Here is a 288,358-nt window from a genome sequence, read left to right as displayed (position 1 = left end):
CACGGCAGTGAGCGGGCAAAATTAGGTTTAGGGTGGAGGGTATATATGGGGGAAAAGGGGTAAAAACAAGGTCATTTACATCCATCTCCATAGCGATTCAGAGCTTTGATAGTGACTTTTGTGAAAGAGCGAGTAGCAGTCAGCATGCCAGTACCGATAGCAGATCATTGGCTAGAGCGAGTCTGTCGATTCCAGCGGCCAGATGACTACGGACCAGTGGTACGCAAATTTGAATTTTTATTTTTTATGCATTTTTTATATGTTTTTGCAAGCGTCCAAGTCCAACTATGACAATAGCGCTAAAACTGGGGGAAAAGGGGTAAAAACAGGGTCATTTGCATCCATCTCCACAGCGATTCAGAGCTCTGATAGTGAATTTTATGAAAGAGCGAGTAGCAATCAGCATGTCGATACCGATAGTAGATCATCGGCTAGAGCGGGTCCGTCGATTCCAGCGGCCAGATGACTACGGACCAGTGGTACGCAAATTTGAATTTTTATTTTTTATGCATTTTTTATATGTTTTTGCAAGTGAAGTCCAACTATGACAATAGTGCTAAAACTATGTTTTAGCATGGTTGTCAGCTAAAATAGTGCTTTTGTGCCACTATAGCGCTATTGTATAGTAGTTTTAGCGCTATCGGCTTGTGTTCGCGCAGTCGTATAGTAGTATTAGCGCTAATGTTGTTGTAGCGCTATTGAGTCAATGTTGTAGTGCTATCGCCATGTTATGGTGCTTTTGTATAGGTCATTTAGCACGTTTGTTGTTTTAGCGCTAGTGTGTAGTGGTTTTAGCGCGATTGTTAGCAGAATAGCGCTATTGTCTGAAAAAATAAATGCCCTAGTGTTAGGAAAAAGATCTCCTGATGCCCGTGTTGGGTGGATGGATGGATAAGTTGTTTTGAATCATATCAGCCTTGTTGAGACTAGGTCATTATGATAAATGCATGTTATAGTCTAGGTTTTGCCATGATTGCTTACCTGTTGAGACCCGAAGATACTTGATCAAAGTATATGTTGATAGTCTAGGTTTAAACTTAAGAAAGTTTGAAACAAAACAACTGATGATGATGTTGGTGTGTGTGTGTAGGAGGATCTTCCCGTGCTTCAGATGTGGGAGCAGCATTCGGCCACCCAGCAGTTGCGAGATCAACTGACTGAGGCAGAGATCGATTGTGTCATGGCGACTAGACTATATGATATGATGTGCATGCCCGTGATTCGGACGAATCTCGGGCTAGTGACTGCATTAGCGGAGCGGTGGCACAGTGAAACCTACACATTCTATTTATCGATGGGAGAGATGACCATTACACTGGAGGATGTGTGGATGATTTTGCACATTCCTATCTGAGGGGATCTGGTGATGTATGACCGAAGATTGGGTACAGCAGCGGTACAGCGGATATTCGATGAGGATGTCAATATTCAGAATGGCTCGATCACGTGGGAGGAGATAACAGCGTTATATGAGCCATTACTAGTTGTGTTATTAGGCATTTTTGGGGGTTTGTTGTGCCTTGATCAACGATCGCATGGACTGGTCGTGGGTTGGGGTCAGGTGATTGAACGCATGGTGACAGATGGGACCCGCTATGCATGGGGACCATGTGTGTTGTCACACCTATACAGGGAGCTGCATGAGGTGGTATACTGGGAGACAAGCTCTCTGGGGGTTGGCATTACTTTGCTACGCATCTGGGCATGGGAGCATCTGCCAATTACACGGCCGGTATGTTTGAGATTCAGGGCAGTAGATCAGCCCTACGTGTACATGTATGGAGGTATGATGAGTCATCCCCACTTGGGGAAGTTGGAGTGGTGGTGGCGGGCATTGGATGATTTGGATGCAGTGATATGGAGGTCATACATTGAGTGTGAGCCTTGGGAGGATGATGCAGAGGCTTTGCCTTATGTATTTATGATACGGTATTTGATTGGTAGGACATCCTACAATGTCGAGAGACAGGTGCCAGGTAGAGTGTTGAGGCAGTTTGGTCGAAGGCAAGGATTGCCGAGTGGATCAGGGGAGTATGCACGGGCGGTACGGGAGAGATTCCAGTGGGAGCCAATGTTACTGTATGATCAAGCCTTAGCCAAGTTTTGGACTTTACAGGCGAGACCATGGCATATGAGGCCAGGGATTGTGGATGTAGGAGTGATAGAGGAGTACACATAGTATCGTACCGTGCATCCTATTCTGTGCATTTCAGATCCAGCTAAGATAGTACCATCTTTTGAGGATGATAGGAGACAATGACGGAGGAGAGGAGGAAGAGGAGTAGGAGGAGGAGGTAGAAGTGACAAAGGAGGAGGAGGTGGGGTAGGTGCTGGTGGTGGTGGAGTTTTTGGAGGAGGAGGAGGAGGTGGAGGGGATGGTGGTGGTGGATTTGGAGGTGGGGGTGGATTTGGAGGTGGAGGTGGTGGAGGAGGACGGTTAGAGTGGAGAGGAAGAGGCGGGCAGTCGTTGTGACTTCACAGGGTCCTTTGATTTAGGGAGGAGTCAGATTAGGTGGCAGGGACATTGGGGAGAGAGAGAGGCACCTATGGATATGGGAGAGGGAGCTATCGGTGGAGGAGAGGGAGCTACGGGTGGAGGAGAGGATCCTATGGGGATGGGAGGAGGAGATGTGTGGGAGCATATGCTAGTATATATGCAAACTCTACTTACAATCGCCGAGGCACGGGTGGAGGATTGTGAGGCAGAGATTGCAACTAGAGATTTTCAGTTGTTTGCACAGGAGTCAAAGTTGACAGTAGTGAGGCAAGAGTGGGATGATGTTGTGGATAGGGTGATCCAGCTACGAGAGAGAGTTTGGGTCTTGGAGGGAGTACAGGGACATGGTCCATCAACTAATTCATCGGCGAGGGAGCTACGATGGGCAGGTGGAGAGGTTGACTAATGGTGGGGTTTATATGAGCAGGTGGTGTCATCCAGTCAGTGGGCACTGAGTTATTCGTAGATGCGTTGGGCGAGATCAGAGTGGTCTCAGAGGATGCAAAGCATGTTAGGACCCGGAGGCAACTAAGAGGGGGGGGGTGAATCAGTTGTCTATTAATTTCAACCCAATTATAACTTAACCAAACTTAGTGCATAATATCGGTAAACCAAACTTAATGTCGATAGACAGTTTAACAGTTAATAACAGTACCGGTAAAGTTTAATGTGTGAAACAGAAAGACAACTAACATCCACAACACATAACACATATATTTGTACGTGGAAACCCTGTAAGGGAAAAAACCATGGTGGGAAACCTTACCCACAATCAGATGATACTACTGTAGATAGTATGTGTGTACAAATGGGGTCTGCACATGCAGAAAGGCCAACTGCCTAGAGCTCACTGCTCAATCACAAAATGGGAATCACACTAACTACAATTGGATGATTAAATCCAATGATAATGTACTGCTCAAAATAACATCTTCATATGTTGGATTCAATACCGGTTAAGCTCTAATTGTCTTCTTCATACCTTCCTTGAATCTTCAAATGATGTCTGCGTGTATAGCTCTGCTTATATTTGCATATACCTTATTACAATCCTCTACCACACCTTCTTACATAATCTCACAAATGAGATCTTACATATATACCAAAACCTGAGACCAAATGTGTAGGTCGGCTCACGAAGAATATTACAATTAAATCAATTACAAATGAATCAATGTGTGATGCATCATGTTTTCTCAATACATTTACAATAATAACCAATCAATAAAACATCTCTATAACGTGTCATGCTGATCTGGAATAGATAATGCTTATCGGTCCATAACCGAGACCTATTTGTTGGTAACAACAAATATGCAAACTCGATTAGACCAATAACCAAATCACCAAAACCAAGTGTCCAAACAATGTCTTCGACATAACCAAGTAATCTCTAGATGATAACAGATCATCCTCAGTGTTGGTGAACAATATAACCTATTGGTCAACCAAATACTGGTGACTATGCATAAGTCACTAAACATGTCGATGAACATAACCAAAGATCTCCAAAAGGATAAGTGTTGACATCAATGACAAAACCAATGCAACACATCCATAATACCAACAAAGCAGTGGTGGTGTTATGGGTCCTCCACGACGAGATAGTGCGGGTGGTGCAAGGGGTAGTGGTGGAGCAGGCGGTGATGGGGGTGTAGCATTTGGCTAGAGTGCCATTTGAGAGAGCTTTTATGTATTTTATTACATTGTCATTTTGGACTGTGACTTGGATGGCTCTTGGTAGCCAATATTTTTGACATCACTGTACTCTGATACCTATATGTTTTTGCGAGATGATATATGATGTGATAAATGAGGAGATCCCATATTTTGTGATGATATGCATGTTGATGATATGTATGGGTTTATGCAGGATGATGATTTATGATTTATGCTTAGATGGATGTTTGTACTTGCTAGATGTATATGTTGATGAGATAATTTCTAGATGTATGTTTTGGATGTGGTGCTAACATGTGGATGCAGGTTAATACATGTATGATGCTTTGTTGTAATGCTTTATGTATGTAATGCCATGATGACAATGTATGCAAAATGATGAATGAATGATGATGCTTATGGGTTATATAGTACTTGTGTTGATGTTGATGATATGATGATATGTAGCTTTGTGGTTTGTAAGATGAATCGTAATGAATCAAATGGTTTATGGAAATGTTCATGCATGACAAACGGATAAAAAATGTAAATACAAATGTGCATGTGATGATTTCTAAATGAATGAATTTTTAAAATGAATGAACAAATGTTGAGACAAATGTCTATGTTGTGATTCTAACCGACTTAAACCATGACTAAGTGAAATGATAATGCAAATAAATGCAACTGAGGGATAATGAATAACTGCACCTTAATGCAATTAAAAAGATAATGAATGAATCTTTAATGAATCCAAATGAAACTTTTTAAGATGAGAATGAAATGAATGAGTATAAGAATATATTGGATTGATAGATGAATGTACTTGACTAATAGATAAATAAATGCAAATGAATGCAACGAACCTATATAAATGTACTTTAAACAAACTTAAATGATGATGAATGATCTTGAATAATTTTTAAAAGACAACTAACTGTACCTAGATGACTAAATCAATGTATGTTAATGGCTAATAATGGAAGTAAATGAAATGATTGGAAAGTTATCCAAATGAATCTAAATTCCTTTATTGCAATGATGAAATGATGCAATGATGATAATGTAGGTAAATGATAATCAATGCAATTAAATGATATTAGATGCACTTAAATGAATATCTAAAATGGATGTAATGAACCTATATGCAAGTAAATGATAATGAACTAAATGTATTTAAATGCAACTAAATGTAATGGAATAATGATGTCATGCATTTATGATAGATGAATGCAAGTTGATGAGAAATTGCATGATGCAATGATGATGTATCAAAGAACTCTGTCATGATTGTATCCAAGACCAATTCATATTAAATAACTTCTCATATTTTAACTTGTTCACACTTGCATACAAAATCATAAATATGAATAATGAATGTCAAATGGATGGGTGATATGCAACGGAATGTAATATAAACAGATGAGATGAAATGACGATCCATAGTGCTTTATTTTTCATCATTCTTGGACCCTCCATTCTGGGTCATGTGCAGATGGTCGAGGTATACGTTGTAGTCAGTAAGCCATAGTGATCCATGACTAGATTTTCCTCAAATCTACCTTGCATATGATCACATAGCTTAGTGAACTTCCCAGGTAGACACCATTAGTACATGCCCCAGAACTTCATTGGAACAATTTGCAGACAATAAACAAACGATACTTAGGAACCATCACGGCTACTCTAATCACTTGTGGATATCCCGGAATAGCGTAGGAACCTGATATAAATGAATAAATAACTTATCAAACCGACCAAGTACTTGATAGCTTAAACAAAATTTTCTTGTCAAAGAAAATGTTATCAAATCTTTGTTTTGGTAAGGAAGGATGCATCCTTGTTAAGACAGTTGTGTGTCGATATTGATTGTTTGGTTGATTTGAAAAGTGATAGTTGTTTGAGTATCTCAAAATGTTTGTTTGATGTTTGTTTTGATGTGTATGTACAAAGGATATTATGCGTTGCCATGTTTTTGGTTTATTTTTTATGTTTTATGATGTTTTGGGATTTTTTGTGTTTTTGAATGTTTTTGGATGCTTTGTGAGACAATTTTGAATTAATAGCTCAATGAATCACAAATAATGTAGAATATACTTCCATCAATAGGTTAAGGGCATTGCCCCTAGTTTAGACATCACTTATGAAAAGCAGGATGCAGGATGCATGAAGTACTATCCTTGATTGCAGATCAATAACAAGCCATGGGTTGACTGATGGACGAATGGATGCAATGAATGCGATCGTAACAAGTCTGAAAGACAGTGAAGCCATAGCCTTTACGAGTGGTGTCTGTTTGCCAGGTTTGCACCATCGTACTTACCCAAGATGCCACCAGAGTGGTTGTTCACCGTTTGGATGCATGATTTTTCTTTTACTATTTTGATTTTTTTGTATTTTCTTCAAGACATTTATCTAAATGCTTTTGGTGTTCTTTCTGATATGCATTGGAGCCTGATGCTCTATACATCCTATGTATGAAACCGTTTGAGGTGCATGTTGTTGATCGGATTTGCTAGCGGTTCTCCTTCTGAAGTAGCCAACTGATATGCTCCGGACCCAAATACAGCAGTGATAACATATGGACCCAGCCAGTTTGATTCAAACTTGCCTTGATGTTCTTTGTTTGGTTGATTACAAGGATTCTCTCTAAGAACAAGATCACCTACCTCAAATGTAAGAGGTCTAACCCAGTGATTATAGCTTCTGCTCATGCATTGCTGATAGGCTTTGAGGTGGTTGTATGCAGCTTGTCGCCTTTCATCAAGTAGTTCCAAGTCTTGAAGATGGGATGCTCGGTATACTTCATCATCTATCAGATTATGCAAGGAAACTCGTAGAGATGGTATCTCAACCTCAATAAGAAGGATGGCTTATGTGCCATAGACTAGTGAGTAGGGAGTTGCGCCTGTAGGGGTTTGAATGCTAGTTCGATATGCCCATAGTGCTGGATTTAATTAAATGTGTCAATCACGACTGACATCATTGACTGTCTTCTTGAGGATTCTTAATATGTTCTTGTTCGATGCTTCAGCCTAACCATTTCCTTGTGGGTAATAGGGAGTGGAAAAGCGGTGTTGGATGTGAAACTTCTCACAAAGCTCATAGATATCCTGGTTTTTGAAAGGAAGCTCGTTATCTGTGATGATGGACATGGGTACACCATACCGACAGATGATGTAATTAAGGATGAATGAGGTGATCTACTTGTCGATGACTTGGGTAAGTGGAACAACTTCGATCCACTTTGTGAAGTATTTGGTGGCAGTAATAATGAATTTGTGGTCGTTGGATGAAGATGGATGAATTTTACCCACAAAGTCAAGTCCCCATTGACAAAAGGGCCATGGTGTTGTGATTGGTTGCAATTCCTATGTTGGTGCATGTATCAAGTCTTCGTGAACTTGGCACTTCTTGCATTTTTTGACAAAATAGGAGTCTTTTTCCATGGATGGTCAATAGTATCTAGCGTGCATGATATTTTTTGCTAAGGAATGACCACTTGAGTGAGTCCCATAAATTCCTTCATGTACCTCTTCCAAGGCCTTTGTTGTCTCATCCCATTCCAAACATCGAAGGAGAGTACCATCAAGACTGTGTCAGTATAGGGTTTCAACAATGATGGTGTATCGAGTGGTTTGGCGAATGAAGGTTTTGCGTTGGTTATTTGATTGGTTAGGAGGAAGTGTGTGATTGTGTAGGTAGGTGTAGAACTCATCGTACCATAGGGATTCAGAACTAACAAGGCGACATATCATCACAGATTCAGGGATATCATAAGCGGGAATCCAAAGTTGTTCTACCAAGAATTCGTAGCGGGTTGAATTTTGTGGAAGATCTAGGAGAGATGCAATTGTAGCCATGGCGTCAGCAGCTCGATTCTGATCTTTGGGTATCTGCTCAAAGGTGATAGTTGTAAATGATGCTTTTAAATTGTCCACTATTTGTTTGTACGTCATAAGCTTATCATCCTTGGTCTAATATTCATTTGTGACTTGTCGGATGACTAGTTGGGAGTCGCCATATATTTGTAGCTCTTTCAGTTTCCATTGTATGGCTAGTCTGAGTCATGTGATCAAGACCTCATATTCTAATATGTTGTTTGTACATGGAAAAGTTAACCTGTAAGACTTTGGGATGATGTCACCTTGAGGTATGATAAACAAAATGCCTGCCCCCGAGCCATGTCGAGTATATGAGCCATCAAATTAGAGTTTCCATGGTTGTGTTTTTGTGATCATGAAGATCTCTTCCTCTAGAAAATTGGAAACAAGAGGATGATCACCTATGAGGGGTGCATCAGCCAACTGATCAGCAATAACTTATCCCTTGATAGCCTTATGGTCCACATACTCAATATCAAATTCACTCAGAATCATCACCCATTTGGCCAAGTGGCCTGTCAATATTGCTTTGCTGAGTAAGTACTTTAGTGTATTGATCTTTGCAATGAGTTGTACTTTATGTGTTAACAGGTAGTGCCTCAGTTTAGTGGCTGCCAAGATTACTGCTAGGCAAGCTCGCTCAATAGGTGTGTAATTGAGTTCATAGCCAACCAGTGTGCAAGAGATATAGTATACAGCACACTCTTTCCCTTCTACATTATGTTGTGTCAGCAGTACTCCCAATGTCATATTTGTTGCTGAAATATAGAGCAATAGAGGTCTACTTGGATCTGGTGGGATCAACAATGGTGTATTCATGAGATAGTCCCTTAAGCATCCAGAATGCTTATTGGCATCTGGCATCCCATTGAAAGCAGATGTTTTTTTGTAACAAGTGTGTAAAGGGATTGTTGAAATGTGGCGACTGATCAGAAAAGTACTGTACACTCAGCACATATCCTTGTCGGGGTCCGGGGCCAAGCTGGGCCCCAAGTAGGGGTTTGGGGGCAGCAACCTCCGAGAAAAGTGGGGGTTCGGGGGCGGGAGCCCCCGAGAAAAAAAAAATTGGGTTTTTTTTTTTTGATGAAAATCGACATTGTAATAAAACCCTAAAAAGGCCAACTTTGTTTTTGCCCTAAAAACGCATGTTATAAGTGGCTGGGATGCTTAAGGCATTGTAAGGTTGATGTATTGTTTTTGCTGGATAATAAGAAAGATTGGACGACTGTGTATCGTGGACGTAACCCATTCTGGGTGAACCACGTTAAATCTATGTGTTATCTGTGTCCTATTTTATTTCTTTATCTTTTGTATTTAAATCTGCATATAATTGTTAGTTCATATTTGCTTGGGATCTGCTTGAAACCCTAACAATTGGTATCAGAGCGAGGTATTCTGTAAATTGGTAGGACTCTCAGATTTGAGTGGGAGAAATGGAGGATTCCAAATTCAAGGTCGAAAAGTTTAACGGCCAGAACTATCAGTTATGGAAAATGCAGATGGAGGATTACCTGTATCAAAAGGATTTGTGGTGGCCATTGGAAGGAAAGGCAAAGAAACCGACCACAATGTCAGATGAAGAGTGGGACATTTTAGATAGAAAGGCACTGGGATCCATTCGATTGTGCCTTGCACCGTCTGTAGCATTCAATATAACAGAAGCAAAAACGGTTGTAGATTTGATGGCAACATTGGCTAAGTTGTATGAGAAACCCTCGGCTTCGAATAAGGTATTTCTTATGAAACGTTTGTTTAATTTGAAAATGAGTGAGGGAGGATCTGTAGCGGAGCACTTAAATGAATTTAATACAATTACCAGTCAATTGTCTTTGGTAAAAATTACCTTTGCAGAAGAGGTTAGGGCTCTCTTGATTTTATGTTCTTTGCCAGAAAGCTGGAATAGCTTGGTTATGGCTGTAAGTAACTCTGTCTCTAGTAAAAATACTTTGGTATTTGATGATATTGTTGGTGTTATCCTAAGCGAGGAAATGCGAAGGAAAAGCATAGGTGAGACTCCAACATCATTGGGTAATGTTTTGAATGTGGAGAACAGAGGAAGATCAAAGGAAAGAGGAAAAGGCTCTGGGAATGAGAAGTCACGAGGGAAGTCAAAGAAAGGACGCTCTCAATCTAGTGGAAAGAAAGATTGCTGGTACTGCGGAAAGCCTGGTCATCTAAAGAAAGACTGTTGGTCTCCGAAAAACAAAAGAGAGAAAAATGAAAATGACAGTAAGGAAGCTAATATCGCAAGTAATACTTTACAAGATGCTTTAATCTTATGTTTGGATAATGTTAATGATTCCTGGGTAATAGATTCTGGGGCTTCATTTCATGTTACACCCCATAGAAAATATTTTCTAGATTATGTTCAAGGTGATTTTGGACAGGTATATTTGGGTGATGATGAGCCCTGTCAAATTGTTGGAAAAGGAAAGATAAAGATCAAGTTGCAGAATGGTAATGACTGGTTTTTGCAGGAGGTAAGACATGTTCCTAATTTAAGAAGAAATTTAATTTCTGCAGGGGAACTAGGTAGTGAAGGTTGCATAGTTACCTTCTTAGATAGTATATGGAAGGTCACTAAAGGATCATTAGTAGTAGCTAAAGGTGCGAAGGTAGGCACATTATATCTGTGTACTGGTAACACTTACTCTACCTTAGCTGCTATAGATAAAGTTACTGCAGGGACAACAACAATAGATGTTGTAAGAACAGATTCGATAATGTGGCACCATAGGCTTGGGCACATGAGTGATAAAGGGATGAAAATCCTTCACTCCAAAAATCTATTGCCAGGACTAAAGAAGATTGATTTAGAGTTCTGTGAAAACTGTGTTTATGGCAAACAAAAAAGAGTCAGATTTCTCAAGGTTGGGAAAGAGAAGAAGAGTGAGAAGTTAGAGCTTGTGCATTCAGATGTATGGGGACCGGCTTAGGTATCATCTCTTGGTGGCTCTTGTTATTATGTTATTTTTATTTATGACTCAACTAGAAAAACATGGATATATTTCCTAAAACAAAAATCAGATGTTTTTGAAACTTTTAAGAAATGGAAAGCTTTGGTTGAGAATGAGACAGGAAAAAAGTTGAAGTGTCTCAGATCGGATAATGGAGGTGAGTATTGCAGCAAAGTATTTGAAGATTACTGCTCTTTAAAAGGGATTAGAAAGCAGAAGACAGTTCCAGGAACTCCACAGGAAAATGGTGTGTCAAAGAGAATGAATAGGACTATCATGGAACGCACGAGGAGCATGAGATTGCATGCTGGATTGCCCTTACATTTTTAGGCAGATGCTGTACATACTGCTGTCTATTTGATAAATAGAGGACCTTCAACCCCTTTGGATGGTGGTATTCCAGAGGAGGCATGGACTGGTAAAAAGTTAAACTATTCTTTTCTAAAAACTTTTGGTTGCGAAGCTTTTGTCCATGTTGATAAAGAAAATAGAACCAAGCTTGATGCTAAATCTCAGAAATGTACCTTCATTGGATATGGGATAGATGAATATGGCTATCCGTTATGGGATTTTGAAAATAAGAAAATAATTAGAAGTAGAGATGTTATATTCAATGAGAAGGTTATGTATAAAGAACAGATGCAGGAAAAGAAGCATGAACAGGACAAACAAGAATATATGGTGTTGGATGAGATTCCTAAAATGAAATGCCACAGGTACCTGATGCTCAGCAACATCAGATTGTCCCACAAACTCCTGCAAGTGTTAAATGTTCTATGAGGACAAGTAAACCCCTTGAAAGATTTTCTCCTTCTTTGTATTCTATTTTATTTACGGATTCTGGTGAACCAGAAGAATATGAAGAAGCAATGCAGGTAGATGCCAAACAACAATGGGAGCTAGGCATGAAAGAGGAGATGGACTCCTTGATGAAAAATAAGACTTGGGACTTAGTCTCTTTACCTGCAGAAAAAAGAGCCTTGCCTAACAAATGGGTTTATCGGTTGAAGGAGGAAGGAGGTCATAAAATATATAAGCCCAGACTTGTGGTAAAAGGTTTTGCACAGAAAAAGGGTATAGATTATGATGAAATATTTTCTCTAGTTGTAAAAATGACTTCAATTAGAATTGTACTTAGTCTTGTGGTTGCAGATGATTTACATCTTGAACAATTAGATGTCAAAACAGCTTTTCTCCATGGAGATTTGGAGGAGGAAATTTACATGTTGCAACCATAGGGATATGAGGTCAAAGGTAAGGAGAACTTGGTGTCCAAGTTGAAGAAAAGTTTGTATGGCCTAAAGCAAGCACCCCGACAATGGTATTTAAAATTTGATAGTTTCATGGCTGAACATGGTTATCATAGATGTCATTCTGATCATTGTGTATATTTTAAGAGATTTGATAATGGCAGTTATATTATCCTATTGATTTATGTTGATGACATGCTTGTTGTTGGATCTAACATGCAACATATAAATGATCTTAAACAGAAATTAGCCAGGTCATTTGCTATGAAGGATTTGGGTGCAGCTAAGCAAATTCTTGGTATGAGGATTACATGGGACAGGAAAAATAGAACCTTGAATTTGTCCCAAAGTGAGTATATAAAGAAGGTGTTGAAAAGATTTAACAAGCAGGATGCAAAAGCAATCAGTACACCTTTGGCTAGTCATTTCAAATTGACTAAGGAGATGTGCCCAAAGGCACAGGAAGAGGTTAATAAAATGTCTAACATCTCGTATTCATCAGCTGTTGGTAGTATGATGTATGCAATGGTATGCACAAGGCTAGATATTGCACATGCAGTGGGAGTTGTGAGCAGGTTTATGAGTAATCCGGGTATGGAACATTGGAATGCTGTGAAATGGATTCTTCGGTATTTGAAAGGAACTACTACGAAGGCATTATGTTTCAAAGGATCTAATACTGCTTTGAGTGGATTTGTTGACTCTAATCTGGCGGGTGATATTGACTCACAGAGGAGTACTACAGGGTATGTTTTTACTATAGGGGGAACTACAGTCAGTTGGATTTCTAGGCTACAAAATATTGTTGCACTTTCAACCACTGAAGCTGAGTATGTTGCTGCTATAGAAGCCAGCAAGGAGATGATTTGGTTGCAATGTTTTCTGGAGGAATTGGGTCAGACACAAGAGGATAGCCCATTGTATACTGATAGCCAGAGTGCCATTCATCTTGCGAAGAACTTTGCTTTTCATTCAAGGACAAAGCACATTCAGCTCAGGTACCACTTCATCCGGACTGTTTTGGAGGAGGGTCAGTTATGGCTTGAGAAGATTCACACAAGTGAGAATCCTGCCGATATGTTCATGAAGGCAGTTCCACAGGAGAAGCTGATTTCTTCATCAGTTTCTATTGGTCTTTTTGATTGATAATTGTGGAATTTATACCAGTCGAGTCCTAGTGTTTTATCCAGCAGATGCTACATGTACATTGGTGTCATGTAGGATCAGTCTCCAAGTGGGAGATTGTTTGGTGTGGAGCCTGATCAGTCTCCAAGTGGGAGATTGTTGAAATGTGGCGACTGATCAGAAAAGTACTATACACTCAGCACGTATCCTTGCCAGGGTTCGGGGCCAGGCTGGGCCCCGGGCAGGGGTTCGAGGGTGGTAGCCCTTGAGAAAAGCGGGGGTTCAGGGGCGGGAGCCCTCGAGAAAAAAAAATTTGGGTTTTTTTTTTTTATGAAAACCGACATTGTAATAAAACCCTAAAAAGGCCGACTTTGTTTTTGCCTAAAAATGCATGTTATAAGTGGCTGGGATGCTCAAGACATTGTAAGGTTGATGTATTGTTTTTGCTAGATAATAAGAAAGATTGGACGAGTGTGTATGGTGGACGTAACCCATTCTAGGTGAACCACGTTAAAACTCTGTGTTATCTGTGTCCTATTTTATTTATTTATCTTTTGTATTTAAATCTGCATATAATTGTTAGTTCATAGTTGCTTCGGATCTACTTGAAACCCTAACAGGGATGACACTCATCTGCTAGTTGTGCAATGAATCTTCGAATGGATTGTAGCTGCCCTTGTAATGTCCTTAGTTGACTGATGTTCCTTGGAGGTGGCATGTCCATGATTGCTTTGACCTTTGTCAGGTCGACCTTAATGCCTTTGCTTAAGACAATGTATCCTAGAAGCTTCCCTGAGGTTACTCCAAAGACACATTTCTTTGGATTGAATCGAACATGATATTGTTCTAGTCTGTCAAAGATTTTTTCTAATATTTCCAGATGACCTTCCCGTGTTAATGATTTTGCCAATAAGTCATCGACATAATCCTCCATTATGGTATTCATCATATCATGAAAGATGGTGGTCATAGCTCTTTGATAGGTCGCCCCTGCATTCTTTACACCAAAAGGCATTGCATTCCAGCAGTATGTTCCCCATGGGAATATGAAGGTCGTCTTATGTTGATCCTCTAGAGCGATCTTTATCTAGTTGTACCCTGAAAAGCCATCCATAAGAGAAAGCATGGCATGTCCTATTGTTAGGTCCACGATCATGTCAATGTTTGGTAGGGGAAGTCATCTTTAGGACATGCCTTGTTTAGATCTCTGAAGTCAGTACAAATACAGATGCCCCCATTTGGTTTGCCGACAGGTACAATGTTGGAGATCCAATCTGCATAATCTATTGGTCGAATGAAACCAACATCCAGGAGTTTCTTAAGTTCTGCTTTGACTAGTACCACAATCTGGGGGTGCATCTTGCGAAGCTTTTGTTTTACTAGTTTAGCACCTTCTGCCACGGTGAGGTGATGCATGACCAAATCAGGATCGAGACCAGGCATGTCAACATATGACCAAGCAAAGTTGATCTGATGCTTCTGGAAGAATTCTACAAACTTAGGTTGCTCTTCTTGAGTTAAAAGAGATGTCAAATGGATTTGGTGAGGAGTCTCAGGAAACAAATTCTTTTGTTTCCTCGATGAGGATCGTTGATCGTTCTTGATTTGCACTGGAGGGGAGGATGTCAACCCTTTCATCCGTAGGTGCCTCAGAGAGGTTTTCACCGTTGGATACGCTCTTTCTTTTTACTTTTTTGGGATCAAACATTGCCACAAAGTGGTTTTCACTGGAAGATGCATGTTTTATTGTGATTTTTGTAGCTGAAAGGTTTGGCATCCACCCCAAAGTATGTTGCGCTATTAAATTCAATGGTGAATCCAACTTTGTGATCCCCACTTGGTATGTTATCCCATAGTTTCAAAAAGTCAATGATCGCCTCATCGTTTTGGAATTGGTCAAGGCATGGGGGATTTGGTTGGTTCCATTCAATGAGTTCAGGATGGATAATAAGCATTACCTCATCGATCAGGTTAAGTTCATAAGATGTGTCAGTGAGGGTTAAGACATTGTGGTGAAGGTTGTTGATGGTACTCTCCCTATCAGAATCAGGCGTAGGATGTGACGTAGGGTCTGTGGAAGGTGTTTCCAGTTCAGGAACCCAAGAGGTTTTAATCTGTGCTTCTCCGAAAATAGGGATTTCTTTGCAAGATGGAGGTGGTGATGCATCTTCCTCATCTAAAGTATTGAGATGTACAAAATCAAATTCCCACTCCTGTGAGTCAGTCTTTGAGTCACTTTCCAATATCCGATTACTATACCAAACTGGGATATTTTTTGATTTAAACACTGCAGGTGTAATTAGCTGATGTACCTTTGGAGATGGAGTGGTTGGTGCTGCGGAGAGGATTATTGGTATCAATGAATCTGATACTGGGAGTATCGGTGTTCTTGAATCTGTTATTTCTGATGGAATTATAAGTGTTGTCGATACTGCTGGGGGTTTTGATACTGCTAATGGTGTTGTTCATGCGGTTGTTGTTGTTGATGGGGTTGTTGGTTTGATTAGTGGTATGATTGGCACTGTGGATGGTAGTGATGGGATTCTTAGCCTCATTGGGGTATTTGGTGTGGTTCTTGGTGCTACTGATATAATCAAGGGTGGCCTCTCTAGAGTATTAGGCTGATATAGAGGTTTGCTGGGTTTCCCTTTGAATCTGAGCTTAGGAAGAGCCTCCTTCTGAAAATGTAATCCAGTGTTATCCTTACGCTTTAATTCAGGATGCAATGGCTCGTCTTGTCCTTTCTTGCAAGGTCCCAAAGCACTCTGACCATCATAGCCCATTCTTTGCATAATGGTAAGGCCTTTGCCATATTGATCTGTAGGAAGCTTAGCCTGTGGGATTTTCATGGTGATAGGGTCTTTATAGATCCATTCTGCTAAGTCCTCATCTCTGGTCTCCTCTTCCTGACTTTTTCCAAGGATAAAAGGTGCCAAAGTGCATGTTGGCTTAATCAGTGGTGGTTGAAGTAACCTTTGAGGTTTGCCATAACTTTTAGGGGAAGTGGGTAATTGCCCAACACAAAAGAGTTGGCTTAGATTGTATTCCCCAGGACCTTCCTCTGCCATTTTCATTTTTAGCTTCTCTTGCTTTGGTATAGTGGTGTTTGAACTGGAAAGAGAGGTTGGATTAACATATGATGTGGATGGGATAGCTTCTCTATTGTTGGGAACGGTAATCTCTGGCTGATGGTTGATATTGTTACAATATGCAAATGGATTTGCATCACCAAGGATTGTAATTTCTACACTGTTATGAGGAAACTTGATACACTAGTGATAGGTGGATGGAACGGCTTGCATGGCATGTATCCAAGGTCTTCCTAACAACAAATTATATGGCAGAGGAAGGTCCAGAACTTGAAATATGATATGCTTCACCACTGGGCCCACTCAGACTAGTAACACAACTGCTCCTTTGGAGGAATGCTCTACATCATCATAGGCTTTTATGGTTATCTTTTTGCGAGGGTCCACTAATTCAACTACATATCCCAATGTTGTGACCAACTGTAATGTACATATATTCAGGCCTACTCCATTGTCAATCAAGACTCGCTTGATCCTGTGTTGGTTGATTAATCCTTCAATATGGAGTGAGGTGTTATGAGGTTGTTGGAAGGATGTATTGTCACTTTCAGAGAAAGTGAGACATGGTGATGACCTCAGATTACCAACCATAGCTTGAAATTGATCTGTATTTAGATTGGTCAGGACCGACGCCTCTTGGAGAGCTTGATCCAAGATTGTTTTATGAGACGGGGAGAGGCGCAAAAGCTCTAAGATGGATATAAGTACGAGCATCTTATCTAACTGTTCCACAAGGTTATATTTCTTTGGGATGGATGTTGTGCCTTGTGGAGTTGCTTTAATGGTGATCTTGCTACGACGCATAACAACATTGCAGGTAGGGTTTGGATCTTTGATGGTGATGGTTTCAATTTGTTCATTGGCATCATACAGGTGATTCACAGTGTAATTATAGGCGGCTCACGTATAATCAGTTGTATCTGTGTTTCGCCCTGAGGTAGAAGGACCCCTTTGATCTTGTAATGGAAGTGGATTCTTAAACATGAGATGATCATTATTTGAGGTTTTTGGGTCATGTCCTTCAATTTCAATCTCTCCTCAGTCAATAAGATCTTGAACAAGATATTTCAATCTATGGCAGTTACTTATTTTATGCCCTTTCCCTTGGTGGAATTCACAATGTTCATTATCTCTCCACCATGGAGGTTTGACCTAAGGTTCGTAGTTAGATTTCTTTGGTAAGGTCACCAGATTTGAAGAGACCAATTGACGCAACACTATTTCGATAGGTTCCCCTAAGGGAGTGTATGTACATTTTGGTTTATAATTTTGTTGTCATTGTCTGGATTCCTCTTGCGGTGTATTGCAACCTTAATTTGGTGGAGGAGCAACCCTATTGTTTTTAGGAGGGCGATTTTGCCCCGCAAATCGGACCACAGGTTGTGAACTCTTTATGGTTATCGCATCTACAACCCCATCATTGACAATGTTTTTGTTTTTATTCCAGAAGTTGGGTTTATCATTGTTAAAACATGGGCGAGGGCCATCTTTTGGTTTATTGTATATCTTGATAAGTCCCTTTTTGATAAGGGCTCATTCACATTTTAATCCCTGGGTGATCATGTCATTAAAGGACTCTGTGCCCTTCATGTCTAGGTGGAATCCCATTTCATCGTTCAAGTTGGAAATAAATATTTCCACTAGCTCTTGTTTAGGTAGATGAAGAGAACTTCTACTAGATAGTTGTCTCCATCATTGCAGGAAAGCCGAAAATAGATCCCCTGGTTTTTGCTTGGTATTACACAGATCCGCCATGGTGACATCGTGGTCTATGTTGTGTGAATAATGTGCAATGAACTTTTGGATAAGTTCCTTGAATGTTCTAATGTCACCTGTTAATCGGGAAAACCATTGTGTGGTTGTCCCTCCCAAACTCTGAGGAAAGAGGCACATTAGATATGTGTCCTCATATGTCACTTCTAGGAAAGTTGAGTGAAATTCCCTAACATGATCTCTAGGGTCTCCTTTTCCCTGATACTTTTTGAACTTAGGTGTTTCAAACCCTCGTGGAAAAGGTGGCATATGTAGATTCCTATCAAAGGGATAGGGACAAATATCATTAAGTGAAAATTGGGTAGTTCTCACACCACTGTGGACTTGTTGGGCTAGATTCTCGACTTGTTGCCTCAACATGTCAATGTCATTAGGAGGAGGAGGAGGTGGGGGATTTCCTTGATTAAGGTCATATCTGAAGTTATCTCGACCTCTTCCATCCTCATTACGACTATGGTGTTCCAATGTTTTCCGTAATTGTGCAGTATCAAAATCAGGGGGTAGTTTGGCTCCTTCTTGAGCAAGTCTCAAAAAATGAGCATCGACGTTGTTTTTGAGGATTTCATCAAAAATTCGGTTGAAGAGGGGGTTGTGTTGTGCCCTCTCTATTGCTTCAGGAGTGGGAGTACTAGGATTTTCATCACTTGCATTTCCTCCCAGGGCTTCTTGAAATTCATTGAGATTTTCATCCTCCTCTTCTTCGACCTCTAGTTGTCTAGTCCTTGATCTGGTTTGAGCCATTTTGTTTGAAAGTTGTTTTTGAAGCTTGGTGAAAGTGATAATGAGTTGGTGATGGAATAAAAGATGAATGTTTTGTGAAGTGTTTAGAATATGGATCTCTAACATTGAAGGTTTGATGTTACCAAAGTCCTTTTATGAATTGCTTGTTGTGTTTGTTAACAAGGTTGATATGATAAGGTATAGCAAGGTCTGAGATGTGTTACAAACCAAGCTACCTAGTAATGAGAGGATGCACTCATAGACTAGTTTTAACCTGCGTAGAAATGCCTCTTAGGATGAGTTTATCCTAGATGTAGAGACACTCTAAAGAGTGATGTGTTTGTTTTGATTCAAGTAATATCTAAAACGAACTTAGGACAAGACCTCTTTATGTTTTGAGAGTTTGAAAACGGATTGATGATGTATGAATGTGAGAGTGGATGGGAACTTCAATAAAAAGTTTGTGTTACATATGGGACAAATTCTTCTTCTTCTCTCTCGGGGGTTGGTGGTTCTTCCTGAGCTATGTTATATGTAATGCAAATTTTTGGAAAGAAGGTAGGGTTGATTTTGTCTCCTTTGTTTTTATGATAACTCAAAGCTCTATATTGAGTAAAAGCTCTGTTGTTCAAAGGCTCTTTATCAAACTCGTTGGATTTTCCTTGAAGATATAGACGCATATGATGCAAGAAGGCTCTGTGTGAGACAAAAATTTGTCTATTGAGATAGAAAAATTTCCTTCTTTTGATGAAAGCCTTTGAGCTCAATGGTCTTTCCTTCAAATTGATATGTTGATGAAGATTCTTCTTTCTCAAAATGTGAAGGATGGTCATATAATTTGATATCTGGTTTTCACTTTGTTTTGATTTTTTCCAAATGTTGGTTTTGAAAATTTGTGTTGGATGAATACTTGTTTTTTAATTGGTTTTGATTTTCTTTGACAAGAAAACAGAGCAAGCACACAAACACAATAATGTTGCCTCAAAAGGCACAAATAAGTGTGGGTCTAAATCAACCCAATCTTTGAACTTTTTTTGACCCCTTTTTCAAATGTTTTTGTGTATGTTTTTCCAAAAGCCTGAAGTCGGCTCAATTTATCACTGGTCTAACACAAAACAAAGACACTTCAAACACATTTTATCCCTAAGGTCAAATGGCCAATTGTGATAATTTCAGCCCACATCTTGATATTTCATCAACTTTGGTACTACATACCTTATGAATCCCACCATAGAAGGTAAGGATGTGATATACTAAGTCTTGCGTGAGCATAACAGATAGATGATAACAGATAGATGATCCCTATGATGGGGGAGTCACCACTTTTATCAAGCTACAAGTAGCCTTTCAAAAAGCCTTGTTTCTACTCAAGGAAATATGTATGGTGAGTATCTTGGGAGCAAAACCATCTATGCTCTTGCACTGAACTTATCACAAATATCCTCAATCAATAGAACGGGTGGGCTTCCATATAAAAAGGTGTCTAGTAATGTTCAATGTTTTTGGACATAAGTTCATTCTGCAGTGACTCACTTAAGAGCCTCGTAACTTATGGTGGGGCCCATATGTCCTTTCGGCAAGTTACACTGTAGGAACAGCTATACCCAAGGCTATAGCTTTCGCTCACACCTGATTTCTATAGCAGCTAGAAGGATTTACTGCACGAGGTCGTTCCCAAGAGTGATGTGTCTCTTGGCAGACCTCTCTTCAAAAGATAAAATTTTGAGTGTTACTAACACTAATCTCTTGCACCTAGGACCACGAAAGCCAAGGGAGAGGATTGTATGTGTTAGAAGTAGGACCACTCGACAAACTTTGCACAAGTGTGCCAATCACCAAAAACACTTGTTCTTTTTAACCAAAATATAGCAATGTGATCTGACTATTTGGAGATGTTGCTCCAACAAAAATGGTGTTCTTTTTAACTTCAAGGAAAAATGTTTTGTAATCTAGGAACTTGAAATCCTAGTCAACTGAATTGAGAACATGTTTTTGCTTGAAGTAAATCGATTGAACTTGAAGGGACAAATGGCTTGTTCTTTTTAATCTTGCTCAAAACAAAGTGTTGATTGTGAATTTTAGTTTGATACAAGAAATAAAAATTGTCTTGTTGATTTTAAGCACCAAATTCAAATTGTCCCTAACTTGCACAAAATAAACTTTGTTTTCTTTGGAGTTTGTGGTTCTTTTTAACTTTGACAAGTAAGATTCATTTTACAAGCCCAAATAAAATATGCGATTCATTTTAAGAACCCAAATGGAAGTGAAGTTGATTTTAACCAAGAAAAGAAAGTGAATTCATTTTATCCTAACTTTAAAGACAAAGTTAGCAACATAAATAAATTTACTTCCTAAGCTTAAATTTTGGAAATCCTACAAAAATGGGGTTAGTCCAAACCTGCACAAAAGATAACTAGTTAGTAAAATCTGAATGTTTGGTGGGCTTCTACAAGCCTAATATTTTTGGTTTTTCGGTTACAAGGAATTTTTTTACAACTCTTTGTTACAATAGCACTACTCTATGTGAAAACATAAGTGCTATTTAACACGAAAGCGCTAAATAACCAACGAAAGCACTAAAAGAAGTTCAAACGCGCTCTAAAAGGAGACATTAGTGCTAAAAGAACTCTATTAAACAGAATTAATTTTGTCAAACAGTGAGCTGAAAGCGCTAAAACTAGGAACAATGGTGCTATTTAATGGTCAATAGCGCTAAAAGAAAGACAATAGCGCCAGTTGAGAGACAATAGCGCTATTATTAGGAACAATAGCACTAAAGTGCCAACTTTTGAAGGCACTAGAGCATGAACAAAGGCACTAAAGTATGACCTATGTGTCAATTAAAACATGAAAAAGTTAGTAGTTTTCAAAAAAAAATATCAGAAGGTTGCATGTTCGATTCACATCAGGTTCACCAAATGATGCTCTGCAAAAAGGGGTGGTTAAGATATTGTCAAGACAAACACAAAACAAAAAGCAACAAACAAGTGTTAGTGTTAGAAATCACAAACCAAACACTATCCTAAGCAAGCATATAAAGAGAGAGACAGCACATAAAATAGAAAGCTTGATAAATCTAAGAAATGCAACAAGTCATCTCAAAATGCCCTCCACCATGCTTGTAGCTACTCCTCCCTTGTTCCTCTCCTCTCCAAGTTCCCAAATGAGTGTAGCTCTCAGTAGCTTTTTCCACTATTATGGATGTCTTATGGAGGTTCAAGATTGTAAAATGGATGATTATGAGAATGCAAGTGTGAACAAGATAAAACAAGATATTATCTAATTATCTAATGTTAATTTTAGCTCAAAATGACAAATGTGGATGATTATGCTAAATGCTTTCTAAATTTCACTATAAATTAGATGCATACAAGATTTCAGGATCATAGATGTACTTGAGAATGCTTCAGGATTTGAAAATGAGGAATGTGAGCTCTATTTATAGGTAAAATGGAGCAATGGAGGGTTGAGATTGAGTATTCTTATCAAGGGTCGGGATTGAGGGGTTTGTGATCCATGTGAGGGCTTTCAATCCAATCCCAGGATGACAAATGTCAACAAGAGACGGCTTGAGAGGAGAGGGAATAAGCATTAAATGCTTGACATGACTTGAGGATTAACTTGGGAGGTAAGGTTAATGTTGAGTTGAAAGAATAAAGCCATTATCCAATGGATAAACTCTTGTGCAAGAGTTAGTGAGGATAACCATGGTCAAAGCAATAAATGCTTGAAGAGACCCATGAGTCAAATGGAGGTTGAGTTAGAGGTAAAGTCTCTAACCATGGGGGTGAGTTGAGTTGACCATAAATGGTTATGTAAGAGCCATTAATTGTCATGTAAGAGCCATTAGTGGTTTGGAAGACTTTAGAGGTTAGCTTGTTGAACACATAAAGCATTAAATTCTTTTCAAAGAGTTTGGAGTCTTTGAGAAGTGACCTCAAGTTGCTTAGGAATGTGACAATAATTAGGAGATGGATTAGGCTAATTAGGAATGATTAGAAAGTGGTTAGAAGGGTCTAGAAAGGGATTTAGGATTGCAAGTGGGTTTGGTGGGTGAGGGAAAATAGGATTTAAATTAAAATAAAATCAATTTATTTCAATTATGGTTGCAACTTGCATTTGTAGGAGAATGCAAGTGGAGGGGGAGTTTAATGAATTAAATAAATGTTTTATTTATTTATTTAAAAGAGGAAAGGGGATTAAATAAATATTTTATTTATTTATTTAAAAGAGGAAAGGGGATTTATTCATTTAATCGATTATGAATTTCATTTAATGAATTAATTGAAATAAATTCAATAATTTATTTAATTAATAAGAGAATGGTTGAGGAGTAATTAATTAAATGTTAATTTAATTAACTGTCGGCTAGTGGGTTTATTAATCAAATAAACAGTAAATCTTCATTTAATTAAATGGATAGATTTATGTGACTACACATGTATCTACAACTTATTTACATTACTTACTCTACTCAAATCTAAGATATTAATTATTTCTCTCTCTTCTTAGAATCAAGCTTCTCTTTTTCTTTGCATGTTTAATTGTGTCTTATTTTGCATTCCCCTATTTTTTCTGGAATTCCATTGTTGATCCTTTTGTGAATTGAATCATTATTATTTTGTGCATATCACTGCAATCAAGTGATACATAGCAACCAAAAATCATCACTCCCTCTCACAATGTAATCAAGATTCTACCAAAATCTTCTATCAATGTATTTATCAAATACAAGGATTCTTCATTATTATTATAATCAATTTTGAGGAATCTGTTTGCAGCTGCCACTATGTGCAACCCATTCATGGTGAAAATTTGCAATCATTGCAAAAACAACCTCAAGGAGAGTGCATATGAAATTACTACAAATTAATCATTACTATCCTTATGCAGTGAAAATAATTCAAGTATCCATGCAACAATCTTTCAAAATCCATTGGCTCATATTTACATAGAATCTCCATCCATCAAGTTACGCCATTGTTAGCTCAATTGGGCCCATAGCTTTATGAATCTGCATAATAAATCACTAGTCCATTCTTATTATTATATTCAAATCAGTCCACTATATCAAACAATCTCCACAAGCTACACAAAATCTTTATTTTGGTTGCATTAACTTTGCAATGCTCTCAACCATAATCACTAGTGATTCACTTACAATCAATTGACATAGAAATCATTTCAACTAATATTTGGTACACAAGGAGTGGTTCAGCCACCATATCCCTTTTAACAACATTGTAACAATGCTCAAAAGTTAATCAATGGACTTTGCCTAGTCCATGCGCCCCATGCATGCTTGCACCTTAGTTTCTTATCTATGCCAATAATAAATTGTTATCAAACTCTTTATACTTCAAAAAAACTTGTGATATCTCCAATACAAAGCCTACCACAACCGTTGCACGTTATTTATCCAATCTAATATTTAGGATCTCAATCTCGGTTTAGCTCATCACGACACCATTAGTTTAATCAAAAGGAAAGCTTTCTTGAATTCATATGATGGCATGCCAGAAAGATCATTATTCCACAATGCAAGAACAATGGCAATGATCATCCATGCATGGTATTGCAGCTTTGAACGAAGTCCCCTTCAATTCCCATGTGGATAGATGTGATATCTCTACCCAATTTTGCATTATTATAGGCCTCCATAAAGCTTTAATTGTTTCTCTTACATTGCAACGCTTTAGCACCTTGTGTCACTTATAAGCATTCTTTGAAAATTCTTTACTATGGTTTGACGCATCAAACCATCAAATCGTACTAGTGTGAAACTTTTCAAGTTCACATCTTGAAAAGAGAGGTCACAAGTTCAAATTCCATAAGGGGTAAGGTATGTATGTTTCTTTTGTAGTACAATTAGGTACCTCCCATATTGCTCAAAACCATTTGTAGATTCATATATAAGTCACTCAGCATTGTGGACTATAAAATTTCTTTCTTTCTTTTTTTCCTTGCACCCTTGTGCTATTTGACCAAGAGACAACATCTTAACTACACAAACTTCACCAAATAATATGGACCCGTCATTTCAAAGATTTTTTATTTTTTCCAATTTTTAAAGTAAACCTTTACAAAATTAAAAGGATGGAGGATGGTGGAAAAATATTAAATTAGAGGCTTAGTAAGTATATTATGGCCCATCTAAACTTCAAACTAAAAAAAAAGGCATTATTAAAAGACGTCCATGAATGAGTATAATTAAATAAGGGTAGACATAAGTTGAGGCATGGTGAGCCTAAGACAATTATGAATAGGGTTTGGGTGAGAATTTGAATGATGAAATGATAATGAAATGATAATGACCAAGGGCTTACAACTACCATATGTAAATAAATAATTTAGGAAGAATATCACTTTAGTATGGCCAAAATCCTAAAACGTGCTCTTATATGACATACGTGAAAATTATTTTTTGCAAAGATTATAAGTTGGACCAAGTTTGCTACAAGGGGTAGGGAAATTTTTTTGCAACTACCACTAGTGACTCTTGTTCGGGGACGCATTGCCTCTTGCAAGTATGGTGAGGATCTAGATCTCTATAGAAGCATACCACATGTCGAATTCATTGAACATGCCAAGTCAAAACCAATCTTTTCTAGACTACATGTAATTAAACTGATATCATTCATTTTTCATTTGGTGACCCTCAGCCACCAAAAATGAAAAACCAAAACCTTTCCCAATCAAACACCATATTCTTTGTAATCTACTTCAAATCCAATCTAGAAAAAGTCTCAACAACCTGCATGCTCATTAAAATAATTTATCACCATTTTACAATATCTGAGCTTGTCAATGCCACCACTATAAAACTGTAATTTACAAATGTAGTGTCATAAAATTGCGACCCCTACAATTTTAACCACATTTGGGGTCCTCACCTTGGTGACAACATCTCCTTCCCTAACTGGGACCTATTTCTGCATTTCCAACCCTTCTCTCTTCCTACTTTATGTCTTGTGTCTTCTTTAGACCATGTCCGAGCCCCAAAATAGGGCAGGACAGGGGCATGGCACCCCTTTTCCCCGCCTCCTAAGGTGGCCCTATGTTAGGTTTGCCTGGTCTCCTATGTATTTCTTGTCTTCGGGGTTTGCAATTCCTCTTTGTTGGCCTTCGGTGGTTGAAAATTAATCCTTGAGGCATGTATAAAAGGGAATTCAATATCCTCATTCATGGACGGATGACAGATGATAAGAGATAGAGAGAATGAGGAGATACAAGATTTTGAGGTCATCATCAAGCATTCAAGTCTTCTTCATTCATCCATTGGAGCAATGTTACAACATTCATTTGCAATCATGTGTGTGTTAGGGTTTGGTCATATTACATGCCATTTCATACAACATTTGTGGTTACATTCAAGAAGCAAAGCAATCATCATCAACAAGTTGCTAATCTACAAGGTATACATCTATGTTGTTTACATTCAAGCATTTGCAATTACTTTCTTTCTAAGTTGATTCCTTAGCCAGGGTTTGACTAAGGAAAACCCCTATCCACAACCCCCCTTTCTTCTCTTTTCTATGTATAGGTTGCAGGTGCACAACTGTAATTGCAGGTTTGGGCTTCATTTGTAGAGACAGAAGAACCCTTTTCGTTCCGCAGATTTTGTGGCGAACCATGTACATTCCCGCCATGGTCCTGGTGAACTTTCTCCAAATTTGCAGGGTAGATCCGCGTCAGTTTAATTAGCTCAGATCCGAAGTTACAACGCGATCCCAAACTGGTAGCACCTCATTTCACTCATTTCCTCTCTCCTTTCCACATAATCAACAAGTCAACTTTCTCATTTACAAAAGAGGGTAAATCACACTTCAATCACTTGCAATCCACTCAAAATTTATATCCTTGTTTCCCTTGGATTTGGATCTAGCGGATTCAACCCCTCTTTTGAATGTAAAGTTCTTCCCAAGTAAAAATCATCCTAGTGGCTTCCTTTCTCTCTCCTAGCTGGGGAGTCACTAGGATCCAATTTTCCACTTTACATTTTGGTGAACCTGATGTCTTACACATTAATTTTGATTTCTCATTCTTAGATCTGATTAATTGCAATTTGAATTTCAAATTTTCATTTTCAAGTTTGATCTATTTGCAAATTTTAGAGGTTAATTGCATAGAAACCCTAATTTTTCATTTTGAGAAAATTAAGCTTGTGAAGTGTACAAATTTAATTGTTTGTTTCAGATCTGATTTCTATTTCAAAATTGCAATTCAAATATGTCTCTTTAATCTAAAAATTCAGTGGTTAAATTATAAAACCCTTATTTTTAAGATTCTTTTATTTTTTACCTTTGACTGCAATTTTGACCGATCTAGACATCTCCAAATCTGTTGTTTATTTGGATTCCGCATTAAAATCATAATCTCTATCATCACTGAAAATTTTGAAAAAAGTTGGTCAAACTGTGTGCGTTCCCACCACGATCCTTGATTTTTTCCCGAAATTTCGAGAGACAAAATTGACTGTATTTTTGTGCTCATATCCAGAAAATCAGCATACTTTATCAATTTTAACACTCTCTAAGGTTAAACATAAATTCAAATTTCATCAAATTTACATCTTCAAATTAATTTTCATAAAAAGGTCCTAATTTTAGATCTTCTTTTTCAGCAAATTCAAATTTCACTTAAGAGACTTTTAATGTCAATTAACAAATTGGATTTACTTTCTCTTTCACACGTGATTACATTAATTTTTGCATATATTTATCATGTGTCGGAGAAGAGTTTTTTCCTTTTCCTCTTGCTTCTCTTTCTTCATAGCACTTGGTCATATTGTGTTGTTAGGATTTCCAAATTATTAGATCTCACAAATTTCATGTATCATCTATGTTGCATTATGGTGATGTTGTTAACAACATGCATTCCTTGCGTTAATCCCCTCAAGGCTTTTGTAGATCCTAAATCTAGAGATCCTAATCTTTGTACCTCTCCTAGGGTATCTTGTGTGAAAGAAATGAGACTTAATGCTTTACCCAATTATCTTTCTATAAGAGAGCAAGCATTGGCAAGTAATATGGATCCATATTCTTCTTCTACACATACCCTTGAGCAAGGGGGGAAATATGAAAACATCAACTTTGTTACATCTTTAGATCCTCCTTATTCTCCCAAGACCTATCTTCGACATCAAAGTCTATGTAGGGAGGATGATGTCATGCATTTTATTCATGACCTTTCTCCTCGCATAGAAATCACTAAAAATGAGATTTTAGATGATGAAGATGTTCTTCCCCAATCTTCCAAAAAGGATAAGCTTGATAAAGGAAAAGAGATTCTCATTTCCAATGATACTCCTCCTTTATCTACAAATCCTTTTCTGCCTCCTTATACATCAAATTTCAAAGAAATTCATGATCTTGTTCCTCCATCTAGTCAATTGCAACATTCTTATAGTCGTGGCTTTCATATAATCACAAAACAAGGTTTTAAAGGACAAGGAATTGGGAAATTTGAGCATGGAATTCGTGTCCCTATAAACCCTCCTACACAAACTACTACAAGAGGCCTAGGAAGTGGTACCCCTCTTTCTATGGATGAATTCCTTAGACTTCAAAAATTTCAAGATTACCTTCAACAACAACAAATCAAGTGAGCCCGCAAGAATGCTTCTTCTTCAAAGCCTTCTTTTTGTTAATTTCATCAAACCCATGACCATAATGTTGATGATTGCCCTGATTTTCAAAAATCTATTCAAGATGGCATAGAAAGTGGAAAAATTATAATTGTGAATAATGAAACTCCTTCTAACAAACCTTTGGGAAGATGATATTTACCATCCTGACAGATTAGTTGCAAGAATCTATTGAAGATTGAAATATGACAAGAACATTTCCTTTCCTCCTCAAAATAAAAACTAAAATCTTAAGCAAGTGAAAGGTATTGAATATTGCATTTTTCATTATTTATATTCACATTCTATTGGAAAATGTTATGCATTTAATAAATTTGTTCAACTACAATATGATCTAGCACACATTTGTCTCACAGAGGATCTAGCTGTATTTCTTGGTAAAAACATCGCGCCTTAGCACTTCCTTTCCCTTCATGTTGCTCTTCACCCTATGGCATAATTAGCCCATTTAATGGGGGCTCTTTATCATTAGTGGTGGTAGTATTTTACTTTAACATACTTTGGGGCAGCAACATGAAGTCCTTTTTCTCTTCTTTCTATTCATTTATCTCTATCTTGGTGCATTATTCATTATTAGATCTCTTTTCTTGCATAGGGTTATTCTTATGTCAGCATCTATTTGTTCTTTGGTTTTCCTCTTTGCTTGGAGAGGGACATCTTTAATGAGTACTGCACTTCTTCTTTTTCCTTCATTCTCTTAGAAATCTTACCTCTTCTATGGTTTTGATTATTCACAAGTATGATATGCCCCTTAGCAGGGAATGATCTCTTGGGAGATATGTATCCTTTCCTTGAGAGGATTTGTTCCAAAAGGACGACATATCACTTGAAACTAATCACCATCAGAAAATGTGTAATATTTCTCCTTGTTCTCCTTACTTGGGGGGCAAGGATTTTCGCTCCTTTCCCTTGTATCATTATTTCCTTTAGGGGCTGCATTTTTCATATGTGATTATCATTTCTTACAATGGTATGCTTTTATGATTAATCTCCCTTGGGGAATATATGATGCTTTCTCTTCTTTTTGAAGATTACCACTTCTTGAGATGTGTATTTTATTTTTACTAATGTCTTTTCTTCCATGTGTTCATGTAAGTTCATTGCACATTTTCTTATGTCTAATCTCTCTCTAGTAGATTGTGTAAGCTCTTATCATTGTCCCTTAGCTTGGGGGGCAATGATCCTTCTCTCTCTTTCTCTAGGGATCCAATTTTTCCTATTAAGTGGATGGTGCAAGTTCTATTACTTGATGGCATTCCTTGTGTAGAATTGTTGGTTATTGACTTAAGGATTCTCTTTTATACAAGAAGTGCTAATCCTTGACTATGACCTCTTTTACACTTGGTTATGTACATCTATGATAAATCCAACCATCTCTCTAGGGGCTAAGCGTGAGTCATCCCTCATCAAGAATCCCTTTCACCCAGAAATAGGAGGAAGGATTGCATTCTTGTTCTTTCCTTTTTTAGTTCTAGAAGATTTTATATTTGTCTAAGACAACTCCTCTTACGGATAGATGTCTTTTTGAACAAATATCTCTTCTCCTCAAAGGATCACCTTTACACTTACAGCAAGATATCACTTTTCAACTATCTTATCCTTGATTGAAGAGTATTCCCTCTCTTGCTTGAATTTATGGTATTGTTGCATGGCAGATATCTTCTTTGTGATGAATGTAGGTATCCTTGTTCTACTTTCCTTAAGATATCAACATCAGCCTATGTTCACATCTTAAGGGGGGGGCACCCACACTGCTCCTTTGTACTATACTTCTCTCATGCATTGAACAGTGGGACATTCTTGGAACCAAAGGGAAACCTCTTAGAGAAAGATGTTGTTAATTTTTGTACAATGAGTCATTCTCGAAACCAGAGCACGGTCTCTTAGAGCGAGATGTCTTCACTTCTTCTTATCTTGTACAGTGAGACATTCTTGGAACCAGAGGGAAACCTCTTAGAGCAAGATGTTGTCACTTTTCTCTTGTACAGTGGGTCATTCTCGGAACTAGAGCACGGTCTCTTAGAGCAAGATGACGCCACTTTTCTCTTATGCAAGGTGATTATTCTCAGAACCAGAGCATGGTCTCTTAGAGTGAGATATCACACCTTTCTTGACACTTGTACTATACATTTTATACAAGTTGTAGCGTACTCGGGCATAGACTCCTACGAGGTGCTTCGAACCTCACTTGCACACACGCACATGAGGTTGAGTGGAACTAATAGAGTTCTCACTCTCTCTCTTTACATGGATCACCTAGGCAAGCTCTAGGGGCAAGATTTTCCATGTCCTCTCCATGGATCACCTATTTTTAGGGGCGAGACAACCATGGTTTCTTTCTTCTTCATCTTTCTTCTCATGGATCACCAAAGTCTGTAGTTATGTTCTCTCTCTTCTTCCTCTCATGAACTCATAGTTTTACTATTGATAGTTCATGGATGATGTCAGCTTTGCTCTTTTATGTGGTCACTCATGTTTATGTGATGGCATTGGTCTTTGTGTCCTAATTAGTTGTTGAGACATCTGAGCTCTAGATCTCTTCGGCTAGTTAGTTTTTCATCTTGTGTCTTGTTCTTGTCGTGTGTCTTTTTGCGCTTTGTCTTTGTTCTGTGTGTCTTGTGCCTTTTTGTTTTGTGTGCTCTTGCATATGTTGGCATGAGTTAAAACCCTAAGATTGGGGGCTTTTTTCTCCTCAATATTAGTGGTGTCTTATACTCTTTGTGGTATTTCTCTATGTCTCTCATCTTCATCTCTCTTTCTTCTACTTTACCGGCAATAGTGGCATAAGCCACTAAATGTAGTGTCATAAAATTGTGACCACTGCAATTTTAACTACATCTGGGGTCCTCACCTTGGTGATGACATCTCCTTCCCTAACCGGGACCTATTTTTGCATTTCCAACCCTTCTCTCTTCCTACTTTATGTCTTGTTTCTTCTTTAGACCCTGTCCGGGCCCCAAAATAGGGTAGTACAATGGCGTGGCACCCCTATCCCCACCTCCTAGGGTGGCCCTATGTTAGGTATGCATGGTCCCCTATGCATTTCTTGTCTTTGGGGTTTGCAATTCCTCTTTATTGGCCTTTAGTGGTTGAAAATTAATCCTTGAGGCATGTATAAAAGGTAATTAAATACCCTCATTCATGGACATATGACAGATGATAAGAGATAGAGAGCATAAGGAGGAGATACAAGATTTCAAGGTCATCATCAAGCATTCAAGCATTCAAGTCTTCTTCATTCATCCATTAGAGCAACGTTACAACATTCATTTGCAATCATGTGTGTGTGTTAGGTTTTTGTCATGTTACATGCCATTTCATACAATATTTGTGGTTACATTCAAGAAGCAAAGCAATCATCATCAACAAGTTGCAGATTTACAAGGTATACATCTTTGTTGTTTACATTCAAGCATTCACAATTACTTTCTTTCTAGTTTGATTCCTCAATTGAGGTTTGACTAAGGCAAACCCCTATCTACAACCCCCCTTTCTTCTCTTTTCTGTCTGTAGGTTGCAGGTGCATAGCTATAATTGTAGGTTTGGGTTTCATTTGTAGAGACGGAAGAACCCTTTTTGTTTCGCGGATTTTGTGGCGAACCATGTACATTCCTGCCACGATCTTGATGACTTTTCTCCAAATTTGTAGGGCAGATCCGCATCAGTTTAATTAGCTCAGACTGAAGTTACATTGCGATCCCAAATTGGTAGCACCTCATTTCACTCATTTACAAAAGAAGGTAAATCACACTTCAACCGCTTGCAATCCACTCAGAATTCATATCCTTGTTTCCCTCATATTTGGATCTAGTGGATTCAACCCCTCTTTTGAATGTAAAGTTCTTCCTAAGTGAAAATCATCCTAGTGGCTTCCTTTCTCTCTCCTAGGTGGGGAGTCACTAGGATCCAATTTTCCACTTTACAACAAACAAGGAATAACTAATCATTATCATCATGCCACAAATCACTTCTTTGCAAATATAAAAATCTTGCCCACTGGTTTGAAATATAATCTACATCATAACCCAAACTAGAAGCACAAAATTTAACTTCATTTTCCATCTTCAAATAAAAATTGAAACATTCAAATGATGATCCATACAATTCTTTCTACAAACTATTCCAATTAGATACCGTCTCTAGATCAGAAAAATTGAAAAACTCATAGACAATCAATATGAATCTGTAATTCCCTCCTATAAGCGATAAACATCTATCTTTAACAAAAAAAAATGCTCATATTCAAGCAATGCCTCTATTTGTCCATTTGAGTATCTATTCTTGTCTTCTTGTGAATCTTCTCCAACTACAAAGAAAACTTGCAATGCGTATTAATTTGTAAATCATTTTATGTGAATGATTTTTAATGAAAATGGCATTTGGAGCCCTTACCATGTCCAAATTTTATTTGATTATATGGGAAATCTGTGAATTTTATTGTGAAAACCTAATGTTGGGTGCATATAAACCAAAAGGGTATTTTTACAATTTTTAAATTTGAACTTTGAAAGGCAAAGGTTTTTTGTTTCATTCTACTTTTTGAGTTTTGCAGTCATCTTTTTTTATAATAAAAGTTTATAGTGTAAGATGGATCTCAGAAACGATTTATATCATAATGGACTCTATTATTCTCTTTTCAAATGTTTGTAGGGATTTTTGTTATGTTTCGGCTATAGATGGTGGACTATATATAGCCCTTTTTGGTTTAGGGTAGATCTATTTGGCTGGAAAGATAGAGATTTTGACTTGTAAGGGTGGTAATGGTAGTTTTAGGTGGTTGTTTTTGTGAGCTACTGGACTTTTGGGTTGTTTTAGATGTGTTGAGTTGCGAATCATGCTCTGTTTTTATCCTTATGTATTTCTTTCTTATATAATAAAATCAACAATATTATTACCGACCAAAAAAAAATTGTAACTTTGAAAATTTGGTGTTCTTCAAGCTATTTCCATGGTGGATTTCACTATTCACCTGTTTTTTTATGAAAGTTGGAATTTGTTTTAAAGTGAATTTTTCGTAAAATTTCAATAGGATGTTATGTAGAATGATAGATTTAGTATATAAAAATTTGTTGTGGATCAAATTAGATCCCATCTCATGATGTTATTGAGAATTGTGAAATTTGGCTCAAATTATGAATAGTATTAAAAATAGAAAGTTGATATCATTTGATTTTATTTATGTGTTCATTGGAACGTGATGAGCCTAAGATAGGTAGTAGAGTCAATGATGAGAGTGGCTCTCAATGTGTCCCTGACCCAAAGTGGCACGATGACAATCACAATGTAGGGAGTTACTTAATCAAGTGATAACTAATGAAAACATTTGTACTAAAATTAAATGAGTGGATGCCCCGCTCATTCCTTGAGCACTTGTATAGGCTAAGGATGACTTGAGAAGACCTACCTGCTATTGGAGCACCAGATCAAGTAAGATCAATTCTCCTCATCTGTATCAGAGGACTAATTGGTTCTACATGAGCCATCCCTTTGAGCTACACAATGATACTCCCCTCTATTGCTCTCTAGTAGCTAGCCATGTAGTTCAATAGCACTTGGAAGATGGATATTCCTTCCTTGTTGGTGTTAATTTATGGATTCCTATGTGATTTCCATGTATGGTTTGTCTATGATGTTGTGTTATACCTCATGCTTGGATGTTATGTAATATCATGCTTGATGCTTCATATTTTGCATACTTCGATGAGTGTTGTATCTATCCTCTTTGTGTTGCATGTGTTAGTGATTTTTGATGGAGAGAGTAGACCTTTTTGGTTCCATGTGGTTGGGGGGCATGTATACCACCATTGGGGTTCGAAGGATATCGAACCGAGCATGCCCAATGAATTCTTCTCATGAATTTCCTTCATGTTTCTTGTAATTTCAATTTGTATAAATGTATAATTTAAGGATATTGGTTTTTTATGCAACCTAATGTAATATATTCATTGGACCTCATATTGAGAGGATAAATAATTGAATGTGGTTGATTTGTGTGCATCAATATTGGAGTCAAACATGAATTCTTTGTGTATTGATTATGATGCTTATGTGTATTTAGACAATGTAAGTAGGAATATTATTTTGGACCTAAAATAAACCTAGTTGTACTTTAAGTCATCTTGGAGAGTGTTGTAGTCCTCTCATGTGGTTTTCATATCTCCTTGTGGCGTTTCGAGTCATTCTGGGTCAGTTTGAGGCTTTCCTAGATGACTTGTAAAGTCTTGCAAAAATTAAAAAACATTATGATTCAATGTTTTCTAATTTACTTGCTTAGGGCATGATTTGGATATTGTTGAGATCATTACACACATCCCTATCCTCTCCTTTTTATTGTTAGTGGCATCTAGTGTTCAAGGGATTCAATCTCTCTTCTTCCTCCCTGAGCCTTTTTGGTGTTTTTATGTTCTTGTAGCATCTCGATGTAAGCACCTTTGGTCTACTCCAATGCATCTATGACATCTAGGTGACCAATCCCTCACTTTGGTTCACTCACTAGTCAAGATAGATCCATATCTATAGGACAACAATGCAAGTGCAAGGTTACTAAGGACACTAGTTCTCAATGGACTACAACACATCTATAGGACTCTAGTATATCACATTGTGTCTTCTAAGTTCCCTAGTGTCTTGGGTGGGCATAAAAGTCCACCTTGCGCGCCATAGTCCCAAGTTATTTGTCAACGGGCTTTTTGAGGCCTTAGAGAGGTAGTACCTTTGAGGTGGTCCAAGTGTGTATTTAGTGTTTTTTTGTGGTGTTGATGGCATCAATTTTATTGTTTGTGTTTGAAGGTGTAGTGTCCTAAAATTGCACCCCTTGTAATTTCAACTGCATTTGGGTCTTCACCTTAGTGTTTGCACCCCTTGGCCAAATTAAAGACCTGATTATGCTCTTGCACATTACAAACATCAAAAACCTTTATTAGCACCCCCTTGGGCACCTTGATCCTAACCCAAAATAGGGAAAGCCCAAGGCGTGTTGCCATGGTCCTCCCTAAATTGGGCCCTCTTTAAACCCATTTTCACATTTTAAATTTGAGCAGGATTTCCCTCTCTGTGACAGCTGCTATCAAAAAATTAGTTAATTTTCCAAACGAGCAAATATATAAAGAGGATTTCCCCTCTCATTTGAAGATCCATCAATCATAAAAGAATCAAGAAGCATTTGAACACACACATGAGATCAAGCAATCAAGCATTCAAGAGAAATTGAGCATCTCCAATCTTCCTTCAAGCCTTGGAGCAACAATAAAGTCAAGATTCAAGCATTGAAGTGGAGATCTACATCCTATTTCATGAAACCCTAATTCCATGTGAAGGAAAGCAAAACCTCACAAGGAGGTATAATCATTCAATTTTCAACCATAATTCAACATCTCCCTCAAAAGGAGAAGCTTTCCTTTCAGTCAGTTCAATTACACTTGTCTCAATTTTATGGTTAATTCCAAAACCGAGATTTAACCTAAGGCAAGCCCCTATTCCCAACCTATTTCCCTTTCCTTCTGTGTGCAAATTACAAGTGTGCAATTGTACTGTTGGCAAATGCACACTCTAATGAGAAATTGTAGGTGATTGAAGGTATTGTCATTGATGGCAACCTTACAATCCTATGGCATCAACAGGCACCGGCACCAACAAACTCTACATCGGCATACAATTCACCGGCAATGAAAAGATGTTCACCAGCACCCTGGCCGACAAGATTTTGTATATTGTATTTTGTATTTAATTGTAAAATATTTTTGTAAGTCGACAAGGCATATTGTAATAAGTCTTATATATAAGTATGAGATCTTAGAGAACATTTATAATGAGAGGATATGCGAGATAAATAATATGTGCGAATATTAAGGCAAATTGTGGAATAAGGTTTATGATTGTTGCATAAGCTTAAACTGGTACTGAACCTGGCATAGTAGATACTGATCCAAAGCAGTACATGACATTGGATTTATATAATCCACTTTTGTAAGTCAGTGAGACTTCTCTTTTGTACTTAAGCAGTGAGCTTTAGGCAGTTGGCCTTCCTGCATGTGCAGGCCCCTATTGTAACAGTAATATTCACTTATTGGCCAGTAAGCGAATATTGTGGGTCACAAATCCCACCGAGGTTTTTCCCACACTGGGTTTCCTCGTTAAAAATATTGTGTTATGGTGTGCTTTCTATGTTGTGGTTGTTGTTCTTATTTATTACATTAATTCTTGTTTACCGGTATACTATTTTGAGATGCAATTCATTTAATAAGTTAAGAAAATCCATTAACCGGCAAGATATTGATTCACCCCCCCTCTCAGTATCTTTGGGAATCCTAACATATACTTCTCAGAATAAGATCCAGACACAAAGATGGAAAAACCCTTTTTGGTGTCTGGAAAATTCGGTGGATTGTCTTGTCGCATCATGATCCCTTCTTTTTTGAGGCATTTTTGTAGGGAAGATCCGAATTAGCTTATATTACTTAGATCCAAGTGCACAACAAAATCTCAAACCTATAGCTCATTATTTTCTCAGTTTTGTCTTTAATTTCTACACTTTACCGTAAATTAGCATTTCAACTTACAAAAGAGGGAAAAAAATATCACAATCAATCAATCCACTTAGTATACAGTCCTTATCTAATTTGTGAGTGAATCTAGTGGATTTTTCCCCTCTTTGAAATGTAAAGAAATTCCTCCCCCAAAGCGAAAATTGATTTGGTGATTTCTCCTTCTATGTTGCAAATTGCCAAATCAAATTTCCCCCTTTAACATTTTTGGAGAGCTCAAGTCCTCACACCTTTAATTCTTATTTTTGTTTTCAGATTTGAGTGTGTATGCAATTTATAATTCAAATTTTAATTCACAAGTTTGATTTCCTTGCAAATTTTAAAAATTTAGAGGTTAAATTCACTAAAAAAACCTAAATTTTAAATTCAAATTTGAGCTTGTGATTTGTCTAAATTGGATTAACTATTTCAGATATGAGTGCTCTTTAATTTTACAATTCAATTTTCCATTTAGATGTTCAATTTGCAATCAAATTTCAATAATTAAGTGGTTAATTACAAAAACCCTAATTTTTAATTTTAAAATTGAACTTGTAGGTTGTGGAAATTTTGAATGAATCATTTCAGAGTTCATATTCTTATTTCATTTTCAAAATTCAAATTTTCACTTCCAAGATTCAATTTAAAAATTTAAAAATTAAGTGGTTAATTTCAAAAATCTTAATTTTTAAAATTTTGCAAATTGAGCTTGTGGGTTGTTTAAATTTGGAATTTCCCTCTTCAAACTTGGTTGTTAATTTTTAATTCAAAATTGTGATCTTGGATCAAATTTAGATTTTAAAATTAAGAGGTTTTTTTAGAAAGCCCTAATTTTAAATTTAATTTTCTTTTCAACAATTTCAAATTTTAAAATTAAGAGGTTATTTTAACAAGGCCCTAAGTTTAAAATTCAATCTCTTTTTGGATAATTTTAATTTTAAATTAAGAGGTTATTTTTGCATAATCCTAATTTAAAATTTAAATTTCCTATGAGGTTGCATTATTGCTCTTTATTCTTTCAATCAAATTGTTCATTTAATTAAGGAATCATTTTTTCTAGAATTTTGCATTATTCAATTATTTTGCAACTTAGATTCCAAAATTCAAATTTCAAATTTCAAACTTCCAATTTCCCTCCCTTAGTGCATGAGTTTTACTACTATTATTCCAACCTACAATATCCCCGTGAGAAGAATTTGTAGAATTAACGCTTCCCAATGTTTAATTACCGAGGAGATGGAGCCTAATTTGGATAACTTTTTAAATGAGGATGTTGGTGGTTCTTCCAATCCTACAAATGTCCCCATTTATCCTCATTCTTTAGATAATTCTCATGATGTGGATAAATCACTAACTAGGGTTTTTGTTGACCAATTGGAGAATATTGACAACCAATTTGAAGATCTTCAACAATGGATGAGTCAACAGTACCCGAAAAATGAAGCTTTCCCATTGATTGAAGGATTAAAAAGAATGGTTCAAAGTGATGTACTTGGTGTTGATATCTTGCATGGTATTTCTCATATTGTTGATTCTAATCTTATGCCTATGAAGAGTTAAGATGAAGCCCTAGGTTATACACAACCTCCTAGTCAAGTTAATCATTCCATTCCTTTGACTACTCCTATAGCTAGTGTTCCCACATTTACATCAAATATCATGGCTACCTCTACACAAAATGCCATACCTACGAATGTTAATCAAGGGGGAAACTCCTCTTCTTTCATTCCTCCTACCATGAGTCTTCCATTTGTTACCCAATCTTCTTCTATACCTAAGAATATTAGTCAAGGGGGCAACTCCTCTTCTTCCATTCCTCCTACCATGAGTCTTCCATTTGTTACCCAATCCTCTCCCATACCTACCTATCATAATGTTCCACCTCCTTATTCTCAACCCCTGCATTCCTATAACAATATCCCTCTTCAATCCAACATGTCTAATTTCAACCCCTTATTCTCAACCCCTCCCTTCATTCAACAATGTTACCCCTCCTCAATCCAACATGACTAATTTCAATCCTTCTACCGAAGCTACCATCACTAATCTAGCCCAAACAGTGTCTTCCTTACAACAACAAATAGCTTCTATGAATCAATCTAAGTATAATGTTCCCACATATGATGTAGCAAGACCTTTATCCAATGAAATTGTCTGACCTATCCCTCTTAAACATGTGGAAGTCCCTCAAATGGAGCTTTATAATGGAAAATGTGATCCCTTGACTCATGTTAAAACATTTCAAACTTTGTGTAGTGACTTTTCTCATGACCAAAGATTGTTGGCTAAATTGTTTACTAGAACATTAAGGGATAAAGCTTTGCAATGGTATTTTTATTTTCCTCCTTATTCTATTACTTCTTTTCAAAAATTGGCTAATGCTTTTATTCAACAATTTCACAATAATATTGGTCCTAAAATCACATTGACCGATTTCATGCATTGTAAGCAAGGTGTAAAATAAAAAGTGACTGATTTTATTCATAGATATAAGCATTTGTATTCTCAAATTTCTTTTCCGGTGCCTGATCAAGATATTCAAATAATTTTCATTTCTAATTTGTAGAAAGAAATTAGGGATAAACTTCTATTTTCTGAGTTTACTTCCTTTACGTAGTTGTGCGCAGTACTTCACAACTATCATCTTACTGTGAGTCAATTGGAACAATCATCTTCTTCAATGGATCTGAGTGATAAAGGTGAAAGTTCTCAACAACCTTTTGTGAAGTTCAAACTGAACAAGGGATTCATCAAATTCAATGACAACAACAACACTCAAGTAGCAGCCGCAACAGGTGTGCCTCCTTTGTCCAAATACATTAGAAAAGAATTCACTCCTCCTAATGAATCTTTGCATAGTATTATGTCTCAATTGCTACAAAGGAATGTGTTGAAACTTTCCCCTATCAAACCAATTGATCCATCTAAGACATCCTCACCTTACTTTGATTCCAAATCCTTTTGCTAATGCCATCGTCAACTTGGTCATGACACTGAAAAGTGTTATTCTTTGAGAAGTAGGATACAAGACTTGATTGATAACAATACCATATTTCTGGCTAGTGTGAATGATAAAGGAAATAAATCAGTAGCTCCTCCTAATCAAAACCTTCAAATTTTCACTGGTCCTTTACCTTCCCATTCCACTAATGTGATTGAGACCGATCATCTTGCCTTCTCTCCCAATGATGTTGGCCTTGAGTCTAATAATGTTGTGAACCTTATAGATCAAAAAGAACCTCCTAAGGACTCATGTGTTACATTTGATCCTTGCGAGACTATTGAAGCACCTAATGGCCCATTATATATAACTATGAAAATCAAAGGCATACCTTCTTGAGGAGTGCTTATTGATCTAGCTTGCATGGTTAATGTGATAACTGAATAATTTCTTTATACTTTGCAATTTCATCAAGTGGTATATGATGACACTGATGTGGTAGTTAAAGTTTTTGATGGCTTCTCTTGTCCTGCTATTGGTTCTATCATACTTCCTATCAATGTTGGTGCTAAATGCTTAGATATTAAATTTGATATCATTCCTACATCCAATCAATTTCGTGTGAAGTTGGGATATCCTTGGCTCTCTACCATGAAAGCGATCGCTTCTACTATTCATAAGTGTTTGAAATTTCCTCATAATGATGAAATCATAACTGTTAATCAAAGCATATAACAACCTACGGTGATGCATGGAGATTTTTGTCTTGATTATTTTCGATCGAAACAATTCCAACCTCTTCAACCTAGAAGTGATGCTCTCTTTAAATTATATCAAAAATAGAAAAATGTGATGATTTTGTCATTGAGTAAACATATAAATCCAACACTTATCCTTCCTCTTGATGATCATATACCTCTCCTCAAAGATAAGATTATTCTTCCTCCTAAGGAAAGAAATAATCTTCTTCCCAGAGAGGAATCTATTCCTTCTCCTATGGATGAGTCCATCCTTCCTCCCAAGTGTCAAGCTATTCCTTCTAGGGTAGACCTATTCCTCCTCCTCATTATGGACCCGGTCTCCTTCCTACACCTCCCATTCCTCCTTTATATGGTGCGTTTTTTCCTCCTACATCTTACAAAGGGAAGTGACCGGCCTCTTCTATTGTTCAACCTAAAATACCTCCTCCTATGCATCCTTCTTTAAAAGAAGAAAACAAGCCTATACCTGATGAACCTAAACCTTCATAATCTTCAGCTAAAACTAAACGAAACCATTGTTCAAGAGAATACCAACAGAGATGTCGTGCTAGAGCTCGTGAACTTGCTTCCCAAACCATTTATTCTCTTAAAACACCAAATGTTGACATAATTCCATTTTTTCCTAATGAGGATATTCAACCTAATTCTCCAAGATGCAAAATGCTTAAGACAAATGATGGTTCAACTTCTATTCCTATTAGAGCTCCTATTTTTATTAATCTTGATGAAGAAATAGGTGAGAATGTTGTTAATGATGAAAATGTTGATCCTAATATTTTTTATGATGAATATGAATATGTTGATGTTGACAATGATTTATCTAAACAATTTTCAAAATCATTAATCCTAGCTCCTAGTAACAGACAAAGTGACTTATCATTAGAGCATAACATTCCTTGTTTGAAACTTGTGATAGCTCCATCTACCATGCTCAATGTGGCTCCTTTGGCGTATTGTCCACCTTCCCGAAATAATTATGAGCAATATTGGGAGATGGATGACGTGTTTGATTAGCTTCATTAGTATTGTAGATTCTCTCTCTCTCTCTCCTCTCTTGCTTGTTTGTGATCCTTCTTCTATTTGTATCTCCATTATTCTATTTGTTGTCCCTAGTGTTGTCTACTTGAGGATGATGCAAAGCATTGAGATCTCTTTTGGTCTCTCCCATGTTGACTCAAAAAGGCACATGTGTCCCTTTCTTCCATGGTGGTTTCCTTTCTTTGGGATATGAGGACAATTCTATGCATAATATATATACATGATATACATGAGTTATCATAAAAAGCATAATGACCCCTAAAGTTAAGCTAACCCACCCCATGCTTTGTGTTTTGTGTTCATTATCTTTTGATTTGTCCTCTCTTGGGGGTTGAATTATTGTGATAGCATGCTTGTCTTTTTGGGTGTATCCTACGTTAAAGCATTTGCTCCCGACAAGGCGTACGCAATCGCTTTAACGTGGGGCCATACACTCTACTCAATGTCTTGATACTTAAAGTTACTTGGCGAACTTCATCTTTTTCTTTGTAATTTTTGGTATTTTTATTTTCATGACTCATAGTAAGAGAACCTTACTAGTTGTAGTCATGGTTCTCCCTTTCTCTCTCTCATGATCTTCCCTTTTACCTTGTCATTGAATTTGTGAGATCCTAAAGTCCACTGGGGGCTTGGTGTATCTTACCTCCTTGACGACTTGGTGAAAGTATTTTGATGTGAACCCTCTATACTTTGTTGAGAATGTGATTGACTTCATACTCTTGCTAAATTTGGGGCTAAATGTACCATCCTAAAATTCCACCCCTTGCAATTTTGACCGCACTTGGGTCTTCACCTTAGTGTTTGCACCCCGAGGCCTAATTGAAGACCCGATTATGCTCGTGCACATCACAAGCATCAAAAACCTTGATTGGAACCACCTTGATCTTGACCCAAAATAGTTCAGGACCAGAGCGTGGTGCCATGGTCCTCCCTAAATTGGGCCCTCTTTAAACCCATTTTCACATTTCAAATTTTAGCAGGATTTCCCTCTCTGTGTCAACTCATGTCAGAAAATTAGTTGATTTTCCCATCGGAAAAGTATATAAAGAGGATTTCCCCTCTCATTTGAAGATCCATCAATCATAAAATAATCAAGAAGCATTTGAACACACACATGAGATCAAACAATCAAGCATTCAAGAGCAATTGAGCATCTTTAGCCTTCCTTCAAGCCTTGGAGCAACAATAAAGTCAAGATTCAAGCATTGAATTGGAGATCCGCATCATATTTCATGAAACCCTAATTCCATGTGGAGGCAGGCAAAACTTCACAAGGAGGTACAATCATTCAATTTCCAATCATAATTCAACATCTCCCTCAAAAGGAGAAGTTTTCCTTTCAGTCATTTCAATTACACTTATCTCAATTTCATAGTTAATTCCAAAACTGAGGTTTGACCTAAGTCAAGCCCCTATTCCCAACCTATTTCCCTTTCTTTATGTGTGCAAAAAATAGGTGTGCAACTGTACTTCTTAGAATAAGCTTCAAACATAGAGATGGAACAACCCTTTTTTGGTGTGTAGAAAATTTTAGAGGACCGTGTTGTCGCATCACGATCCCTGCTTTTTCGGGGCCTTTTTTGTAGGGCAGATCTAGATCATCTTATATTACTAAGATCTAGGTGCATGACAAAATCCCAAACCTGTAGCTCATTATTTTTTCAATTTTGTCTTGAATTTCTGCACTTTACCCTAAATTAGCATTTCAACTTACAAAATAGGGAAAAAGACATCATAATCAATCAATCCACTTAGTATTCATTCCTTATCTAATTTGTAAGTGAATCTAGAGGATTCCTCCCCTCTTTGAAATGTAAAGGAATTCCTCCCCCAAATCAAAAATTGATTTGGTGATTTCTCCTTCTATGTTGCAAATTGCCAAATCAAATTTTTGCCTTTTACAGAAGGAAGTCAATCATTGCATTTAGGAGCAAGGAGAAAGCCTAATTTATCGAGTGAGGCCTTGTAATTTTATGTGAAGTCAAGTGTAAGGGTCAAAACCCCTTGTTGGTCATCCTTATAGTGTCCTAAGCCTTCCCTAATAGTTGGTTGGCATTTAGGGACTTTAGTCTTCTACTTGTGCATCGTTAGGTTGCGACAAGAGGTCATGTGTTTGTAGTTGAACTAGTTGACTCATGCATGTGTCGAGAGTGTTTAGGCTTGAGTTGTGTTGGTGTTTCCAACTGGTTGTTTGAGCTCTCCTAGAACTAGGCTATGTTTAATTTATAGGAACTCAAGCCAATGGCCAACTTGACGGGAATTTGACACTAATCGTAAATTCCTCTACACTTTAGGCTCTGCAAAACCTAGGTGGGTAAACCTATGCAATATTTCAAATTCCATCACCAAGTTACATTGATATTACATTAAAATAGATAACTCTCAATTAAAATATACCAAGGAAAGCAATTAAACCATGAAATTGGTGCAAATATTGGTTTATTATACATTGAACACTTGATTGAGAATTTTATTCTAAAACTAAAACAAAACTACACAAAAGCTAAACATAATTTCATTTGGCTCGGTTGCTAAAATAATAAACACTATATTGGTGTCTAAATCCATGGGTAATAGAGTAAATAAGTTGAATTAATTGTATAAGAAAGCCACAAAAATCATACCCATTAGACTTGACTACTCATGTCTTACGTAAACTTTCAACTGTATAACATCCTAAATCATTGTTTCAAATCACTAAATGCTCCCAAATACAACAACAATATTTAACAAAATTAACCATTTCCTTAAAATATCACTATAGGAGATAATTGAGAATGTTATCTTTCATTAATTCTTTAGAGTATGTTTTCAAACATTTTCACAAAGAAAAACCCTTTGAATTTTCTCTATTACTCTAAATCCGCCTATCCAACTTACAAAACTATTTTTCAGAACCCTTGCAAATGATCCCGAATTCCCTTTTATAAAAACATGGGAGCAAAACAAGCCTCGGATCATTTTCCACTTGTCAAAAATTCCATTGTCTGAAACATGAGTATCCTCTAAAGTATCTTTTAATATTACAGTACAAAAAGAGTTTCAGCAACATAACAACTTTAACTGCAAATATTCTCATAAACCTATATCCACTTAAAACAATGATTATGAGAGAAAGAGTATCTAGGAAAGAAAACAAATGGTCGAGCATTACAACTCATCCCATCTAATGACAAAAATGATGATGAAGTCTTTTAACAACATTTGAAACATTCCAATGGAGAGAAATCAACAATTATAATAAAATTTGTTTAAAAGGAACAACATTAAACATGATGATTTGACCGACAAATCTACTTTTCAAATATTTCCAACTCGTTTGTTAGTTTGTAAGACACCCGTGATCAGTGGATCTGACAAGGTGCTTATTGAGATGACTAAAAAATATCTGAACAAGTAGTCATTCCCTCCTTCCATGGCGCTCATATTCACTTCAAACTTCCTAGATGGTGCAATGCTTCTCATGCCAACTTTGCACTGCATAGTTGGTTGGCCATTCAAATTCCTTAATCTGTTGTACCCATCCTGGAGCTTCCTTGCACTTGCTATCAACAATTGACCTCACATCTGCAATGAATTTAGTAAACGCAATATCTATACAAACCATTTTATCAATTGTAGTGTAGTAGATAGGCTCTATGAGGTGATCTCCATCACTCATTTTTTGAATTACAATTTCTACAACACCTTTGTACTCCCTCTTACATTCTTTAAAAGGTTTCGACTCAAAATTTGCATTATGAAGAGGAGGGATGGTCCAATGTTGAAGCTCTTTGAATGATTGCATTCTTCCTTTTATTGCACCTTCTTTAGATTCTAAAAATTTGATTTCATTGACAAGTAGATTATATGTTCTGCACATATTTACCATTAATTAAGGATCCTTAGACATGTTATAAGCAATTATTCCCAAGTTTATGATCTTTATAGCCTATGGCTTCCATGTCTCATGGATTTCTTTTAACTCCTTTAAAAAATTAGCACAATAAATCACTCCTTGGGAAAGAATATAAAAAGAATCATGTACATCCTGCAACTTGTTTAAGATGGCCTTTTGTAAATGGGAAAGAGTTCCCCTCATTACTATTATTACTATGTCCTTAACCATCAACTTAGCTTGCATCACTTCATCCTCCTTCATCTTCAATTGATGTTGCATATCTTGCAACTATCCTTTTAGAGCACTTAATTATTGAGGTAAGGAGGAAAATTCACCTTGTTCAATCATTAATGTAGCAGGTGTAAGAGTCTTGATAGCCAAGGCATTTCTGAGTTGAACATTAGCCATCAACACATGATTATAGGCTGCATGCATTCCTACTCTTTCCTGAGCATACTTATCTAGTCTCATTTGTAAACAATTTAGTGACATCTTTAGCCAACATTGTTAAATGGTTGAATGGACCAGAATACTAAGAGGGGGGATGAATTAGTATTCCCACACAAAAATTTTTTACAAATATATTGACCTCATCAACATGAATCAGCAAATACATAATAAACAAAAAACATAACCACAAAATGAACATCATGTTGGAACCCACAAAATAAATCAGTCTCCCAAAAATCATGATATTCCAAATTATTTTCCCACTATTGTCTACACAACTAAAACATATAATCTAATTTGTAAAAGATGAGTTCCCTGTCTAACATAAATTCAATGTGTTTTCTAGCTTAAAAACTTAAAAACCTTGATAGCAGGTCATAAGTCATATTACACCTTTTTTTTTGAAATCCTATACCAATCGCACGTCTTGCATGATTCCCCTAGGATACCAATATATCTTGGCCATCATCTTGATTAAGCCACTATAAAGCAATATTTTCGGTTATCTCCATTTTGTGAGATCATTTCTCTATTACATTCAACACTCAGTGAAACAACGAAAAAGGAAACTCAGGCTATACAATTATCGCTATTTCGCAGGACCAAAGTGAGCACTTGGCAAAACAACAACAAAGTAACATGGAGCATATTGGGTATCGTTATTTTGCCAAAACTAGATCTCATCAAATTAAGTGTCGCATGAAATAATGAAGAAAGAAATGAGGCTTATGTGGATTTCTCTATTTTGCGGGACTCGTACCTCATCATATTAAATAATCCATGAAACATCAATTAAGGTTGAATAATGTGTTGTGATATCTCCATTTTGTGGGTCCCACAAGCTATCATATTTGGCGAGCTACAAAATATAGACAAGAAAGACAAGCTTATAAAGTGTCATCACCATTTCACTAGAAAAGGACACAAAGGCTTCTAGAGGTGCACGATTTAGCGATAGCTTAATAATATATTGCTATGTCGCATAAAGGACATAAAGGATGAAAAATTATGTTGCAATATGGAAATGATGGTCAAAAGTGGTTTCGCCATGTCGCGGGAGGCCGAAATTAAAAAAAAGGGGTGTAGTGATATAGCGATAAGTGTTGTCGCTATTTCACAGCGATAAATCAGAATTAATAAAACTTGTTTGCGATACAGCAAAAAGGATTGCCGAGGCAAATTGATGCGTGATATCGGTATTATTTTGAAAAGGGTGGCGGAGCTGTTAATGGAATGCACAAAATTAATACAGAAAAGACCCCAAAGGTCACCATTAATAGCCAATTTTTAGCTCATTTTCTTCATTCTGAGCTAGAGCATTGCACGAGCTGGGCTCTGCAACAAAGAGGAGTGAGTAGGAACTACACACGATAATTATAGGTAAGTACTTTGTTGCTTCCTCAAGCTGCCATATTTGCAGAAGTGTTTGAACTTTCAAAAATGAACATAGAGCCAAATTGCCTAAGAGGAAAGAAGAAATTGGGGAAGGGGAGAGTTCTAAAAGGGAAGAGGGTTTAGAAAAGAAACCTAGGGTAACAAACCCATCTAAAAGGCCTCTACAAAAATAATTGTTAGATGCATTGTCTGGCTCAGCAGACACAAGGGCCAAAAACATGTTTAAGGATAAGATGGAGGGTTGCATAGATGCTATAATTCTCATTTCTGGAAGGGACTTGTTTTGGTATTTTTACAAAAATAAGGATGGAAAAATTCTTGTGTTGAATCCCTAGACTTACGACATTGAAAAATTGGTTGTCCCAAACGTTTTTGTGGATATCGAATTAATTCAGCTGTTGGCCGACAACAACCACCCTATTAATAGAATTGTTAGAATGCCAAGTGGGAACCCTCTGCTGGTAGTCACAAAATCTGCTATTATTAATTGTTTCATGCTGAACAAATAATCCCTTACCAAAGTCGACCTTGAATATTTTGTGATGGATTATAATAGGCTTCAAAAGACCTTCAAGAAGGATGAACTTCCATCCTACAAAAGGAAGGGCATTAACAATAAGCCTCTGATAATAACAAGCAGTGAGCCCTTCCTTGTTGATGACTTCCTTGTATATTTCCAAAGAACTTACTTTGTCTTGTATCAAATACAAGGAGAAGATGCCAAAGCCAAGATGCCTATATCACTAATGTATATGGCAATGAGGATACAGATTTCTAAGGTGATCCTCAAATTTGATTTTGCCTCTGAGATTGAGAAGAAGATACATGAGCAGTTGGTGGCTTGGAAGAAAAATAAAAGTGATGACTTCTACCATCACTCTTTGTTGTGCTACCTGATTCTATTTCAAAATAATCAACCCTTCGCTCAAAGGCTAAAATTGGGAGTAGTGGATGAGAATCGTAATAGGCTGCCAGTGCAGTTTTGGTGTGACCTATGGGACAAAAGATGCAGGGATACAGACTACAAGGTCTTTCATGATTCATTTGTTATCACTATCTTTGGTGTTTTCAATCATTTATTTGAGAGATTGTCATCCAACATAAGGAGGGTGTTGAGGCCATTAGCCTATGACCCCAAAAAGGGTCATACTCATACTTTTGCAGATTGGTTTTACATGGGTAAAAATACTATCATTAGGGTATATGGATGCCCCCAAATGCCTCATTTATTGCCCATGTTTGTATCAGACAGACTTGCTTTCTTGGATTTTGTATGGCAGATGTTATGGCTAGAAAAGGAAATAATAGAAAGAAGGAGGAAAGGGACATTCATGCCTCATCATGTCACATTTGTAGGTTTTCCCATTGTCTCCAACATGTTGGAAAAATTACTAAACTATATAAAAACCAATTATTTGTTAAAGTCTAGTAAAGAGAGAATGTGTCATCCTAAGAATCACATTAGTTCTATTGTTTCAGTTTCGCACGAAATATTGATAGAGGAGGATCTGGTTAAAAATTTGACTTCATATGGAGAGATCATACAAAAGAGGAAAAAATGGAATATTATAATGAAGATAGAAGAAGAAAAGAAGAAGAAAGATCCTACCTTTCTTGGATTTTATGTTGAAGAAATAAATGAGTTGAATAGAATTGAATTGTGTTTAAATAACTTTGAGAAAATATATGGTAAATCAATAGGCGGTGGATATCCACCAAAATAGTCCATTGTTCTACCAAAGAAACCCCAAGGGGTTGTCATACATGATGTATCAAATGATGAGTCTACAGAGGAGGTTTCTTATATCTCCTCTCCTACTAAGAAACAAAAGATAAATGATCTGGACCCCCTTGTACCTTATGATGAATCAAAAGGGGAGGGTGATACTGATGAAATTGCTAGTGCATTAAGGGCCCTAAGAGGAGATGAAGCAACAGTGCAATCAAAGGTTGACCCACCAAAGTATGAGGAAGAGAAACATGGATATGATGCCCAAGTAGCAGAGGGAGTTGAGGTTGTCAATACTGTTGATGAGAGGGTAGCCATGTCTATGAGGTTTTTGGATGATAATGAATTCATCCATACCCCAAAATTTAAATATTTTTGGTTGAAAATTAAAATGAAAAAAATTTGAAGAACGAAAGAAGATGAGCCTCATGGGTGCAGATGAATCCAAGCATGAAGAGATCATCACTCAAAACTTTAAAGAGGTAAAATTTGATGATGTGCATATTACCCCCGAGGAGGCAAGAGAAATTGTCTTGAAAAGCAATTTGTTAATTGTGTTGGGGATGACTTTGAAATAAATGTTCTTTTTAGACCACGTGAGGCAACAAGAAGACCCAATGCTAGTTGCAGAATTTGATTATGATGAAGGGGTAAGCGGCACAGGGTACAACCCCAAGACTAAGATGTTAGTTGCATGGGTGAGTTCAAAGAATACCAATAAGCCGAAGCTTGTATATTTGGTGAAAGAAGCCAAAGGAACAACAATCTTGAAGACTATAAAGGATACCTCCCCATTGGAGGCTACCACTTTAACCATGCATTCAACCATGTTCACAAGAGATGTTATAAAACATATGCAGTAAAGGCTAATTAAGCTCAAACAGGGTTAGAAGGAAATGAATGATGAAATTAATAAGTTATATGTTGAAAAGGCTATGTGGAAAGACAAGGCCAAGAAATAATTCGATAACCAGAATAAGGCCATCGTCTTACATAAGAATGCTCCTCCAAATCCAATAGAACGTACTAAAGATAGCCGAGGATGGGAAGAGGAGAAGAAAAAATATGAAAAGGAAATTAAAGATTTGAAAGCAATCAATGAAGAGACTTTGTAGAAGATTCCTGGACAAATGTATTGTGCTTTTGAACAGTGGTTGGCCCATAGGGAAAAGCTTGTGATTGAAAAAATGGAGGATGTTTATAAAAGCTATGAGTCTCTTTTGAAGATGACAAAAGTATTCACGGAGAACAAGCCTAAACTGAAGGCTTTGTCAAAAAGATGGCAACCAACCCACCACACCTTGATCACCTTATGTAAAGTTATGCAAAGGGACCCAACTGCTCCCCCAACAATAAAAGGAATAGAAGAAACAATAGCAAAGATCATAGATGAGCTTAAATATGTTCTAGGAGAAGAACAAAAGGTGGGGGTAAAGATAGATTCTTTCCATACTTTTCAGCATTGGACCATACTGGTCATAGTGGACAAAGATAAACATATTTGAGATTTTAGTGATTGGAAAAATGAATTCTACCAAATGGTTCCTAAGATTATCTCTCACATGAAGGAGGAAAAGGACATGAATGTTCAAGTGTTTAACATGTTCCTAGATAGAATCATCACTCTGGACATCGGATAATCAAAGTTTATCATTGATATCTGAGCCATGATAGATAAGAGGTGGAAGGACCACCTCATCAACGTGCCTGTTGTGGAGAGTTACAAATAGCCAAGTGATTATGAGATTTATCAATGGGAAACCACATACATAAAGGTTGCAGAAGATTAAAAGCATGGAAAGCTAGCCAGTGAATATGAAGGATGCCCAATTGAAAGTAGAACCTTTCCAAACCCATTGGTCACGTGTTGCTACTCGTACAGTCATGACAACGGGCTTACTTACATTCATTGGCTATGTTTAACATTGTGTTTCATTTTTTTCATGTTGTTATACTTTCTTAAGAAAGATTTTAAAATGTTTTTATTTAAAACTTTTCTTAATTATGTAAATTAGTTGTGAAAAGGTGCATTGTAACAGTCTAAAGCTTGTTGCTTCTCCCCATTTTGCATATAAGGGAGAACCAGGACCAGTAAAGATATAAGAAATGGAACATAGAAAACATAAGGAGAATAAGAGAATACCAGAAAGAAATTTTTGTACCTTAGTATAGTGGCTAAATATAATATAAAAATCCCAAAGTTTTTGGTCTCAGTTATTTGTTGATTATTAAAGAAAAGTATTGTGTGGTTGTCTCCAATTCCTTTGCTTTCTTACATTTTTTAATCAAGTTATCAAGGATAATTCAAATTTATCAAAGCAACTATTACTGTTTTGTGTGATTTGATTGATTGGGTTCTGTCGGGAAGAATTAAAATTCCGTTTGGTTGAATTCCAGCAGTTGGAGGAAATGATGCAGGAGCATCCCCGATTCATTGCAATCTTGCATCAACCAAAAACATTTTCCTTTTTGTTTTGTTTACAGTTTTAGTTTTCTTTCTATGTGTCCCAGTTTTGGCACACCAGATCTTATGGAGTTGGATTATACTTGAAGACTTGATCATCTTTCTTTCTTTCAAACCACATCTCTTTTGGATAATTTTCCAGCAAGATATTGCTATCGGTTTCCATGATAGTTTCTTGTTACTGGTCGTTCCTTTGTTACTGGTTGCCTGAGACCTATTTTGGTGATCTATCAGAACCCATTCTAAAGATTGCAGAGCCTTGAGCGTTGATCTCGATGTTTCTTGGCGTATGACTGACCTTCTATGTTTCATCCTTTGGATTTTCCAAAGGAATCTCTTGGCGGAGGCTGACCTTGTTCATTTTGCATGTTAGGTCTTGTTCTTCGGGTTTTGATCCCTTTTGGGTCGACTGGATCCTTTGGATCGATATATATATATAGATATATATGTTTGTAATCATGCTTTAGAATGTAATCAATTAGAATCAATCGGAGTATCAGATAGATAGAGCGTGCCTAGAAGATAGATCCTTCAATTCGAGGTCTCGGTTGTGACCTATTCTACCAGGCCTATGTGCTGGTATGTTGTAATCTGGTTGTTACCGGTTGGATGCAATTAAATTTTATGCAATATATCAATCTGTTCTACATTGCCTCCATCATATATGTGTGTTTCTGTTGTGTTTACTCTTGTTGACTGGTCTGGACTGATGTCCTTGAGATTCCTCCTCACCGGTGACTGCTTCAAGTGGTATTAGAGGGAAGTTTCATTCCAGAGGTTGCATTTCTTGAATTTTGTTGTAGGGTGGTGGATTATGGATGTGACCTACAATTGTAGAGGACTAGCATGAATCAATGGCGCGAAGAGGAACTAGGAATGGTGGAGCATGTGGGAATGCAGACCCTACTATGATGGAGATGTTGCAAGGAATAGCAGTCTAGTTAGAAGTCATGGAGATATCCCAGAGAAGAGATTGACGCATTGAAGATGTGAGTGAAGATGAAGGAGAAGAAACCCCGGCAGAACAAGTAAACCTACCAGTGGTTGATCCAGATGAAGAAAGGTTTTTAAGGGTTTTGAGTAGGGTGAACACTAAACCTCATTTCACCCCACCGAAATATGATGGGAAGTTAGATTCAGATAAATTGATGGATTGGATCTCAGAGATGGAGAATTATTTTGATTTTGAAAACACTGCAGAAGAGAGGAAGGTGAAAAATGCCTATACCCGATTGAAAGGTCATGCATCTCTTTGGTGGGAGAATTTGCAAGTTGATAGACAAAGAAGAGGTAAAGAGAAGATTAAGACATGAGATCAGATGATTGCTAAGTTGAAATCAAAGTTTGTCCTGACAAATTTTCAAGTGGATTTGTTTCGGAAATTGTAGAACCTGAGACAGAAGGAATCTAGTGTGAAGGAGTACATCGAAGCATTTTACAAATTGAACATCAGATCCATACATGTTGATGATGAAGTTGAACAAATTGTAAGATATTTGAATGGATTGTAGATGTCTATACAAGATGAACTCAGTATTATCAAATTGGAGAGTGTTGAAGAGGCTTACCAATATGCACTAAAGGCTGAAGAGAAATTGAACAAAAGACATGAGCAGAGACAGCGAGGTAGAGGTGGAAGGTTTACCAGAGGAAGATTTCAAGGAGGAAGAGGATATACCAGAGGAAGAGGAACCAGTACAAATTAGAACAAGGAAAAGGAAGTGAGCAAAGGTAATTCATACCAGAAGGATGATAGAAATTTCTATTGGAGGAGAGAACCGGATGGTTACCCGAATGAAAACTTTGGAAGACAAGACAAGACGACATTTAGAGGAACCTTTTTTAAGTGTGGAGGAGAAGGACACCGTGCATTCGGATGTAAGAAGACAGAGGCTACTAGAAGAGCAGCAATGGTGGAAGAAAAACCCACCGAATCAGACAATAAACCAGAAGATGGAGAACTACTGATGATGAGGAGAGCTTTGTGTCATACCAGAGGAGATGAGGAACCCTTGCAAAGGAAGAATCTATTCAAGACCAGATGTAAGGTATTTGGTAAGTGTTGTAAAGTTGTTATTGATAGTGGTAGTTCAGATAATCTTGTTTCAGAAGAGATGGTGAATAAGTTGAAATTGGAGAGATTGAAACACCCTAAGCCTTATCAGATAGCATGGATTTAGGATGAACATAAGTTGTTACTAAGTGAACAGTGTTTGGTAAAATTGAAAAATTGGGAATTATCATGATGAAGTTTTGTGTGATATTATGCCTATGGATATTTGTCATCTTTTGTTGGGAAGACCGTGGTAGTTTGATAGACAGGCAATACATGATGGGAGAAACACTACATACACTATTGTGGCCAATGGGATGAAGCAAACCTTGTTACCTTTGGAGGAACCTTTGAAGAATGAAGTCTGTACAAATACCAGAATCTATTTAGTAGATGGAAGGAAATTCATGGATGGACTGAAACATGAGAATGTGTGTTTTGCCTTAATTCCTAAGAGGACTGAGAGACCAAAACCAAAAGGAGAACACCCGACAGAGATAAGAGATATGCTGACAAAATATGAGGACATCATTTCAAATAATGTACCTGATGGATTGCCACCTGTTAGAAGTATTAATAATTGCATGGACTTGGTTCCCGAAGCTAATTTGCTTAACAAAGTTGCACACTGGTTGACACCAACAAAGAATGAAAAACTGAATAGACAAGTGCAGGAGCTATTGAAGAAAGGTTTGATCAGGGAGAGTTTGAGCCCTTGTGTAGTACCAACAGTATTAGCACATAAGAAGAATGGAGAATGGAGGATGTGTACCGATTCAAGAGCAATAAACAAGATCACAGTGAAATACCAGTTCCCTTTGCCTAAGATGGATGACATAATGGATTGTTTGAGTGGAGCAAAATACTTTACAAATATAGATTTGAAGAGTGGATATCATAATATCAGGATCATAGAAGGTGATGAGTGGAAGACAACATTTAAGACAAATGAAGGACTATATGAATGGTTGATGATGCCTTTTGGGTTGACTAATGCACCAAGTACTTTCATGAGGTTGATGAATGAGGTATTGAAGAAATTCTTGGGTAAGTTTGTTATTGTGTATTTGGATGACATTCTAATTTTCAGTAGAACAAAAGAGGAGCATTTGTTGTAGTTAAGACAAGTTTTGCAAAGGTTGAGAGAAGAAAAGTTGTTAATCAATATCAAGAAGTGTACTTTCATGAAGGATGAGTTAGTCTATTTAGGATTTGTGATATCTGAAGATGGTTTGAATATGGACCCTGAGAAAGTGAAAGCCATTGTTGAGTGGCCTACACTGGAAAGCATTGGAGAGGTAAGATCATTTCATGGATTGGCTCGTTTTTACTGGAAGTTTATCAGAAACTTCAGTTTAGTTTGTAACCCTATGATTGAGACCATGAGGGGAGATCAGAAGGGATTCAAGTGGACCATCGGAGCAAACAAAAGTTTTGAATTGTTAAAGCAAAAAGTGACTGAGCAACCTGTGTTAGCTTTACCTAATTTCAATAAGGTATTTCAAGTGGATTGTGATGCAAGTGGAACATCAATAGGAGAAGTTTTGAGTCAAGAAGGGAGAGCAGTAGCCTATTTTAGTGAGAAATTGAATGATGCCCAGAAGAGATATTCAGTGCATGATCGGGAATTTTATGCCTTAGTTCAAGCCTTGAATAAATGGAGACACTACTTGTTGCCTAAGGAGTTTGTGTTGTATACAGATCATCAAGATTTGCAGTATTTGAACAGTCAGAGTAAGTTGAATTAGAGACATGTGAGATGGGTAGAATTCTTGCAAAATTACACCTTTATGTTGAAGCATAGAAGGGAATTTTAACACATTTGTTGATGCATTGAGTAGGAGAAGGAATTTGCCGACAGAGATGAGAGTGACAGTATTAGGTTTTGAAGATTTAAAGACCTTGTATGATGAAGACCCGGATTTTTCAGAACCTTGGAAAGCATTTAGAGAACTGGTTAGGGTTGATAGGAGAAAATGGTTGGATTATTTCATTTAGGATGGGATGTTATTCAGGGGAGTTCAGTTGTGCATACCTAAGACTTCCATGAGAGAGAACCTAATAAAAGAGAAACATAGTGGAGGTTTAGCTGGACATTTTGGCATTGACAAAATAGTTGCATTGGTGAGTGAGCACTACTTTTGGCCCCAGATTCATAAGGATGTTAAGAGATATGTGCAGAGTTGTAGAGCTTGTCAAGTTACAAAAATGTGGGATTGTATAAACCTTTGACAGTACCGGTAAGACCTTGGGAGGATATAAGCATGGATTTTGTACTTGGATTGCCTAAGACACCGAGAGGGAATGATTCTATATTTGTGGTAGTGGATAGATTTTTGGAGATGGCTCATTTCATACCTTGTAAGAAGACATCAGATGCATTACATGTAGCAGACCTATTTTTAACAAGGAAGTGGTGAGATTGCATGGATTACCTAAGAGCATAGTTTTAGCCAGAGACACTAAATTTGTTGGCTATTTTTGGAGAACACTTTGGAAGAAGATGAAGACAGATTTGAAGTTCAGTTCTAATTTTCATCCACAAAGTGATGGACAGACAAAAGTTGTTAACCGAGGTTTGGGAAACTTGTTGAGATGTTTAGTGGGAGATAAAACCGGAAGTTGGGATTTGATCCTTACACAAGTAGAGTTTGCCTACAACAATTTAGTGAATAGAAGTACCTAAAAAGAACCTTTTGAGATTGTTACCAGAGTGCATCCTAGAGGAATAGCAGAATTGAGAGACATTAGTAGTGAAGACCGGAAGAGTTCAGAAGCAGACGATTTTGCAGATCACATGACAACATTGCATATTCAGGTTAAACAACATTTGGAAGATATGAACAACAAATATAGAGAAAAGGCAGATGAGAAGAGGAGACATAAGGAATTTGAAGTTGGCAATGAAGTGATGGTATATTTGAGAAAAGAGAGATTCCTGGTTGGAACTTATAATAAGTTGCAGATGAAGAAGTTTGGACCCTATAAGATTTTGAAAAAGTTCAGTTCTGGAAATTTATATGAAGTGGAGCTACCAGATAGTCTAAGTATATCACCTATATTCAACATTACAGATCTTCATGAGTACCATGAACTATAATTATTGAGGATAGTGTTGCAGACCTTGAGAAATAATTGCCCTGGAAGGAACCGGATCAGATTGAAGAGATTTTGGACAGTAGGATTGGGCGTAGTACCCGGAACACTCAGTACAAAGAATATCTTGTGAAGTGAAAGAGTAGACCAGTTGAAGATTCATCTTGGATTTCTCAAGCAGAGGTAGACCACCTTGGTTTCCCTCTGACCCCAGCAAAGTGAGAAGCTCACTTTTTCATTAACTCCGGATGTCCAATGCAGGAGCATCCCCGATTCACAACAATCTTGCATCAACCAAAAACATTTTCTTTTTGTTTTGTTTGCAGTTTCAGTTTTCTTTCTATGTGTCTCCATTTTGGCTCACCAGATTCTGTGGAGTTGGATTCTACTTGAAGACTTGATCATCTTTCTTGCTTTCAAACTGTATCTCTTTTGGATAATTTTCTGGCAAGATATCGCTATATGTTTCCATGATAGTTTCTTGTTATCGGTTGTTCCTTTGTTACCGGTTGCCTGAGACCTATTCAGGTGATCTACCAGAACCCATTCTGAAGCTCGTGGAGCCTTGAGCATTGATCTCTATGTTTCTTGGTATATGGTCGACCTTCTACGTTTCATCCTTGGTTCATTTTGCACGTTAGGTCTTATTCTTCGGGGTTTGATCCCTTTTGGGCCGACTGGATCCTTTGGATTGATATACATATTTGTAATCATGTTTTAGAATGTAACCAATTAGAATCAATCAAAGTATCAAATAGATAGATTGTGCCTAGAAGATAGATCCTTTGATTCAAGGTCCCGGTTGTGACCTATTCTACCAGGCCCGTGTGCTGGTATGTTGTAATCCCATTGTTACCGGTTGGATGCAATCGAATTTCATGCAATAAATCAATCTACTCTGCATTTCCTCCATCATATATGTGTGTTTTTGTTGTGTTTACTCTTGCTGACCGATTCAAACCGATCTCCTTGAGGTCCCTCCTCACCGGTGATTGCTTCAAGAAAGTAATTGGATTAACAAGTATAATCATTCAATATCATAATCTTGCATGTTTATATTAGGTATAAACACTTTAACACCGAGTAACTTGAATAATAATCGAAAACTGGATTGAATAACTCTATAACCCTATAAGAGGCACTGGTCACTATTATATAAAATAATTCTCATTTGGAATTTACCTTTTTCGTTTATTTAAGAAGATAAAATAGGAGTAGGAAGTAGCAAGGCATCAAGTAGTCACTTTAGGTATATGTGTTGTACTAAGTAAGTAAGAAAAAAACAAAGATTCAAACAAAGTTATAAATCTGCTATATTCAAGGTATAGCCACCAAGGTCCTGCAGAGCCTAAAGAGTAGAAGATATATCCCTCTAGGAGAATCTTTCTCATTGGCCAAGTCAATTGGCGAACCTGATCATAAAACCTAGCACACTCTTAGGGTTTTCCAATCTATTGATTTGGGAACCAACACACTAGATTTTTGTACGTGGAAAACCCAAATGGGAAAAAACGTAGAGAGGGTTAGCTCTTAAGATAATATAACTAGTTATATGGTGTTTACAAAATGGGTGGCTCACTACCAGATTACAAAGCGGTTAAATACTGGAATTCTCACTACAATATAAATAAAATAACTAAATAAAATTGCATCTCCTAATGCATGAGGTCAGTTCCAAGATAAGCTCAGATATCAACTCATAGCGACTCACAACAGATCCAGTAAGGGATCTCTCCAACCTATCCACAACTGCCTATAGTAGATTCGATAAGGGATTACTGCATCACTATGACTGCACTCTATTAAAATAACTAATTACAATAGATCTGGTAAGGGATTACTGCAACATTGTCTGCACTCTGACTCTTCTTCACACGCCTTTTCTCATATATCATATTCCATTGATCACACTGTTTATTGCTCTCATATTGCACTACTACTCAATTGTCCACAACTTTGTCACTCACACACTTCTTACTCTTTTGTACATCACACATACTCTCTTTGTTTAATACCACACACACACATATCTTATATATATACACCAGTAAGCACATACACTGAGATAATATGTTAACCAAGCACAACTGATTTATACAATAATACATTGCTTGGATCAACACGTTATCCAAAACATGCCTCGACCAAAAATAGGGTAACCAAGTCGGCCTTCACTAATCTTCTACACTCTTCCTTCACACACTTCATTTACCAAAACATATGCTTCAATCACCTGGGCAAAACAAGGGTCTACCAGACCCATAAACACAACTTCTAAGCATAACAACTTCCAACTTCAAGATATAGATGACACAAATTCTAGAACATAAACCATAATCCAACACAACCATTCGAATAACAATATCACAGACACAACTGATACTGAAACTCGATACAAACTGTGATAAGCAAAACACAAGATTCCAAAGAAGAGGATCTTCTGGAAATGACTCCAATAGATCATACATACCTTATTGCTCAGTATCTATTCAATATCACTACTCTACTCAATACATACAGTATCTATTCATTATCACTACTCTACTCAATATGCTACATCCAGTCCAACCAAATCACCAGGTTTGACATTAATGACAATATTCATACCAATGTAACAATCTATTGTTATCGATGGCAAAACATCTCAAAAAAGAACAATCTCAAAAACATGTTCACATGAATATTTGCATATAACTCCCCCTTACTCATATCACTCATATCTCTTCATTACACTACCTTTCTCCTTATTTCTTCATTAACCTTTCTCCCCCTTTAACATCAAGGACAAAGGGTTTCTTTGATGAAAAAGGAAAAAGAATGTGTTCATCATCTTATATCAAAAAGAAAGTGTTAAAAAGAGATTCCTCAACTGGTTTTCTTCTGAAAGATCTGCTTGTATTTCTCCTTAAGCTCCAAAAGGAGAACCTTCCATAAATGTACAACCAAATTAATGCTAACAAACAAGCTTTTGTATTTGACCAACTCATCAATAGCATGAGATAAACTGTTTGGAATGGATGGATTTTGGTCATACTCAACTACATCATTAAGCAATACTAAGAAATGTTCCAGTTCAGCCTCAACAGTTTCCTTAACTTTCCAATAAAACACTTATATAATCTTCGTTCTACCTTTGCAAGAATAATAACTTGAACTACAAAGAATTACCTTCTTCCTTTGATCACCATCTTTGTTGCTCAAAAAATCAAATGATTCACCAATAGAGTTCAACTCTTCTTCAACATATTCAACTTTTGCTTTGAACTTCACCATAGAAGCCAACCATTGTAGACAATATCTGTAAATTTTCTTGGCACTATTCATATAGTCTCTCATTTCATTTATGCATTAAGATAGAGTTCTTTATGCATCATTGCATTTCTCCAGCATATCCTACATGTTATCTGCTTCTTCCTCTGAATCATCTTTCTCTTGCTATGCAACCTCCAATTCTTCCTTAGCCACAAGGGACTCTGGATCATCTGGCTCAATAACTTATTCTTGTTTCAATTAATTTGCTTCTTCTTAGGTTTTGGAGAACTAGATAACACAATCTCCTTCTGCTTCCTCTTTCTGGAGGCCAAACCCTCCTTATCTGAATCGGTAGCAAGGGATACCAAACCAATACACCACATATCTAGAAATGACTTGAAGTAAACATCACAAGCTTCTTCTCTGTTTTCCAAACCACTTAGATACCAATAGATCTATCTAGCAACCAGGACTTGAGATTCCCATAACACATTTTCCTTCGCTAGTAAAGATCCTAGAAAATAAATTGTCAAACATACAAGCAATGATCCAAATTGGAAGGGATAACCTTGATCTTTTGTCATTCTGATATTCTTTAACAATTGATTTTTCAACAATTCACACAAATTGAATACTCCATCATCCATAGCAATCATATGCACAACATACACAACAATAGCTAAAGTAGAACCTTCCATATTTCTGAAATAAATATTGTAAGATATACCATACCCAACATACCTCACCATGGGATTAATGATTTTTTCAATCAATAGCGCTCTTTGATCTCCTGTCACATCGGTTAAGGTTTCAACTTCCTTGTTCTTTACCATCTTCTTAACTAGTACATTTCCTTTGTCACCTAGAACAATAACAACTGAAATGATGTCCTTTGAAATTGAATAGGGTTTGTCCAACAAGATATAGTCATTTTGCACTCAACGTAGGATTGATCTGATCACATCCTCATTATCAAACCACATGAATTCACCACACAAATCCAATCCTTTATGACCTAACTCCTTGACCTTCTACAAATCTGCTTCATTTAAATTTCTCTTCATCTTTTTTATCTTTTCAGTGTCAAATTCATCTAGTCGTACCTTTTCCAAATATTGAAATCCTCTACTGCTCGATTCTTCAACATTCATAGTCAATTCCATGATTACTTGCTCTGCTTCTCTACTCTCACTCTTTAACTATTGCTTTTCTCCTTAGACTCTTTTCTTCGCATAAAGTAGAAAAATGATCTCAAAAACTTAAATTTATCTTGCCAATACTTTCTAGTATTTTTCTGCCAAAAAGTGTCTTATTGATGATGTCAACATATTCATTGAATTACCGCATTACATCTCAAACATAGTCATGCTAGACCCATGACATGAACTACTTTGGAAAGGGGGGAAGAAATATTTTCTTTGAAAATCTCCCCCTAAGACAATGCAATAAGCTCAGTTACCAGAGGAAGAGGTGCCTACGTCAGATTATGGTACATCAGGCTTGCTTTCATTGTTCACCTCCTTCTTTCTCCATACCATGACTTCCTTCTTCTTCGATTCACTAGACTTCACGACATTCTTCTTTGTAGACTTCTCCATACCAACTTCATTTCTACATTGATTAGCATAAATGTCTGGATTGCTTGCACTTATAACATTTGATGTTCCTCTGCAGTGAATGTGTTCTAGATCTGCACTAATTAGCTTTGTAACCATAACCATTGCTTAGATGACAATATCTATGAAAGTTCATATTCATCCTATTCATTCCAACCAGATTATGATTTTGACTCACAGCATTATTTTTATAATAATTTTCTTTATGATCAAACTTCTTGCAATTGTAACATTGAATTCTTCTACAATTTGTAGCCTTATGACCAAAGTTATTGCATTGAAAATAATAATCATTAAATGATGAGTACCTTTGTGCATTCGATTGTTAACCAGTAGTCTTCTTGTCGTAGATCTCTAATTCTGGATTTTTCTTGCATCTTCAGGTTTCTTTTTTTCTTCAACCTTAACTTCCTTGCTATTGTCTTTGTCATTCTAATTCAACCATTCATCGATCTAAAATCCTAGACCAGTCTTGTCTAAATGAGCTTTCTGCATGTTAATCAAATCTTCCAGTAGCTTACTACTTTCAAGAACTTTACTTCCTTCCTTTAGCTTCTTCACTTCTTGTTCCAACTTCTCACATTCTTTGGAATTTAATTTAATTGAATCTTTTAGGGTTTCTTCTATCTTGTTCTTCTCCTCAATTTTCAAAATCAAACCTTTAATGGTTTCATTTGCCAACTTCAACTGATTATGAACTTCCTTATGTCTCAACTTAAACTTTCAAATTTGTTCTCTTAACTTCTGCACACATTCATTCACTACCTTCACATTCTCTTTCAACTCTTCATTCTCAGATTCCACACTTTCCAGATCTTCAAGAGCTATCTTCAATTCTTCATCTAGCTGATATTCTTCAGTCATACTTATCGGTGTCATGATTCAACCAACAAGGATCTCCCTCAAGCAATTAAGCTAGAAAACAAGGGACCGAGCTCTGATACCAATTGATGAATGGTTGAATGGACCAAAATATTGAGAGGGGGTTGAATCAATATTCCCACACTTATAAAACTTTTACAGATATATTGACCTCATCAATTAATCTCATCAACATGAATCAACAAATACATAATAAACAAACAACATAACCACAAAATGCACACTGGTTTTTTATACATGGAAAATACAAATGGGAAAAACCACAAAGAGGGTTATCTCTCAAGATAATATGACTTGTTATATGGTGTTTACAAAATGGGTGGCTTACTGCCAAATTACAAAGTGGCTCACTACTAGAATGCTCGCTATAATAGAAATAAATGAACTGAAGAAAATTGCATCTCCTAATGCATGAGGTTAGTTCCAAGATAAGCTCAGATATCAACTCACAAATCACAATAGATCTGGTAAGGGATCTCTCCAACCTATCCACAACTGCTTGCAATAAATCCAATAACCGATTACTGCATCACTATGACTACACTTTGTTAATCCAACTGATTGCAGTAGATCCAGTAAGGGATTACTGCAACATCATTTTCACTTTGATTCTTCTTCACACACCTTGGCTCATATATCATATTCCATTTCGCACACTATATATTGCTCTCACACTGCACTACTACTCTCCTGTCCACAACTCTGTCACTCACACATCTTATATATACCAGTAAGCACATACACTAAGATAATATTTCAACCAAGCACAATTGATTTATACAATAATACATTGCTCGGATCAACACATTATCCAAAACATTACTCGACCAAAAATAGGGTAACCAAGACTTGATTCGGGCACCAACACAAGAGCTCCAACCTATTATATCTCCATGGACTTTTTCTTAATCGGGACTTGACCTCGTAAGAAAGATCCATCCTACTTCTTCCAATGACCATAAATTCATAATCACTGCTACTAGATATTTCACCAAATGGATTGAGGCCATTCCCATGACATACATCACTGACACAACTTTTCAAGTTCATCCTGAATTACATCATATGCCGATATGGAATCCCTTTGGCCATTGCCACCAATAATGGTCATCCATTTAAAAACCAATATGCTAGGGAACTTTGGGACATGTTCCATATTTAGCACCTCTTTTCCACTCTTTACTACCCATAGAGTAATGGTCAAACTGAGGCATCGAATAAAACCATTATAAAAATAATCAAAAAGATTGTCAATGATGTTGGTCGCAACTCGCATATACAACTCAATCCTACTTTATGGGCATATTGTTCTAGCATTCACACCCCTATTGGAGCCACCCCCTGTTCACTAGTCTATGGTGTTGAGCCCATACTTCCCATTGAGGTCGAGATCCCAACATTGAGAGTCTCCTTGTGACACATGATTGATGAAGAAGAATATAGAGTATCTAGATTGTATGAGTTAGAGATGTTAGATGAGTGATTCTAGATCAATCTATTCCATTTGCAAGCATATCATAATCATCTTCAAATAAATTATAACAAGAAAGTCAGGGGTAGGCACTTTGATGTCAGAGACCTGGTCCTCAGAATGAATCTAAAGAATTAACAAGTTAGGGAAAAGCTCAACAAATTTAAGCCCAATTGGCTAGGTCCCTATATAGTCACTGCAGCCTATGGGTCTGGGGCATATCAACTTGCAACACTAGAGGGAGAATCACTGTTTGATCTAGTCAACAGCGTGTACCTCTGCAAGTATTATACTTGAGAAAAATATCAAAATCATTAAAAAATGATCCTGAAAAAAATATTAAAAAAAAGGAAAAAGAATCTTGAAAAAAGAGAAATAAAAGAAATAAACAATAAAGAGAAATCATTCTCCCACTAGTAAAAAACTAGAAAATAGGTTCTTTGGGTGAGTGTCATGGTGAAAACCTAGCAAACAGGAGCCACATGTAGCAAGTCATCACTTAGTCATCTATTGCCACTCTATCTATGTTACATCCGCATTCACAATGCATTTTTAATTCACTTCCCCATCAATTACCTTTTTTTTTCCTTTGTGGCCTGAGACTAGTCATTATTTACAGGCATTCCTTTGCATATCTAGTTTGTACATACTTTAGTTTGCTTTTGCTTGGCCATTGTATATAGTCTGAGCTAGATTGAGGGCAATTATTTTACCATGATCGATAGATGGAGTCCTTCTCACTACAAGACCAGAGGATGCAACATGTACATTCATAAAATGTCTTGAAAAAAAATTCCAAAAACATTTGTAAAACATCCTAAAAAAATCACAAAAAAATTTAAAATCCCCCAAAAACCCTAAAAATTGAAAATAATAAAAAACTCAAAAACACTGATTTTATTTCACCAATAAATTGTCCTTGCAACAAACAGACATTTGAGTAGACAAAAAAGGAAAACCCATACAACACTACGCTTCACAAATCACACAACAACAAACAAACTATCAATCAAGTCAACAATCAGACATATCAACTTGTCCCATCAATTAATCAACATTATCCAAACTATCATCTATCTTATACAAGGTGTGGTATACTTGAAACTAGATTGTGTCCATTTTAAAGAAGATACTTCATTCTTGAAACCCGACATCATGATTTTCCCATCAAACACAAACTATCAACTTTGACAACAAAGATCAGAATGGTTGTTGAGTCACTTGGTCTAGTGATTCTTATCTTTCATTGATTTATCTTTGAATCATGTTCCTATGCTACTCAAGGATATCTACAAGTGATTAGAGTGGCTGAGATGGTTCATGGTCTTTTGTTTTTGTCTTTTGTTTGTGGGATATTTTCATGATGTTATGAGGCAAGTATGTTTTGGGTGTTTGTGTTTCCATGTTCGCTTTGTGGCTATCGCACATACCTCAACCCTTAACATACACAAATGTTTCAAGATGAATTGAAATATTCCTTGTCTGCAATATGTTTATTTTTCCGCAATGGGATCACATTATTGCTCTAGGTTTACATGTCACGATGCAATGTATCCACTTGCCATATTAGATAAAACTCTATACTAATAAAGTGCACTTATGAAAGCAATATTTCACCATTACTAATTATTCTTCATCTAATTTCTACTTTTCACTAACACTTCTTTAGCCAGTCCTTGCGGTCCTCTTGGTTTCATAATCTAGTACCCAAAAACACGCATATCCTACATTCAACATGTTAGAGCACATGCATATCATAATCATCCATCTAGTTTCACAATAGAATATAATGCATATTTCATTGCAAGCATACAAATTAGTACCATAATCTATAGGATTGCATATATAAGCATCATAATACATACATCATAATCATGCATTTACTATAGTCATTGAATATAATACATATATCATCTCATCTTGCATATACATGTTAGCATCATAATCCAATGCATACATCTCAATAATGGCATAAAATCATCGCATCATAATAACCTCCTGACATCATTGTCAACAAATTGACCTCTTGAACTCGGATTTTTTAGTCATTTTTTCAAGGGGGCACCCTTATAACCAGTTATCATTGGGGCAAATTTTAAACAATGCTCAAAAACACATTGTCTTAAAGAGGGGCAAAATGTAGACACTAAACATTGGTCGCCACCTACGACAACCCCTTTTTACTGACATTTCCTCTATGTCATGTGTTTAATTTTTATCATTTGTTGATATTGCATCAATCTATTGTCAATCAACTCTCTTTATTAGTTCAATTAAGTAATTTTGTCAATTTATCCTCTCGAAGTTAGGTCCTTCCTAAAGTCAAATAATTTAATTATTTGAATCCCTTATACTAACACTTATGTGTATATGTATGTGTGTGTGTGTGTATATATACATATACATATATATATATATATACATATATATATACACATACATATACATACATACATACATACATATATGTATATATATATATATGTATATCTATATATATACATATATGTATGTATGTATGTATGTATGTATACACACACACACATATACATACATACATATACATATACATACATATATACATACATACATATACATATGTGTGTGTGTATGTGTATGTATATATATGTACATATATATACATATATGTATATGTATGTATATATGTATATACACATGTATATATATATGTATGTATATATGTATGTATATATGTACATATACATACATATACATATATGTACACATATGTATATGTATGTATGTATGTATGTATATGTACATATATGTGTACATATGTACACATATATGTACACACACACACACATATGTATGTATGTATGTATGTATATATATACATACATATATATACATATGTACACATATGTACACATATATGTGTACATATGTATATATGTATTATGTGTGTGTGTGTGTGTACATATATGTGTGTGTGTGTGTGTGTGTGTGTGTGTGTGTGTGTGTGTGTGTGTGTGTGTATGTATATGTATGTATATATACATATTGAAGAGGGAAAAATAGATTTAAAAGGTAAACTGATCAAAACATAACGAAATAAACATGCAAAATGCTAAAATATCATAAAAAGACCATTTCACCTTGCTATTTTACCTTCTCCTTCGGATTGAGCGTGATGAAGTGAAGGCGCCCCTTGATAATGCTCCACTTGATGTGCTCCTTTGATTGCTGGATGTGGATGGCTCTCCAATATTGTGCACAAATGATAAGGATGAGATGATCAAGTTGCCAAGATGATTTCCCGGGCTCAAAAGGGCAGCATAAGCTTACTGAATTTCAAGATGTTTTGAATGAAGGGATGGAACCCTATTTTATAGGAAGAGGAGAGGAAAACGGATGGCTAGGATGAATTCGAGATGAAGGGCTAAGATTTACTTGTGAGGTCACACAAGGTCCAAGAGAGGGTGTGGAGACCAAGAAATATGCCTTAAAGGCATTTCGTATCTCCACACTCTACAAGATGCATTGGAGGAATTAAAAATTCTCCAAAAATGGATATTATGGGGATTAGAAGAATAAAAAGGAATTAAAAATTCCTTGGGAGAGGGAAATGCCTAGAGGAATGTAAGATTTCGAAAATCTTACATTCATCTAGAAAAAGAGCATTTAAAGCTAGTGGCTAGATGAAAGGACAAAGAGTTGACTTTGTGGCTAATCATGATGATTAGCCATTAACGACTCATTAAGAGGGGAATTAGAGGAAATGTTAGGTGGGATTTATATTTGTAGGAGAATTTGACTAAAAGAATAATGTTAAGTGAGTTTAGGGAGTTTCTAGAAGAATTTATTAGGTTAATAATGAATTAAGAAGATGATTTGTAGGAATCATGTAGGTTAACTAATTAATTGAAATTAATTAGCTAAGAGGAAGATTTGTGAGGATTTGATTTTTTAGAAGAATAAAGAAAGGGATTGATTTATTAAATAAATCAATCATATGCTATAGTGACAATATTAATTATATTTAATTAATATTGAGAAGAATTTTAATTAACATAATTAATTAATTAATTATGTGAAGAATTAAAAAATAATTAAAATAATTATTTTTAAGTGTCTACATTTTGCCCCTCTTTGAAGCGAGGTGTGATGACGCATTGATTCAAAGAATAATCTTGTTTTGATGTTGATATTGGTTTGATAGGATGCCCCAGCTCTTGATTTATAAATTACGGTATGGTGATGCCCCCTCGGGAGATCAATTGAGGTATTTGATCTTTGGAGTTTTGTGAAATTGATATCCCGATAGATTTGATTTTGATTCGATTGATAAGATCTAGATTCAGTCTGGTTTCAAGACAAATTCATCCTGTATAAGACAAAGATGATCAAAGTGTCTGGTTTCAGGAAGGATTCATCCTGTATAAGACATGATTGATCACAACGTCTGGTTTCAGAAAGGATTCATCCTGTATAAGACATGATAAGAGCGTCTGGTTTCAGGAAGGATTCATCCTGTATAAGACATGATTGATCACAACGTCTGGTTTCAGGAAGGATTCATCCTATATAAGACATGATCGATCACAACGAATGTCTGGTTTCAGGAAGGATTCATCCTGTATAAGACATGATCAGAGTGTCTGGTTTCAGGAAGGATTCATCCTGTATAAGACATGATCAGCTCGTCTGGTTTCAGGAAGGATTCATCCTGTATAAGACATGATCAGATCACAACGTCTGGTTTCAGGAAGGATTCATCCTGTATAAGACATGATCAGATCACAACGTTTGGTTTCAGGAAGGATTCATCCTGTATAAGACATGATTAGAATCAGAATTGATTATGTGAGGAAAAAAAATAAATAAAATAGAGGAAGAAAAATTAGGGTGGAAGGGATAAATGAGGAAGATATATGAAGTAGCCGTGAGGTATTTGGAAAGAAGAATAAGAGATGCGAGACCGCAGAGGAAAATGGGGGCAATTGAGAACTCCATGAGATTATTGAGTTTAGGATTTGATGGAATGATGGTGAGATTTTGTGCACAACAAATGTGGAGAGCCAACCTAATTTGATGTTGCCCTGAGTGACTTGCACCATTGCTTATAGAAATCAGGATGCCATGAGAAACCCAGGGCGTGGACTGACTCTGTAGACAAACGAGAATTTCTTGCACACAACAATGCAAGTGTTAAGAAACACTAATACAAAGTTGTGGGTTTGTGCAAGGAAACCCTCAAACACACTGATACCTCTTGTATATGAGAAGGTAAGTGTTGATAAACACTTGTACCAGGTCGCCGGTTTATACAAGAAGGATCCAAAACATGCCATACTATGAAATATGCCCCAGTATGCACCTATCATAACATACCTGGATATGGAAGGACCCAGGCAGTCGTAAATAGTGGCATTTGTAGGGCAAAAGATGCAAGCCTATATGAAAAAAAAATCTAACAAAATCTAACAAGTCTCTTCCTTGCGACCAAATGATACCTCTTGCCAAGAGTAGAACTAGGATGGACTTGGGATTGTTTCTCAAGACTTCTTGAAGCTTATATAGAGGCATGAAAGCTTAGTTTCACTAGGACATTTCTTGTTCATGACTTAGGCAAAGACTCATCATCATACGCATGTTTTATTGGGAGGCTTAAAAGAAGGAATGTTGTGCATGGGTGGGCTGGATGGCAGATGATTTGTAGTATCGACCTGATAGATAGTGGATCCGGTTATTTACCTTGGCACCCACACAGAGGTTTTCACCAAGATACTTGCCCATAGCGCCACGAATTGTTTTTCTTTCTTTTTTTTTCTTTTTTTTTTTTTATTTTTTGTATCATAAGGTGCCTGTTTGCCAGGTTTGCACCAAAGTGACAATTTTTTCAGGATCTTTTTTTTTCTCATTTTTTTTTTTTTTTGACAATTTAAGACTTTCTGAGGACTAAGCATAAAACCTTTTGAGGTGCATGATATTCATCGGATCATCCAAAGGATCGCCTTCAGGAGTAGCCAATTGATAAGCTCCTGATCCATATTTCGCTGTGATTACATATGGTCCAAGCCAGTTAGGCTCAAACTTGCCTTTCTTTTCTCGTTCTTGTAGATTTTTCTGATTCTCCATGAGGACAAGATCACCAACTTGGAATTCTCGGGTTCTGACTTTTTTATGATAACTCATGCGTAGACGGTTTTGATATACCCAGAGATGATTCAAGGCGTTGAGGCGCCTTTCATCTAACAATTCTAGCTCTTGTAAGCGGGCAATTCTGTATTCTTCCTCTGATAGGATGTTTTGTAGCGATACCCTTAGAGAGGGGATCTCGATCTCAAGGGGAAGGATAGCTTCAGAACCAAATACTAGGGAATAAGGAGTGGCGCCTGTGGGGGTACGGATGGAGGTGCGGTAGGCCCAAATGCAGGATGGATCTGGAGGTACCAATCACGGCCCGCTTCATTGACTGTCTTTTTGAGGATTTTTATTAGGGTTTTATTAGAAGCCTCAGCTTGGCCATTGCCTTGGGGATAATATGGAGTGGAGAAGCGGTGTTGGATGTTGAATTTTTGGCAGAGTTCTTTGACATCCTGGTTTTTAAATTGTTTACCATTATCTGTGATGATAACTTTTGGGATGCCATATCGGCAGATTAGGTAATTCAAGATGAATTTGGATATTTGCTTGCCGGTGGTGAAAGTAAGAGGGATAGCCTCTACCCACTTGGTGAAGTATTCGGTGGCGGTGATAATGAATATATGTCCACTGGAAGATGAAGGGTGGATTTTCCCAATGAGATCGAGCCCCCACTGCGAGAAGGGCCATGGTGTAATGAATGGCTGCAATTCTTGTGACGGTGCATGAAACTTGTCACCATGTTGCTGGCAAGGGATGTATTTCTTCACATAGTTGTATGCATCTTCTTCCATTTTAGGCCAATAGTATCCTGTTCTCAAATTTTTTTTAGCCAATGTGAGTCCACTTGAGTGTGCCCCACAGATGCCCTCATGTACTTCGCGTAATGCCCATTCGGCTTCTTGTTTATCTAAACACCTTAGGAGGGAACCATCAAAATGCCTTCTGAACAAGGTGTCTGCAAGGATGGGGTAACGGGCACATCGGCGGATGAAAGTTTGTTGTTGGGTTTTGGTGAGATGTGGGGGAATGGTGTTGTCTTTGAGGAAAGCGAAGGTTTCTTGGTACCAAGGGGACTCTGGACCAACGAGAACACACACCATTTCAGATTCTGGTAGGTCATATGCCGGTATAAACAATTGCTTGACCAAGAACTCGCACTTCTGACTATGTGCTGGCATTTGAAGGAGGGAGCCAATGGTGGCCATTGCATTTGCAGCCCTATTGTTTGTTCGTGGGATTTGATCAAACTTGATTTCTGTGAAATGTTGCTTAAGATCTTCAACCATGGTACGGTAGGGAAGGAGTTTATCATCTTTTGTCTGGTATTCATCATTGACTTGTTTTATGACGAGTTGGGAATCGCCATAGACTTGTAATTCCTTTATTTTCCAATGGATAACCAAGCGTAAACCTGTGATGAGGGCCTCGTATTCTGCTATGTTATTAGTACATGCAAAGGCTATCTTGTATGATTTGGGGATGCCATCTCCTTGAGGTGTGACCAATAATATTCCTGCCCCTGATCCATTTTGAGTGTAGGAGCCATCAAAATACAATTTCCATGTGGAGGATGTGGTAACAGTCATAATGAACTCATCTAGTAATTCTGTGAGAAGAGGATGGTCGCCTGGAAGTGGAGCTTCAGCCAGTTGATCTGCAATGACTTGTCCCTTGATTGCCTTTCTGTCCACATATTCAATGTCAAACTCACTTAAGAGCATGACCCATTTAGCCATTCTACCAATGAAAGCAGCTTTTGACAGGAGATATTTAAGTGGATCAATTTTAGCAATTAATTTTGTCTTGTTGTTTAGCATATAGTGTCGTAGTTTCTGTGTGCTGAATACTAATGCCAAACATGCTCTTTCAATGGGGGTGTAGTTGAGTTCATATCCTACTAGCGTCCGACTGATGTAGTAAATGGCGTGTTCCTTCCCTTGATCATCTGTTTGCGCCAGCAATGCCCCCAATGCTACTGTGGTAGCACATATGTACAAAATGAGGGGTTTTCCAGGGGTAGGTGGCATCAAAACTGGAGGTGATGCTAGATATTCTTTTAATTTTTCAAAGGCCTTTTGACAGAGGCAATCCCATTTGAATTTTGTGTCTTTACGTAACAAATGTGCAAATGGATAGCACTTGTCAGCTAGCTGTGAAATGAAACTCCTGACAGACTGGAGTTTTCCCTGGAGACTGCGTAGTTGTCTGAGAGTTTTTGGCGAAGGCATTTCCATAATAGCTTTTACTTTTGTAGGATCAACCTCAATGCCTCTGCGGGAAACAATGAATCCTAGTAGTTTTCCCGATGTGACGCCAAACACACACTTTTTAGGATTTAGGCGCAGCTTGTATTTTTCCAATCTTTCGAAGATCTGTTTTAGAATAGGGATGTTCTCTTGTCTTGTCTTGGATTTTCCTAGCAGATCATCCACACAGTCCTCCATAATTTTGTGCAAGAGGTCATGAAAAATTGTTGTCATTGCCTGTTGATATGTAGCTCCAGCATTTTGAAGGCCAAAAGGCATGACCCGGTAATAGAAAGTACCCCATGGTGTTGTGAATGCGGTTTTATGTTGATCCTCATCTGCTATCCTGATTTGGTTGTATCCAGAAAACCCATCCATTAGCGATAGCATTTCATGTCCTGGTGTAAGATCCACAATCATATCTATGTTTGGAAGCGGGAAATCGTCTTTAGGACAAGCTATATTTAGATCTCGAAAATCTGTGCAAATGCGGATGCCCCCAGCAGGTTTTCCGACAGGCACAATGTTGGAGACCCATTCAGCGTAGTCTATGGGTTTGATAAATTCTGCGTCTAACAACTTTTGAAGTTTTGCCTTGACCAAGAGAGCAATATGCGAGTGCATTTTGCGGAGTTTTTGTTTTACAGGTTTTGCATCTGGGCGGACAGCGAGATTGTGAACCACCAACGTAGGATCCAACCCTGGCATATCAGAATAGGACCATGCAAAATTGATTTTAACCTCTGTAAGGAAGTTGATGAAGTCTTGTTTCTCGATTTCGATGAGGGATTTGGCAATGAGCACATTTTTTGGAATGACTTCAGTGCCCATGTTGATGCTGTTTGTTTCTTCTATCAACAAATTTGATTTGTCCTGTGGAAGGTAACCAATGGTAGGGAGGTCAAATCCCTCATCATCAAGTGCCTTTTCTAGGTTTTCACTTTCAGATATGCCCTTTGTTTTTATTTCTTGTTCATCCAAAGGTGCCTCAGGGAGGTTTTCACCTAGGAAATCATATCTTTTTCTTTTATTATCTTTTTTGTGGATAAGGGCATTGACTTGACTACCAAAGTATCCCTTTTTGTGTAGTTGAATACCCTCAATTCTATTACCATTTTCCATATTTTGCGTTGTTAGGAGAGCAATGAGAGCATTATCGTCGATGCAGATATCTAAATTGGGTTTGTCTCATTGGCCCCAGTCAATGAGTTCAGGATGGACAAGATGTAGCTCATGTGAAGTGGGAGGGGTTACGGGGGTGATGGTATTGATGTAAGCATCGAAGAAGGTATCTTTCTCGTATTCATAAGGCATTTCATGGAATTCCTCTTCGTCAGCACTTTCGATATCCAAAGAAGGACTAGAAGGGGCACCAGCGATAGTAATCTTAGGAACCGGGGTGTACCCCAAGCCTCTGTTGTATCTATAGGAGATAGGATTTATGGGTGCTTTTCTTCCTTTCTCCTTTGGTCCCAGACTGTGTCCTTTGTAACCCATTTTTTCAACTATGGCAAATGCTTTTGGATACATTTCTTTGGATATTATTGTTGGATCATCGTCCTCTTCTCGGTATAGCCATGAAGAAATATCTGCTTCGAGGTTCTCATTATCAAGTGGGCCCCATTGCTGGAAGGTGGTGCTTTGGCATTGCATGACTAGTTTCGGGTCCTTTTTTAGCTCTTTTGGTTTGCCAAATGACTTAGGAGAGAGAGGGAGGTTTCCTATTAATAAGACGTCCTCCAATTTGTATTCTCCACAGCCATTATCCAATATCTTGATTTGATTATTTGGTTGGGATGATGTGGAGGCAACATTTGATGTGTCAGATGGAAGCGTTGGTGAAGGTCTATTTAGTGGGCAATGATACAGATGCTTCCCCTCTAATAGTTTGCAATATTGAAAAGGTTGGGGATCACCTTTGATAGTGATCACTCTTCCATTATAGGGGAATATGATGCATTGGTGATAGGTGGAGGGTACGGCCTGCAAGGAATGAATCCATGGCCTCCCGAGGAGAATGTTGTAGGGGAGATCAAGATCTAGTACTTGGCAAGGGGTTTCAATTGTAATGGGGCCCACTTGAAGAGGTAAGGTGATCACGCCCTTTGAAATTCTTTCTGCATCATCATATGCCTTTATTGTGATCCTTCCTGATGTGTCTATTAGATCCTCAGAAAGTCCCAATTGTTTTATCAATTTGTATGTACACAGATTAAGCCCAGATCCACCGTCTATCAGGATTCGTTTGACCTTGTGCTTGTGGATGAGAGCTTCGATGTGCAAAGGTTTGTTATGGTCCTCATCTGCAGGAGCATCTTTGGAGTTAAATACAATGTGTTGCTGGGCAACAAGGTTTCCAATGAGGGTTTGAAATTGGGTGGCATTGATGTTATCAGGAACGCGTGATTGGAGAAGGGCTTGTTCCAAAATTTCTTTATGGACTGGAGAAGTCTTGAGAAGTTCCAAAATGGAGATCTGCGTGGGTGTCTTCCCAAGTTGATCAAGGAGGTCATATCGGCAAGTGGAAGACATGAGTGGAGGGTTTGGTGGGGGAGGAACTCCTTGGATGGTGACTCTTCCTCGGCGTGTAGTTGCATTACAGTCATTCTGGAAATGGGAGGTGGAAGGCGTGGCACCTTGAATGACTATTCTAGCCGGGTTTGGTCTGCTTTGGGAAGGAGGAGGATTAACTCCTTGGATGGTTATGACATTGACATGATTGTCTGCAGGTTCAATGCGACTTACTAAAAAATCAAAACAGGTTACGTGATTAACATAGTCATAATCCATTACGTTAGATGATGAGCCTTTTCCTTTATCATGCTTTGGGAAGGGTTCTTGGTACATTTTGAGTTTGTCATTGTTATTACCAGGTTTTGCATTTGCTACCTCAATCTCACCTCTATCAATGAGATCTTGTATGTAGATCTTCAGTTTCATACACTTTCGTGTATCATGTCCCTTGATACGATGGTATTCACAATACTCATTTTCATTATACCATCTTGGTTTAGGTTGATTGGGATCAAACAGGCGAGTGATTGGAAAAACCACTATACCTGCTTGGACAAGTTTTTGAAACACCACTTCAATAGACTCAGCAAGAGGAGTGAAATCTCTTGGAGTCCCGTTATTCGATCGGGATGGTCATCCTTGGATTGAGACATTGTTGTGAGGTTTTTGAGATTGATTTGAATTATTTTGATTGTTGAATTGATGAATATTGGTGGTGGATTTTGGGGGAATGGCCACGGTTTGGACCCGCTTCACATCAGTTACACCATCATTGACCATGTTTTTATTTTTAGCCCAGAATTTTGGCTAGTCATTATGATAAGAGGAAGAACTTTGTGATGACTTCTGGTAATGTTTCAAGGTTCCTTCCTCCAACAAGACACGTTCAAGGGCGAGGCCCTTATCGGTCAATTTTTGGAAGGATTTGATACATTGAGATATTAAAGGTCTTGAAAGTTCAGGCACCAAGTTCTTTTGAAATAGTTCAATTTGATGTTGTTCTGGCATGTCCCACTGAAATTTTTTGTTAAGATGTCGCCATCTTTGTAGGAAATTGGCAAAGGTTTCTCCAGGGCTTTGTTTTGTATTACATAGGTCCATCATAGAAACATCATTACCCATGTTGTATGCATAGTGGGCCACAAATTTTTCTGCCAAGTCTGGAAAAGAGACAATGGAACCTCGTGGTAAAGATGAGAACCATGCCAGGGCGTCTCCTGTGAGACTCTTGGGAAAGAGTCTGCGAAGATAAAGGTCACTATAGGAGACTTCTTGGCATAAGATGTGGAATTCGCGGACATGGTCGCGGGGGTCTCCTTTTCCTTCATACTTGGTGAATTTAGGGATCTCAAATCCCGGGGGATACGGTGCAATTAATATAGATGGGTCATAAGGACAAGGGCAAAACTCTTCGAATGAGTAAGCTTTCCTTTTATTAGTCTTTTCTTTCATGTTTTTGATGATATTCTTCATGTCTTGAATTTCCTTGATGAGGTCTTGTTGTGGACTTTGATATTGATGAATTGTATCTGCCCCAAGCGTTGGATGAACTAAAGAAGGTGCACCACCACCAATATATTGATATGATGAGGAAGTGGGAATGTGGGATGTGATGACCGATGTTGCTGGGGTTCGTGTGATAGTTGGTTGTGATCCGCCAATTGTTGTGACGGGATTGAATGCGGTCTGGATAAAATTTGCGACATTGTTGGGAGAAAAGGAAGTTTGTGGAATAGAAATATGTGGTTGAATAGAAGGAGGTGGTATAGAAGTTTGTTGGAGAATGGATGAGATTGGATTTGATAGTGGTATGGATGGTAAGGAGGAAGAAGGTGGGATGGAGATCGTGGTGGGAGGTGTCGCAAGTGGCATTGATTGGGCTTGGATGATTGATGGGGCTGCAATTGATTGAGTTTGAATAGTAGGTGCAACACTTTGTGTGGGAGCGAGGTCTCCTTGTGGTTGTTGGACAAGAGTGGATCTATTAAATTCAGGTGGAAGTTGAGCTTCATGTTCAAGAAGAGTTTTCAGAAGTGAAGTAGGATTATGTTTAATAAACTTTTCTATCATCTCTTGGTTATAAGAATCCGTTAGGAAAGTTTGCACTTCCAGACAAAGTTCATCTTGGTTAACCATGTCAAGATTTTGGCTTTGATCTTGATCGCTTGGTTGCCCACTTTGTGTATGATCTTGCATGGGATCTTCATATAGGACACCAATATTTGGCATGCCATATTGTTGATCAGCCATCTTTTTCTTTTGGGATCGAGTTGCGACCATACACGATATTTGTGATGAAAAGACTTAGGAAAAATGTGATGAAATGACTTAGAAAATTTTGTGATGGAAGGATTTTAGAAACTTGTGATGAAAGGACTTAAGAAATTTGTGATGAAAGGACTTAAGAAATTTGAGGATGAAAGAAATTAAGAAATTTGTGATGAAAGGACTTAAGAAATTTGAGGATGAAAGAACTTAAGAAATTTGTGGATGAAAAGAATTAAGAAATTTGTGATGAAAAGACTTAAGAAATTTGAGGATGAAAGGACTTAAGAAATTTGTGGATGAAAGAACTTAAGAAATTTGTGATGAAAGGACTTAAGAAATTTGAGGATGATTGATGAAGAAGGTATGGTAGTGATGGTTTAGAAGAAAACTTGATGACTAGGTTGTCTTTGGCATGAACATGAAGGATCTATTTAAATGACAAGTTGTATGAAGGGATATGACCACCCTGATTTGGATGATAGTAGGTGTTTCAAGGGACAAATTTGAATGTTGACGTAGAGGATAAACTCTTAGCTTCTCTCTTAGGCTTATGAAAAATGGGACGAACGGAGTTTTGACGCAATTTTGAACTTGGTGTGGGTAATAACTTGGACAATTTGTTTGTGTCTTGACCAATATTTTTGCAAAGTTTTTTGGGGATAGTGATGTGTTTTTAGTCTACTCTTGGCAAGTATGTATCAAACAAAGCAAACACAATGATTAAATGCATATTATCTCAAAGACACTCATGCTCATATACAACATTCTTAAGGCTAGCAAGGACAATAGTCATTGAATCCCAATTGGTTTCCCATCTACGCTTACCCAGAGCGGACACTTAGATGCTTGACCCCACTGGCTCCCCTCCACGACACTCACTTCTCGGGGCAGCCAAGCATCAATTCCCATGAAAACTCCTCATGGCAAACTTTGTGTCTCTACTAAGGGCCGTAAGAATATGGGCCGCTTCAGAGGTCCGACCTCCTGCACCAATGACTAGAGGGTTTTTGTCCACTATGAACAAGGTGTTTAGTAAGTCTTCCCGTTAGGAGCTACCCTTCGAAGTTGCGCAAGCGCAATTGAGGCCTATAGCCCAACGAAACACCAAGAACTTAGTAGTCACACAAGCATGATTGAGATCTCTAGGATCCTACTAAGCACCCAATGTGAGAGTGAACTCTCATATAGCCCCAACCATTAACCCTTTCGTAGTCAATGGCCTATTTATTATAGTGAGTTGGGAACCCCAGGTCCGGGTGTACTCACTTGGGTCGTTCCCCTCTTACCTTCTCAAAGAGCAAATTGGGAGGGCAGGCCCGCTAGAGATAAACACACAATCAAACAAGAAAAGGTTGGAGGGTCTGGATTTCTGATTGTCTAATAAGACGAGAGCATACTTTCCTACCTTTACGCTTTTCTTAAAGACACATAAGACAATGGTTCATTCCATTTTAATTAATATCTAGGTGCCTAATTTAAATAAATGCACAATATTTGGTTGAATCAGCTAGGCAACCTGCAAAACCACTTGATTAGTAGTTTGAAAAATGGAGTCTTCAAAAAGCGTCCTGCAAAACAACTTGATTAGTAGTTTGGAAAAATAGCCTTCAACAAGCGTCCTGCAAAAAATCAACAAAATAACAAAAATATTAATTTTTTTAATTTTTTGGGAATAAATAGAAAAACATGAATAAAAACTTTTTTACTAATGACAAATGTGGATTTGAAGAAAGCTTTGATGGGTAAATGGGGTTTGACTAGGTTTTTACCACTTTCTGAGGGATATGCAAGTGAAAAAAATGGGGATTTTGGAGGAGAGATGAAGGAATGGGAAAATTTGTCTAAGAGGGACAAAGAAGCAAAAGTTGAAGATGGATAATATGGGAAAAATTTGGAGGTGATTGGATGAAAAGGGAAGAAGTTATGGCAAACCCTAAAAATAGAGAAATGTGAGATTTTGAGCTTCAAAAAGTGGATTTTTGAGATAAGGCCTCTAAGGAAGAAAATGTGAAAAATGGCAATGTAGAGAATATGGTGAAGTTTGAAGGGAAATGGAGTCAAGATAAAGAAGATATGGCGAAAAAACAATTTTTTTTTTTTTTTATTAAACCCTAGATTTAACGGAACAAAAACCCTAAATTTAACAAAACAAAAACCCTAAATTTAACAAAACAGAAACCCTAGATTTAACAGAGCAGACATAAACCCTAGATTTAATAGAGCGAATTGTCTCACTAAACAGAATAAAATAAAAATGTCAAAGGTTCGGATTGCTGATTGTCTAGATAGACGAGCATACTCTCTACTTTCACACTTTCCTGCAGGCGGACAGATTATATTTAAACAGAGCAGATAACAGGAAATAAATAAATTAAATGCAGACTACAGTTAGCGCCTACAATTTTCAGACAGATTAACAAAGCAGACAGTAGCACTACACAGATAGAAAAGTGTCAAAGGTCCGGATTTCTGATTGTCTAGATAGACAAGAGCATACTCTCCTATTTTCACACTTTCCTGCAGTCAGAGCATACAGTCGTGCTAAACAGAATAGAAAAGTGAAAAGTCTGGATTTCTGATTGTCTATATAGACAAGAGCATACTCTCCTACTTTCGCACAGATTATACTAAAATAGAACAGACAACAAATCAAATAACAGAGTTGTCGTGCTGCAACAGAAACAGAAAGAAACAGAACAGAATAAGGAGGAGCTATTGCGCAGAAATGCAGAGCCACGATTCTGGAACCTGCGAAAAAGATATATATATATATATTTTTATTTTCTGCAGTCGTGCTATTCTAGAACCTGCGTCTCACAACTCACAAAAACCTTAAAAAAAAAAAAACATTAGTTCTCAGGGACGTGAGTCCCACCGGGCGTGCCAAAATGAAAAGGAAAAAATAGATTTAAAAGGTAAACTGATCAAAACATAATGAAATAAACATGCAGAATGCTAAAATATCATAAAAAGACCATTTCACCTTGCTATGTTACCTTCTCCTTCAGATTGAGCGTGATGAAGTGAAGGCGCCCCTTGATAATGCTCCACTTGATGTGCTCCTTTGATTGCTGGATGTGGATGGCTCTCCAATATTGTGCACAAATGATAAGGATGAGATGATCAAGTTGCCAAGATGATTTCCCAGGCTCAAAAGGGTAGCATAAGCTTACTGAATTTCAAGATGTTTTGAATGAAGGGATGGAACCCTATTTTATAGGAAGAGGAGAGGAAAACAGATGGCTAGGATGAATTCGAGATGAAGGGCTAAGATTTACTTGTGAGGTCACACAAGGTCCAAGAGAGGGTGTGGAGACCAAGAAATATGCCTTAAAGGCATTTCGTATCTCCACACTCTACAAGATGCATTGGAGGAATTAAAAATTCTCCAAAAATGGATATTATGGGGATTAGAAGAATAAAAAGGAATTAAAAATTCCTTGGGAGAGGGAAATGCCTAGAGGAATGTAAGATTTCGAAAATCTTACATTCATCTAGAAAAAGAGCATTTAAAGCTAGTGGCTAGATGAAAGGACAAAGAGTTGACTTTGTGGCTAATCATGATGATTAGCCATTAACGACTCATTAAGAGGGGAATTAGAGGAAATGTTAGGTGGGATTTATATTTGTAGGAGAATTTGACTAAAAGAATAATGTTAAGTGAGTTTAGGGAGTTTCTAGAAGAATTTATTAGGTTAATGATGAATTAAGAAGATGATTTGTAGGAATCATGTAGGTTAACTAATTAATTGAAATTAATTAGCTAAGAGGAAGATTTGTGAGGATTTGATTTTTTAGAAAAATCAAGAAAGGGATTGATTTATTAAATAAATCAATCATATGCTATAGTGACAATATTAATTATATTTAATTAATATTGAGAAGAATTTTAATTAACATAATTAATTAATTAATTATGTGAAGAATTAAAAAAATAATTAAAATAATTATTTTTAAGTGTCTACACATATGTATATATGTGTGTGTGAGTGTGTGTGTCTATATATGTGTGTGTGTGTGTGTATATGTGTGTGTGTGTATGTATATATGTATATGTATATGTGTGTGTACATATATGTACATCTATATATGTGTGTATATATACATATATATATATGTATATGTATGTATATATACACATATATGTATATATACACATATATGTATATATATACATATATATGTTTATATACACACATATATATGTATATACACACACATATATGTATATGTATATATATATATATATATATATATATATATATATATATATATATATATATATATATATATATATATATATATATATATATGATTTCTGGGTTATGCTCTGCTCAGGTTATTTATTCTACAGTTAAAATTTCATGAGAATCGGAGCTCTGAGTAAAAAGTTATGTAGGTTTTTCTATGGCAGCCGAAAAGAACAATTGTCATTGAACTTGAACCTTGAACTTTTTTTGGTTCAAGCCCGCAAGTTCAAAGTTCAAGGTTCAATTTCAGAGGTTCAAATTCAAAATTTAGAGATTCATCAGATGCAAATTCAAAGTGTGTGAGTTCAAAATTTTAGCAATTTCAATAATCCATTAACATTGGCATGTCTAATGTTTGTAATTTTTAATGTAATCTAAAACCACGGATTTTCTGAGACAGAAAAATCAGTCTCGGTGCAGGGGGCACAACGTTTAATTGAATTGTTGGATCACGTTGAAATTTTAATATGTTTTAGAAAACCTAGTTTTCTAAATTCTCAATGGAGCGATCGGGAAAATATTATCCTAGTTAAAAGTTATTTATCTCTGAGTACGAGTCTATACAAATTTATGAGAAAAAGATTATTATGAGAAGCTCGCGGTGGAGACTTTGTTTTGAAATGGAGATCCAGATAATAAATTTACCCTAGAGATATAAAAAAACATATGTCCACCTATCAACACATAATTAGATGTGTTTAATTTAAATTCTCTTCAAATATTTTTCGGAAAGGAATGGAGGATAAAAGATTTGAACGGGAAGAAGATGGAAGGTAAAAAAAAAAAGATTAATTAATAATATTCTCAAGAATCAGTTATTGATAACTGAAATTCTCAGAGGCTATATATATGTAATGAAAGAAAAGTGGGGGGTTCTGCTTTTCTTTTCTTTCTCTTTTTGTTGTAATAAAGGAAGAGGCAGCATTGTTTTCTGGACTACACAGTTTTATTTTTCAGAAAAATTGAGTCTGTGAGCTCACATTTTTGGCATTGATAGAATAAAGAAGATTTTGTTGATCTGTGGATTTGTCAATATTTTCTTTTGATTACAATGAACTTTGTTTCTCTTGTGATTGTCTTTCATTGCCCTGTTCTGTTACATTAAACTATGTATGAATTTAATTCTGAAACTTTGATTTCAGAAATAATTTGTATTTGGAAAAAAATCTGCTATTAACTCTTTGTCTGGGTATTCTGATCTCCCTTGTCCTTTGAGACATGAGAGAGACTCGATCAGCATCCAGAGCAATTTGATCTATTGGAAAGGGCATATTCGTGGGTGTAGATAATTAAACTATGTTTTACTTACCTTCATTCATTGCATTATAAATCTGTTATTCACATCTACTTTCATGGTTATGGGCAGATGTTAGTCTTCATTTATTGCTTTCTGGTTAAAAGCATATTCAGAAAATATACATTTTTATCCAACGAAGGGAGTTGTACCTTCATATCAAAATTCAGAGAGCACTTGCACTCACCATTGCAAGTGACTCAATTGTTGGTTCTTGTTTTGTCTTTCAATTTGGGCATTTGGGAGTCATTTTTAAAAGGTATTTAAGAAGGACAAATCTGTTTACCAACTATATATATATATATATATATATATATATTATTTCCACCTATTAGCTAAAACTAGCAAGTAGAAGAAGATACATACATACATACATATATATATACATATACACATACATACATCTACACATACATACATACATATATATATCTATATATATATATATATGTGTGTGTGTACATATATATATGTATATGTATGTATATGTACATATGTATATATGTATATAGTATATACATATATGTACATATATATATGTATGTATATATATGTACATATATGTATATGTATATACTATATACATATGTACATATACATACATATACATATATATATGTACACATATGTATATATGTATATAGTATATACATGTACATGTACAAGTATATGTAGATGCATCTACATATACATGTACATGTACATGTATATACATATACATACATACATACATACATATATATATATATATATATATATATATATATATATATATATATACTCTTCTACTTGCTAGTTTTAGCTAATAGGTGGAAATAATTAATACATTTTATTTATTAATTTTACAATTTATCCTTTTCTCATGTAGAGATAATTAATGAGATTTATTTATTAATTTCACCATTTACCCTCTTCTCATGTGGAGATAATTAATGAGTTTTATTTATTTATTTCACCATTTATCCTCTTCTCATATGGAGATAATTAATGAATTTTATTTATTAATTCCCCCATTTATCCTCTTACTGGAGATAATTAATTATTTTTATTTATTTATTTTTTATCGATAATAGATTATGATTTTATTAAGAGTAAAACCAGGGAGAAGCATGGCCCCGACCAAGGGTGGTAAAAATCAGGGATACCACCATCTCAAAGAGAGAATAAAATAGAGGAATCCATTAACAAATCACATACAACAAAAATTGACCCAAAACCTACATGCAGTACAAAAATTAAGTTTTGATATTGGATCCTCCCTTAGAACAGGAACGAAGGAGCATATCAAAGGGGTTTTGCTTCATTTTCCTCTCTTTTTTCCTTTTCACAGTGTGCTAGCAATTTTCAAGCCTGACTGCCTCAACCTGCCAATCTAAAGAATTAACTTTGGAAAAATTCGCCTGATCCATCGTATGAGAATCCTCATGCTAGAGCTTACCATCCGCTATCAATGAGGCTTCCTCCATATCTTGGGACCCCAAAGGCCTACATTTCTCCCTTCCCTCCGAGGTTAAAATTCCCTTACCCAATAATAGCTCCCTATCACACCCAGCCAAACCAATTTCAACACTGTCCTTTATTGCTTGCTTATTTTGAGGAAAAGGATCTATAGACTTTTGAATCTTTTTGCTGGAAACAGCCTGAGAAAAACTTTTTTGCATCCCATCCTTCTTCTCCACCGTATAAAGTTGTTGAGTAACATCTTTCCACCAAGAGGTTTTCTTAAGCATCCTATCTTTGGCACATTGCGTAGCCATATGCCTTGTTTGGAAGCATCTTCTACACCTGAAGGGGGGCCCTTCATAGCCCAAAGGTTGCACCCAACAACCTTTTGAAGTTTTAATCGATATTTATGTAGGAAGCCCCTCAAAAACATCCATTTTAACCAAGATACGAGCAAATCTAGAGTGAAAGAGATTAGAAGATCCTTCATCAACCATCAAGAAACTTCCTAACGAGTTTCCTACTGCCTCAAAACAGGAATCAAACCAAAAAAGTAAGGGGAGATTAGGAAGCCTCACCCATATCAGGATCTTATAAAAAACTTTGGTAGTTGGACAAAAAGATAGATGCCAGGGTTTTAACATCAGGGGGAACTTGTCCTCCCAACTCCACAAATGTTCACACAAACCTTGTTTCTGTCTTGAGTCTTTTCAAAACCTATAGTAAAAAAATCCTTTGTTGCAGGGTAAATCTTTACGCACCCTTCTAGAATAGGCTCCGAGTTATTAGAAATCCAAGAATGCAAGTCATGCAGGCTTGGCCATAGGCCCCTGAAGCATCTAATCAACCCCAACTCATAAAAAACTAAAATATTAGGAGAAACTTCCTCCTTAGCCTACACATCCAAAGATACTGAAATGGCCTTAGATGAAGGTTGTAAAGAAACCCCCAGCACACCATTATGTTGATGAGGGGAGCCTTGTGTTTGATTGGCCGCACATGGGGGGGGATTTGAGCCACAACCCTAAAAAGCTAAAGCTGCCATAGTCCTCCTTTCTCAGCCATCCCCAGGAGCGGCTTCCCTGGATCTACTGCACCCACCATCAACACAACAAGAGGACTCACCTTCCTCAAAACCAAGAAAACCCCTTTGTTGCATCCATGATACCGGACAATCATCACTTGAGAAGGCAAGGCTAGCATCATTTTTGAGACACATTTGAGACCCTAGTTCCATGATGGGCTAGATCGGTCATGGTGATAGGGGAGGCCGACAAATTTGGCCTTGTTACCAAGCAGGAAAAATGAAACCCTGGCCCCAACCCGTGAAGATTTCAAACAACTCTGGTGTGCCATATCCCAATTTTGCAGGAGATAACAATATTGGCACTAAACCATCTTTTAAAATTTCTATATTAATGATTTTTATTTATTAAATCCTCCATTTTATCCTCTTTTCTTGATATGCTTGATCTCTTCGGCTTTTTTTCTTTTCATTTTAGCTCATCTTATCCTCTGCTTCTAAATGGCAACTTTGAGTTGCATTTGATCATGTTCGTTCCACTTCCTAAAAATCAAATCAATCTTGGCCACTCAATGAAATCTAAATTTCTATAAATTAAGGCCTTGTTCTTCATTTGACATGATCACGATTTCTAGTATTCTCATCATTTTGTTTGAATTATCCTTGCTTCCATATTTGTGTGCTTTGCAACTTAAGAGCGACATATCAATATTGGAGAAGAAAAAAGAAGCACTAAGGCTTCATCAAAGGAGCATGGAAGTTATGGTCTGATGTATTTGCATTTACGTTTTATTTTGATGATCTTATTAGGTAGATTAGGTTAATTTTCACGATTTTATAAGCTTTGCGATTTGCTTTGATCATGATTATGTTTGATGCTTATTTCCTAGTCGACAATCCTTAAACATTTTATTCCTACCTTGATTTACCATCTTTTTTTATCTTAAAGGCCAAAATAAATTTTTTTACTATTTCGATCATAGTTTTTGAATCACAACTCAAAATTATGACTTCGTATATGCATTGGAAGTAGAAAAATTCAATCTAAATTGGGTTTTTCTTATCATTTGACATCAATGCTACACATGCATTATTAATATCACATTTGAATATTTGACTCCCGTAATTTAAAATTCAAATTAATTTTTGCTTATTCCTACCCATTCCTTTCTTGCCCAAAGTTAACATAACATACATTTATGTAACTTATTGCTATGTAATTGTATTTAAAAGCATTCATTTGACACATGGGAAAATCATTCAAATATCATGCACTTTCAAAGTGAAAATCATGCTAGGAACACTTCTAGTGGTACACCAAAATAAATCTAGATCAACGTATTCACTTTAATGCATTTGCACAACTAAAATATTGTTATTTTTTATTATTGACATGACTATAAAGTTAATCCTTTCCAAGGTTTGACCTATGAAAACATATGCCATAGTGACCAACAAATATTTAAAGGTATTTTTAAGTACCACTAGTCTTTAGAGAAGAGGAAATAACAACTAATTTAACAAAGCAAGAATTATGAATGCATTCTATACATATCATTTTTTTAGTAAAGGTTAGATCTATGTCCGTGGAAGTGAACCAAACTTGCAAATTTGACATTTCATAGTGTTGATCGACTATAGAGATTGTAGAACAAGCTATGGACTAAGATCTTCCATTTTTTTTAATCACAAAATGTCCAAAATTGAATCCCATATCAATAATTTTTTCGTCCCTTGGACACAACTAAATATTTTAATTTATTACATTTAATTGTTTTAATTTTCTAATGATCAATATCTTCAACTTTAATTAATCATTTAAATTAATTTATATTTATGTGTATATATTTTATTCAACTAGCCTAGATAAAATTTGAGGAAAATAATATTGCTAAACACACACACACACTTTATTTTTTATAAAATTTAATTTAAACACGCTAATACCATTTATGACCTTCTAGTCTACATATACTAGAACTCATAAAACTTAGAAGTTCACATAGCCTACTTGTGAGCCCACCCTTAATGTAGCATGTCTCCACATTGAATTGGAGGGCCACTAAATGTAACTTCCTTTTAAATCTTAGTTCTTCTTTCATAGTTCGACATGGATATAGAAAGTTTATTCCATTAACTATGGAATCACATGAGGCATGTCATTGGAAAAGTTTGGATTGATAAAAATGAAGCTTATTGTTATTTTATTGATTTCAAGAAGGCTTTCAGGACAATTCCCATATATAAGTTATATTGTAGAATGAAGGAGCTTGGTATACTAGTGTAATTTAGGGTAGCTATCCATAGGTTTTATGAAGAGGTTTGGTATAAATTAGAACTCAATTAGGTACTTTAGAACTTTTTAGAAACAACATTAGAGTTAAGCAAGGTACTTGCTGTCTTTTACATTTTTGGCCTAAATATCAACAAACTTTGGTGCAATCACGACAAGAGGGTCCTCAAAGAGAACAGTTTGGACTATGCAACAAAAGTCACACAACAGAAACAACTCAAAGTGATGGAGGCAATGCAGAAACAAATTATATTAGATCATGAAAATCAGTTAAAAATTGTTGACAACATGCGGGCTTACAAGATTCGGCTCACAGGCCCGAGTACAAAACATGCATGTTATGCAACATTCGACTCTAGCAAGAATGTGAGCCAACTCTGGATCTCCTAATCCTTGGATCTATCTTCTATCTTCTAAAAATTGATTCTAAATTCTTAATTACACTGGTTTAAATGATCAAGGGTGATCCACATCGGCCCGAGATGAAACAATAACTGATGAACAAGATGAAACATGTAAAACAACAAGGTCGACCTCTTCCAAAGAGATACCTCCATAGAATGAAGTGTGAACCCAAGGGAAGGTCAGCCACACGCCAAGGGATGTAGGAAAAAATGAACTGAAGCTCTGCAAGCTATGGAAGAGATCCACAAGATTCATCTATAGCAAATAGGTCCAAGCAAAATTGGTGTTATAAGTGAGTATACTGTCTCAGATTCTAGAAGCGATAACTTGTCGGGAAAAGGTCCAAACATCACGTGGACCAAGGATAAGGTAAATGAACATGTCCACGATCAAAATCCATCTCCGCAAGATCCAGTGAGCAAATGTAAAGAATGAAATGTTGAACTGCAAAATAGGAACAAACTCAAAAGAAAATGTTTTTGGTTGATGCAAGATTGCCAAGAACCAGGGATGCTCCCGCATTAGACATCTAGGGTTAATTGAAAAGTGAGTCCCTCACTTTGCTGGGGTCAGATGAAAACCAAGACGGTCTACCTCTGCTTGAGAAATCCATGATGAATCTTCAACTGGTCTGCCTTTCCACTTTATAGGATACTTTATGTACTGGTTGCTTCGGGTGCTACGCCCAATTTTGCTATCCAAAATGTCTTCAATCTGATCTGGTATCCTCTGGGGTATCGACTTCTCTAAGTCTGGAATGTTGTCCTCACTGAATTCTTCCTCATGGTACTGATGTAGATTTGCAATGTTGAATATAGGCGAAATACCCAAACTATCTAGTAACTCCACTTCATATGCATTTCCAGAATTGAATTTCCTCAAGATCTTACAAGGTCCAAACTTCATCATCTGCAACTTATTATAGGTTCCAACTAGAAATATCTCTTTTCTCAAATACACCATCACTTCTTTGCCAACTCCAAATTCCTTATGTCTCATTTTCTCATCTGCTTTCTCCTTATACTTACTGTTCATGTCCTTCAAATGTTGTTTAACCTAAGTATGTATTGTTTTCATATGCTATGCAAATTATTCTACTTATGCACTCCTTTTATCTTCATTACTGATGTCTCTCAACTCTAATATACCTCTAGGGTGTACTCTGGTGACAATCTCAAAATGTGTTCTTCCGGTACTCCCGTTCACTGAATTATTGTAGGTAAATTCTACTTGTGCAAGAATCAAGTCCCAACTTCTGGTCTTCTCTCCAACTAAGCATCTCAACAAATTTCCCAAACTTCTATTCACTACCTCTGTTTGTCCATTAGTTTGTAGGTGAAAAGTAGAACTGAACTTCAAGTCTATTTTCATCTTCTTCCAAAGTGTTCTCCAAAAATATCCAACAAACTTAGTATCTCTATCAGAAACTATGCTTTTAGGTAATCCATGCAATCTCACCACTTCTTCAAAAAATAGGTCAACAACATGTACTGCATCTGTTGTCTTCTTACAAGGTATGAAATGTGCCATCTTCAAGAATCTATCCACCACCACAAATATAGGATCATTTCCTCTCCGTGTCCTAGGAAATCAAAGTATGAAATCCATGCTTATGTCCTCCCAAGGTCTCTCTAGAATTGTCAAAGGCTTATACAATCCCACATTCTGACTACTAACTTTTACAAGTTGACAAATTCTATAGTTCTGCACAAATTTCCTGACATCCTTATGAATCTAAGGCCAAAAGTAATTCTCACTCACTAGTGCTACTGTCTTATCAACACCGAAGTGTCTAGCTAATCCTTCACTATGCTTCTCCTTTATCAGACTCTCCCTCATAAAGCTCCTAGGTATACACAACTAAACTCCTCTAAACAACATCTCATCTTGAATGAAATAATCCAACCACTTACTTCTATCCACCATAACTGATTCCTTACATGCTTTCGAAGGTTCTGCAAAATCCGAGTCATCCCCATACAAGTTCTTCAATTCCTCAAAACCTAATACCTCCACTCTCATCTCTATCAACAAGTTCCTCCTTCTGCTTAGTGCATCAACAAATTTATTTGACTTTCCACTTCTATGCTTCAACACAAAGGTATAACTCTGCAAGAACTCTACCCATCTCATATGTCTCTGATTCAACTTACTCTGATTGTTCAAGTACTACAAAGCTTGATGATCTGTATATAACACAAACTCCTTAGGCAACAAATAACGTTTCCACTTCTTCAATGCTTGAATTATGGCATAAAATTCTTGATCACACACTGAATATCTCCTTCATGCATCATTCAACTTCTCAATGAAATAAGCTACCGGTCTTCCTTCTTGCCTCAACACAACTCCAATTGCATTCCCACTTGCATCACAGTCCACTTGAAGCACTTTGCTAAAATTTGATAAGGCCAACACAGGTTGCTCTGTTACCTTCTTCTTCAACAATTCAAAGTTCTTATTTGCTCTGGTTGTCCGCTTGAAATCCTTTCTATCCCCTCTCATTGCTTTTGTCATAGGGCTACAAATTGAACTCAAATTTATGATAAACTTCCGATAGAAACTAGCCAATCCATGAAATGATATTACCTCTCCAATGCTTTCTGGTGTAGGTCATTCAATAATTGCTCTTACCTTCTCAGGGTTCATCTTCAATCCATCCACAGATATCACAAATCCCAAATAGGCTAACTCTTCCCTCATGAAACTGCACTTCTTAATGTTTATCAACAACTTCTCTTCTCTCAACCTCTGCAAAACTTGTCTTAAACACAACATATGTTATTCCTCTATCTCACTGAATATAAAAATGTCATCCAAATATACAATAACAAACTTACCCAAGAATTTCTTCAATACTTCATTCTTCAACCTCATGAAAGTGCTCGATACATTAGTCAATCCAAAAGGCATTACCAACCATTCATACAGTCCTTCATTTGTCTTGAATGCTGTCTTCCACTCATCTCCTTCCCTAATTTTGATCTAATGGTATCGACTCTTCAAGTCTATCTTTGTATAATATCTAGCTCCACTCAAACAATCCATTATGTCATCCATCATAGGCAAAGGGAATCGATACTTCACTATGAACTTGTTTATTGCTCTAGAGTTGGAACACATCCTCCATTCTCCATTCTTCTTAGGTGATAATACTGCTGACACTGCACAAGGATTCAAACTTTCTCTAATCAAACCTTTCCTCAACAAATCTTGCACTTGTCTATTTAGCTCCTCATTCCCTGTTGGTGTCATCCGATGTGTTGCTTTATTAGGCAAACTAGCTCCAGGAATCAGGTCCATGCAATGACTGATACTTCTCACAGGGGTAAATCCTTTAGGTACATTATCTGAAATGATGTCTGGATACTATGTCAACAAATCCTTTATTTTCTCTAGTTCTTCTTCTTCACGCTTTGAATCTTCAGTCTTCTTAGGAACTAAAGCAAAACATACGTTCTCATGTCTCATCCCATCCACGAATTTCCTTCCATCCACCAAACAAATTCTAGAACTTGTACAAACTTCACTTTTCAAAGGCTCCTCCAAGAGCAACAAGGTCTGCTTCATCCCATTTGCAACAATAGTGTATATGTTCCTCCTTCCATCATGTATTGCATGTCTATCAAACTGCCAAGGTCTTCCCAACAAAATATGACAAATATCCATAGGCATAATATCGCACAAAACTTCATCATGATAAGATCCAATCTTCAATTTCACCAAACATTGTTGACTTACTAGTATCTTATGATCATCCTGAATCTGTGCTATCTGATAAGGCTTAAGGTGCTTTAATCTTTCCAAATTCAGCTTATTCACCATCTCTTCTGAAACAAGATTATTTGAACTACCACTATCAATTATAACTTTACAACACTTATTAGATACCTTACATCTGGTCTTGAACAAATTCCTCCTATGTAAGGGCTCTTCATCATCTCCAATATGACACAACGCTCTCCTCATCACCAACAATTCTCCATCTTCCAGTTTATTAGCTGATCCGGTATGGTCTTCTTCTACCAATGTCGTTCTTCCAATGTTCTTTGTCTTCTTACTGTTTTCTGCTCTGATACCACTTAGTGCACTCACGACAGAGGGTCCTCAAAGAGAATAGTTTGGACTGTGCAACAAGAGTTACACAGTAGAAACAACTCAAAGTGATGGAGGCAATGCAAAAAAAATATATTAGTTCATGAAAATTAGTTACAAACTGTCGGCAATATGCGGGTTCACAAGATTCAACTTACAGGCCTAAGTACAAAACATGTGTGTTATGCAACATTCGACTCCAGCAAGAATGCGAGCCAAATCCGGATCTCCTAATCCTTAGATATATCTTCTATCTTTTAAAACTTGATTCTAAATGCTTAATTACTTTGATTTATATGATCAAAGGTGATCCACGTTAGCCCAAGATGAAACAATAACCGATGAACAAGATGAAATGTGTAAAACAACAAGGTCGTCCTCCGCCAAAGAGATCCCTCTGAAAAATCCATAGAATGAAGTGTGGACCCAAGGGAAGGTTGGCCACATGCCAAGGAACATAGGAAACGACTAATTGAAGCTCTGCAAGCTATGGAAGAGATCTGCAAGATTTGCTAATAGAAAATAGGTCCAAGTGGTTCTGGTGTTCTAGGCTAGAAAACTATCTCAGATTCTAGAAGCGATAACTTGCCAGGAAAAGGTCCAAACATCTCATGAACCAAGGATAAGGCAAATGAACATGTCCACAATCAAAATCCAGCTCTGTAAGATCCGATGAGCAAATGCAAAGAAACATAGAATGAAATGTTGAACTGCAAAACATGAACAAACTGAAAAGAAAATATTTTTGGTTGATGCAAGACTGCCAAGAACTAGGGATGCTCCTGCATCAAACTTGAAGAATGTTTGAATTTGAAAGGTGGGATGGTCTTTGGGGGAATATGTTGTTAGATTTATTTTACACATCAATGATCTTATTTTGATTTCTCAGTCCATTCAAGGTTTACAAAAGCACTTATTTGCCCTAGAGCATTTTTGCAAAGACATGGGTATGCAAGTTAATACTAACAAAACCAAGATCATTGTATTCTTTAATAGAAAGAGAGAATCATTTTTACTTTTATTTTGAAGGAAGTATTATAGAGGAAGTATTAGAGTATAAATACCTTGGGATTGACTTCAACAATAATGCTAGTTGGAAAACTTGTAGAAGGAGGAGAACTTTGGGAGGGAGTACACGTTTTGCTCTTCAAAATAGATGGAGGGAGGTAGAGTCGTGGGATTGGAAAATTACTCAAAATATTTGGGCTATTAGTAATTTCAATGGTGCTTTATGTAGGAGTTGATGATCAACGATAGGAGCCAAGATTCATTTGCAAGTAAAACACCTGTCACACAAAAGAGATCAAACAAATATAATACGATCTATAACAACCAAAGAATTCTATATTATTGCACAAAAGAATTAGAGATACAATATTGGAGGTACAATTATAGTGAACGAATGAATCATTATAAAGAACAAATGAAAACCTAGGTGCAAACCCTAATTCTAAAATTAAGAGAACTAAAACAATGCAAAGTAGGAGCTAAATTAAACTCAACTACATCTAGAACTAATGCTAGAAAAGCAAACTCTAGATAATAAAAAGCATCTAAGTTTAGCTTAAGTGAAAAAATAATTAAAGGAACTAATTAATAAGTAATTAGATAATTGTACTAAAATTACTCCAACACTTTTATGGGTGTGTTATATGAGTTAGCAACTGTAATGGATGAAATGGGGTTTACTAGTCTAAACATGCAGACTAGGAATGAAACCTATTCACAACAACATCACATTAATGTAAATGAAATCAAATAGGCCCAAACTCAAACCTATTGAAAAGAGATGGATGAACTATTAGACTTTATTCATCTTATTTGAGTTGAATCTGTTGCAATTGGATAAGATGAAATGATTAAATGCAAGAACTCTAGGGCTACTAATGCAAAATTGAGAGAGATTAGCATAAACAAACAATTTCAAAACATATATGCATACACTGAGTACATATCTAGAAATGAGAGTCAGAGAGGAACCTGTGTCTAAATTTTATGCTCGAAAATGCTAGAAAATGGAGCTAGGTGACCTTGTCCCAAAGGTATCATATGTACATATTGGAAATGGATTCAAAATCAAAATGCTGCTTAGAATATTCTCCTTAAGTTTTGCTGCAAAAGTGTTAGACAATGGGGCTAAGCACTAGTGTCCAAGGTTTTTTGCTTCTTCAAAATTTGGTTCTATGTGTTTCAGTTTGTACAATCTGGATCTATTTTTGTCTTTTTAGAATTTGTCACCTGCACACATAATAAAAATAAAATGTTGTTGGGTTGATAGGGTTTTTCTTAAGTTGAACCCTAGGTTTGGAACTAACTCTATGATGAATGAAATATAAAAGAGAGTGCACCCTTGTGGAACATATGCTAGATCTAGAATTGAAATGGTTAATTGAAATGTTATACTTTCTTTATGAATCTCCTACTTCTTGAAGTCTTCATAAAAAGGTTGATGTTGTCATGTAGGAATTCACAAATGTCTTCACAAGAACTTGATCATGGATGCCATCTTGAATGCTTAAAATCTAAATACTTGGTCTCTGCTTCATTGTTTCAATGATGTTTGATTGTTTGCTCACTTGAATTTGAATTGTGGAGTGATTTTACTTAAAATGAGAGATGTTTCAAATGAGGGGATAAGACTTGCTTTTATACCTATCCTCATGAAACACATTGAAAATTACGAAGAAGGCTGACATAAAAAATCAACTCTCATTCAATAATTTTAGACCATTAGAGGGTTAAAAAATGAGTCCTTTTCATTTGGACTATGGCGCATAGCTCCCTAGTCTAGTGGACATGGACAGGGGTGCTGGGCACCTTAGTCTAGTTCATCTAGGCTAAAACAAGGTCTAGGAACCAAAGAAGAGAACGAAGATCACAAGTTTGGCATTCGTGTGAGCAAAATCAGGCATAATTAGGGCATAGTAGGCATGAACACTAAAGTGAGGCCCAAGTGAGCATGAAATTGTATAAAGATACAATTTATAATACTACAACAACACTTCAGACACCAAATGAATGTAGATAGAGAGAACAAAAAAATGAATGATCACAAGCAAATTCAAATTAAAATATCATGTCCCTTGTGATATTCTTCTATTTGAAATAGGTACAATTCTCATTGAAGTCATTGTTATGGTGCATCTTCTAAGATATTTAAAAAAATGAGTAGATAGAGGCAAATCACTAGCTCCATTGTTGTCTTTCAAATGTATTGAATAAAAAAAGGAAGGAATAGATGGAGCAAAACTATAAGTGGAAGGGTGAATAACACATTCACTTGAATGCTTGCCCTAATAACGACAAACAAATAAAGACAAATATTATAGATAAGTTTCACAAATCTACATGAGAAAGAACACTCAAAAGAAAAAAACCTCGAAAAATTAAACCCCACTTTTGATATTAAAAAAAGGCTTAGTTAGAGGCCAATATCCTTAGAGAGCAAAGATTCTCATAATCTAGTTGAGGACTAACTTGCATTGTCTTTGATGTGAAACAAGTAGATGGAAAACATCAAAAAATGCATGGAAAGAGAGAGTTTGTGTCTTTTGTACATGCTGTAAACAAACAAAGACTGTTTTGGAATGTAAAGCTTACAATGATATTTAGATATAATTACATAAATAATTCAACGACTTTATTTCAACATCTATTGAGTGAGAAGATGGTTCAAGAATAGAAAAAGTCATTATCAAGTTGAATAATAGAAAATCAACACTTCAGAAAACTAAAATGAAAAGATCTTCTATTCCATAAACTGTTTTTGACTTGATGAAAACTAAAAATCTAATATTTTATTCTATAATTAAAACCCAAAATTGTATTTGATTCAATCACATAAAATTAGAAATAAGGAAGACAACCAGCTAAATCATTGAACTCATGTTTGGTTCAATCACGTAAGACTAGAAATGTGAAGGAAAACTGATATGAAATATTAAAGAACTAGCTAGATCAGACGACTTCTTCAGTGAAAATACAGTTTTCTTGGTATAAAGCTTTGTTGAGCAGCACGGTATTGGGGGTTTCAAATCCAAATCTAAAATGGCGGCAGAACATTAGTAATTCTGTATAGCAGAAGCCATCACAATCGATGGCGCCATTCCCTTGCGTATCATCATCTAATACTCTTTCAAGAAATGTTACCCACTCTTTCCATTCTCTAAATAGAGATGGTCTGCAACACCATTATAAAAATAAAGCCGTTGCTTCTTTAACGAAAGGTAGCAGACACGGATCAAGTCCTTTCAAATACAAGGTTTTTCTCAATCTCGCCGTAGACGAAGCGAATTTGCTTGAAGTCCACGCCACAGACAGTACTAAGAAACCTATGGCAATCTCTGTGGCGGCTGCATTAGCTGCGACTCGAACCGAGAACGATGAAATGGGTTTTGATAGTTACAGAGGTAAGAAGAAAAATATTTGCCTCTTCTACTGTGCAGAAACCCACGATCTCGCTTGCCGAATCGCTGCCGAGTCTGACACAATTGAACTTCGATCCATCACATGGAGGTATTTATTTACTAACATGTTTAACTTATTTTTGTTGTGTTTTAACCATATCCTTATGTAAGCTGCACGCTAAGCTACCAACTAGAACAGGCTTTTTAGTTAGGAGAAATATCCCACAGGGGGTTCAAACTACGACTGCATTATAAATATTTTTTCATTATTAATCTGCTTGTCTTTTGGAGTAACATGTTAAGCTACCAGTTACCGTTGAGTACTAAATTGGGAGCATTGAAAATAAATTGCCCAATTAAGTAGTTACTCTCAGAGGGCAAGATGTAGCTCATCATTCATCCTTGTGGATCTCCTTCTCTTGTAGAGCCAAAGAAGGAATGTAATGACTGATGCCTAGTCGCAAGTTATTTTGTTGACAAAATCGGTGCGAAGAATTGCTATCCACTTCCTAGGACCGAAGCCATTCTAGGTCAGCTTTAAGGTATCAGGTACTTCTCTAAGCTTGAATTGCCTTTTGCATATCACCAAATTAACAATGAGTCCCACAATGTTTTGAAAAATAGTCCTCAAGTCTAAGTGTGGGCTTTATAAATGTTCAGTCATGCCTTTTGACCTTACCATTGCACCTGCCACTCTAATTTATGTTTATGTGTCCCATCTTGGGAAAACTGTTTTTACCTATCTAGATGACATATTTATTCACAACAAGATCGGTTACAACTGCCTTAGATGACATCTGGTCTACAACAACACCTCTTACAAACTCCTAGCCCATCCACAAACAGGTCTGGCTCTTCTTTGCCAACTCTAGCTCCAAGCCATGGTTGTGAAGTCTTTTGGGAAAACAGATGAAGGAAATAAATCACCATGCATTGTCAACCTACATATGTATGATCTTCAACCAAAGAAGTGATATATAAACCCATTTGTATGGATGATCTCTCTCATCTATCCACTGCAAGCATGATTTTTAACCAAAGCAGTGCTATAAGCACTCAATTGCAAGGATGATCTCTATCATCTACCAACTGAAATAGAAATGGAAATGTTAAAGGAAAAACCAATCTCAATTAAAAATTAATGCCTGAAGCAAATTATCACACCAGTTAAAAGGAAATTTTAGGTATCAAGAAATATAGAAACAACAAGATTAGTGATCCTCCCTTGTGCTACATGCTATATCCAGTTTTTGCCATTTGGTGGTATGTTCCTGTGAGAAGAAAATCGCCAACTCTTAAAGATGATGAAATTGGAAGCCTTCCGCCTTTTACTTTATTGATGCCAAATGGAGGAGATGTACAATGTCTGTGTGTGGGTGATTTATTCCTCTCAAGGCTTATCTTTAATTCTATAATATTTGGGATATGCTGTTGATTTTAGGCAATCAGATATTAATCTAGTTACTTAAATTATAAACAGACTGAGAATAAGCAGAAATAATAATAAAAGCACACAACACAAGACACAAGTACCCTGGGAAAACCTCCCTCTTGGAAGGAAAACCCAGCTTCAAAGATTCAGATCAGTTCCTTTATTCATAAGCAGATTACATGAATCAGATTACTTATCTGATTGAGTGCCAATCTAGGGTAGACTGAACCTAGTATATGCAGCTGTAGTATGTCTTCAGGGAGAGCAGAATATTGACACCACTTGAAGAAGGAGATCACTGAAGTATAGAGCACTACCTTGCCCAGCAAGTTGTCCAATGGATTCGCTCAAGGATCAGATAGACTTGCAGCAGCATGAAGATATGGATCGCTCTCTACCTCCAAGTTCGCTGACTGAATTTGCATAAGGCTAATGGCGCTTGATGAAGATGTGGTTGTGTAGAATGAATCTTGGTCCCTTTATTTTACATATTTAATTTGCACTTTTTGGTGCCCAAATTTGGGGCCTACATAACTTGCAAGTTGAGGCACGTTTCCTTTTTGGGCCCAGCCCTATTAGACATGAACCACACGTTACATTTGGGCCCAGCCCTATTAGACATGAACCACACGTTACATTTGGGCCCAGCCCTTTTAGACATAAACCACACGTTACATTTGGGCCCAGCCCTATTAGACATAAAGCACTTTAACCTTATTACAATAAGATAATATTTTAATTGCCACAAGGCATCATTAAAATATGATCCGAACTAGCTAATCATTTCAACATATGCAACTAAAGTTTTAGCACTTTATAGCTGATTTATTGCTAGACTAAATTACAGCAAGACACAGGTATCCTTCTAAGTTCTAAGTGAATCTGACTTTGGGAATCTGCGACTCGGAATTTATAATATAAGTAATAAGACCCACTCAAGACCTAAATATATCAATTCCAACACAAGGCTTAACAACTTTTACGTGCCCTTTTATTATATTAGAATTTTGACACTAACTATATAGTAGGATGATACACTTTTCTCGATACTTTCACTTTGGTTAGGCCCCATGACAACAAAAACAATATTCTTGCATGATATATCTTTATCATAAGTAAAATTCTTTAAAATCTAAGGAAGAGGGGGCACAATATCTTGATTCATACCAACCACCTAAAGTAGGTCATTTATAGCACAAATCTGATATGATCCTGTCAAATCAAAGTTGCAAAGGGAAAGGTTCAATTGTTTTATTGGTTTTATTAGCTTTATTAGGAAATTCATTTGTAATTGCTCACATGTTGCCAAACCTCTTCAGCAGTTCACAGTCATTGATTTGTATCAAATTCACATGCCACCTAAGTATTTAAATATTGGAAAGAGGCTTTATATTTTGCCCTCCCCATCAGCCATTTGAACATTGAGATCAATGCTTCCCAATTTGCCATAAACATTATACTCAATCAAGGAAGAAACCCTATAGCTAGTCATTGAGAAACTGTTTCACAAGGCAAGCTCACTTATAGCAGCTATGACAAGGAATTCTATGCTTGGTTAATTTTTTAATCAGTGTCGCCAATATCTTTTTGGAGAGGTGATTTTGCATATCGATCACCAAGCACTTTTATTCTTGAACTGAACATTGACATTTGAAGTGAACATCTTACATTCAACAATATGATATGGTGATTAAGTGTAAGAAGGGCATCACCAACAATATGGCAGACCCAAAGTGAAGTGTGCGATTAGTGGAAGGATCTTTATTCCATGGATCTTGATGTCCTTGTATGTGACAGAGCTTGATGTTGCAATGTTTGTGTTTTCTTGGGTTGGTCTTAATATGAGCAAACACGGGATGATACATGTTAGAAGCAGTATACCAATGCAAGACCACAACCTTAAAAAGATAATTCTTAATTTCAATACTTATTTATTTGGCCTGCACGAGCAAGATTGCTTGAATTGGGGAACTAGTGATCTGAAAATCGAGTCTTGGTCATGATCGAAAGGTTGTTTTCTTCCACTTTAGTCAGGGAGTTCAATCAAGATGTATTTCCATGAGGGAGAGATATATCTGCTATTTTGACACAATGAGGAGATGGTACAGGGTTGTTGAATGCTTCAGGTGAGCAGGAGCATCCTGGGAAAGAAGACAATTTTGTCTACGATTCTGAAAAACATGTTTTTGGCAAAATTGGCAGGATCATCACTCCCACAGCCATTCACCTGGACGAATGGTGCCCTGATGAACAGTTTAACCGCCCAGGTGAATGACTTTGAAAATGGCAAACAAATTATTGGCAAATTAGCAAATGGGTTCGGTTTGAACCTGGCATAGAATATGAAGGGCTGTGTTGGTTTGTTTCATCTTCCAGGTGTATGTAGAATTGTGCTTGGTAGTCCATATCTCTATGAACAGGATGCAATGTTCTTTCGGAGATTAAACAAGTACCAGTTAATAAAAATGGAGAAAAGATGATGGTTAAAGCATGTGAGAGTAAATCCAAGGTGTCCATGGTAAGTGCTGCCCAAGCAAGATGTTTATTAAATTCTATGGGAAAATTTGCCTTATTGATGTGAGGGGAAAAAGAGGATGAGCAAGTGGCTGAGGTAAAAACAAGGCATGGGCTGCATTCCAGCAAAGAAAAAGAAGGATGTAAACCAGCTGATTTGTCATTTTGGTGAGCTTTTTGAGGAGCCTAATGGGCTGCCTTCATGCAGATCTATTGAGCATGAGATTCAGTTACCGCCCAATTGTCCAATTCTGAATATAAGACTATATCAACAAAGCATATTAGAGGCTAATGAAGTAGAAGAGCAGCTGCGAGGTTTGTTGGAATGAGGAGTTATAATGTGTAGTACTTCATTGTGTGGTTCTCCAGTTGTGGTGATGTTGAAGAAAATGGGACATGGTGCATATACATCGATTACTGAGCTTTGAATAAAATTATGGCAAAGACTCTATACGACTTACTGTTGATGTGTTTTTTAGACACATGCAACCACAGAATAAAATACCCAAAAGTATCTTATCCTCTCTTATCAAAGTCCTTCAAATTCTGAAGATTTGCATAAGGATCACTTGAGACAACTCCAAGGTTCCTAATATGTTAGGTTACGACGTGTGGATAAGCGCTGTTGGTCGTTGTGATTGCTGTTACTCCAAGGGGCCTTACGTACTTCTTAAGGGTTTTCGAATGATATGCAATGAAGTTCATTTACTACTTCTACTAGATGTTTATCAAAAAATTGCAAAAGATGAGGGTTGAGAGAAACTAAGCTATGCCTAAGAATGCAAGAATGAAGGATAGCTTTATTGAAACTCAACTAGTCTTAGTATTGCCATACAAGAACAACTCCGCCAAGGCTAATGCGATCTTCTAGGGGTATTAGATGATTTTCAAATCATTATCAAACATAAATACCATCAATCAAATGCATATCAATGGTTGAGTAACAATTGAACTAAAGCGCTTTCAAGGATTCTAGTTGACCACACAAGGCTAATTTGCAATCAACAAATTGCTAGTGATATGGATTAAGAGTTTCACCATGAATCAACACAACATACCATCATTCAATTTAAATACTTAAGTTAATTCCAAAGATCGATTTGAGAAGATGAATAACCATGCAAGAAGCTTCAAAGATTGAATAGAAACACCATGAATTCAATGTTTTTATTAATCCAATAGCAAAATAGCAACAATTTCTTCAAGTCCTCTTATCTCTCTTATATCTAATTGTCTCCTCTCTTATATCTAATATCTATATGTACAAATGAAATGAGTGGGGGTTTATATAGCACTCCCAAATATAATGAATGGCCGAGATTGAATGAAGATCAAGGGCTAAGATTTCGCCACCTAAACCCTAATTAGGGTTTGGTACAATCAAAAACCTATCTAGATAAACATTGTCAAAATATCAGCCAGTGAGAAAATGACATCAATTGGCACAAATAACGAGGAAGCATCCTCCAATAAGAAAATGAATTGCCACATAGGATCATATCAAGTTGTCATCTAGAATTTTGTTCCCCTTTTCCTTCTCCTTTCTGGCGTATTCATGAATTTGGTCATCATACATTCGATCTCCGTTCTTAGAACTGGTGGCAGGTTCTTCAATTGCTCTTCTAGGTGAATGACCTCGTCAAAGGCTGTGATGATGGTAGTATTCCATCCAGGCTCAAGGTCTTTCGTCTTGCTAACTAGTACCATTAGTGCATGCATGTCATCTAACTGGTTCTCTGTGATCAAGCCATCTGTTCCATGAAATATGACCTTTATTCTTTTTCCCAACTCTTTGTTGTCTATGTGTGTTCCAGGGTCGATCTTCCTCTCAAGAATGATTTGTGCTACGTCTACAATCTTGTCCTGAATGAGGTGAATGGTTTCTTCAACTTGATTGCACTTGTTACTAATATCTTCAAAGATGATCTTCATGCGAAGCAAACTGCTCCAATGTAGAAATCTCGATGTGGGTCCATCCTTCATTATCTTTTCTTTCACTAAAACTTCCCTAGATGTCTTCCTCATTTCTTGCAGGACATGGATAGTGATGTCTCTAGTATAGACAAACACATCAAAGGCTTTCATGAGAGCATGAGTTCCCCCAAGAACCTTTATAATTCTACCAAGAGTCTTCATCATATCTCTTATGAACTCGTTTACTATCTTGAAAGATTTATCTATCCATGCATCCATTAGTTGTGCCAAATTCTTCATCTTCTCCATATGATCTATTGATTCAAAAGGAAGCAGTGGTGGTGGTGTAACTGATGGATCATGTTGTCTCAATGGCTCCTTGAATTGTTGGAAGTAGTTTCTCCATGCGCTCACTTCTTTCTCCAGTTTCCTATTCTTATCTACTTCCATCCTAAGCATGTCATGAATTGTTTTCACTGAATCATTCATATCTCCCAATGCTTACTCCAGATTAATTGGACCCAAATCAATAGTCTCCATTTCATACTCTTCCGCCGTGATTTCATCTTCAAACTTGTCAACTATGGGAGTAGCAATTTGTATCTGTCAAGAACCTGTATCATCCATTATTACCTTGGACATCTTCGTGGCTTTCTTCTTCTCGGTGATTCCTTGACTGTGACTTAGGAGGCTATCCAAGTCACCTACTAGTTCTTCATCAACTGCTATTACTTCTCTAGCAAATCGCTCTTTAAGCCATGCAGGGATAGATGATCTTCCTTCTCCCACTTGTGTCTCTTCGGGCAACTGCTCATCTCTAGGAGGGGAAGTTGTCTCATCACCATCTTCTCTTTCATCCTCATCATTCACTTGAGTGTGAAGAACGAGGTCCTCTTGATCTTGTGATATCTTTTCTTTACCTCGCTCATTTTGAACTGTGGATTCCGTTGACTCGTTCACTCCATGACTTAATTCCTTATCGAGTCCTTGATTCTCTTGACCTTCATTTTGATTCATCTCCTTTTCACGCTTGGAGGAAGTGCTGGAAGGATGACCCGAATTTGACTTATGTCTCTTCCTTGATGATTCTTTCTCTCCATGATCATCTTTTCTCTTCGAACCTCTAGAATGAGTTGATTGAGAAGTGCTTCCACTCGCACTTGCATCTTCTTCATCATCCACTCTTGCTTCTAGGTTAAATGTCATTGTCATATTCTGTTCCTTCAACTTTTGATGTTGGACATCTATCCATTTGCGAGTGTAGTCTAAGACTTGCTTCATCAATTCTTTCAAATCTGTGACTTCCATCTCAACCCAATTGACCTTTATTTCCTTGTCTTCCTTCTCATAAGTCGGTTGGAGACACTTGCCGCTATCTTGTGCTTGATCGGCAACATGAAAGACTTTGCATTTCCGAATGAAATCAAGAGGTAGCCTGGAGTGCATTCTTCTTTTCACTTCACAATCATTTTGGGCATTCATCCAAAAGTCTTCCAATTGCCATATGTACTTGTACTTCTTTCCGACAACTCCCCTTACATTATCATAGGGATCAAAGTTATCTCTAAGAGTGAATGGCATGAGTGAATAGAGAGATAACTCTTCCTCGACGCTCTCAGCTGCTTGAAGAGAAGGACATACTTCAATAGAATCTCCAAGTGAAATGGAGAAAGAGATGCTAGACCCATTCTTATGCCTATATGCCTTGACATATGCTGCTAATTGCCTTACCACTTCAAGTAGCACTATCCTATTTGTTGGATAGCGTGGCAACATGTAAAGAGGAGAAGGGCATCCTTGAATCCTTATGTAGGTGAACTTCGGGAATCGAATGAACTAAGCACCAAATTGCTTGATCAATGCTTGTGCCACCAAAGACAACCGTTGATGAATCCCTCCTTGTAGAATCCTTGTGATATGCATAGTGAAGGCATCATTGACTCTTCTATAATGTTGCTTAGTCGGATGGTGTAGCTGTGTATATGCCTCACAAGCTCTTATCTCTCCGGGTCCTCTTCCGACTACGCTTCTATACATCAATCCAGCATACTCATAATTCCTTGCAAGAAAATATATAACATAGGAGCTCATGTAGAATGTCTTGGTCGTATGAGTCTCCTCAAATGAACATCAATGCTATTACTGATAAGTCTTGCCCAATTAATTGCGTCCTTGCCATGAGTGACTGTCTCTATGAAGAAGAACATCCAATTCTTGAAGTAGGATGCTTGAGGTGTACCTATGACTCGATGAAGTAGAGTAATGAAATCTCTGAACTCATCCTTGAAATCCACTCTATGTAGCTTGTCGGGCATCTTGCTCTTGCTGGTAAAACTCTTCAACAACCAAAACTTGTTGACGATCCCCAAGCATGTCTCCGGATAATCCTCATAAACTGCCTTGGCTCCTTCTATGCTTTTATAAATCATGTCTCTCAGCTCAGGTAGGTGGAAGGCTTCATTGATGGCAGTTTCTGAAAGGTAGGCAAGCACTCTTCCATCCTTCGCCACTTTTGTCCTTGTGTGTAAATCATAGTGCTTAGCACACTCGACTATCAACTCATAGCATTGAACCGCGGGAGGGAAGCCAGCTGCTTTCACTATTCCACTATCCATCATCTTCTTTGCTGTCACAGTAGGTTTGCTTGTGTATAACAAGCCCCAGAACTTCTTGGGATCAAATTTCCCAAGGTTTGTATCTCCTATATTGCCCTAATGGGACGTAATCTTGGTCTCCAATGCATCACTCTACGAATCTTCCTTGGTGAGTGCTTGACGTGTGCTGGCCCCACTAGCCTTTGGTGCTGCCATTCTTCACCTATGAGAATTATCTAAGTTAGGGTTATGGTGATGAGTGTGCAAATTACTGATTTCAAGCCGAGGAATGATGATTAATGCCTCTAATGTTAACTATGATTTAAGTAAATCTGAAAAATGAATGATTGAGCATTATTGATTACTAATTTTTTAGTATGCTTATTCAGACTTTCTAATGAATTAGCAGCAATAAAAGAGGTCTAATTTAATAAAATAATCAAAGTTTGACATAGATTAGACATGTACCTAATTCTTTAGCAATTTGTATGTCATACTTCTTGTGATCTATTTCACACATCACTCCATTGCAAATGGGGACCTCCAGTAGTTTGCTTTTTAGGGTTTTGTCTTAGCTCTGCAATTTCATAAGTCTCTACTTTTGAGAGTTTAGAGTTTGAATTTTTCTTGAGAAATCATCCAAGTCAAATAGAGAATTCATGCTCAGAAGTTAGAACAATGTTTGGACATCATCAAAATGCTTAGAAGGCCCAAAGGATGAAGATCACAATTGCTTAGGGTCAATTTTGACACCTTCCTTTTTTTAAAGAATTCTGCTTTTTTTGCTTTTTTGCTTTTTAGTTTTTTTGATTTTTGGCACTTTAGGACCAATTCGAGAAGAAGCTTTTTTGGCTTGCTTTTTGCTTTTTTGCCTTTTGCTTTTTTCTGCTTTTTTGAAAGTAGACCTAGGGTTGGGTCCCTCAGGTCATGGCATCAGCGTTCATGTCTTTAGAATCAAAAAATTGTGCCTCCAAGTGTAAAAAGTAGGGTAAAAACTCTAGGCTAGGGTTTTTGTTCCAGATGTTCCAGATAAGCAACATGGCAGATCCAACATTAACATGGCAGATTAAACTTGAAGATGGCAATGCAAGCAAGCATGGGAGATGGCACATGAACCTATGGCTAGACAAGCTTAAATTCCTTAAAAAGTAGCCATTAATTCACCCAAGGTTTGGACATGGCAGGACTAAGATGAAATCCGCCTTGGCCAATTAGTATTGAAGTCCGTCCAGCTAGAGAGAAGAATGGCCAACACACTATGAAGTCTGCCTTGATGGATTTGACATGGCACATGAATGTATGAAGTCCGCTGTAGTAATGTCTTATCAAGCTTGAAGTCCGCCCTACCAAGGTAGCAAGATGGTTGTCCAAGGCCAAAGGCCGCCTAGTAAGGATGTCCAAACTCTCTCCAACTCCGCCCAAGCATGTCCAAACATCAGCAAAGTCCGCCCTCTCAAGATTGTCCATCATGATGCAAAGTCAGCCCATGGTGAGAAGGAATGGCAAGTGATTGGTAAAGTCCGCCAAGGGAGATGTCCAACAAGCTATCAACTCCGCCCTATACATGGCCAAACACTCTTGAAGTCCGCCCCCCTTTGAAGGATGTCCAATGAAGCTCCAAGTCCACTCAACAGCTAAGAAAGAATGGCAAAGCAAAGACAAAGTCCGCCCTGCCTAAGAAACAATGGCCAATACACCATGAAGTCTGCCTAAGCATATTGGCACAAAAGGTATGAAGTCCGCCCTATGAAGAGCATGGCACAACAGCAGCAAAGTATGCCCCACCTTGGCATAAGAAGCCCCAAGTCCGCCTAGCTTGAAGGTGTAAAAGACAACACAAAGGTAAATTCCACCTAGGATGGCATGAAGATGTTTAACTCCGCCATAAAGGAGAAGTTATTTGACATGACAAAGATGGTCAAGTTCATCATGAAGAAGAGGAAAATGGCTAGAGAAACAAACAATTTTGACAAGAAGCACATGAAGTCCACCATTGAAGGATCAATCAAGTTTGAAAGTTGGAAAAATAAAGTTCGAAAACTTCGAATATTTTTATATTTTTCCAAACACTTAGAATTATTTTCAAAGGGAAAATAAGTTCAACACTTTAGAAAATTTTTGGAATTCAAGAGAAGAGTCTAGAAGATTCTATGCCAACTTGCTTAAAGGAGAAGATAAAGTTGCCATTTTGGGTGAAATAAAACAAGTCCAAGTTCGATGAATATCAATAAAACATTAAAAACAAAAAAAAACAAAAAAAAACAAATAAACATGGAGTTTCTAAAAATCAAATTCCTTAACTCTATATCTATTCGACTTGTCACTTTCAAATTCATTATCAAGTTTGAAGATTGGAGTTCAGTTGTGAAGAAGTTTTCTCCTTCTCTTGAGGTTATGAAAGATTGGTTTTTAAAGAAGAATTTTTGAAGGAGAAGTAAAATTTTCTAAGTGAAGTACAAAATTTCTAGAGCATAAGGTGCTTTTTCTAAGTTGAAGACAATTTTCAGAATTAAAGGCAAAATTTCAGTCACAAGAGCAATTTTGAAGGTTAATGATTACCAAGGGAGTACCTTCAAGGAAAGCTCAGATGAAGTTCGCCAGTAAGGGGTTGCAGCCAGAGTCAAAGATCAAGTCCAAATGGAAAACCATCACAGACATCAACCTTGGGCACGTAGACTTCAAAGATTTCAAGAGAAGAATGTATGGGCACAATGGATATTTGCCAACACCTATGGCTTGCTGAATGACGAGAAATGGCATTGTCCAAGCAGCTGGATTTCCACCAGCTATGGAGTGTGCTGAGCTGATGGTTGAATGTGATATACACTACAATGCACAAGAAAGACAAATCATTGCGCCAGATGGGAGAATATTGGCTCATCTTGGAGAGTTAGCCATTCAGGAGGCATTTGGGATACCAAGTTACAACAGGACTTCCTATAAAACCAAAGAAGACACCCAAAAACTTTATGAGGACTAGCTTGAGCTCTATGCAACAAATATCAACAAGTCATGGTTCGAAAAGCCAAGGCCTTCCCTCAAGAAAGTGCCAAAGAAGCTGCTGCGCACAGACTTCAAAGAAGAATATGGTGACATCATCTTACTGCTGAATAGAGTAATGGGCAGTCCTCAGGGTGCTCCATTTGAAATCTGGATGTACTATTTTATTGATGAGATCACCTCAGGTGTTAAGATGTTCAATTTGTCACGAATAATCAGTGATAATCTTCATGAACAGCTAAAAAATCTGGAAAGGACAAAGGCATTTTACATGAGCTCCTACATTGTCTACTTGTTGGCCTGAAACTACATATATATTGGACTAATTTGCAAAGGGATAGTAGGCAATGGAGAGAACGAGTTCAAGTCCTATGACTGTTACCCGTAGCTGCAGCTTAGTGAAAAGACCCACTTCAAGTGGGTAAATGATGCATTCCTAATGTACATCACAAGGACACTGCAGGGAGGAACCCATCAGAGGCTTTCTCACGGAGCCAAGAGTTTGATAAGCAAATATGGATCTTGGTTTATCCAGTATCCGAAATTCACATACATAAGAGTTCAAGGTTTTTTAGGATGTCCTTACCGACTTCCGATTTATCCTACTAACAGAATGGTCTTGCTTGAAGTCCTTAGACAATTGGAAACCTATCAGAGCTTCCAAAGAGCAAAGCAGAAGGCGGCTATTTCCTTTCCCTTTTTCATTGGAAATATGCTCTAGTCTTGCCCAATGACACAAGCAGATGAGAGTGCCAGGCTTGAAATGCAGTGGTACCCATTCACGTTTTACCGGTCTAGAGCTGATTACGATCCTCATAACCATATTGGATTAGTGAATGGAGAAAGGTACGAACATAGAGTAGACCTGGAAGATTTTTGGGCAAATGTTGTTGATGAATTTGACATCAAGAAAAGACTATGGTCTAGGCTGCTAGTAAGCTTGATCAAAACAACTGAACTTTTCCATGTGCTTGATCAGTTGGAAGATGATGGAGAATACACTCACCCACGCTTTGATGCGAATGCACCTCTCGCTCTTGTGAAATGGTCAGAACCAGAGCACGTAAATTTAGCCACCTTAATGTGACTAGTTGTTAAGTATTCAAAGTGGTGGGTCGATCAACAGGTTCATGGATTGAGATGAAAGAATCTAACTTTGACTTATAACCTTATGGGTGAAATAGAAGCATATTCTTCAAATATAGAGGCATCTCAAAGTGCCAGACCAATTGAAAGCACTAACTCTAGGAAAAAGAAGGAAGAAGTTGGAAGCTCTTCAGGGACAAAGGGCAAGACAATTGTAAATGAAGGACTTGCTCAAAAGAAGCAGAGGCTAGAACCATCTCCTTCTGCCGCATCTGGGAATGTAAGCAATGTATTAACTATTGATTAGTCATTGGCTGAGATAAAGATTCCTTCTCCGGTCCATGGGGAAAATGTAGAGTCAATCCATTAGGAGGATGAAGAGCCCCCGTCTCCTACAGGCACAAAGATATTGGAGCTAGACAATGAAATGAATGTTTTGGACAGTGAATTTCAAGAGGGAATGATTTCCACTCTTCGAAGAGTTCAAGATATCTCATATGAAGAAGGCAATCAGGAAGAGGAAGGTATTGAACAACCTACTATTCCTGAGTGGTTGAAGGAAAGGTTGAAAATGAAGACACAAATAAAGGTTCAAGAAGAAGATGATATGGCCGATTAGAAAATGTTGTTGCAAAGAAGCCGACCAAGAGGTTTTCCACCATCCAAAGAGATGAAACTGATTGCCGTTCAATGCAGATTGTTGTACCAAAAGTAGACAAGGCAAAGGAGGATATTGCTCCTCATGAGTATGCAATCACTACTGTCAACTTGGGACCAACTACAAAGGGTCAAGAGGTTGGCAAGATTGGACAAGGAGGTAGGAAAGAAAAGAGAATACAAAAGGGAAGTTGAGCGCCTGAAGGAATACATTCAGCACTTGACCAAGCTACTTAACCAAGCCAATCTAGCAGCTCCTCTGCTTTTGAATTCTTCGCAAGAAACAATCAAAGATTTTGGAGAAGAAGTGGTGACAACCAAAGAAACCAAGGAGTGGATGGAAAACATAAGTAAAGAAGCAACCACATTTGTGGAAGGATTGGCATTAGACTATGGACAAACTTCTTCTTTGCTTTCTAAAATCACAAGCATGGTGGAAGCATGGGTTGACCTCCATGATGTTCAAGACAAAATTATCCCATGCCTTAGTGTTGAAAGGAATTCCGAAGCAGGAATTGGTTGATGGAAACGTGATCGTAGCAGGGGCTGCATATGACTTCAACAGTTGGCACTGGACGTTGGTTGCATGAAGCGAAGCCTTGGAAAAAGTGAATGATGATGGTGTCAAAGTCGAGGAGCAGATGAAAGAGATTCAGAATAAGATCTTCCTTGTAGTTGCAGATGTGCTTGAGAAGGAAACAATCCGAGAAAATAATATGCAGCTGGAAAGTCTAAAGCTTAGAACTGAGGAGATTTTCTTCCCCATCATTGGACCAGTCCTGAAGCAGAATTTGACTAAGGCATCGAACCTCTTGTCCATTCGAGATGCCTTACAAAGATAGGAATTGGAATGGGAAATCGCTTTTGCTGTGTGTGTAGATGAATTGGAATTTAGGGTCAACATGCTGCCACATGTCACGATGGAGGAGATCAACCTGATTGTGTCCAGATTCATTGAACATTCTGCTGCTCGAGAAGATAAGGATGCGCCCTCCTAGAAGATAGCTCCTCGTACCACTTGTCCTCCATGCACTTGCTTCTGGTTTTATTTTGGGAAACCCTAATTAGGGTTGTGTTGTCTTAATCTCAACCATTGATCTTAGATTGATCTCGGCCTTTCATTCATTTTTCAGAACTCTATATAAACTCTCATTCTCTCATTTCATTGTTGTTGTGGAGAGATTTATGAAATTGTTGCTTAGAGCTACTTGAATAATAAAAATTTCATTTGCAGATTTTGCTTTGAAGTCTTATTGTTATTAAGTGGTTGCATGGTTACATACTTTCTTCAACAATAGAATAGAATAGATTTGCTTAGAGTAAATTTTTCTTTCAAAGTTGTTAGATGAATGAACGATTTGATAGTTTAGATTGGTGAAACTCTTGCTCATACTTTCTTTGGATGAATGATTTTCGTTCAATGTGTAAAGTTAGCCTGAGCTTATGATGTGGATGCTTTAAATTCTACTTTGAGTAAATATTGTTCGATTGATGGTATTATTCAAAGTATGAAAATCTTGAGCACAACCTTAGAAGATTGCACCTGCTTTGCGTAGTTGTCCTAGTATGGTGAAACAAAGTGTTGTTATTGGTTTCACCTAATCTCTATCGTCTCTTAAGCTCATTAGGAATAGCATAAAACTTCTAAACCATCATCCTTTTTTATCCTTTTGAAGTCCAAAACTGAAAATTACAAAAAGAGAGAGAGAGAGCAGTTATTGTTAAATTCATCTAAGTCCTAACTTGTGAATGATATCAGTTGAGTGCAAGTCCCCCTTGTATTTCAGCATACATAACCAAGGACGCTATCCAACATAAAGTCGCTTGTTTGCACATATAAACCTTGGAGTCACCGTGTGGTCTTTCTTTGCAATCTTGGCATACGTAGTAATTTTGTTCAAGAGAGGGTAGAGTATCCTTGGATATTTTATTCTAATGTTCGGTATATGATAACACCTACAGCAACAATACTTACCTCTGATTTTTGATTTCTGACCTTGAATTGATGCCTCTAATCAAAGGATATGACTGAGAATAATCAGCACGCCTGCTGGTGCTGAAGGTGAGTGAACAAATTCGCCCTTCTTATGATAAGGTCACTGCACCTTAGGACAAATTTGCCAATGCCATTGATTGTAATCACTGATTTGCTCTTGAAATTCACTGTTAGAGAGGAAATTCGCGGATGATATGCTTAAATATGCTTCCTTGCTGAGTAGATTCGCTGTCTTCTTGATGAATTTCGCTGCTCTCTTAATTGAATTTGATGAATTTCGCTGCCAATGCTGATTGAAATCGCTGCTCTGCTGATCAGATTCGCTGGTAAGAGGAGTGAATTGCTTTGAGATGATGATCAAATGAATGCTTGGAGTTTCCTTATATAGGCACCTTAAGGGAAAGGTATGTCCTTTAGGGTGAAGGCCGACTTGGTTTTATGCAGATGAAATTAAATTTATTCCCTTAGGGTGGCTGACTTGGCAAGTTTTAAGCATTTTCCCTTTTTGAATTTGAATTATATTTGGCGCCAAAATGTGTTTTTCAAATTGCTAGCTGTTGTCATTGAGCAAATTCGCTCCTAATAATGGAACTATTTTTCGTTTCTACAAGGGAGCAATGGCAATGAAATTCTCTCCATCCTCAAGGCAGTTCACTCTTAGACTCCAGCAATGGAAATGAATGTTGCTTCTAATCATGAGCAATGGAAGTGGTAAGAAACCCAACTTTCTTAGCTAACTTTCACCAATTTCACATTCTTATGCCTCAAACTCATCATCACTCTTATGTGGAATGCTCCAAATTATCATTAAAATGCTTAAGGAAGGATTTTCGCTCTCAAGGAGGAGCAAAAGAAGGGGAATTCGCTCCACTCGGGGAGCAATGGAAGTTGTTATCGGGAAAAAGTGTATAGTTTAGTAATGTTAATTATTGATAGTTAGTTAGCCGACGGGTAGGTAGTTGGAGTCGCGACGGTTGTGTCGCACCCCTTCGGCTGTCATATATTGTACCACCTCCGGGTGTTGGAGGACATGTAATATTGACGACAGAATATAATATGAACATCTCTTGACATTAATGGCAAGCTTATTCTGGTACTTCTCTTGTATTTGCATTGTGCATTACTGTTCAGTTTCTGTATTCTTCCTGTTTACCCAGTGAGGTAAACATTTGGCGCCGTTGCCGACACGAATTCGGGAACAGGAGACACGGATGGCGCACAGACACAATGGGCCTACCCGTTGGTGAGGTGAACCCGGAGGTCGACGATGCCCAAACGGAACTCTACGTAGGAGAAGACACCGCGACGAGAGAATTTTCAATTCTACTCCAAGTAGCCATTCAGACCTACGTGCGACGAGAGGCGGCGGAGGCGGAAGTCCCACTAAGTGCCGTGTGGACAGCGTTGGAAGTGAGTCCGGAGGTAAATCGGTTGATGAACCATCTCCCCCGATTGCTAGCACAAGCATCGTTGGCACAACAAGCTCGCGTGGAGGAAATTGCCCGGGAGGAGCGACGCCAAGAAATTTTGCAACAGTACGAGGAACGGGAAGCAGAACGAGATGGCGCTAGGTCAGGGGCATTTGAACCGTGAGCCATACGGGACGGAATAAAGAACACTTATTGTAATAATTATGTCATATTGTTGGCATAAACTTGTCTTCCACATTATGAATGAATAAAAGTGTTCTACTTTTTATGTCATTAAGTATATAGAAAGCGGTCTGGGAATTAATGCCCAATACACTGAATAAAGACAAAAATAAGCAACAATATATAGATGAACGTGCAGTAGCCCAACGTGCCTTGATCCTTGAACAGCAAGCGGAAAGGCGACAGAGGTATAAGCGAAGAGAGGAGGAACGCTCCGAAGGGGACGGTGAGGCCAGCGGCCACCCACGGAGTCGGGAGGAGTTACTTGCGGAAACCCGCCGTAGGATAGAGTGTACCAAAACTCAGTTGAGGGATTTGAGGGACTTGCCACACACACCAGAGGCTAGGAAAACTCCAAGGAGTGGGGAGGAGGCAGAAGAGGGAGAAGACACCGGGGCTGCCAGGAGTGTCGGAGGGACACCGGGGCACGGCGGTCAAGCACCCCTTATAGGATCTGACCCATCCGGAGTAGGACAACAGCCACCAGTAGTAAAAAGGCAAGGTATGGCACAAAAACAAAAACTTCCAAAGTTCCATGGGGATGGGAAAGAAGACCCTGTCCGCCACTGTCGCACTTGTGAAACAATTTAGGGAGCGAATGGTGTTACCGATGAGGACGAGTGGGTAACACAGTTTCCCGCAACCCTGAGGGGCGTAGCCATCGACTGGTTTTCGGATACGGATAAGGCTAAAATTAGCACATGGGCAGACTTGAAGAAGGAATTTCAAGCAGAGTTTCGTATCCTAAGAGACGATAATGAGATCGTAGCCGAAATCTACGGCACGAAACAGAGAAAGGACGAGACTGTTCGAACCTACAGCTGGCGGCTCAAAGAGCTGCTAGGAAAGATGGAGAACCAGCCGGCAGACGGACTGAAAAAACAGTGGTTCGTGGAAGGTCTAAAGAAATCCCTTAGACGAAAAATGAAGATAGTACCTCCTTCTTCATATTTTGACGCCTATAACAGGGCAATGGATTTAGAAAGTGAACAGAAGACGTCCAAGAAGAAGAAAAATAAATCCTCGTCGGAGGATGATTCCTCTTCTGACAAAAGTGATAGCAGTGATGACGACTCTAATCGAAAGGTACGGGCTCTCCAGAAAGATATGGAGCGAATGATGAGAGAGATAAAGGCAACCAAAGGAAGCACAAGCAAGGGCGACGAAGGGGAGTTATGGTGCACGGACTGCCGTACCGACGGACACACCAAGGGGTCTTGTCCGAAAAAAGCATTTTGTGATATTTGCCAGATTGCCGGACACCTTACCAAGGAGTGTTCGTACAATATGAGGACCCGTAACCAATAGGTTCTCTTTACAGAACCATCTGCGTCAGCCGGCACGTCCCAGCCTGCGAGCAACAATGCCTCGTCTGGCGGCTATCGAAACAACAGGCGAGGAAGAGGTAATAATAACAATACGAATAATAGAAGCCGAATCCAATACGACGCTAAAGGGCGGCCGATGATACAATGCCGAGCTTGCAATCACTGGGGGCATTTCGCCAGAGACTGTACAGTGGAGGAAGCACCACAAAAACTTTGCAAGTGGTGCGGTCCGGGGGACCATGATGATGGCAATTGTCCCAAATCTGGCGTGAACCTGTTGAATGTGGAAACGGAAGATGCACTCGCCATAACAAGGTCCAAGACGAAAGCAGCCACTTATCCAGATCCCCGCACGGAAAAACGAAAGGCACTGGAGGCACAAGCGGAATTGGAGAAGGAGATGTCAACGAGCAAGGATGCACAGGGGCTTGCGGGTACTTCTCGCTCTAAAGGAGAAACAAACATTATAAACCAACCGTTACAGGTCGAAATACCCGTCAAAATGAAGGACCTCCTGGAAAGTATGCCGCACTTGCGAGCGACATTGTTGCAATCCGCAATAATAACCCCAGTAGGCCAACCAATACATGGCAAGGACAACCTTGGCGAGACAACGGCAGACCCATTAACCCTGACGATCAATAATGGTAGACACCCAGCAGTGGTGGAAATGGGTATATTGGGCACCGTCCTGACCGACACAATTGTCGACGGCGGGTCGGGAGTAAATGTCTTGCCAGAGGAAACATGGAAAAAATTGGGTAAACCTACTCTCTGGCTGTCCACCTTTAATTTATTGGGAGCAGACCAACACGGCATCAAGCCGCTTGGCACACTCATGGCGCAACCAGTGACGATCGGAACACAGCCGTTCGTCTTGAATTTTGTGGTCATCCCATTGAAGAAGGGGTATGATGCCATCCTCGGCAGAGGCTGGTTGGTGGCGGCCAAAGCAAACCACAATTGGAAGAAGAACACCTTGTCCATGGAAAAGGTTGGCAGAAGGTATACCATTGACCTCAAAACTCAACTGGTCAGTGAAGAGTTGGCGTCAGAGTCAGAGTCCGACGGAGACAACGATACCGACGAAGGAAAAGATGGCAGGGAACCAGATGATGAAGGCATCTTAGGAATTCAAGCTTGTTCTGAGGATGAGACGGATTCTTTGAGAGGGCTCTTCCATTGGCAAATGGAAGACTATGAATTATTGTATGGGTGCAATATGTTGGGGATTGAAGGACCTGACATGAACGAGTTTCCGCCAGAATACGGACAATACAAGGAAGGGGATGCCCCAATGGATGATGCACCAGCGCACCAGTTTGACAAAAGTAAGCCCATAAGGTACCAGGAATCCGCACTTCAAGTTACAAACCTTGGAGAAACTTCAGAACAGAAAAACATTCTGGTCGGCGACGACTGGAATCCGGTCTTAAAGACGGCGGCGTTCAAAATCTTCACAGAATACAAAGATGTGTTCGCTTGGACGTATAAGGACCTCAAGGGGGTACCACAAGAACTTTGTGTACATCGGATCCCTCTGGTTCCCGGAGCCATGCCCGTACGGAAGAGGCCATACAGGATGAACAAAAATTATGCGGCCAGGGTAAATAACGAAATTGACCGCATGCTTGAAGCAGGGATTATCTTCAAGGTCCAGACGAGTGAATGGGTATCACCCATTGTGATATCCTTGAAAAAGGAGGCCGATCAGATAAGAATCTGTGTAGACTTCAGGTGTTTGAATGCTGTCACAATTAAAGATCCATTTCCCATACCATTCACAGACACCATCCTCGAGGAAGTCGCGGGTCACGAAATTTATTCATTTATGGATGGATTCTCCGGATATAATCAAATTTCCATTGCAGAGGAGGACAAATTGAAGACCACCTTTATCGTAGAAGATGGCGTCTATGCATACAACCGGATGCCATTCGGGTTGTGCAACGCGCCAGCTACCTTTCAACGGATAATCCTCCATATCTTCGATAAAATGTCCGTGGGAAACTTCAAAGCATTCTTGGATGATTGGTCCATTTACAGCACGAAGGAGGCACATCTGGCCGCACTTGGCGAATGCATGGAGAGATGCCGACGAGCCCGCCTCGCCCTAAATCCCAAGAAATGCAGATTCATGGTGCCTCAGGGCAAGTTACTAGGGCACATCGTCTGCAAGGCTGGACTGAAGACGGACCCTGACAAAATACGGGTCATTGTGGAGATGGAGGCGCCCGACGATGTCACTGGCGTCAAGTCATTTCTTGGACACATCGGGTATTATAGGCGGTTTATTAAGAACTTTGCCCAAGTATCATACCCACTTGATAGGCTGACACAAAGTGGGGAGCCGTACGTCTGGGGGACGGCCCAAGAAGAGGCTTTTCAAGAGTTAAAGTCACGGTTGGTGGGTGCGCCAATCTTGACATACCCGGATTGGGACAAGGAGTTCCATGTACATGTCGACGCATCCAACTTCGCCATAGGGGCCACCCTGGCACAGGTCGGCAGCCACGGGCTGGACCACCCAGTATATTTTGCAAGTCGACTCTTGTCAAACGCGGAGAGGAACTACAGCACGACGGAGAGAGAAGCCCTCGGCATGGTATACTCCGTCCAAAAATTCCGACATTACCTATTGGCGACACCATTCACATTTTATGTGGATCACCAGGCGTTGATGTATTTGGTGAACAAGCCAATCATCTAGGGGCGGATTAGTCGATGGCTGTTGCTATTACAAGAATTTACGTTCAACATCATTGTCAGACCTGGCAGGAGCCATGTCATAGCCGACCAGCTATCACGGATCAAGTCTGGAGAACCGACAGAAGGGGTTAGCGAGGATTTTCCGGACGCCCATCTTTTCCGCATTGCCATCCTTCCTCATTGGTACACGAGTGTGGGTGAATACCTGTCAACGTCAAAATTTCCTAAGGAAATGTTAGTAGGCGAAAGACGGAAACTTGTATTAAGAAGCCGAACATTCCAACTTATAAATGGCCTTCTCTACAAAATGGGACCTGACCAGATCCTACGACGATGTGTCTTGGAAGAGGAAATCCCAGGAGTATTGAGAGAAGCCCATGAAGGGGCCGCTGGAGGACACATGGGACCCGATACGACAGCAAGGAAGGTCCTACTCGCTGGCTTGTGGTGGCCGACACTGCATAATGACGCCAGAGAATGGGTGACAAGTTGTGATACATGTCAGCGTGCTGGGCGACCGTTAAAGAGAGATTTCATGCCACTTAACCCGTCGCATGCTCAAGAGTTGTTCGAAAGATGGGGGTTAGACTTCGTTGGTCCATTGAAACCGAGTCGCGCCCGACGATGTAGATACATTGTCGTGGCGACAGAATATTTGACCAAATGGGTTGAAGCGAGGGCTTTGGCAGACAACTCCGCCGTCAGTACGACGAAATTCATTTATGAACAGATTATCACCCGGTACGGAATACCTATTCAACTGACAAGTGATAGAGGGGGGCACTTTGTAAATCATATTGTTTGACTACTGACAACCGAGTTCAAAATTTTTCATTCTCTATCAAGTCCGTACTATCCCAGGGCAAACGGTCAGGCTGAGGCAACCAACAAAATCATCGTGTCGATAATTTATAAGTCCTGTGGGGTGGAAAAAGAAGACTGGGAAGAGCGTCTGCCTTCGGTACTTTGGGCGTACTGCACAACTTACAAAGTAACCACCGGGCAGACACCTTTCCAATTGATGTACGGCCAGGAGGCTGTGGTACCGGTGGAATTCATGGTGCCAAGTCTCAGAATCGCTATTGACAACAAGCTAGGTGACATGGAAAGCCTTCGAGAGAGACTATACGCCTTAAATAAGTTGGATGAAAGACGGACGATGGCACAATGGGTGACAGACGTGGCCCAGCAATGCAGGAAATACTGGCATGACCAACACATTCGGCGGGCGAGGTTCACGCCGGGCCAATTAGTCCTAAAGTATAACGGACGAAACGAGATTAAACCCGGCAAGTTCAGAGTGAAGTGGCTAGGTCCTTACAGGATCCGAGAGGTCGCAGCGAATGGATCCGTCAAGCTCTCGACCCTCGACGGACAGGAAATTCCAGAGGGCGTCAACTGGTCAAAACTGAAAGTGTATCACCAGAGGCTGGAGGCGCGCAGGAGCAGCCCGCCAGGAGGGCGCGCAGTCGCAGTCAGATAATGAAAGAAAATGAAGAAAAAAAAAACAAAAAAAACAAAAAAAAAATTAGAAAATTAAAAAAAAATATATATATATATGAAAATTTGAAAAAAATATATAAAAGAAAAATTGAAAAAAAATTGAAAAAAAAAAAAAAAAAGAAGAAAAACAAAGGAAAAAAAAGACCACCGTACGGTGGCCACGTAGTGGATACCACCGTGCGGTGGCACCACCAATGGTGGACACCACCGTGCGGTGGCACCACCGTGCGGTGGAACCCACCGTGCGGTGGAACCCATCGTGCGGTGGAAGCCACCGACGGTGGGATCACCGACGGTGGAAGCCACCGTGCGGTGGAAGCCGCGTGAACATAAAGCCGCCTACCGAAGGGAAAGCTGCACATGCCGAAGGAAACAAAACGCACCTAAGGAAAAAACACGCACGCAGCCAAGGGAAAAAGAACCCCGCACCACCACGCCACCACGCGGTAAGGGAACCACCGAAGAAAAAGAAGCAGCCGAAGGGAAGAAAGAGGGAAGCCACCGTGCGGTGGAAACCGAAGGCCGTGGGAGATAAAGGCGTGGGAAACGAAAAGATTTTCTACAACACCGCACGCTAAGGAAGCCGCACGAAGGAAACGAAAAGCTACCGCACGAAAAGCTACCGCACGAAGGAAACAAATGATGGAAATGGAATAGAGCCTGACTTTTATCGAAGGCCAGGTTTAACTGAAGCAAACCAAACTCTTGCTCGCTGCCATGCTTCTACCAAGTTGATGACAGAACAAACTGCTTTGAGCTACCGTGTGGTGTTCAAATCTAGGCGGACAAGAAGTTACCGTGCGGTGTAGTGCGGGAGGTGGACAAGAGGATTTTTTTTGTTCAGCTTTTTACTAGCCGGAGGTAGTTGGGGATTCCGCCGTACGGCCTATCTGCGAGGAGGTAGTTAGGTGCTTTCCGTCCGACAAGGGAAAATCAAGAAGTGGTCAATGGAGTCTGCGGGAAAAAGAAATTGGAAAAAACAATTGCAGGATAGCAGCCATAGGAAGCCGGATGCACGTATTCTTCCTTCAGGTGTTCGAATAGCAGGTGGCACAATGGAAGCCAGGCAGAAGAAAAAGACACCACAGCAGCCCACTGCACGAGGGAAGAACACCTCCACTTCACAGAAAATCACCTTTGAGGGATTGAATGGGGTGGAATGTCGGAAATGGTGGCAAGACACGCCGGATGATAATTTGGTGAAGACAAGTCTTCGCAAAGCAGGGGTAGAATGGGCTATTCGGATGCTTGTGTTCGCCATTCGCGAGTACGTGGGAGCATTGCGATATATGGTTGATACCTTTGATAGCCACTCACAGACGAGCACATTTGAGTATCTTGGGAAGGATATCACCATATCTTTCAAACCTGCAGATTTCACGAGAGTATTTGGCATCCTAGGCATACATGGCAAGAAAGTGGACTTGAAGGCGAAGAAGATGACACGGGAGGAAAAGGAACATTGGATTACGCGAGTGTCCCGAGACTTGACCCCAGCAGAGTTGGCGAGCATCGTAGACGCCACGAAGGGTCGTGGGATGCGTAGGTCCTTTGTCGCAGAGGGTCATTGGCGATGCATTATGGACGTCATCAAAAGCAGGTTGACAGGGTCGGGTAGGGCATCAGACATCGCTCTACCACAGATCGTATTGATGAACGGGTTGATGAACGGAGTCGTGTATGATTGGGCTACCTTGTTATCAGAGCGGATGTGTGCATTCTTGATGATGGAGCAGCGCACGTTTTACATGCCCCACTATGCCATTGGACTGTTCTTGGAGGCTACGCGGGAAGCAGTGCCAGAGGCTGAGTTGGAGGTACGGCCACAGGGACCCTTGGCGGAGGGTGCGCCTCCTATCATGCATTGGCGACACCTGGATATTGGACACTCTTCCGCGAAGCGGAAACGGGTATTAGAGACCACCGTAGCAGAACCGGATAGTGGGCGAGAAACTTCTAGCAGTGCAGAGGATTCCGAGGATTCGGAGGATGAGGATGACAGTAGCAGTCGGGCCACAGACGAGGGGAGGATGGAGCCCGCCGGAGAGCGAGTGTTGTTTGCACCACCCACACTCCCACTTGGCACACTTGTGGGGTCGTCGGCGGGCAATACTTCGATTCCGGCATTTGGACAGAGCCGCCCGCCCGTTACACTCGGGCCCATGCAGCCGGCGGCATCACCTTCAGCCATACCACCGCAGCCGACTTGTGCACCAGCCGCAGGACCGACTCCCGCAGAGGCATGTACTGACAGCACGACAGAGTTGTGTGGTCCACTGCAGGGAGGCGTGGCAGAGGAGATGGTTGAGACGGAGCCTCAGGTGCGACTGGACGTCGTGGGATCCGACGCAGTGGTAACGGTTGCTGCCTCCTTGTTGGAGGAGCCCATTGCAGGACATGTTTCCGAAGGGGAGAGAGGGTCGGAGGTGTTGAGTGCAGCTCCATCGGTGGCGGCTATGGGGAGTTGGCTGACCCGGAGATTCCAGATGACATTGATGCCACCCGTAGGAGCAGCTGTACTCTCACCTCGGCGAGAGCCTCCCACTGAGGTGGTGGATCTGGAGGATTCCTCGGCGGAGACGCAGGCACCAGCAGAGGGACAGGTCCCTGGAGAGGGTGTTCCTACCGGCCCAGAGCAGGCGACTGCTACACTTGAGGGGGCGGGGGAGACACCATTGTGCCAGCAGGATGCAACAGGTGTGGTTGAGGAGACTTTTGAGTTACCACGTGGGCTTCTTGTACCTACATCGGGGCTGGATGGGGAGGATATTGAGGTTTACTTGGCAGATATGGTGACGAGGGGTCGGCGAGTGGTGGCCGCGGCTCAGACACAAGCTCTGCAGCAGGTTGTGGAGGAATTAGAGCAGGTCCTCCAGTTTATGCGAGACGGCTGTCCCGTAGCTTTCACTTCATGTTTTGAGGCACAAGGGTGGCCAGTTACCCAGACGGATGCGATGTTGGAGGCTTGGCGTGTGCCTCAGCCCGTCGTGGAGAGTAGGGTGACGACTCTCGTCCGGGAGATTGAGCAGGTTTACAGGGAGGCCTACTATGCCTTACGCCAGACACAACATGAGTCTGCGGTTCGCGAGGCTGCTCGAGTTGAGTTAGAGCAGGACATGGCCAGACAACAAGCCTCGTGGGCAGCCGAGAGATCAGAGTTGGTAGCACAGCTTGAGACAGCCCGCGCAGAGAAGGTTGCGGTGGCCACCCGTCTTTCGGAGGAGCAGAGTGCGCGGAGTCTCGTCCAGCAGGAGTTAGATGTTGCTCAGGATCAGTTGGTTCGCATAACAGAGTCTGCCGATACCAAGGAGAAGGAGCTACTGGAGGCTGCGCTTATGGTGAAGACGGCCTTAGAGAAGGTGTTGGTGGCAGAGCGGGATGTGGCAGCACGCACCCAGCAGGTCTATGAGCTCCGCGCCCGCCTGGCGGCCCAGACACCCGCATCTCACCCTTCGACTTCAAGGACGCTTCCTCAGCCCCCTCCTTGACTTTATCTTGGTTGTATATCTATATTACATTGTCTCCATTTTGTTGTTAGTCGTCGGAGACGACTTCTTTTTTTGGGGGGGATGATGTCATCGGGAAAAAGTGTATAGTTTAGTAATGTTAATTATTGATAGTTAGTTAGCCGACGGGTAGGTAGTTGGAGTCGCGACGGTTGTGTCGCACCCCTTCGGCTGTCATATATTGTACCACCTCCGGGTGTTGGAGGACATGTAATATTGACGACAGAATATAATATGAACATCTCTTGACATTAATGGCAAGCTTATTCTGGTACTTCTCTTGTATTTGCATTGTGCATTACTGTTTAGTTTCTGTATTCTTCCTGTTTACCCAGTGAGGTAAACAGAAGTAACCCCCAAATTCACCATTTAGCCAAAATTTCATTCACTCTCTCCATTCCATCAACTCAAACCTTAAGTTCTTTAGCCATCTATACGCGAAAATATGTCAAATTAACCTCGAGAAGAGCTTTGAAATCAACTTCGCTCCTATCCAAGAGCAAAGGAAGAGTATTTCGCTTCCAAAGGGAGGCAATGGAAGCACAATTCGCTTCTGGAGGGGAGCAAAGGAAGTTGTTGTAAACTTAACCAAATTTTTATCTACTCGTCTTCCATTCATCAACTTATCTTAAGATTTAGTCCTCATGTGCAAAATTCATTAGATCACCTTCATTGAATGCTTTGAGGATGATTTCGCTCTAGGATTGGGGCAATAGAAGTAAAATTCGCTCCTAGAGAGGAGCAATGGAAGCAAATTTTGCTCCAAATGAGGAGTAATGGAAATGAACTCAACTTCACTGTTCATCAACTTATGTTTGGATACTTTGCCATTTATGCATATGAAGGTGTCAAATCAACCTTAAGGGGTCTCTAAAATCAACTTCGCTCCCAAGCTCAAGCAATGGAAGTCAAATTCGCTCCGAGAGAGGAGCAATGGAAGTGAAAATCGCTCCAAATGAGGAGTAATGGAAATAGTCTCCATGTTGAAACTTAACTCCTTTTTACCCATTTTTTTCATTCCATAAACTCGAATGCATTGAATCATCTTAATGTGAGGCTCTAGAAGCAATTTCACTCTCATGGCAGAGCAAAGGAAGCATATTTCACTCCTGGAAGAGAGCAAAGGAAGTGTTTTTCGCTCTGAACCTTGAGCAATGGAAATGAACTTCAAGTTCATCCTCTAACTTGGTCTTATCAACTCATGCCTTAGGTTTTGCTTTCATGCACAAAAACGATTATCAAAAGCCCTCAATGAATGTTTTAGAGATGACCTCGCTCCTAGGATGGGGCAATAGAAGGTGAGTTCGATCCTAAAGAGGAGCAAAGGAAGTATTTTTCGCTCCTGGAGAGGAGCAATGCAAATAACTCTAATTCGCCTTCTCCCCTCCATTCCTTAGTCAAAATCTTGATGAACTTGATGAATTTGAATGATTAAAGTGATTTTGAAGACACTAGATTAGTTCATCACCCTCCAATATGCTTAGGAAGTTCACATCATTCCAATATGAGGGCAATGGAAGAGTATTTCGCTCCAACTAAGGAGCAAAGGAAGAGACCTCCACACCTAGCTCAATTCAAGGTTATTGATCAAGGATCTAATCTTTTGCTCAAACAAAGACATCTCATGATGGTTAGAGGTAATTTTAGATGATTTGGAAGGCCTAGAGAGGGATTTCGCTTCTAAAGGTGGGCAATGGAAGCAAAATTCGCTCGAAGACTGGAGCAAAGGAAGTGAATTTCGCTCCTAGGGAGGAGCAATGAAATTTTTTGCCTACTTAGTCAAATTTTTCTCCTGTATCTCACCTCTCATTGAAGTACAATTGGGTCACCTGGATGACGAAGGAAACACCTGCATGGTTGACTAGGCTTTGTCTAAGGGACTCCTTCATCCAACTTCCTTCTCTCTTTTCTCAATTTGACTTCTCTTCAACATTTTGCCACCATAAGCTTCTGCGCAATCTGATTGATGACCACTCTCACCCCACTCACTCAAACTACAAGAGAGATAATCATACTAAGAGATCCTAGGCTTGAAGAAAAGAGGGAGTCCCCTTTTTGATGGGATGATGTTGTGAAATGGTCACAACAGGATGATATTGCAATGAAGCTCTTTCGTATTTACCACTTCTATTTCTAATGGTTTGATAAAAAAGTGCAAAAGCTGAGGGTTGAGAGAAATTAAACTATGCCTAAGAATGCAAGAATGAAGGATGACTTTGGTGAAACTCAACTAGTCTTAGTATTGCCATACAAGAACAACTCCACCAAGGCTAATGCGATCTTCTAAGGGTATTGGATGATTTTCAAATCATTACCAAACATAGACACCATCAATCAAATGCATATCAATGATTGAGTGACAATTGAACTAAAGCGCTTTCAAGGATTCTAGTTGACCACACAAGGCTAATTTGCAATCAACAAATTGCTAGTGGTATGGATTAGGAGTTTCACCACGAATCAACACAACATATCATCATTTGATTTAAACACTTAAACTAATTCCAAAGATTGATTTGAGAAGATGAATAAGCATGCGAGAAGCTTCAAGGATTGAATAGAAACACCATAAATTCAATGTCTTTATTAATCCAATAGCAAAATTGCAACAGTTCTTCAAGTCCTCTTATCTTTCTTATTCTCTACCTCTTTAATATTTCTCTTATATCTAATTATCTAATCTCCAGAAATGAAATGAGTGGGGGTTTATATAGCACTCCTAAATACAATGAATGGCCGAGATCGAATGAAGATCAAGGGCTAAGATTTTGCCACCTAAACCCTAATTAGGGTTTGATATAATAAAAAACCTATCTAGATAAACATCATCAAAACATCAGCCAATGAGGAAATGACATCAATTGGCACAAATAACGAGGAAGCATCCTCCAATAAGAAAATGATTTGCCACATAGGATCATATCAAGCTGTCATCTAGAATTTTGTTTCCTTTTTCCTTTTCCTTTCTGGCGTATTCAATGAACCTTGTTGTCATACATTCAATCTCAGTTGTTGGAACTGTTGGCAGGTTCTTCAATTGCTCTTCTAAGTGGATGACTCCTTCAAAGGCTGTGACGATGGCTGTATTCCATCTAGGTTGAAGATCTCTCGTCTTGCTAACTAATACCATCAGTGCATGCATGTCAATAAACTGCTTCTCTGTGATCAAGCCATCTGTTCCATGGAATATGACCTTTATTCTTTCTTCCAACTCTTTGGTGTCTATGTGCATTCCAAGATCTATCTTCCTCTCAAGAATGATTTGTGCAACTTCTACAATCTTATTATGAATGAGGTGAATGGTTTATTCAACTTGATTGCACCCTTTACTGATATCTTCAAAGATGATCTTCTTCATGCGAAGCAAGCTGCTCCAATGTAGAAAGCTCGGTGCTGGTCCATCCTTCATTATCCTTTCTCTCACCAAAACTTCCCTAGATGTCTTCCTCATTTCTTGCAAGATAGGGATAGTGATGTCTCTAGTGTAGGCAAACGTATCAAAGGCTTCCATGAGAGCATGAGTTCTCCCAAGAACCTTTATAACTCTATCAAGTGTCTTCATCATATCTCTTATGAACTTGTTAGCCATCGTGAATGATTTATCTATCCATGCATCCATTAGCTGTGCCGAATTTCTCATCTTCTCCATATGATCAATTGATTTTGAAGGAAGCAATGGTGGTGGTGTAACTGATGGATCATGTTGCCTCAATAGTTCCTTGAATTGTTGGAAGTAGTTTCTCCATGCATTTATTTCTCTCTCCAACTTCTTGTTCTTTTCTACTTCCATTTAAGCATGCCATGAACTGTTTTCACCGAATCATTCATGTCACCCAAGGCTTGCTCGGTAGTAAGTGGACCCAAATCGATAGTTTCCATGTCACATTCCTCCACTGTGATCTCTTCTTCGAATTTGTCAACCATTGGGGCGGCGATTTGTATCTTTTGAGAACCTGTATCGTCCTTTATCACCTTGGACATCTTTGTAGCTTTATTCTTCTCGGTAATTCCTTGAGTCCAGCTTAAGAGACTATCCAAGCCACCTACTAGTTCTTCATCAACTGCTATTACTTGTCTAGCAAGCCTCTCTCTAAGCCATTTAGGGATAGGTGATCTTCCTTCTCCCACTTGTGTCTCCTTGGGCAACTGCTCATCTCTAGGAGGGGAAGTTGTCTCATCATTGTCCTTTCCTTCATCTTCATCATTTACTTGAATGTGAGGAGCAAGGTCTTCTTGATCTTGTGATAGCTTTTCTTTACCTCTATCATTTTGAACTGTTGATTCCATGGATTTGTTCACCTCATGACTCAACTCCTTATCAAGTCTTTGGTTCTCTTAGCCTTCATTTTGATTCATCTTCTCTTCATGCCTGGAGGAAGTGCTGGAAGGATGACCAGAATTTGACTTATGTTTCTTTCTTGATGATTCTTATCCTCCATGATCGTCCTTTCTCTTTGAACCTTTAGAATGAGTTGATTGAGAAGCGCTTCCACTTGCACTTGCATCTTCTTCATCATCCACTCTTGTCTCTAAGTTGAATGTCATTGTCATATTTTGTTCCTTCAACTTCTAATGCTGGACCTTTACCCATTGTTGTGTGTAGGTTAAGACTTGCTTCATCAGTTCTTTCAAATCCGTGACTTCCATCTCAACCCAATTGATCTTTATTTCCCTTTCTTCTTTCTCGTAGGTTGGTCGGAGACACTTGCCGCTATCTTGTGCTTGGTTGGCAACACTAAAGACTTTACACTTCCGAATGAAGTCAAGAGGTAGCTTGGAGTGCATTCTTCTTTTCACTTCAAAATCATTTTGGGCATTCATCCAAAAGTCTTCCAACTGCCATATATGCTTATACTACTTTCCGACAACTCCTCTAACGTTATCATAAGGATCAAAGTTATCTCGAGGAACAAATGGTGTAAGTGAATAGAGAGATAACTCTTCTTCGGCATTCTCAGCTGCTTGAAGGGAGGGGCAAACTTCTATAGAATCTCCTAGTGAAATGGGGAAAGGAATGCTAGATCCGTGTCGTAGTGCCTTGGCATATGCCGTCAACTGTCTTACCACCTCAAGTAACACTACCCTATCCGTCGGATAGCGTGGCAACATGTAAGGAGGAGAAGAGCATCCTTGAATCCTTATGTAAGTGAACTTCGGGAATTGAATGAACCATGCACCAAATTGCCTGATCAATGCTTGTGCTCCTGGAGAAAATCGTTGATGAATCCCACCTTGTAGAATCCTTGTGATATGCATGGTGAAGGCATCATTGACTCTTCTATAATGTTGCCTAGTCGGATGGTGTTGTTGTGTATATGACTCACAAGCTCTTATTTCTCTTGCTCCTCTTCCAACTACGCCTCTATACATCAATCCAGCGTACTCATAATTCCTAGCAAGAGAGTATATGACATAGGAGCTCATATTGAATGTCCTAGTGCAGATGAGTCTCCTCAGTTGAACATCCAGGCTATTGCTGATAAGTCTTGCCCAATTGATTGTATCCTTGCCATGAGTGACTGTCTCTAGGAAGAAGAACATCCAATTCTCAAAGTAGAATGCTTGGGATGCACCTACATCTTGATTGAGTAGAGTGATGAAATCCCTGAACTCATCCTTGAAATCAACTTTATGTGGCCTGCTAGGCATCTTGCTCTTGCCAGGTCTACTCTTCAATAGCCAATACTTGTTGATAATTTCCAAACATGCTTCCAGATCATCCTCATAAACTGCCTTAGCTCCTTCTATGCTTTTATAGATCATGTTTCTCGGCTCAGGTAGGTGGAAGGCTTCATTGATGGCAGCTTCTGAAAGGTAGGCAAGCACTCTTCCATCTTTCGCCACTATTGTCGTTGTGTGGGAATCATAGTGTTTGGCACACTCGACCATCAATTCATAGCATTGAACGGCAGGAGGGAAGCCAGCTGCCTTCATGATTCCACTATCCATCATCTTCTTTGCTGTCGCAGTGGGCTTGCTTGTGTATGACGAGCTTCGGAATTTCTTGAGATCAAACTTTCCAAGTTTGGTATCTCCTATGTTGCTCGAATGAGACGTGATCTTAGTTTCCAACACCTCGCCCTTTTGATCTTCCTTGATGAGTGCTTGACGTGCACCGACCCCACTAGCCTTTGGCGCTGCCATTCTTCACCTAAGAGAGTCATCTAAATTAGGTTATGGCGAAGAGCGTTTAAACTATCGATTTCAAGCCTATAAATAATGATTAGTGCCTCTAAGATCTAAGCAAATCTGAAAATGAAAGATTGAACATCACTAAATACCTATTTTCAGTATGCTCATCTAAACTTTCTAATGAATTTGCAGCATGAAAGAGGTCTAACTCATAAAAAATGATCAAAATTTAACATAAATCAGACCTGCACCTAATACATTTTATACATACCTCTGATTTTTAATGATTTTAACTTTGGATTGATGCCTCTAATCAAGAGATATGTCTGATAATGTTTGAGAAGTCCGCTGGTGCTGAAGGTGAATAAGTGAATTTGCTTCACACCTAATCAGGTTCGCTGTTCTTTTGATGAAATTCGCTGTTGTTTTGATAGAACTCGCTTCTTTTTGATGACTGAATCTGCAATCTTTATGATAGAATTCACTTCTCCTATGAATAAATCTGCTCCCTTTCGCTGTAGTTATGATTGAATTCTCTGCTCTTATGATCAAATTCGCTGTCCTTTTGGTCAAATTCGCTGCTAATGCTAATTAGATTCACTGCTCTGCTCTTGAATTCGCTATTAGAGAAGTGAATTGCTTTGAAATGGTGATCAAATGAACACTTTGAATGCTCTTATATAGGCGCTTAAGGAAGAGCTGTGTCTCTTAGGGGTGAAGGCTGACTTGGTAAGGAATTAAAAAAAATCATTATTGCTTATAAGGCCGGCTTACCTTTTGTATTCAAATTCAAACCTTGGCGCCAAATGTGTTTTTCAATTGCATTGCTAGGCGTGGTAACTGGGCAGTTTGCTCCTAAAGGAGAGCAAAGGAAGTAATTTTCGCTCTTGAGAGGGAGCAATGGAATAGGAATTCGCTCCAAGGTTAGGGCAATGGAAATCGCTCCAACATCAAGGCAATGGGAGTGAAGTTCGCTTCAAATCATGAGCAATGGAAATGACATTAAACTCAGCCCTCTTAGTTAGATTTTATTAATCTGCCCTCTTATGTCTTAAGTTTATCACCTTTCTTACGTGAAATGCTTCAATTGATCATTAAAAATGCCTAGGAGGGAATTTCGCTCTCATGAAAGAGAAAAGGAAGGTGAGTTCGCTCCTAAGGAGCAATGGAAGCAAATTTCGCTCCTAAAGGGGAGCAAAGGAAATCAATTCATTTAGGCACTTAGCTTGGTTTCATCCACTTACTCTCCATTTCATCCACTCATACCTTAAGTTTTTTTTAGTCTCCATGTGTAAAAGTTATCAAATCACCCTCAACGAATGCCTTGGAGATGACTTCGCTCCCATGAAAGAGCAAAGGAAGAGTAATTCGCTCCTGAGAAGGAGCAATGGAAGTGATTTTCGCTCCAAGACTTGAGTAATGGAAGTAACCTCAAATTTGCCCTTTAGCTTGGTCTTATCAACTCATGTCTTGGTATTTTGCCATCCATGCGTGTGAATGTGTCAAATTAACCTCAAGGAAGGCTTTAGAATCAACTTCGCTCTCATGAAGGAGCAAAGGAAGGGAAATTCGTTCCAGATGAGGAGCAATGGAAGTAGATTTTGCTTGTAAAGGGGGAGCAAAGGAAATCACTTCAAATTCGCCATCTTCATCCTCTCCTTTGCCAAAATCATGATGCATTTATCTCTTTCAATGTTCAAAATGATGTTAAAGGCACTAGACTTGTTCGCCACCCTCAAACTTGCAAAGGAAGGCCAAATTGCTCCAAGGAGAGGGCAAAGGAAGTGAAAATCGCTTCTGAGAGGGAGCAAAGGAAGTAGATTTCGCTCCCAAGAGGGAGCAATGGAAATGACCCCTATACTTAGCCAAATTCAAGATTGTTGATTGAGGAGTGCATTCATTGCTCAAGCTAAGACATCATATGATGACCAAATGCAATTTTAGATTTCATAGGAGGTTTGGAGAGGAAATTCGCTCTTGAGAAGGAGCAAAGGAAGCAAAATTCGCTCCAACAATGGAGCAAAGGAAGAGGGTTTCGCTCCTAAGGAGGAGGAAAGGAAATTTTCATATACTTAACCAAATTTTACCCCTGTAACTTACTTCTCACTGAAATACGCTCAGATCACTTGGATTACGAAGGAGACCTTGCATGGTTGACTAGACTCAATCTAAGAGACTCCTCCATCAAACTTCCTTCTATCTTCGTTCACCTTGACCTCTCTTATTCAACATTTTGCCACCAAAGGCTTTGATCGGTCTGGTTGACGACAACTCTTACCCCACTCACTTAAACTTGCAAGAGAGATATCATGCTAAAAAACACTAGGACTTGAAGAAAAGAGGGGCTCCCCATTTTGATGGGGTGGTGTTGTGAAATGGTCACAACACTTGCCATGCATAGATACTTAATAGATCAATTACAGTATGCAAGATATTTTACAAAATTAGATTTGAGATTTGGTTATCACCAAGTTAGAGTGAAAGATGAGGATATTTATAAAACTGCATTCAAGACTAAGCAAAGGTTATTTGAATGGCTAGCATGTCCATTTGGGTTGTGCAATGCACTAGCAAACTTTATGCATTGATGAATGAAGTTTTGCATTGATGAGTGTGTGATTGTTTTCTTGCATGATATCCTTGTTTCGAGCTGGACATATGAAGAGTATGTTGAACATTTGAAAAAAGTATTGCAGGTTATAAAGGAGAACAAGCTTTGGTTAAATGGTAATAAGTGTGAATTTTTAAAATAGAGTTTGGTTTATCTTGGTCAAGTGGAACTGATGGTTTAGTTAAGATTGACTTGACAAGAGTTGGGGCTGTTGTGAATTGACCCAAGCCGACAAGCATAACCGAAACAAGAGCTTTGTTAGGGCAGTTCGACACTTGCAGAAATTTGTCAAATCTTTGTCTTCTGTTGCGCAATGTTGTGCCCACAACACTCAATTAAAACTCAACTAAGGACACAACACTAAACTCCAAATTTCAACCACATTCACCTAACTAACTCACAAAGGTTCATATCCAATGCACATTCTTCATGAAAAAACATAGCAACATTTGGCTATTCAATTTATATACTTTAGTTTGAGAAATAATTGTTTTGACAATGATTGTTGAATTTCAAATGGAGACTTGGAATTACAACATCAAGATAGACTAGTTAATTCCACTAGCACATTTTATAGCCCAAATCATAATCTTGTCACATATTATGTAAATTAAATTTAACACGAGAACTGATAGAATCAATTAATACATTCATCTAACTTGAAATTGGTATCATGCAAGGATTACAAATATTCATCATATCTATTTATATTTAGCACAATTAAGTATCAACCTTTTATTACATCGAGCTCTTCAACAAGTATTATTCTCTCTAATTGCAAGCTATCTCTAAGGGATTTCCACCAACTTAATTCAAATGCTATGGATATCCATCTCTTACCATCGCAACCTTTGCAATACCCCACAATGTTAGTAGCAATTCATTGGGTTCTAATTTCATGTTCCTGTAATATATCTTGAAGAGTAGACTTCACCATTAGTACCTTTATCAACATAAATAATCACAATAATTTCCAAGCAAGTATTAATAAGAGAGGACCTAAGAGGCCAGACCTATGCTTTGGTGGCTCATCCAAGTTGGCTTTGCCTACGTAACAAGATTAGAGGCTTCATAGTTCACCTACTTGGACATGGACCAACACTCGCCTGGTCATCAATTCGCAACTGATTTGTCAACAGTTTGATCAACACACATAATATTCCATAATAGTTAGACTATGAGGAATCCTCTCATCATAGAATGAAATTACAAAATTAGTATGATAAGAAGTATACGTGCCATAAAACTATGCCTATAAAAGACCAACATAATTCCCATCCATATCATCTCTCTCTCTCTCTCTATATATATATATATATATATATATATATTTCTATGTAACATCACCTATATCAACTAAATTAAGACAAGTTATTGAAGGATCGGCTCCATCATAACACCTATATACTTATATGCCGTACCATTATCTATAATCAGTGTTCCACGAAGACGCTTCCCCCCCCAAAAAAAACCCGCCTCTCTTGTAGGAGGACGTTTCCAAGACTTGGGGACTTGGGGGAAACGTACCCCCACAGCACCACCACTTCTTCCACCTCTGTCGGGGACACTGTTGGGTCACTTGCCATATGTCACATGCCGTTACATATTTATTGCAAAGTTTAACTTCGTGAAAACTAGTTTGCCTTTCATGGGGCACTCATAGAGATGTTATATTGCAGATTTTGCCTTGAAGATTTCAATTCACCTCTATTTTTTATATCAGCACCACCCCCCCACCACCACTCCGCTGCCGTCCCCCCACCATCCCCTCGCCATCCCCAAATTTAGGCCCTGGCCCCCCGGTCCCCGAAACCCATCCCTGTGCTCCGTGGAACACTGTCTATAATTGAAATAATTGGAAGGTGCTATAGAATGATTTCTCCCACTGATAAACATAATTGTGATTATGCATTTGTTATATTAGATAGATTTTCAGATATGGCTACCTTGTCAGAAAATAGTCTAGCAGCTTAATAGGGCTAATATTTCCATGAAACTGTAACATAAAATAAAAAAGACTATTAAATATATCATGACAGCATTGTAACATCAACAATAAATATAACTTGACAGTATTATAACAGAAGCAATAATCATATGATGCAGCTCCAATACATTCTATTACACGTCACGAGAAGAATTTTAAATGGGGCAATGGACAAACGTCGTGTATCCATATGAAATTTTCATATTGTGTCAAATTCTCAGCTAAATCCTTTTGTTTTGACAAATGATGAGTTATGGATCAGAATCTCGTCTTGTTAATTATGTCTTCCTTGCAGGGTTATAATTAGAATTTCAAGGGGGATTATTGTGACAAAGAATCAAGGTCATAGCAGTGGAGATTGCAGATCTGCTTGTAGGCATGTTGCTTTTTGAGAAGTAAAACTAAGTAGTGATCAAAATTTATAAATCGTTTGTGACAATTAGAAGAAGATAAAAAAGTTTCCAAAGGATGGGATTTGCATGACAGTGGTTGAAAACATTTCTAGTAGAAAATAGGACTTATGCTGATCTATACTAGACATATTTAGGCATCCTGATTTGATGGGAAAGAGAAATTTGTAATCTCACACAGTGATGTGTGCCTAATTGTGCAGAGGGTTAATTTCAAAGTTGAGAGTCAATGTTTGCACTAATTACATTATGAAACCTGTGCTGGAAGGGGAGAGGAGGGTTTAAAGTGTTGAAAATAGAAAATCACATTCTCAGGTGTGCACTTATGTGAAGGTAGTAAATTTACATCAAAATCAAATTGTGAAAACTTTTATATGAATGCATGTTGGACAAATGAAATTGAAATAAAGAGGTCAAATTTTGAAACCACTCATATAGGCATGCTCTTTTGCTAAAGGAGTTTCAAGATTAGGGCATGTCGCCACATTGTTGAGTGCGCACCTTATTAAGCTAAAATGAGCATATAAAATCAAGGGTCAAATTTGCATGTATGAACATGTGCTTGTTGAAGGTTTATGGTGTTTCAAATTTAAAGACAAAAATCACATTGTGAGGTGCATTCCCAATAAGCCAAAACAAGTAAAATAAAAACCAGCGTGTGATTACATTGTCAAGCTCACGACGAATAGGTGCATGCCTATTTGTGGGAGCTGATTGGGTGTGATGAAAGTATGCAATCCTATATAGTGGCATGCACTGTACAGTAGAACAATAGGTTTTGAATTTAAAATGAGTTGCAAATAGCCTATATAGGTGCACATCCTTCCATGAGGTGTTGTGACTTTTCAAAAATAGAAAATCAGCTATTTATAATTGTGCTCAGACCAAAGGGAAATCAGTTTTAAATAGTGGCTGAAAGCAATGAAAAGCAATGCTAAACAAAGAATATGGAAGGCAGATGCCAGAGACAGTAGATTCATAAATATTCCTTTCTCTTCTTTAGTTTTCCATGGAAGTGCAGTCATTTCATCAGTCACCATCAAGAGAACACAATTAGCAAAGTGTGATTGGAAATCTTCAGTAGGGCATCAAATTCATTATACGACTTCTAATTGGAAACTAATGATGTCATCATCAAAAGTGCTTGATTGTAAATGATTTCTGCAATCCTTCTTCTCTTTCGGTAAGGTTATATCTTCATCAACCAGGATTTAACTCAGAAAATTTAGCTTTCCAAAGAAATCTGATTTACATCAGCTGTTGCTAGGGTTTCAACCATGGGAAATTGCCTATAACTTGGTCATCATTTCTGTGGGTTTGTGAACAGATAAACAGCAGTTATATCAGCAACTTTTATTGCAAGAGAAGGGTTTGGTGATACACAGTAGGAGTATTTAACATTCAGAGGTGGTTATTGGTACTTAACATGAGTGTCTGAGTACAAGTGCTCTTCAATAATGTGATTGTATTGCTATCAGTGGAAAGTGCTATTTTCATGCACTCCAGGCTTTTTTAACATTTAGGTTGTAATTTGGATTAAGGTTTGCTGAAGAATTATTATAGTGAAGGTTTTTTCAGATTCAAGGCATCAGAATATCAGAGTTTTTGAGTGTCTTCATAGGCTCTATGAAGATAGAGTGGAAAAAGCTTCATGTGAATCACTGGAGTGCAAATTTACTATTTTTAGGCTGTGCTAAAAATAGCTTGCACTATTTTTATGTCACCATTTTTGATGCAATTATCATATTTTGAGAACACTATTTTTAGATCATTTATTTTTAAACGACCTTCTAGAAGGTCTATGCATAGTTTTAATAATCTTTATTAGGGGTAGAATTGAAGATTGCTTGAGTTTAAATTTCATATTAGTGGATTAAATGTTGTAGTAAAGCCTTTTTGTTATTTTTCACACTACACATTGTGAACGCTTATAAATAAGTGCTTTGGGCACTTAATTTAGGGGATTCATTATTGTTAAATTATTTAGTTAGTATTTGATTTGATGCCCAGGGTTTTAATTTTAGGGGACAACTCTATCGATGAGGATCTAGATGAAGTTATAGGTGCGTGTGGAAGCTAATGAGATGGAACAGAGAAACATAGATATATATATATATATATAATCAAAATAGTAAATGTATTATTCTTTGATATTCCATTCTATATATGGTATATGCTTGGGAAAGGTATGGTTGCTATCTTCAATTATTAACTCATTTTTTTACTTGAATATTTATGTTTACAACCATTTTATAGATTTATATATGCATTACAAAGATTCATGCCATGCAGGCAAGGACTTGCTAGGAAGTTGAACCGTCTCCTATGGAAGTGGAATTGTTTCCTATATTTGATTCTCATGTCATGATGGATATGGATCTTAATCGAATATTGACATTTACTTGATGGATTGGCAAATGACTTGGCATACTATAAGCCTTTGGGTGCCACCTTGGTTGCTACATCGACCACATTTTTCGAAGTTTTTAGAGTGACATTTAGGATGATGTAGTAAGAAGCTTTGCAAATTGAACTTTGTAGTTTGTCTTGGAGGTGTACTAGACCATGATGAACCGACAAGATTACAAGATGTTTGGTTGAAGTATTTTTATTGTAGAAGTGCATCTTTGTGCAAAGTGCTCTACACTACTATTGAGTATGTGCGATACTTGTTGGAGAGTGTAGGTTGTTCTTTGTGTTGCCATAAGCATCTAGGAGGTGCTTTTGGTCAATTGAAACCTAGAGATGTAGCCTCATAGTTGTTGCAAGCCATGAGAATGCTTTTGGTGTTATCACAAGTACCATTGTTGGTGAATCCTCCTAGATCAATCACTCCTTGTGAAGCAATAGTATTGATTGCGTTGAATCCAGGAAGTAGGTGTGGAGCCTTGACTTCTAGTTGCTATATTGTGAACTATTTTGCTTTTTGTGGGAGTTGATCCTTTTTGACAACTTCGTGTACATGAATAGAAAAATTCCTTGTAAACACAATTTCTAGAATTTGATTCGTCTTTGTCTCAATAGTTTGGTCTTTAGTTGGAGGTGAGGTTTGAATGCTGATTATGCATAGTTGTATGGTGCAAATTTCTTTGAAGCTAGTGTCGCAAGTGTTGAGCATGAGTTCACTTTAGGAATTTGGTACCTCTTATTGCCCTCTAAATGATCCTACAATAATGTGTCCTACTTGTGGGGCATCTTTTTTTTGGCACTATTTTCTTTGAAGCTAGTGTTGCAAGTGTTGAGCATGAATTCACTTTAGGAATTTGGTACCTCTTATTGCCTACTAAGGGATCCTACAATAATGTGTCTTACTTGTGGGATGTCTTGATTTTTGGCACAATTTTATTTGAAGCGAGTGTCACAAGTGTTGAGCATGAATTCAATTTAGGAATTTGGTACCTCTTATTGCCCACTACGTGATCCTATAATAATGTGTCCTAGTTGTGGGGCATCTTGATTTTTACCTGAAAGCACGATTTAGAGGGGTTTGGTTGAAGGGGGTTAGATCAAAGCTCCTTGACTCCTTTGTCCTTAGTGTACCTTAAGAAAATTTTGGTGCCTTTGTCAGCATTATCAAGCCAATTCAGTTTAGATCTTACTTTAAGACCCTGAATCTTGTGCTCTTGCAGCCTTCTCAAGGAGTTCATGACTATGGTGAGTTCTTCACACGACCTTTCATTCAATGGATCTTCCTGTTTGAAGATTTCAGCTTTTAACAACCTTTCTTGGAGATCATTTTCCTCCTTTTCTTCTATCCATGGCTCTCTTTTTGCCAATGGTTTTAAATAACACTTTCCAACCCTTTATGTTCCCATTTCTCAATTTCACTGAAATCTCTCAACATCTACTTATTAATTTCTCCATTGGAATGATATTGATGTCTCTTTAATAAGCAGCGAAAAGATGTGAATGTGAACAGTTGCCCTCCCGACATGAGATCGCATCCCATATGAAAAGCTAACTGACGCTAATCATTAGTTAATTAACGTAAGCGCCTATTATCCTTCCTTGGCGGGAATGCTTTTGCATGAATCGCTTGTTATTGATGATTATATTTACTTATTAATTATAACCAATGTTCATAATTAATCATGTGACCGGTCTTTTGGTTTGATAAGGAATATCGATTGGTTTGTTGCTGCCGACTACAATGTTAATCTATACTTTACCAAGTTGATTATTCTTTTCATCTTATAGATATCGTCTTAGGGAATATATTGGTTTATTAGTCATATCGTTCTCAGTGATGATATTAACCTTCATTTCTCTTAGTCCCTCTTGGCATGTTTACGTGTGCTGCCTGATTAATACTTGACCTTGTCAGGAGGAAATCGTACCTCTTCTTGGTAATCGATGCTCTTATCCATATATTCTGATTCGTGTTTTTTCTGGGATCCTCCCCCTTAGAGAATGGCTTTGATATCCGTTTATATCTCTGATCGGGAATATCTTTGGAGACATGTCCTTTGATAATAGACAGGTTTATTTATTCCAATTGTATCTCTTCATAAGAATTGATTCCTTTCATACTTAATGATTATTGGTTGTGCCTTGACTAATCGCATATGTTTATCATGATTGTTGCTTAGCAATTGCTGTCTACCGATCATTCAATTAGTGAATTGTCTTTTGTAATCAACTCCTCCTTTGATGGTTGACCTCTTGTGTCTTCCTTGTCTATTATTACTATTAAATAATAATATTAATAAATAAACAAATATTTAATAATTTCAATTAATTTTTCATTAATAAATATTCTATTAATAATTATTTCATTTAGGTTATATATATATATATATAATGATCACGGAGGGGACATGACAGGTGGAGGTTGGTGCATTTATTGGTAACATTCTTTGTCAAGCCATCGATGAAGTGGGCCCGCAAAATGTTGTGCAAGTTATAAAGACAATGCCAAAAATTGTAGAGTGGTGGGGTTATTGGTTGAGGAGCATTATTCGCACATTTTTTGGACACCTTGTGTTGTCCACTCCCTCAACCTAATGCTATAAAAAATTGGCACCAAAATTGATTGGATCAAATAGGTGTATGCTGAGGCCAAAGAGATCCAAATGTTCGGCACCAACCACTATATGTCACTGATAAATTTGGTGATCAGATTTATAATTTCAAAATTATCTGATAGTTGTCTAGAATCACCTCTCAAAGAAGAATCAACCTGGTTTAAACCTTAGGTTCAATATGCTTTATTAATGGTGATCTGCTGAATAGATAGATCACGTCAGTGATAGAGAATATGCAGAACAAGGAGTTCGATCTGCTAATAATACCATATGAATTTTATATGCTAGAAGAGGACTATCTTTTCTTATTCTACTGAGCAATCTTCATATGGAGGGGATATTAAATACCTAACGTGATGCCTGTGCTAAACAACACATCTCTTATCCAATCATCATGTCTCTCCTCCTAGAAGCGAGTATGTATTAATGCGACTAACTACAAAAATGTTAATACATTTAAACAAAGAATCGATTCATGCATTAGTCGATTTACATATTAATAATTATTAATACCATTTTTATCATAACTAAATATTAATTAATTGGTTAACTAAGTTGTCTAATTCCGATTAGACAACTTAGTTGACTCAGTCAGATTGGAAGATTGCTTACCGACGCTAATCTTCAACACTCCCTCTTAGCTAGGGAGGAATCTTACTTAAGATCTGAGTCACATAGGTATCACCTCACTGTGATAGCAAATAGCATGGCAAATCCATAGACATCACTTCATGTGATATCCACCATTATGGCTTATCCATGGATATCACCTCACATGATACCCACCATAGAGATCTCTTCAAGTAATATCCACCATTATGGCTTATCCATAGATATCACTTCACATGATACCCACCATTATGGCATATCCATAGATATCACTACATGGCATGTCCACGGATTTCACGTCACATGAAATCCACCATGAATATCTCTTTATGTAATATCCACCATTATGGCTTATCCATGGATATCACGTCTCATGATATCCACCATTATGGCATATCCATAGATATTACTACTAGAGATATAAACCATTATGACATATCCATAGATATCACGTCCCATGATATCCATCATAATGGTATGACCAATCAATATCGTAAGATCGTCACCTTACGATAATGATCAGATGTACAATTGTTCACTATTGAGAGATCGTCACCTCACAATAATGTTCACAGGGGCTCATCAAGCACTGAATCGAAATTTTCATGGAGTCACACACGACATCCACCATGAACCATATCAAAGGGTGTATGTTGGCGGCATTATTGTACATGGGAATAACATTAGTTAATTATGTGTAATTGTTTTGGTTAGTTGGCAACCGAGGGGTGGAAGTTGCTGTGCGACGGTTGGCGCTCGCACCCCCTCGGTACCCTTTTATACTTCGGAATGTAACCTGTAAAATACACTTATTGATGAATAGAAGATCCGATATCATTTGTCTGCTATTTACGACATTATTCTGCGTTATGTTCTCTATGTCTTAAGTTATTCACCCGAGAGGGCAAACATTTGGCGCCGTTGCCTAGACGAACTCGGGAACAGAAGACACGGATGGCGCACAGACACAATGGGCCTACCCGTTGGTGAAGTAAACCCGGAGGCCGACGACGCGCGAACATAACTTTACACAGGAGAAGACACGGCAACGTGAGAATTTTCAATTTTGCTCCAAGTAGCCATTCAGACATACGTTCGACGAGAAGCGGCGGAGGCAGAAATCCCACCAAGTGCCGTGTGGACAGCGCTGGAGGTTAGCCCAGCAGTAAACCGGTTGATGAACCACCTCCCCCGGTTGCTTGCACAGGCATCGCTGGCACAACAGGCCCGCCTGGAGGAGATTGCCCAGGAAGAGCGACGACAACAAATCCTGCAACGCTACGAAGAGAACAGCCGACGGGAAACAGAAAGAGATGGCGCTAGGCCAGGAGGGAATTGAACCGTGAACTTCTTATTTTCAAATAAAAGTGTCATTGACACGATTTGTACTTGAGCAGATGAATTAATAGACATATTTTGATTTAAGAATTAAGAGTTATGGAAATGTGTGACAATTAATGCCAAACCTATTGAATAAAGATAGAAATAAAAAACCGGAAACGAACGAGTGGGAGGCCGCACAGAGGGCTTTGATTCTGGAGCAGCAAGTAGAACGTAGACGGAGGCTGAGGCAACTTGCCGAAGGACGAGCTGCCGAAGGGGGGCCTGAGGGGAACCAAGGAGGTGTCACGAAAGGTGCAGAGGCCGACGAAAATTTCTACGCGTCACCAGATCATCGTAGGATGCGGAGCCACGAAGAATTTCTAGAAGAAACAAGGTTACGGCGAAATCTAGTCGAGGAGACTCGGGATCAGTTTAGGAACTTATCCCTTACGCCATGGAGTGAAGATCACCAACGGGAAGCAGGAGTAGGAGCGTGTCAGAGCGAAGGGGAGGGCAACAGTACGGGTGTAGGTGCCACACGCGATAGGCAAAACACCGTACCTCCAGGACACACCACCAACGCCATCGAAGGTAGCAGCGCAGGGCCACAGACACAGACACAACCGCCCCCAGGAAGACGACCAGGGATGGCGAGTAAACAAAAATTGCCAAAGTTCACAGGGGACGGCAAGGAAGACCCCTTATGGCACTGCCGTACATGTGAAACCATTTGGTCTGCCAACGGAGTAACAGACTAGGATGACTGGGTACAGCAGTTTCCAGCCACGTTACGTGGAGTCGCCATAGATTGGTACTTCGATGTAGATAAGCAAAAAGTGGCCACATGGGCTAACCTACAGAAGGAATTCACGGAGGAGTTTTGGTTGCTCCGTGATGACAACGAAATTGTAATAGAGATATACAGTACCAAGCAAGGTACTAAGGAGACAGTACGGGCATACAGCAGGAGACTAAAGGAATTGTTGGGTAAAATGGAGAGCCAGCCGGCTGAGGGCTTAAAAAAACGATGGTTTGTGGAAGGATTGAAATCCTCCCTACGGAAAAAAATGAAGATTGTACCCCCGACGTCATATGACGACGCCTATAACAGGGCGATGGATCTAGAAAGCGAATACAAAACATCAAGGAAGAAGAAAAGTAATAAATATCTGACGATGATGAAGATTCTGACGAGGAGAGTAGTAGCGGTGGTGAATCGAGTAAAAAGGTACACGTGCTCCAGAAGGACATGGAACGAATGCTGAAAGAATTCAAAGCCATGAAAGGGAGTACAAGTAAGACGGAAGAAAATGAAGTGTGGTGTACAGACTGTAGGAGTGACGGACACACAAAGGGTACTTGCCCGAAGAAGGCATTCTGTGAGATTTGCCAAGTGATGGGACACTCCACCAAGGAGTGCCCATACAACATGAAAACCCGAAGCACGAACCAGGTGCTGTTCACGGAGCAGGCCACAACATCCGCACCAGCGGGTACGGGCCAGCAGACTAACACAACGACATCATCTGGAGGATATCGGGATAATAGACGCGGCGGCGGAAGAAATAATAACAATAACAACAACAGAAACCGGATCCAGTATGATGCCAAGGGCCAGCCAATGATTCAATGTAGGGCCTGCAATCAGTGGGGACACTTCGCCCGCGATTGCACGAAGGAAGCCAACCCTCAGCACCTCTGCCGATGGTGCGGGCCAAGCGACCATGAGGACGCAAATTGCCCGAAGCCTGGTGTAAACCTTCTAAACATAGAACCTACGAAGGCAGAAGTATTGGCAATCACAAGGGCACAGGCTAAAAAGATTGCCTACCCAAATCCCCACACGGAGACCGAGAGAGTGCGAGAGGCCAGAAACGAGATCACAAAGGAAATGGCCGCACAAGGACAGAACAGTCACTAGACAGCAAGTCCACCACGGACGAAGGGAGAAGAGGAAATCTTACGGCAAATATTGCAGGTAGAGGTACCCGTGAGAATTCAAGACCTCCTGGAGACTATGCCGCAGCTAAAAACGGCTATTTTAAACTCTGTACCCCCACAAGTAAAAACGAGGGAGGTCGTGAGCACCACAACCAACCCCGGGTTTAGGGAGGTCGTGAGCCCCGCGGTCGACCCCATGTTGTTGGTAGTCAACAGCGGACGCCACCCGGCGGTGGTAGAAATGGGTATACTAGGGACTACCTTAACAGACACTATTGTGGACTGAGGGTCAGGAGTAAATGTACTCCCAGAAGCGACATGGAAAAAATTGGGAAAGCCTACGTTGTGGCCCCCTACATTCAACCTGCTAGGGGCAGACCAACATGGGATTAAACCCCTTGGTACCCTCATAGGCCAGCAGGTGATGGTCGGCACACAGCCATTCGTGCTGGATTTTGTGGTAATCCCCCTGAAGCAGAAAGGATATGACGCCATCCTGGGGCGGGGGTGGCTCATTGCAGCAAAAGCGAACCATAACTGGAAGCGGAATACCCTTTCTTTGGAAAACGTCGGGAGGAAGTACGTAATCGATCTCCGTACGCAGATGGTGAGTGAGGAGTTAGCCTCTTCCTCTGACTCGGAATCTGAGGGACACCAGTTAGCGGAGGGTGGAAATGGATGCCGCATGGAGCCTAGTGATGAAGGGGTGTTAGAACTGGAGGCATGCTCAGGGGACGATGGGGACTCCTTGAATGACCTCTTCCATTGGCAAATGGGAGATTATGAACTATTTACACCCTCGTGCAACGTATTGAGCATCGAAGAAGAACCAGATATATTTCCCCAGAATATGGCGAGTGTAAGGAAGGGGAGGCAGCAGTGAATGAGACGCCGGCACACCAATTCCTGAAGGGGGAGCCTATTAAGTATCAGGAAGCCAAGTTAAAGGAAATGAATCTCGGGGAGACAAGTGACCCCAAGATCATCCTTGTCGGAGATGACTGGAATCCAGTGTTGAAGGCCGCAACCTTCAAAATTTTCCTTGAATACAAGGATGTCTTTGCATGGACATATAAGGACTTGAAGGGCGTGCCCCCAGAGCTATGTGTGCACTGAATAACATTGGTACCAGGAGCCCAGCCAGTGAGGAAGCGGCCGTACCGAATGAACAAAAATTATGCTGTACGGGTGAACGACGAAATTGAGCGGATGTTGGAAGCGGGCATAATCTTCAGAGTGCAGACAAGCGAATGGGTGTCCCCCATTGTGATTTCCCTCAAGAAAGAGGCCAATCAGATCCAGATCTGTGTAGACTTCCGGTGCCTAAACGTTGTCACTGTTAAAGACCCGTTTCCCATACCCTTCACAGACAACATCTTGGAGGAAGTAGCTGGACATGAAATCTATTCCTTCATGGATGGGTTCTCTGGTTACAACCAGATATCCATCGCGGAGGAAGATAAGCTGAAAACAACCTTCGTGGTGGAGGACGGTGTGTACGCATACAACTGAATGCCCTTCGGTCTATGCAATGCGCCTGCCACCTTTCAACGCATCATCTTGCACATCTTCGACAAGATGTCGGTGGGGAACTTCAAAGCATTCCTGGATGATTGGTCTATTTACAGCGAACAGGACATCCACTTAAAAACTCTCGGAGAGTGCCTGGAGAGGTGTCGGAGGGCACGATTGGCCCTCAACCCGAAGAAATGTAGATTCATGGTGCCACAGGGAAGATTGCTGGGACACATTGTGTGTAAAGAAGGATTGAAAACGGACCCGGACAAGATTCGGGTAATAGTAGAAATGGAACCTTCTACGGACGTCACGGGGGTAAAGTCCTTCCTTGGTCATGTGGGGTACTACAAGAGGTTCATCAAGAACTTCGTTGAGGTGTCCCACTCGTTGGATAAGTTGACAAGGAAAGGGGAACCATACATTTGGGCAAAGCCACAGAGCAAGGCCTTTGAAGAGCTGAAGACAAGGTTGATGGGTGCGCCCATACTGGCATACCCGAATTGGGATAAGGAATTCCACGTTCACGTGGATGCCTCAAACTATGCCATCGGGGCTACATTAGCCCAAGTAGGAGGACATGGGCTGGACCACCCCGTTTATTTTGCCAGCAGGTTGCTCTCGAAGGCGGAAAAAAACTATAGTACCACAGAACGTGAAGCACTCGGTATGGTCTTTGCCATACAGAAATTCCGTCATTACCTCCTGGCCACACCATTCACATTTTACGTAGACCACCAGGCACTCATGTATTTAGTAAACAAGCCCATTATCCAGGGGAGGATAAGTTGTTGGCTATTGCTACTATAGGAGTTCACATTTTTAATTGTGGTAAGACCAGGGCGAAGCCATGTCATAGCCGACCAGCTGTCCCGGATTAAGTTGGGGGAACCCCCAGAGGGAGTAAATGACGATTTTCCGGATGCACACTTGTTCCAAATAGCCGTACTCCCTTTGTGGTACAGGAAGATTGGAGAGTACCTATCGACGTCCCGATTTCCGGAGGGTATGCCTCCAGGGGAACAAAGAAAGCTCGTATTAAGGAGCAGGACTTTTTCGCTCATTAACGGGTTACTCTACAAAATGGGGCTGGACCAGATATTAAGGCGTTGTGTCATGGAGGAAGAAGTCTCGAGTGTACTAAGGGAGGCACACGAAGGGCCCGCAGGTGGACATATGGGTCCAGACACCACAGCCCAAAAGGTGCTTCTCGCAGGACTATGGTGGCCAACGGTACATCACGACGCCAGGGAGTGGGTCGTGAGGTGCGACACTTGCCAACGGGTGAGCAAACCTCTGAAGCGGGACTTCATGCCCCTCAACCCGTCACATGCACAAGAACTCTTTGAGCGATGGGGACTCAACTTTGTGGGTCCTCTTAAGGCCAGCTGCACACGACGGTGCCGGTACATTATAGTTGCGACAGAATACTTGACCAAGTGGGTGGAGGCAAGGGCTCTCCAGGATAATTCGGTAGTAAGCACAACGAAATTTATTTATGAACAAATCATTACGCGATATGGTATACCTATTCAGTTGACCAGTGACCGGGGAGGCCACTTCGTGAACCATGTCATACGGCGGTTGACATCAGACTTCAAGATTTTTCACTCATTATCAAGCCCGTACTACCGACGTGCCAATGGCCAGGCGGAGGCCACAAATAAAATAATAATGTCGGTGATATATAAGTCTTGCGGAGTGGAGAAGGATGACTGGGAGGAGCGCCTACCGTCAGTACTTTGGGCATACCGAACAACTTACAAGGTAACTACTGGACAAACTCCCTTCCAGCTAATGTATGGACAAGAAGCTGTGGTGCCAGTTGAATTCATGGTGCCGAGTCTACGGATTGCCATCGATAATTGCCTTGGCGACATGGAAAGCCTGAGGGAGAGGTTGTACGCTTTGAACAAATTGGACAAACGAAGGATGATGGCTCAGTGGGCGACAGAAACAGCCCAGCAAAGACGGAAGGTGTGGCACGACAAGCATCTCCTGCGAATGAAGTTTACTCCTGGACAGCTGGTGTTAAAATTCAATGGGAAGAATGAAATTAAACCTGGGAAATTCAAAGTCCGATGGTTAGGGCCCTTCCGGATACGTGAGGTCAATACGAACGGGGCGATAAAGTTGTGGACGCTGGACGGGAAGGAGATACCAGACGCAGTCAACGGGTCGAAATTAAAGATCTATCATGAACGGAGGGAACCCTCCAGTCAATCAGTCCGCTAAATTATATAAAAAAAAAAAAAAGAAAAAAAAAAGAAAAGGAAAAATGGCCACCGTACGGTGGGACCACCAAGGTGACACCTTTGTGCGGTGAAACCACCGACGGTGACACCACGTGCGGCGGTCACACCGTGCGGTGGGAGCCACCGAAGGTTGTTGCCGCGACATGAACCCACCACCGCACACCGCACCGAACACCGCACAACCCGACCTTGGCAATAAAACCCCTCGCGGAGGAAGAAGACGCCGCACACTGCACAGCCCGACCACCACGCCACCACGCGACGCGAAGGATAAAGGAAGAGGAAGACGCACCGCACGGCCCGACCACCACGCGACATGAAAGGGAAGAACAGCCTGACCACCGCACAACGCACAACCCGACTTCCGCGTAACGCACAGCAAGGGAGGAGAAACACGCCGTAAAAAGACACCACACAGGCCACACACAGGGGAGAAAAAGCAGCCGCACGGCGGCAGCCAAAAAAAAGAGGGCTGTTACGAAGGTGTAGATTTTTTCTAAACAGGCAATCAGTTACAGGGAGATTGATGGATTCAGCAGGGAAAAGAAGCTGGAAGAAATAGCTGCACGCTTCTTCCAGTAGCAGCTAGAGGGATAGGGATAGCAATATCAGGGTTTTAGCATCGGGAGTACGTGTTGCAGGCGGCACCATGGATGCCAGCGTCCGACAAAAACAAAAACAGAAGGCACCACAGGCTGCCATAAGTGCGAAAAACACAGTGATGCCACAGAATGTTACTTTTGAAGGCCTGAATGGATTGGAATGCTGAAAATGGTGGCAGAACACCCCCGATAATGACCTGGTAAAGCAAAACCTCCGTAAGGCACAAGTAGAGTGGGCTATTCGGATGCTCGTGTTCCTTATCCAGGAGTACGAGGGTGCCCTACGCTTCATGGTGGACACCTTCGACAGGCATACATGCACCAGCACGTTTGAATACCTCCGGAGGGATGTTACTATATCCTTCAAAGCAGGGGATTTCACGAGGGTATTCGGCATTCCGGGCAGCCAGGGCAAGAAAATAGACTTGAAGGCCAAAAAGATGACACAGGAGGAGAAGGAGCGGTGGATTAAATTAGTCTCCCGGAATTTGACGACAGCGGAGTTGGACAGCGTGGCTAGAGCCACGAAGAGTCGCGGAATCCGTAAGACTTTTGCTGCGGAGGTCCACTGGAGATGCATTATGGATGTCATCAAGAGCAGATTGACAGGGTCGGGTAGGGCGTCGGACATTGCCCTCCCTCAGATTATGCTGATGAATGGACTAATGAATGGCATCGTATATGACTGGGCCGCGTTACTGGCAGAGCGTATGTATGAGTTTTTGATGCTCTAGCATCGCACATTCTATATGCCTCATTACGCTATAGGGTTATTCCTAGAGGCCATGCGGGAAGCAGTGCTGGAGGGCGAGTTGGAGGTACGGCCACAGGGACCGTTGACAGCAGGAGAGCCTCCAATAATGTATTGGAGGCACTTAGACATTGGGCACTCTTCCGCGAAGCGGAAACGGGTGGTAGATAGGGCCTCGGCCTCAGGGGAGCCTGACAGCGGGAGGGAGTCCAGCAGCATGGAGGATTCGGAGGCGGAAGATGAGGGGGACGATAGCAGTCAGGCAACGGAGGAGCCTGTACGAGTCCTGTTTGCCCCACCTCTGTTACCAATGGGCACGCTTGTGCCAGCATCTGGAGTAGGCGGCACCTGTATTCCGGCCTTCGGGCAGAGCCATACACCTGTTACACTTGGTCCCCTCCAGCACGAGCACCAGGGAGCACCGTCCAGCCCAACCACAGCAGCACTTACCGAGGACATGGCAGAGTCAGGGACGGAGGAGTCACTGCATCGGGTAGTGGTCGTTGAGGAGCAGGGGCCAACGGAGGTGGAGGATACCGAGCCTCATGTGCGGTTGGACGTCATGGATAGTGACGCTGTGGTGATTGTTTCTGCTTCGTTGTTGGAGGAGCCAACGACAGCGAACCATCCCCCGGTCACGGAGATGCGTGCTGACCTCGAGGCTATGCAGAGCTGGCTCACACAGCGGTTTCATATGACACTGGCACAGTCGGAGGGAGCTGTTGTATTCTCACTGTGTCGAGAGACTAGAGCGGAGGTAGTCGACTTGGATGACTCGTCAGGGGAGGCACATGGACTCACAGTTGGGAACGAGGTGGGGGAGGTCGCCTCTGCTGGGCAGGCACCAGGAGATGGTGCACCTTCGGTGGCAGAGGTGGTACCTTCACAGCAGGATACAGCAGTGACCGTTCCACTAGGGACTTCATAGCCTTCGGCACAGACGGGGGAGGATGTTGAGACCTATCTCACTGACATGGCTGATATGGTGACGAGGGGTAGGCGGGTGGTGGCCTTCGCCCAGACGCAAGCATTGCAGCAGGTGGTGGTGGAGCTAGAGCAGGTCTTATAGTTTATGCGGGTGGGCTGCCCGACAACCTTTGCTACCTGCTTTGAGTCTTAGGGGTGGCCGACTGCGGAGACAGAGGAGATGCTCCAGGCTTGGAGGCCGCGTCAGCCCGTTGTGGAGAGTCGGGTGACAATAGTTGTCCGCGAGATCGAGCAGGTCTACCGGGATGCCTATTATACATTGAGGCGTACACAGCAGGAGTCTGCAGTCAGGGAGGCTGCCCGAGTTGCGTTGGAGAGGGAGGTGGCCAGTCAGCAGGCCTCATGGGCAGCCGAGAGGGCGCAGTTGTGGGCACAGCTAGAGATGGCCCGCACAAAGACGACTGAGACCCGGGCAGCGAAGGCCGAGGTAGAGACTCGTCTGGCAGCCGAGCAGACTCTGTTGGTCTGCGCGACAGAGGCAGTGGATACAAAAGAGAAGGAGTTGCTAGAAGCAGCACACATGGTGAAGATAGCTTTAGAGAAGGTACTAGTGGCGGAACGGGATGTGGCTGCACGCACCCAGCAGGTGTATGAGCTCTGCGCCCGCTTGGCGGACCAGACACCGACATCTCACACTTCTGCTTCAGGGACACTTTCTCAGCCCCCTCCCTAGTCTTTCAGATATGTATATTGTATCAGTTGCATTATCTCCATTTTTGTAAGTCGCCTGGAGACGACTTCTCTTTTTGGGGGGGATGATGTTGGCGGCATTATTGTACACGGGAATAACATTAGTTAATTATGTGTAATTGTTTTGGTTAGTTGGCAACCGAGGGGTGGAAGTTGCTGTGCGACGGTTGGCGCTCGCACCCCCCCGATACCCTTTTATACTTCGGAATGTAACTTGTAAAATACACTTATTGATGAATAGAAGATCCGATATCATTTGTCTGCTATTTACGGCATTATTCTGCGTTATGTTCTTTATGTCTTAAGTTATTCACCCGAGAGGGCAAACAGTGTAGATAAGGGCTTTCTCCTTAAGTCTCTCTCAAAGAGAAATGCAATCGCAAGAGTTTACACTTTAAAACATCTTTTGAAAAGAAGAATACATTAGTGAATAGCATACCTCCTTTCCACCATGTCTCTAACATAGTGATTCTTGATCTCCACATGCTTTGTCCTTTCATGAAATACAAGATTGGAGTTTGCATCACTCTTGGTGTATTCCAAGCTCACCAAGTATTCATCTATCCAGGAATATCATGATCTAGAAGTCAGCATAAAGGCCTTCTAGCCTACATAAATGGGACTCCATCTCATGAATCATAGTCCTTTGATTGATCACTAGAGAAACCATCTTGACATGGTCCACTCCCTCTGAACCAATATAACCAATATCCTCATATATCAATAGAAGCACATCCTCTTAGCTGCTCCCTGTGTCACGGAAGCATCCCCTGCTCACATGGTCCAAATCATGGAAGATATCTTTCTTTAGGAGACTCTCATCATCTGGTATGATCCTCATACTGTTGGAAGTGCTAGATCCAAAACCACCATGGATCTACTGTCATAAGATCAAGCCCTAGGTAGGAATATGATCATCTTGAGATTTAGAACAAAATCCCCTTTCAGTATGCTCCCTCACTGAGAGAGCCCTTTTGTCTCAATCTTGGCTTTGTAACCCTAGATGCTATCATTACCAGCACAAGTGCCTCTATGGCTTTCACAAGTGAACTGTTGCACCTCTGCAGGTAGATATTTGTTTTATAAAAAAATGGAAATGCAAAATCTCAGAATCTCCACTAAAGTCCTTTGCGTATTCCTCCTGAATTTTAATCTCTTCATCACAAATAGAACTTCAAAACTCTATAGCCTGAAAAGCAACAGACTGTGATTCTAAAGATGTCCTAAATGTAAGGGACAAATTTCTCATAGTAAATTGAAGAAATTTAAAACACAAGATATCCAAATGCAGCTGTCGTAAGCGAACATCTACTGACAAAGTTGTTTCACAAATAACACGCATAATGTAATTGCATGAATTAACAAAAAGACTACATATAAATTCATGAACATTATTCAACCATGAAATACTTATCTCTTTATTGATTCTGATGCAGCCACTTTACTTTTCCTGAAAATGCAAAGGAAATCCATTCCAAGGATGCACTAAGGTCTGAATTATCTGCTGCTCCAAAGAGTGATGTTTCATTTAAGAGTCACGTCCCTTTGAGAGAAGCTTTTGTTATTCTTTAATAATTATTAACTATTCTTTGCCTGATCGCACTCTTCTAATGATAAAATATGAATCCACTTGTAATGTCCCCATATGGGATATACAATTATTCTATCATTTCTTTCTCTCATTTGATAATGGGAATGAATGTACACCTTGCATTCCACTAAGGACAAGATGCTACTGCCTATAATTTAATAACAGTTCTGATCTGATTTGATCTGATCTAATTGATGGTTATCTTCCTGGATGCTTTGAATCCTCTTTATTTCACTGATTGGAGTTATATATTCTGGTTGTTCCTTTAAAGTATGCAAATAAAGGTGTTGAACCTGCATCTTATACCCCTTCAATCTGAAAGGTGGCATCCTTTGGATTCGATGAGTCAGCCCGATTCATAACCGATTTTTACATAATTATCGATTTGCTTGACCAAGGAGTTGTAATTGTTGTTACTACTAGTTCTTGTGATCACTCCCCTATAATACGTGTCTTATCATAACATACTTTGTAATGCTCAATTTGCTATGCCTTAACGATTCTTTGCTTTCTCAGTTATCGCTGACTAATCGTGCGATTAGCATCATCTCTTCATTTATTTCCCCCATCTGAATACGTATATCACAGCATTGAATATATGTATCGCATTTCTTGTTGTTGATGGTACGGCTACCTCATAGATGCATCAGTGGCTCATTGTTTGACCATCAACCTTCTCCAAATTGGTTGCTCCTCTGTACGTACAATGCTAAGACCATTTGAAAAGTTTTAAGAGATCGCTGCATTGTGTTTTGGTCATTGCTCGATTATAACAATATCACCTTTATCGTTGTTCCACATTTCCTTTTGTAAATTGATCCCTCCATGTTATTCATCGTTGTTTTGGTCTTCCATGGTTTAACAACACCTACGGGACACGATGCTTGGTGTGTATGATTTCTATCGGAAGTATTCTCTTGATAGCAATTACGTAGAAGAATATTACTTCTGACTTGATCGGTATTGTCACCTTATGGACTTGCTTGGTTCGTGGATGCAAGCCACGAACATATAATGTCTACCTCGATACAACTCTCCATCATTAATTAAATTGCTGAGTTTGGAACTAAGTCGCTGCTATCCTCAACTTGTTTCATCGATGTATTAGCAGATGCAGTCGCTGCCTTTTATCATTCTCTCAGATTGCTCCATTAATAAATAGCACCAGTAAGATCCCTAAGACCGACCTGCTCTGATACCATGATAAATTAGGTGATCAGATTTATAATTTCAAAATTATCTGATAGGTGTCTAGAATCACCTCTTAAAGAAGAATCAACTTGGTTTAAACCCTAGGTTCAATATGCTTTATTAATGGTCCAATCATCATGTCTCTCCTCCTAGAAGCGAGTATGTATTAATGCGACTAACTACAGAAATGTTAATACATTTAAACAAAGAATCGATTCATGCATTGGTCGATTTACATATTAATAATTATTAATACCATTTTTATCATAACTAAATATTAATTAATTGGTTAACTAAGTTGTCTAATTCCGATTAGACAACTTAGTTGACTCAGTCAGATTGGAAGATTGCTTACCGATGCTAATCTTCAACAGTCACAAGGCATATTTAGAACATTATCGAAGTTTGTTGTAGGTAATTTAAATAATAAATATGTTTCACTGTAATAAACTTTTTAATTTTTATTTTTGTAATTTTGAATTTCAAATAGGTTGCTGTGACCTGTTTTGGCTGCAACACAACTGTGTTGAGATGACTTGTGAAGGTTTGTGAGGTACTTTCTAACATAGTCATCGACCCAAATTGGTCCATATGGAGGCAATTTAACATACAAGGGTAGAAAAGGTTAAGCAAATCATCCTAGATGACATTTGGTGGGATTGTGTTGAGTATCTCCTTAGTTTCCCTGAGCCCATATTGCATGATATGTTATAGTGACATGGTTTGGCCTTGTTTGGGTGAGAAATATGATGGCATCGACTCAATCATTAAGAAGATGAAAGTCAACATAAATGTAAATGAGCACGATCTTGAAGAAAAAATCTCCAAACAACTACACAAAATAATTGAAAAGGGATTGAACAAAATGACCACTCCTCTACATCTTCTTGCCTTTGCATTGAGTCCCAAATATTATAGTGCTTAGCTCCTTTCTGTCGTAACAAGAGTTGCCCCATATAGAGATGTTGAAGTCAATCAAGGTTACAAAACACTTTGTAGACTCTTCACAGTTTGTGACATACTGGATGCATTGAGGATTGATTTCATAAATTTTGCAAGCTCCAACAACTTTGGTCTTGATTCTTTTCGGTACAAGTTGGCTCATAGTTGGTGGTACTTCCATGGCCAATCATTCACACACTTACAACCTCTTGTGATCAAAATTTTATCGCAAGAAAATTTTAGAAAAAAAATCTTTCATCTTTTAAGTTTTAGTTATATTTTGATTTTAATATATAATTTTAAAATTTTGTAACTCTTAATTCTCTAATTTTGTCTTAATAGGTTGCTAGTTCATCTACATCTGAGAGGAGTTGGAGCACATACTCCATCCACTCAATGGAGCACAATCGACTACTTTTAAAAAAGGTGGAGGACTTGGTGTGTGTGCATTCAAACTTGTGGCTCCTTATATGCAAACAAAGTGGCTACAAAGAAGGGGACACAAGGAAGTGGGATATTGAGCCAGAGCATATTTACTTGGGTGCTTTTACTGCCCGCTTTGTTGCACTTGATGTTGACGATGACTATGAGCCAACTAGTGAGCATGAAGTGCCGGTGCCGGTTTCAATGCAAGTGCTAGTGCTAGTGCCAATGACACTATTTGTGGTTCTTCTAATTTACCACTATCTACATCATCTAATATGGACAGTGATGATGATATTTTTGGCAACCCATATGATATTTAATCAATGATGGCTGATTGTTGACACATGACATTATTATCTTTTAACTTTAATATCTATCGTGACATTTGAGTTTCACTAACATTTGACTATTAATACAGTGGTGTATTTTGCTATGTTATTTGACTATTAATATGGTGGTGTATTTTGAACTTAATTGCTGTTGCAAATCTACATATTGTTGATTTTTATATGTTTTTGTATGGATGAACCCAAACGAACCCAACCCCAATTTTTTTTTTGATTGAACCCATGAACTGAACCTTCAAACCTGAAGCCAAGCTACTATTGGGACTGGTAACCTAGATTAATATTGATCAGCAATTATTGAAGTGGCATTTGCTGTCCATATATATCAAATTTGTTTCATTTCAGCTTGAACAAGTTATAAAATGCAAAAAGTTGCATATTTTTCCAGCTAGGGATGTTACTAGAATAGTTACTTTGCTTTAGCTTCCTTTGGTAAGAGGGTTGTTGCTTGTGTGGTGTTGACTATGACATTGGGATCTATGTCAATGATTACATCTAAGGGCATGTTGGTTTCTTCTTGCTTGACCTTCTACTTGGACTTCTCTATGGTTTCCGCATAGCAATAGGTCTCTCCAATTGTCTAAATTGTGATTAACTTCAATTTGAATTGGATGGTTGGTCAAAGGGCATTTTGCTATTTGAGGATTTGATGTTGCTTTAACTTAAATGAGCCCAACTTTGCATAGAGCTTGTGGAAGGCATCAATGTAGGCTTGGACTGATTGGTCATGTGCTTGTTGCAATTGTGACCACTGCATGTAGTAGTTTTTATAATCATCTTAAGGATGATACTCATCCTTGAAGGCTTCCAAGAATCGCTCCTAGTTGTTTCCAAATTTTCTCTCTATTTGTTCCTCTTCCCAAAGTGCATGGGCTTGCGACCACTTTTTGATAGATGAAGAAATCTTCAAGAGGACACTCTAATCTTCTCTTCATTAGAGAAATAATTCATAAAAAATTAAGAATCTAAATGATCCAACCACCTATCTACAACATCAATGTTGGTCTTACTCTCAAACACAAGAATGTCTAGGTTTTCTTGAAACCTAAGGGGGACTCAACAACAAAAGCTCTACTTGATGATGAGGTCAATGGATACTCTTGTTCAAGAACCCTTGTGAATTGATTGAACAATAATTTATTTTGGTCTATGGGTGCTGCTTTAATTTTTCTCTTGATCAACATGTCTATCTCCTCTTTGGTTGGTTTGGTCATTTTATAATGTGTCGACAAGTAGTTTAATGCATCTCAAGAGTCATTGTTGAGGCTTAGGTACTTTGAGCATGTCCAATGGAACATGCAAGATGATGACGAATCACTTTGATATCATTGATCGGGGGCCCAATGTTTGAATCTTGGTGGACAACTCTCTAAACGAGGATGTAGATGAAGTCGACTTATGAGATAGAATAGAGAAAGACAGAGATCTAGAATCAAAATAGTAAATATATTGTTATTTGATTGTCTATTTTGTACATAGCATACCCTTGAGAAAGGTGTATGGTTTCTATCTTCTGTTATCTACCTATATGTTTGCTTGAATACTGATGTTTACAAGCTATGATACAAAGGTATAGATAGATTACAAAGATTCATGTTGTGGAGGCAAGGAGTCACTAGTTAAGTTGAATTGTCTCCTATAGAGGTGGAACTGTTTCCTATATTTGACAACTCTTGATGGTTGTAGATTTGAGCAAATTGTTGGCATGCCCTTGATGAGTTGTTGAATGACTTGGCATACTGCGAGCCTCATGGCTGCCACTTGGTCATTGCATTGATCACATTACTCAAAGCTTGTTGAGTGGCAGTTAGAATGATGCAATAAGAAGCTTTGTGAATTGGACTACCGAAAGTTGTATGGGGTCTTGATGAAGCTATGGTAAAAATGTTGTTTGGATGAAGTATTTTAATGAAGAAGTGTTTGCCTTTGTGTTAAATGCTCTTTACATTGTTAAACTATGCGTGACACTTGTTAAAGAGTGCAGGTTGCTATTGGTGTCACCACAAGCATATAGGAGGCACTCTGGTGTATCACAGACTTTATGTTTAAATTAGAAGTGTTTGTCTTTGTGTGAAATGCTCTGCACCATTGCTGGATTATGTACAACACTTGCTAAAGAGTGTAGGTTGCTCTTGGTGTTACCACAAGCATCTAGGAGGCACTCTGGTGTATTGCAGACTTGAGAAGTAGCCCCATAGTTGCCACAAGCCATGAGAATGGTTTATGATTTTACCATGAGTACCGCTGTTCATGAATCCTCTTAGATTAGGAATTTCTTTAAGTGAAAAAGCATAAAAACCCTCTTGCCTTGAGAGCATAAACCACATTAGAAAACTTGTACAAATTGTAAATAGTAAGTACATATTGTTTAGATTAGGTTAGTTTATTTTATAGGGAACTTCCCATTCTAATTCAAAGAGTAGCTCACATTTCTTTTGTTTTGTTTCACGTTAAAATGTGTGAATTAAAACACTAACATACAATAGAGAACTTTTGATGAGTTAAAGAAGCAAATCAGCAATGCACCTGTATTGGCTTTATCCAATTTGGAACTTTCTTTTGAGGGTGCAATAGATGCAAGCAATTATGCTACAGGGGCTGTTCTATTACAATGTGGAAGACCTATTTATTACAATTCAAAGTTATTTTGCTGATCTGCCCTTGGGTATTGCATTTATGACAATGAGTTGTACGCATTGGTAGCTAAGAAGTATAAACATTTCTTGTTGGTCAAATAAACTATAGTGCATATGGATCATCAACCATCGTAGGACCTTCAAGCTCAAAGAAAACTTCAGTGATGCATTACGGAAGGATGGGCTTCCTTCAACAGTTCCACCTGATTATTGAATACAAAAATGGTACAACAAATAAACTTGCAGATTTATTATCTAGGCCATCATTAATTTCAGCTATTTCTACTTTATCATTTCTCAAGCCATGTGGAAAAGAAGTTTGTGTAGAGGATTACGAGCATGACAAGGATTTTGGGGAATTATATCAACAGTTAAGAGAAGGTAAGCATTATATTTTACAGCCAAAAGCCGATTTTAGTGTAAAGGATGGTTTATGCTTCAAGTGCAATTTGTTATGCATTCCAAAAGAGAGGAGAATGGTATTTTTTAATAGAATCACATCCTTCTAGAATAGCTGGTCATTTTTTTGGGTTACGAAAACAGTTTCCAACTTGCAGCATTATGTTCATTGGCTTTATATGGAGAAGGGTGTCACAAAATTTGTTTGTAGGTGTAAGTTATGCAATGTAAGCAAAACTAATAATTGGAAATCAGGATTGTATCGGTTACTTCTAGTCCCAACTTGTCCATGGGAGAAAATTTCAATGGATTTGGTTGGAGGGCTGCCCATGACAAGGAAAGTTCATGATTATTTCTCTGTGGTGGTTAAAATTTTTAGAAAGATTTGTGTTTTAGTTCTATGTAAAAAGTCTTTGACATGAAAGGATGCAGTGAATTGTTTTTTTGCTAATGTTTTGACTTTGGATCCACTTTGGTTTGCCACAAAGTGTGATTTCAGATTGGTATTTGAGGTTTCTTGGTAAGTTCTGGTGCACACTTTGGGAGAAAATGGATTCCAAGTTGAAAAGAATCACAACTTTTTGTCCACAAATGGATGGACAAACTGAAGTGGTTAATAGGAAATTGGTTCATCTTCTTCATGGACATAATCTAAAACATCTTAAGACATGGGATGAGAGCATAGCATACATAGGAACATTCCTACAATTGGATCTTTTGCCATTTCAGACATGTTATGGCTTTTTACCTCCTAGCGTGCTTGATGTGTTTGTAGAACAGCCATGTAAGAAAGATAAGAATGTTGGCTCAGAGCTGAATAGGGCTGAAAAGTTCTTTTAGTATATTAAGTGCAGCTCTATGTACAAGAGAAGCATAAGGACGACCAAGAGAAGTTTAAGACATGATATGATCAACACTGCACAAAACACAAATTCAAGGTGGGTGATTAAGTTTGGTTGCATTTGGGCAAGGACAAACTTCAAGGAGCAGCAATAAAGATGGAGACTTTGAGGTATGGGCCTTTTTGAATTCTGAAGTAAGTAAATAAAAGTGCCTTTTTGGCTTGACTTGCTACCATACATAAAATTGTATTTGGTGGTTAACATAAAAAGTTTATGATTGTTTGAGCCATCAATGTTGGATGAGGAAGAAAAGTTGGTGTTATCATCAATGGAAGATCTCAATCTAGGTCCATAGTAGGAGCTTGAACAAGATGTGGTACTTCAAAAGGAGAGGCAAATATGCAAGAGGCTATGGAACATGGTTGGTTGGGTTGAAGAACAACTTCTAACAAAAAAAAATGGTACCCTAAGTATGTTTTTGGAAAGAAATTTCCACATCTTACGAATCTTGAGCTTTTGGGACCAAAAGCATCCTAATTGCGTATGAGCAATCCAAAAATTGAGTCTTGGTCATGATTTTAAGGTTGCGTTTTCCCCACTTAAGTTGAGGAGTTAAATCAAGGTATATTTCCATTAGACATTTCTGCCATTTTGACACAATTAGAAGATGGTAAAGGGTTGATAACAGTTAAGGATGATCTAGGGCATCTTGGGGAAGAAAATTTTGTGTGTAGTTCCAAAAAATGATGATTTTGGCTAACATTTGTAGGATTGCTGCTTACATAGGGGTTGAATGGCTTGTTTGCCTTGCCAAACTGTTTGATTGTCTCAATGAACAACTTAATTGCCCCGACAAATGACTTGAAACTTGCAAGCAAATTACTAGTAAATCGATGAACAATTTAGTTTGAATGTGGCATGTAATATAAAGGGTTGTGTTGGTTTGTTTCATCTTCTAGACATCATTGTTCTTGACTTTTCATTTCTTGGAAGGAACCAACATCTACTTGAGCATGTTGCAAGATGGTATGGGGGTAGGCACCCTTGTTTATTATCATTGTTAGCAGTTTTATGCTTTGGCAACCAGTGCTAGAGCAGGGTATGAGACCAAGTAGCTCAAAGATGGATGGTTTAACACTTTTCACTTGTTGAAGAGTTGTAAACGTCAGCAGCTCTAGACCTACATTTATCTTTCTTGATTGTACTTACTGGTTATAGTGGATTTGGAGAGTGATTTGTTCATACAAGCTGGAGTTTTTCCCCTTTATGAGTTTCTCTAGACCCAAACTCTGTGTTTCAGTCATTGTCTTGTGGGTGTTACTCTAATTTCTTGCTTTACATTGCTTTGGTATAATGTTTACTTGCATATCTATGACTGTTCTGTGGAAGTAAGGGCGGTATTCATTGTTTTCACTCATATGAAGATTGCTTTGAGTAGCCAGGATTGCAGAATCTGGAATTGGTGAGCTGTTCGAGAGTATCTGAGGCAGTTTATGGATGGTGTAGCCTCCAAGATCTGCACTTCTTAATTCTGGTTGGATAATTCATAATTGTATGCATTACTTTGGAAAGCATTCTGTCAGAGTCAACATATTTATCTTACAATTTTGCCTAAATTGTAAACTATGTGGCTTGCGGCCTGTAAGTGAATTTAATTGCTAATTGTTCACCTTTCCCACATCAGGACCTCGGTGACCAGAAAGTGCTAGGGTTTGTGTTCTAATTTTGAAAAATCTGTAAAGTTATCTAATATTCCAGCTAGGGACGTTACAAAAATATCCTTGATCTTAACAAGTTCTGGGGTTTGATTGTAACCAGAATCTATTGTTACAATTACCAAACTGCTAGACCTTATCTTTTGAAATTTAACTTAGTTTTATGGCATGCTTGAATTGCTGTTTTGTATTGTGTTAGATGGAAAAGGACAGTCTTATTCTATGTAATCTCTATTTTTTGTGACTTTTAAGTCACTTTCTCCTATTAGCCTTGGGGTAAATGCTTTGAATGTGTCTGAGGAATCTGAAATGAGAAGACATATTCTAAGCTGCTAGCAAATATGAGAGGCTGTTCCATGATTGATATCTGAGGAAACCACATTTATTATAATTTATCTGGATGATCATGCCAGATTAGATTTCAAGTCCTGAATGTTGCATCTTGATTCTGATTGTGGGTCTCTATTTGGGGTGAGATTCATTTTTTTACAGTAAAAAGGAAAAGAGACAATTCAAAATAAAGTTGTGATGATATAATGCATCTGGGAATCCATTATCATACAATGTCTGAAGTTACTGATTGTTTCTGATTATGGAGGCTAACCAACAAATTGCAGTGCATGCAATTTCTCTGTATGCAAAATGAAATGAATGTTAATTGTATTGATGTCTATAAATGACTAAAACTTGGAGTGTATTCCAAAGATGATTTTTTAATCTCTTCAATATTTGTTTCCTCTCGACTTCAATACTTAATCTAATTTAATATCATGTCATTTATCTAGGACTTTTGCTGATGGGTTCCCCAACCTCTTCATTTCAAATGCCCATGGTATCCGAGGACAACATGTAGCTTTTCTAGCCTCATTCAGCTCTCCTGGTGTCATTTTTGAGCAGCTTTCCATCATTTATGCCTTGCCCAGGATGTTTGTGTCATCTTTTACTCTTGTTCTGCCATTCTTTCCTACTGGATCTTATGAGCGCATGGAGGAGGAGGGAGATGTGGCTACAGCATTCACTCTCGCTAGAATTTTGTCAAACATACCCATTTCTAGAGGTGGACCAACAAGTTTGGTCATCTTTGACATTCATGCATTGCAGGTGGGTCCTAGATCTCTTTATAGTTTTTAAAATTTGAAGTTACTAATTCTCATGTAATGATATAATAATATGAATATGCATCAGTGATTTGTTATCTTATTCAAAATTGCAGAATCCATCTCTATTGAGCGATGGTGTTAAAAATTGCAAGTTTGGTAAATTCTGAGAAGATTGAATCAATTTCTGTCACAAGGGTTTTGAATTTTGATGTTCTTACTGAGTTGTACATGTTTCATTGCATAAAATACTTCAAAATGTTTGAAACCTGAAACTGTTTATTTTACTAGGTGAAATGGCTCTACCATGAAAAATGTTTGCATGATAGACAGCTTAAACTGTCTGTCTTCTGCACTACTTGATGTGGGTCACAATTGTAAAGGAAGTTGGCATCATGTAAATGCAGTAGTTACAAAGTAGACCATTCAAGCTCCTCAGAGATGGGTTCTTGTGTGAAAAAGTACCCATGATTTAAGTGTGTTGTTAAGATAGAATAATATTAACACACAAGCTACTGCTTTTCGTGTTCCTTGTCAAGATGGGTTTAACAGTTTGCACAAAATTAAATTGCCAAGGTTAATATTTCTGCAAAGGAAATTGCCAAAAGATAAAACTATAAGTATAGAGCTTGAGGCTTTATTTATGCAGTTTACAGGTGCAGCTTTCCCCAACTTATTTGGCAGAGAAAATTAATGTTTTAGGACTATTAGTGTTACAGTGATTTTAATTTTTCCATGTATAAGATTGATTATATGTAATTTGTAAAAAAATAAAAAATTAGATGTGGTTTGATCTCATGCAATTTAAAGGTGGGTGAAAAAGTCATTTATGTAATAATTTTTAAGTGAGAAGAGAGGCAATAAGGTGAATTAACCGTGCACAAATTATTATAACCTTTTTATCTAAGTTCCATGGCTCTTGGGCATGGCGGGATTGGGGGGGTGATATGGGGATGTAGGCATGGCGGACCAAGGGCCTAGTTTTTGGGGAGGGTGGAGAAAATATATATTGTACTTAAAAAAGTAGTTATAAAAAATGTATAAGGAATAACAAATGAAATTTGAAACTGAAACATATGCATTGAACAATGAAAATGCCAAATATCATTATACCCCTCGCAAAACCCCACCGCCCATTGATCTTTCTAGGGAGCTTCATGATACTGCAGTGTTGCATTTAGATTTTGGCATGCATTGATCCGCTGTAGGTACACATGGATATTTAGAGATAGAGGTGAGGCTGGAGTTCTTTTGGGTATTAGAGACTCATGTTGAGATGGTTACTCTTTGATGAGGTTTCAACAGCAAGTCTGAGGAGCCTTTCACTTGGATATGGACGTGATTTCATGATGGACTTGAGAGGAGATAGTTTTTGGAGAGTCATTGTGGCTAGGTGTGTTTTGGTGTAGCAATCTCATTTCCCACTCTTGGTATATTCGACAAAAAATCATTTGATAGGTATTGTCCACCTTGTTTTCAAATATATTTTGTTAGTTTTGGGGGATGCATTTGAGGAATGTTTGGCATGGTTATCTCCTTGTGCATATGCATTTAATTTATGATGATATTTATGAGAAGTTTAGGAGACGTTCTTGGGCTGAATTCCTAGTTTTGGAGTGGTTTTGAGTTTGATTTTCTTTGGTTATAGAAGCTTACATCCATGTTGGTTATTTTAGATACATATGCTTTTTTTGATCTATGAGATTGAACGGTTGGTTGTTGTTAAGGATTTTCAATCGGGGTTTTCTATAAGGGGTCTTACTTGACATAGCTTTGCACTTGGTGATGTTGGTAGAAGGATATGATATGATTTGTAGTTTCTCTCTACGGTCTTATGTTTCTTCCTAGAGGTTCTTATTCATCTAGTATGATCACTGTTGTGGTCATCTACTGTTGTTGTACTTCATTGTTTTTTTAGCAACAATATATATACTCTTTTAATGTATATCATTTGTGATTTGGAGAATTTGAGAGAATTGGAGATCATAGGTGAGAGAGTGAGCAGAAAACTATTTGTGGAAGTATGCTTTGTTTTGCAGCAAGTTAGTTGCGGTTTACAAATCATTGAATGTGTGTTCTTTGTACTAAATGATTTGATTATTAGCCCCACCTTTTGTGAAGTGCTATTTGGTAGACTTTGAGTTGCTTCAGTTGGTACCAAACTAGACGTTACTCATGCAATGGGAGCCCTAGGAGGTATATATGCCTTTCATAGGCTATTTTCATTGGATTGTAGTATCAATGGTCTAAAGGGTTTTTGCACATGATCAGCTTGGTGTGTTTTGTTACAAGGGGAGAAGGTAACCTTGAGCAGGATAGTGGATTATAAAGTGATGAGAGTCGTGGTATATATGTTATATGTAGGTCTATTTGTGGTTGGCATTAGTTTGATGTGAACAATTTGTTGTGGTTGTTGTTTTGGCGAGTTTGGAGAATGTGGTGCATACTCGATCTTGTTTTGGAGGTGTTTGGACTTTTGAGTTATGTTTTGGTAAAAGGTTGAAGTTGGAGAGATTGATGTGTTTGTATGACATTTAGTGTTTCATCATGGCTTTGGAATTCTTACCTTTTATTTGTCAGGGTGGTGATCACTTTGATGATGCTGCAAATATTTTTGTTAAGCTTGTGAGCACCATTATTAATTCAGAATTCAGTTATTTCCATTGCTATAATTTTTAATTTATATTGAATGATTTTTTATATGCTAATTTTAAAATTGTAAGTAAAATTTGGGAAATTAGTACATGATATTTAGGCTACATTTCAGGGGACTTAACTGGTTATTCTTGCTTAAAAGGACAAAGAATCCTAGAATCCTTATCCATTGGATTCATAAAGTCAATTACAACAAATAAAGAATGAAAGAATGAAGTGGAAGAGAGGAAGAAGTTGAATTTGTTATCTATGGGCTTGCCATAATTGTGAGCAATGTACTTTTTAAATCCTTCAAGGCATGATTAGTAGGCATTTGAATCTACACCATCTCTATGTGAATCATTAACAACATTAACAATTCTACAACCCCCTGGCATTAAAACGTTGAACTAGGGCTATGTTATCAGTTCATCTTACAAAATCCCTAGATCTTGGTCTAGTTCTAATGGTGTTTGTAATGACCATACCTGATTTTTTTTTGTTTAGTTGATAGAAATAGATGGAAATGCAGAAGTGTTTTGTTTTCAAGTTTCATTCAACAATATGATTGCATACATGGACTGTAATATCCCCTGCTGTTATATGGCGGAAATGTGTAGGGAATATTGACGAACAGTTGTCTGATAACCTTCAACCCACTGTTCTAGCTTTCAGACTGAATAACTTGCGTGTATGCAGTTTTGGACAGCTAGTATAATTCTGCGTGTTATTGACACTAGGGCACAAGAAATGCTTTGCAAAAGTAATCTTATAATATCAAAACCATAACTTGCTGCATTTAATAACTCATTTGGTTTTTTGCCATACATATATCTGAATTTCAATTGATAATTGAGCATCTATAGCCAAGAGACATTTCGACAAACACTTGGCATGCAAACTCCTAATATTATGAATATAGGCATATGATCATGTAGAGAGCTGCAACTAATTCTCCTTTATTATTTGCAAAACCAAATACAAATAACAAATAGATGTCTTGACTATTGTCTTACATTAATGATATATTCTAAATAATGGCATCTACAACAACAATTTGTTTATCTGATCAATGCACTACAAATTCATGAAAGAACCTGGTAGGATAAGTCGCCTATTGCTGGAATTGAAGAAGCAAGCAATAGCCACCAAAATGAGACCTCTTTGACGCCAAGTCAAATGTTTCTCAGTGCCGCCCCTGTTCTGAACACTTCAGACTGTAAATAAATTAATACCAAGTTGAATGCCCCCTTCTAAGCTTCCAAAGGCATCGTGGACTTCTCCTAAGGTGAGCGCTCCAGCCAAGGTATGAAATCGAAGCACTAATGAAGTGCTATAAGCAAAATCGTGGAACCTGTTCCATTTTGTCTGAGACTTCAATGACTTGAACAGCAGCTGCTACGGACCTCCTTCCACACCAAAAACCATCAATCAAACCCTAGGATGAAAGCGCTCCAATCAGGAGATGAAATCGTGGCTTCCATGGGCTCTATGTGCAAAATTGTGGTCCGTCTTCAATCATGGCAATGTCTGAAACAGTGACTGAGAATACAACTCAGAACTTTTGGTAGATACAATCAGCTCCTTATAGCAAATTGGTGAGGATCATTAGCATCAAGATTATCTTCATTAAACTTCCATAATCGAACCCTAGCAAGATGGCCTTTGGCCACAAATTAAGCTCAATGAGATGACTGAGTTATCATCTCCAGCTGCAACCCTTCAAGAGATGTTTCACTCCCTCAGTTATGCTATCTATGGGAGGTATCATTCCCAAAGACAAGTAACCAACTGCAGAAACCTTAGGCTCCACAAGCTCAAATACACAATACAGATGTCAAATAATCGATGCCCAACAATGAACCGACCCCCTCTATTTATTCTTTTTCTCCAATGGATTGGTTCCCTTCTAGAAGATTCCCTTTCAATAAAAAAATATTATTTAATTGCACTTTAGATTATATTAAAATATCATTATATTAGAAAGTGCAATTAACATCATACGTGACATCATACGTGAGAATACATTATCTCAACAAAAATCATATAGAAATAGAATGTGAAGCCACAAGCAACTGCTCAAACGACCCTCTTAACAACTCCTTGGCCTACGAGGGTCGAGTAATAGGCCAGACTCCATCAATGTCTGAGTACTAGGGAGAAGGGGACATTACATGTTACCTATGGGCTTGCCATAATTGTGAGCAATGCACTTTTTAAATCCTTCAAGGCATGATTAGTAGGCAATTGAATCTACACCATCTCTATGTGAATCATTAACAACATTAACAATTCTACAACCCCCTGGCATTAAAACGTTGAACTAGGGCTATGTTATCAGTTCATCTTACAAAATCCCTAGATCTTGGTCTAGTTCTAATGGTGTTTGTAATGACCATACCTGATTTTTTTTTGTTTAGTTGATAGAAATAGACGGAAATGCAGAAGTGTTTTGTTTTCAAGTTTCATTCAACAATATGATTGCATACATGGATAATATCATAACATTGCAAGAGAATATCTTTGTATTACATTTTCAAGCATATAATAACTGAATTGCAATATCAAAGAGATTTGATTCACAAGCTGAAATCAGATTCAAGGAATTAATATCAGATCTGTTCATAGACCAAACAATGCAATTATGAACAACAAACCGGTGACACAAGACCCGGAATATCTTTGTATTACATTCAAGATATAATAACTGAATTACAATATCAAAGAGATTTGATTCACAAGCTGAAATCAGATTCAGGAATTTAATTTCAGATCTGTTCATAGACCAAACAATGCAATTTTCAGATATTCAAATGAACAACAAACCAGTGTTACAAGACTTGGACTCGCTTTGAACTCAGCAAGCTTATTTTGGACTTAGAGTTGGACTTGGCGCCCAGACTCGGCAAAGACTTGACAAATTGAAAAACCCAAGAAATTCAGAGATTTTTAAGGATTGAAAACTTGTTTCATGCACCCTCGGTCAGACTCTGAGACTCTGCTGAGACTCTACTAGCTCGGTCAGACTCAGCGAGTCTGTTGAGACTCTGCTAGCCTTCGTTAGACTCGGCAAGTTCGAGTCTTGAAGCTTGTAGATTCTGCAAGATTGCCTCGCCTCGGGAATTGGCAAGACACGACAATTCTGGCAGATTCTTGTAACTATGCAACAAACACATTCCAATTCCTCAGAAAAGCATAAGTGCAAGTGCCAATCAACCCCGTACTGTATCTTCTCATTAAGGAATCAATTTACAATGCAAGAGCACCTCAGAATGCAGATTGCAGACTTCTGATATTGCAGATTTTAGTTCAGTCTGAAAACCCAAGACAAGAAAAATAGTACGACCTTGTAGGGGTGATTGTAGTTTTAAAAATCAGTTCTTTGCCAAACATCACAAATGAATACTGCAAAGAGGTTGCCCAGCTATGGTGAATCCAAAGGAACAATACCCAAATGATAGCCTGAACGTCTTCAAGAGTTATGAGTAAATCTTTGATTCCCAGCTACTCAAGAAAAAACACTTCTAGAACAAAGAAAATTCACACCAAATTGAATATAATCTTCTAAACTCAAAGTACACAACCAAAATCCACACACCACATCAAAACCAATAAACCCACTTCAAAATACTGAATATATCTTCATTTTATTCAACTCCCCAATCACCCAACAAGCCAAAATCACTGAAAGATCTTATAACTTGAACACTAGCCAGCTAGGGTGGGCCTTTCACCACCCAAACCAGCTATGTAGCAGAGGGTTTTTGTCCTCCAACCGGTAAAGATGAATTTTGGAAGCATTATAGCAACATTACCTTAAGTTGTCGAAGAAAGTATACCAAGTGAGAGCTCAAAATATGAATATAAAGAGTGAAAGATAAATTGGGGCAACCACTCTTCAATTTGGAATCAATTTCCCTCCAAAACCGTTTTCAAAGCACATGAGAAATAACCTCAAGAGGGTCGAACTTTTGGAGCTCTCAAATATAATAATTTTTTGATTCACTTTATTTCTCTATTCCCATCTTGGTGTCACAATAGGAAGTGAATAAAATAAACTTTTAAAAAAAATTGTGAATTTAAAAAAATAGTGAATTCCCCCCCCCTTTCTTGGCTTAACATTAGGAAAGCTAACTAGTCTCTTTTAAAACAACTTCAAGTCACCATGTTACTAGGCGAGGCACAAGGGGGTACATGTTATAAAGCAACTTTATAAAGACAGGGAATAAATTTAATATCTTTCTAAAACATAAGAACTAACCAAGTCCAAAACCGGAAACCATTGAACTGTATTGAAAGAGGAACAAAGGCCAAGACCTAGTGCTAAAAATAGCACTTACTGAAAATAGAAATATGCCAAAAATAGAAAGTTTTCCGAAATCTCTAAAAATCACTTAAATAGTTCACCTTAGGACACTGAGTCCCCTAATCACATCCACTTAGCCTATGGGAACTTGGGAATAGGCTAATGGAGACCTCAAACTGAGCTAGGTGCAAGAAGGGGAGATGACTGTTTGGGTCTTGGTTTGAATATCTTGTGGGCCCTTTTAGGGTCTTGCCAAAGAGACTTGGATTCACCTAGTGTAATGTTCCCTATTCAAAGTTGTCATGGTTCAAATTATTTATCAATCATTAATGAATAAATTGTCAATTTATCATACTAGATAATTAATTCTATCATCCCTAATCCATAAATCTTAATGCAATGTACCAACCTCTTGTACTACTTCAGCTTTAAGGAAGAAGGAGGATATGTATGTTACCAAAGCGCTTAGAGACCAACTACAATAGGTTCCCTCAAACTTTACAGATCCAAGCCCTTACCTCTCTTGGATCTAGACTCTATACCCTCAAGGCTTACGGGTCGCTGATCCCCACCCTATCTTGGGACTTAACCTATTGCTTGGATTTGGACTGCCCCTCTTTGGAACATCTCATTCCCATCTTCTTAAATACTCACAGTAATAACATGATTTAGACTATAAGTATACTAATTTCTTATGTATTATGAATATATATGAAATTAAGTATGACTGCCATACATATTGCAGTTCATATTAATATTACAATTAATTCTGCATAAGAACATTATCAGGCTTCATATATTAAGCATACTTATTAAACACATCCTCATGCATACCACCAAGAATGAGGATGTTGCTGCCTGTAACTTAATAACAGTTCTGATCTTATCTGATCTGATCCTTGGTGATGTCACTAGATGCTTTTGATTCCTTCCCTTTATATCTCTCAATTTGAGGGAGAGGTCACACCTCTTCATCATGTATGCCATTTGGCAAGAGACATACCCTTTCACCATTAGCACCCTTTGAAAGAGTGCAACTCTTCATTATTCTACCCTTTGAAAGGGACACAGCCTTTCATAATCAGATCTGCACTCATTATCTAAGTCAGATCTGCACTTCTCATTTCCAAATTATCCCCCCCTCTCAAATGAGGTTTTCTTCTCCCTTTTATATCTCATTGTTGAGGGAGTCACAACTTTTCCTTTCATGTCTTTTGACTTTTCATTAACTTAATTAATTTTTAATTAATCATATTTAATTATATTATTTTATATTTTAATTTAATTTTTAATGTTTTAATTTTATTATTATCATTTATTATTAAATTCTATTTCAAAGTGGGGACATTACACCTAGGTTCACTATAGGACAAACTTCGGCTTGTTTTGCAAGACTTGGTAGAACCCTTCAACACAACCTCAACACATGTTAGTAATACATGTTAGACTAGCTGCTATGTAATGCTTAAGCAATCCAAGTGCGTAGTCTCAAGTCTCGACTTGATTCTCCATTTTTCTTTTCATATATCTATATCATATTCTCTCCATCTCAATCTACATCTTAGCAATATCGAATTCCACATTGAAAATTGAAAAATGGGGTGACAAGAAGCAATAGGGTAAAACACAAAGATGAAGGTTGAGCTAAGGATCTCCATGTTCATTCCTTTGTTTTCTAGACAACCAATCTCTTTAGAATTGGTGCGTGTTACATCTTATTAAATTAGCCTAGCTTAATCATTGAATTATTGTACTAATTGTTAAATGAAAACAACTAGGTAGACAATTTGATTATGTTGAGTATTGCTGAAATGTTAATGTTGACAACTAGTTGTGCAAGTGTGATAGCAATTGTTGGCATTCTCTCAAGTTGGAGAGAGTATCATTGAGGAAAAGGTTCTAGCAAGTGGAGGTGAACTTTTATGATAAGATTAACACATACATGCTCACCTAGACTCATGTACTTAGGTTGCATGTGTGTGAATAATGTTAGGTATTTCGGGTTTTGATATTTGAATAATTATATTATTTATGAATGATGCATAAATACATTTATACAAGAATAAAATCTCTTAATGGGAATCTAGTTTCATTAATTAATTGGCAGTATTGGGTCATGAGCCAAACTTAGCAAAAGAGTGTGCTACTTGTTGATATGTAGATGTATTCTGGCATTCCATCAAAACAGACCCAGACTAAATAGCAATTAGCATGGGAATGCATAGTAATGTTTTTGTTTTATTTAATTATTATTATAGCAAGGAAATAAAAAATCATTAAATAATTGGCTATATTGTGTCATGAGCCAAACTTAGCAAAAGAGTGTGTTACTTGTTGATATGTAGATGTATTTTGGCATTCCATCAAAATGGACCCAGACTAAATAGGAATTAGCATAGGAATGCATAATAATGTTTTTAATTTATTTAATTTTTTTTAATAGCAAGGAAATAAAAAATAAATTAAACAATAACATATCCTCAGCAGAGGAGAGATAGGAAGAACAAATCCTTGACAATGATCGACACACATCATGATCGCCTCCTCTCACAAAATGACATCGGGATGGGATGAGGGAATCATCATCCTCCAATCCACATCAAATAGGCTGATTAACTCGAGCCCAAACACTTACACCACAATATGAAGTTCACTAGCTCAAACAATTCACATACAACATCTTGTCTCAACTCAACTATGCACAAGTGGAAGACTGAGGTCCCTAAATGCCAACCAACCCTAGAGGAAGGCTTAGGACACCATAGGGATGATCAACAAGGGGTTTCAACCTCTACAAAACTTCACAAGACCTTATGAGACTTCTCTCGACAAACTCAACAATCTTCTTGGTCCTAGGTGCAATAGACGACCATCTTCAAGCAAAGGCACACAAACTGATGCACACGGCACTGAAAATTCTTATTGAAAACACACAAGGACCATGTCAGAGGTTCCCTAGACTCTCCAAGACTTGACAAACAATTTTCGTGAACAGGACACCCCCTTTTGGGGCCCGAAATTCCCACCCACAGACAATTGAAGACATTGGCGCTCTAGATGGACTAGGGCGCACACCTAGGACACTAGCGTGCCAGAGGGACAATAACACAACACGTTGGCATCCTTGTGTGCTAGTGTCCAATTTGTGCATTGATGTCCTTGGCAAACTAGCACCCACATTGTAGTCCTCCGAATGCGCATCTATCCTCACTAATGAGCTTCCCAAAGGCGGGGATTGGTCACTAGGACATCCCAAATAAATTGGACTATACAAAAGGTGCCCACGAAGCTCCAAGAATAGGAAAACACTAGAAAGACTTGGGGAAGAAGGAAGAAGAAAGACTTCCTTGGACACTAGACGTTGCTGACGCACAAAAGGAGATGATGGGGAGATGCAAAAATACCTTGCCAACATCCTACACTCCTGTCCTTAGCTAAAACAAGCAAGGACACATCCAAACGACACTTATGTTTACAACCCTTTTCAAGATGCATCCAAAGGTCTCCAATGAACTCGGAAATGTCACAACAAGATATGGTTTGCCACTAGAAGATATGACAACGACATGAGGGATCTACAAAACCCTCCAAGACAATTCAAATGCAACTAGATTCATTTTAAAACCAAAAAGAAGATTCCTACATACATTTTAACCATATGCAACATTCAAATTGAAAACAAGATGCAAGATATCTTGTGCTCGGTACCAACACTGACACACGCAACTGCTTAAATCAATTGCATATACATTCGAGTACAAATCCTTCTTGAAGAAAGTCCAAAATACAACATTACAATCTTTACATACCATATGATTCAAACATCCTTGAATTATACAAATTACATTTCATTGCAATAGCCAAAATGCATAAGAAAAACATGAGAAGAATCCATTGAGCATGCTCAGTTCGATATTCCCTAGATCCCAATAGTGGTCTACATGCCACCTGACCACATGGAACCAAACGGTCCACTCCCTCTGTGCAAGGAGATAGTCACAAAGGGCACAAACACTCATTCATGCATGCAGGACAACATGAGAGATGCAACACCCAATCTAACATGCAAAGTATATAGCATCAAAGCATGGAAATACACGACATCCAAGCACGCGCTATAAACACAACATCATAGGCCAATCGTACATAGAAATCACATAATCATCAATAACTCAACACCAACAGGGAAGGCATGAACATCTTCCAGGTGCTACTCAACTATAGGGCTAGATGTTAGAGAGCAAAAGTGGAGAGTGCCATCGCATAGTGCGAAAGGATGGCTCACGTGGAACTAAGTAGTTTCTCCAACATATGAAGGGACTTGATCTTACCAGATCCACCTCCCATCGACGACAAGTCTTCCCAAGTAATCACAAATCTTTACGAGCACTCAAGGCATGAGAGGGGCATCCATTATCTTGGTTCATTTTTCATTATTTTTCATTATTTTTCACCTATTACATAACGTCCCAATGGGTTATCTTGGATGCCCCTTTGTGCCTTGACTCCCATTGGATGCCACTCCCATCGTTGACTCTAATACCTACCGTAGGCTCATCACGTTCCAACGAATGCGGAAATCAAATCCAATATCAAATTGAAACAACATCACAATTCTCTTAATTTCACAACTTTTTTTGTCAAATAGCCATACTTTCACAAAATGCAGTAACCACATGAAATAGGATCGAAACTGATCCAAACCAAAATTTCATACTATAAATCCATCATTCCACATAATAATCCATCAAAATTTCACAAAAAATTCACTTTTTAAACATTTTCCCAAAATTCCTCAAAATTGGTGAATAGTATAATCCTCCATTAAAATAGCTTCAAGAACACATAAAATTCAAATTTCAATATTCTAAATTCTAAGAATACCCTTTTGGTCCTTAGGTGTCCAACAACGTAGTTTTAACATAAAAATGATATTTTCATCATTCTACAAAAAAATGGGCATGATAATAGTATAAAATGGAAACTTCATCTACTCACAATAATTAATCTACTCATCCAAATGGATTGGTCTAAACAAGGTAAATAGATCTTTTAATCATACAATTCATTCAAAAGCAACTAGAAACAAAAAGAATGAGAAATGAAATTCCTACCTAAAGATTGCTCCAAAATTGAAACATGAAAATCTTCAAATACGCCAAATGAAAGGGAAAAATCACGAAGCAGCTTAATCCCCTTCCCAATCCTAATCTTTTGCAACAATTCTCATCAACCCCCCCTCAAAATTGACTCCACAATCACTATTTCAAATTTCATGCGTAAAGACGGTTTCATGCTCTCAAAAATGACCAACAATTGATGGTGTCAAAATGAACTAATTCCCTTATAAAACCATATTGACTTTTTGAAAATAAAATAATAAAATAAATAAATAATTGAATATAACTTTAATTCCACATTCATAAACTCACCCTAATGAAATGCATATTAAAATGAGCGCCATATAAATATTCTCGAAACAATAAATAATCATTAAATCGCTAAAATCATATCAACACTAAATTTTATAAAAAATGCAAATTAGACAAACTCCCAAACACTCTTCACAGGTTGATCACATAGGGGAATGGGGTTTCCGAAATGTTACCAAACATGATATCTAGGGTATAACACTAGCATTAACATAGAAAATCATACTTGAACTGAGTACGGTAGAGTTAAACATATTTGGCCAATGTGACATCTCATAACCATCATCGGGGTATGCTTAGATTTGTGTAGCCAAGTGAAGTCAATACCCTATACCTGCAACCACTCAGCACAAATCAAGGGTGCTTGTGCATGTACATAATAGCCGAAGCACATACAATTTCCCCCAATGGGGTTAAATATCACATAAATAACTTTTATCTCATTTAACTCATATAAACATATTATCATTTAATTTCAACATCAACATTAATATCTCAAGCAATATAAATCAAAATCACATTATCATATCATCTCAACACACATTTTAATGCCACAATCACATTTAATCCTCATCTAACCAATATTTCAAACATCATGAAATTTAAGCATACCAAATTAGATAAATTGCCATTACTTACACAACACATGAAATATCATTACCAAAGAGCACATTAGGTCCACACAAAGAATTAGGCATAGTAATACATACATGCATCTCAATGCAAAAACACCAATGATCGACATGTTGAGGAATCTCCATTTTGAACATGTGGGTGGTCTGTACGCATCATGATACAAAAGGCACCCAATACACACTGAAGTAGAACATAGAATGATCACACCAAGGCAAAACAAAATCGCAATCCACACATCCCTAGAAACATGGTTGGAACATGCCAAGACCTACACATCTCAAGCTGCAAACAAGAGAGACATTACTTAAAAAAACTCGAGAACTTAAAAAATTGCTTAAATTTCATTAGAAACACATTTTTTTTTTGCAAAATTCAATTATAAGTTGCATCTAGTGAGTCCATAAAAGAGTACATAAAAGAAGCAAGTTGAGTCTATTTATATTTGATTGATTTGAATGCGAATTGGGTACAAAATGGCATCCTCATGTGGAATGCTGGTGGTTGATAGTTTGAAACAAAATGAAAATAGTAAACTATTTTGGTAAAACTAAAAGTAAGTACTACCTTAAAACATTTTACATCTTCCTCTTCCCAGCTCTACTAAAAACTAGGGGAGGGGTAGAACTAGAGTGTCTAGTCCTAAGAGTCTGCTATGGCTCCTTTGCCTCGGTTGGTATGACAGGCTATGGCTTGACCTCCATCTTGGATGTAGATGTTGGTGGCAATGACTCCCCAACCTCATCAATGCTACCCAATCCCAATGCTCCCTACTCCTCCAATGCTTGCCTCTCCAAATCATAGATCTCATCCTCTGTAAACAATGGAGGCTGCTCATCCCGCATTGTCCAACCATTGTAAGGATCTATCTCATCCAAATCAATTGGATCATTTGATATTTCCTCTACCTTTCTTGTATGCAATTGAAGATTGTATTGCATAAAGACAAGGTTATTGAGGCGTTTTTGAGCTAATTTGTTCCTCTTCTTCGTGTGGATGGCCTCAAACAAGCTCCAATTGTACTTATAGTTGGATGCACTACAAGGTTGGCATAAGATGCAGAGGTCAAATCTTTGGAGATTTGGGGTATTTCCACCTCAATTTTGTCCACCAAGACTCTACAAAATAAAATATCGAAGAGTTAGAAAGCAAAGTCAAAACATATTTTATCAAAATATCAATAGTTGTAAACTTGTAAATTTGAAATTTGTAACTTGTAAGATGCATGTGAAACACTCCAAATTTTTTACTTGGTGTTTGAGTGGTTCTTCCTTGCCTAGCTAGCTCTAAAGAAAAGAGCATCCGTTTTGATTCCCTATAACTTTGCAATTCATTGACAATGAGGTCTCTCACCTCAACTTGGGGTGCCATCCTCTGAATGCTTGTGAGGCCCACCATAACCTTTCCATTGGGATTTTAGTAAAAAAATTCGGGGTTGAGGAAGTACCCTCCTACATGAATGGGTTGGTGGAGTTGATTATTCCACCTATCAATAATCTCCCATATGGATCAAATTTGAGGCAGTCTCCCTTATAATAATTTCTGATAGACTCCTTGGTCCTATCCATGGCCTCATAAAGATACCCCATTGGGGTTTGATCCCCATCTACTAGGTGGAGAACTCTAACCAAGGGCTCCGACACGTACAATTTAAAAATACAAAAAGATTAAAGTTACAAATTTACAATGAAAGACTTAAATTAAAAAAAAATAATTAAATATTCAATTTGAATTTAAATTCAAAGTTTTGAAGTTACCTTCACAATCTCTGTAGCTCTTTGTGCAAACTGGTTGTCGAAGACTATGCATGCAACTCTCTTCCCTTTAGGCTTCTTCAAATAAGATGTATGCTTGACTCACAAATATTTGTTTGAAAGCCGTCTATGAACCAAGAATGCTTTGCAACGCTAAGAAAATTGTTGCAAGCCTTGTGACACTCAATCTTACCAACTCTTTCCCTTGGGTGTGATCTCTCATCAAGTGAAGAACCCAAGGGTGATTGTAGATAAATTTTGTGATCCTCCTTGCATCATCTACAATTGGTGTCATCCAATCAAGTTTGCCTATGTCCTCCAAAAGAATGTCAAGGACATGTGTTGTACAAAGTGTCCAAAAAAGTGCCCCGTGTTTCTCTTGGAGGATTCTCTAAGCCACCACATATGCTGCTGCATCATCAATTATTATTTGCACTGCATTTTCAATTCCCACCTCCATGACAACTTCCACCAACATTAGAGCCAAAGATTTTGCATTTTTCACTTTGTTGGAGGCATCCACCAATTTCAAAAAAACCACATCATTTTTGCAAGGTACCAAAAAATTAATGATGGTGTGGTTCTTCCCCTACGTCCAGCCATCAGAAAAAATAGTGCACCCATATTTTTCCCATTCTTTTCTTTGATCTTCTACCACTATTGTTGCCCTATCAGTTGCATCAATGAGCAACCTACAAATACAAAGTGAAATTAAGTATTTTAATTCTAAACAAAAACTAGCTTGAATTCAACATAAATTACTTTAAATTAAAGAACATAAATTTAGTCTAGAATTTAACATAAATTACTGTAAGTATAAACTATAAATTATCAAAAAATTTAAATTAACTAACCTCCCACTCAAGTCTTTGTGAGAAGGCGTCTTGTAGCCTTTTCCCACAATTGTCAATGTAGTAACCAAATTCTCTCAATGAGGATTATTTGCCACATTGACTGGATTTGTTACAATTGAAGTTTTATGCTTTACATTTAGCATTATATATACTTGTGAAAAAACTAAAAAGTCAGCTTGCTTTGTGATAAATAGTCATTAATCTAGTATGAAATGGAATGTAATAAAGCATATATAATGAAAGTGAATAAAGTGTTTGGTGATCAAATGCTCACAATGATGGTGAACGGTTCTGTTGTAAATAAAGGATTATGATAGATGCATTCTCCATATGTGATTGCGTTTATTTAATAGAGTTTATTGTGCCATTCAATGGACGTGAGTGGTTCGTTATGATATGCCATCATGCTGATATGCTCATCTTATTGCTAATATGTTCATTGTGATTGCCCATGCTCTGTGTATCTTTAATCAATCAATGTACCTCTAAAACTTGGACCCAGGAAAATCCGAAATATTATTTTTGACTTTGTTGCTGAGTTTAGTGGTTGTTAGCAGAGACAATGAGGTCACAGGTAGTTTTCTTTCCTCTCTATTTTGACAAGATAATAATCTTAGCATCATATTTTTTTTTATGCTTTATTTTGGTTGTTTCTTCTGGATTGCCTTCTAATTTTTCATTTAGTTAGTTGTTACATGTTATAGGGCTAGTGCAGATATTACCTTCTGCCTAATTGTATATTTCTTTTGCCTTGTTATTGTGCAAAGTTAGATCTCTTATGTATTGTATGCCATTCTGTGAGCATTGTCTTCAGGAGACTCTTGTAAATTTTTATTTCTCCATGGTCTATGGAGAACATTAACAAAACTCTGTTCTGTTTTATGAAATTCAGGAGAGATTCTACTTTGGGGATAATGTCCTGCCATGCTTTGAAAGTGGCATTCCATTGCTTAAACATCGGCTTTATGAACTTCCTGATTCTGAGAACGTGAGCTGTTTGAGGGCTTCATCAAATATTTCCATACTACTTATTTCAGAGCAGTATAAGATATTATGCGCATTCTAGGATTCTCAGCATTAGTCTATAAACTTGGCATTCCCAGATAATTTATGTACATTTGCACTCAGATCAAGATGCATTCATAATATAAAGACTTTTATTTTTTTAAAATAATATCATTCATCTGTGCATTTTTCAGATAAGCATAGCTTTTCCAGATGAGGGTTCTTGGAAACGGTTTCACAAACAGCTGCAGCACTTTCCTACTGTATGCATTTCTTTTCCATGCTGAATTCAATCATACTCCTTCCAATAAGAGATATAGATTAATATTTCAGTGCAAGAATTATTTTAGCACTTGAAGTCAAATTTCAGGTTATCTGTACAAAGGTCCGGGAAGGTGATCAACGATTTGTACGTCTCAAGGAGGGTAATCCTGCAGGCCGACATGTTGTCATAGTAGACGATCTAGTGCAGTCTGGTAGTACCCTTATTGAATGTCAGGTATGAATGTTATACATAAGTTTCTTGACTCTTGTGTATTCCTTTCTTCCTTTGGCTATGAGAAAGAAAAGAGTAAAATTCAAAAATGATTTAAGAGTAAGAAATTTCCTTGGATTTCACAGAATATAACTTCATTGGCAAAGAACTATTCACTGACATATAAAGTCCTAGATAAAGTGTTTGTACCTTTGTGTCATGTCAGAAAAAGAAAGTGGCAGGACAAAAATTGGGAAGAGAATATATGGCTTTTGTTGAATTCAAAACATAGTTTAAGATAGGTTTTAAAAAAATCATACCATAAAGGTCTTTTTTTAATTAATATAATTCGTTTTAGAATGATAACCCAAGTTTTGTGCTATATGTATTTTACCAAGTGAATGAATGGTGTATTGTAGACGTAGTTGACCACAACCAAAATTCGAATTTGTCTGTTTGCAAAGTCAAACATTGGGAATTCTCCATGCTTCTTTTTCACCATTTCTAATACTTGACAGTATTCTCTCAAAACAACTTGTATTTCTACCATACGAAAGAACTTAAATTAACTTTCAAAAAGTCTATTGCATTTTTAAAAAGCATAGACAAAATCCAATTGAATTTATTGGTTCAGTTAACCAAAAATTCTTTTAAATACTTTTTCTTGCATGTTAATTGTTTGTGTAAAGTCTTTTTCTTTTGATAGGGAAAGGAGTGTTAGGTTTTCAATGTGCTGCTTGGTTGCTGTTCTCCTACAGCTGGTTTTAAGAAATCAGTTTCTAGTTTTGGTGTTTTTGTGCTTCAGCTATGTGCTGAAAGCAGCTTTAAGTTTTAGTTTTAGTTTTGTTTGTTTCCTCTATTTTTTAGCCAAGCGCTGGGCTCTTCTAGTTTTCCTAGCTTTTCATTTATCTAGAGGGATTCTAGATTCATGATCATAAGCTATTTTTGTTTCTAGAATAAAGCGTTTTTTTATGCTTTATTTTGTTTTCTACTTTAGTTTTTTGGTAAAAGCCTATTCTATTAAATTTTGTGGTCTGAGTAAGTTGGATGTGTGTAAAACCTAGAAGATTTTCTTAGTCTATATAAGAGATCTTGGGCACATAACTCTTCAGTAGACAAAATATAGAATACAGAGAGTGTAATTCAATCTCAGTTTAACAGGTGATAGTATTTTAAGTGTTTATTGTTTGCATTTTCAGCAGTGTGTGTTTGTAAGTTATCATCTTCAGGTCTGTTGTTTTGATTGAATTTTTGGTTTGTAGTTAGGATAATTTTTCAGTGCAAAATCTGGTTACCATATTTTGAAAAATTAACAAGGATGGGTTGTACTGGGTCCCTTACCATATAAAAGGTAGACAACTGACCATTGAAAAATTTGAAATGATGTTCTAACTAAAATTGCATGATTCAATTGCCAATTTTTTGAAAAATGCTATGATATTATTTCTGAAACATCTGCACTTGTTTTTGTTTCTTTAAATAAGTACTAACATTTGGTTTTACAAACTATACAAAATGGATGTGTTCATTCACCATCTCATGCAGTCAATTACATTAAACCTGTATTGAATACTATCTTTCGAGCTTCAATACAAAACATGTTCTGCACACACTTGCAACTCCAGTTTAGGTTCTCACTAGCAGAAAACTATTTTGTCAGGTAGGAAATGGAATTGAATGGATATGAAATTTTTTAATCACCATCTCATGCAGTCAATTACATTGAACCTGTATTGAATACCATCCTTTGAGCTTCAATACAAAACATGTTCTGCACACACTTGCAACTCCAGTTTAGGTTCTCACTAGCAGAAAATGATTTTGTCGGGGTAGGAAATGGATTGGAATGGATATGAAAATAAAATAGTGAATATCTTATGAAGTACATATTAATCAACATGAAATGACTGTTCAGTTCATCTTTGAGATGATTGTTTGACTTCTATTGTATTTAAATAATAATAAATACTATTATTCCACTTATTACCTACACCTGGGATTATGTACAATAGTGTTACATTCCCCTTTTAATCCACAAGGGGTTATTATGAGACCAAATGTAATCTTCCCTCCAAAACGCTTTGTTTAGGATGTCAACTGGTTGTTCTACAGTTGGACAGTATTTTAGCTGTACGTTGATATATTGATGCTGAATTAAATGAAATTTTATGTCGATGTGCTTGGCTCTGTCATGAAAGATCAGATTTCTTACCCTTTTGATTGCAGAAGTGTTTTCGACCATGATAGGTGTTGAAGAAACTTGTTTCTCTTGCAAATCTTCAAGAATCCTTGAGAGCCAGAAAATGTCTCTTGTTACCTTTGAAGTTGCCACATATTCTGCTTCTACTAATGAGAGAATTGGCACTAATTGCTTCTTTGTCTTCAGAGAGATAATTGTTGATAGTCAGAATCTGAATATCTGACTAATTGAAACTTTTGTGACTAAGAGTATTTTAGTCCATAGTTCTGAGTTCCCATGAGATATTGAAGAACTCATTTTGCTGCTACCCAGTGATTTTCTCTAGGTTGTTGCATGAATTTAGAGAGGAATCCAACAAAAAAATCTTTGGTCTTGATGTTGCATAGACCATATTCTCAACAAGTGGTCCGTATTAAGCCACATCTACAAACTCCGCAGTATCATTTGACTTTTGTTTCAAATTTTGCTTCATAGGAGTACTGAGAGGTTTATAGTTTGTCATTCTAAGTTTGCTTAGAATTTCACCATTGTATTTTTGTTGATATACTTGGGTTTTTGAACTACTCCAATGCCCAAATAATAATGAAGGTGTCCCAAGTCAGTCATTTCAAACCCTTTCTTCATATCTGCTTTTATTGTTGTCATGTACTTTTCATTGTTATTTGTTATGAATTGGTTATCCACATATACAACCAAGTATAAAGTTGACCTGTCAACATTCTTGACAAAAAGAGTTTCATATTCAAACACAAAATGCTTGAAGTTCATCTTTAGGAGGTGTAGAGTAAGCTTTTCCTACCAAGCTCTTGGGGATTGTTTCAAACCAAAGAAGGATTTTATCAATTTGTGCACTTTTTGTTCTTGATTTTCAATTGCAAAACCTTTTGCTTGAAACATGTATATTGTTTCTGTGAGATTATCCACCTATTTTGTGCTGCCAAAGCAAATAAAGTACAAGGTAGTCTAATTTTTTATAGATGCAAATGTTTCTTCATAGTTGATGCCTTCTTTTCGAGGATACCCTTTTGCCAGAAGCTTGGCTTTATATCTGTCATGTAAGCTTTCATTGTTTCTTTGAGATTACCATTTAGAAAAATTCCACCCATTTTGTTCTGCCAAAGCAAACAAAGTACAAATGGTAGTCCACTTTGATATAGGTGCAATGGTTTCTTCATAGTTGATGCCTTCTTTTTGAGCATACGCCTTTACCATAAGCTTGGTTTTATGTTTGTCAAGTCAGCATCCACTTTGTACTTGTTCAAAAAGAGCCATTTGCAGCCAATATACTTCCCATGAAGGCAACAATTCACACTCACAAATTCCATTCTTCAACAACATATCACATTCACTTTCAAAAGTTTTCCTCCACACATCAGTCTTTTCGGTTTCTTTGTAGGACTTTGGTTTTAAATCAACTGCAATGTTGATTTCTTCTTTTCGATGCCAACCTATGTTGAGATTTTTAATCTTATCTTAAATTTCTTCAAAGGGGTCTTCTTGTTGTTGGGCAATATTCACTTGTAAAACATATTAAACTTTTCAAAAATGTCCCTGATTGGATAGGGGACATGTAGACATCCCCCAACCATCCTGGGGCCATCCCCTATGTCCTAGTATTGTCCATAACAAATTAAAAAAAACACATTTTTAAATTAAAAAAGGGATGGGCAAGCCCACAAGGACCCCCCACCCATTTGAACAACTTCTAAACCTAATTTAACCCTCAAATGAACGAAAATGAAAAAAACTATCTCATTTTTCCAAACTTTTGCAGAAGAGTAGCAGTAAAAAAGAGGAGAGAACAATAGTGGAAAGAAGGCACTAGGGCATCAATCTACTACATTTTAGTTAAGTTCATTGAAAGTTTGTTTTTTCATTTTTTTTTCTTTTGCATTCTAAAAGTTTGTTTTTCAAAATTTTGAGCGCATAGGGAGGGCAATTTGATTGTATTTTTTATTTTATTTGAATCTGCAGCTCTCTTTTATATTCTTAACAAAAAAAAACCCATGAGCAACAGTGAGAATAGTGATAGTGAAGATGTTGAAATTCAAATGCAAGAAAGAAGTAGAGCTTGAACTCATAGAAGTATGGCTTCCATTGGGAGTTCTTCAAGGAATGGGAGTGTAATAGGGTCAACAAGTACAACCAACCCATTTGAATGTCCTTCCAAACTCCTCTAAACCTATGCAAAAGGTTGATTTAACACCAAGAAACCTCTCTTATAATTCGCATCATGAATAGACAAAGATAAGAAAATAAATTCAGGGGGGAGGAGAGTATGGCTATGCCATTTGTGCAATAAAGACTATTGGGACAGCTATATTAGTGTTTATTGTTATCTTTTGTGAATAGGTGGTCAAGGGGTGAAAGGTTGTGAAAAGGTACTCTAGCTAAGAAGGCTGAGGCAACTAGATTGCATATGGAGGTGGCGGTGTTGTAACCTTTTCACACATCCCCCCATTGCAAATGGGGCTTTTTTGGTCTTCTTGGTCTTTTGGTTGCGGTTCTCTGGGTCTTTTCGCAATAGTCCCTTTGGTATCCCTAGGTTTGCAAGAGTTTTGAGTAAATTTGACTTAGTCTGGAGCCTGTTTTGTCTATTTTAGGGTTTTTGCCCTTCAAACTTAAAATTGAGGTCATTTTCTTGGGGTTTTGGAAAATCTGAGCGTTGCAATGAAGTTAGAACCCTTTCAAGGAAGCTACCAATGAAATTTGAGAGAATTTTGAGCACTTACTATTTTTAGTAAGTTTCACTGCGTCCCGGGTTGACCTAATTTTGTATTTAAACAAACTTACTATTTTTAGCAGTTTCTATTTTTAGTAGTCTATTTTTAGTGTCACCCTGTCCCGGTTTGCCCTAATTTGATGTTTGGAAGTACGTACTTTTTTAGTAAATCTATTTTTGGCAGGTCCATCTCATGCAGTGCTCAGGACACTGATGGCAGAGCATTCTTGAAAATCCAAGTCCAAATCTGGAAAATTGAAAAAGCAGGGAGATTTGTATGAAATTGTTGCGATAAGTTATTGAAGTAATAAACAGTGATACATTGTTCTCTGATGGTGTTCATATGTGTTATTTCTTAACTTGCATGGTTTCACCTTGCTCACTTAGTTTAGTTTTGTTTCAAGCATTTAGATGAATGAGATAGATTACATTGCTTTGTGGTGAGATCAATACTCTCATACCTTTTGCTGATAGATGATTTTTATCAGCAATGCAAGGTTGGACTGAGCTATTTTATGTGTGTGTTCTTAATTTGGACTGTTGGATGAACATTGTTCTTTGATGGTGTTCATTAATGGTTTAAAATCTTATAAGCACAACCTCTAAAGATTGCAGCCGCTTTATGTAGTTGTTTGAAAGTGGCGAAGTAAAGTGTGGTCGATCCCGTTGGAATCATTGTTATCTGTCAAGTTCTTAGATTTAGCTTAGTCTTCCTAAAACCGTTCCCCTTTAATTTTTTTTTAATCGATTTAAAAAAAAAAAATCGTTGGTGGTTCGTGGGTTTTTTTTAAGCTGTAATTCGAAGTTCGTTTTTGAGGCAATTTTTGGTTCGAAATTTTCGTTCAAGGGTTTACATGATTTTCTGGTTTGATCGAGGGTTTCTGTTCGCGTTTTTTGTGTGCACAAAGTGATTTTTCAGCGCTGTTTTCTGAGCCAGTCGATTTTTTTGGGGCTTCATTTTTCCTAGCGACTTTGTTCATTCTGCGTTTTTTTTCCTGATGGGATTTTTGTGTGGGTGCAAAGTTTTTTTTGGTGTGTTTTACACCTGGGACGTGTCTGTATATCGCGTTTTTCACGATTTTTAGGAGATGTTTTCTGGGCGCGTGAAGAACCTGAGGCGTGATTTTTCCGCGATTCTACTCGTGATTTCGGCAGGTGTTTTTGTAGGGTTTTGTGGTTTTGCCTACATTCAAAGGGTTATTTCGCGATTTTTTTCTGGATCTTTTTGGACGATGGCGGCACCTATTTCACCCTACGTTTTAGATCCGTGTTCTTTTTCTGGGCGGCGTGGTTTTTACCGAGATGTTTGGCGGATATTTTGAATTCACGGTTTTTTTTTTTTTGGCAGCTTCCTTATGCCCGCGGCTGCGTTTTTTTGGTTTGCGACGAGTTTGTTAGAAGTCGCGACCCAGCAACTGGGTGTGATCCGTGTCAGGATTTTTCTGTTTGGGTTTTAAAATTTTTGTCCAAAAAAATAATAATTATTTTTTCAGGTTTTCCTGTTTTGGGTTATAAGAATTTTTTCCTTAAAAGTTATTTTACTGGGTTTTCTGATTTTTCTCCTCAAAAAATCATGGGAGGGTTTTGCTGGATTTTTCCTAAAAAATCAGGGAGTGATGTTTTACGGCGTGATGCTTGAAATTTTACCACGTGATGTCTGGTGTTTTGTCACGTGATGTCTGATGTTTCACCACATGATGTCTGGTGTTTTGCTGCATGATGTTTGGGGTTTTATTGCGTGATGTTTTAGGGTTTTGTTCAATTTTTTCCTCAAAAATTGATTAAAGGTTTTGTTCCTGTTTAGTTTTTGCCACATTTTTCCACAAAAAATGATGATTTGTAACTTCAGTTTTGGATGGTTTGCTGATATTTCCTCAAAATCGTGGTTTTAGGTTTCAGTTTGGTTACCCAACCTCAGGTTGGATGGATTTGGTAATCTTGGTCATTAACACTTTGCAGATCCAGGGAGGGCAGCAAAGTGTTCTTTTCATTTGTGATCAAAAGATCTGCAGTGTCTTTTGTAGGGTAGTTAGTAGATAGAATGACCATTAAGGGAGGGTATTAGAATTTTTAATTATTATTTTATTAGTATTTTAATGGTCATTAGTGTGATTTTTGCTTTATTTAGTTTTCTATTTTTCGCTTCTATTTTTAGAAGCAGTTGTTTCTTTTTAGAAACATCACCGCTTGTAATCGCCTATTTAAACGACTCTACAATTGAGTAAAGTGATCTGATTATTTTGAGCAATCAATTTTTCACTGACAATTCATTGAAGTTAGAAGGCAAGAATGGGAACCAATTGGTGCCTTCAACAGTAGATTTCAAAGGGCCTATTCCAGGCTACGTATGCTGTACAACGTGAATGATGAAGCAGCTAGACAAATCTATTATGTAGCCTTGGATTGTTTTACTTCCATGTTCATTCAGTAGGCCAATCCAAATGATTTGAAGGCAGCCTACAACGAAGCTGTCAAGATCGATCTTCTATCGCTAACAATTGTTGCAGGGACACCCACTTACTTTGGACAAACGGGCACAACAAATCATGCCTTGGCTATCAATCCAGTTCCTACTCTCGCAAATCAATTGGTGCCACATCTAGGAGCTCCGATGTCACAAGTGATGCCACCACAACCTGTTTATCTGCAGAACACAACATCTTCATCCAGAACTCAAGAAGAAAAGGATAAGATAAAAGAACTGATTGAGCAAGTGAAAAAGCTGTCAACTGAGGTGACTTACCTCAGAAATCAGAACAACTAGATGTAGAGCAGGCAAAGGAATTATTAGGCACATCAAGGTGCCAATAGAGGATATCAAAATAATCCTCCCAATCACCAAGAAAACCATCAAGGGCACAATTCAGAACATCAAGATAATAATCATGGTTTTCAAAATAATAATAACCAAGGATTCCATAAGAGATCATAGAATACCGCACCGAACAATGGAGGGGTGCCTTCATCGTTGGATAATCCACCACCCTCTGAGAATTGGTCGACAGACAAAGTTTTCCTTGCAGATGGCGCCTTGTCAAGTTGATGTAGACTTTATAATACAGATCAGCACTCTGAGCTACAATGCCGTGAGTTCCAAGTAGCTGCTAATATCTTTAGCAGGGAAATGAAGAATTTTGAAGCTCCCGAAAATCCTCCGACATTAGGATATGAGTTAGTCCCGACACCAAGATATGATCAAGCTTTAATCATAGAGGGTTTTAGATTTCCACCTGAATTCCAAGATTACACGCCACCATAGGGTAATCAGAGACTGCCTACATAAGCAAATGGCCCTGAAGTGTTTTTCAACACTTCTTCGTGGAGGCGCTAGATGTTGTGACCTTTTCACACATTGCCCCATTGCAAATGGGGATCCCTTGCTTTATTTGGTCCTCTTGGTCTTTTGGTTGTGGTTCTCTAGGTCTTTTTACAGTAGTCCCCTTGGTCTTCCCGGGTCTACAAATGATTTGGCAAATTTTGATCGTCTGCAAGAGTTTTGAGGGAGTTTGACCAAGTCTAGAGCCTGTTTTGTCTATTTTAGGGTTTTTGCCCTTTAGACTTAGACTTGAGATCATTTTCTTGGGGTTTTGGAAAATATGAACGTTGCAATGAAGTTAGAACCCTTCAAGAAAGCTATGAGTGAAATTTGAGCGAATTCTGAGCACTTACTATTTTTCGTAAGTCTATTTTTAGTAAGTTTCACTACGTCTCTGATTGGCCTAATTTTGCATTTAAACAAATTTACTATTTTTAGTAAATGTCACCCTATCCCGGTTTGCCTAATTTGATGTTTGGAAGTACATACTATTTTTAGTAAGTCTATTTTTGGCAGGTCCATCTTAGGTAGTGCTCAGGACATTGATGGCAGAGCATTCCTGAAAATCCAAGTCCAAATCTGGAAAATTGAAAAAGAAGGGAGATTTGTATGAAATTGTTGCGATAAGTTATTGAAGTAATAAACAATGATACATTGTTCTCTGATGGTGTCCACATGTGTTATTTCTTAACTTGCGTGGTTTCACCTTGCTCACTTAGTTTAGATTTGTTTCAAGCATTTAGATGAATGGGATAGATTACATTGCTTTGTGGTGAGATCAATACGCTCATACCTTTTGCTGATAGATGATTTTTATCAGTAGTGCAAGGTTGGACTGAGCTATTTTATGTGCGTGTTCTTAATTTGGACTGTTGGATGAACATTGTTCTTTGATGGTGTTCATTAATGGTTTATAATCTTATAAGCACAACCTCTGAAGATTGCACTCGCTTTATGTAGTTGTTTGAAAGTGGCGAAGTAAAGTGTGGTCGATCCCGTCGGAATCATTGTTATCTGTCAAGTTCTTAGATTTAGCTTAGTCTTCCTAAAACCGTTCCCCTTTTAATTTCAGTTCATTCCAGTTTAGTTCGTTTGAAGCATAAGCATCACATAATTGCTATATCCAGCAATGAAGTTCTAGCCGTAGGAAAGAAGTGAAAGAATGATCCAAATGTAATTCCCCTTGGATTACTAGCAACATGCACGAAACGAGTCTATATCCATCAGAAAGTCGCTAGTATGCAGTCGGAACCTTGGAGTCAATGTATGATCTTCCTGCAATCTTTAGCATACATCTGATTTTTATCAAGACAGGATAAAGTGGCCGTTGAAAAACTTTATTCTGTGTTGGTGTGGTCACAAAAGACCAGCCAATAGAATTGGTGCTAGGAGGAGGGCATGAACATCAAATCGTTCATTTTCACAAGTGAAGAAATTCAAGCTGGCTAGAAGCAATATGAGCTTTCAAGTGCCAAATTAGAGATATGTTAGATCTCATATAAAAAAATCCAAAATCCAAAATCCAAAAAAAAAAAGTAAAAAATCAAAAATTCAGAAAGAAGATTTAGGGCATAGAGCATGCACATGGATATATGCAAACACGGAGCATATACACAAATACATGTATTGTTAGATTCCTTCTTATCAACCAGAATGATTCATTGATTTGTGTTTACCCTGCAGGATGGCAAGATCAAAGCTCTGATACCATTTGTAACTCAAATTGATTTGCTTAATTACGAGACACTTCCTATCTAAACTTAATAATAGTAAATCTGAATCAGATACTTATGATAATGCTCAATTAATTATTCATAATTTCATAAATCAGAGATAGGGCTTGAAGCTTACCTTATATTTAGAGAGTGGAGACTCAATTAAGATAACCTGCACCAAGAAGGAAAGGCACACACCTACAAACATATTCATTTTTAACTAGTTATAATCTATTTTGCTGTCACAATAGAGAGGGAGAGAGTATATGAGGCAAGAAAGGATTGCTTGGGTCCGTTGTCTACCAAGCCCCAGGAATGTTGTTTCTAACCTCCTTGCTAGACTGGGTGGCCCATACTGCTGCCCTTTTAAGCTTTTATACCCTTACACACATCTCCATCTTGGTGAGATAAGCCTGTTTAGCAACAATTACCTAATTTCAATACATTTGTAACTCAAATTGATTTGCTTAATTACGAGACACTTCCTATCTAAACTTAATAATAGTAAATCTGAATCAGATACTTATCATAATGCTCAATTAATTATTCATAATTTCATAAATCAGAGATAGGGCTTGAAGCTTACCTTATATTTAGAGAGTGGAGACTCAATTAAGATAACCTGCACCAAGAAGGAAAGGCGCACACCTACAAACATATTCATTTTTAACTAGTTATAATCTATTTTGCTGTCACAATAGAGAGGGAGAGAGTATATGAGGCAAGAAAGGATTGCTTGGGTCTGTTGTCTACCAAGCCCCAGGAATGTTGTTTCTAACCTCCTTGCTAGACTGGGTGGCCCGTATTGCTGCCCTTTTAAGCTTTTATACCCTTACACACATCTCCATCTTGGTGAGATTGGCGTGGGAGGAGTAACTGGTTCCTTGACTACATGGGCCCTTATGACCACATGTGAGCCCCTTGTCAAAACTGGAATACTCCCTAATCCTTCTGACACATGATGGTCTTAACAAACACAGTTTCTAATGAATTACTTTATGCTGAATGTATAATGCCTACTGTAAGAGTTAATGAATTTTCAGTACAGAAGTGACTTTGATATAAATTGACAATACAGATTTTCTGGCTTTCCATAATATTATTTGTGCAGTCTCTAATGTAATTAGACATCATCAAAGACTGATAGGAAACCCTCTATAATCATGTAATACAAGGGTTATGTTGACTTACCAATCCATAATATTGGATGGCTGACCTTTAACGGTGATTGATGATTGTTTCCTATTACTGGCAATAGTCTCTGCCTTATTCTATATTCCTTCTGATTACTTCTTACTGTATTAACTTAAGAGTTTTTTCTGATTTATTATTTTTCTGGTCAAACACTATATATATATTAAGTATGACTGTCATACATATTGCAGTCTATATTAATATTACTATTAAATTCTGCATAAGAACATTATCAGGCGTCATATATTAAGCATACGTATTAAGCACATCCCCATGCATACGACCAAGAACAAGGATATTACTGCCTGTAACTTAATAACAGTTCTGATTTGATTTGATTCATGGTGATCTCACTGGATTTCCTTTATATCTCTCAATGTGAAGGAAAGGTCGCACCTCTTCATCATGTATGCCCTTTGGCAATTGACACACCCTTTCCACCATTAGCACCCTTTGAAAGAGTGCAACTCTTCATTATATCTGCCCTTTGAAAGGGACACAACCTTTCGTGATTAGATCTACATTTCTTATTTAAATCAGATCTCCACTTCCGATTCTCAAATTATTCCCCTCTCAAATGAGGCTCTCTTCTCCCTTTTATATCTCATATTTGAGGGAGTCACAACTTTTCATTCCAGGTCTTTTAACCATTCATTAACTTAATTAAATTTTAATTATATTTAATTATATTCTTTTATATTTTACTTTTAATTTAATTTTTAGTCTTTTGCATTATAATTTTATCTTTATTATTTACCATTAAATTCTATTTCAAAGTGGGGACATTACAGTTTATATGAAGGATATAACAACCCTTTCTCTCCCAACACTTGTCCTCATATGGAGCTCAAGGAGAATCACACAAGGTGCCTCCAGTCTATCTCTCTCTAAGAAGCCCAAGAGCACCAAGGACCTCGTTGTAATATCCCCAACAATTTTTTTTTAATTTTTAACAGTTTTACAAGCACACCAACACCCGTTAAAGTTAGAATAATGAAATCTAAACCAGCTGAAAGGAACCCTACACCTTTTGATCACCGAGAGCCCAAGCTGGGAGGGAGAGCATACGGTGGTAGGGGATCGTTAGATGCAAACTTCTGAAAATGCTTATTACAATAATGGGTGGCAAGCCAGCCCCTTCCACTTTTCAGCGGGATATGGAGAATATTAAAATCTCTTGGCGGTAAATCAGCCAAGGATGATGCAAGAAACTGAAGAACAATCACTCTACTGCTTATGCAGCGGGAGGACTAGAAATGAAATTCACTATCAACTCCACTGCTTATTCAGCAAGAGGACAATAAAGAAATTACAAAATCAACTCTACCGCTTATACAATGTGAGGATGGTATTACGGAGCCAAATGTAGGTGGCAAGCCGGCCTCTTCCACTTTCAGCGGGAGTTTGCTTTACAATCTAGAATGGCTGTTAGTATTACTATCCAGCCTTACAATAAAGAGATACAATGCATAGAATAGAGAGATTATACTGTCCAATACTGATGAATACTTCCAAGCTTAACACACTTAGCAAACTCAAACACACTCATAGAGAAATAACACACCATTGATCACTAAACTGAAAAAGCAATCTACTGTACGCATAACACTAAGAAAAACAGCCACTACCAAAATCACTGTTATGCTCATAACTCGCCTAAAAATTCACTGAATGACACAAAAATAGAAGCAAATGAAAGCTCAGACTGAGGCGATGCAACCGGAACCTCAAACCTGCACCGCAAACACCATCAACAGCGTGCACACAACTCGAGGCAGACAAGGAATGGTACGACCAGTAGCAAAAAATCGACTTGCAACCAAAAATCAAATTGAACACCAAAACATACGCCAAAACAGGAGAATGTTCGTCTTCCTGATACGCTTCCAACGAGCCAATACCCAAAATGATGGGTCGCACAGGCAGGGAGATATGATCAAATCTTCACTTCAGCCACACCAAACCAGCAACACTGAAAAACCACACCACACACCGAAAATCTGAAAATGCACACTGAAAACTTCACCAACGTTCCACCACTCAACTAGGTACTATCTCGAGTACGAAATTGGCATAACTAGGGAGCCACAACTCCGAAGCTCAAGTTCACTCACCATTCCGACAGCATAACGATATGATTTCTTCAAGATGATCAAATGAGGCGCCAATTCCTTGTATTTATAGATTTCTCCATCTGCAATTCAAATGCAAATGGCACCCAAACTCATTTGAAATTCACTTCATTTCATTTCATGCCCCCCTCCAAGTATGGTGTCCACTTTCCCATCTCCCTAGTCGCACTTTTCCCCAAGGAAATCGCCATGTTATAACATTAACATTACAAGGCATAAAAAATGAATGAGTTTTATGCCATCAACTTAGGGAAATAAAAATGTGACTTAGGATAAATAATATAATGTTCTCCTTCCTAAGTCATTCCTCCAAAATAATCAGTGAAATAATTAAATATTAAACTTTAGAATAAAGTGGTAATATTTAATTAATCAATTATAAATCGCCCACTGATTACTGCCAAATCAACCATATGAATTGGAGCGCAAAAAATACTAATTCTTGACTAGATTGGAACTCTGCTCAAGACTTCCACAAATAGCTCTGCCTGAACTGATACTTACTAAAAATAGTAAGTCATGAAAACATCTCCAAAGACATGCTCGTCGAGCCCTGTGAGAGAGCTTGGAAAACCCAGAAAAACCTCAAAATCCAGTCAGCTACCACCAACTTACTAAAAATAGTAAGTTCAGAAATCACCCCGGAACATAATGCATGTTATACCGCCGTGAAACTCTCGAAAAATCTAGAAGGAATCCTCAATTCTTTCTACCAAACTCCAACCAGAACATCCTTGAAAACTGCGAGGAATCCTCCTAGAAAATAGGAAACCCAAATTCCTCATTCCAGCCAGCCTACGGGTTTCCAAAATAGGCTAATGGACCACTGATTACCTCCTACTGAGAAGGGGACATTATAGTCCGCCCTCCCCAAGATTGCTTGCCCTTAAGCAATCGCAAGCCTGGATGCTGCAGAATCTCCTCATTCTCCCAAGTGGCATCCTCAATTGGTAAATTCTTCCATTTGATGGTAAATTCTTCCATTTGATCAAGTACTCCTTGATCTCCCTTTTTCTCAAATAGCGCTCGCTGAAGTCGATGATAGCTTCGGGAATCAAAACCAGCTCTCCCTCCTCATCTAGTGTAGGCAACTCTGCTGAAGCTACTACATTATGTCCAAGAGCCTTCTTAAGGCGAGACACATGAAATACATTATGAATTTTGCTGCTCATCGGAAGTTCCAACTCATACGCTGCTTCCCCAACTCTCCTATTAACTTTGAAAGGCCCGTAGAAATGTGGCTTCAATTTCTCAGCTCCAGTCTTCTTGAGAGTAGATTGTCTATAAGGCTGGAGCCTCAAGTAGACCATGTCGCCCACCTCAAAGGTGCGCTCAATCCGCTACTGATCAACATACAACTTCTACTGATTTTGTGCATGCTGGAGATTGTCCCTCAAAGACCTCAAAATATCCTGACTCTGCTGCATCATATCCTTCGCCTGAGGGGTTTTGCTATCACCAAATATCAAATCAGCGTAGCTAGGAGCTTCATAACCATATAGTGCCATGAATGGTGACATTCTGATGGACATGTGATAGGAGTTGTAACAATACTCCCCTAGGTGCAACCATCTCACCCATGCGTTTTGCTGCTCCGAGACATAGTTTCTGAGATAGCCTTCCAACCACTTATTCACAATCTCGGTCTGCCGATCAGTTTGTCGGTGATAACTTGTGCTTGGAGTGAGCACAGTACCATATAATTTGAAAATCTCCTGCCAAAAGGTACTTAGGAACTTGCTGTCCCTATCACTTACAATGTTCTTCGACAATCCATGCAATCTGAACACCTCTCGAAAGAACACATCAGCAACTTGAGCTGCTGTAAATAAACTTGGTCAATTTGTCTACCACAACATATATACAATCCTTCCCCATGGCCCGTGGCAACCCTGTGATGAAATCCATCGATATACTTTCCCATTTCTGACTGGGAATTGGCAAAGGTTGTAACAAACCAGCCGGTAAAGTATTCTCGTCCTTGTTCTTTTGGCATGTATGACACTCCTTGATGTAGCTCAAGACATCATTTTTCAATCCTTTCCAAAAAAATCTTTCTTGGATTTGCCTGTATGTCTTGAAATAACTTTGGTGACTAGCAAGAGGAATGTCATGGAAGGTTTGCAAAATCTTCTCCTTGAGCTTAGATTCGGGCACAATGAAGATCCTTCCCTTGTATAAAATCAACTCACCAACCAATTTGTACTTTTCATCATGAAAAGTATCCTTAATGATGCTGGTTGCAAACTGATTTTTGGCATAATCAGCAAGCAACAAGTCCCTCCAATCTGCAGTAAGCTTACACAAAGAGCTCAAGTGGGGTCTTTGAGACAAAGCATCGACCACAATGTTATTCCTCCCCTTGACATACTCAATGTTAAAGTCGTAAGCCTGTAGCTTACTCACCCATTTTTGTTGTCTCTCATTCAAGTCCCTTTGGTGCATGAAGTGCTTAAGACTGTTATGATCAGTCTTAACAACAAACTTACTCCCCACAAGATACTGCCTAAACTTCGCAAGAGCATGCATTATGGCAAGCATTTCTTTGTCATATATGGAATATAACTTTTCAGCTCCTCTCAACTTCCTGCTTTCAAAGGCAATAGGATGCTTGTCTTGCATGAAAACCGCACCAACACCTTCTCTTGATGCATCACATTGTAGCTCGAAGGGCTTGGTGAAATTTGGTAAAGCCAAAACAGGGCACGAGCTCATAATCTCCTTAAACTGATCAAACACCGCTTGTGCCTTTTCTGACCATTCAAAGGCTTCTTTCCTAGTGAGATCCGTGAGGGGGGCAACCAACTAAGAGTAATCCTTCACAAACCTCCGGTAGAAACCACATAGACCCAAATATCCCTTCAAATGTGTTATGTTTTCAGGTGGAGGCCAATCAATGATAGCCCTTATCTTTTCAGGATCAACCTTCACACCCTCTACACTAATAATGTGACCAAGATAGAGCAGTTCTTTCATCCCAAATTCACATTTGGACTCCTTAGCAAACAGGGATTCGGACTCCAATATACTGAGCACTTCATCCAAGTGCTCCTTCCAAGACTTGCTGAAGATGAGGGTGTCATCAAAAAATATGAGCACAAACTTCCTTAACTGCTTCTGGAAGATCTTATTCATGCAAGTTTGGAATGTGGCAGGAGCGTTAGTCAAGCCAAAGGGCATGACTAGAAATTCAAAATGCCCAAAGTGGTATCGGAAAGCAGTCTTCTCAACATCTGATGCCCTCATTCTGATTTGATGGTAGCTTGATCTGAGATCAATCTTTGAGAAGAACACGACACCATGTATCTCATCAATGAGCTCATCAATCCTCGGAGTGGGATATCGATTTTTGATGGTTTTCTGATTGAGTGCCTGGTAATCCACACACATGTGCATGGTCCCATCCTTCTTCCTAACCAAAACTACAGCCGAAGCAAAAGGGCTCTTGCTTGGCCTAATATATCCCATGTCAAGTAGCTCCTTAATGGCTTTCTCAATCTCATCCTTCTGCTTCTTTGTGTACCGATAAGGGCCTGTCATAACAGGCTTATTTCCTTCTTCTAACTCAATGATGTGTTTAGTACCTCGCTCGGGAGGTCTACCAGGAGGTGGATCCTCAAACACCTTACTCCTTTTTGTAATCAAAGCTTGAATGCCATCAAGATAACTTCTTTTTTCTTCAAGTGAATTAGATGGCATGATCATACACTCAGGAGGTCTACCAAGAGGTGGATTCCCAAAGACCTTACTCTTTTTTGTGATTAATGCTTGAATGTCTACAGAGTAGTTCCCCTTTTCTTCAAGTGGACTTGATGGCATTATCAAACACTCTGCTGCCCATTCCACTTGGTCATGGCGGATCAGCCGCTCCATCCTCTTCAATGATACAATTCTGAGACCACCATTAGACATTCCTCGCAACACTACCCTCTTCCCATTGGACATGAATTTCAATTCCATGGTTTGCAGATTTAGAGTGATCTCACCAAGAGATCTCAACCACTGAATGCCAAGGACTGCATCATCAGTCCCTCTTATGCTCACCACAAAGAAGTCATCTCGAATCTCATGATTTCGCAACTTCAAGGACATGTTGGAAATCATCCGATTGCATGATATGGTGGAGCCATCAGCTACCATGACTTTGAATCCTTCAACTTCTTCAGTCACTAGCCCTCTCTTAGCAACAATTCTTTCATCAATGAAGTTATGAGTTGCTCCCGTATCAATAAGAGCTATGACACAGTGTCCTCCCAACACTGCCCTAACTTTAAAGGACTCATTCTTGTGAAGGCTCGAGAGTTGAGCAACCACACCTCTATCATCTTGTTCTCTTTCAGGCCCTTTAGGAGCCTCTTCATACTCTCTGTCCTCAATTTCAGTCTGCTGTTCGAAGATTTTAGAATCAGATCCATCAGCTGAATAGGTCTCCATTTGATGTAAATTGCCTTTCCCATGACACTTATGTCCCGGGGCCCAAGGTTCTCTGCAAGAATAGAATAGATTCTTCCTTTGAAGCTCTTGGCGGAGCTCGTCATCCATCCGAGAGGGAAACTTCTTGGGCTGATTTGAAAACTTCTTTTTATCCTTTCAGAAAGGAAAAGGCTTGGACTAAAATTTAGTTTTAGGAGCAGCCAACTCCATACTCCTTGATTTCTTGATTGCTTCAGCTAAGGTGGGCAGATCAAAAGCTTTGACCCAACCTTTCAAGGGCTCTTCAAGTCCTTCAGTGAATAAGACCACTAGCCTATTCTCAGAAATACTACTGACCATAACTGAAAGATTATGGAACTCAGTTATGTAGTTGTCCAAGGAGCCTTGCTGTTTGAGTTGTGCAAGCTCTTTGAATTTAACTTCGAGGTCCTTAGAATCAAACCTTTCAATCAGCTTGTTTGTGAACTTAGCATATGTAGTTATCAAATTGTGTTCAAGGGTGACCTACCCATGGTACCACCATTCGTGAGCAGCACTATCCAAGTGTAGGGTAGCAAACTTAATGGCATCTTCTTCGGGCATTGACCTTAAGGACAAATAATTGTCCAACTTCTGGACCCAAGCTCTAGCTGTGCACTTATTGCTTCCATCAAAATGCGCTAGAGTGACCTTCCCAAGAGCTTGTTGATAGTCTCTTGGAGTGGAGTATCTATTATCAAACCTCCCTTCCCTTCTCTTCTTCTGATTCATGAATTGATCAAGAGACAAAATGTCTCGAATCTCTGTGGGAAGTGAAACATACTCCATGTAACATGCTCGTATCTCATCAGCTACTAGGACTTCCACCACAGGTGGCGGTGCTTCCTTTGGAAGGAAAACAGGTTGCAAGGGTCTTGACACTGAACCAACCGGTACTCCACCATTGTTGCCACTATGGTTGTTGCCATTCCCATTACCTCCTGAATTGTTAGAGGTACTGGCATGGTGTCCATTGGTATTTTGATTTTGACTTCAATCCCCACTAGCATTCTGATTCAATGTGGGCAGCAACTGGGACAATCATGTCCATCATAGTATCAAACTTTTTCTCAACTCTCTCCGCAGCCCCATTGGCACCATTTTGATCTGATGTTTTCTCTGCCATTCAATTCACTAAATCGGCTGAATCAACCTCCTCTCTGTTTCTCAAGACCTCTAAAAATGTCTCTTCCACTGGCACTGACGGTATTTGAAACTGCTGCCTTCTTTGCTCTCTATTGTAGTATCTAATATCTTTATCACTCATGGAGAACCCTTAACACACAGGTTGGTAGGAAGAGTGGCTCTGATACCAATGTAATATCCCCAACAAATTTTTTTTGGTTTTTTAACAATTTTACAAGCACACCAACACCCGTTAAAGTTAGAATAATGAAATCTAAACCAGCTGAAAGGAACCTGTTGTGACCATTTCACACATCGCCCCATTAGAATGGGGACCCCCTCTTTTTCGCTTTTGTTTTGCCTGTTCTTCTCTCTGCTTTTAGGGTTTTGAGTGAGTGAGTGGTATGTCTGGGCTGGGGCTGAGCCTTAAGGGTTTCTTTTGTCTTTTTTTTTTTAAGATGAGTCCAGTCAAAATTTTGAAAGTTATTAAGCATCCTCCCGAAGATTGAGATTTTTGAAATAAGATGAGTTTGTCAGGAAAGTCAGATATGTTGCAGGTTAGGTCTAGTCAGGGTTTTTTGGGGTAAAAATCAAATTTTGTTTAAGTGTTAGCATTTTGAAGATGAAATTGTATATTCTTGCCTAGGTAAATTTTAATCAAATTTCGGAGGCAAGATGATGCCTGAAATAGAGAAAGTGCTCCTGTCCTTCACTGGAGGCCCAGGGCAAATTTCATTCTAAGTGCAATTTCTTGTTTTGCGAGGGCTTGCTAACTGATTCCTGACCTTGAAGATGACCTAATTCTGTCTTATGAAATGATTGGAGACCTAAATTTTGAATATTTTAGCCAGAAAGGACAAAAGCGCTCCTGTCCCTCTCCAAGGGACCAGAGCACAAATGTTATTTTATGCATATTTGTCACTGACTTTTCTATTTTGTTTTGTGCAGGGTCTTGCGGAATGATAATTGGACATGACTTGATACTTTTGAAGATTTTGAAGGTACAAAAATGGTGAATTTTGAAGGTTAAAGGAAAAAGTGCTCCCGTCCCTCTCCAAGGGACCAAGGCAAAGTGCTCCCATCCCTCACTAAAGGACAAAGGTGAAAAGACTTATTGGAGCCATTCCTGACCTTTTTTGGTTAAATTGAGACATCAAAGGCATGGTGGAGAATGAAATGAACATGATAGAGCATCCAGACTTGATCAAAAACGATGAAATGATGGAGTTTTTTGCCTAGAAGGTCAAAAGTGCTCCCGTCCCTCACTGAAGGACCAGAGCACTTTTTTTTATATGCACAATTTTAGACCTTTATTGGACATTAACTTCTATTCATAGCATGAAGTAAGATAAAATTTTCCCTAGCAAAGAAATTTCGAGGTGAAAAGTGAGACAATTTGGCTTAGAAGGCAAAAAGTGCTCCTATCCCTCACTGAAGGACCGGAGCACTGAATTTCAAATTTGCACTATCTTTGCAAGGTTAATGTGATTTTATGATTTGAAGAGGTTAAGGGAGGCATGTTTTGTCCATTGAATATAATTTAAGCGGTCTACAAAGGAGTAAATCAACCCAAATGACAAAAAGTGCTCCTGTCCCTCACTGAAGGACCATGCCACTTTTTCAAGTTTCTCCTCTTTGTTTGATATTTTATGGCAAAACTTGACTTGGACGGGAAGGATGAATGATGTTTTATGCCTTGGACGCAATTGAGTGTTTCAAAGAACAAAGAAGTACGCCAAAATGTGAAAAGTGCTCCCGTCCCTCTCCAAGGGACCAGAGCGATTTTCCAAAAATTGCTCCCGTCCCTCTCCAAGGGACCAGGGCGATTTTCCAAGAAAGTGTAAATCTCTTGCAAAGACAAGGCAAGTTTGTGATTGAAATGAACGGAAGAGGACATGATTAGCCCATTGAAGATAATTTGGGAAGCTAGCAAAGGACGGATAAGCTTGAAGTTGGAAAAGTGCTCCTGTCCCTCACTGAAGGACCAGAGCACTTAACATGTTATCTCACCTTTCTCGCCAATTTTGGACAAATTGAGGCCAAGGCGCAAGTTTGAAAAAGTGTTTAAAATGCCTTGACGTGGAATTGAGATGCGAGAGTTGCAAATTTTGACGACAACTGGCAAAAGTGCTCCCGTCCCTCACCAAGGGACCAGGGCGCAATTTCCAAATATGACCATTTACCTTGCATTTTGAAATGATATTTTTATTACCAAGGCTCAAGATGGAGTGAAATGTGATATTCTACACCTTGAGGGTAAATTGAAGATTAATGTGATCAAGAATTCATGCAATGGACTCAAAAGTGCTCTCATCCCTCACTGAAGGACCAGAGCGCTTTTTATGAAAACAACAAATTCCCTCCGAGATTATGCTAAGGCAAAGTTGTGTGAGATGGGAAGGATCTTCTAAGGCATGGTGAACAAAGGTTTGACTTCAAAAAATTGAGAGTCCTAGCCCAAAAGTGAAAAAGTGCTCCTGTCCCTCACCCAGGGTCCAGGGCGAAAATGTCCTAATGACCCCGTCCTCCTAAAAATCAAGTGAATTAGACTCAAGAATCCAATTGAAGACGCCATTTTAAATGCCTAGATGAAGTTTTGAAAGTGAAAATGAGAAATGCAAGGCCTAAATCGAGAAAAGTGCACCTGTCCCTCTCCAAGGGACCAGAGCGCTTAACATGTGCATTCTTTATTTTGCAATATCCCAACGTTAACATCCTCCAAATCGCATGAAATGCCAAAATCATCAACTTCGAAATATTTGAAAAAAAGAATCAATTAAATTGGCATTTAATAAAAGCGCATAGCATTTAATAAATTAATTTTGAGCCTCAAAAATCGATTTTTTTTTTATTATTAAGGCATTTAAAATTATTTTTTATTAAATTAAAATTGAAAATGGAGCGCTTGAGGTATCATGTTTTATTTTTTTATTAGGTCGGCCTCTTGTTTTTGCAAATTTATTTATTTTTTTTGCCCTATTTTGCCAAGTCGGCCTATGGGGAGATGAAATGGTGAGCGCCCTATATAATGGGGGTATTTTGTGCAATTTTAATCATCATTCATTCATTACTTCAAGTGCGATTTGAGGAGCAAGGAAGGAGGTGCGAAATCTGGTATAGTTGGAGCGAATTATCTTAAGTGTTGAAGACTAAAGGTGGTGGAATTGATGCTTGAGAAGACTAAAGGAGGCGCATTTTGCTAAAGGAAGGATTTCGATCTACATTTTGCCTAGCCAAAATTCACCTCATTTTTGCATCATTTTTTAGAGTTAATTCCCAAGTGGAGGTATGGTGAGATCACCCTAGGCACCATTATTGAAGATTTGAATTTTTGCGCTTTGTTTTGAAAATCCTAACTTTGATGTAGTTAATTAGAAAATGATAACTCAAGATTTATCATGAAGTTTCCTAATTAAAATCTTAAATCTTCCTTTCTACTCTATATTTCTAAGTTGCAAAATATATTACTCATTATGAAATGTTGTGTAGGTATCAAGATGGTGACCCCAAAGGCAGGAGCATCCAATAGTCGACCAACCCTCATGAAGGAAGATTAGAAGAATGAAGAATTGGAGACCAAGATCGTGTCAAAGTGGAGCAACATTGGAGATACCAACTTGGGAAATTTCAGTGTGAAGAAGTTTCGGGAGGTCCCTTACATTGGCAAGCCATCACCTGTCGCAAAGAGAATAATTGAAAGTGGCATCATCAAGGTGGCTGGTTTCCCTCCAGCAATCCAGTGCCATGAGCTGATGATCGAATGTGCTCGCCATTATGACCCACAATCAAGATCGATCGTGCCCAAGGAAGGGAACACTTTGGCGTACCTTTCAGAGGAGGCTATAAGTGAAGCTCTCCATCTTCCAGAGCATAAAGATATGATTTACAAAAGTCTAGAAGGAGTCAGGTCGATGTATGAAGATGATCCAGACTCTTGCTTGAGCATCATCAATAAGAATTGGTTACTCAAAAGTCGTCCTCGCCTGAGCAAGATTCCCAATACACCACATAGGATCGACTTCCAGGAGGAGTACAGAGATTTGATAACTTTGCTCAATTGAGTTACAGGGGCTCCTCAAGCCTTCTATTTTGAGAAGTGGATGTTCTACTTCATCCAAGTGATAGTTCAAGGAAAAGGAACAATTCATTGGGCTAGAATTATTAGCCATTGCTTGGACGTGCAGTTAAGAAGACTGAAGCCTACCAAGTCATTTCACATGAGCTCATACGTCATATATGCCTTGATCAGGAGTTTTGAATATGTAGGACTACCTCACAGAACCCGGAGAGGTGAGAGTTTGTGACTCTTATGTTCATTTGCATCATCTACCAGGAAGTGACTACAAGTTAGTCAATGATACCTTCACGATGAATATTACTAGGATATTGCAAGGTGGGATTCACAATCGACTATCTCTAGATGCACAAGATCTTGTAAAGAGGTATGGTGCCTGGTTCATCCAGTTTCAAAAGTTTACTTATATCAGAGTTCATGGGTGTCCTTCACCTCCCTACATGTTGCCGAGGTATCCAACAGACAAGATAGTGCTACTTGAGGTGGCTAGGCAGTTGGCAGACTATGCGAGGGCATTCAGACATAGGCATAAAAATGGAGCTCCTGTGCCCATCATATTGGGGAATTCAGTTGAGGTATGTCCTAATGCTCTAGCCTTAGATGATGCAGAGAGGGAGTTGGCCTCATATTCATTCACATTCTTTGCCTCAAGGGAGAATTTTGATCCTTATGGGTATATAGAAGAAACATATGGTAGGAAGTACAAGCACGAATTTCAGGTAGAAGACTTTTGGATGAATCTCTCAAGTGATTTAGAAGTGAAACGAAAGATGCATTCCAGATTACCTTTAGATTTCATCAGGAAATGCAAAGTTTACAGAGTGGCCGATCAAGCTCAGGACAGTGGCAGACATCTCCAGTCATCCTATGACAAAGAGGACAAGGCAGTGAAGATAGATTGGAACGAGCTTGAGATTTCAGACTTGAGAGTTTTGATGGCTCCAGTTTTGTCATGTACTCGTAGATGGGTGGATGTACAACATCAAAAGTTAAGAGAACAGAACGTACCAATGACTTATACTTTGGAGGAAAGACCAGAAGAAGGAGGAGCGAGCGCAAGTGAAGACAATTCTCATCCTAGAGGTGCAAAGAGGAAAGAAAGACCCGAGAAAAGGGAACCCTCCAAGAAGAAGCAAGAGGCTAATTGAGATCGCTCATCAGGTACATCATCTCGACATGAAAAAAGGACAAGTCAAGTTGAAGGACAAGAGATGACGATGCCTGAGGTTGATGAATCTATGGAGTCAATAGTACAAAATGATAAACTTGAAAAAGGGAAGGCACCTCAGCATTCGTCAAGTCGATCTCCCCAAGTCAATGAGATACATGAAGACAAGAATGATGATGAAGTGACATCTCCTCTCCGAGAAGAAGAACCATTGCCTAAAGAAATACAAGTTAGAGAGACGAGATCCGCCATTCCAGATTGGTTGAAGGAGAGATTGACAAGGGTGATTGTGATTGAGGATGAAGATAATGTAATTGACTTAGAGAGCCTTGTAGGAAATTCTCAGGAAGTAACGGAGAAGAAGGCCCCCAAGATGTCCAAGATGATTAGAGATGAGACAGGGTCCAGAAAGTTGCAGATAGCTACACCAACAGTGGACAAGTATGAAGGTGAAATCCTTGCAGAAGAGTATGATGTAGAAACATTTGAGCTTGGTCCACTCACGGCTGAGCAGGCACTGGATGAGGCAACCGATTCATTTGAAGCACTTAAAGACAAGCTTAAGGAAGAAATGGAAAAGAATAGAAAGCTTGAGAGAGAGAGAGGTGCTTGGAGAGGCTACTTTAGCCATCTCAATTAGCCCTTGGGACGTCAGGATCCGGCAGTGTCTCCTGTGCAAGCACTTCCCCTTGAATCAGTTGGCGAGGCAGAGAAAGTCAAGAGCTTAGTTCAACTTATGAGCTCTTGGATTGACAAATCCCACACAGTAGCCGTTGAATTTGCAACAAGAATGATGCAGACAATCCACCGAGCTATCCAGGTCCTTGAGATCGTCCACAACCTGATGATAACGGTAGCCGCTTTCGCTCACACTAGAGATGTTATCATTCCTGTTCTGCAAGTAATCAGGCAAACACCAAGGAAGATCTTAGCACAAGAAAAGATAATGGACGGAGGAGCTCATAATTTACTTTAGTGGTCAACTCTACTCCAGATGAAAGAAGTTCTTTTCGATGACATCAGCACCAAATGCAATCAAGTTGAAGGCGTCATCCATCCAATTCAGGACAAGGTGTTTAAGGTGTTATGTACCATTCTTGGCAGGAGGATCGAAGTTGAGACAGATGTGGACCTTCAAGAGTTGGAAGAAAGGGTCAAGGTCATCTTTTGCAAAGATGAGAATGTCATCACAGATGGGCAACGAGATCAAATGTTCACTACTATGCTCCTGATTGAGAAGATCAAAGAACTCGAACCTGGATGGGATGCGACTCTTCTCAAGGCCTTTGATCAGGTTATTCACTTGGAGGAATCTTCCCGAGATTCCTATTGCTGAGATTGAAGGAATTGTGTCCAGATTCATTGCATATGCTAAGAAAGAATATTGGAAAGGAAATAAGGTTCTAGAAGAGAGGTTGTTGTAGATGATGTGGCACCTTAATTATCATTGGTCTATGTTTCCTAGATTTTTGTGCCAATTAAATATTTGGCTATGCATTTAATAATGTTCAACTAAAAGGGAACTTTTTGTAACAAACCCTAATTAGTGTTTAGGTGTCAGAATCTCAGCCGTTGATCTTCTTTTGATCTGGGCCATTCATTGTAATTGAGGATGCTATATATACCCTCACTCATTTTCATTTTGTCATTAGATATTAGATATGAGATTAGAAATCAGATTTTAGATATTAGAGAGAATAAAGTTATTTTGTAGCAAGATTGAGCATTGAAGAAGGAATTTCAAGCAATTGTTGTTTATTTTGGCTTTGAGATCAATAAAATATTGAAGTTATGGTGTTTTATTGCAATTCTTGTGGCTATCTTCATAGTTGTTTACTTTCTTGAATCATTCTCAGTCAAAGTAGTATTTAAGTTTGAAGGACTAAGTGTTGAGCTTGATCTTTGGTGAGATTCACGTTCCAAACCACTAGCTTCTTACTGATTGTAAGGACGCCTTGTGTGGTCAACTGGAGATATTTGGATTGCTTGAACCTTCAATCATTCTTGGACTATTGATATGTACCTTTATGGTAGTATTTCTAATTCTTGATGATTTGAAAATCACTAATCACCTTAGAAGATCGCATCAATTCCAGTAAAGTTGTAATTCCTTGGCAATACTGAAATTGGTAGGATCTTACCGAGTCTAGCCTACATTGAGTCATTCTTAGGATTAGATTAGAATTCATCTCTTGCAAACCCTACCTTTTAATCTTTTTTGAGAATTTGTTAGTTTAGGAAATTTTGTTCCTGCAATTCGGAAACGTAAGGCCCCTTGATGAAACAACATTCACAACGACCACTGGTGCTTATCCACACGTAGAGACCCTACATCGAAGAACCTTGGAGTCATCCTGATTGATCCTTTTTCGCGACATCTTCAGCAATCAGAGGCTTTATTCAAGAGAGGATAAGGTACCCTTGGGTATTTTATTCTGTGTTTGATAGTGTACAAAATACACGTCAACAGAACCCTGCACCTTTTGATCATCGAGAGCCCAAGCTGGGAGGGTGAGAGCATACGGTGACAGGGGATCGTTAGATGCAAACTTCTGAAAATTCTTATTACAATAATTGGCGGCAAGCCAGCCCCTTCCACTTTTTAGCGGGATATGGAGAATATTAAAATCTCTTGGTTGTAAACCAACCAAGGATGATGCAAGAAACTAAAGAACAATCACTCTACCGCTTATGCAGCGGGAGGACTAGAAATGAAATTCACTATCAACTCCACCACTTATTTAGCGGGAGGACAATAAAGAAATTACAAAATCAACTCTACCACTTATACAACGGGAGGATAGTATTATGGAGCCAAATGTAGGTGGCAAGCCGACCTCTTCCACTTTTCAGCGGGAGTTTGCTTTACAATCCAGAAATGGCTGTTAGTATTACTATCCGGCCTTACAATAGAGATACAATGCATAGAATAGAGAGATTATACTGTCCAATACTGATGAATACTTCCAAGCTTAACACACTTAGCAAACTCAAACACACTCATAGAGAAATAACACACCATTGATCACTAAACTGAAAAAGCAATCTGCTGTATGCATAACACTAAGAAAAACAACCACTACCAAAATCACTGTTCTGCTCGTAACTCGCCTAAAACTTCACTGAATGACACAAAAATAGAAGCAAATGAAAGCTAAGACTGAGGCGATGCAACCAGAACCTCAAACTTGCACCGCGAACACCACCAACAGCCTGCACACAACTTGAGGCAACCAAGGAATGGTATGGCCAGCAGCAAAAAATCGACTTGCAACCAAAAATAAAATTGAACACCAAAACACACGCCAAAACAGGAGAATGATTGTCTTCCCGATATGCTTCCAACGAGCCAATACCCAAAATGATGGGTCGCACAGGCAGGGAGATATGATCTAATCTTCGCTTCAGCCACACCAAACCAGCAACACTGAAAACCACACCACACATTGAAAATCAGAAAATGCACACTGAAAACTTCACCAACGTTCCACCACTCAGCTAGGTACTATGTCTCAAGTACGAAATTGGCATAACTAGGGAGCCACAACTTCGAAGCTCAAGTTCACTCACCATTCCGACAGCATAACGATATGATTTCTTCAAGATGATCAAATGAGGAGCCCATCCCTTGTATTTATAGATTTCTCCATCTGCAATTCAAATGCAAATGGCGCCCAAACTCATTTGAAATTCACTTCATTTCATTTCATGTCCCCCTCCAAGTATGGCATCCACTTTCCCATCTCCCTAGTCGCACTTTTTCCCAAGGAAATCGCCATGTTATAACATTAACATTACAAGGCATAAAACTCATTCATTTTTTATGCCATCAACTTAGGGAAATAAAAATGTGACTTAGGATAAATAATATAATGTTCTCCTTCCTAAGTCATTCCTCCAAAATAATCAGTGAAATAATTAAATATTAAACTTTAGAATAAAGTGGTAATATTTAATTAATCAATTATAAATCGCCCACTGATTACTGCCAAATCAACCATACGAATTGGAGCGCAGAAAATACTAATTCTGGACTCTGCTCAACTCTGCTCAAGACTGCTACAAATAGCTCTGCCTGAACTGATACTCACTAAAAATAGTAAGTCATGAAAACATCTCCAAAAGACATGCTCGTCGAGCCCTGTGAGAGAGCTTGGAAAACCTAGAAAAACCTTCACTAAAAATAGTAAGTTCATAAATCACTCCGGAACATAATGCATGTTATACCACCGTGAAACTCTCAAAAACCCCAGAAGGAATCCTCAATTCTTTTTGCCAAACTCCAACTAGAACATCCTTGAAAACTGCGAGGAATCCTCCTAGAAAATAGGAAACCCAAATTCCTCATTCCTGTCAGCCTACGGGTTTCCAAAATAGGCTAATGGACCACTGATTACCTCCTATTGAGAAGGGGACATTACACTCGTCAACTTGGCCTTTTGGCCCACACTTGTGGTTGGCGTAACTGCTGGAGCCTAGTGCTCTTGCTTCCTTGTATTCTCTCTCCATAATTGGATGGTGAGATTGAAAGGTGTTACAGACTCCATCATATAATTTACTTATAATGCTATGAACAGTTAGTGATAGAAAGGCATTATTACACTGTCATAGATATTGCAGTCTATATTAATATTACTATTAAAGTCTGCATAATAACATTATCAGGCGTAATATATTAAGCACATCCACATGCATACTACCAAGAACAAGGAAGTTACTGCCTGTAACTTAATAACAGTTCTGATCTGATCTTATTTGATTCCCTGGTGATGTCCCTGGATGCTTTGATAACTTTCCTTTATATCTCTCAATGTGAGGGAGAGGTCACACCTCTTCATCATGTATGCCCTTTGGCAAGAGACACACCCTTTCACCATTAGCACCCTTTGAAGGAGTGTAGCTCTTCATTGTTTCAGCCCTTTGAAAGGGACACGACCTTTCACAATCAGATCTGCACTTTTGATTCCGCAATTATTCCCCCTCAAATGAGGTTCTCTTCCCCCTTTTATATCTCATGTTTGAGGGAGTCACATGGAGTATCCCACCCCCAATATGATATTTATTTCCCCAGTTTGATAGATATTCTATTTTATCAAACTTGCAACAGAACAATGCTTGTACAATAATAAATAAATTCAAAGTGACAATGAACATAGATCTGATAACTTGAATCTGTAGCATAATATTCAACCATTGACTAAAAGGGCACACTCAGAAATACTATTTCAGACTTAAAGGAAGACCGTTCTGAGTATTAAATAGAGCTGCTATGAAGGAAATATTGCTCAGAAATTATAATCAGGTTTATATAACTCAAAATAACCGATAGAGGACAATATTCCACATACCAAAACTATATCAGACCACCCAGATATTATGGACAGTACATTAAATGACATATTGACACTTATGCCAGCAGTTCATCAACAATTTCTGAATGCTAGAAGTCTGAGGGTCATAAACAGCAGACCCAGTTTTGCATACAGCATAAAGCTAACACCAAACTACGACATATTACACATTCTCAGACTTAGACCAAGCAAAGAACAGAGGATATAATGTACTCAGACCTGGACAGTTATGACACCATGGTCTAAGGAACCTTTGCAGCACCCAGAACTCTGAAATCCCTGTCCAGAAATGGCACACACAGCAGCAACCAATCACACGTCCCTCTTGATATGCAGTTTGAATCTCCCCAGGTGTATGAGCTGCCCAACATGGTAAGGAAGAAGCCCATGCTAAACTCTCAGTATTCTTTCCCACACAGAACTTCAGTCTCTTCAAATATCAACAACTCTCCCAGAATAAAGAAGTATATAAATATATATTATAAAACCCTTGCCAAACTCAAGAATGAATTTTTACTGTTCACGTCACTGCAGTGGTACTGTTCACGACGGTACTGTAGCAAAACTCTGAAGATGACTTCACCTCTCATGGAAAGTCAGGGTTTCGTCCAACCTTCAAATTCCAAGGGATTTCGTCCTTAGAACAATCCAGTCACTGATTTCCAGCAGCAATGGAGAAATAGTTTCAATGAAATAATCTCATAACATGCTCTTGAAGGAAGACAAGGTTTGTTTCTAAAGACTCCTCAAACTCCAAATCAATCTCCACGCTCAATGTGGGATAAATCCTCCCTTACTTTTAATTCCTCCTTAAAGCTCGATTTCCCATAAAAGACATATTAATAACATTTAAAATGTTATTTCATTAAAACTTAGGGAAAACATTTAATATTTCTTTAAGATTTGCATTCACAATTAATTCCTCAAATGGCCCCCTTTTCATGATGAATTGACCCTCAACTTATAACATTAAGTTATAACTTGTATTATCACCTTTTAATAAATAATTATCATTTAGGCCAATTAAACATTAATAACTTCTCGAATATTCATTATTTTTCAATCCCGTTTGAACTAGAGGGTCAATAACTGCATCTGACTACCTTACTAAAAATAGTAAGGGTCCCTCTCAGTCAACCACTAACTTACTATAAATATTAAGTGTGTGGAACAGAGTTAAACGAAGGCCAAACTGAACCAAACGAAAAGCAATCCTGAACACTTCTGACCTCCGAAATGGAAATAAGCCTCTTGCACTGCCAATTGGAACCCTCTAACCGTCAGTCTTAGCCTACGAGGGCCAATAATAGGCTAATCCAACCATAAACCATATCATCCCAAAAAGGGGACATTACATCACAACTTTTCATTTAATGTCCTTTGACCATTCATTAACTTAACTAAATTTTAATTAACTATATTTAATTATATTCTTTTATATTTTAATTTAATTTTTAATATTTAAATTTTATTATTATTTAATATTTATTATTAAATTCTATTTCAAAGTGGGGACATTACATTCTCAAACCCATTGTGAGCTTCATTGCTTACAAGCCAATTGCAAAATTGACAAAAAAAAAGAAAAGCAATAGAAAGAAAAGAAGAAATAGAAATGCAAAGAAATATCAAAGTCATTGGCTTTGGGAATTTGTGAATATCTCCATTGGGGCTATGGATGCCTGACTGGTAGTGGAGAGCAATGTTTGTGGGAATTACAATGACAACCTCCTCGGGGCTATGGATGCTTTTGGAGTTCAGATAATTACACAGCTCACCATGGTGGATTCTAGGAGCATTAATGGTCTTATGAGCCGGAATGAATTCAATTGCACACACTTGGGTAATCCGATATTGAGTGACTTGATCCAATAAGAGATTCTACTTTCTTTTCATGTGTATTTTCTAGTCATTTGATAGGTCAGGTGGAATTTTCCAAAGATTCTAGGTATGGATTAGGTTTTATCTTTGAAGTGTTCAGGAACACTTCAAAGATAGGCGCTAGATGTTGTGACCTTTTCACACATCGCCCCATTGCAATGGGGACCCCTTGCTTTTTTGGTCCTCTTGGTCTTTTGATTGTGGTTCTTTGGGTCTTTTCGCAGCAATCCCTTCGGTCTCCCCGGGTCTACAAATGTTTTTGAAAATTTCGATCAAGTTTGCAAGAGTTTTGAGCGAATTTGACTAAGTTTGGAGCCTATTTTGTCCATTTTAAGGTTTTTGCCCTTCAGACTTAGACTTGAGGTCATTTTCTTGGGGTTTTGGAAAATCTAAACGTTGCAATGAAGTCAAAACCCTTCAAGGAAGCTACTAGTGAAATTTGCGCGAATTCTGAGCACTTACTATTTTTAGTACGTTTCATTGCATCCCGGATTGACCTAATTTTTTGTTTAAACAAACTTACTATTTTTAGCAATTTCCATTTTTAGTAAGTTTCACCCTATCCTGGTCTGCCCTAATTTGATGTTTGGAAGTACGTACTATTTTTAGGAAGTCTATTTTTGGCAGGTCCATCTCAGGTAGTGGTCAAGACACCGATGGCAAAGCATTCTTGAAAATCCAAGTCCAAATCCAGAAAATTGAAAAAGCAGGGAGATTTGTATGAAATTGTTGCGATAAGTTATTGAAGTAATAAACAATGATACATTGTTCTTTGATGGTGTTCATATGTGTTATTTCTTAACTTGCATGGTTTCGCCTTTCTCACTTAGTTTAGATTTGTTTCAAGCACTTAGATGGATGAGATAGATTACATTGCTTTGTGGTGAGATCAATACGCTCATACCTTTTGCTGATAGATGATTTTTTATCAGCAATGCAAGGTTGGACTGATCTATTTTATGTGCGCGTTCTTAATTTGGACTATTGAATGAACATTGTTCTTTGATGGTGTTTGTTAATGTTTTAAAATCTTATGAGCACAACCTTTGAAGATTGCACCTGTTTTATGTAGTTGTCTAAAAGTGGCGAAGTAAAGTGTGGTCGATCTCGCCAGAATCATTGTTATTTGTCAAGTTCTTAGATTTAGCTTAGTCTTCCTAAACCCTTTCCCCTTTAATTTCAGTTCATTCCAATTTAGTTCGTTTGAAACATAAGCATCACAAAATTGCTATATCTGATGATGAAGTTCCAACCACAACAAAGAAGTAAAAGAATGATCCAAACGTAAGTCCCCTTGGATTATTAGCAACATCCACCAAACGAGTCTATATCTATCAGAAAGTCGCTAGTATGTAGTCGTAACCTTGGAGTCAATGTATGATCTTCCTGCAGTCTTAGCATACATCTGATTTTGATCAAGAGAGGATAAAGTGATCGTTGGAAAACTTTATTCTGTGTTGGTGTGGTCACAAAACACCAACCAACAGGAGGTAAGAAAGAAGAGAATTTCATTGGAGAGTATGCAGCCTAGTGTGTCATTGTCTACATGATCCTTCGATGTTGGAATTGAATTGGGGAGAGGGTTCTACATCTATCAAGGGAAAAAAGAGAAATACTGGTGTTGTAGATATGTTTAACATACAATTATAGGATGTGTCTGAGTCCTCTATTGCTAATTTTTTTCATGCTCATGCCATAACATTTCATGACACGTTCAGTCTATTTTAAATAAATTTTCAAAGATGTGATAGTTGCTGGTCCCTTATTTGGTCCACTTGGAAAACATAAGCTACAAACCACCCTTCTTGATAGAGAATATCCTAAGGTGAGTGTGTTGATGGAAGTTGAGACAAACTTGGATAAGGGATGGATGCTTTGTCATCGTGGATGGGTGGACCGATATCAAATGTTGGCCACTCATCAATATTATTGTCAAAAGTTCAATTGAATGTTATTTTCTTAAAGCTATCAATTGTTTAGGGAAGAGGAATGATGCAAACTTACGATTTCAAAATTTGGAAGATACCATAAAAGAGGTCGGAGCCTCTAATATTGTATAGGTGGTGGCCAATTCAGTTCGTGTGTTTCAGTTAGCTAGCTTGGTGGTGGAGGGTGCTTATAAGCACGACCTCATTTGTTTATGCATTGAATAATACATTGAAGGACCTTGGGAAGATAGATTGGGTGAAGGAAGTGGTGGTAGAGGCTAGAGATGTGTAGATATTCATTTGCAACCATCACACTGCACTTGCTTTGTATAACACTTTTTGAAGGACGGAATTCCTCAAGCCCATGGATACTAGATATGGTAGCTACTTTATTTTATTAGAATGGATGCTTTAGGTTCAGGAGGCTTTACAATCAATGGTGGTTAATTTAGAGCAAGGTGGATTGTCATAGACAAGCACATTTGAAGGAAGAAGTGTGAAACAAAAAATATTTGATTTAAATTTGTGTAACTTGTTTTTGTACTTGGAAATATGTTTGCTCCTCTTATTGGGCCTATTGTGCAAGTAATAAGATATGCTGATATTGACTCTCCTAATCTTGGAGAGATTCCTGAGACTTTTGATAGCATGCTTGGGTAGATGAAGCAATTCTTAACAGGGATCCTACTTTGGGATTTTATGAGGAGAATCTTAAGCCCATTGTGACATGATGGTGGAACACTATGAACACCTTGCTTCATATGGTAGCCTATGTTTTAAATTCCAAATGGTATGTAGTTAAGCATAAAAGAGTGCCTCCATCTCATGATGAAGAGGTGAAAGAAGGGCTCATGAAGGCCTATTAAAAAATGTATATGGAAGAGGAATTCTCTTTACTTCGCATATAGTGGCATGCATTTGTCAATCTTCGTGGTCCAACCTTTAGCAAATTAGAGGCGAATATGGATAGAGATACTCTAGCTCAAACTGACGGTATTGGATGGTGGTTGTGGCATGGAAAGGATGCACTAGAGTTGAGGATACTTGCGACTCACCTTCTTTAAGAGGCTGTTAGCTCCTTAGTTGTAGAGAAGAATTGGTCCATGACTCCATATATAGCTTCATCTGATCAGTCAAGAGGAACAACTTTACCTCTAGACAATCGAAGAATTTGGTGGCTATACATAATGCCTTGCGATCATAGGATCGATAGACCCCTTAGTATTGCAGGACTCTAGCCTCATGTTGGGATGTTGATCTTGAATATTCTATATAGATTGATGAGAAGACATAAGAGGGACTGGTTGGGGTTCCATTGCTTTAGGTAGCCCCTTATACTAGTAGTGACTTAGACTCGATCTTCAATTGTGATGCAAAGTTACTTGAATGCATCTGTTGATTAGGGACAGACAAATATATATTTCTATTTTTGTCATTTTATAGTTGAAACCATAGTTCGCAGACTCTCGGAGAGTACTCGAAAAGTCCAAGATTTTCTACTCGACAACTTAAAAAATACTAAAATTTCTTCAAAAAACACATTTTTTTGCAAAATTCAATTACAAAATGTATCAAATGAGTCTAAAAGACCTTGAGGAAGTGTTTTCTATTAAATTTAAGCTTTCAATAGATATGGATTTCAAAATTGCATCATCATGCGAAGCCAAATAGTGGGTACAATAGCTAGCTGCTAATTGATAACTATTATGAATTTACAATGATTGTCTTCGAAAATCATCATCATAAATTTATATCTAGGCAAGTAAAAAGTTACAATTTTTACATTTTCCTTTTCCCCATCCTAGTGAAAAATTGGGGGCTAGAGGATATGGTCCACACTCAATTGTGGCTCCCTTCTTGGCTAGAAGATTGGGCATGTGGCTCCACATTGTTGCTAGATGACAATGACTCCACCATATCAATGTCATTGAATCCAATCTCCTCTGCTTTTGCTGCGGCCACATCCTCCATAGCTTAAATCTTGAAATTAATGATCTCATCCTTTGTAAACAAGGAGGGCTCATCATCCTACACAGTCTAGCCATTGTAGGGATCAACTCATCCAAATCAATAAGCTCCTTTGGTTGGTCCACCTTTCTTGTGTGAAGACAAAGGTTGTAATGCACAAAAACAAATGATTTAGGCATTGTTGAGCAAATGTTTTACTCTTCGTGTGAATGGCACCAAACAAATTCTAGTTGCATTCACAGCTAGAAGCACTACAAGGTTAAGACAAAATTTAGAGGGCTAAGATTTGGGGTATTTCCACCCCAATCTTCCCACCAAGAACCTGCAAATAAGATGTTCAAGATTATTTTATAAACAAATATTCTATTAATAATTGTAATTTATAACTTGCAAGATATAAGACTTTCACATTTTCTTACTTGGTGTTTGGGTGGTTATTCCTCGTATAGCTAATGGCGAAGGAAACAACCCCCCCTTAGCTGCCTTATAATTATGCAACTCAGAAATGATAAGGTCTCTCACCTCAGCCTCAAGTGTCATCCTCTGACTACATGTGGATAGGCCCTTCATAACCTCTACATTAGCATCTGTAAAGCTATCAGAGAAGAAAATCTTGGGTTTGAGATAGTATCCCACTACATAAATGGGTTGGTGGAGTTGATTGTACCACCTTCAATCAATGATCTCCCAAATAGGGGAATATCTATTTGCATCGTTCCTTAATAGTTTTGGATAGCCTCTTTGTTCCTTTCCATGGACTTATAAATATATCCCATCATTTTTCTCCCCATACTCCAAGTGCAGAATTCTCACTAGTGGCTTTGTTACCTACAAAGTACAAAGTAGAAGCAAATTTAAATTACAACTTACAATGAAACAAAACACTTTTAAAGTTTAAAAGTAAAGTATTCAATTGGAAAATTAAATGAAGTTTTGAGGTTGCCTTGACAATCTCTATAGCTCTAGTCACAAAAACAACATCAAAAACTATTTTTGCAATCCTCTCTCCATCAATCTTCTTTGAATAAGTTGAGTCTACCCATGCTTGACTCACAAACATTTGCTTCAAGGGAGTCAATAAACTAGAAATACTTTGCAATGTTAGAAAATTAGTTGCAAACCTTGTAGCACTTAATTGCACAAGCTCTTTCCCCTTGGTGTGATCTCTCATCAAGTGAAGAATCCATGGGTGATTATAAATATATTTTGATATATCTCGTTTCTTCTACAACAGGTCTCACCCAATCAATTTTGCCTATGTCTCGCAAAAGAAGGTCAAGGTAATGAGCTGCACAAGGCATCCAAAAAAGTGTTGAATTCTCTTGAAGCAATCTTCTAGCTGCCACATATGTCATTCATTGTCAGCAACAAATTGGACAACATTTTGTATTCCCACCTCTAAAATGATCTCCTTCAACATTACTCACCATTTGAAGACACTTAAAAATTGAGAGTGCATCCAAAATTTCATGACTTATTTTGATCCTCCACAATTTGTTCTGCATCTACAATAGTATCTTGGAGTAACCTGTGACTTAAATCTTTTGGAGAGGGTGCCTTGTACCCTTTGCTTGCATTTGTTAATGTTGTCAACAAACACTCCTAATAAGGACTCCTTGCCACATTGAAGGGAATGTTTTTGTAATACCAAAATTTTTCTCAAGCCTTTTCTACTTTTTTCTGCACCTCCTAGTTCGTTCCACCTTGTAGCTTCCAATGAAGGTTGTGCTCCTAGTACATTCCTAGGCACGAAAAACCCCTACAATTGAAGTTTGTTGGAACTAGATGAGGAGGATGGGCCATGTATATGTGGACCACAATTAGAGTCCACAATGCCTTGCGTTTTGACATCATATTCTCTAGATAATAAGGAGCAATGACTTCTTGTATGGCTGCTTGTGCCTTCACCCTCTTCAATTTGTTCTCATCTAGTGTTGCAAGAAGGGTCATCATCTCTCATTTGACCTCTTGCGGGGCTGCTTCACATGGCTTAACATTGTGGCAAAGAATGCTTGCAAGATGGTATTTGAAGCGATTGATGCCTCCACTAAGATTCCTTTTGCACTAAGTACAATTCATGGACCCTTGTACTATTGCATTATACCATATTTTCAAGTAGGGTCACAACTTTCAAGGGTCTTCTTCCAACGGGCTGATTGGCACATGTTGAGTTTGAACCAAATGTAGAGTCAGATGCCATTGTGATTGCATATTAACCTAGAATTTTGATAACAAAAAATAGTGAATAAAAAAAATAACATTTTGAAGCTGTGTTGGTATGTGAAGTTAGTTTTGTTTATCCCGCATTGATTAAATAGTTAATTGCCATTGAACATGTTTGGCAATTTTTGACAATGTTATGTTTTTGTTTACAAATTTAAATGCTTAGAAAAAAATAAAAAAATTGAAACTAGTTGCAAATCCAAAATTCTGAAAATTTCTTCTTCAAATTGCCTAAGAGATCTTCCCAATATGCTGTAAACTTTGTGCTTGCTACTGTTTGTTTAATGGAGGGTGAATGCATGGCTTTAAGGAAAAAAAGCAGTGTGCCATGGAGTTTCTTGATTGGGGGACGGGGAAACGTGAAGACGGGTTTTGGGGACGAGAGGACCAAGGGCCTAAATTTGGGGACATTGAGCGGATGTTGGGGGAGTGGTGGTGGTGGGGGGCAATGCTGATGTAAAAATAGAGGTGAATTGAAATCTTCAAGGCAAAATATGCAATATAACATCTTTGTGAGTGCCCCATGAAAGGCCAACTAGTTTTCACGAAGTTAAAGGTTGCAATCAGTATGTAATGGCATGTGACATATAGCAAGCGACCCAGTGACGTCCCCGCCAGAGGTGGCGAAGGTGGTGGTGCTGTTGGGGGATGTTTCCTCCAAGTCCCCAAGTCTCAAAAATGTCCCCTTATAGGGGACGTGGAATTTTTTGGGGGGACGCATCCTGGTGGAACTCTAAAAAAAGTGTGTAAAATGTGTTTTGACCCGTGTTTTAGCCACGTCGGCATGTTTTCACTTGCGATTCAGTTGTGTTGATGCTTTTTTTTGCATGTGATTTTTCACCATGGACCTGTCAAGTTTTGATGAGTACTTGCCGAAGACCCAACGAGTTTTTGCCAGAAAACCATTTCTGCATATTCGTGAGTTAAACTTGCAAATACTCGTGTGGTAAAATAAAGCATGAGTACTAGGTAATTCTGCAAGTACTTGCAAGGTTTGCGAACTATGGTTGAAACTTGTAGCCTTTAGGTAGTTTATCGTAATTCTTATATAATATGTGTTAATTTTAAAGCAATTAGGTGTTAATTTTGATCAATTTGAATATAATCAGACTATGTATAAATAATGACAGTAATAAAACACATGAAACAAGAACTAACAGCAATAAACACAAGACACCAATACCCTGGGAAAACCTCCCTCCTGGAGGTGAAAAACCCAGCCTCAAACTTTAAGATGTATTATATCAATGGTAGGCAATTTCAATATAACAGACTTATCTCTGATTGCTGTTCTAACAACAAGTTGCCATGATGATAGATGATGCCGCCCTAATCAGTAGATGACCAAAGGAGTGAAACAGCAGAAGGTGTCTTTAACAGCCTGAATCAGAATCTTGACAACTTGATAAGCCCTTGGAGTTCACCAAAATGCAGACCAGCAGATTCGCTAATGATAGCAGAATAGATTGCATAAAATGGAGGAGCAGAGATAGGAAGAGCAGATCGCTATTATGCAATGTTATAAATTGTGTTTAACTTCATCTTGAAGTTGTTATGTATATACCCTTCTCTTGGCGGAAATCTCCTTAGGTCGGCTTGCAACAATTTATTATTTATATTAATATTTACCACGTTAGACTTTAGGTCAGTTCCAATGCCTTAGCACGTTACATTTTGGGCCCAACCCTATTACATATTAAATTGCCTTTTCCCACGCCACATTTGGGTATAGCCCAATAAACGGTTACATTGAAATAATACATGTATATGTGACTTATATGATCCGAACTTAGCTAATATTTTCAACACTCCCTCTTAGCTAAGGAGCATAATTGCCACGTCATGATCCATTCATGACTTTTACCTTGCATTGCCCGCAAGAGTGAATGTACAAGCTTCATAGAGTATACTTGCAGTAAAAACTCATAAATATCATGAACTCATTTCATGATGACCATCTTACATTGCCCGTAGAGGATGGTCTCACCTTGCATTGCCCGCAGAGGGTGGAAGAGGTTTTTACACCTCAGCCTTCTCCCGGAGAAGGATACACTGTCATCTTGCATTGCCCGCAAAGGGTGACTCCACCTTGCATTTCTCGTAGAGGGTGGAAGATGCAAACTGAATTGCATCACTAAGATTGAGACTCCCTCTCAATCAATGCTGAGTTCTCCACCATTCCAAGCTTGTCTCTGAAGTACTCAAACTTCACCTGAGCTAGAGGCTTGGTGAAAACATCAGAAACCTGTTCATCGGTACTGATATATTTCAGCTGGATAGCACCTCTTTGTGTCATATCACGAATATAATGATAATGAGTTTCCACATGTTTTGACCTGTCATGAAACACTGGATTGTTAGACATTTTAATACAACTCTGGTTATCACAATAAATAAAAGTGGATTCCCATGGTTGTCCAAACAACCCAGCAAGAAGCTTGTGAAGCCAAACTGCTTCTCTAGTTGCCAAACTTGAGGCAATATAGTCAGCTTCTGCAGTACTTAGTGCAACTGAGGACTGTTTTCTACTGGCCCAAGAGATCATAGCGGAAGCCAAGTTGAAACAGATACCTGAAGTGCTTTTTCTGTCAGTAACACTTCCAACCCAATCGGAATCAGAGTAGCCTTCCAAGTTGATTGCCGAGTTGATTGAGTACTTCAGTCCATGGCCAATAGTTCCTCGCAAATACCTCAAGATGTGCTTGGCTGCCACCAAGTGAACATGCTTTGGCTGGTTCATGAATTGGCTAAGTGCACTTACTGCATAACAGATATCTGGTCTAGTGTTGACTAGATACATCAAGGATCCAATCAGCTGCCTGTACTTTGAGGGATTTGCAAAATTAGAGTTAGCTGCAGAAATACTCAACTTCTTCAAGTTAGTTTCCATAGGAGTAGACATAGGTTTACAATCCATCATACCAAATCTTTTCAATATATCAACAGTATATTTTCCTCGACTTAAATAATTTCATTAGGTGTTTGCCACACTTCTAACCCTAGAAAGATATGCATAAGACCTAAATCCTTCATTTCAAATTCAGTAGCTAATTCTTTCTTACACCTAATGATGAGATTGTCTTCACCAGTTAGAAATAAATCAACATATAAAACCAGAATTAACATTGCATCATTAAATACTTTAAAGTAAATGTTAGGATCAACATCATTTTTAGAAAATCCTAGACTAACTAGATACTTATCAAATCTTTCATACCAAGCTCTAGGAGCTTGCTTGAGGCCGTAGAGAGCTTTCTTTAATCTGCATACATGAGTTTCTCTATTATGGATCTCATAACCTTCAGGTTGTTCAATATAGACTTCTTCCTCAACAACACCATTAAGGAAGGCAGTCTTTACATCCATTTGATGTAATTTCCAACCTTTGGCTGCAACAATAGCTATAATAGTTCTAATAGAAGTATATCTAGCAACAGGAGCAAATGTTTCTTCATAATCTATGCCTTCCTTTTGAGAAAAACCACGAGCTACAAACCTAGCTTTATATTTCTCTATACTACCATCAACAACATGTTTAATTTTAAACAACCATTTAGAGGAAACAACCGACTTACCTTTAGGTCTAGGCACAACATCCCAGACATCATTATTGATGATGGATTGATACTCTTCGTCCATAGCTAGCTTCCAAGCTTGCTGGCTCATAGCTTCTTCTGTGCTGGATGGTTCAGACTCAATGATGTTGCACATCATTGCAGCATAGTTAGAGAGCTTCTGAGGTCTCTTACTTTCTTTGAAAGTACCACTAGGAGCTGCAAACTTTTCTGCATCTTGAATTGTGTTTCTAACCCAAAGTGGTCTTTTCTTGCTAATTGCAATATCCCTAGGTCCATCAGTTGGAACTAGAGGCTCAGGAGGATCATCATCGTCAATAGGTTCAAGAGGCTCAATAGACTCCCTCTGAATCTCAGGGTTAGTATCAATATCCATAATTTGATTATCATTAACTTCTTTATCAACAAGAGAACCTTTAGATTTCTTGAAAGCAATATTTTCTTCAAAGGTGACATCCCTACTTACCTCAATGTACCTTTGTCCAGGAATGTAGATGTGAAATGCCTTGGAAGATTCACTATACCCAACGAGGATACCCTTCTTCCCAAAAGGATCTAATTTAGTCCTCTTTTCCTTTGGCACATGAATGTAGACAAGACTCCCAAAGATCCTTAAGCGGCTGATAACTGGTTTGACTCCTGTGAAGGCTTCCTCGGGAGTTATGTTCTTCAGGACACGGTGAGGACATCTATTCTGAATGTACACAACAGTCTTGGATGCTTCAACCCATAAGAAGGTCTGCAGGTCCTGATCGTGAATCATAGCTTTAGCAGCTTCAACAATGGTTCTATTCTTTCGTTCAGCGACACCATTTTGTTGAGGATTGTAGGGAACGCAAAACTCCCTCTTAATTCCTGTTTCTACACAAAAGTCATTGAAGCTACTTGAATTCACCTCCATTGTCAGATCTTGACACTTTAATTCTTTTGCCAGACATATTTTCAGCTAGAGCTTTAAATTCTTTAAATTTACTTAACACTTCATCGGATTCTTTAGATTTTAGAAAGTAAATCCAAGTCTTTCTAGAAAAATCATCTATAAATGTAACATAGTATAGAAATCCGCTAGGTGAAGGAACAGACATAGGTCCACATAGATCAGAATGAACAAGTGCTAATTTTTCTTTAGCTCTACTTTCACTTTTATGAAATGGACTTTTAGTGTTCTTACCTAATGCACAACCTTTGCAAGCATCATCATGAGATTGATTAAGTTTAGGCATACCTTTAACCATCTTCTCAAGTGAAGGAAGTGCCTGATAGTGAAGATGCCCGAGCCTTCTATGCCATAGCTCGCTAGATTCAGGAGCTTCATGAATGAGTGCTCGAATGGGGTTAGCTGAAAGCTTATACAAACTGTCATATCTATTTCCAATAACACGAGCAGACTTAATGCTAGATTTCTTAGGCCATGCAAGTACTTTACCTTCAGAAAATGCTACTTGATAACCTTTATCTTCTAGGGCAGAAATAGAAATTAGATTCCTCTTAATTCCAGGTACAAATAAGATATCACTAAGATGCAAAGCCATACCAGATTCTAAATTTAAGGAAGTACTAGCAAAGCCTCTTACCGAATACTGAGCATCATCACCAATTACCACATGAAGGTTGGATTCTTTCTCCATCAAGTTTGAGAGATGCTCTCGATATCCCGTGATGTGCCTAGATGCACCACTGTCGATTAACCAGGTGTTACTATCGGTTGGCACATTGCTAGACAAGGCTGAAATGAAGAGGTAGCCTTCATTGTCTTCTGAGTTTGCAACTTCATTCAGGTTGGCCTCTCCTTGCATGGGTGAATTCTGACATTCTTTGGCATAATGTCCAAACTTATCGCATCTGAAGCAACGAACACGTGAAAGATCCCTTGGCTTCTTCTTTAAATCGAAAGTTGGAGGTCTGAAGTCTCTATCTCTTTTGAAGTTGTTCTTCTTCCAATGACCTCCCTTTCTTCTAACATGTTGAGATGCAAGCACATGTTGATCTCCTCCATGAGAGCCTTTGTGCATTTCTCTGGTAGCAAGGCGAGACTCCTCTTGAATACAATCTGATCGGAGGCGATCGAAGGAAGGAAATTCAGCTCTTCCACTTATGCTTTGAATGGAGGGATCCCAAGAGTCGGGAAGACCATTCAACACAATCATGACAATGTCCTTGTCCACGATTTTGCTTCCAATGGCACTGAGTTGGTCCTTCAATTCTGAAATCTTCATGAAGAAGGACATGACTGAATCTCCTTTCCACATTTTAACTTGAAGAAGTTGCTGCCTCAATGTGAGTGTCCAACTAATGTTGTTGATCTCATATATCCCTTCAAGATGTTTGAACATCTATCGGGCTGTCTTCAACTTGGAGATGATCGGAACAAGATGATCTTTCACAGAGTCAATAAGAAACTTCTTTGCTTTGAGAGCATTCTTCTTGAATTGCTTTAGTTCTTCCGGATCCGAAGGTTCAGTTAGATCCATATCTTCCACGAACTTTAATAGCTCTAGTTCTTCAAGAGCAAGGAGAACACGGACCTTCCATGATGTGAAATTCAGGGCACCTTCAAGTCTATCCTCTACTTTCAGACCTGTAACCATCTTGCAAAACTAAAACAGAAAACTGAAAGTGAAGAGCAACTAATAATTTGATTAAATGAACCTAAAGCTCTGATACCATGTTAATTTTAAAGCAATTAGGTGTTAATTTTGATCAATTTGAATATAATCAGACTATGTATAAATAGTGACAGTAATAAAACACATGAAACAAGAACAGTAACAGCAATAAACACAAGACACCAATACCCTGGGAAAACCTCCCTCCTGGAGGTGAAAAACCCAGCCTCAAACTTTAAGATGTATTATATCAATGGTAGGCAATTACAATATAACAAACTTATCTCTGATTGTTGTTCTAACAGCAAGTTGCCATGATGATAGATGATGCAGCCCTAATTAGTAGATGACCAAAGGAGTGAAACAGTAGAAGGTGTCTTTAACAGCCTGGATCAGAATCTTGACAACTTGATAAGCCCTTGGAGTTCGCCAAAATGCAGACCAGCAAATTCGCTAAGGATAGCAGAATAGATTGCATAAAATGGAGCAGAGATAGGAAGAGTAGATCGCTATTATGCAATGTTATAAATTGTGTTTAAGTTCATCTTGAAGTTGTTATGTATATACCCTTCTCTTGGCAGAAATCTCCTTAGGTTGGCTTGCAACAATTTATTGTTTATATTAATATTTACCATGTTAGACTTTAGGTCCAGTCCAATGCCTTAGCACGTTACATTTTGGGCCCAACCCTATTACATATTAAATTGCCTTTTCCCACGCCACATTTGGGTCTAGCCCAATAAATGGTTACATTGAAATAATACATGTATATGTGATTTATATGATCCGAACTTAGCTAATATTTTCAACAATATGTATGCGCATTGATAGTGAAAGCATTTAAATTTTGTTAATTTGCTAGTCAATTCTCATGTGAAATCTCTATTCAAGTTGAATGTTATGTATTAAGCTTCTATAATGTACCATAGTTACAAGACTCGGACTCGACTCGGACTTGGCAAGCTGATTTTTGACTCGAACTCGGACTCGGACTCAGCGCCCGGACTTGGCAAAGATTCGACAAATAGAAAAACCCAAGAAATTCAAAGATTTTTAACGATTTAAACTTGTTTCATGTATTTTTTAATAAATAAACCTCAAAGAGACAATAATCTCATCAAATAGAAGCTACTTTGAACACATACACAAGTTTACATTCATCACATAAGTATAAATACAAATTTTATGCTTGAGCTGAAGGAAATAAGCTAAACTAAATAACACATCAGAAATATAGATAGTGTCAAATGTCTACAAAATTCATGTAATATGAAATCCATGTCATCAAAAGTTCAAAATATATATCAACATAAAAGCAAGAGCCTAGAAGTCTAAGGCTCAGAGGAGCCAATATCAGTGATCGCTCAACTCTGCAATTCGAGGCCCAATGCTCACATTCACACTACCACAAACCACTACTTCCAGATCCAGGAAATGGAGGTCAAGGATTTGAAGAACCCTTTCCACCAATGGCTGCCATTTCTTCCATTTGCTTCCTTTTTAATTCGTTTTTCTCTTTAAATTCCTGTAATTGAGCTTTCACTTCACGTATAGCCTCAAGGGGTGCTTTTTTGCATGGGTTTGCATCATGGCATTCTATTTGTGCAATGTGATATTTCAACCGGTTAATACCTCCCCCATTATATTTTGTTTTGCAGTAAATACATGTTACTTCTCCTTTTTTTGATCCGGGGATGCCATGTTTCCAAGCCTTATCTTGTCTAACTTGGGCACCACTTCCACTACCGGTAGGCTAAGACATTATGCTACAATATATTATAAATGAAAAAAATCAGCATAATGTCTCTTATTCTAATTAAGTTAAACTTAAAAATAAATAATAGAAAGAAAAAACAAAACTAGGGTTTAAAGTTCAACTTTCATATTTTTACCATCAATATAAAATAAAACAAAAACAAAACAAATGTACAAAAAAATGGAAAATATGAAAGTAAGAAAATAAAAAACTAACAATAAATGGTACTTGCCTCAATAAATTTGCTAGAAACCTCTTCCAAATCCTTCTTTAACACCTTTAAATGCTTGAATGCAAGCTACAAACTTGCAAAAACAATTAACAATCCTTATCCCCTCTTCAATCTATCTGTTGGTCTGCTCTTCAATGCCTCTATTTTTTTGCTCAAAACCCTCTTTTTCTCTCCTCCTTGTGTTTGCAAACAACAAAAATGACTTTTTAGGGTGGGAGACAAAATATATTAACCTTTTGTTTTATTTAAAACAAAGTTATTTTATTTTATTTTTTCACTTTTCACATGCTGACAGGGCGGCAAAGTCTAGCCCATGGGACTCGGCGAGTCTGCCAAAACTCGGCCAGACTCGGCCGAGTCCAAGTCCAGAGGCCATTGGCCTCGGTGAGGGCGACCCGCCTCGGGACTTGGTGAGTCTTGCCCATACTCGCAGAGTCTTGTAACACTGTAATGTACATGATGAATGCTTTATCAAGTTATGATATGAATATTTGAAATTTTTTGATATTTAAAAAAAATTTCCTCTCTTTTTAATAGCTGTCCTCTAAAAAATGGCCCCCAAACAAATCCTGTACCAAAAACACATCTAGCTGTGGCTGTCTCAAAAACTTGAGGGAGCATAGCTTAATACTTTAATTTTGCTTTGCTGATCACACTTTTCTTCATGACTTGCCACCTGAAGCTTTGCCACTTGATATTGGCCCTGATTTTTGGTTGTTTGTTTGCTTAAGTGCTTGGTGTGGTTTTATTAAGTAATTGCCACTACAGTGGCAAATTTATGTTGGCATCCCCACTTAAAAGTGTGACATGTTGCTAAAATTTTAACTCTTCTCATATTGATGGAATTTCCACTTGTCATCACTATTACAATATGGTACCACATTTTGACTTACCATTCATTCTTTTATATGTTAGGTGCACTTTTGATATCTCAGCCACCTTTCAAGACCAAATAAAATTCTCCTTGCCATGATGTGAGGCTTGCTGATCCAGATTCTATGTTTTGGCTGTATCCACCATTGACAGGAACTTCATCTTTCTTATATTTTCATGTTGTTCTTTGAATGTCGGACATATTGATGATCATAGTACTTTGCCCTTACAAAAGTTATTAGAAGAAAAGATCTGGAAAAGACAAACATTTGCAAGCCGACTTGGAAGGACTATGAGTTCAAATATATTGACACTCAAGGATCATTTGGCAACAATGTTGACAATAAGGGGTATAGAAATTGAGTTTCATTGGGGTACCAACAAAATGGATGTTTTATTTATTTTTCTAGTGAAAACTAACACTTGAAACCTGGAGGACCTTGAATAGGTCATCAAAATTGTCTAGGTGTTTCTGTGCTACAATTGATCAGTCCAGGGTGTGAGAAATTCATAGGACAACCGGGTTAAAATTCATATTGTTACACCGTGTGGGTGTCATCAAAATGGGACCATTTGGGTTGTAGTAACTTGAAAAGGGCTGCATACCCACAATCTGTGATTTTGATTTAAGCCCAAATAAAATTTTGTAAACTAAATATGGCAAATCGACTAATTTTTGACAATTTTAGAGAAGGTTATCCCTTAGGAGAACTATATGGTCATGATTCCCTTCCTGGGATATGGAGGCAGTCATACAGACTTGGGTCCCTCAAATATCATGCATACAAAATGTTGAAACCATAATTCAAATTGACAATCTGATAAAATTTAAAAATTGAATACTCTTGTTATGTAAACTGAAATAGAATATGCTGTATCTGCTACAATGCATTTGATGATATGTTAATAAATTGAAAACTGATAGGAATCTGAGAGTTAAGTAATTTCATTTGTTATTTAGTTGTGTATTTATATTATTCTATAGAAAAACTCTTAATAATTGTTTAGAATCAAGTATGTTTTTTTCCTTTGAACTGAGAAAGAAAACTAGATGCAAATACAAGATACATATATGGTAAGGGTACCGGTAGCTGTTATAGCTAACTTTGCACACCCTAAGCTCCTAATTGGTACTTGACGTTTTTTTTTGTTTTCTTCATATGCGATTTAAGAGCTTGTAGATATTGTTTCGGCATTTGGGTAGTTATGACGGATGTGGGAGGAGTCGTTATGTGCACAAGTGTCAAAAAGTGGTCATTTTGAGGTGACGTTTGACACATATTCTCTATTGCCTTGTTAATCATTCACTTTGACCACCACAAAATTTGCACAACTGATCCCATTCTTACGCACAAATGGCCAAGTAATCCTGTGCTATGGGTACCAATAAAGTTGCACAATACCTCTCATTAGTAACCTTTTTTCTCAACTACTGGGTATACAAGTGGGTGGCTAGTGGCCCAGTAGATGATTTATTAGTGGGCTTTTAATTAGCATGTTCCAATGAATGGTTATTGGAATATGGGAGGTAAGTGGGCCCCTCTCCCTAGGATAGTTAGTGATTGGTAAAACCAGGTCATGCCACTTTGATAACTGCAAAAATTGTAAAACTTTGGGTGAAAACTATGTGAGCTCGATTCTCATTTGCCCGTACTGTAATTAGATCCTCTATATGAGTTTTAGACCTGATGTTGGTTGTAGCCCCTTCTGTTTGGACCTGCTTTACTTTTAGTTTTTCATGTCTTTGCAGTTTTTGGTATGTTAAAAAATCATATTCTGTTGTATCTATTGATGAAAAACATGCTTGAGCCAGCCATGCGACTTTTTATCTCCCTAAAATCTTTAAATTTTCTACATGTTGACAGTTATGCACATTCTGTTTCTCTATCTGAACTATTAGTTAGCCACACTCTTCAGATTCCTGGCTTTGTTATTAAGTACCTCACTAATTCTGTCTCACATGCAATTCTTGGTTTTGCTGTCTATATGATCTGGGGCCAAGCAGAAGACCTTTCTGGACAACCTTATTCAACATATTTAATAGGGTTATGTGTGGAAATGATTTATGACAGGTTAGAAATATGCAGATTGCAAATGAACAGGAAAAGTAGAGGAGACAACTAATACCATGTATAGATTTGTAAGAGAAAAGTTGTATTATGCTAGTTTTGTGCAATATCTGTGAGAACATATGGGTGATGTCTATCTTGTCTCTATACAATTTCTCTAGTTGTCTAACTACAAAGAATGCAGTGTGCATTAATATTCAAAGAGACCGGAGATGAAGTGGTGGGTGAACTGAACTATTTCATATCTGTCTTACAACAGTTCACAACTGCTGGAGTCGAGTTAGGACTTGGAGTTTTAAACGAGTGCTAAATAGATGAGTAACCTACCAACAAAACCACAAGGGCTATTGTGCAACACACAATATTTGTAGTGTGATCTAGTGACCTAGATCCTCTTACATAAGTATAATTCAGCTTTTGGATCTTGTTGATGGGTGTTTTATGACCACACCAACACAGAATAAAGTTTCCAATGGTCACTCTATCCTCTCTTGAGCAAAGACCTCCTCGTATGCTAAGATTGCGAAGATTATAGAGGCGACTCCAAGGTTTTTACTACAAACTTGCAACTTTATGTTGGATATGAGCTCGTTTGGCTTGATGTGATATGCTGGTAACACAAAGGGACTTACGTTTGGATCGTTCTTTCACTTCTCAATGCTATGGCTGGAACTTTATCATTAGATATAGCAATTTTGTGATGCTTCTTCTTCGAATGAATTGAACTGGAATGAATTGAAATTAAAGGGGAAAGAGTTAGAAGGACTAAATCTACTCCTAAGGATAATGATATCAATGGATAGTGCTCTAATGGACGAATTCCAAATAAACCAAGTTTTGCTTTGCCAAGATCAACTACAACTCCACAAGAATTGGTGCAATCTTCAAAGGGTTATGCAAAAAATTTCATATCATATTGAACACCATCATAACAAACAATGCACATTCAATGATTGAAGTTAAGTGTCCATATAAAAGGTTTAGGCTAACTTTACATTGCACTCATAATCAATAAGATGCAAAAAGTTTGAGCCACGGAAATTCATCAAACACCATTACATTCCCATTGCAATCAAAACACTTTATCTAACAATTGAGAAATTCAAAGAGCACCGTGCAACAAATTGAAATAAACATGAATCCACTATATCTTCAATGAAATCAAATTTTATTTTTCCAAGTCTTACAACAATGTCTTCTCCTTCTATTGTACTTCTATTCTAAGGAGCAAGAGCTCTCTACTTGAATTAATGAGCTATCTATCCAATGAATTAGAAATGAGAAGGCAGGGCCTTTTATAGAGACCCTCCCACAAATGAACAACTAGGATTGATTTGAAAGCAAGGGCCAAGATTACACCATGCAAACCCTAATTAGGGTTTGACCAAAAATGACCTATGTGGTGCCAAGTAGTGGGGCTATCAATTAATAAGGCATCACGCCCATCATGTATTTAATGGCCCATCATTCCAAATGAGGCGCCCAGTATGCATTAAATAGCCCACCACTCCATTATGCATTTAATAGCTTCTCGCCCAAAATAGCACACCCACTATCCCTCTCCTTGGCGGCAAATGCATTGAATTTGGTCATGACAGTTTGCAAACATGTGATTGGTCGGAGAAGATGATGGGACGCCACCTCAGCATGTTGGACACCATGTGGACCCGGTGACTCATCACTACGAATATTCCATTTTGCATCACTTTGTGATCAATGCTCTAACTTTGATTAACTTTTCTGAAATTATCTTTCCTTGATCATTTTCTTCCTTCCATGTACTTTCTTGGGAATTCACCTTCTTGGAATATCTTTCCTTGTCGACGATTCTGTCATTCTTGAAGTCTTTCATACTTGAACTGGATCTTAGGAACTTTGAATGCCTTCCTTGAACGTCTGGAACTGGAATTCTCCCTTCTTCTTCTTTCCTGACTAGGATCTTGGACTTCCAGAGGAAATTCAAGATAGTTGTAAATTCTTCTCATCTATACTTGTTTGAATCTTGAGATCTTTCAATTGGCATTCTCTAGAATTGGAATTCCTCCTCCATGAACTTCCTGAGACTGGATTTCTTCTTGAACTTGGATGTCATAAATTGGATCTGCTCATCTTGGACCTCCATGCCTCTTGACGTCCTAATGTTGCCTTTGGATTGGATAGATGATTTCTTGATGTTCTATCATTTTTTGACATTTTGTAGATGGGTGCATTTGGAGCTTGGAGAAGGAATTTCTCCATACTTAGTCAAATTTTTGAGTTTCCATTTGTAAGGAATCCTTGAGTGCATTTGACCCTGTAGAAGGAAAAGTTGCTTTCCTTGAGTGCATTTTTTGTGAATGCTTGTTCGTGCTTTGTCTTGAAGGAGGAATTTTTTGACATTCAACCAGTTTTTCCATCTTTCAAGAATTTTGTCCAGTCTGGAGTCTGGAGGAGAGGAATTCTCAACATATTCAATTTTTCACTTTCCTGGAATTCTTCATACTTGGGTGCATTTTGGCATGGAAGGAGGAATTTTGGCATTTTTGAAAAATCCTTCATTGCTAGTGAAATGTGCTCCCTTCCTTGTCCTGGGCGCAAATTTGAGGTGGAGGAATTTTGATAGGGAGGAAAAATCCTCCTTGACCAAGAAAATGCGCTCCCTCTTGTCCTTGTGCAATTTTGAGGTAGTGGAGGAATTTCGATAGGGAGGAATTATCTTCCTTGACCAAGGAAATGCACTCTCCTCGTCCTTGAGTGCAATTTTGAGGTAGTGGAGGAATTTTGCCAAGGAAAATCCAACTTGACCAAGGAAATGCGCTCTCCTCTGGTCCTTGAGTGCAATTTTGAGGTAGTGGAGGAATTTTTAGTGAGGGATGAATTCCTTCATGCCCAAGAATAGACTTTTCATACGTTTGCCATTTCGGGAAAGAATTCCATACTTAACCAAAATTTTGGTTGTCTTCCTGCTTTTCAACTTTTCTAGATTTAGAACTGGATATTCAAGAATGCTTTGCTGTTAGTGTCCTGCCAGTAGCTGCCAGAGATGGACTTTCCAAAAATAGACTTACTAAAAATATTAAGTTCTTCCAAACATCAAATTAGGGCAAACCGGAACACAGTGACACTAAAAATAGACACTACTAAAAATAGTAAGTTTGTTTAAACACAAAATTAGGCCAATCCGGGCTGCAATGAAACTTACTAAAAATATTTGGAGCTGATTGTGACAGTTCTTCCAATGGAGATGAATAGATCACACTTAGTTTTTTTCTTCAATATTAAAAACAAGAAGGTGTAGATACAAGTCTAGCTTGTCTCAAACATACCCTAGACCTACCCATACCATGATTTTAATTTTTTTTCAGTGTTATTGTTAGTAGGAGAATGCATTTTTAGGTTAGCTTCCTTATAGCCGTTATAGATCCCATAATCCTTGATGATGGTTCTTTCTTTTGGCATCACGTTAGAAGAACCTAAATTTATCAAATGATACTTTAGACATAATGGAACTTAAAAAAATGTGCCTAAATTGAACTGTAGTTTCTTAGTTTTATAGTTTCACTTTACTCTTTAGGAATTGAACGACATCCTTGTATTATTGTAATATGTAGCCCTATTTGTACTTTGATTGTTTTGTTTGTTTCTTTTATTTTTTGAGTGTTTTAGCAATGGATCTAAGTTGCCCAATTAAGTGCAGATAATAAAGTACTTTACAATAAATGAACAACTCAAAAAATTAAAGAAACTCAAAAATACAAGTAGCTGAAAAATTACAAAATTAATTTCTGATCTGATTTTTCAAGGTCTATCAAATGTAAGAGCATCCTAGATCATGAATGATGAAACGATATTACATATCTATTTCCGACACACCGATTTGGTGATTTGGTGAAATAAAGGTCTGCTACAGCAATGACCAGCAAATACAATGTCCAAAAACCCTAGTTACTTCACCAGGGGACTCCAAAATGGTATGGCTGGGCATTGAAATCATTAGTAGAAAATAATAAACACCAAGAATGCAGATTTAAACCCTCAAAGACCAATCTTCTGCCATAAAATCCTCACATCCAAGCTCTTGAAATGGTGCAGCTAACATGAGGAAGTATAACGAGCAATGAATGGCAACAAAACCCTCCAAATCACCTTCCATATCGATCTCTATCTATCAGATATTGAATAAACTCTCCAAAACTGAAATGTAGATCTTCTCCAATGAGCACAGTTGTGACCTCTAAATGAAATCACCAAGTATTCTCCAGATTGTATCTCTTAACAATGTAGAGAATGTTGCCTGCAAGGGTTTCCGTCCTCACAATCCAAAGATGAAGTAATCTCCTCCAAATAGAAGCAATATCAAAATCCAAACTCAATATACCAAATGAGCTCTCAATATACCTTTTTATAAGCCTTTTAGAGAACTTTCCAAAAACTCCCTTTTAAAATCACTTTATTAATTTATTAAGCCTTTTAACTCCAAAAAGTAATTTAATTTACTTTTTAAACATTTCCAGCACTTAAAGTCACTTTTATGCATCTCAATATTTAAAATTCTCTGTTCTCTTCCCATGAGCTATAACACTAAGGTGCCTGATAAATTATTTTAATTAAAATGACAACCTTCGTGAAATTAATTAAATATAGCTCAATAATACACCCAATTACTGACAATAGTCGAAAAACATTGGAATTGAAATTTGACTGCGTAGGAGTGATTCCGATGATGAAAGATGATAAACGGATCCGATTGGGTGACCTACTAAAAATAGACGCACCCTCCAAGAATCTTGGAGCCCAAACCATAAGCCAAAAATAACATTTGAAAGCATCATGTGACTCCTCTAAACCATTTGAGCTCATTGGTAACATCAAATTACCCCTTTGAATAAACTAACACAAACCGAGAATGTCAACAACAATTGCATTGTTGGAGAACTTGAATATGGGAACATTACAATTATCTCTGTATTAGTCCTTTCATAATCTAAGCATCTTGTCTTTTTTGGTGACCCTATGAAGTCTTTCTGTGCAAGGAATGGCTGCTATAAATTTGTTTGCAATTTTGTTGTGGATATGCCAACTCAGGGAGAACAGGCATTGCGGGCACTGCAATTTTATTAGGAATAGCTAATGATAATTGGACAAGCTTGTCGAGAAGTATAGAAAGTGATTAATGTGCATTTGGGTACATAAAATTGTGGTTATGTTTTTGGTTTACTTTCTCATATAAAAGACAATGTTATGTTTTGATTTTGGTAATTATGATGGCTTTCATTAATGATGTTTTGCAAGGCGCTGAATTCCTCTAACATAGTTACTCACGGGGATGGTTAATTAGTTGTAATGAGAGTTTGTGTGTGTTATATTAACTCTTTAAGTAACACTCACTAATATAGTATTCTCAATTATCTGTATGCTTCTGCGCTCATAAAACCCGGGTGGGTGGGAAACTATATATATATATATATATATATATATATGTATGTATATATATGTATGTATATATGTATATATTTATATATCTATGTATATATATGTATGTATGTATGTATATGTATATCTATATATATATGTGTGTATATGTATCTATGTATATATCTATGTATATATATGTATGTATATGTATATCTATATATATATATGTGTGTGTGTGTACATGTATATCTACACACACACACACATATATAAAATAGGGTCTCCGAAACGGAGGTAAAAGGAAGCAGCGAATCTGGTTTCAGTTCGATAGCTGGGCAAGCAGCCCTGAGCAATATGTTAGAACTTAGTGGGAAACTATTGAAAGGTTGCCTTTCAAGTTTGACAACTAAATATTTTGATACTTAGGTTCTTGTCAGGTAGTTTGAACAAGCTCCTTGTACACAAGTATGACACTAAAAGTGTAAAACTAAAAATGGGAACCCTGTAAAAACACAAAAACTAAAAGATGCATAAATTGCCTTGCCCTGTCAGAATACAAAACTTAACAATGCAGAGATTGCTTTCTTAAAGTTGAATTCCCTGTCAACTTGGACAAGGTCATCTTTACAAATGTTATCCTTAAATTTCTTAGTTTACTTCTTAATAAATCAGTATGCACCGAGGAAAGCAATTTTTGATGGTTGTAATAAATTTCAATCATTGTTGCATGGTAAGTTCATAAAAATTCTTGCTGAATGTTAGTGCCTTTATTTCTGATAATAAAGTTTTCTTTGTGTGGTTTTTATCTTGCACAGAAAGTATTAGCTGCGCATGGTGCTGCAAAAGTTAGTGCATATGTTACACATGGTGTCTTTCCAAACAGATCATGGGAACGGTTTCAACATGACAATGGAGGTCATTTTAGCTGGATTTTGTAGTCTATATTGCAGTTGAACATTTTTCTTTGAGTTCTTTTATGATTACAAGCAGATACATTTGGTTTGTATTTGCCAAGTTTTGATTGATTGAGGATTGTATCCTCAATCATCTGCAGAACTTGGCTTATTGGTTTTCTTATTCCTAGCAATGAATTTAACTACATTTATTCTACTTTTCTTGAGCTAATATTTTGCATGTGAATTTTCAGTGGGTCCAGAAAATGGCTTTTCATACTTCTGGATCACAGACTCTTGTCCTCTCACAGTAAAGGAGGTAGTTGGCAGGCCACCCTTTGAAGTGCTCAGTTTAGCAGGGCCAATTGCTGCCGCACTTCAGATTTAGAATCATAGGTAAAGGCTTTTACCAATCATATTTAATTGAAAATGCTCATTTCTACTGCATTTGTGCATCTTATTCTTTCTATTGCTTTCTGATTTCAGGCAAAGCAGGTATTATTTGCACTTGTCATCTTGTTGATAAACGTTGATTCTTCTAGGAGTATTCAGCTGCACATATTGAATTATACTAGTTGGAAACTGAGCCTTCAATCACATACAGAGCTTAGCTACCATCTCGCTATTCATTCTATTCATACATGTAGTTTAATCAAATTGATATTATAGTTCTGAAAATATACTGGTTACACAGTACAGGCTTGCATGATTTTGGACTTGTGCTTTCTCACCAAGATGAGGGTGATTTGCATCTTTCTTTATCAAGTCTGAAGACTAAGCTAGCCAATTGCCACTGTACTTGTGGATTTGAAAATCTTGGTTATAATTTTCTGTCAGGATCTTCTGTATTTCTTGATATTCATTCATAGAGTGGTTTCCAAATCATTTGTGGTCATTTATATTTTTGGGACTCCTGAAAGTGGTATCAAGTTCAGAAGACTTTGATATGTAGATGCCAAATCTCTGTTTGGACGATTAGCCAGTTTGCTGCAGTCCTATGATCTTCTTCACTTGAAATAATATGGTAAGAACAAGTCCTGTTCAATGCATAATCTGTTTACAGGTCATGATTACAACAGAAGATATTGAAAATTTCTGAAATGATAATTCTGCAACCATTCACTGGAAAGGGAACTGTACCAGGAAACACTTATTTTTTGCTTCTTACCATTCTGAACGAATAAACTTTTCTGTTTATATTCTAGAATAATCTGTGGCACAAAAATGCTGGTGGAGTTGAAAAAGCAAGCAGAGAAGTATTAATATTATAATTTATTTTATGAATTTTTTGATATGCATTGGTTGGTCTACTGATTTTCAAATTGGCAAGGGAGTTTTGATTTTGTACATGTAATGAGATTTTTCCATCATGCCCAAGCTTCTCCTTTGAATCAGATACTATACTTCATATTATAGGTTAACCCAATTCCAGGGTATAAATGATTGTAAGAGTTTTGTATCTACCATCAACACGGGCTGCATTTATTGGCATGCTTATTTAAAGTCACATATAAAGAAATTAAAACTGGCTGACTTTTAATTTTATGGGAAAACCATAAAGCATATGCCAGAATAGACATTGGGTGAGGCAATTGTTGACATTTTTCATGTTATCCTTGAAGCCATCAGTTACAACCAATCTGAGAGATCAACAATGGCTTAAACCTCCTTGCAGGTTAACCCTTCAAGGCCTAAAACCCTAAACCCTTAAGGCTTCTTGCCTTGGCCATTTCTGGGTCTTCTTCTTTTCCTCCATTGACCGACTCAGGCGGTCATATCACTTAAATTAACTAGCTGGAGTGTCCTTTATTCATCTTGGAACAAGGCCCCATTTTATCGGCTATTGGTAGGTGGGAGGCTTAAAAGTTAATTGTTACATTGATCACATGGTTCGTAGCCGTCAAAGGTAACCGTCGGTTAACCTTGCAATGATGCAATGGGCCATCGACAGTTAGGTCAGATGTCGGGTCACATGGTTCGCAATCGTCAGGGTTAACTGCCTGTTAACCTTGCGATGTTGTGATGAACCGTTGGCAATTATTGAGAGATGTTAGATTGCGGGTTCGCGGCGGTTAGGGTTAACCACCGGTTAGCCTTGCACCATTGCGATGGACCGCTAAGGGTTACCGTGGATGCTAGGCTGCATCATCGCGGCGGTCGGGAACAAGTGTCATTTTTACCTATGATGTTGCGATTGGCTGTTGACGGTTAGATGAATGTCGAGTCACATCATCGCGACTTCTTTGTAACCGTTTTGGGCTAGGTTGCAATCCTGCGATTGAGGGGCTCAGTCAGATGGTGGGGCTAACAAAATTTTCACATGCCAATGGTTGCTGTCTGATTTCGTTTAGGGGCGGGATCGACGACTGTGTTTTAATTGATCACTGGCCATTTTGGGGGTCTTCTAGGCGCATCTCAGTCGTTCATCCGTCTAGCGGCCAAGATTCAAACTTGGAGTGATCGTTGGAATTCAAACAGTGCCATGGTGGTTGCTGACTTGATGGTAAGAAAATCAGTTTCTGATGTGGTCAGTGACCCAAATCGGATTCAATCTTACTCCAACCACTTCCAGATGTCATGAGGCGATCACCATTACTCTTGTTAGACTCTGCATACGTTTCCCAAGACCGCCTATGCCCATTTATTGCACACAAACTTTTCGGTTTGAGAAAGGACATCAGACGCCATCCAGATGCAGAGTTCCCTTGATTTTTCAGGAGATTATTGTTCTTTCCCAGGTGCAGTCACGTCTCAAGCCTCCTCCCTAGCTCTGCAGGACATTTTTATACATGCAACAATCAGATCCAATTTGATTTCCTTTCCTCTTTAACCTATCCCTAATCGGTTGGGGTTTCTGAACTCAATGTAAATCACAGTTATGCTTGACCTATAAAGGCAACTTTATATCATATTCTAAGGGTTCTTCTCCCTTTTCTCTTACATAATTCTATGATTTCTGTAACTGTAATTACCTTGCCTTCATGTTAATAAATTATCTGTTTTACCTTATATTTGTTGTCAAATACATTGTGTTATTCACCTTTTATTTGCTATCTTTCTTTCTTTGTTTCCAAACTTCAGATTGTGTTAAATGTGCTCGTGTTTTGTTTGAGGATATCTCTCAATCCCTCTCAGCATCATACTAGGTTTTAGCCTTTATGTTTTATTTGGAGATAGCTGATAGATTGGGATTTGTGTAGGTCCTTGGGTGGTTTATTGATGTTTTGTGCATTCGCAGGAAGGGAAAGAAGCATATTTCAATCTAGGTGCATCACCTCTCATTTCCCTTTCAACATTCCTTCTCCCTTTTCCTCTGCAAGTGATTAGATTAGGCTTGGGAGTAGGTTTTACAAGTGTTGGGTTGGTCCAACACTGCACCCTGATTGGAAAGGAAGCCGGCCTTCTCCGAAGATTCAACCTCACATGTGCAAGGTCTGACACTTGGAGGTTGATTCTATGTTTCACAAGGTTGTTGAGCATTAGTGTTCAACAAGGGTGCAAACTTTTGTGACAACAGTTTCTGGCACGCCCGGTTGGACTTATTTGAACTATATTAGTTTAAGTTTTCTTGCTGCTTGCTAATATTTGGTGTTTGTATCAGCAATTTCTGCCTTTGGAGGCAACCTTTTTTTTTACATACCTAGCGACCCTAAGATAAAATCTATTGGTCAAGCAATCCTAAGCTTAAACTAAGCTGAAGATTTGGTTTATTGTTTAGTCCATCTAGCCTTAGAGAGGCAATGCCTTTCCAGCACGTGACGACTCTGCAATCTTTTGGCGAACCTGGTTGGTATGTTATTAGTCTCTGGTTGGGTAGATCCATTTGCCCCTTTAAGCATTTCATTAAGCAAGGTCTATCTCTTTCACATGCTTTAGAATGAGTACATGCCACGGGTGTACCTTTTATTCACCCCCATTCTATGAGAATGCAAGCCATTCTTGCCCTCCCTACCAACAAGATCAAACTAGGATTGCTCCTAGTTTCAACCCAAACAACTTTGCTCCAACAGTAGGTGGGTACTTTCCTAATGCTTACCACCCACCCCCCTTGCTCAACCTTCTTGGCAGCCTAACTAGCCCCAAAGTGATGAAAAAACTATTATTGCTGAGATGATCGTTGTATCATTGTCAGAAGGAATGTGAAGTGCTAGGATCCTTGTGATCTCGCTCAAACAAGAAGTAACCATTACTCTTATATCATTATCTGAATGCTTCAACCACTTACGTTGACCTAAAAGAGTCACTGTTGGAACAAGAGCTAGCTGCAATGAATTTGAAGGTGATTGCTCCACTAAGCACACACATCTCTCTAATTCATTCAGGATGTTGAGGACAACATCTCTTGGTGGTTGTTGTGTACTGAGCTTGCTTCCTGTTTCACATAGTACTTTAACCAACCATTGTTTGTCCTTCAAGGGCATACTTCAATCGGGCTTTCTTGATAACCTGACAGGTTGGCAGGAACTTTAGCTTTGATACCACTGTAATGTCCACCCTAAATATAGGACACTATAAGCTACAAATCTATTTTTGTTATTTTGTTTTCTGATTTATTAATGATCTTGCATGGAATATATATTAATAACTCTCAAAACATAAACTAGTTACCTAGAAGGAGATGATTAATTGGAAATACTGCAAATACCACAAACACCATTTCTGATTATAATTTCTAGATTTTATTGCAGGTCTGAAATTACAAGTTTTGCTGAATATGGGAGCAGCCCAGTTCAGAAAATTGTATTACATATCAATTTTTAACATACCCAAAAAAATGCCCTTTGATACTATGGTGAAAATACCTTTGTATCAGCCAATTGTAGGTTTGTAAATGGAGGCAGTCAACTAGGTGACTCTGAAATTAAGTTGCAACTTCGTCAAACATGTCTTTTCCAACCAGCAAATGGTCACAAACAGGAACTCTGACTTAGGTGCTTACAAAGAGCAAAAATATGATGTTTCAAAACCTAGGTGCTTGTCTTTGAAATCCCACGCCTCTCAGGGTGAGCTGTATGGCTTCTTTATGGAATGAGTTTGCTGATATTGAACCCAACCAACCCTTAAAACTGTAAAAAATACAGCCTTCTCCACTGTCACTGAGGAATCTTGCAAACCAACACTGGATAGTAGTGGGAATGACCCCTCCAAGCTCCAAAATGATGCCAAAATGGGGTGGCCAAGCAAGGAGGTAGCTCACTCAGAAAATAACCAACAAAAATGCCCTCCAAATTGATTTTGTTGTTGCTCAAATGAAATCCCTGAAGTAGGATTTCCAACACACCCTGGGAAGGTCTTTCACTTCTGTAGGTGTGAATCCTTGTGAAGGATTTTGTCTTCACAAAGTTGCTCTAAACCCTCAGGTTCAATTAGCTCCTTAGGAGGCAAGAGAGAAAAAATATAACATACACACATACCCAAAATATCACTTCAAGTTGCTTTTTATGCCTCCTAATCCCTATGCCCTAATTTGGGTTTTCTCCTTTTCCCAACACCTCTTTAGAGTTACTCACTTAAATCTGATCTAATTCTATTTTTTTTATTATTTCCAAATTACTTGCAGTGGCACCCAAGTTAAGTGACTTTTCTTTTCTTTTATTTATTTATTTATTAATTAAATAATAAAGTCACTTTATATTTCATTACCCTAAATCAAAGTTACTTTATCATTTGCAACTTTAATAATAAAGGTAAAATTAATATAGGCAATATGACCAATCACTCCTTGGGTACTCTGATCACTCCAACCATGCTGACTGATCCTCAAGACAAACAACCTATACTTGGGTCCTCTAATCATCCTTGTTAGTCTACGAGAACCCAATGATAGACTAACCTTGATAATTGAAACTGGCTAGGAAGGGGAAATTATATTTTCTGGTAAACGTTAAATTCATTGTGTTGAAGTTAAACAGAGTAATACATTATCTTCATCTCCTTGGAAAAGCAAAATTTGGATAATAGTAGTATGCTAATAGCTCAAGTATGGAAATTTACAAATTTAACTCATAGGGCAGAGGTTCCATCAAAGAGCATCTATTAGACTAAGACTAAATACTAGCACTTGCACCCCAATAAAGTGCGATGGTTTCGCCGTTAGCAAGATATAGGTTGATAATGTATTGAAAGGGTAGGGGAAAAATTGCAAGAAATGTAAATTGCTTTTCTTAAGACTAATTATGTACATTAAATGTCAATTGATGATGGGATGTGAGAAGAACAAAATATGAAGAAAATGAAACTTGATTTAAACAAGTATGTTATACTAAATGGTTTCACAACATTAATATTTTTTAGAATGCAAGATGACAATTAACTTAAAAGATCGATTGGATTGAGTACATTTGTCCTTGGCTGCCAACATAATTTAAATTGCATGTTGTGAAAAGTGTTTTAATTGTACAAAACTATTTTATGACACATGAAAATCATTAACTCGAGATATTGGTTATGTATGATTCATGTTTTAGTGGTCGACCACGAGGTTTTGTGATTTATGCCATTTGTCTTCAAAACCTATAGAACAAAAGCAATGAAATGGTTAGATGTATGTTGATTGGGTGTCAAATTTTGTAAGGAAATTTGTAGCTTGAGTAAGTAGCTAAAATGCATAATTATGTAAGGAAAATTAGACAAATTTTAAGCATTTTTTTTTTAAAATTTTGAGTTGTATAATGATCTCTAAGTTTCTAAATTATAATATCAATATTATTTATTTGGAGAAATGTGAGGGAGATATAGTTGAGAGTTTCTTACCTTGATTGTCAGAGAGAGTTGTTGTAGTCGGGCTTCCTCTATTTTCCTAATAATTGTGTTTGGATTTTTTTGCATTTTGGAGTACCTTTCAAAGGAGAATGTTGATTGAATGTGAAGGTCATTTACCGACTTTGAGTATGGTTGTGAATGTTAGCCCCTACCTCTCCATTTTTCCAATATTAATTGTTGCTTTTAGTAGCATTAGGCCTTGGGATTTGTGTATGGTTATAGCCCATGCCATTGTGAGGGGTATTTGCGTTCGATTGCCTATAGATATAGGAATTATGGGTACACTTTTGGGGTCATCTTGGTTTCATGGTGGCTTGTTGTAATTATCGATGTTTGCTACAACATACATTGGGTGGTTTGGTACCAGGGCTATAAATGATTTCAATTACTTTGACAAGAGCTCCATTTACAAGGCTTGCTTGTGTCCATATGTTGGCTGTAGCATGATGCATTGACCTCTGCGAAGTAGTACTTGTTTTTTGAGTTGTTCATCACTAGTTGCATTTTCTATTGTGCTCTTGGTACTTGTCATCTTGAGTTGCATGATCTTGGTATGTCAAAATTGGCAATATGATCTTCAATTGTTTTGAATTTCTCAAAATGTCAAAGTTAGATGGCATGTTCTCATCTTGACTGCATTCTTTATGAACTGTGTCGCAATTTCATGTAAATGTTGTGGTACTGCAATCTGATCCCATTTGTTACTGTTATCAAACTTACACCTTTCGAGCATCTCAAGTTCATTTAGGGTAACATTGTTTGATGGCTCCATTTGCAAAAACAATTGCCATTTGTTCATCTCTATTGTGTCCCTCGTGTTCATGTCATCATTGCTCTCATCTTCTTTTGAGCTTACTTTCTCTTGGGTGGTGCGATTGACGTGCCATACATCATATTTGGCTACTTTCATTTGCTTCCAGTTTTTTATTATCAAATCTTTAGTAATCCCTATGTCAAGTTTCTATATGGTGAAAATGTTTGGTTAAGAGTAGCTCGCTCCAACATAATGTTTCAAATTGTTTTGAGTCCTCCTTTGGGATGCTGTAGAACTTTTGGTATACTTGACAATGGCTTTTACCTTTCTCCCTTTCCATTTACATTATTTACGACTTGTAGAATATAAGAAAGATCTTGCAGATTCCAGTAGTGTTATTGTCTCAAGCTTTGAAGGTTGTTTAATGTAGGCATGTAAGTAGTTAGATTGGATTTGGCTCTCATATGTTCTTGTTATTTGGTGGAAGACTCTTTGCCCAAGATTCAAAGATGTGAAAGGTCAATTACAAACGACAAGGGGCAATTTCTGAAGCATATGACATGTTTCCTATGCTCCTATGTCACGCTCTACCACAATCTTTGTCATGAACTTTCAATATGTTGCAAGAGTTTGATGATCCGCTTGTTGGGTTGCAAATATTCTTCTTAACGTATTAGTACAAGTCTAAGATTTTCTCTTCGCTTTTGATGCATACTTAGCGATGTATTTTGAAACGAAGGCTCATGAGATAACAAGCTGGCAATCTATGTTGGCTCTCCATATCTAAAACATTTTTGGGTTGTGTATGGTTAACCTATAATGATTTCTTGGAGGGTCATATTTTTTCTTCCTAACATCATCACATGATAAGGCAGAGAGATTTTGTTCTTTCCATGGAGCTTTGTGTCGACACTATTTTTTTTCCCTTCTTTCGCAAACATGTACGCTCTTTGCATTTTGTGTGCCTCTGGACATGGTCAACTCTCTTCATAGTTAAGGGAAGGATCTGTAGCAAAGATCTCAACTGTGTTTAGCAAGCATGTATCATTTAGCGGAGAGTGAAACATTGTGTTTTTTTTGTACGATCGATCATGAAGGTTCCAAGCACTGACATACATGTCAAAAAATGTTCGTGCTTTTTTAACTTTGGCGTTATTCTTCCAATCAAGTTAATTTATATTTGATGCAGTTTGGAGCCAAGGAGTCTTTTGCACCAAGGATTTTTTCAGTCACTTCCTCACGAAAGATTGTGAATCGTTCATGTAGGTATAATGATGTGGTATGGGGATTATTGATTACATTATCCAAGTGTTGTTTGTTTGATTGCATTTGGACGGGCACATCATTTGATAGCAAACATTGTAGATATGGCCACTTTGTGTTTGTTGTATTGAGGGATGTTGGTTTTAAAACATTTGGCTTTCTGAATTTGTGACATCCTTCTGTGCATTTGTTTCCTCTTTACAACAAGCATAATAATTTTGGCTTGCTTTACAATTTTGCAATCTTAGTGCTTGTATTTGTTGGGTAGCAATTTGACTTTTTTTCAATTTTCTTAGCACACCTGCATGCAACTATTTCCTTTTTATACTGAGCATAGAGCATAGTACTCTCAACTTCTTTTTCAGCTTTTTAGTTTTTCAAGTTCTACTTGGGGATCAACTTGATTCTTTTGGCTACAAGATTCCATTTTTTGCATTTTGGAAATGTTTGACCAAATTACTAATTATGATAAGAGAAAAGCAATAGAACAAATATGCATGAAACCAATTCAATATAAGTGGTAAATGCAATGTTGGGAGAAATAAAGTGTGCATATCCATACATCAAAAGAAACATTTACATATTGTTAAAATCGTTCTTATTAAATGTATTTGACATAGATTCGATATAAGGAAAATATGCAAAATAATTTGTAGATATCAATTCTTAGCGATTTCTATACATCTTTCTATAAACAAATGTTTACATATTGCATGTCATAGGAAGAAGCATGATGAACATACTGTAAATAGAACACAATATTTGAACAACTAAATATTGTATTTCTATTGAAATACATATATGCAACATGTGTCTAGAGATTTATACATAGGTATTTATATATGAATATTTTCAATGGTGTATATATTGTTCGTCACAAGATTCAACAAGTATTGTATTGTGGTGCTTAAGATGTTGCATACATGCTTGGGTTGGTCATTCTTGTCATTACACATTGTATACACATAAAAATGGCTATGAGCAATTAAATAAATATTTTATATTTATTTAATATTTATTCTTCTATTAAATAGTTAATTTGAAAAGATTAATTTATTTAATTCATTTTCATGTCTTTCTATTAATTAATTTAATTGAAACATTTTATTAATTAATTCATTTATCCTTTTCCTCTGATCAATTAATTAAATATCTAATATTTAATTATTCTTTCATTCAATTAAATATCTAATATTTAATGATTATTCTTCATCATATAGTCTCAATTATTAAATGATTTCTTAAATTATTTAATTTCATTTTCCAACTCATCCTTCCATCTCCACTTCATCTTTCATTTGCTAAGTCATCAATCATGTGGCTAAAGATATTAATATTTCTTAAATATTAATTCATCACTTATCTTTAAACTCCAAAATAAATGAAATATTGTGTACATACACATATTTCTTAACCTTCTTCTATATTCTCTCCAACATGCCTACATCTTTGGAAGCACTTGAGTCCACTTGTCCTCTCATGCCTAAATCTTCTCCAACCATCCCTAGATTCCCTCAATCAACAACCCAGTCAAGGTGAGATGAGTGACACTTGTCTTCTCCTTCCCCCTTTCTCTTAACCTTCACCTTTGCTCACAGCCATCCAAATCTGCAGATCTAATCATTACCGTTGATCCAGGCTACATCATCTTATCCTCTCAAAGTCTATAAATGTGGGAGTTTGAGTTGAGAAAGAGTTAATCTTCAAGTGAGTTTTCAAGTTAACCATTTGTGAAAACTTATGCATCCGTGAGTTTTAATCTTGAAGCAATTAGCATAAACATTTTGCATTGCATATCATAGTATCAATTATCGGTTCATTCTTCATATGCCATCTTGGAAGCTATCAGTGCTTGTTTGAGAGCACATCATCTGCAACCAGGAACAATGTAGTTAATACACAATGAGACTTAAATCATGAAGGTAAAAATAGTGTTTTTATTTTAATATCAATTTCATGTAGTTTCATTGGTTGAGTTTGGATTTCCTGTAGCATTTCATTTGTATTTTGTGAAACTAACATGTTGCAGGTAGTATTCTGATGATGAAATTCAAGTCGACACATTTTGGCGCCCACCGTGAGGCTAGAGCCTCGCATATATCTTTCTAATATCTTGTCTAGTTCTTGCAAAAACAAATTTAACGCATTTGTAATTTAGATTCACACCTGTGTGAATTCTGACAATGCTTTTATTTAATAGGTTAGCGGTTTTGTCCTTCAGGTTACCACATTTGTCATTTAGGTTAGCGCTTTTGTCTGCAAATCAACACATTTAATCTTCAGAGCAACGCTTTTGTCCTGCAAGTTAACGCATGTGTCATTTTGGTTAGCGCTTTTGTCAGTGATTTCTCGCTTCTTAGTCCACAGAGCAACGCTTTTGTATCGCAGGTTAGCACTTTTGTCTTTTAGGTTAGTGCTTTTGAGGTGAAAGACAATGCATTTGTTAGGATAGCGCTTTTATTTGCAACTGACAAAATTTTCCCGCAGGTCCGAATGTCCAAGAACTGGAATTTTTTGAAACTACTGACATGTCTATGTGCAGGATTGTCTTTAAGCAAATTTCATGCATTTCCTCACCTAGTTAATTAATAGTTCTATTTTGGAAAGTAACACATCATATTTTGCTCATTTAGCTTAACTAAGGGGATAAATTAACATCATGCAACTTGCATTTTGATTGACTTCTTTAAAGTAGTTGCACATAGATTTTAGAAGGCTAAAATAAACTTGTGTTCTCTGTGCTTGATGAAGTAGTAGGTAAATATGCTCTCACCCTCATACGGTGATCAGAAAACCAGACCTACTTTCTTTTATGTGTAACCTTTAGAGGGCTTGCCTTCCCGAGCTGCCTTGAAGGGGCCAGTGAGAGGGGAACGACCCAAAGTGGAAACGAGCTAATACTGAGTCCTTCCAATCCACTCTAAATAAATCGTGTTTGTGATGGAAGCCACAAACAACATGTGTTGATAAGTTCATACCGACACTATGTTTCCCCATAAACCCTATGGAGCGTAACCTCTATCGGCTGAGAACCTTTTGTATTTACAGAGTTGAAAGTGTTGCATGTATGACCACATGATCGGAAGCCTTTACTAAAAACCACTTGTACTAGTTGCCAAAATCCTTCTAATTGTTGGCGCAAGAGGTCGGACTTCTGAAGTGGCTCACACATACGGTTCTTAGTAGAGATATAAAGTTTTCCATGGGGAGTTTTCATGGAAACTGGTTCTTGGTTGCCCCGAAGAAGTGAGTGTCGAGGGTGGAGCCAGTGGGGTCAAGCATCTAAATATTCGCTTTGAATAGCATAGCCTCAGGAGGAACCCCATGTGAGATTCAACAGTTATTGTCTCAGCCTGGCATAAGATTTGTACTTGTTTGTGCATTTTGTTTTTCAAACATTGTGTCTTCTATGTCTATAACATGCTCAGAATGGTAAAAAATTAAAGAAAGTCATCATCTAAAAATGAGTAAAAATCCAACAAATTGCTGAAAATTTTGAAAAGAATCTTTAAAACATAGTCAGAATAGCGCTTTCAAGCAACAAAATAGCGCTTTTATCCCATAAGTTAGCACTTTTTACCACAAAAGTTAGCACAAAGGCTTTTTCACATCTGAAACAAAGCATATCAAACCAAAATTTTGAAGTCAGTATCAAAACACTTCTTGAGTAGATTTGTCTTTAAACTATCACACATTTTCAAACCAGTTCAATAACTGGGTCACCAATCCAACAGGCTATTTCCAAAAGGTTTCCATAAGCATCAATCATTCAACAAGCTATTGATTCAAACATCTTAAGTGCAAATATCAACATCATTGTCGGTTTCTCATCAAGATATATCAAATCCTCTATCACAAAACTTGATCAATTCACCTTGTGTTCATTATCTTGGATATATCTTTCCTATTTTGAACCTAGGTTATATCAAAATCAGAATTGCACCCACATTGGAATCAATCAAACTTGTAAACTATTATATGCTTATATGACTTTTAAGTATCACCTCAAGAAAAGAAAATCCAGTTATAAAGCTACTCAGAAAAGGATAAGATTCTTGTATATCAATCGCAAGATCTTATTAAAACATAGGACATTCTTACACCATTTTCGTCACTATTTACGTGGTTGCAAGACAAAATTTGACGGAGAAATTTTGCAAAAACGCGCTTTTCAACAAAGAAATGCTTTATCACAATGAACAAACAATAGTGGTAAAATCAACAAAGCATACCTTCCTAAACCAATAATTACCTACTGAGTTGTCTTTAGAAACCTTCAAAATTTTGAAACAATCACATGCCAATTTGGACTAAAGCTCAATACGAACAACTCAAAAAACAACAAAAACAAATGGAAGAAGAAGATAATACAATGTTCCACACTTTTGGGTATACGGTTGTTGATGAAGAAGAGGTCAATAACACCATTAGAGACCTTGAACAAGATTTCAAATTTGATAGGCTGATGGAAAAATTATTAGCAAAGCAAAAAGAAAAATATCTTTTGATGTTGGCAAAATAAGGAGCTAAATTGCCACAAGATTTTAACATAGAAGGCTTGAAACAAGATGCGGAGACGAGTAATACTCAAAACACAGATGACCCACATAACAAAGATATAAACAAAGAAAGTCATGAAGAGACGAGAAAATAACATGATGACACGAGAAGAGAGCGTAGTGATAGAAGAACTTACGAAGAGACAAGGAGAAACCATATGGATAATCTGTTGTTAAATCTCACTTAGCAAATGCAAACTCTACAAAAATAGACACAAGATATGCAAAATGGAACAAGCTCCAAGAAGTATTCATTGGAAGATATCTGCCCATATCCTTTTGATAAAAGTTTGAAATGATACCATTTCCACAACATTACAAGATCCCTAAATATGACAAATACGATGGAAAATCTGATCCTCGGGATCACATTAGGGAGTTTTGTACTATAAGTATGGAATTTGCACATGACAAAACTTACCTGATGCATCTTTTCCCTAGGAGTTTAAATGGACAATCAATTGAATGGTTTTCAAGATTACCATCTGGAATCAAATCTTTTGAAGAACTCGTGAATAGATTTATTTCACAATACTGCTACAATGTAAGGAATGAGATAACAATGCTGGATTTATGCAATGTTAAGCAAAATAATGGTGAATCTTTTGTGATCTTCTTGCAGCGATGGAAACTAATGTTTAATAGGTATCCAAGAGATGTACTTGATCAAGAAAAGATGGACATATTCATTGATAATCTTATTAGTGAAATGAGTTATCGACTAAAAATGCAATGTCCTCCCTCTTTCGCCAAGATGATTGAGAATGGTCTAAAAATAGAAGACGCGATGGTAAAGAAAAGAGAGCTAAAACTTTACAATAATTCTTACAACAACAACAACAACAACAACAACAATAACAAACCCAAGTTCTAGTCAAAGAATAGGAATGTCATCAATGGAGAAAATGACGACAATAATGCTACAAAACAACAACCAATCTTTAATCTATCGAGTTAGATCCCAAACAATAACAATCAAGAAAACAATAAATCCAAGTCTTTCTTCTCCAATCCTCGCAGGAAATTCACAAACATTAGAGAACCCTTGGAATCAACTTTGAAAACTCTTCTTGCGAACAAACTGATTATTTTACCAGAAGCAAGAAGTTATGAACCACAAGTCAAACCAAATTGGTGGAATGACAATCATTTTTGCAATTACCATCGGAATAAAGGACACCAAACTAATGATTGTCAGAGATTGAAACACCTTATCCAAGATTTAATCGATAATGGAACTATTAAGTGGATAGCCATAAGACAAACGAATCACACCTAGCCTTCAAAACTTCGCTTCCAAACTATGAAAAAGGTGAACAATCCAAATTAAAAGATGACAAAGGAAAAGCCAAAGTGAACTACACTTATACATATGATGATGTGGTAAATGTCATCATTGTTAAGGATAACACACCTTCAGAACCAATCAATGTCATTACGAGAAGCAAAGCGAAGGTCACATTTTCAGGTATAACAAATAAATCAACCTCCACTTCACGATAATATAACTTAGTGGAGCAATTACAAAGAATACATGCTCAAATATCAATTTTGGAACTTCTCAAAGTTTCACCTATGCATAAGGAAATTTTGGAAAAAGCTCTAACAGAAACAATAGTTTCAAAAGACTTGGATGTAGATTAGTTCCAAAACATGGTGGGACACCTTATAGCCCCTCATTGCTTATCATTTTCTGAAAATGATGATGCATCCTTGCAACATCCTCACGATTCTCCCTTACATGTTGAAGTCACCATTAATAAAACTCGTGTCAAACACGTACTCATAGATGGTGGAGTTGGCTTAAACATTTGTGCATTAAGTTTAATAAAAGCTTTGGGATATTTAGAAAATGCAGTAGATCCAAAGAAGAAAATAACCATTAAGGCTTATGATGAAGAGGAGTGTTCTAAAGGAACTGTGGTGTTACCAATCAAAATAGGACCTGTGGAAAGGAATACATTATGTCAGGTTCTAGATTTGAATCTCTCTTATAACATTCTTTTGAAAAGGCCATGGATTCACAACATGCAAGTAGTTCCTTTTACATATCACCAATGTGTAAAGTTTCCTCATGAGGGACAAGAGGTCACTATAATTGCAGACTCAAGTCAATATTGCAATAATCTGAAGCCAACACAAGATACAAGAGTTCCACATAACAGAGAATCAATATATCCTACCAGAGAAATTCAAGAAAAGCTATGGGAAACCTTCAAGAAAAAGCTCAAATTAAATGATGAAGGAATGGGAAAATATTCTTTGCATAATTTTTCACTTTCACCTAAATCATATGGAAAGCCTACATATATGCAACCACGAATCTCAGAAAAATCAAAAGAAATGTTTAATGGAGCATTTGTTAGAGTTGAAACACTTGTAGAAGAGACTGAAGACAAAGACATTCTTAGTTGGTTGTACAAAGATGAAAATGAAACTATAGCAACAACTGCAGAAGTCAATATTCCCTTAGAACAATATGGCAATGGCTATAAGATCATGCCAAAAATGGGATATGAAGGAAAAGTACCAATTGGTAAGCAACATCAAGGTATTTCAGAACCTATTTGTCCTCACTCACAATCTAAAGAAGATAAATCAGGACTTGGATATTCAAAACCAAATCAAAAGCACCATAATTATCAACAACCAAAGTGGAGAAAGAAATCAGTCTCTAAAGAAGAACAATGGCAAGAAAAGCTACATCAAGCAAAAAAAATAATAGCCAATAAGCAGAAACAAGAAGAACATGAGAAACAAGAAGAAGAGATTGCAATCAAAAGAGAAGAAGAATCTTGTATACAAGTTCAAGGAATACGAGCAAATGCAAAATCTAAACAAGATATTCCAAAAGTGGTAAAAGAAGAGATGACAGAAATCAGAGAACTATTTGCACCATGCAACATTCCTGTATGGTACAGTGGTGTAATCCTAGACAATGGTTCAGAGACAGATTCAAATGAATACGAATGGGGTCCAGATGTATCATCTAGTATATCAAGTGAAAAAAAGAATGAAGAGCAAGCAGTTATCACAAATGTAGACTTGTCTTTTACAAAACAAAAGATAGAGTTAGAAAGAAGACAAGAAGAACTCAGAATCCAGAGAAAAGAGACACATATAAGACAACAAAAGAAAGAGAATGAAAAAGGACAAGAAGTAACGCCACAAGAAGCACAAACATATCTGGATCAAGCATCAGGAAGCATCAGTTCTATCAAATGAGGAGCAAGATGTACCAAGGTATGGTAGAACCATAGAAGATCTAAGAGATAGTCAAGTAGGATTGACTATTAGTCCAGAAGAAGCTGAGTTCGAGAGAAGACAAAAGCTAACAAAAGAATCATCTATATCATGTACACAAGTATGTCAACTTCAAAATACAAATGAATCTATTGAAATTAATCAAGAAGGAACCTGCAGTACTAAAGACGTGTGTGTTGATATAATCCATTCGTTTAAGGGACAAACATCAGATGAAGAGCCACTTGAGTGTGAACTACAAAATACCAATACTGATTTTGTTAGAACTGATTGGAGAACACTTGGGAGAGACTATCCTCAAGATCATTCTATCTATGACATTACCTACTCTACGCCAAATTATGACTATTATGTCATGAACCTTGAAGCACCTAACAATGATGATGACTATGACTTATCCCTTCTTCACCCAGAACTAATTGATTGGGATAACCTAGAAAACCCTGAATTGGATGTGTTTTCCAATAACCATGACTTAGTTGTGTATCTTAATGTTGTTGAACCCATAACACCTAAGATATCTTCCATTGTGGAATCAAGTAACATTTCTTGCAGTCAAGAGAATGCCAAACTTTCTAGTCGCAAAATTGAAATAAAACAAGGAAAGAGACCTAGTGCTGAAAACCATTTCATGGCAACACTAGAACAATCAAAAAGAAAAATAAAGGATGTATCTAACGGTGAAAACCTCTTTGAGGCGCCAAAATATGGAAAGTGTGACATCCTCCCTGCATATTTTCAGGAGAGATCTGCTATTCTAATAGAACCAACAGAAGCAATAAACATTGGCACACCAAAGGATCCCAAGATACTTCATTCTGTTGCCTCATTATCAGATAAAGAGAGGAAAAAATACATAGAATTCTTTAGACAAAGACAGATAAATTTTGCTTGGTCCTATGGAGACATGTCAGGACTTAATCCAAATCGTATCATGCATCATCTCAATGTGGATCTAAAAGTAAAACCAATAAAACAAAAACTAAGGAAGATGCATCCACACACCGCTCTTCTTGTAAAAGCTGAGGTAAGGAAACTATTAGATGTGGGTTTCATAAGACCTGTTGCCTATCCAGAATGGGTTTCAAGCATTGTGCCAGTGTCAAAGCCAGATAAAAGCATAAGAGTCTGCACCAATTTCAAAGATTTGAACAAGGCATGTCCCAAAGATGATTTCCCACTACCCAACATTGATATAATTGTGGACTTGTTAGCAGGACATGAGATTTTTTCATTAATGGATGGATTCTTAGGATACAATCAAATAAGAATCGCCCCTAAAGATCAAGAAAAGACAACATTCACCTATGCATGGGGTACTTACTGCTGGAATGTTATGCCATTTGGGCTTAAGAAAGCAGGAGCAACTTATCAAAGAGTTATGACAACAATCTTCCATGATATGATGCATACATTTATGGAAGACTATGTAGATGATATACTTGCAAAATTTCATACAAGACAAGAACATTTGAACATCTTGGGCAAGATCTTTGATAGGCTTGAAAGATACCAGTTAAGATTAAACCCAAAGAAATGTGCATTTGCAGTAACCTCTGGAAAACTACTTGGGTACATTATATCAACTCATGGAATCGAAGTAGATCCAGAAAAGGTCAAAGCTATCATGGAAATGGAGTCACCTACGAACATAAGTCAATTGCGTTCTTTACAAGGAAGATTGCAATCAATCAGAAGATTTGTCTCTCAATTAGTAGATAGATGTCATCCATTCACTCATCTTTTACATAAGAACGTTCCATTCATATGGGATCAAAAATATGAAGAGGCTTTTATTCAAATCAAAGAATATCTCATGAATCCTCCAGTACTTGTATCACTAATCAAAAGGAATCCATTGTTACTCTATATCTCAGCGACAAATGTATCATTAGGCGCTCTCCTAGCACAACATGATGAAGAAGGAAAAGAGAGAGCAGTGCATTACATCAGTAGAACACTTGTTGGTTATGAATTGAATTATACATCAATAGAGAAGACATGCCTAGTAGTTGTATTTGCAACTCAGAAGCTGCGACATTATATGCTGACTCATTCTGTGAAACTGATAGCAAAGGTAGATCCACTAAAGTATTTGTTGAACAAATCAACTTTGATAGGCAGACTAGCAAAGTGGGTTATGGTACTAAGTGAGTTTGATATAAAATATGTTGATCACAAAGCTATCGAAGGACAGGTCATTGTTGATCAATTAGCTGAAACACCCTTACAAGATGACATACCATTGCACATTGAATTTCCTGATGTAGACATTCTGACAATAAGTACAAAATTTTGGGAGTTGTACTTTGATGGTTCTTATACACAATATGGATCAGGTGCAGGAATTTTATTCATCACACCTCAGGGACACACAATTCCAAAATCATATAGGCTACGGTTTCCATGCACAAACAATACTGCAGACTATGAAGCATTGACTATTGGGCTCAAAATGGCTATTGAATGGAATATCAAAGAATTACATGTCTATGGTGATTCACAACTTATCATCAACCAAATAAATGATGATTATCAAACTAAGGATGACAAGCTCATGCCCTACAAACAGTTGGTAGACAAGTTTAAAGAACACTTTGAAGAAGTATCATTTACTCAAATCCCAAGAAATGAGAATAAAGCAATATATGCAATGGCTACAATAACATCTCTCTTGCATAATCAGGAGAATCAACAGTGTTACGAATTCCTAGTGGAAGATATGTTAACCCCTACCATTCAATCCCAGCATACCTACATGATTTGCCATATATCGGGAACTAGTCAATCCTTATACGGCCAAACTTATCAATACTTACCTATCCCACAATCAGAGAATAAATTTTATCCGTCAGTCATCCCGCTATACTATTATTGTTGGTACCTTATATAGGTGAGGTCTAGATAGCACTTTATTGAGATGTCTTGAACAAGAAGAATCTAAGAAAGTTCTTAACGAAGCTCACGCAGGTATTTGTGGCACACACTCAAGTGGATTAACACTGGCTAAGAAATTTTTTTGTATGGGTTACTATTGGCCTACTATGGAGAGAGATTCATTCACATATGCCAAGAAATGCAAACAATGCCAGATCCATGGGAGTCTCATTCACGCACCAGCACAAGAATTGTATCCTATGGCAGGATCATGGCCATTTTCTCAATGGGGCCTTGATTTGGTAGGTAAGATAAATCCTTCATCCCCTAATGGACATAAGTTCATTCTGACTGCTACTGAATATTTCACTAAATGGATTGAAGCAGTACCTTTGACAAAAGTGTCAGGAAAACAAATATCATTATTCATCTTGAATTATATAATATGTCGCTATGGAGTTCCTATGACCATTATCACTGATAATGGATGACCATTTAAGAATCAAGATGTGAAGGAACTATGTGAGCAATTCCATATCCAACATAGGTTTTCTATTCCATATTATCCACAAGGAAATGGTCAAGCTGAGGCATCAAACAAGACTATCCTGAAAATCTTGAAGAAAACAATCAATGAAGCTAGAAAAGACTGGCACATTCAACTAAATCCTACTCTTTGGGCATACCGAACTAGCATCTGCACACCAATGGGGGCAACTCCATATTGCTTAGTCTATGGATAAGAAGCCATATTACCAATAGAAGTAGAGATACCTTCTCTACAAATTTCCTTGAAAGGTCTTATACAAGATGAATAACAACGAGTCTATAGACTTCAAGAACTTGAGCTGATCCAGGAATGCCGCCAAAATGTAGCAGATCATTTGAAGGTGTATCAACAGAGAATGGCAAGAATTTATAATCATAGAGTCAAGCCACACATTTTTCAGATCAGAGATATAGTTCTAAGGGAGAATCCAAGAAATCAGCAAGACTGAAAAAAGAAGGGTAAATTTGAACCAAATTGGTTAGGTCCTTTTGTCACAGTAGCAACATATGGCTCAGGAGCATACAAGTTATCTACCCCTGAAGGTGATTGGTTTGATGAACCTATCAATTCTATCCATCTCAATACATTCTATGCTTGAGATATAAAGTCCAGGAAAAATCAATAAAAAGCATATAAAGTCCTGAAGAAATAAGTAAAAATCAGAAGAGCAGAAAATCCCTAAAAAGTATAAAACAACAAAAACAGAAAATAAAATCAAAATATGAAAAAATGCAATAAATTTAGACACTGAAAACCTGTAAACAGGCACTATCTAAAAAAGTGAGTTCTTCCATCTACGAGATTGTTTTGTGCACATATCCACTCCATCCTATCGCATCTATTGCTTCCATCTATCCTAGCTTATCCATTTCATCTTTCACATCTATTGCTCTGAACAATTTAACAGAAAATATGCAGCTTACCAACAGTTATCAATCTTTTGACTTACTTATTGTAGCCACTGTCTTAGATTTTATCAGAATCAATCAATCTGCATTTGTATCCCGCCATGGTTTGGATCTTGATCAATTCATACATCCGTAATAAAGTTTTGTTTCCGTTGGGGGCAAAATCTTAATTCCTTTTGCTAAGGTGATCTTTTAAATCTTTGAAAATCCAAAACATTCGGAAAACTTAGAAAAACCAAAAACATCTAGGATTTTGAAACAAATAACGAGCAACAAAGCAATGAAGATCAAGGCCTTTTTTGTCAACTGAATCGTGAAACTCAAAAAAAAAAGAATTCAACCAACAAGTAACAAAGGATTATCAATGATCATTCATCATGATGGTTATATCAGCTAATGACCACGAGAACATGTGAATGACATACAAGATTCAATGTTTATATCTTGATTTTATTGCTAATCATGTACTCTATGTGACTCAAGGATGTCCATGACTAGAGAAGCTATGATGGGGCATGATTATTTTCCTTTGATTGTTGTCTGTGGTTTATCTCTTATTAAGGTATGTACTTGTCTAAGGATATGATCGATAAAAGATCAAGGAGGACGTTCTGAGTCATGCATGAAAGGGGGTAATCCTTGTCTGTTATGCAAGAAATACTCAGGTTAGCTTGGTTCCTTATATCAAGTTGCTTTTATAAACTTGCTATATTAAAATCCATGTAAGAAATACTTAGGTTAGCTTGAATCATTATGTCAAGTTGCTTGTATTTTCTTACGACATTTTAAAGCTCAATGATGAATTCAAGCACTGTTACAAGACAACATATGAAGAATGGATGTATCATTTTAGTTAGATCATTTTTAGATTGGCTCATTATTCGTCTGCATTATAAGCATTCATTGTCAGTTGCATTATAAGCATTTCATTTCATTCATAAATCAACGGTCATAAAAAAAAGATTGACTATACTTGGACAAACAAAAACAATTTGCACTTGATCATTGTAGGTGCATTCATTTTTTAGAACCATTTAAATAATCATCATCCATTTCATTTAGTTGCATTCAATCATTGCATTAGTTTGCCTTCCATTAAGTGCATTTCATTAAATCATGTAGTGTATCATCATCATTATTTGCATTAGGATCATTGAAGTTCATTAAAGTCATTTAGTTGCATCTTTGCACTTAGATTCATAATCATTGTAAGCATTACATATAAATAAAAAATAAATTCATGTAGATCATTTGCATTTACATCATCCTATGCATTAAAAATAAAATCAATCATTCATTTGCATTCCCATATAGATCATTTCATTCACATCATTTAAGTTAATAATCATTTTCATTTGCATCCAAGGTCATCAAAATAAAAAATCAAAAGCATTCACAATTGCATCATATAGAGCATCATCATCATAAAAAAAGAAGAAAAGAAAAGATCATCATCATATAGAGTAACATGCATAATAATAACTCATCATATAGAGTCCATGTCTGCATATAGATCATCATAAAACAATAAAAATTCCAAGTATACAATGATATCGGATCAAAACTACAAGTGCCTCATCAATATAAATCAAGTCAAGGTTGTCATGTGCCACTACTACCTGACTCTGTCCGTCTCTATGGCTGTGGGCGAGAAGATCTTCCAGATGCCTGTCTCACATGATCACCACTCCTCTGAGGAGGTCCCATGACTCCATTGCTGCTAGTATCTATCCTCACAATGGTATGATAGCTACCTGTCCTATGGCTCTCTGCGACTAAATCCTCATATAATCATCGCTTGATCCAACGGTATCAACTGAGAGAGTGCCCGATACAACCTGTTGAATATGATCAAGGAGACCCTGAGTATCCCGTTGTCTCCTAACATCCATGTCCCTCTCTGTCATGAGTGTCTGTACCTATGCTCTAAGCTGATCTATTTGTGCTCTGAGACTATCCAAGGTCTCCTGCTCTGGCACATCCTGTTGAGGGACATGACCCTCAATCCCCTCATCTCCACCTCCCTGTCCACCTGCTAGAATCTCAGTCTGAGTAGCTCTCAGAACCCGTCATCTAATAAGTGGAACATGATCCTCTGGATCCTCATCCTCTCCACCATGAGTTGCAATAACCCTAGGGTCTGGCTAAATCTGACCAAAATCAATGCATCTCCCATAACCCCCATCTAGTCCAGTAATCATGCCTCCTCCTTGGAGGGTAACCCTCTCACTGATCTCATCCCTGCCTTGCCAGTATCCCTCCCAATCTGTCCTACCTCTCTCCCACCCATAGGAAGTGGTCTCCCAATCCTGCCAATCGGTCCAAAAGGTTCTCCACGGACTCTCAATCGACCTCCTCTCCGTCTGGGTCTCCTACCGCCTCCACCTTCATCTCCTCCCTCATCTCCATCACCTTTGGCCTCCTGCACAACTCTAAGCTCTCGTCTCTGCCTTCGTCTCCTAATAATGGGATCATCTGAATCGGCATCCTCATCTCCTGAGCTGGGAGGAGGGTCTGTTGGATCAGTAATGCGAGGAAATGGGTGTGAAATCATGTACTGAGCATAACTTGCAGTAACCCCGAGATCTAGAATGTGCAATCTCAAATCATAAGCCACCCTATGAGTAGCAAGAAACTCTGCATGTGCTATCTCAAAAGGCAAAGAAGGTCCCCAATCTTGCCTATCCTTGTACCGTCGTGCATATATCGTAACACCAGTAGGCATGGGCTGAATGATACCAAATCAATTGTCACTCAACAATGTATGGAGTTCGAACAATGAGATATCTACTCTACATAATAAATGGTAATGTATGTGCATCATCCATCCATGGCTCACAATCGATATAAGGTCTCCAAATAACACTATCCAGTGAATCAAGAACCCAACGCCAATACTCCATCTTACCCAGCTTATGTTGAGTAAGGATACATGCATACAAATAGACATATGGCTGCCTCTCACCACGAACTCTATGATGAATAGACTAGCACTCTAATCGAAAACAACCTGATGAAGATCATGATACAAATGAGCGAGCATCCAAACACCCCACGCATATTGAGTCCGATGTTGCATCATGCTCTGAAGAATCTCACCCCAATCAATAAGAAAACCTCGAGATCTCCTGTCTGGACAGATGAATCCCCCAATCAAACCTGCAAGAATCATGGGGAGAGTCTCGTAATACATGATCATATCCTCCTATCGCATCTCTCCTCTGGAAATGCTCTCATCACCGAATATGGCTCTACAAGCCTTTGTCCCTCCATGATCCTGAAAATCGTACTGGACTAACTCACCAGTCACAGGGATGTGAAGAATCCTATAGACATCCTCAAGCGTCACACTAATATCACTAGTGGGCAGAGGTGGAAAGTGTTATGCTTGCTATGCCATCTCTCTACTAAAGCAGTCAACAATCCCCTATTATGGGTAATATCAGGCATGTATAACAAGTGACATAATCTGCAAGCATCTATATGTCTCACCTCAACTTGTGTAAGCTCTGGCACTACGTGTCACATAGTCGAGAATTTATCTCGACACTGAAGAACATCAAGTTTCTCCTGTCTACCAAGAGAATTTGATCAATTATCAATTATCTATCTATCTATCAAAGAGATCGCTAATTTATCACATCAACAAATGGTACATCTTTTCAAAATGAAGCAAATCAGACTATCAAATCAATCTAAAACTATTAATCATGGTTTTCTATCAAGCAATGAGTTCAATCAAACTCTGTTATGCTCTTCATCAAAAACTGCATTGGTTTCTTAGAGCTAATCTACCAATCTATCCAATCAAATCCAATCAATCAATCGTTTATCCTATCAATCAACATTATCAACTCTTTACCAATCAAGACATCAATCAAGTACATATCAATCACAATTGCGCATCAAAATGCCTAAATCTAATCATCAAAGTGAATTTTAACATGAACAACATCAAACAAATTCATCGGAATCATAAGCGCTAAACTTTTTAACAAACGTGCTATTCTATTGAACACAGGCACTAAAACTCACAAAGGCGTTAACATCCAATGCAAAAGCGCTAACTTGCAAAACAAAAGCGTTAAAACACGATGCTGAAAATCGAAAAAATTCAAAATAACCTCACACCACTACTACATTCGGGTCAAAATTTTGACGGCAAATCGTCGTAATTCCGACACAATTTCGTCGCACTATCGACAAAAAAAGCTGTTGAAAACTTTGCGTCGGAAGTTCCGACTATCCTTGTGGTCGTCGCAATTCCGACATCACCTCCAACCTTTCCGACGAACACCATGGATGCTCATACCCCGAAAGAATACCGTCACGATCTCGGGCTATTGTCGGAATTCCGACTCCAAAGGGTAAAATTCCGACAATGGAGTGTCGTCGGATGCACAGCATCCTCGTCGGAACTCTCCTGGAGGCCGTCGTAATTTTAACTCTTTTGTGTCGGAATTACAACGACATCTAGGATAGTTCCGACGAGGATGTTGTGCATCCAACGACACTCCTCTGTCGGAATTTTTACCCTTTGATGTCGGAATTCCAACGGTAGGCCGATTTTTCAGAAAAAAATTTTTATAGAAAAAGATTGACATTGGTATCTCTCTTCTATCTCTCTTCTCTATCCCTCTCTACTATCTCTCTTCTCTCTCCCCTCTCTAGGTCTCTTTCTCCATCCCTCTCTTCTTCTCTCCCTCTCTACTTCTCTTTCTCTACCCTCTCCAGGTCATTATCTCTTCCTCTCACCCTCTCTCTCTCTCACCTCTATAGGTCTCACCTTCCATTCCTCCATCATTACCCATGTTGTCAAGTTGCAAGATATTTCCCAAAGTACTTGGTTGCTAGGGTTGATTTTCTTAAGTGTTGGAGTTGGAGTTAGATGAGACCTGCATGATTAAGCTATATTAAGTGATCAAGTCACCAAGATCTCAATTGTAAACATGACTAGGTTGTAGGGTTTTATGGTAGCATAGGTCAAGATTGAGGTATGGTGGTCAAGAATTACCTTCCAATGACAAAAGACATCAAAATGATGAAGAATGAAGGCGATGAACTCATAGAAGTTTGGAGGAGATAATTTGACTAAGTTAAAATTTTGTTTAAGTCATGGTCATGATAATAGCTTGCTCATCAAGAGCAATTTGTGCGAATGAACCCTAGAAATGTGCCCATGCTAGAGAAGCAAGAATTCCAATAAAACCTAAGGCAATGCTAGTAAGGGGTCAAAATTAAAGAATTAGGGTACAATTTTATTTTTTTGGCTAAGTCGAGATGTTGCTCAAGGACGACCTAAATCATGGAGTGTAAATCAGTCATGAAACTAAACTTATGGTAATACTGTCAAAATCTTTAAAGTGGGGAGCTAAATTTTCATCAAAAGAGAAATAAAAACTTGCGTGGCCTTATAATTCATGAGTTGAAGTTTGAGTTTAACATTTTGGAGGTAATTTTCTTAGACTATTCAATGCCCATTCTAACTAAGGTCAATCAAAATTCAAGATAAACCAGTGGTAAAGATGAGGATCTCGAATTCATTGGTAGAGGACTCCACTTTTGATGGGAGAAAACCCTAGTATTCAGTTTGGTAAGCTCTACTCAAAGGTGCAGTATGATAGCCACGTAGAAGGAGAACCATGACATGTTGCAAAATTAGAAGGGAAATTCTAACAAAGAGTAGCTACGTGTCTGGGCTAGCTATCTTCTTTACTCTAGTCTAGGATTTCACATTTTTGAGAAAGCATGATTTGTATGGATGGTTTGTTTGTTTCAAATGAAGTATAGTCCAGCCTCCACCAAAATAACAATGATAGTAAGGACTAGTAGAGTAGTCTGTTAGAAGGCTTAGACATTGATAATAGTGTCTAGGTTTTCCCCAATTCTTGAATAGCATTAATAAATAATCATAAGTATAACAAGGAATAGATTACTTAGAGCCTGTAATGAAGAAGGGTTTTAAATTAAAAAGACAATGATAAGAGTTTTTTTACGGTTCAAAACACAAAGACAATCACAACAGAAAATTACAAGTTATAGGGTTACATTGAAATAGAAAGGTGGATTTAGAATTTTTGTAGTAACATTCACTGTTATAGCCACGTGAACAGTTCATAGGACTTGTAACAATCAACATGGATAAGAAATGGAAATCCTCTTCTTAGAGTATGGGATCATTGTCAACTTTAGAAGAAGCTCCTTCTTTATTTGAGTAGGTTTGATTGATTATTGAAGAATTTATTGTGTTTCTCTATCAATAAATAAGAGGTCTCAAGAAGCTAAAGACAATGAAAACTAATTGATGGGCAACCTTTTGACTGTCAAGAAGTGATTGCCTCAGATGAAAGTAGTGATAAATGTCACTATCAACAAAAGAACAACCAATAAATGATAAATTTGCAGTGAGATCATAGTGCCTAAATCAGTCTAAAAGCTTATAAGGATCAGAACCAAGCCATATAAGCTTTAAGAACAATTTGAGAGCATCAAAGTCATCTACCAGACATTAGAAATTGTCAAATCAATGACACATAGCAGCCTCATGACAGTCTTATGTTGTATTAAATAGCAAAAGCCAAGTCTAAGATAGTGTTAGAAGGTGTGTGAGAGTCTTCAACATGGATAACTGATAGGTATAACACTGAGAGCAGCAATATATGAGATTTGATGAATGACAGTGGCCATGATATGGAGATGACAGTGTCAAGTATCACTGTCAAAGCATGAATAGAGGTCCTAATCTGAGTCTTTTCAAGAGAGAACAATAAATATGAAGCACCAAGGTCTACAGTCAAATCAGAGGCAACCATCTAGAAGCCCAAAAAAGAATCAAAAGGCTATGAAAGGTCAAAATCACAGTATTTCCATAGCCCATGAAGTTCTAGAAGATGTGCAAGGGCAGTTCATAGTGCAAGGTCATAGGTATTTAGTGTCATAATTATTTTCTTCACCCCCAGATCTTGATGAAAGATAAAAGGATGCCATGACACAAAGTGAAAAGTCTATAGCACTGATAAATAGGTTAGCATTATGTCATATGCATACAAGACATCATGAAGCAGGTTTGACAGTAATAAAGTTGCAGCAGTCATCAACTCAAGCATAATGAAGGCATGGACACTGAGCATGCAAAAATGTAATTGATAACAGTGGTGAAATGATTAATGTTGTATCACAATTTGATATCAAACTGTCTATGAAGATGGTTGTCGAAAGGTTTAGTGTTGGTTTTAAAGGTGAAAACATTGCATGAGGTCTGCCACCATAAAGGAAATATAAAGCTACAAATAAGATAGTGACCAGTCAAAGATAAAGCTACAAAAAACTATCAAAGAACCACAGTCCAATGAAGAATCAAGAGACAACAGGCCTAAGTGTAGTCTCAGATATTTGAAAATGTCATTATGGATAGTTAAGAAAAATAAATGCATTCATGATATTTGCACTCAACAAAAGAGAAGGGTTTGTATTCATCAAAGATTAGTTGAAACACTTGTGAGAGAGAGATCAATATCCATCAAGCCATAAATAAGATAATCACCATTACAAAGCACGATGAGTCAAAAAGGCAATCCAGAATTATCAGTTCAAAGGATCAATAAGTGAATCTTCTCTTGTTGATAATCTCTAGTGATGGTGTATAGGATCCTTGTTCCAATCTCAATGCGCCAAATCTTGATGAGAAGTCATGGATTAGAAGTTACAAATGCCTTAAACAGTTTTCTATTGAGAGAAGCCATATAGTCAAATCAAGACTCAAATCCACAATGGTAAGATACAAACAACAATGATAATCAAGGAGTCATTCATTGTAGGGTTTTCATAAAATTTTAGAATATGGTATGAATAGTCCAAAGAACTATGACACTTCACTGAAAGGAGCAACATATCAGTCCTTATTGGCATCAAATTATACAAATGACAACTAGGGATGAAGCTATAGGAGACAATCACGGTCTTAGTTTAAGACCCTAGAACAATATAGCCCCAATGAAGAAAGCAAAAATCAAAACATAAGAGAAGTCCTAGAATCCCACTAAAATCTTATTTGCAGTCGCAGAGTTGCAAGATCAAAAGCATATAATGGTAAAGATGACCTAGGGTTCTCTTTTTATTATTGAGACAATATTATGTGAATATGATAGTTTAGCAGTCCTCGAATGCATGTGAGTAGTCCCAATGAAGAAACCATACCATCAGGGTATTAGAATAATTTTTGAAGCTCTTTAAGTCCAAAATGATAGACCTATTAGCAGCTCAAGTAAGGAACAATCTAACAGAGAGGATAAATTGCAGCCAAAGGATAGTGGTAATATCTCTGCTCTATTTCAAAGCATTCATAGTAAGATACTTATGGTGAGCCCAAGCATGATGGTAGCTAACACGGTCATGAGATCAAAAAGTACAGTTTACAAGTCAGAAGCAGTCCCTGAAGGATACAAATAAAAGCTAACGAGAAGGATGTATTCAAAGGTAAAACACAGATATGAGGAACACTAATGCCAAAAAAAGGTAGTGAATACTATTCAAGACAATCAAAAGAAGTCTCAATCAATGTTGAAGCAGCTCATGATAAGATAAAAAAGTAGCAGTGAAAGAGGTGTATGAGAATTTTTGACAACTACTACAAACTTCATACTCGGAACCATGAGAACCATACAGAGCAGTAAGCACAGTTGAAGGTCAAAAATGAGATACATAGCAGTCGTGGGGATCCTTGGTGTTTTAACAATAGGTATTTATTAGGGGAATTAATAATCTCAGGATTTGAATGTCTATCCTATGATTTGGACAGGATTTAAGACTTTTAACTATCGAATGCTTGGCAAGAGGTCAAGGCATTTTAGTTACAGTGTTTCTCAGGCTTCTCTAGAGAGAGTTTTACCTTACATGTTTGTGTGCTTTTGTTAAGATATCAGTGGTAGTAAGTAGCGTAGTATAAGAATTTGTAGGTCAATGAGGTTTCTTGAGATAAGAAAGAATTGACCTCGTAAGAACACACTAACATAGAAGGACAAGCAAATGTCTACATCTAATCTTTGTTATTAAAAAGGCATAATAGAAACTATCATTAAACTTGACTAAAAGATTGAATCAAACTAAAATGAATTAAAATGGAAAAGGTGGGGTCAGATAATAATATGAAGAGAACAGTATGCATAGTTAAGGCTTTGACCATGTCAATGTTAAAAAAAAAATTCATAAAATTCATAATAATGGTTTCAACTAAAAAAACAACCACGAACCATAATCGTCTTCAGTATGTCTCTGTATTTTGTTGACAATCAGACATAACAGACAAAGTCACAAAAGCAAAACCGAGCTTCTTCTATTTGCAAGGAACTTCGCTGTCTGCAACCATTCTTTATTTAAAGAACATTAAAAGGTAAGTATAATAACACACAGTACTAAAAATAAGTTTTTGAGTCTATTTTGAAGATGTCAACCAAATTGAGAAACACGTAAATTATAGATCACAAATTCAATGTTTTTCTGAATGCTTACAGAGAACAAAAGTTGCAGCAAGGATTCCGCCATGTTTGGATTTATCCACAGGTTTGTTTCTTCAGTCCACATATTCCTCTAGCTGGTGTGCTTCACCTCGTTTAGATTTTTATCAATAAAACGTTTTCATCAAGATAAAACCTGCAGTCATGTTAGACAAGTATTGAAAGTATAATTCATAGAGCAACCATTTCAACTAGGTTTAGATAGCATATATTCATAGCTATTTCAATTTTATGTGAACTACACAATATCTATAATGCATAATTGGAGTTAAACCATAATAGGGCTTGGATGAGAAACATGATAGGGAACCCGAAGCTATCCACATGCTAAGCCCAAGAGCGGATATACCATCCCTCTTGGCCCCATGTGGCAGTCCGCCATCCATATGAGGTGGTGTGCTTAGTGGGTAAACTTGTACCTGCCCTCCCTATCCATGCTACCTTATCCACCCTTCTATGATTGAGAACCCTTTAATCACAATGGTAGAGGTTGATGGGAAAACCACAATAGGGTGTCCTGAGCATCCCTCCCTTCTAAGCCCAAGGGCAAGATACACCTTTGCCCCCCTTGGCCCACATGTGGCAGACACATCAGTCATCCACCATGGGGTAGTGTACTTAGAAGAGGACCTCGTCACAGTTTCCCCTCCTTGTATTCCCCTATTAACCCCCTCATGATTGATTGCGACAATTTAAGAATCAGATATTCAATATTATTTCTCATATCCAATGTAGGGGAGGTTATGTATCAAGTATAATATTGCATTGCATATTTTTATCTATGTCTATATGAGAATAATTAATCATAAGAGTACTATTATGTTGCATACCACAAATGGAGTAAGATTACTATTTCCTGTAGTAAACAATAATTTCATATCTGATCTGTTTGCCCAATTGCTGATATATATATTAGGAGTTAATCTGCTCTTATGAGTGCTGATGCTGATTGAACTACTTTCCTTGATGCAGATGTAATTTTTAGGTCTAAAGAACCTACCATTGTGTCAAAAAGGCCCATAAGATCCCATTTTCATCTAAAACTTGTCTCTTTTGGTCGTAGAAGCATTTAAGGAAAAAAAAAATCACACAACCAATGATATGCCTATACCATACATATTTGAGTTAAAATAAAAATAAAAATTCACAAGGTTTGGAGACCATTGAACAATTTGGGAGATTGCTAATACATACACTCAATTTATAAAGTCTCAATTTGATGTACTTAATCTTCGAGAGGCCTATACAAAAGCATTTTGTAATTGCGAACTAAGATAAATTTCCATTTTTGGCGGTTTTCATCATGGATTATGGTATTAAATTCTGACATTCTATTGTCAAGATAAATTCAGAGAACCATTTGTACTCAAAATAAGGATAGTGAAAAATTACATTATGTAGGATCTCCTACCCTATCTCGTTGAATTCATTCCTACACCAAGTGACTATGAACAAAAGCGTAGGTATTTAACAACAATGACATGGTCCATGGACTAGTGATCCTCCTCTTGATACTCCATCTACAAATGAGAACATCTCTTGTACACGTTGCTACTTCAGAATTAAAAGTTGCTTCTTCTAGAACTTTCCATGATTCTTTGCAATAGGATTATATGTCTTCTAGATTCACCCCACTAGGACACATTCATATCAAGCATCTTTACTTTTTTGAAAAGTAGACCACATTTCAGATCTAGATGACACCATAATGACTTTGATTTCCTCTTGCAAGATATTCCTCCATCATGTATTGCTTCATCGAAGTTCAAATTTGCTTCTTCAAGGGCTCTCAATGATTCTCTATATAGGATTCTTCGTGTCTATGAGATCCACTTCATTGGGAGGCCTACTTAAACATTTCACATCTGTTTGTGGACTCTCACCTTTCAAAAATTTCACATCTTATTGAGCTTCGCTTTGTTTTGAGAATAGTTTAATATTCTCTACTTAACAGGGCCAACCACGTGAAGGTGGAAGCTCATTTGGCCTCTCCCCCCCCCCCTAACATCACTCTAAATTCCCCGTTAACATCTAACATTCATTCATTCTTTCATTCATTCTTTCATCCATTATTAAAATATAACATTCATTCATTATCACATAACGTTCATTAACACATAAAATTCATTAAATTTCATTAAAACGCAACATTCATCAATAATCATCAACACATATTGTTCATGAACATTCATTAGCATATAATTACATTCATTAACACATAAAAATCAGTCATTATCAAATAAGGTAGATTACAATCATTTCTTTCTTTGTTTTTTCTTTGAAGCTATGAAAAGACTAAGTGGAACATCGGTTTCTTCATCATTTCCCCCATCTTCGGATGTTCTGCCCTCTTCTCATGCTCTTGATGTATGCCTAGTCCTATACAAAGGACGAGGATGCTAAACCAAAGGGGGGTCCTCTGCAATAACAAAGAATTGGGTTAAATTCAAAACATTTTTTTATTATTGTTACAAGTATTTCATTAATTTAAAGAACACAACCATTACACTCTTTACCTGATGGGGCCACATCATCTTCCACATCATTTTGTCTAGCCTCAACCTCGACATGCTGAGCACCCTCTAGATCCTCTGGAGTTTAAATATGAAACGTTACATTAATCAATACACCAATTGCAATTAAATTTGCTTAAAGGAATAATAGTGGTCCTCTTTACCTCGTTGGGGAACATCATGTTCCTGATGTTGTCTACCCGGATCATGCTCCACTTGGTCACCACCGACTACATGCTCTAAAATATTAACAATAAAGGTTACATTAATTACTACACTAATTTTCAATTTAAGATGTTTAATTGTATTAATAATTACATAAAAAATTTTGAATAGCAAATGAATACCTCCACTACTAGGATGCACGTCCGGACCTTCATGTATAGGTTCTGTTCCACGATTATCATGTTGCCTTCCAATGTCACGCGCAGTGTTATCATTGCTTACTTATTTAAAAAAAATATAGTCACTTTATGTTGAAACTTAACATCAAATAGATTATTGGTTAAGTATTCAATTTGAAATAATTTTCATTTAGCTTAATTACCGTTGTGACAGATGCATCAGAATCTCGTGTTTGGCCACTTAATTCTTGTAGCCATTCAGCCACGGCTATATAGCCTTGCTGGTAGCCAATTCTCTTGTCATCTTCTGTGGGCGCTCTATTGAATTCAGAGCCCTGCATTTTTGCTTAGTATTATGAATTTTGCTTGTATTGTTTGATCAAAAAAAAATTGTTTACAATTTATAAATATTTTGATGTGATACTTAATTTACTGATTCTTACAATTCGTGCGGCAAGTTTCATATAACCACCAGAGCCGAGTTTGTGTTGCCCATGCTTTTCTTGTCTTGCCTTGGTTGCTTTTGACATGTCACTCAATCTATGAAAAGTTTGAAATATGTTAGATTATATAAATATAATGAATAATTAGTACATATTCACATTCTTAATAGTATCACATACCTTCTTCTAGCGTTTGGCGGTGTATTTCCTTTTTTCCTTTCAATTCTCTCCTTTGCATCCAAAATTAGGTCCTTCCACTCCCTCTCTGGAATCATGGGGGGCCGCTCATACTTTACGTTCTTCTCTAAATGTGTCCTGTATTGGTCCCTCACATATTTTAGATATGTGCCAGCGGTCCCTCACATATTTTAGATATGTGCCATCTTTTTCTAGGAGCTTAGTCTTGTCGAATGTGTCATTTCCAAACAACCCTACCATACGGTTTGTGAGTTCATCTTTTAACTTTTTTTCTTGGTCATTCCACCTTTAAAGCAAAAATAAACCTGTTAGATTTAGAAAGAAACTGAAGCTACCTTTAATATAGTTCAAGAAATGGATAAAAGGAAAACTATTCTAGCAATGATATGAAATCAAAATAGTGGATAAGGGTTAGTTCACGTATGATGTTCCACCTTTTACGTATGGTGGGCCCAAATATCTGCAATGTAATGTCATTAAGATTTTTATAAAAAATATCATTTCCTGCAAAAAAAACATGGGATCATTAGTCCAAAATGAGTGATCAGTAAGTAAATTACAATTAGACTATATATAATAATAATTTTAAAGTACCTGGAACTTTCTTTATCTTCAAGGGAAGCAATTCTTCGTCGCTCACCACCAATGTGGCTTGCAACATTCCCGTACTAGCAATACGGGAAGATCCAGGAAATGATGGTATGTTATCAGCAGTACTCGCCTCTAGCGCATCCTCATGTGCATCTCCTGCCACAGTAAATGAATCCACTATGAAATGCCTCCAAGAAAGAACACTTCAAGGGTAATAAACACATAACGAAAGAGAGAGAAAAAGAGAGATCTACCACCAGTGGGCGGGTCAACACGATCCGGTGCAACAGACGATGTCTGCATGCTACGTGTTGCCGACATTGCAGTTGGCAATACAATTGGGGTCAACCTCGGACCCATGTCAGCACCTGAAGAGTAATACATTAAATATGTAAAACATTAAAAAAGCAAGTTCACAAGTCCAAAGGAGTGGTTTTAATATATAGAACATGGTCATCACCTGAACTACCCGCAATACCCTGATCATCGCCACCAGGATGATGAGGACTTATAAATTTCTGTAAAAACAACACATACATATTTTAGTTAATGACATAAAAGAGAAAAAAATATAAACCATTATTGAACTTTTGTTATGATTAAAGCTTTCATTACTGCTTACTTGCAAGTTTTCCATTGTCCGCAACAATAGTTGCACCCTCTTTGTTATCTCATTAGTCTGAGGGCTTATGGTTGCCAAATCAACAATCTCTTGTCTAATTTTTCTAATATTCTTTTGTACAAATTGTATAGGGTTTGCGCTAAGTGTGATGTCATCAACACATAACACTATCGAGCACTCCACATCCCTATGGAGGTGCTGAGGTACTGCAGGTTCCTTTCCCTTATCCCGAACATCAGTCTGTGACAAGAATATAATTAACACTATCAAAATTACTTCAAAACACTCAAGAAAATATCATAATGTAACAGTTTGCTTCTATCTAATTTGTACAATTACAATGAGGTTTACCTGCTCCGTAGAAGTGTCGGGACCTACACCCCTATCTGTGCTATCTGGTGGATCCATGTGGCCCTGTGACAAAGAAAAAATATAAAAACGTTAGCGAAATGAAACCAATAGACTTAGCCAAAAAACTTAATAATACAATGGTTTATTGGATTCATTAATTGGAAGTTGGCTTAAATGGTATATATATAGTACGTACCACCCCCATGATAGTAACTTTGTTTGTATCTATACGATTCAAATTGTAATCGATTAGCAACTCTTCCCCTGCACTTATTGATTTTATCGCACATACAAACACACAATTTCCCTCACGTGCCTCAAATATGCAATTGGGTTGCTTATTAGTTGACCCAGGTCGTGTACTATTTATAAAACCTGCAATATTCCCTGTTGGTTTTGGCCTTCCATCAATGTATACAGCCACTCGTTTACTTTGATCATTATCTTTTTGTTGTATATAATTGGTTGATAGTGCATACCTACACATACTTTTTTTATATCGAACAATCTGCATCTAATCATTATAATTGTAACAAGGTCCAACAAACTCCATCAATTCAGCAACTTTGTTGTAGCGGACCTTTATGTTGTCCATGGAAAATAGGCCCAAACCATGTAACGACGAAGGTGCTATGCGATATATCCTCTCATTAACACAAAAATCAATGTTTATTGGAGGAAGTTCCTTGGGTACACATTGTTTCAGTAGATGTTTGTACCTCAAGGGCACCTCAATGTCACCTTTGGTCTCATCATCATAAGAACATGACCCCCCTTGAGCAAGAAAAAATTCCATGTGTTTATTGAATTTTCTTCTAATCTTTTGACCTCTAGTTGATCTCCCTATTTGAGATCTACTACATGTCTCACTTTCCTCTTCTATTCCCGCATTTCCCTCACTTGAGGAAGACACATCTGACAAATACCTATTTGGTGATACTTGTGCACCATCAAATGAGAGAGTTAGTTGGTAATGAGAGAGATATTTTGCAAATGAGGGTAATATTGATGAAGAAGTCGGCCATAAAGTTGATGTTGAGATTAAAATTTGAGGAAGTCCAACTGGGGCCTCAAGTGTTGATAACTGTATTAGATTTGCTGCTAATGTTGAGGTTTGAAAAACTGAGGAAGTTTGTTTTTCTTGTAATTTTTAAAAAATATATTATTTCTATAAGGTGTATTGACTTATACCTGTCGATCCATGAGACTGTGCAGGATCCTCGTCAAAGGGGTTCAGGTTCCTGCACCAACAATTGAGCATCATAAGCATTACATTTGTGATTTGATAAACAATAAATACTGTAGTATCATAAGCATCATAAGCATCACATATGTATCATCATATATGTAATTGAGCATCATAAGAATCACATATGTATCATCATAAACATGTAATCCATCACATACGTATCATAAATCACCATCCATCACATAGCTAATAAGTAGTCCACATTTCATAAATAAACACAAAGTTCAAAAAATGTCACATGTATCATCATAAGCATGTAATCCATCACATATGTATTTTAAATCACCATCTATCACATAGCTAGAGGTGCATCATGAATTAATTAAGTAATGGCATTAGAATTCAAAACATATGAATTATTTATGTAACCATATAAGTCAAATCAATTTCTATCAAGATATCAATATTAAATAGATAATATAATAATCGCATCTCATACATTTCATTCATGTCATTGATCTTCTTCTTCATCCAACTCATCATCATGACCATGATGATGATGATGATGATGATGATGATGATGATGATGATGATGATGATGAGATCATCATCATCATCATCATCATCATTGTCGTCGTCGTTGTCGTCGTCATCGTCATTGTGTTCGTCATCGTCATCGTCATCGTCATCACCATCACCATCACCATCACCATCACCATCACCATCACCATCACCATCACCATCACCATCACCATCACCATCACCATCATCATCAGCAGCAACACCATCATCATCATCAACTTCTTCTTCGTGTACATTTCCGTCAGGAACATCATCGAGTAACTGTCGATCGTGATCATCTATATCATCTTCTACTTCTTCGGTATCTTCTTCTTCCATCACATTATACATTATCGTCCTTCCTCTTGGATCATGTCTAACAACAAATGATCAACCCGGTTTATGTGGAACCTCCGAGTAAAATATCTACTCACATTGACTTGGAAGAACATAGGGCTCATCCCCAACTCATTCAAACGACCTTGTATTAACCATTGTAAATCCATTATCATGTTCGATAACAATTCTATCAGGATCATTTATATTCAGTCATAGCCTATACCATTTGACGACGAACAAAACTAATTTGAAGGAATTAAAGTCACACTCAAGTATATCATCCAAAATGCCATAGTATCGATTTTGAGACACTTGAGGATGTATGTCGTTTCTAGATGAAATATTGGTCACCTCAAAGACTGTAGTTATCCCAGAATCACAAGTTTTCTTCGTGTCATCCAACTGTTTGATGCGAAATTTATGACCATTGCAACACATAGCCTTGTGGTGTTTGACCTACAATATGTCTAACATATTAAAATTATTGCATCATGAGTTGATAAACATACGGGTGATTAATAAAATTATACGTACCTGTTGATCTCTTAAACCATATGCTAAATCAATTTCCCTTTGTGTAACATTGGAATCTCCATTACGATGAGATTATTTAACCAATGAAGTGACACCATCCCATGTTAATGTGCGACCAAAATGTTGACATCGTTCAATCCACACCGTCATCCAATCAAGATTGTTTGCAATATACAAATGTAGCGCATCCCACTCCCAACCAATTGTACAAATAATTAATAGACCACTTACAACTGATTTATTTAGAAGATGAAGAATTAATTTACTACAATAACATCTTATAATTACCTCTCACTTTCTTCAATCTACCTTTCCCCATCAAGTGCTCCCCTTCGAATTTATTAATGGGGTTGGGATCCCAAATGCGATCTACGTGGATTTTTGTTGCAAACTTAGGAAGATATTCAGTAATGTACACCATAGTTTGGTATACCATATATCCTCCACCATAGAACCCTCAGGATGTGCTCTTTGTCGAACCAAAGCCTTCAAAAATTTCAAGTGCCTCTCAACCATCCACATTGACCTAGTGTGTACAGGTCCACACAATTCAATCTCCTCAACTTGGTGTATGAGGTAGTGTTCTTGTGCATTGAAAAAAGTTGAAGGTAGACACTTTTGCATTTCACACATTAGATGAGGGATTTTTCTCTTCCAATATTTTATATCTTCCTTGTGGATTTCTTTAGATGACAACCACCTAATTAAAGAGATTGAAGACGCAAAAATATATAAACGATACTTTACAAAATAATATACAATATATTGCATAACAAGTAAAACAAATGGCAAATATGATATCTATACAACAAATTGAACAAACATCACTACTTACCTCATGTATTTTCCAAGATCATATATGACTTGCTTGATATTATTGTCGAAGTGGTCTGGGAGAGATAGAGGTAGAACGTACTGCAACAATTATAAAATGATCTTTTCATTGTTTTCTAACATAATACAATGAAAAGTACATGCGCAGTATACAAATATATAGTAAATACACAAGAATGCGAATTACCTTAATGAAGGTATGCCAATCATGCGTTTTCATCCCTGGCCCTAATTCACTCTTCTTTGATATGAGATTGTTTATGTTCGCTACAAATCCTGTGGGAAATCGAATTTTTCATATGACTTCTTTTATAGAATTGCTTTGCTGCTCCATTAATAACCAAGGAAGGGCACTTATATTAATCTGATCTCCATTGCTATTTGATTGAATGACATTTTTCATTGCATGATTGGATTCCACAATGTCACTACAAATTTTGACAATTTTTTCTTTGTCACGCCTTCCATCCAATATTTTCCATAATGTCTCTGTTATATTCTTTCCAATATGCATTGTATCAAACAAATGCACAATTTGTAGTTGCTCGTAGTAAGGCAACCTACTGAATTGTCTGGGATAACTTTTTAGTCCATTTGGAAGGTGGCCATCCATGCCTTGACGACCTTCAGTATCATCAATTACATCATCAGTAAACACAACACGATAGAAAAATTCAAATTCCAAACATAAACCATTAGATGGAATGACATTACCTTGACGATTAATTCTATTATATTCCAACTTCCATAAGTGAGGAGTCATTCTTCGTGGCTTTGATGTAGTCTCTTCTTTCCCATTGAAAAGATATTTTTCAGTATTCTGGTACTTAAAATTTTTGTGAAGGAAGTGCCTATACTCATCAAACACCTGCTTTCCTAAACTTTTTGAATGACGGGATTTCATCTTTGGACCACAAACTAGACATGCAAATTTTCCCTTTGTTTGAAGACCTACAAGATAATGTATAATTCTATTAAATCTATTAATTTTTATAATTATAATTATCATGCGCAACTTGAACACTATAATGTACCACAAAAATGTGTTAGCCCTGGGGCATCATGTATTGTCCATACAAGCATTGCATGGAATTGAAATTGTCTTTGTCCTATTGGTCTAGAGATGTCATACATGGTCACACCATTCCATAACTCCAACAACTCGTCGATAAGAGGCTCAATATATACATTCATATCTTTAACTTGGTACTTGCCTAGTGGAATGAACAAAAACATTACATAATTATTATGACCATTTTACTGCAATATTTATAATTAAATGTAGATGACTATAAAATGATAAAATACCTGGAACAATCATTGCCAACATTATGTGCTCCCTCTTTATTGACATCCATGGAGGAATATTATTGTTGATAACAAAAATAGGCCACACCGAGTAAACAGATCTCAACTCTCCAAATGGATTGACACCATCCGCTGCCAATGAAAGCCTGAGATTACGAGGTTCTTCTTTAAAGTGTGGCCACTTTTCCTCTATGTCCATAAATGTTGAACCATCCACATGCATTCGAATAATGTCATCTTGACTTCTATTGCATGCATGGTAATTCATAAATTGTGCCAAGCTAGTGCACCTGAATAATCGTTGCATACGTGGAATAATGGGAATATAACGAAGAACCTTGCGAGGCACCTTTTTTGTTATTTGATCTGTTCGATATCTACTGATATGACATTCGGGGCATTCTGTTCCAAATTCATGTTGTTTATGATATATAATATGATCATTGGGACAAGCATCTATTGTTTGATACTCCATTCCAATATCTTTCATAATGGTAGATAATTCTCGGTATGAGCAAGGAAGAATATTTGATGGTGGTAAGAAAAACTCACCTATCAATCTACAACAAAAAAAAAAGTTTGAGGTGTTAATATAAAGAATATTAATGGTACATGATTCACCATTTATTAACTATAATGACATGTATGACACACCTTAACATACGTGAGATTGTTATGTTGGATAAACCATTCATAACCTTCAAGTTCACCAACAATAATACAACAGAGAGAAGAGTTGTTTGGGAGGCTTTGTAAAGGGGCTCATATGCCTTCTCAAGAAGAGGTAAATCATGAACATCAAGGTCATCCTGATCATCATGATCAGTTGTGCCAACACTAAATGTGTCATGGATCAATGTATTTGTACCATCATCTTCAATTGTGTTTTCTGGTGCATGATCGTCATCTTCCATGGGATCATTATCTTCAGCTTCGATATTCACACCTCCATGTTCCTCCACTTCAAAAACCATATTCTCAGGGTTTTGTTGATCCATACCATGTGCTCCAGGGTGCTCCACCTATATAAAATTGATATACATAAATGAATCGTGATCATGATCTCATTATCAAGTGATTTCTTATGTCTATAAATTGTTAAAACGATATAATGAACAACTTACCAGTGGATGATAATCATGTCCCCCTTCAATGTGACCATGCTGCCTACAATGTTTCTTAGTTGTTTTGATTAGAAGTCTTCTAGTCTTTAAGCCCTTACAAATTTTGCAGGGACAATAACATTTCCCATCACCTTTTCTTTTCAAGTTAGACCATAATCTAGCAATTGTCTCCTTATTTTGTTCTTCACTGATATTATCTGACATGATCTTTCTTCACAGGCAAAAAAATCAGGCTATGGAAACTTCAGTGCAAAAGCTTTACAAAAATTGCAAATCGAACCAAAACCATTTAACTCTTCTTTTTCATCTTAAAACATTGAACTTAATAGAGAACGTATTTAATGTAGCTGATTGTGTGAATTTCTGAGCATTGTGTCTGCAAATTCTTACTAAAAGTTTGCCTGTTGCAGACTTTCTGAGAGACATTTTTGAGTATTCTAAGCAAAGCATTTATTTTAACATACACTTATTCATCCACATTGCAGGGATAACAATACAAGGCTCACATATTGGTCTAAGAGGATGCCATGGTCTCACAAAGTAACCAAGAACCATATGAAATGATGGTCTTGAATCCACACACAACTAGGGAGGATCCATATGATTATGTATGACTTCCCCCTTGTTTGTTTAATGGGATTAGCCAGCTCCAAGACATAGCCGTCAATAATCACTAAGAATGTACAAGTGGATCGCAGCTATCCATACAACAAACACTTACCCCTATCCTCAAATTTTCCCAATGTTTGATTCCTTATATACACTCATCCAAGGTTATCTATGTTGATCTTGGTGAGGAATCACATCACAACAAAGAAGGCAACATTTAAAAATAGCAAGAGTTTCACTAAACTACCAAAGATCATAAATATTGAAAGAAAGAAAAAATAGTAACAATAATAAGTCAAATAAATGTGTTCAATTCCAATAGCAAATCAAACATAGCCACAATAACTACACAATAGAGAAAACTCACAATAGTGATTAAACTAATTCAAACAAGATAAAATAAAATTGTTGGCCCATGCAACAAAGATGAGAGATCATCAATAATTGAAGGAAACTTCACAATTCTTAAAAGTGCACATTACATAACTATACGACTAGAAATTGTGGCTAAATAGAGTGAAGATTCATCATGACTCCAATAATAGTCCCTCATGTGTGCATTTGTGGCATGAACACAAAAACTCCCACACGGCATGGCCATGTACCTAATGGAGAAGACATGCCTAGGCTACATGCCCAAAAAACATGACTATAATAATAGTCCCTCATGCATGCATTTGTGGCCTGCACACTACAAATCCTAACATATCATGGCAATACACCTCATAGAGAAGACACACCTAGGGCCACATTGCACATAGCAATGTGCCTCACAAAGAAGATATGCATAGGTCACATGCCACATAGCAATGTGTCTTATGGAAAAATGTGCATACATGTCACACACCAAAGCTATATGTATACATCATGAGGCACATTCATATGTTATCAAACACAACCTATTGTATCTAACATGAGTTCCTCTCTACATGTGTGCAAATCTTCCAACACTAATCGCCACTAAGAAGGAATAATATAAAATGCATCTTCAAATATTTGTGTGTGTGTGGAATTGTGTCTTTGAACCCAAATCACTACCATCAACAACATGTAACCATCACCTACACTATATCAAAACATAAGTATGGTGTGACATCATATCTATTTGCATAATGTCAAAACACATGCAAACATGAAAATCATCATAGCATGACAAAAATCAATCTCCACATGTTGGAACAAAGATATAAATAAGATAATAGGGTAAGAGGAAACCCGTACCAAGAACCACATACCAACTATCGGCAATGCCATCAAGATAAATGTAGGATAGGATACCACTATGAGCCATCCAATGGTCCATTCTATGAGGAGAACTAGGGGATACTATCTTTGAAAGGTGTGGTCAATAGAGATAATCCCTACTAATGCCACAATATGTCACCATAGCTTCTTGAGTTTTCCATTCTTCTACTTAACACCACATTTATTGAGTTCCTCAACAGCGAGGTTGGTTCTCAATAGGATGCACAAACATGTAAACACACAAGCATGGTTTCATCATACTTGTACAACAATACAAATTCATTTTTCTAGTTAATTACTTAGTGTAAAAATAACTCCATTACATAACATAGGGCAATAATCACCATAAGTTTTCAAATAAACTGCCCAAACATCAATTGGAGTTACCCTTTCTAAGGTACAAACATAATTCATTTATAACTTCAAAATTAAAATAATCACAATACATCAAAATAAGTTCAATAGTGCATGGAAATAGACAACATGGTCCATAATTAAACCCATAAATTACCCTAGTTGGATATACTAATAAAATGGTGTCTCAAATAATAGAGATTATGTTGGACCTATAATAGAGATCTGGACTTTGTTTCATCATACACAAGCATGGTTTCATCATACTTGTATCCAAATACACCATCCATAGATAGGTACTCAGTACCACAATCTCATGGGTACCCTTTTAGCTGAATTTACCCTATATTTAGGTGAATCTACCCTTGTATCATTCCTTGATCTAGTATGTCATTCCACCAATCAATAATTTTTCCATATTCTTGGGAGAATACACTATCCGTTAGGTGAATATGCCATACCCTTAAATGAATTCTCCTTGTCATCATCCTAAGTCCTCTTTTTGTTAAGTCTTATCCCTTCATCTTTAGGAAAATCCACCTATCCTTATGTGAATCTACTTTCTCTTAGGTGAATCTATTTCACATAAATCATTTATCTTATCCATCTTTCTTACGCAAATGGTGAATTTTTCCTATCCTTAGATGACTACACTCCCATTTAGGTGAATCTATCTAGTTTTAGTCTCCTTCCATTATTTTGTCCAAATTTGTATCCTCTAGTTTACATGAATCTACTTGTTCTTAGGAAAATCAACCCTATCATTCTAAGGAAAATTTGCCTTGTCATCATCCTTAATCATCTACCTTTCAAGTGTATAGTCCATCCATCCTTGGGAGAATCTAGCATATTATTGGGAAAATCCACTCCCTCTTAGGTGAATCCACCTTTTCCACCTTCTCATTAATCTATTATTTGTTCTAAGAAGGACACAAAAGTGGATAGAAAACAATAAAGGAGATAGTACTCAAACAAGTACTAAGGAATTGCATTAGTGACATGTCACAAATGTGAGTTATACATGTTCCAAATTGATTGATTCTCATGAAGGAACTAAGTTATCTACAATAAATAGCCACCCAAGAAACCCATTTGCTTTAGGCAAACTATCTTCTTAGTAGTAGCTTAATTCTTGAGACACTTGATTTAGATATGATCTTGTAAATGGTGTTAAAAAGAGTAATTAGTCACCAACCAACCACACTCTTCATTTGTATATTTAAGAATTAGTTTGGTCAAACCTTGATTGTAACAAGCATAACCAAATCCTCTGTGATAAAGTTAACAACAAATATATTATTGCATAACCAAATCTTTGTGGTGGGTGTGTTCAACAAATATATTATTGTGTGAATTGCTTTTGTCCAAAATGTAGGAACTTGATCTACATATCCATGAAGGCATGATTAGGTCTCTATACAACACTGTTTTGTTGATGCATATATGTAGTGGTTAGTTGTTTTCTTTTAGTTGTGGATAAACCATTTTGAGTGAATTTCTCATTTACTTGAGCATTTTGCATTTAGAGAACAACTGGATGACCATTCAACAAGGGGTTTAAACTCTTTGAACTTCACAAATGCTTGAGCTTTTCTTGTCAAGCAATGTACCCACATCTTAAAGACGTCAAATTATGAAAGATGATAGTCCAAAATCTGCAAATGACTGTCACAACATAGTGAATAAGGGAAATCCATAGATACATTAATGAGTAGCCCTAGATCAATACAAAAAGAGCACATGCATGCTAAGGGAGCATTGAACAAGCCTTTTTCAGGATAATATAATGGTAGCAAAAGAAATCAATAAAGAGCATAAGTTCATCAAGAACAATTCTTAGCCACAAAGATCTAAGGTAATCATAGAGGAGCTGATAATAAGTGAGTTCAAGAAGACACACTCAAGCCTTCATCACATTCCATAAAAAGAAAATCATTATTCCATATAATTGGAAGGAAATGATATATTGCAAAGATTACTATGAAGCTCTAAAATATTTAAAGAGATGAGACTAATCTTTTATTTCTACTTACAACAGTAAATTGGTTGAGATATACTCATAGACAAAGTGAATGACATGTATGAGAACAACCTCAATAAAGGTAAAAAGGACAATAAATAGTAGTGATAGATGACAATGCATTGAATGTGCCAAGAAAAAGATAGTGGAAGCCATGGAGAAATCACTATCAAAACAAAGCCATTAAATAAAACTATGTTGGTGCAGCTTGAGAAGCACAGTAGAACAATGAAAAAACAACACTACTTGGTCCTTGAAAAGCATGTAGTCGCAATGATTGAAAACCACAATGACAACATAGAGGGCACGAATGTTTGGAGTATTTCCATTCTTAAGAATCTCATGATAGTCCATTATTAGGACAGGTGAAGTGCACTATGAAAGTGTCTTAAAAAGCTAATATAGCCATAAGTGATAGTGTCAATGCTTTGAGTTCAAATCCTCATGAAATACAATCATGTTTATCTCAATGCAATGTTTTCCATCATCCTCCCTACGTATAGGAGCTTTGGAACAAGGTATGGACATCCATCAAAGCATAATCGAAGGGGATTTGGTTTAAGCAGGGCGGAACTCTCTAAATTCTTACTGATGGGTCTGAGAGTACTGGTACGCAGTTCTCTAATGCTTGCAGAAGCTGTTCTCATTCAGAACATTGGCCTTGATAAAGGAAGCAAAATGTTCAGATATATTTTAAGTGCAATGACTCTTAGCCGTATGGAAACGTTGGAGGCCAGAATAGAGAATCTCAAATTTTGGGGTCTCTCGGCCGAGGAAATCTGGCAAGTATTTAGGATTGCTCCTATAGTCTTCAGTTTCTCCAAGGAAAATATTGGTGAGAAGATGAAATTTGTAGTTAATCATTTGGAGGTCCCTACAAATTCTGTAGTGAATCATCCTAAGTGGTTGCAAAACAATTTAGAATGGTCTATGAGGCCCAGGTTTTTGGTTTGGCAGAAAATCGAGTCCACCACTAGCCACGATCTTTCTATTCTCAAGGTATTGATGATGACAGAGGGAAGGTTTATCAAGATTATAGAAGGGCATCCTGACTCTGAAACCTTGTGGACAATTTATGAAAATGCCATTTCTGATGCGCCCAATGGTACAAAGAGATCAAGTAGTTTGAGATTGTGAAAGTCAGGACTCCAAAACCACAACAAACTTGTTATCTAGTCTTTGGCAGAAGCCGGCCAGGCCTTCCCCATCTAGGTATTGGCTGTGAGCATTTTACTTTCATGGAGGCACCCTTCTCAACGGCAGGAGCGACAATGTTATCTCCTCTACCATTTTTCTTTGTGCAATAACTCTTCAAGCGAGGTATGCATGGCAACTATTAAATGCTAAAATGAGCTTCTAAAAAAATTTCCATTAAAAAAAAAAATTGCAAAATGGGGTAGCATACACATGGCATGTGAATTGTATGACGGAATACCTCAAAGAGATGTCATTTCATGGTTTTAAGAACGCAAGATATGCACAAAATGGATTAATTCGCAAAAAAAACCAGTTGCTTTGATTGCAAAACAAACCTTACCTTGCTTGTGCAGAGATCGCTTCGACGAGGGGGCGGGGGGGGGGGGGGGGGGGGGAGGGAGGCAAAATGGTCTTGCTTCGGTTTGCTTTGAAAATGAAAATGCGTTGTGTTTTTCTTTTTTAATAAAATGCCCGAGGTCATCGGAATTCCGACGAACACGGGCAATTTTAAAAAAAAAATCAAATTTTCACACAATGCTCCTTGTTCGTTAGAAACCTCTGTCGGAATTTGACCCCAAATGTATTAGTGCAAGCGCCGAAAAACATGGAAAGTTGTACGACAAGTTGCAAAACAACTTGGGATAAGGTACATACCGAATACCCATAGTCAGGAGGTCGCTAATATCATCGAACGTGCTCAAATCGATGGTTCTTGAATGGGATTACCATTTCGCCACCTCACCAAAGACAATTTCCTTCATAAGCTGACAAGGATGCAAATGAAATTAAAATTACCTTTGGTTAATTTTATATTTACCATTTGGAAGGGTAATTAATGCTTTAAACTGGGACAATTTTATTTATTTTTCATAAATGAATTTAATTGAAGGACCTTTTCAATAATCATGAGATCAATCGTTTATCCAAAATTTTCAACAATTTCACGATCAATCTCTCGAGGGGGCACACAATCAAGATTTTCAATCTCCATCAAATGCATTATCGAGACTTGATTTAATCTTTGAAACAGTGTTGTCTCGACATCATTTCAAAAAGGGGCAAAATGTATACACATAAAAATGACTATGAGCAATTAAATAAATATTTTATATTTATTTTATATTTATTCTTCTATTAAATAGTTAATTTGAAAAGATTAATTTATTTAATTCATTTTCATGTCTTTCTATTAATTAATTTAATTGAAACATTTTAATCAATTAATTAAATATCTAATATTTAATTATTCCTTCAATCAATTAAATATATAATATTCAATGATTATTCTTCTATCATATAGTCTCAATTCTTAAATGATTTCTTAAGTTATTTAATTTCATTCTCCAACTCATCCTTCCATCTCCACTTCATCTTTCATTTGCCAACTCATCCATCATGTGGCTAAAGATATTAAAATTTATTAAATATTAATTCATCACTTATCTTCAACCTCCAAAATGAATGAAATATTGTGTACGTACACATATTTCTTAACCTTCTTCTATATTCTCTCCAAGATCCCTGCATCTTAAAAAGGACTTGAGTCCACTTGTCCTCTCATGCCTAAATCTTCTCCAACCATCCCTAGATTCCCTTAGTCAACAACCCAATCAAGGTGAGATGAGTGACACTTGTCTTCTCCTTCCCCCTTTCTCTCAACCTTCACCTTTGCTCACAGCCATCCAAATCTGCAAATCTGATCATGACCGTTGATCCAGGCCACATCATCTTATCCTTTCAAAGTCTATAAATGTGGGAGTTTGAGTTGAGAAAGAGTTAGTCTTCAAGTGAGTTTTCAAGTTAACCATTTGTGAAAACTTATGCATCCGCGAGTTTTAATCTTGAAGCAATTAGCATAATCATTTTGCATTGCATATCATAGTATCAGTTAACTATCGGTTATCAGTCCATTCTTCATATGTCATCTTGGAAGCTATCAATGATTGTCTGAGAGCACATCATCTGCAACCAGGAACAGTGGAGTTAGGACACAATGAGACTTAAATAATGAAGGTAAAAATAGTGTTTTTATTTTAATATCAATTTCATGTAGTTTCATTGGTTGAGTTTGGATTTCCTGTAGCATTTCATTTGTATTTTATGAAACTAACATGTTGCAAGTAGTATTCTGATGATGAAATTCAAGTCGACACACACATTTCTTTGATTTTTTGAAGCAATAAATTGTTGTTTGTAATGAAATCTATTTTTTCAACTTTAGTGATAGTTGTCTTTTGTCATTTTTCATTATTATATGTATCATTTCTAGTACTTAACGTCAAAAGGAATTGCTTGTTCAGCACGTCCCTTATTATCTAGATTTAGTACTTTTCAAATTGAAGGTTGTACAATTTTTTGCGGACATGCCCATGAGCTGTGTTGCTGCTTCATCGAATGCAATTGCCCATACTATGTTTGTGTGGTCTTTTAGCTTTATTTGAAGTATATACCTATAGTTTTAACTGACAATTTTTAAATTACACTTTGAACGGTACCACCTTCTATCATCATTCTCGATTAGTCTTTTCTTACATTTTTTTCTACCCAATTGTACAAGGCAAGTTGGATAGCAAAATGACTCAGATTTGACGAATTGTGTAGTTGCTTTTAGTATGCATTGGAGGGGTCAAACTCTACTTGCGACATCTTTTCGAATTTCTCTAATTGACAATCTTGTAATAGGAAGAGCGGTGCCAACGAACTTCGCAAGGATAATTGGATGTCATCTGCATTTTTTTTTAGCCAAGTTTTTAGTTCTTATGATTCTTCTACATCAAGGTTTAAAGATAGAGGTAGTTTTTTTTACAAGAGGTACTTTCATTGTAGTTGAGCACCTTCTCTATCTATTGTCGTCTCTCATAAAATAACATCTATTGTTGTCATATGTAATGTCACCCAGCCGTATGCTACATCTAAGGACCTTTGTCTCATCACATCTTATTGTAGAGCTTGGATCAACACAGATAACTATTCCAATAACATCAACAATCGAGTTGTTACTCTTGCTTGCAATTTCATTGATAGGTGTAAAAGAGAATTGATATTTGGGAATGAAGAGGTCATCTTCAGGAAGAGAAACCTTTGCTTCAACCGCCAAAGCAATTTCTATGTCACTATTAAGCTTGTTATAAAGTTTATTGGTAGTCTTTATTGCACCAGGTATTGTGTATGTAGCTCCAACATGTATATTTTCATAGTGGAAGTTAGACTACTTTATTGAAGCAAGTGACACATTTCTCGGTTCCTTTCTTGTCTACAGTGTCAAAGCTAAAGATTTGCCTATTTCCTCTATTAGTGTTGTATTTGCAGATGTCTCCCTTCATAGTTACACGACCTTTAATAGTCCATCTTATTTGGAATGGATTCAAGTTTTTGATAGGGGTGATTATAATTGGTGCTTCTTTTCTACTATGGAGTGGATTTGACCAAAAAGTACTTTTGCGGTGTCAACTTTCTAGTTGTTGCAATTTGATATGAATCTCCATCCGAATCAAATGATTCTAGCGTACCTTATTTATATGATCCTCTTGTTCTAGATAGAGGAAGATTGGATCACCTATTATTTCATGACTTGCACATATGATCTCTAGGTTTGTAATTACAATCCATCTATATACATGTAATAATTGAAACAATTAGTATCACATTATAAGAGCTGAAGAGCTAGTGATACTTTTCACTTGAAAATGATGACTTGATTTTCTCATTGTGGGCTACTTGATTTGGGACACTTATATTCTCTTAGATGCATTATTGATCTAACCATAATTTCTCTAGATGTTATACATTTGTATTTCTTAGGTAGTGATGCTTTGTGTATATGAACTCCATTTGATATATCTATTCTTTTGCTTAGGTACGTGGTCAAAATTCGCAACACCTAATCCTTGGACGTATGATTTCAATGTTATTCATACTTGATAAACGAACCATAGTTTAGGGATCTTGAATAGTTTTACAAAAATTATATCCAATCTGAGGCATTGGGTGGTGAGGATCAATGATGCTATTATACTTATTTATTTGAATGGTAGATAATTAATTGCTATGAGTATTCTAAAGCACTCAAAATGTAAGAATAGATAATTATTTTAATGGAAAATGAATTTTAAATTTTAATGATGCCCAACGTATTTTTTTCCCATTAAAAAAATATATCACTGAACTATATTCTATAAAATATAATGCATTAAGGGATAAATTGTACAATGACACCACAAAAAGTACACTGTAAACAATAGCCAACTCTTGGCATATGAATTTACTTAGGAAAAATACATATATCTTAACATAATGTATAAATCAAGGACACACAATTCTAGTACACTAATATTCCATATAAATTTAGTATTGTAAAAGAGAATTTATACAATGATGAAGTAGTAAATAATAGGTAATTCTTGGCATATATGTTCATTACAAAAACGATATTGGTTGGAAAATTGTTCATTCTTTCACTAATGTTTTGGATGACAAAAAGTAGCTAGTGTTTATTGTATCATAATTGAATCAAGTTTTTTAAATTTTTTTTTGTTATATTGTTTAATTAAATGTAGAATATTGACGCAACTAATAGTCGATAGAATTAAATGGTATAAGATTGAATTTGTACAAGGACTCTTAAATATACTATTGCATCAAGTGATATTCTCATAATTTAATGGTGTTTGAGAGATTTTATGCAATGATAGTATAATGAGTACTTAGTAAATAATAAGTAGACATTGCTATATATATTTGTTTTAAAAATGATGTAGCTCAACATAATGTTCACAATAAGGATACACAATTCTTACACAAGTAATATTTAGTAATAATATTATTGTAAGGAGTAATTTGTACAATGACACTACAATCAAGATGTAGTAGATATCATATAAGGATTTCAGTACCGTGCTTGTTATAAAAGTATATTGTTTTATATAATATTCATAGTTATACCAATCTTGGTTGCGAACACAAAAAAGGACCAACATTCATTATTTTGTTCTTTTAATTCAACACAACAAAAAGGCAACTATAGTTCATCATGGAGTTCATCTTCTTTGATATTGCAAAAAGGCAAGTTCTACTAATCTAGCTGAAGTTCTTGTACTGTGGTTTGACAAAGAGATAAAGAGATACCTGAATGCAGGCGACAAAGAGATAAGGTGATGCTTGTGCAAGGCAGAGGAGATATAAAAGTGAGTTGCCATGTGCGCGCAATAGAGTGATAAGCTGGAGATGCCAAAGCGCCCAATGACAAAACTTTGAGGATGAGGTCCCTAAAAAATGTGACCTCACTAGTTCATAGCTCCAATCAAAAGCATTAACGACTTCGTCCCCTTACAACATGAAAGTTTAAACCTAGACAACATTATATTATATTTATATTACATAATATTATTTGATAGATTATATTATATTAAATTAATCCATACTAAAAAAAATTAATATTTTTTTTATATAAATCTAATATATATGTATTTTAATTTTTTTTATATCAATACTATAATACATTTATATTTATTTATATTACATTATATTAATATTTTTTATATTATATTTTATTTATATTATTATTTTAAATTATCTTACATTATGTATTATATGAAATGATCCCTAATCCTAAACATAACCTAATTGAAATCCTATAATTAGAAATATAATTAAATTGTATAAAATAATAAAGAGCATCACATGTTTTGTCTATCAACTTTATTTATTTATTTAAATGTAATTTCTATTATTGTGTTTAATTTTTTATATTTCACAATGTTTTTGTATGTGTAAAATTGAATGTTTCTAGTTAGACAAAATTATTGAAATAAGTATAAATAATCTTTTTCATATATTTTTATTTTATTTGCATGCATATAAGGAACTACTTTGCTAAAAGAAAAAGAAAAAGATATTCTTAAGTGCACAAATAATGTATAATTTTCTCTTTTCCAATTTATATAAGATCAACTCTTAAATTATTATTTGTATATTATAAGCAACTGTAAACTAATTTAAAATTAAACATTTAAGGTCAACTAATAAATAATCTATTATTTTTACCAAATATAAAATTTAAATAGTTCTTCTAAATTTATTATATTTAATAAATAATAAATTATAATTTTTAAAAACAATTCATTAAAAGATTGAAAGGTAATTAATTAAACCCTCATAATGTATAATATGTTTTTTAATAAGATTTATAATTCTATATATCATAGTTAATAATATTATTTAAAAACATTTAAAAATAATTTGACTTCAACTAAAATTGTTTGAATGACGTCGAAAGGCAGGTAACTAGGGTTTCATCCTTTCTAGCATGGATGGGCCGCACAATACTAGATGGGAAGATCAAGTTATAGGAATAGTGCCTAGTGCCCACTAGGATGGGCTTGAGAGGATTCGACAATGGGGAACTATAAGCGAGCCATAAAAAATATCAATTATGGTAGATAAAAGAGGTGTTTCCCTCCTAATAGAGTGGGCTATGTGAGGTTGTTTGAGAACCCACTTGGGGGTTTCAAGAATCTAGAAGGTAAAATTTGAAAATCGAAAGCTCCAGAGAAGATAGTTCGGTCCCAAAAGGTTAGTATTGAACCCTTTGCTACTAGGTCTATTTCAATAAGGATTGAAAATATAGCATGGAAAGAAGGGGTTCAAACCTTGAAGGATAAAGCCTTTTTTATGAAGTGGGCCAAGGATTGGCTTGCTTTTGTTAGAGTCCAATAATGGCTAGATGAGTAATGGTGAAAGAATTTAATCTTAAATACATTACCTAATGGTTTTTACCTAGTAGTTTGTGAGCAACCTAGATAGACCCTTTTCTAATGGGTGGATTGGGAATTTACATTAGAGATTGGTCGCCAAACTTCAATCCTTTGAATGTTTATATTGAGGAAATCCCCATTTAGATTCGGCTCTACAACCTCCCAAATGAGTATTGGCATCTAGAAAGCCTAAAGATGATTGAAAACAAATTGGGTAAATTCTTGAAGGTGGATGAAGCAGTGGAGAAAAAGGACTTCAACATTTATGCTTGGATTTGAATTCTCTAGAAACCCTTGCTACCGCTCCCCAGAGAAATAGAACTTTGCTCGACATAAGGGATGTAGCAACAACAAATAGAGGTTGAGGAATTGTGGAAAACTATAAGAAATGTAAAGGTCTTGGTTACTCTTACTGAGTAACTGGTAGCTAGTAGGATGGTTATATCCAACTCCCTTTTAATGTTAAGCAAAATTATAATGCTATGTTAGAAGCAAGCTAGCTATACTTAGTATACTTCAAATATAACCTTGGTATCATATTGACAATCAAGCAAAGATTGTAGAAGATATCACTAGTTTTCCATTTCCTGATCTCTTACTTTCATGGGATCAATTTACCCTTGATTTTACAATAATATAGGGAGCTTAGCATGTCTGGGAATACGGGAGAATGCATTTTTGCTGACATTATTACTAGTATTCAATATTGGGTTATCCACAACATTACTATACCTTCTTTATTCATTGCAGGTTGGTTATTTGTCAGTACAGGTTTAGCTTATGATGTATTCGGGAGCCCTCGGCCAAATGAGTATTTCACAAAAAGCCGTCAAGAGGTCCCATTAGTCACTGGCTGTTTCGATTGCATTATAGATTAAAAAAAAAGGAAAAACGCTAGAACAAAATTGTTCTATTGAAAGGATTGTGGACCTATCAAGAGATCTGGTCCACCCTCTTGTCCATAATATCTTCTTAGCTGAGGAGATAATTGATGCCCTAGATGGGGAGAAGGAGATCAGTAATTCAGCACATCATGACACTCCTACTAGCCCCAAGGAAACAACAAACAAGGAAGATGAGAAAGTTGGTTCTTATAAGGCTCTTGGGTAGGATATGTTTTAGGATAACATTATTTTTCAGAATAGTCCGAAGAAGTGGGTAATGGGAGTTGAGTCAATAGGCCCTAGGTTTGAAGGAGTGGTCTAGATGACTTGTTTCTAGAGAAGGAGTTGGTTTTGTGGTCAGGTATGAATCAAGAGGCATGGGAAAGGGAAGAGAAGAGCCATTCACAGGGTGAGGCGGATCCTATGTCTTTTCAAGAAGTAGAAGCAGGTTCCAGAACCTGCATAGATAATGAATAGGTTAACATGGAGGATCAAGTCAATTGTTGTATCAAAGATATTCATGTCTCCCCTAAGAAAGCATGGATTGTTTCTCGTGAGAAATCAAGGAGTAGTGAGGAGGAAATGGACAAAAGGGTGAAGAGAGTTGTATTTGTCTTTGTCGATAGAGGAAGATCTTTTGGGACTGGATGATGAAGAGAGAATCCTAGAGAAGAGGACCATTAGCTAGTCGTTGGTGAAGAGTGAGAGTGTAAATAATGGGGAAAAGGAGCATAAAGGTTTGAAAAGTAATAAAATAAAATTGGAATTGGTTGGCAGTGCTAAAGGACAACAAAAATTGAGTTCTAGGAGGAGGGTTACCCCTCCTAGAGAGCCATGAAACTCTTATCATGGAATGTTAGGGGTTGTAATGCCCCTGACAAGGGATGCTTGATCTAAAGGTGTTTTGATTAGACAAAACCAGATTGTGTATTGATCCAAGAAACAAAAATCAATAGACAATAAGTGGATAGTTTGTTGAAGGCATGGTGCATTTTGAATGGTTTCGACGTGGATGTGGATGGGGCCTCGGGAGATTTGGCTATGTTATGGAATCTAAAAGTGACTGATTGTGTTCTTCTTCACCAAGAGAAAAATTGACAGTTGGCTAAATTAATATCAATTTTATCAGGGGATGTTTTTCTTGTCCTTAATGTTTATGGACTTGTTGGAACAAATTAGAAAAATAACTTTGGGACACTCTTTCTAGAGTGATTCAGGATCATGATAATATGTCTTGGATTATCAGAGGGGGTTTTAATACAACTCTGAGACCCTAGGATAAGAGTGGTGGGAGATCTTGTTTCAGTAGAGTATAGAAAGATTTTCAAAATTTTGTAATGGTCAATAGATTGTTAGAAGTGAAATTCAAAAATAGTTCCTTTACTTGGAACAATTGTAGATCTGGTGTCTCCAATATTGCTAAGAAGTTGGACCAATTCTTTTTAACATGGGCCTGGGTTAATGTGTCAGTTGTGTATGAAGCTGAAATTTACACAAAGAGATTATATTCCTATTTGATGTCCATTCAAATTTAAAAAACTAT

The 288,358-nt window shown here is 37.7% G+C and overlaps 2 protein-coding genes and 1 long non-coding RNA gene across 4 annotated transcripts; all 3 read left to right on the top strand.

Annotated features, from left to right (window-relative positions):
- The first annotated feature begins 95,928 nt into the window (after window positions 1-95,928).
- On the top strand, window positions 95,929-233,551 carry LOC131059843 (ribose-phosphate pyrophosphokinase 4). Of its 2 annotated transcripts, none has more exons than XM_057992893.2 (8): window positions 95,929-96,608; window positions 160,102-160,417; window positions 176,919-177,014; window positions 177,226-177,294; window positions 177,402-177,530; window positions 232,277-232,376; window positions 232,609-232,750; window positions 233,054-233,551. In XM_057992893.2, the coding sequence occupies exons 1-7, from the start codon at window positions 96,190-96,192 to the stop codon at window positions 232,740-232,742; spliced, it is 1,263 nt and encodes a 420-aa protein (XP_057848876.1). In that variant the 5' UTR covers window positions 95,929-96,189; the 3' UTR covers window positions 232,743-232,750; window positions 233,054-233,551. The 2 variants fall into 2 exon arrangements, with proteins under 2 accessions (XP_057848876.1, XP_057848875.1); XM_057992892.2 differs by having other exon boundaries at window positions 232,841-233,551.
- On the top strand, window positions 96,913-153,776 carry LOC131059844 (uncharacterized). The gene is made up of 2 exons (XR_009110251.2): window positions 96,913-97,048; window positions 153,294-153,776. It is a non-coding gene; the product is annotated as an uncharacterized LOC131059844 (long non-coding RNA).
- Window positions 233,552-278,573: 45,022 nt separating the features above from the next.
- Window positions 278,574-279,119, top strand: LOC131059899 (uncharacterized). Its single transcript, XM_057992954.2, has one exon. It carries the CDS (start codon window positions 278,574-278,576, stop codon window positions 279,117-279,119), a length of 546 nt encoding a protein of 181 aa, XP_057848937.2.
- The last annotated feature ends 9,239 nt before the right edge of the window (window positions 279,120-288,358 follow it).

The sequence above is a fragment of the Cryptomeria japonica genome, chromosome 10, assembly GCF_030272615.1.
Source record: "Cryptomeria japonica chromosome 10, Sugi_1.0, whole genome shotgun sequence".
In the NCBI taxonomy this organism is placed as follows: Eukaryota; Viridiplantae; Streptophyta; class Pinopsida; order Cupressales; family Cupressaceae; genus Cryptomeria; species Cryptomeria japonica.
Note: the sequence above shows the minus strand (reverse complement) of the source record. Positions and strands in the feature narration are given on the sequence as shown.

What these genes read in the sequence shown, in the direction of transcription:
- LOC131059899 (XM_057992954.2), top strand. Translation starts at nt 278,574, where the DNA reads ATGGGTCTGAGAGTACTGGTACGCAGTTCTCTAATGCTTGCAGAAGCT.
- LOC131059843 (XM_057992893.2), top strand. Translation starts at nt 96,190, where the DNA reads ATGGCGCCATTCCCTTGCGTATCATCATCTAATACTCTTTCAAGAAAT. An exon ending in CTTCGATCCATCACATGGAG is followed by an intron (nt 96,609 to 160,101) that starts GTATTTATTTAC and finishes TCATTTATCTAG; the next exon opens with GACTTTTGCTGATGGGTTCC. An exon ending in AGCTGCAGCACTTTCCTACT is followed by an intron (nt 177,295 to 177,401) that starts GTATGCATTTCT and finishes GTCAAATTTCAG; the next exon opens with GTTATCTGTACAAAGGTCCG.